At 49.5% G+C, this 280,440-nt stretch overlaps 7 protein-coding genes and 62 non-coding genes across 76 annotated transcripts; 68 read left to right on the top strand and 1 right to left on the bottom strand.

Moving 5' to 3' along the window:
• The first annotated feature begins 12,421 nt into the window (after nt 1-12,421).
• Nucleotides 12,422-37,786, top strand: ppp1r16a (protein phosphatase 1 regulatory subunit 16A). Its single transcript, NM_001078885.1, is given in 10 exon segments — nt 12,422-13,026; nt 29,671-29,741; nt 32,203-32,348; nt 33,556-33,659; nt 33,908-34,032; nt 34,812-34,937; nt 35,252-35,327; nt 35,789-35,918; nt 36,744-36,912; nt 37,167-37,786. Coding segments are annotated over 10 exon segments (1,650 nt in total). The 5' UTR covers nt 12,422-12,776; the 3' UTR covers nt 37,620-37,786.
• Nucleotides 27,604-29,606, top strand: LOC116411769. The gene is made up of 2 exons (XM_031904627.1): nt 27,604-28,734; nt 28,814-29,606. The coding sequence occupies exons 1-2, from the start codon at nt 27,981-27,983 to the stop codon at nt 29,440-29,442; spliced, it is 1,383 nt and encodes a 460-aa protein (XP_031760487.1). The 5' UTR covers nt 27,604-27,980; the 3' UTR covers nt 29,443-29,606.
• Nucleotides 37,787-47,646: 9,860 nt separating the features above from the next.
• Nucleotides 47,647-47,765, top strand: LOC116411897. Its single transcript, XR_004223445.1, has one exon. It is a non-coding gene; the product is annotated as a 5S ribosomal RNA (ribosomal RNA).
• A 561-nt stretch (nt 47,766-48,326) lies between these two features.
• Nucleotides 48,327-48,445, top strand: LOC116411799. The gene has a single exon (XR_004223365.1). It is a non-coding gene; the product is annotated as a 5S ribosomal RNA (ribosomal RNA).
• A 599-nt stretch (nt 48,446-49,044) lies between these two features.
• LOC116411798 lies at nt 49,045-49,163 on the top strand. Its single transcript, XR_004223364.1, has one exon. It is a non-coding gene; the product is annotated as a 5S ribosomal RNA (ribosomal RNA).
• Nucleotides 49,164-49,740: 577 nt separating this feature from the next.
• LOC116411886 lies at nt 49,741-49,859 on the top strand. The gene has a single exon (XR_004223434.1). It is a non-coding gene; the product is annotated as a 5S ribosomal RNA (ribosomal RNA).
• A 561-nt stretch (nt 49,860-50,420) lies between these two features.
• On the top strand, nt 50,421-50,539 carry LOC116411896. Its single transcript, XR_004223444.1, has one exon. It is a non-coding gene; the product is annotated as a 5S ribosomal RNA (ribosomal RNA).
• Nucleotides 50,540-51,100: 561 nt separating this feature from the next.
• Nucleotides 51,101-51,219, top strand: LOC116411895. The gene has a single exon (XR_004223443.1). It is a non-coding gene; the product is annotated as a 5S ribosomal RNA (ribosomal RNA).
• Nucleotides 51,220-51,812: 593 nt separating this feature from the next.
• LOC116411885 lies at nt 51,813-51,931 on the top strand. The gene has a single exon (XR_004223433.1). It is a non-coding gene; the product is annotated as a 5S ribosomal RNA (ribosomal RNA).
• Nucleotides 51,932-52,498: 567 nt separating this feature from the next.
• Nucleotides 52,499-52,617, top strand: LOC116411894. The gene has a single exon (XR_004223442.1). It is a non-coding gene; the product is annotated as a 5S ribosomal RNA (ribosomal RNA).
• Nucleotides 52,618-57,845: 5,228 nt separating this feature from the next.
• LOC116411884 lies at nt 57,846-57,964 on the top strand. The gene has a single exon (XR_004223432.1). It is a non-coding gene; the product is annotated as a 5S ribosomal RNA (ribosomal RNA).
• A 609-nt stretch (nt 57,965-58,573) lies between these two features.
• LOC116411883 lies at nt 58,574-58,692 on the top strand. Its single transcript, XR_004223431.1, has one exon. It is a non-coding gene; the product is annotated as a 5S ribosomal RNA (ribosomal RNA).
• Nucleotides 58,693-59,253: 561 nt separating this feature from the next.
• Nucleotides 59,254-59,372, top strand: LOC116411882. The gene has a single exon (XR_004223430.1). It is a non-coding gene; the product is annotated as a 5S ribosomal RNA (ribosomal RNA).
• Nucleotides 59,373-60,091: 719 nt separating this feature from the next.
• LOC116411791 lies at nt 60,092-60,210 on the top strand. Its single transcript, XR_004223357.1, has one exon. It is a non-coding gene; the product is annotated as a 5S ribosomal RNA (ribosomal RNA).
• A 608-nt stretch (nt 60,211-60,818) lies between these two features.
• Nucleotides 60,819-60,937, top strand: LOC116411880. Its single transcript, XR_004223428.1, has one exon. It is a non-coding gene; the product is annotated as a 5S ribosomal RNA (ribosomal RNA).
• A 625-nt stretch (nt 60,938-61,562) lies between these two features.
• LOC116411879 lies at nt 61,563-61,681 on the top strand. The gene has a single exon (XR_004223427.1). It is a non-coding gene; the product is annotated as a 5S ribosomal RNA (ribosomal RNA).
• A 575-nt stretch (nt 61,682-62,256) lies between these two features.
• Nucleotides 62,257-62,375, top strand: LOC116411878. The gene has a single exon (XR_004223426.1). It is a non-coding gene; the product is annotated as a 5S ribosomal RNA (ribosomal RNA).
• A 609-nt stretch (nt 62,376-62,984) lies between these two features.
• Nucleotides 62,985-63,103, top strand: LOC116411877. The gene has a single exon (XR_004223425.1). It is a non-coding gene; the product is annotated as a 5S ribosomal RNA (ribosomal RNA).
• A 625-nt stretch (nt 63,104-63,728) lies between these two features.
• Nucleotides 63,729-63,847, top strand: LOC116411876. Its single transcript, XR_004223424.1, has one exon. It is a non-coding gene; the product is annotated as a 5S ribosomal RNA (ribosomal RNA).
• Nucleotides 63,848-64,071: 224 nt separating this feature from the next.
• LOC116411875 lies at nt 64,072-64,190 on the top strand. Its single transcript, XR_004223423.1, has one exon. It is a non-coding gene; the product is annotated as a 5S ribosomal RNA (ribosomal RNA).
• A 719-nt stretch (nt 64,191-64,909) lies between these two features.
• LOC116411792 lies at nt 64,910-65,028 on the top strand. The gene has a single exon (XR_004223358.1). It is a non-coding gene; the product is annotated as a 5S ribosomal RNA (ribosomal RNA).
• A 641-nt stretch (nt 65,029-65,669) lies between these two features.
• Nucleotides 65,670-65,788, top strand: LOC116411874. Its single transcript, XR_004223422.1, has one exon. It is a non-coding gene; the product is annotated as a 5S ribosomal RNA (ribosomal RNA).
• A 555-nt stretch (nt 65,789-66,343) lies between these two features.
• Nucleotides 66,344-66,462, top strand: LOC116411893. Its single transcript, XR_004223441.1, has one exon. It is a non-coding gene; the product is annotated as a 5S ribosomal RNA (ribosomal RNA).
• A 603-nt stretch (nt 66,463-67,065) lies between these two features.
• LOC116411873 lies at nt 67,066-67,184 on the top strand. The gene has a single exon (XR_004223421.1). It is a non-coding gene; the product is annotated as a 5S ribosomal RNA (ribosomal RNA).
• Nucleotides 67,185-67,751: 567 nt separating this feature from the next.
• On the top strand, nt 67,752-67,870 carry LOC116411891. The gene has a single exon (XR_004223439.1). It is a non-coding gene; the product is annotated as a 5S ribosomal RNA (ribosomal RNA).
• Nucleotides 67,871-68,479: 609 nt separating this feature from the next.
• Nucleotides 68,480-68,598, top strand: LOC116411872. Its single transcript, XR_004223420.1, has one exon. It is a non-coding gene; the product is annotated as a 5S ribosomal RNA (ribosomal RNA).
• Nucleotides 68,599-69,191: 593 nt separating this feature from the next.
• LOC116411860 lies at nt 69,192-69,310 on the top strand. Its single transcript, XR_004223408.1, has one exon. It is a non-coding gene; the product is annotated as a 5S ribosomal RNA (ribosomal RNA).
• Nucleotides 69,311-70,030: 720 nt separating this feature from the next.
• LOC116411789 lies at nt 70,031-70,149 on the top strand. Its single transcript, XR_004223355.1, has one exon. It is a non-coding gene; the product is annotated as a 5S ribosomal RNA (ribosomal RNA).
• Nucleotides 70,150-70,726: 577 nt separating this feature from the next.
• Nucleotides 70,727-70,845, top strand: LOC116411871. Its single transcript, XR_004223419.1, has one exon. It is a non-coding gene; the product is annotated as a 5S ribosomal RNA (ribosomal RNA).
• Nucleotides 70,846-71,470: 625 nt separating this feature from the next.
• On the top strand, nt 71,471-71,589 carry LOC116411870. Its single transcript, XR_004223418.1, has one exon. It is a non-coding gene; the product is annotated as a 5S ribosomal RNA (ribosomal RNA).
• Nucleotides 71,590-72,228: 639 nt separating this feature from the next.
• LOC116411869 lies at nt 72,229-72,347 on the top strand. The gene has a single exon (XR_004223417.1). It is a non-coding gene; the product is annotated as a 5S ribosomal RNA (ribosomal RNA).
• Nucleotides 72,348-72,571: 224 nt separating this feature from the next.
• Nucleotides 72,572-72,690, top strand: LOC116411868. Its single transcript, XR_004223416.1, has one exon. It is a non-coding gene; the product is annotated as a 5S ribosomal RNA (ribosomal RNA).
• A 597-nt stretch (nt 72,691-73,287) lies between these two features.
• LOC116411867 lies at nt 73,288-73,406 on the top strand. Its single transcript, XR_004223415.1, has one exon. It is a non-coding gene; the product is annotated as a 5S ribosomal RNA (ribosomal RNA).
• A 574-nt stretch (nt 73,407-73,980) lies between these two features.
• LOC116411866 lies at nt 73,981-74,099 on the top strand. Its single transcript, XR_004223414.1, has one exon. It is a non-coding gene; the product is annotated as a 5S ribosomal RNA (ribosomal RNA).
• Nucleotides 74,100-74,708: 609 nt separating this feature from the next.
• On the top strand, nt 74,709-74,827 carry LOC116411865. Its single transcript, XR_004223413.1, has one exon. It is a non-coding gene; the product is annotated as a 5S ribosomal RNA (ribosomal RNA).
• Nucleotides 74,828-75,417: 590 nt separating this feature from the next.
• LOC116411784 lies at nt 75,418-75,536 on the top strand. Its single transcript, XR_004223350.1, has one exon. It is a non-coding gene; the product is annotated as a 5S ribosomal RNA (ribosomal RNA).
• Nucleotides 75,537-76,253: 717 nt separating this feature from the next.
• On the top strand, nt 76,254-76,372 carry LOC116411788. Its single transcript, XR_004223354.1, has one exon. It is a non-coding gene; the product is annotated as a 5S ribosomal RNA (ribosomal RNA).
• Nucleotides 76,373-76,949: 577 nt separating this feature from the next.
• LOC116411864 lies at nt 76,950-77,068 on the top strand. Its single transcript, XR_004223412.1, has one exon. It is a non-coding gene; the product is annotated as a 5S ribosomal RNA (ribosomal RNA).
• Nucleotides 77,069-77,694: 626 nt separating this feature from the next.
• Nucleotides 77,695-77,813, top strand: LOC116411863. Its single transcript, XR_004223411.1, has one exon. It is a non-coding gene; the product is annotated as a 5S ribosomal RNA (ribosomal RNA).
• A 224-nt stretch (nt 77,814-78,037) lies between these two features.
• On the top strand, nt 78,038-78,157 carry LOC116411796. Its single transcript, XR_004223362.1, has one exon. It is a non-coding gene; the product is annotated as a 5S ribosomal RNA (ribosomal RNA).
• A 720-nt stretch (nt 78,158-78,877) lies between these two features.
• LOC116411787 lies at nt 78,878-78,996 on the top strand. Its single transcript, XR_004223353.1, has one exon. It is a non-coding gene; the product is annotated as a 5S ribosomal RNA (ribosomal RNA).
• A 641-nt stretch (nt 78,997-79,637) lies between these two features.
• Nucleotides 79,638-79,756, top strand: LOC116411862. The gene has a single exon (XR_004223410.1). It is a non-coding gene; the product is annotated as a 5S ribosomal RNA (ribosomal RNA).
• A 589-nt stretch (nt 79,757-80,345) lies between these two features.
• Nucleotides 80,346-80,464, top strand: LOC116411890. Its single transcript, XR_004223438.1, has one exon. It is a non-coding gene; the product is annotated as a 5S ribosomal RNA (ribosomal RNA).
• Nucleotides 80,465-81,066: 602 nt separating this feature from the next.
• On the top strand, nt 81,067-81,185 carry LOC116411861. The gene has a single exon (XR_004223409.1). It is a non-coding gene; the product is annotated as a 5S ribosomal RNA (ribosomal RNA).
• Nucleotides 81,186-81,788: 603 nt separating this feature from the next.
• On the top strand, nt 81,789-81,907 carry LOC116411859. The gene has a single exon (XR_004223407.1). It is a non-coding gene; the product is annotated as a 5S ribosomal RNA (ribosomal RNA).
• A 591-nt stretch (nt 81,908-82,498) lies between these two features.
• Nucleotides 82,499-82,617, top strand: LOC116411858. The gene has a single exon (XR_004223406.1). It is a non-coding gene; the product is annotated as a 5S ribosomal RNA (ribosomal RNA).
• Nucleotides 82,618-83,193: 576 nt separating this feature from the next.
• On the top strand, nt 83,194-83,312 carry LOC116411857. The gene has a single exon (XR_004223405.1). It is a non-coding gene; the product is annotated as a 5S ribosomal RNA (ribosomal RNA).
• Nucleotides 83,313-83,905: 593 nt separating this feature from the next.
• Nucleotides 83,906-84,024, top strand: LOC116411856. The gene has a single exon (XR_004223404.1). It is a non-coding gene; the product is annotated as a 5S ribosomal RNA (ribosomal RNA).
• Nucleotides 84,025-84,248: 224 nt separating this feature from the next.
• Nucleotides 84,249-84,367, top strand: LOC116411845. Its single transcript, XR_004223393.1, has one exon. It is a non-coding gene; the product is annotated as a 5S ribosomal RNA (ribosomal RNA).
• A 727-nt stretch (nt 84,368-85,094) lies between these two features.
• On the top strand, nt 85,095-85,213 carry LOC116411786. Its single transcript, XR_004223352.1, has one exon. It is a non-coding gene; the product is annotated as a 5S ribosomal RNA (ribosomal RNA).
• Nucleotides 85,214-85,857: 644 nt separating this feature from the next.
• Nucleotides 85,858-85,976, top strand: LOC116411834. The gene has a single exon (XR_004223382.1). It is a non-coding gene; the product is annotated as a 5S ribosomal RNA (ribosomal RNA).
• A 580-nt stretch (nt 85,977-86,556) lies between these two features.
• On the top strand, nt 86,557-86,675 carry LOC116411823. The gene has a single exon (XR_004223373.1). It is a non-coding gene; the product is annotated as a 5S ribosomal RNA (ribosomal RNA).
• A 603-nt stretch (nt 86,676-87,278) lies between these two features.
• Nucleotides 87,279-87,397, top strand: LOC116411889. Its single transcript, XR_004223437.1, has one exon. It is a non-coding gene; the product is annotated as a 5S ribosomal RNA (ribosomal RNA).
• A 577-nt stretch (nt 87,398-87,974) lies between these two features.
• On the top strand, nt 87,975-88,093 carry LOC116411812. Its single transcript, XR_004223372.1, has one exon. It is a non-coding gene; the product is annotated as a 5S ribosomal RNA (ribosomal RNA).
• A 568-nt stretch (nt 88,094-88,661) lies between these two features.
• LOC116411801 lies at nt 88,662-88,780 on the top strand. Its single transcript, XR_004223367.1, has one exon. It is a non-coding gene; the product is annotated as a 5S ribosomal RNA (ribosomal RNA).
• Nucleotides 88,781-89,340: 560 nt separating this feature from the next.
• Nucleotides 89,341-89,459, top strand: LOC116411790. The gene has a single exon (XR_004223356.1). It is a non-coding gene; the product is annotated as a 5S ribosomal RNA (ribosomal RNA).
• A 577-nt stretch (nt 89,460-90,036) lies between these two features.
• Nucleotides 90,037-90,155, top strand: LOC116411892. Its single transcript, XR_004223440.1, has one exon. It is a non-coding gene; the product is annotated as a 5S ribosomal RNA (ribosomal RNA).
• Nucleotides 90,156-90,741: 586 nt separating this feature from the next.
• LOC116411888 lies at nt 90,742-90,860 on the top strand. Its single transcript, XR_004223436.1, has one exon. It is a non-coding gene; the product is annotated as a 5S ribosomal RNA (ribosomal RNA).
• A 560-nt stretch (nt 90,861-91,420) lies between these two features.
• LOC116411881 lies at nt 91,421-91,539 on the top strand. The gene has a single exon (XR_004223429.1). It is a non-coding gene; the product is annotated as a 5S ribosomal RNA (ribosomal RNA).
• Nucleotides 91,540-92,147: 608 nt separating this feature from the next.
• On the top strand, nt 92,148-92,266 carry LOC116411887. Its single transcript, XR_004223435.1, has one exon. It is a non-coding gene; the product is annotated as a 5S ribosomal RNA (ribosomal RNA).
• Nucleotides 92,267-92,851: 585 nt separating this feature from the next.
• On the top strand, nt 92,852-92,970 carry LOC116411785. The gene has a single exon (XR_004223351.1). It is a non-coding gene; the product is annotated as a 5S ribosomal RNA (ribosomal RNA).
• Nucleotides 92,971-93,563: 593 nt separating this feature from the next.
• Nucleotides 93,564-93,684, top strand: LOC116411800. Its single transcript, XR_004223366.1, has one exon. It is a non-coding gene; the product is annotated as a 5S ribosomal RNA (ribosomal RNA).
• A 640-nt stretch (nt 93,685-94,324) lies between these two features.
• Nucleotides 94,325-94,445, top strand: LOC100335112 (somatic 5S ribosomal RNA). Its single transcript, NR_033271.1, has one exon. It is a non-coding gene; the product is annotated as a somatic 5S ribosomal RNA (ribosomal RNA).
• A 698-nt stretch (nt 94,446-95,143) lies between these two features.
• On the top strand, nt 95,144-95,262 carry LOC116411793. Its single transcript, XR_004223359.1, has one exon. It is a non-coding gene; the product is annotated as a 5S ribosomal RNA (ribosomal RNA).
• A 9,423-nt stretch (nt 95,263-104,685) lies between these two features.
• gpt (glutamic-pyruvate transaminase (alanine aminotransferase)) lies at nt 104,686-138,561 on the top strand. Of its 6 annotated transcripts, none has more exons than XM_031903391.1 (12): nt 104,686-104,879; nt 118,045-118,228; nt 126,633-126,722; nt 127,318-127,426; nt 128,411-128,544; nt 133,529-133,772; nt 134,427-134,506; nt 134,598-134,734; nt 135,518-135,692; nt 135,990-136,145; nt 136,608-136,720; nt 137,208-138,561. In XM_031903391.1, the coding sequence occupies exons 2-12, from the start codon at nt 118,097-118,099 to the stop codon at nt 137,296-137,298; spliced, it is 1,461 nt and encodes a 486-aa protein (XP_031759251.1). In that variant the 5' UTR covers nt 104,686-104,879; nt 118,045-118,096; the 3' UTR covers nt 137,299-138,561.
• A 2,237-nt stretch (nt 138,562-140,798) lies between these two features.
• On the top strand, nt 140,799-174,804 carry oplah (5-oxoprolinase, ATP-hydrolysing). 3 transcript variants are annotated; one of them, XM_012953922.3, is made up of 27 exons: nt 140,799-140,916; nt 146,652-146,817; nt 147,831-148,022; nt 148,339-148,453; nt 149,459-149,582; nt 151,763-151,958; nt 152,128-152,293; nt 152,438-152,576; nt 154,309-154,376; nt 154,690-154,955; nt 155,517-155,629; nt 155,708-155,878; nt 163,582-163,719; nt 166,021-166,159; nt 166,424-166,536; nt 167,623-167,774; nt 167,882-168,042; nt 168,749-168,850; nt 169,049-169,223; nt 169,776-169,960; nt 170,521-170,667; nt 170,860-170,994; nt 171,828-171,977; nt 172,123-172,280; nt 173,405-173,565; nt 173,844-173,941; nt 174,159-174,804. In XM_012953922.3, exons 2-27 carry the CDS (start codon nt 146,656-146,658, stop codon nt 174,306-174,308), a joined length of 3,876 nt encoding a protein of 1,291 aa, XP_012809376.1. In that variant the 5' UTR covers nt 140,799-140,916; nt 146,652-146,655; the 3' UTR covers nt 174,309-174,804.
• Nucleotides 174,805-194,804: 20,000 nt separating this feature from the next.
• LOC101732854 (phospholipase A2 inhibitor subunit gamma B-like) lies at nt 194,805-197,902 on the top strand. Its single transcript, XM_012953925.3, has 3 exons — nt 194,805-195,194; nt 195,812-195,967; nt 197,087-197,902. The coding sequence occupies exons 1-3, from the start codon at nt 195,056-195,058 to the stop codon at nt 197,260-197,262; spliced, it is 471 nt and encodes a 156-aa protein (XP_012809379.1). The 5' UTR covers nt 194,805-195,055; the 3' UTR covers nt 197,263-197,902.
• A 62,035-nt stretch (nt 197,903-259,937) lies between these two features.
• Nucleotides 259,938-261,553, bottom strand: LOC105945562. Its single transcript, XM_031904556.1, has 2 exons — nt 260,871-261,553; nt 259,938-260,769 (listed from the first exon to the last, which is right to left on the bottom strand). The coding sequence occupies exons 1-2, from the start codon at nt 261,250-261,252 to the stop codon at nt 260,414-260,416; spliced, it is 738 nt and encodes a 245-aa protein (XP_031760416.1). The 5' UTR covers nt 261,253-261,553; the 3' UTR covers nt 259,938-260,413.
• Nucleotides 261,388-263,597, top strand: LOC101733005. The gene is made up of 3 exons (XM_004919444.4): nt 261,388-261,446; nt 261,543-262,022; nt 263,030-263,597. The coding sequence occupies exons 2-3, from the start codon at nt 261,549-261,551 to the stop codon at nt 263,552-263,554; spliced, it is 999 nt and encodes a 332-aa protein (XP_004919501.1). The 5' UTR covers nt 261,388-261,446; nt 261,543-261,548; the 3' UTR covers nt 263,555-263,597.
• The last annotated feature ends 16,843 nt before the right edge of the window (nt 263,598-280,440 follow it).

Below are 280,440 nucleotides of genomic sequence, written 5' to 3'. Positions count from 1 at the left end.
CCTGCTATATACCCTCATACAGCATGGCAGCTCCCACAGTAATATCCTGCTATATACCCTCATACAGCATGGCAGCTCCCACCCTAATATCCTGCTATATACCCTCATACAGCATGGTAGCGCCCACCCTAATATCCTGCTATATACCCTCATACAGCATGGCAGCTCCCACAGTAATATCCTGCTATATACCCTCATACAGCATGGCAGCTCCCACCCTAATATCATGCTATATACCCTCATACAGCATGGCAGCTCCCACAGTAATATCCTGCTATATACCCTCATACAGCATGGCAGCTCCCACCCTAATATCCTGCTATATACCCTCATACAGCAAGGCAGCTCCCACCCTAATATCCTGCTATATACCCTTATACAGCATGGCAGCTCCCACCCTAATATCCTGCTATATACCCTCATACAGCATGGCAGCTCCCACAGTAATATCCTGCTATATACCCTCATACAGCATGGCAGCTCCCACCCTAATATCCTGCTATATACCCTCATACAGCATGGCAGCTCCCACCCTAATATCCTGCTATATACCCTTATACAGCATGGCAACTCCCTCCCTAATATCCTGCTATATACCCTCATACAGCATGGCAGCGCCCACCCTAATATCCTGCTATATACCCTCATACAGTATGGCAGCGCCCTCCCTAATATCCTGCTATATACCCTCATACAGCATGGCAGCTCCCACAGTAATATCCTGCTATATACCCTCATACAGCATGGCAGCTCCCACCCTAATATCCTGCTATATACCCTCATACAGCATGGCAGCTCCCACCCTAATATCCTGCTATATACCCTCATACAGCATGGCAGCGCCCACCCTAATATCCTGCTATATACCCGCATACAGCATGGCAGCTCCCACCCTAATATCCTGCTATATACCCTTATACAGCATGGCAGCTCCCACCCTAATATCCTGCTATATACCCTCATACAGCATGGCAGCTCCCACAGTAATATCCTGCTATATACCCTCATACAGCATGGCAGCTCCCACCCTAATATCCTGCTATATACCCTCATACAGCATGGCAGCTCCCACCCTAATATCCTGCTATATACCCTCATACAGCATGGCAACCCCCTCCCTAATATCCTGCTATATACCCTCATACAGCATGGCAGCGCCCACCCTAATATCCTGCTATATACCCTCATACAGTATGGCAGCGCCCTCCCTAATATCCTGCTATATACCCTCATACAGCATGGCAGCTCCCACAGTAATATCCTGCTATATACCCTCATACAGCATGGCAGCTCCCACCCTAATATCCTGCTATATACCCTCATACAGCATGGCAGCGCCCACAGTAATATCCTGCTATATACCCTCATACAGCCTGGCTGCTCCCACCCTAATATCCTGCTATATACCCTCATACAGCATGGCAGCTCCCACCCTAATATCCTGCTATATACCCTCATACAGCGTGGCAGCTCCCACAGTAATATCCTGCTATATACCCTCATACAGCATGGCAGCTCCCACCCTAATATCCTGCTATATACCCTCATACAGCATGGTAGCGCCCACCCTAATATCCTGCTATATACCCTCATACAGCATGGCAGCTCCCACAGTAATATCCTGCTATATACCCTCATACAGCATGGCAGCTCCCACCCTAATATCCTGCTATATACCCTCATACAGCATGGCAGCTCCCACCCTAATATCCTGCTATATACCCTCATACAGCATGGCAGCTCCCACCCTAATATCCTGCTATATACCCTCATACAGCATGGCAGCTCCCACCCTAATATCCTGCTATATACCCTCATACAGCATGGCAGCGCCCACCCTAATATCCTGCTATATACCCTCATACAGCATGGCAGCGCCCACCCTAATATCCTGCTATATACCCTCATACAGCATGGCAGCTCCCACCCTAATATCCTGCTATATACCCTCATACAGCATGGCAGCTCCCACCCTAATATCCTGCTATATACCCTTATACAGCATGGCAACTCCCTCCCTAATATCCTGCTATATACCCTCATACAGCATGGCAGCGCCCACCCTAATATCCTGCTATATACCCTCATACAGCATGGCAGCTCCCACCCTAATATCCTGCTATATACCCTTATACAGCATGGCAACTCCCTCCCTAATATCCTGCTATATACCCTCATACAGCATGGCAGCGCCCACCCTAATATCCTGCTATATACCCTCATACAGCATGGCAGCGCCCTCCCTAATATCCTGCTATATACCCTCATACAGCATGGCAGCTCCCACCCTAATATCCTGCTATATACCCTCATACAGCATGGCAGCTCCCACAGTAATATCCTGCTATATACCCTCATACAGCATGGCAGCTCCCACCCTAATATCCTGCTATATACCCTCATACAGCATGGCAGCGCCCACCCTAATATCCTGCTATATACCCTCATACAGCATGGCAGCTCCCACCCTAATATCCTGCTATATACCCTCATACAGCATGGCAGCTCCCACCCTAATATCCTGCTATATACCCTCATACAGCATGGTAGCGCCCACCCTAATATCCTGCTATATACCCTCATACAGCATGGCAGCTCCCTCCCTAATATCCTGCTATATACCCTCATACAGCCTGGCAGCTCCCACCCTAATATCCTGCTATATACCCTCATACAGCATGGCAGCTCCCACCCTAATATCCTGCTATATACCCTCATACAGCATGGCAGCTCCCACCCTAATATCCTGCTATATACCCTCATACAGCATGGTAGCGCCCACCCTAATATCCTGCTATATACCCTCATACAGCATGGCAGCTCCCTCCCTAATATCCTGCTATATACCCTCATACAGCATGGCAGCTCCCACCCTAATATCCTGCTATATACCCTCATACAGCATGGTAGCGCCCACCCTAATATCCTGCTATATACCCTCATACAGCATGGCAGCTCCCTCCCTAATATCCTGCTATATACCCTCATACAGCCTGGCAGCTCCCACCCTAATATCCTGCTATATACCCTCATACAGCATGGCAGCTCCCACCCTAATATCCTGCTATATACCCTCATACAGCATGGCAGCTCCCACCCTAATATCCTGCTATATACCCTCATACAGCATGGCAGCTCCCACCCTAATATCCTGCTATATACCCTCATACAGCATGGCAGCTCCCTCCCTAATATCCTGCTATATACCCTCATACAGCATGGCAGCTCCCACCCTAATATCCTGCTATATACCCTCATACAGCATGGCAGCTCCCTCCCTAATATCCTGCTATATACCCTCATACAGCGTGGCAGCTCCCTCCCTAATATCCTGCTATATACCCTCATACAGCGTGGCAGCTCCCTCCCTAATATCCTGCTATATACCCTCATACAGCATGGCAGCTCCCACCCTAATATCCTGCTATATACCCTCATACAGCATGGCAACTCCCTCCCTAATATCCTGCTATATACCCTCATACAGCATGGCAGCGCCCACCCTAATATCCTGCTATATACCCTCATACAGTATGGCAGCGCCCTCCCTAATATCCTGCTATATACCCTCATACAGCATGGCAGCTCCCACAGTAATATCCTGCTATATACCCTCATACAGCATGGCAGCTCCCACCCTAATATCCTGCTATATACCCTCATACAGCCTGGCTGCTCCCACCCTAATATCCTGCTATATACCCTCATACAGCATGGCAGCTCCCACCCTAATATCCTGCTATATACCCTCATACAGCATGGCAGCTCCCTCCCTAATATCCTGCTATATACCCTCATACAGCATGGCAGCGCCCACCCTAATATCCTGCTATATACCCTCATACAGCATGGCAGCTCCCACAGTAATATCCTGCTATATACCCTCATACAGCATGGCAGCTCCCACCCTAATATCCTGCTATATACCCTCATACAGCATGGTAGCGCCCACCCTAATATCCTGCTATATACCCTCATACAGCATGGCAGCTCCCACAGTAATATCCTGCTATATACCCTCATACAGCATGGCAGCTCCCACCCTAATATCCTGCTATATACCCTCATACAGCATGGCAGCTCCCACCCTAATATCCTGCTATATACCCTCATACAGCATGGCAGCTCCCACAGTAATATCCTGCTATATACCCTCATACAGCATGGCAGCTCCCACCCTAATATCCTGCTATATACCCTCATACAGCATGGTAGCGCCCACCCTAATATCCTGCTATATACCCTCATACAGCATGGCAGCTCCCACAGTAATATCCTGCTATATACCCTCATACAGCATGGCAGCTCCCACCCTAATATCCTGCTATATACCCTCATACAGCATGGCAGCTCCCACAGTAATATCCTGCTATATACCCTCATACAGCATGGCAGCGCCCACCCTAATATCCTGCTATATACCCTCATACAGCATGGCAGCTCCCACCCTAATATCCTGCTATATACCCTCATACAGCATGGCAGCTCCCTCCCTAATATCCTGCTATATACCCTCATACAGCGTGGCAGCTCCCACCCTAATATCCTGCTATATACCCTCATACAGCATGGCAGCGCCCACCCTAATATCCTGCTATATACCCTCATACAGCATGGCAGCTCCCACCCTAATATCCTGCTATATACCCTCATACAGCATGGCAACTCCCTCCCTAATATCCTGCTATATACCCTCATACAGCCTGGCTGCTCCTACCCTAATATCCTGCTACATACCCTCATACAGCATGGCAGCTCCCACCCTAATATCCTGCTATATACCCTCATACAGCGTGGCAGCTCCCACAGTAATATCCTGCTATATACCCTCATACAGCATGGCAGCTCCCACAGTAATATCCTGCTATATACCCTCATACAGCATGGCAGCTCCCACCCTAATATCCTGCTATATACCCTCATACAGCATGGTAGCGCCCACCCTAATATCCTGCTATATACCCTCATACAGCATGGCAGCTCCCACAGTAATATCCTGCTATATACCCTCATACAGCATGGCAGCTCCCACCCTAATATCCTGCTATATACCCTCATACAGCATGGTAGCGCCCACCCTAATATCCTGCTATATACCCTCATACAGCATGGCAGCTCCCACAGTAATATCCTGCTATATACCCTCATACAGCATGGCAGCTCCCACCCTAATATCCTGCTATATACCCTCATACAGCATGGCAGCTCCCACAGTAATATCCTGCTATATACCCTCATACAGCATGGCAGCGCCCACCCTAATATCCTGCTATATACCCTCATACAGCATGGCAGCTCCCACCCTAATATCCTGCTATATACCCTCATACAGCATGGCAGCTCCCTCCCTAATATCCTGCTATATACCCTCATACAGCGTGGCAGCTCCCACCCTAATATCCTGCTATATACCCTCATACAGCATGGCAGCTCCCACCCTAATATCCTGCTATATACCCTCATACAGCATGGCAGCTCCCACCCTAATATCCTGCTATATACCCTCATACAGCATGGCAGCTCCCTCCCTAATATCCTGCTATATACCCTCATACAGCATGGCAGCTCCCTCCCTAATATCCTGCTATATACCCTCATACAGCATGGCAGCGCCCACCCTAATATCCTGCTATATACCCTCATACAGCATGCAGCTCCCACCCTAATATCCTGCTATATACCCTTATACAGCATGGCAACTCCCTCCCTAATATCCTGCTATATACCCTCATACAGCATGGCAGCGCCCACCCTAATATCCTGCTATATACCCTCATACAGCATGGCAGCGCCCTCCCTAATATCCTGCTATATACCCTCATACAGCATGGCAGCTCCCACCCTAATATCCTGCTATATACCCTCATACAGCATGGCAGCTCCCACAGTAATATCCTGCTATATACCCTCATACAGCATGGCAGCTCCCACCCTAATATCCTGCTATATACCCTCATACAGCATGGCAGCGCCCACCCTAATATCCTGCTATATACCCTCATACAGCATGGCAGCTCCCACCCTAATATCCTGCTATATACCCTCATACAGCATGGCAGCTCCCACCCTAATATCCTGCTATATACCCTCATACAGCATGGTAGCGCCCACCCTAATATCCTGCTATATACCCTCATACAGCATGGCAGCTCCCTCCCTAATATCCTGCTATATACCCTCATACAGCCTGGCAGCTCCCACCCTAATATCCTGCTATATACCCTCATACAGCATGGCAGCTCCCACCCTAATATCCTGCTATATACCCTCATACAGCATGGCAGCTCCCACCCTAATATCCTGCTATATACCCTCATACAGCATGGTAGCGCCCACCCTAATATCCTGCTATATACCCTCATACAGCATGGCAGCTCCCTCCCTAATATCCTGCTATATACCCTCATACAGCATGGCAGCTCCCACCCTAATATCCTGCTATATACCCTCATACAGCATGGTAGCGCCCACCCTAATATCCTGCTATATACCCTCATACAGCATGGCAGCTCCCTCCCTAATATCCTGCTATATACCCTCATACAGCCTGGCAGCTCCCACCCTAATATCCTGCTATATACCCTCATACAGCATGGCAGCTCCCACCCTAATATCCTGCTATATACCCTCATACAGCATGGCAGCTCCCACCCTAATATCCTGCTATATACCCTCATACAGCATGGCAGCTCCCACCCTAATATCCTGCTATATACCCTCATACAGCGTGGCAGCTCCCTCCCTAATATCCTGCTATATACCCTCATACAGCATGGCAGCTCCCACCCTAATATCCTGCTATATACCCTCATACAGCATGGCAGCTCCCTCCCTAATATCCTGCTATATACCCTCATACAGCGTGGCAGCTCCCTCCCTAATATCCTGCTATATACCCTCATACAGCGTGGCAGCTCCCTCCCTAATATCCTGCTATATACCCTCATACAGCATGGCAGCTCCCACCCTAATATCCTGCTATATACCCTCATACAGCATGGCAACTCCCTCCCTAATATCCTGCTATATACCCTCATACAGCATGGCAGCGCCCACCCTAATATCCTGCTATATACCCTCATACAGTATGGCAGCGCCCTCCCTAATATCCTGCTATATACCCTCATACAGCATGGCAGCTCCCACAGTAATATCCTGCTATATACCCTCATACAGCATGGCAGCTCCCACCCTAATATCCTGCTATATACCCTCATACAGCCTGGCTGCTCCCACCCTAATATCCTGCTATATACCCTCATACAGCATGGCAGCTCCCACCCTAATATCCTGCTATATACCCTCATACAGCATGGCAGCTCCCTCCCTAATATCCTGCTATATACCCTCATACAGCATGGCAGCGCCCACCCTAATATCCTGCTATATACCCTCATACAGCATGGCAGCTCCCACAGTAATATCCTGCTATATACCCTCATACAGCATGGCAGCTCCCACCCTAATATCCTGCTATATACCCTCATACAGCATGGTAGCGCCCACCCTAATATCCTGCTATATACCCTCATACAGCATGGCAGCTCCCACAGTAATATCCTGCTATATACCCTCATACAGCATGGCAGCTCCCACCCTAATATCCTGCTATATACCCTCATACAGCATGGCAGCTCCCACCCTAATATCCTGCTATATACCCTCATACAGCATGGCAGCTCCCACAGTAATATCCTGCTATATACCCTCATACAGCATGGCAGCTCCCACCCTAATATCCTGCTATATACCCTCATACAGCATGGTAGCGCCCACCCTAATATCCTGCTATATACCCTCATACAGCATGGCAGCTCCCACAGTAATATCCTGCTATATACCCTCATACAGCATGGCAGCTCCCACCCTAATATCCTGCTATATACCCTCATACAGCATGGCAGCTCCCACAGTAATATCCTGCTATATACCCTCATACAGCATGGCAGCGCCCACCCTAATATCCTGCTATATACCCTCATACAGCATGGCAGCTCCCACCCTAATATCCTGCTATATACCCTCATACAGCATGGCAGCTCCCTCCCTAATATCCTGCTATATACCCTCATACAGCGTGGCAGCTCCCACCCTAATATCCTGCTATATACCCTCATACAGCATGGCAGCGCCCACCCTAATATCCTGCTATATACCCTCATACAGCATGGCAGCTCCCACCCTAATATCCTGCTATATACCCTCATACAGCATGGCAACTCCCTCCCTAATATCCTGCTATATACCCTCATACAGCCTGGCTGCTCCTACCCTAATATCCTGCTACATACCCTCATACAGCATGGCAGCTCCCACCCTAATATCCTGCTATATACCCTCATACAGCGTGGCAGCTCCCACAGTAATATCCTGCTATATACCCTCATACAGCATGGCAGCTCCCACAGTAATATCCTGCTATATACCCTCATACAGCATGGCAGCTCCCACCCTAATATCCTGCTATATACCCTCATACAGCATGGTAGCGCCCACCCTAATATCCTGCTATATACCCTCATACAGCATGGCAGCTCCCACAGTAATATCCTGCTATATACCCTCATACAGCATGGCAGCTCCCACCCTAATATCCTGCTATATACCCTCATACAGCATGGTAGCGCCCACCCTAATATCCTGCTATATACCCTCATACAGCATGGCAGCTCCCACAGTAATATCCTGCTATATACCCTCATACAGCATGGCAGCTCCCACCCTAATATCCTGCTATATACCCTCATACAGCATGGCAGCTCCCACAGTAATATCCTGCTATATACCCTCATACAGCGTGGCAGCGCCCACCCTAATATCCTGCTATATACCCTCATACAGCATGGCAGCTCCCACCCTAATATCCTGCTATATACCCTCATACAGCATGGCAGCTCCCTCCCTAATATCCTGCTATATACCCTCATACAGCGTGGCAGCTCCCACCCTAATATCCTGCTATATACCCTCATACAGCATGGCAGCTCCCACCCTAATATCCTGCTATATACCCTCATACAGCATGGCAGCTCCCACCCTAATATCCTGCTATATACCCTCATACAGCATGGCAGCTCCCTCCCTAATATCCTGCTATATACCCTCATACAGCATGGCAGCTCCCTCCCTAATATCCTGCTATATACCCTCATACAGCATGGCAGCGCCCACCCTAATATCCTGCTATATACCCTCATACAGCGTGGCAGCTCCCACCCTAATATCCTGCTATATACCCTCATACAGCATGGCAGCTCCCACCCTAATATCCTGCTATATACCCTCATACAGCATGGTAGCGCCCACCCTAATATCCTGCTATATACCCTCATACAGCATGGCAGCTCCCACAGTAATATCCTGCTATATACCCTCATACAGCATGGCAGCTCCCACCCTAATATCCTGCTATATACCCTCATACAGCATGGTAGCGCCCACCCTAATATCCTGCTATATACCCTCATACAGCATGGCAGCTCCCACAGTAATATCCTGCTATATACCCTCATACAGCATGGCAGCTCCCACCCTAATATCCTGCTATATACCCTCATACAGCATGGCAGCTCCCACAGTAATATCCTGCTATATACCCTCATACAGCATGGCAGCTCCCACCCTAATATCCTGCTATATACCCTCATACAGCATGGCAGCGCCCACCCTAATATCCTGCTATATACCCTCATACAGCATGGCAGCTCCCACCCTAATATCCTGCTATATACCCTCATACAGCATGGCAGCTCCCTCCCTAATATCCTGCTATATACCCTCATACAGCGTGGCAGCTCCCACCCTAATATCCTGCTATATACCCTCATACAGCATGGCAGCTCCCACCCTAATATCCTGCTATATACCCTCATACAGCATGGCAGCTCCCACCCTAATATCCTGCTATATACCCTCATACAGCATGGCAGCTCCCTCCCTAATATCCTGCTATATACCCTCATACAGCATGGCAGCTCCCTCCCTAATATCCTGCTATATACCCTCATACAGCGTGGCAGCTCCCACCCTAATATCCTGCTATATACCCTCATACAGCATGGCAGCTCCCACCCTAATATCCTGCTATATACCCTCATACAGCATGGCAGCTCCCTCCCTAACATCCTGCTATATACCCTCATACAGCATCGCAGCGCCCACAGTAATATCCTGCTATATACCCTCATACAGCATGGCAGCTCCCACCCTAATATCCTGCTATATACCCTCATACAGCATGGCAGCTCCCACAGTAATATCCTGCTATATACCCTCATACAGCATGGCAGCTCCCACCCTAATATCCTGCTATATACCCTCATACAGCATGGCAGCTCCCACAGTAATATCCTGCTATATACCCTCATACAGCATGGCAGCTCCCACCCTAATATCCTGCTATATACCCTCATACAGCATGGCAGCTCCCACCCTAATATCCTGCTATATACCCTCATACAGCATGGCAGCGCCCACCCTAATATCCTGCTATATACCCTCATACAGCATGGCAGCTCCCACCCTAATATCCTGCTATATACCCTCATACAGCATGGCAGCTCCCACCCTAATATCCTGCTATATACCCTCATACAGCATCGCAGCGCCCGCCCTAATATCCTGCTATATACCCTCATACAGCATGGCAGCTCCCACCCTAATATCCTGCTATATACCCTCATACAGCATGGCAGCTCCCTCCCTAACATCCTGCTATATACCCTCATACAGCATCGCAGCGCCCACCCTAATATCCTGCTATATACCCTCATACAGCATGGCAGCTCCCTCCCTAATATCCTGCTATATACCCTCATACAGCGTGGCAGCTCCCACCCTAATATCCTGCTATATACCCTCATACAGCATGGCAGCTCCCTCCCTAACATCCTGCTATATACCCTCATACAGCATGGCAGCTCCCACCCTAATATCCTGCTATATACCCTCAGGCCCCAGCCAATGGCAGACCCACAATCACTGGCCCCTGTTAATCCTGTATGTGTGAGGTCATATGCTCCTTGGGGGCGGGCTCCTGCTACAGCTCCACCTCCTTCAGACTCCAGGAGTGTACAGGTGGGGGCAGGGAAGGAGCAAAGTGTGAGGGCGGGGCAGTGATGGTGGGCGGAGTTACAGCTCTGCTAAATAACAATACAGAACGGCCGGTAATTTTCCCTGAAAGTGGAAGCCAAAGTTGTTCCCGCCCCCTGAGCCAATTCCTGCGGCCCCTCAGCCCCTCATGGGCCCGTGAGTCGGGTTCCCGCCACTTGTTTGGCTTCGACCTAATCAGTTTATTCATAGGGCTGTGTGGTACAACTCTCTGTGGGGCCGGGGGAAACCGCAACATTCCCGGGCCCACAACCACCTGATAGTGGAGAGGTCAAAGGTGGCAGCCCATGATTCCTCGGGGGGAGGGGGGTGGCGCAGGGGAGAAGTAGTACAGGAGTAGTTGGTACAAGGGCAGGAGTCACAGGCTAAAGAGCCGCGGAGAACCCTGGGAGGGGCCAGGACTCGGCAGAAGAAGCTGTGGGTGGTACTGTGGGAGTAGCTTGGGCGGGATCGGCTTGAGGGGCGGGCCCTAGGAGACAGTTGGAGGATTGGGCGGTACCGGTTTGGAGGGCGGGCTGTAGGAGTCAGTGGGAGGGGCTGGGGCTGCAGGGCAGGGGCAGAGGCTGCAGGAAGCGGCTCAGGTTTCCCCGGGGAAGACGAGGGATCGGGAGTTTCCAGCGGACTCGGTGCTCGGACAGTGGGACACGGACCTGCCGCACTTGTGGGAGCCGGATTAGTGAGGGGGGAGGCGGAATCCTTTATTATAGGGGTTCCCCGCACTAATGTGAGTGTAAATCCTCAACAGGTGAGCCCCCCCCGAAATACCAGCCCCCCCCGAAATACCAGCCCCCCCCAAATACCAGCCCCCCGAAATACCAGCCCCCCCCCAAAATACCAGCCCCCCCAAATACCAGCCCCCCGAAATACCAGCCCCCCCCCAAATACCAGCCCCCCACGAAATACCAGCCCCCCCAAATACCAGCCCCCCCCCAAATACCAGCCCCCCACGAAATACCAGCCCCCCAAACAGTCCCTCCAATTACAGAGCGACCCCTTCACTTTAACTGATTCCAGAAAGTGGCCCCCAGCATGGGTACCCCTGTGCCCACCAGATACCCCTGAGGGTGCCGGGCATATGCTGAGGGGCCTGTACTTGGACTAACAGTTGCCCCCCACATTCCTACCTGCATATGCTGAGGGGCCTGTACTTGGACTAACAGTTGCCCCCCACATTCCTACCTGCATATGCTGAGGGGCCTGTACTTGGACTAACAGTTGCCCCCCACATTCCTACCTGCATATGCTGAGGGGCCTGTACTTGGACTAACAGTTGCCCCCCACATTCCTACCTGGATTTACAAAGGAAGAGTGGCACACACTGCCCCTCAGTGACCATGATTTGCCCCGGCCAGGGTAGCCACGCATGGGTCTGTTGTTGGCACCGGGGGCTTATTGTCGGTAAGGATGTGGGCTTGTGAGTGCGGATGTGCCCTGTGCCTGGGCAGTGCCAGGGTGATGGCATGATACCTTATACTAAACTCTTCTCTACTGGCACCGGAGGGGGCATCTAATCTGCTGTTTGGGTACAAAACACATGGACCGGTGTGGGTGGCACATGGAGATGCCATGCTGATGCCCACTCTGCCTCTCTCTAGTCCTACACTTTTATCTCAGGAGGGTGGGTACCCTTGGCACGACTTTATCTGTGAGCACCCCTAAGTGCCGTCATGGCGGAGCACATGGAGCTGCTGTCGGAGATGCCGGCAGTGAGCCGGATGACTACTCAGGAGAGGCTGAAGCATGCCCAGAAACGGCGGGCACAGCAGCTGAAGAAGTGGGCACAGTTTGAGAAAGATGGGCAAGGAAAGAAGGCAAAGGGGAGGCAAAAGAAGCAGGGGAGCAAGGAAGAGCGAAGGGTCATGTTCCCCCAAAATGTCACCCTACTGGAGGCCGCTGCCCGCAACGATATCGAGGAAGGTAAGGAACCTGCCACTTGTACCCCTGGGGTAATTGTACTAAATGCCCCCCAGAGTTTCTCTCTTGCACATAGTTCTGCTGGCTTCCATGCTGGGCATTCTGTTTGCCTTACTGTGCAGTGTATTGCTTGGGGGTTGATATCCTGTCCGTTGTTTACATTGGGGGTTTATATTATTTGCAGTGTGTTGACTGGGGGTAGATGCCCTTTTGGTTGGGGGTTGAGGCCCGGCACAGTTTCTTGGTCAGGGCTTGATACCCTACATTGTGTTAAGTTTGGGTGCTGATACCCGGCCCAGTTGATTGGTGGGGGTTTATACAGTGTAGTGCCTGGGGGGCACTGATACCCTGTATGTTCAATGTACATGCCCATTTATTTTACTGCGCTGTGGGCGGGCTTGGCGCTTTATAAACCCTGGATGATGCTGGCAGCACAGACTGCAGCCTGCACCGAATTCTAAGGAGACATGCAGGGTGCATAGAAACTGATTAATACCGAGAAGCTGCTCGGAGCACTACACAGCGCCTTGGTGCAAAACTTTGAGGTTCTCTGTGTCCCTAGGGCAGAGGGGCAAGGGAGGGGCCAGTGCTGGGCGGGGCTAGCAGGGGAGGGGGCGTGATTAAAGTGGAAGTGGGTGGGGTGTATGTTACTGGCAGCCAAGCAGAATGGCTTTTATCTTCATTAGTATTAAGGAAACATTCTGTGCCATGCAGCATGGGGGTTACTGTGCCCAGTTTTATGGGCCCCCCCCCACCCGCAGCACTTAGCCAATCACTGATCCTCTTGGTTAGATGCCATATCTCTTTAATAAAATCCTTATTCCCATTTATGAATGTGTTCCTGTGCGCGCTACATGTCTCCTTGGAATTAGGTGCAGGCTGCAGCCTGAGAGCCACAAATGGACTTGATACGGCCCTTCATAGCTAATGGCCCGTTACACACCCCTCTGGCTCCAGTCCCTTCAGTCTTTCTGCCATTGCGAATGATGTCTCCCAGCATGCTCAGCTGCTCCTTAGCAGTTGTTGCCCCAGCCATGGTTGCTTGGGCCTTGGGCAGCTGTCCTCTAACCTTCATTATCCTGACAGCCTGGCACGCTCACACCCCCGGGGGCCAGATTCCATTGTTATATTCAGGGCTGGGGGCCCACTTTGCCTTCTTGGTTCCCCAGGGTGGGGTGGAGGGGGGCAGAAGAATGACCAGCTGTGTCCTATTGGGAAGCCCCTTCTCCCCTGTCTTAGTGGAACCAAAATATGTTCTGACTGGATCCCAGCGTTCTTTTCTAAACTTTCTCCTGAGCATTCCTATGCCTCTGCGCTGCCCTGCAGCAATGGGGCCCTAGGGTCGATCCCAGCCAGGGCCCTATCTGCAAGGGATCTGTATGTCCTCCCCATGTATGTGTGGGTTTCCTCCCCACTCGCACATTCCCACTACATTGTTAATCAGTGTGTCCTTATATACTGGGTCCCTAGATGTGGCTAAAATATAACTCCCACAGTGCTCCATCAAATAATTAAAGAAACAAGGGAGAAGCATGCTGGGAAATGGGGAGCCAGCTGTGTTACCCAGGAAGTGCTATATAGGGGCAGGGGTATGTGTATATAGGGGCAGGGGTATGTGTATATAGGGGCAGGGGTATGTGTATATAGGGGCAGGGGTATGTGTATATAGGGGCAGGGGTATGTGTATATAGGGGCAGGGGTATGTGTATATAGGGGCAGGGGTATGTGTATATAGGGGCAGGGGTATGTGTATATAGGGGCAGGGGTATGTGTATATAGGGGCAGGGGTATGTGTATATAGGGCAGGGGTATGTGCATATAGGGGCAGGGGTATGTGTATATAGCGGCAGGGGTATGTGTATATAGGGGCAGGGGTATGTGTATATAGGGGCAGGGGTATGTGTATATAGGGGCAGGGGTATGTGTATATAGGGGCAGGGGTATGTGCATATAGGGGCAGGGGTATGTGCATATAGGGGCAGGGGTATGTGCATATAGGGGCAGGGGTATGTGTATATAGCGGCAGGGGTATGTGTATATAGGGGCAGGGGTATGTGTATATAGGGGCAGGGGTATGTGTATATAGGGGCAGGGGTATGTGTATATAGGGGCAGGGGTATGTGTATATAGGGGCATTGTGTATATAGTGGTGCTGTTCCTATATAACCCACCCAGGCCTGTATATGTGACCCGCCACTTAATCATCTATCAGGACTGTGTGCCCATAAAACCAATGGGGATAATCCCAGCACCTTTAGTGAATGTGCCCCTAAGTCTGTCAGAAAAGTCTATGTGAAACCTGCTCCCTGCAACCTGCTCCCCCATCCGGCTCTTACATTGGTAACATTCTTAGCATTCTGCTGGAGGGCTGACAGCACCCGGGGAGGAGGAGTTCCCCCAGACCCAAGCAACAGAGATGGTCTACTCCCCCCCCCCCTAATTCCATAACTTACCTGTTTGCACCCAGGCCCGGACTGGCAATCTGTGGGTTCTGGCAAATGCCAGGGGGGCTGTAAGGTGCCACAGACAGTCACTATTTATTGGGCTGGGGGGGGGGGCTGTTTGTGCCTCTGGGTACTGGGAATGCCAGGGGGGCTGTAAGATGCCACAGACAGTCACTATTTATTGGGCTGGGGGGGGGCTGTTTGTGCCTCTGGGTACTGGGAATGCCAGGGGGGCTGTAAGATGCCACAGACAGTCACTATTTATTGGGCTGGGGGGGGGCTGTTTGTGCCTCTGGGTACTGGGAATGCCAGGGGGGCTGTAAGGTGCCACAGTCACTATTTATTGGGCTGGGGGGGGGCTGTTTGTGCCTCTGGGTACTGGGAATGCCGGGGGGGCTGTAAGGTGCCACAGACAGTCACTATTTATTGGGCTGGGGGGGCTGTTTGTGCCTCTGGGTACTGGGAATGCCGGGGGGGGCTGTAAGGTGCCACAGACAGTCACTATTTATTGGGCTGGGGGGGGGGCTGTTTGTGCCTCTGGGTACTGGGAATGCCAGGGGGGCTGTAAGATGCCACAGACAGTCACTATTTATTGGGCTGGGGGGGCTGTTTGTGCCTCTGGGTACTGGGAATGCCAGGGGGGGCTGTAAGGTGCCACAGACAGTCACTATTTATTGGGCTGGGGGGGGGCTGTTTGTGCCTCTGGGTACTGGGAATGCCAGGGGGGCTGTAAGGTGCCACAGACAGTCACTATTTATTGGGCTGGGGGGGCTGTTTGTGCCTCTGGGTACTGGGAATGCCAGGGGGGGCTGTAAGGTGCCACAGACAGTCACTATTTATTGGGCTGGGGGGGCTGTTTGTGCCTCTGGGTACTGGGAATGCCAGGGGGGGCTGTAAGGTGCCACAGACAGTCACTATTTATTGGGCTGGGGGTGGGCTGTTTGTGCCTCTGGGTACTGGGAATGCCAGGGGGGCTGTAAGGTGCCACAGACAGTCACTATTTATTGGGCTGGGGGGGGCTGTTTGTGCCTCTGGGTACTGGGAATGCCAGGGGGGCTGTAAGGTGCCACAGACAGTCACTATTTATTGGGCTGGGGGGGGGGGCTGTTTGTGCCTCTGGGTACTGGGAATGCCAGGGGGCTGTAAGGTGCCACAGACAGTCACTATTTATTGGGCTGGGGGGGGGGGCTGTTTGTGCCTCTGGGTACTGGGAATGCCAGGGGGGCTGTAAGGTGCCACAGACAGTCACTTTTTATTGGGCTGGGGTGGCTGTTTGTGCCTCTGGGTACTGGGAATGCCAGGGGGGCTGTAAGGTGCCACAGACAGTCACTATTTATTGGGCTGGGGGGGCTGTTTGTGCCTCTGGGTACTGGGAATGCCAGGGGGGCTGTAAGGTGCCACAGACAGTCACTATTTATTGGGCTGGGGGGGGGCTGTTTGTGCCTCTGGGTACTGGGAATGCCAGGGGGGCTGTAAGGTGCCACAGACAGTCACTATTTATTGGGCTGGGGGGGGGGCTGTTTGTGCCTCTGGGTACTGGGAATGCCAGGGGGGCTGTAAGGTGCCACAGACAGTCACTATTTATTGGGCTGGGGGGGGGTGTTTGTGCCTCTGGGTACTGGGAATGCCAGGGGGGCTGTAAGGTGCCACAGACAGTCACTATTTATTGGGCTTGGGGGGGGGCTGTTTGTGCCTCTGGGTACTGGGAATGCCAGGGGGGCTGTAAGGTGCCACAGACAGTCACTATTTATTGGGCTGGGGGGGGCTGTTTGTGCCTCTGGGTACTGGGAATGCCAGGGGGGCTATAAGGTGCCACAGACAGTCACTATTTATTGGGCTGGGGGGGGCTGTTTGTGCCTCTGGGTACTGGGAATGCCAGGGGGGCTGTAAGGTGCCACAGACAGTCACTATTTATTGGGCTGGGGGGGGGGCTGTTTGTGCCTTGGGAATGCCAGGTCCAGACCTGTTTGTACCCATAATCCTCTGCTGGTTCCTCTCTGTGCAGTTGCAGGCAGCTGTGGCTTTTATCTAGAGATTCATGTCAGATCATAAGTGCAGTAAATCCCCCCCCCCCCCTCCCCGGCCCTCCATAAAGGGGATCAATTACAGTCGCTGTATTGTCTGATTATAATCAGGGACCATATGGGAGCGGCTAATATTGTGCAGCAGCCACAGTGTCACGGTGTCCCCAGCTGTACGTGGCAGCAGCTCCAGATGGTCTCAAGTGCTGTGCCGAGACGGAGCCCACCATAGCCGTAGCCTGTAAAGAGCCACTTAGAGCCAGGAAAGGAAGGGGCCCCTGGAAATGCAGTTCTGAGTACGGCAGAAACAACACTGTTTAATGACCTGCATCCATTAAAGTAACCTGTATATGCTAGAAAGTATCAGGTTCCTTGACCTGCAGTCTTGTCCCTTTATATGGGCACAGAGCCCCTCAGTGACTGCTAATATCCTTATCATTTACAGTAGGGGGTACATTATCCCTTATAATACATGAGTGATACTCAGAGTTCCCTGTATAACTCAGCCTGCAGCCTTGTGCCTTTATATGGGCACAGAACCCCTCAGTGACTGCTAATATCCTTATCATTTACAGTAGGGGGTACATTATCCCTTATAATACACGAGTGATACTCAGAGTTCCCTGTATAACTCAGCCTGCAGCCTTGTGCCTTTATATGGGGGGCACAGAGCCCCTCAGTGACTGCTAATATCCTTATCATTTACAGTAGGGGGTACATTATCCCTTATAATACATGAGTGATACTCAGAGTTCCCTGTATAACTCAGCCTGCAGCCTTGTGCCTTTATATGGGCACAGAGCCCCTCAGTGACTGCTAATATCCTTATCATTTACAGTAGGGGGTACATTATCCCTTATAATACATGAGTGATACTCAGAGTTCCCTGTGTAACTCAGCCTGCAGCCTTGTGCCTTTATATGGGGGGCACAGAACCCCTCAGTAACTGCTAATATCCTTATCATTTACAGTAGGGGGTACATTATCCCTTATAATACATGAGTGATACTCAGAGTTCCCTGTATAACTCAGCCTGCAGCCTTGTGCCTTTATATGGGCACAGAACCCCTCAGTGACTGCTAATATCCTTATCATTTACAGTAGGGGGTACATTATCCCTTATAATACATGAGTGATACTCAGAGTTCCCTGTAGCCTTGTGCCTTTATATTATCCCTTAGCCGGCAGTCTAAGGATGCCTCAGATGAATCCTGGTAAAGTTGCAGGGAATGGGAAATGGATGGGCAGCCCCTCTCTGTGCCACTTCCTGCCCAACTTCCTGTAAGTGTGGGTGGGGGGTGTTGAGTGACAAATAAAGGAAATCAGTTGCACTCCCCATCCCAAACTGTCTAGGTCTATTCAGCCGACAAAGTTGAATTTGTGTTTTGGGAACTGAGAAAGTCACTGAGGGGGTGAAACTGGGTCCCCATCAAATAAATATTCCCGGGTAAAGCCCAATGGGATAGGAACCTGGAACATCCCTGGGTGGGTACGAGAGGCGCCTTATTCATAGGTGGAACTTTGGGTTTGTGCTGTACTGTGGCTCTTTGTTTAGATGGATGGGGGAAGCTTTTTCCTTGCACTTCCTGTAATGGACCTGGCAGGAAGTTACATCCTTCCAGACAGGAAAACGGGGGTGGGGGTTTGTGTAGGAATGGAGTGGGGGATTTCACTAGGCTTTCCACCTGGCTGGTAAAAATTATCCTTGATGCCAATGTTATCAGTAGGGGAAAAAGTTAAAAATAAAGTATTTTTTTCTCAGAAAGGATGGCAACCCTGCATATCACCTGTCATTATCAGGGAACAGAAATAATGGCCTACATGTAAGGTTGGATGATATATAGAGTTGTATTTCCTGGGGTGTCACAATTTTCATTCCCCCCATATATAAAAAAAAATCTGTCCGGAAGTACTGTGGCCTTGTGACCTGTCACACAAATGGTATCATTCTCTGTGTGCTGGGCAAAATGGCCGACTGCCTGGTGTAATTGCTGTGAGCGAAGGTCCGGTCCTCAGTGTTAGGGACCCAGAAGATGGAGGAAGAGGGCTCAGTCTGTTCAACCCATACAATCCTCCCATCAGTGTGTGTGGCCAAGTTGTACAAATACTTGATTGGGTAGGACAGGTTGCAGCTGCCCAATGCTTGTCTTGGGCTGATGAAAGGAGATTATTTATTTGCTTCTTTATAGCAGAACCTGTTCCTTGTGGAAGAGAAACTGGACAGGTTGCTTAGTTAACCCCCAGTGAGCTGGGAAAGGGTTAACAGGTGTGGGAGTGGCCAAACCTCCTCCACCTGCTGGGGCCTTGGAAGTGAAACCACAGTTTTGTTTACATTAGAGGTAAATCCTCTGGGGGGGGTGCTGTTTTGTGGCACCAACCAGGGCCCCAGGTTAATTCTATGTTTAATTAAAGTAGATTCCTGGCCCCTGAGCCACTAGGACTGAATAGTTGTGGGTTTGTACCACAAAAGGCAATGTCTGGCAGGGGGTCCCTGTCCTGAAAGTGAAGGAATTTGGGCGGCCCCACTCCCACACGTGTATAAGGTTCCGCAGTGCTGGGGGTCAGTGGGTGTGACACCTGTTGGATAATTAGATTTCACAGCACAGCATTTCCCTGAGAGGATTACACGGAGAGTGGGCCGCAGCCTGGCCGGGAGTAGTTAGATGTGAGGGAACACGTATACTGGCTTCTCTTGTTGTCATACCCACTGAACCTAGCAACCACATATAACTGTAGGCTTCCACTGCTTCCACCGTTCCCTATGCAACATAACTTAAACTTAGTTTTGGGATGATTTAGGGGCAGATGTCGGCCAGTGCCCCCCCCCATACACAGGCAGATAAGCTGCAGAATCGGTCTGAAGGACCAGCTTAAATCTGTCCCGGTTTGGGCACCTTTTACTTTGAGGAACTCTGGGGTGGGGTCCCATGTAATCATCACACATTGCACAACTCCCTGTCTCCTGTGCTTTTGGGGGTCTGTGAGATCACTTCTGCCTGGTGTCCCTGGGGGTCTTGATCCCTGTCTGTGAGATCACTTCTGCCTGGTGTCCCTGGGGGTCTTGATCCCTGTCTGTGAGATCACTTCTGCCTGGTGTCCCTGGGGGTCATTATCGGTGTCTGTGAGATTACTTCTGCCTGGTGTCCCTGGGGGTCTTGATCCCTGTCTGTGAGATCACTTCTGCCTGGTGTCCCTGGGGGTCTTGATCCCTGTCTGTGAGATCACTTCTGCCTGGTGTCCCTGGGGGTCTTGATCCCTGTCTGTGAGATCACTTCTGCCTGGTGTCCCTGGGGGTCTTGATCCCTGTCTGTGAGATCACTTCTGCCTGGTGTCCCTGGGGGTCTTGATCCCTGTCTGTGAGATTACTTCTGCCTGGTGTCCCTGGGGGTCTTGATCCCTGTCTGTGAGATTACTTCTGCCTGGTGTCCCTGGGGGTCTTGATCCCTGTCTGTGAGATCACTTCTGCCTGGTGTCCCTGGGGGTCTTGATCCCTGTCTGTGAGATTACTTCTGCCTGGTGTCCCTGCGGGTCTTGATCCCTGTCTGTGAGATCACTTCTGCCTGGTGTCCCTGGGGGTCTTGATCCCTGTCTGTGAAATTACTTCTGCCTGGTGTCCCTGGGGGTCTTGATCCCTGTCTGTGAGATCACTTCTGCCTGGTGTCCCTGGGGGTCTTGATCCCTGTCTGTGAGATCACTTCTGCCTGGTGTCCCTGGGGGTCTTTATCGGTGTCTGTGAGATCACTTCTGCCTGGTGTCCCTGGGGGTCTTGATCCCTGTCTGTGAGATTACTTCTGCCTGGTGTCCCTGGGGGTCTTGATCCCTGTCTGTGAGATTACTTCTGCCTGGTGTCCCTGGGGGTCTTGATCCCTGTCTGTGAGATTACTTCTGCCTGGTGTCCCTGGGGGTCTTTATCGGTGTCTGTGAGATCACTTCTGCCTGTTATTTATTAAAAGCTGAATGGGAATTTCATTACTTGCCATTTAAGCTCCACTTGATGCCAGCACTTTAGCTATTGGAATGGCCACAAATGAAATCCTATTGATTTATTGATAGGACTATTAGAGCTGCGCTCGCTAGGCCGCATGGGGAAAGTCATTGCTGTCGCGCAAACGGAATGCCAGGCCGCAGTGCGCTGATAGTGATATCGCTGTTTACACGACGTTATCACAAAGATCCGATAAACTGTTTTATGCTTCAATGTCACAGGAGTGCCCTTGCCGATTGGGCCCGCTGTTTTGTGCATAACGATGTTCATTGGCTCGGGTTGGTTCAAATGTATATATGATGGGTAATAATGGGGTGAGGCTTATTGATCAAGCTGTGTGAAGATGATTAATGGAAACAGTGTGTATTTTCCTTACGTGCGACTCCACGTATCCCCTCCCCTCTGTCCCTCTAATAATGGATTGTAAGCTCTTTGGGGCAGGGACCATGTCCCCACTGTGTACATTTGTGATGCTTTCTAAAGACATACATGTAAATACACACATGTAAATACACACACATATATATACAGTGATTCTTCATTTTGACCCTGAATTTTCCCTAGTTTCCCCTAATTTTATGCCTTTTTTGTGGTCCCACCAATATATATTGTACAATAAATTTTCCCTGATTGTATAATTTCCTGGATTTTACACCATTTTTTCCATTTCCTAAAAAACATAAAATGGTGGTTGTTCTGTGTATATACATACATATAAATGCATACATGCAATTGGTAGATATGTCTCCTGGTTCTGTGAGTTAAGCTGGGTCCCATCATTTCTTGTGGGATTATAGGGAATAGTGATACCGGCTTGGGCAGCAGCAGGATTTATAATGTAACAACTTCCATGGTGTTGCCCAGTTTATTTTTCTGGAAAGCTTCCCAAATATATTAGCACTCACCCCAAATCCCCCCCTAACTGGCCTTCAGGCTGGGCCCCCTTAGCCCATAACAAGGTTACAGATATATAGAAACATTGGGGTAACAGTCACCCCGCTATAGTTCCAGGGGTACCCAGGGCACAAATAAGCACTCACCCCAAATCCCCCCCTAACTGGCCATCAGGCTGGGCCCCCTTAGCCCATAACAAGGTTACAGATATATAGAAACATTGGGGTAACAGTCACCCCGCTATAGTTCCAGGGGTACACAGGGCACAAATAAGCACTCACCCCAAATCACCCCCCTAACTGGCCTTCAGGCTGGGCCCCCTTAGCCCATAACAAGGTTACAGATATATAGAAACATTGGGGTAACAGTCACCCCGCTATAGTTCCAGCGGTACCCAGGGCACAAATAAGCACTCACCCCAAATGTCCCCCTAACTGGCCTTCAGGCTGGGCCCCCTTAGCCCATAACAAGGTTACAGATATATAGAAACATTGGGGTAACAGTCACCCCGCTATAGTTCCAGGGGTACCCAGGGCACAAATAAGCACTCACCCCAAATCCCCCCTAACTGGCCTTCAGGCTGGGCCCCCTTAGCCCATAACAAGGTTACAGATATATAGAAACATTGGGGTAACAGTCACCCCGCTATAGTTCCAGGGGTACCCAGGGCACAAATAAGCACTCACCCCAAATCCCCCCCTAACTGGCCTTCAGGCTGGGCCCCCTTAGCCCATAACAAGGTTACAGATATATAGAAACATTGGGGTAACAGTCACCCCGCTATAGTTCCAGGGGTACCCACGGCACAAGCACTCACCCCAAATCCCCCCCTAACTGGCCTTCAGGCTGGGCCCCCTTAGCCCATAACAAGGTTACAGATATATAGAAACATTGGGGTAACGGTCACCCCTCTATAGTTCCAGGGGTACCCAGGGCACAAATAAGCACTCACCCCAAATCCCCCCCTAACTGGCCTTCAGGCTGGGCCCCCTTAGCCCATAACAAGGTTACAGATATATAGAAACATTGGGGTAACAGTCACCCCGCTATAGTTCCAGGGGTACCCAGAGCACAAATAAGCACTCACCCCAAATCCCCCCTAACTGGCCTTCAGGCTGGGCCCCCTTAGCCCATAACAAGGTTACAGATATATAGAAACATTGGGGTAACAGTCACCCCGCTATAGTTCCAGGGGTACCCATGGCACAAATAAGCACTTACCCCAAATCCCCCCCTAACTGGCCTTCAGGTTGGGCCCCCTTAGCCCATAACAAGGTTATGGATTTCGTTTGGGACTGGGCTGCTGTCGGATACTTTGACCCCTGGGGGGGGGAGAGAGTTTGGGGATCTCTGGGTTAATCCTTCCCTCCTATAAGCTGATCTGTAGAGCTGGCCAATCAGTAACCAGCACAATCAGTCTCTTATTCCCTAGAAGTGGCCCTTTGTCAGGTCGGTTTATAGTTCCCATTAGTTGTGGTGTCCTGGAGATTTCCTTGTTTGTTCCACCCTATTGACAAAGAATAAAGGGATATTGTAATATCACACCCTTAGCTCCAGCAATAAGCGACATTTCTGTCTCCGGGCCCTGCCCCAAGGAGCTTAAACTCATCTGTCACCGAGGCAACAAACAACACGGACCAAGCTGCCCATACGGGGCCACCATTGCCTGCCGAGTCCTTGGCCACTCGTGAGAATGTCGTCTACATGTTAATAATAATAATAATTATGATGTCCATATCCAGTATTATTGCGTCTCATACAGGTATCAGTCTGGCTTGGAATTAGTGTTGGCATAGGTCCGGATGGACCCATGGTACAATCCTCTCCCAACTGGTCTGCACTGGCGCATATCACTGCAAACATAACGATCATGGGATGCTTGAGGTTCACCACTTGGTCTGACTTTGAGCAGTTAGTGGACTTTTCTATCCAAGTCTGTGTAAGAACAATGGTGGCTTGTTTGTGACCTCTGTTCCAGGTTCAGAACCTACAGAACCAGATGGTATAACAAGTTGCCTGAGGTTAGGGCAAATCTCAGGATTCAGATTCTCTTAGAACCAGGCAGTGTGGGGCCTGAGCTTAGGACTTTCCCCATTTACCTCTCATGATGTGCCTCAGTGGAGAAGCATTGGCCCAGTCACCCCATGAACCAGATGGACAGTGCTCATTAGGGAAAGTACTCTATTAATTAGATTAATTAGAGTCACATGCAACATGCAGCCATACTGTAGCAATGCATGCTCCTGCCAAGACTCCAGGGCAGTTTAGGCCAACGTGACCCAGCCTAGAAATCTTCTGTTTCCACAGCCAGCTATAGGAATACCTAGAACCTAAAGTGCTTTGGGCCTTACAAAGATTTTATTAAAGGGTCTGGGCTGTGCCATGTTTACATGTTTTTCTAGAATGGTTGGGTCATAAGAGAAAATCAATAAAGGTAAGACAGTGTTAAGGAGTTGGCCTATAAGATGCTATCACTGAAGGGATAAGAGGGACTTAACTGCATGGATGGGCCAAACGAGAACAAAGTCTGGGTCTGTTCAGAACCAGTATAGAAGGGGATGAGGCGTGTATGAACTTGATGGGAAATGAGGACTTTGAAATGAAATTAAGATTTCATGGAGAACGACTCTTAGTAGAACGTGTAGGGCTTGGGCAGTAGGAAAAGGTAACTGTGAGGGTTCCTGATGGCATGGAGGCTCCAACACTGGCTTCATGGGAGGGGCAGTAATGTGGGGGTCCCATACATTGTTCTGTTGGAGACTGGACTGATCCCTATTTTCAGACCTGCTATGGGGATGGGTTGGGAAGGGGAAGCCACGACAACAAGTGTAGGGAACGGGAGACCAAAATCGCTGCTTCCTATTGGTATTGCTGGAGGTTCTGGGAGCTTGGGAAGGTTCTCACAGTACCAGTATTTCCATGCTGAGGTACTGAGACTCATGAATACATTTGTGTATATGGGTAACCCCAGGGCGTGGTGCTGTTGGACCCTGGGAGCACAGTGAGGGGAGCTTGGGAAGGTTCTCACAGTACCAGTATTTCTATGCTGAGGTACTGAGACTCATGAATACATTTGTGTATATGGGTAACCCCAGGGCGTGGTGCTGTTGGACCCACAAGTAGTTCATGAGAGGCAGGGAGGAACATGAAATAGAATGTTGAGTTTATTCTTAGGCATCTGGTTAGGAAATTATAAGGCAGAGCAAGCAGAGTGGCGCTCCCCCCGTGTACTGGCAGTAGGTGGGCATTCCTTGGCACAGACTCCGGGGCCTTTGTACTCAGGAACTGACTCGCCTTCCATAGAGAGAGACAGAGCACGAGAGACAGAGCACGAGAGACAGAGCGCGAGAGACAGAGCGCGAGAGACAGAGCGCGAGAGACAGAGCGCGAGAGAGGAAAGGCTGAGGGCTGCTACCATGTAATCCTGGCGCTCCAGGACTGGCACTGTGCCCTCAGCTCCCTGTGGTACCGTCTAATAACTGGTCTTTCCACTCCTAATTGCACCTAAAGGGGAAGGTAACCCTAAATAACAACTGACTTTTGTCACAGAAACGGTACAAGGCTCAGGACAATCAGTCATTCTGTGCCTTTTGTATCATTCCGCCTCACCCTATCCCGGAATCTCTATAGCTGTCTGTTCCCTAGGGAATTATTGGGTTTGTTCTGCTTCTTCTTTTTACTTCTCCTTTATCCATGCCCCGCCCCTTTCCCTCCTCTGCCCCACTTTTTGGTTGCTACGGAGAGCATCCTTATCAAGAAGCAGATAGCAAGATATGACGCATGGTAGGCAGAGTGATGGGGCGCGGGCACACCATACTAGGATTATTTTACAATTAATGACCATGTCCCTTTAATTAAGGGCATTTAGCCAGGATCCTGGTGCTTATGGGAAAAGGACAAATCACACTGGGGGTAAAGTAGCAGTGACAACCCACAACAGCCAATCACATGCTTGACATTATTTTAACTGATGGTTGCTATGGGTTACTAGACCAGTAGAAAGTGTAACGTGAAATGAAGCCAGTAAAGCGCCATGCAGATTTGCTCATGGGTAGAACAATTTTTTTTTTTTTTTTTGGGTGTGGGTGGGGTTAACCCAGGAACCTAGCACCTTGAGGAACCCCCATGGGAATATCACTTTATACTGTGTATATGTGACGGGCCTGTAGCCCTGTGAATGCTGGGTAATGGCCTGGTGATGGCACTTTTCTGCCTGTTGGCCATTTGGATTGTGATTTTGGGGTTCATTTCCCAGTTTCTGCCTGGCTGCCCAGTGACGTTACTGGCAGACTGGTACTGACCTTTTATTTTGGGGTTCATTTCCCAGTTTCTGCCTGGCTGCCCAGTGACGTTACTGACAGACTGGTACTGACCTTTTATTTTGGGGTTCATTTCCCAGTTTCTGCCTGGCTGCCCAGTGACGTTACTGACAGACTGGTACTGACCTTTTATTTTGGGGTTCATTTCCCAGTTTCTGCCTGGCTGCCCAGTGACGTTACTGACAGACTGGTACTGACCTTTTATTTTGGGGTTCATTTCCCAGTTTCTGCCTGGCTGCCCAGTGACGTTACTGACAGACTGGTACTGACCTTTTATTTTGGGGTTCATTTCCCAGTTTCTGCCTGGCTGCCCAGTGACGTTACTGACAGACTGGTACTGACCTTTTATTTTGGGGTTCATTTCCCAGTTTCTGCCTGGCTGCTGTCTGGGAGTTGCAGTTGGACAATGCCAGTTGCCGGTGCTGGGCTGATGGTGGGTTGCATTACTTGTGCCCTTCTCATGAATAAGCCCTTCAGTGGTTAAAGACATTGTTAGGGAAACATATTTACCCAACAGACAGTTGTACCCACAGAGCAGCCAATACAAACAGGCTGAACTCCCGGAGGTGCCGCACCCCAAACCGGCATGTGCAAGCGGGCACCGGGCACTGTGCCATATCCAGCCTTTTCAGGGTACTGCCCGGCAACTAGGGAATTACTTGTCTCGGTTTGGGGTAACATTTACCAATCTGACTGTTGCAGAACTACAGCTCCCAGAATTCTCTTTCCACCAAGGTGTTTAACTTCTTTAACAGCCAGACTGCCAGGCTGTGCCCATGTTATATGGGTCAGAGGTCTGGCACTGCCACTCTAGGCACAGGGGCTTCTGGGTATGTAGGGGTTGCAGTGCCCCAGGCCTTTGGGGGTGCTATTGCTTACTGTGTTGCAGTGACTGCCCCAGGCCTTTGGGGGTGCTATTGCTTACTGTGTTGCAGTGACTGCCCCAGGCCATTGGGGGTGCTATTGCTTACTGTGTTGCAGTGACTGCCCCAGGCCATTGGGGGTGCTATTGCTTACTGTGTTGCAGTGACTGCCCCAGGCCATTGGGGGTGCTATTGCTTACTGTGTTGCGTATCCTGCCATGTCTGTTGCTGGGCAGGGCCGTAGCTGTTGGCATGTCGTGCTGAGACTGGCGCTGCCAGCTGCCGGCTGAGTGTAGTTACGGAGCAGAGAGCCAACACAGGTGCAGCGCTGAGCAAACAGGCAAATAATAAAGATAAAGAGGTGACATTTCTCTTTCATTGTTCATATCAGCTGCCCTCCTGCTATTGTCCCCCTGTCACTGGTTTGTTTCATGGATACGGACCTCGGGCCCTCGGAACCGCCCCTCCCACAATGCCTTTGTGCCACCAATCGGATTCTGGTAAAGGTTGCTGGGAGCGATACAGACTCACAGGGTTTGGGCCCAGAGATACAGACTCACAGGGTTTGGGCCCAGAGATACAGACTCACAGGGTTTGGGCCCAGAGATACAGGGTCACAGGGTTTGGGCCCAGAGATACAGGGTCACAGGGTTTGGGCCCAGAGATACAGACTCACAGGGTTTGGGCCCAGAGATACAGACTCACAGGGTTTGGGCCCAGAGATACAGGGTCACAGGGTTTGGGCCCAGAGATACAGGGTCACAGGGTTTGGGCCCAGAGATACAGACTCACAGGGTTTGGCCCAGAGATACAGACTCACAGGGTTTGGGCCCAGAGATACAGACTCACAGGGTTTGGGCCCAGAGATACAGACTCACAGGGTTTGGGCCCAGAGATACAGGGTCACAGGGTTTGGGCCCAGAGATACAGACTCACAGGGTTTGGGCCCAGAGATACAGACTCACAGGGTTTGGGCCCAGAGATACAGACTCACAGGGTTTGGGCCCAGAGATACAGACTCACAGGGTTTGGGCCCAGAGATACAGACTCACAGGGTTTGGGCCCAGAGATACAGACTCACAGGGTTTGGGCCCAGAGATACAGACTCACAGGGTTTGGGCCCAGAGATACAGACTCACAGGGTTTGGGCCCAGAGATACAGACTCACAGGGTTTGGGCCCAGAGATACAGGGTTTGGGCCCAGAGATACAGGGTCACAGGGTTTGGGCCCAGAGATACAGGGTCACAGGGTTTGGGCCCAGAGATACAGACTCACAGGGTTTGGGCCCAGAGATACAGACTCACAGGGTTTGGGCCCAGAGATACAGACTCACAGGGTTTGGGCCCAGAGATACAGACTCACAGGGTTTGGGCCCAGAGATACAGACTCACAGGGTTTGGGCCCAGAGATACAGACTCACAGGGTTTGGGCCCAGAGATACAGACTCACAGGGTTTGGGCCCAGAGATACAGACTCACAGGGTTTGGGCCCAGAGATACAGACTCACAGGGTTTGGGCCCAGAGATACAGACTCACAGGGTTTGGGCCCAGAGATACAGACTCACAGGGTTTGGGCCCAGAGATACAGACTCACAGGGTTTGGGCCCAGAGATACAGGGTCACAGGGTTTGGGCCCAGAGATACAGACTCACAGGGTTTGGGCCCAGAGATACAGACTCACAGGGTTTGGGCCCAGAGATACAGACTCACAGGGTTTGGGCCCAGAGATACAGACTCACAGGGTTTGGGCCCAGAGATACAGACTCACAGGGTTTCCCAGCGATACAGACTCACAGGGTTTGGGCCTTGGAGCGCTGGGGTCCATAGTTCATGGCATAGGGACCTTAGATTGTAAGCTCACTGGGGCAGGGACAGTTGGGAATGATAGGTAATTGATTTACTGCGCTGCTGCATGTGTCAGTGCTATATATTATATATACAGGATAATAAAATCACTGTGTACAGGTTGCCAGGGGCACTTGGAAAGAAAGTTTGATTGTAAGCTCTGCAGGCAAATGTCCCTAGGCCCTTGCAGGGATGGGATTCCCAGTGCTGGGGGGAGGGGTGTATTATAGGAATATTGTTATTTTTGGCTGAAATTTTATCTTTCTTGTTTTCAGTGCGTCACTTACTGCAGAACGGATTCAGCCCAAACTTGTACAATGAGGATGGTCTGACAGCGCTACACCAGGTGTGTCTGCACTACTACTCACTGTGTGTATCATCAGGCACCGCCCTGTCCCAACCCCGCCCACATTGTGTGCCCACAACATTCCTTCTCTGTATATTTGTATTTATACATATGGGTAGGGGGTGCCATAGTGTTTCCCTTAGACAGTACAGTATGGGGGTACAGCTTATTGTGTGCCCAGAACATTCCTTCTCTGTATATTTGTATTTATACATATGGGTAGGGGGTGCCATAGTGTTTCCCTTGGACAGTACAGTATGGGGTTACAGCTTATTGTGTGCCCAGAACATTCCCTCTCTGTATATTTGTATTTATATATATGGGTAGGAGGTGCCATAGTGTTTCCCTTAGACAGTACAGTATGGGGGTACAGCTTATTGTGTGCCCAGAACATTCCCTCTCTGTATATTTGTATTTATACATATGGGTAGGGGGTGCCATAGTGTTTCCCTTAGACAGTACAGTATGGGGGTACAGCTTATTGTGTGCCCAGAACATTCCTTCTCTGTATATTTGTATTTATACATATGGGTAGGGGGTGCCATAGTGTTTCCCTTAGACAGTACAGTATGGGGGTACAGCTTATTGTGTGCCCAGAACATTCCCTCTCTGTATATTTGTATTTATACATATGGGTAGGGGGTGCCATAGTGTTTCCCTTAGACAGTACAGTATGGGGGGTACAGCTTATTGTGTGCCCAGAACATTCCCTCTCTGTATATTTGTATTTATACATATGGGTAGGAGATGCCATAGTGTTTCCCATAGACAGTACAGTATGGGGGTACAGCTTATTGTGTGCCCAGAACATTCCCTCTCTGTATATTTGTATTTATACATATGGGTAGGAGGTGCCATAGTGTTTCCCTTAGACAGTACAGTATGGGGGTACAGCTTATTGTGTGCCCAGAACATTCCTTCTCTGTATATTTGTATTTATACATATGGGTAGGGGGTGCCATAGTGTTTCCCTTAGACAGTACAGTATGGGGGTACAGCTTATTGTGTGCCCAGAACATTCCCTCTCTGTATATTTGTATTTATACATATGGGTAGGAGGTGCCATAGTGTTTCCCTTAGACAGTACAGTATGGGGGTACAGCTTATTGTGTGCCCAGAACATTCCTTCTCTGTATATTTGTATTTATACATATGGGTAGGGGGTGCCATAGTGTTTCCCTTAGACAGTACAGTATGGGGGTACAGCTTATTGTGTGCCCAGAACATTCCTTCTCTGTATATTTGTATTTATACATATGGGTAGGGGGTGCCATAGTGTTTCCCTTAGACAGTACAGTATGGGGGTACAGCTTATTGTGTGCCCAGAACATTCCTTCTCTGTATATTTGTATTTATACATATGGGTAGGGGGTGCCATAGTGTTTCCCTTAGACAGTACAGTATGGGGGTACAGCTTATTGTGTGCCCAGAACATTCCCTCTCTGTATATTTGTATTTATACATATGGGTAGGGGGTGCCATAGTGTTTCCCTTAGACAGTACAGTATGGGGTACAGCTTATTGTGTGCCCAGAACATTCCTTCTCTGTATATTTGTATTTATACATATGGGTAGGGGGTGCCATAGTGTTTCCCTTAGACAGTACAGTATGGGGGTACAGCTTATTGTGTGCCCAGAACATTCCCTCTCTGTATATTTGTATTTATACATATGGGTAGGAGGTGCCATAGTGTTTCCCTTAGACAGTACAGTATGGGGGTACAGCTTATTGTGTGCCCAGAACATTCCTTCTCTGTATATTTGTATTTATACATATGGGTAGGGGGTGCCATAGTGTTTCCCTTATACAGTACAGTATGGGGGTACAGCTTATTGTGTGCCCAGAACATTCCTTCTCTGTATATTTGTATTTATACATATGGGTAGGGGGTGCCATAGTGTTTCCCTTATACAGTACAGTATGGGGGTACAGCTTATTGTGTGCCCAGAACATTCCTTCTCTGTATATTTGTATTTATACATATGGGTAGGAGGTGCCATAGTGTTTCCCTTAGACAGTACAGTATGGGGGTACAGCTTATTGTGTGCCCAGAACATTCCTTCTCTGTATATTTGTATTTATACATATGGGTAGGGGGTGCCATAGTGTTTCCCTTAGACAGTACAGTATGGGGGTACAGCTTATTGTGTGCCCAGAACATTCCTTCTCTGTATATTTGTATTTATACATATGGGTAGGGGGTGCCATAGTGTTTCCCTTAGACAGTACAGTATGGGGGTACAGCTTATTGTGTGCCCAGAACATTCCCTCTCTGTATATTTGTATTTATACATATGGGTAGGAGGTGCCATAGTGTTTCCCTTAGACAGTACAGTATGGGGGTACAGCTTATTGTGTGCCCAGAACATTCCCTCTCTGTATATTTGTATTTATACATATGGGTAGAAGGGAACCCATTTGCTCAGTGTCACCCCCTTTGTAACTCCCTGTGCCCGTCAGTGCTGCATTGATGACTATGAAGAGATTGTCAGGATGCTGATTGGTGCGGGTGCGGATGTAAACGCCTGTGATAGTGAACTATGGACGCCTCTTCATGCTGCAGCAACATGCGGCCATCTGCACTTGGTGGAACTCCTCATCAAACAGTAAGTATGGGTGCTGTAAGTATGGGTGCTGTAAGCATGGGTGTATGGGTACTTTAAGTATGGGTGTATGGGTGCTGTAAGCATGGGTGTATGGGTGCTGTAAGTATGGGTACTGTAAGTATGGGTGCTGTAAGTATGGGTACTGTAAGTATGGTGTATGGGTGCTGTAAGTATGGGTGCTGTAAGCATGGGTGTATGGGTGCTGTAAGTATGGGTACTGTAAGCATGGGTGTATGGGTGCTGTAAGCATGGGTGTATGGGTGCTGTAAGCATGGGTGCTGTAAGTATGGGTGCTGTAAGTATGGGTACTGTAAGCATGCGTGTATGGGTGCTGTAAGTATGGGTGCTGTAAGCATGGTTGTATGGGTGCTGTAAGTATGGGTGCTGTAAGCATGGTTGTATGGGTGCTGTAAGTATGTGTGCTGTAAGTATGGGTGTATGGGTGCTGTAAGTATGGGTGCTGTAAGCATGGTTGTATGGGTGCTGTAAGTATGGGTGCTGTAAGTATGGGTACTGTAAGCATGCGTGTATGGGTGCTGTAAGTATGGGTGCTGTAAGCATGGTTGTATGGGTGCTGTAAGTATGGGTGCTGTAAGCATGGTTGTATGGGTGCTGTAAGTATGGGTGTATGGGTGCTGTAAGTATGTGTGCTGTAAGTATGGGTGTATGGGTGCTGTAAGTATGGGTGTATGGGTGCTGTAAGTATGGGTACTGTAAGTATGGGTGCTGTAAGTATGGGTGTATGGGTGCTGTAAGTATGTGTGCTGTAAGTATGGGTGTATGGGTGCTGTAAGTATGGGTGTATGGGTGCTGTAAGTATGGGTGCTGTAAGCATGGGTATCTGGGTGCTGTAAGTATGGGTGCTGTAAGCATGGGTATCTGGGTGCTGTAAGTATGTGTACTGTAAGCATGCATGTATGGGTGCTGTAAGTATGGGTGCTGTAAGCATGGGTATCTGGGTGCTGTAAGTATGGGTGCTGTAAGCATGGGTATCTGGGTGCTGTAAGTATGGGTGTATGGGTGCTGTGTTACACTATTGGGGGGAAGGGGTTTGGGCTCTTGGGCCTGGGCCCCTTAAAACCCCACAATATGGATGGAGATACCAATCTTCCTCCTGTAGCTTCTGTCATGGGAAATCCCCCCCTAACTAGGGACAGCAGCGCCCCCTTGTGTCTGACCTGAATCTTCTCTCATGTTCCCTACTCAGTGGTGCCAACCTGCTGGCAGTGAACTCCGATGGGAACATGCCCTACGACCTTTGTGAGGATGATGTGACCCTGGATCATATTGAGACGGCAATGGCCGAGCAAGGTGGGTGCAGCCGCGGGGCTGGGTTCTTTACCTTAACCTGAGCCCTGCCACCTCCAAGGGCATTTGTGTGGCACAGTGCTTTGGGGTTTTATTACTGTGAGGGGCACATTCAGGGGCATCGCTCCCTGGGGGGGGGGGGGGACAGTGTTACTGAAGAGTTGCTTGTAGGATAGTGTGTGTGTATTAGAGTATGGAACACTTGAGTGTGAGTGTGCCTGTATATAAAGCTGCCCACCAATGTACCACAGGCATCACCCAGGAGAAGATAGAGGAGTGCCGCGGGGCCACCGAGCAGCACATGTTGGAAGATATTCAGCATTTGGTGGAGACGGGGGGAGAGGTGAATGCCCACAACCCTCACGGCACCAGTTTGGTAAGTGATTGGCACCTTCTTCTGTCTCCTCTCCCTTTTACTGTCCTCTCTCCCCTCCCCCTTCTCTGCTGTCCCGCCTCCCTCTCTTCTGCTCTCTCCCCTCCTTTGCTGTCCCGCCTCCCTCTCTTCTCCCCTCCCTCTCCTCTGCTTTCCCTTCCGCCTCCCTCTCTTTTTCCCTCCCTCTTTTCTGCTTTCCCTTCCACCTCCCTCTCTTCTCTCCTCCCTCTTTTCTGCTTTCCCTTCCACCTCCCTCTCTTCTCCCCTCCCTCTCCTCTGCTTTCCCTTCCGCCTCCCTCTCTTTTTCCCTCCCTCTTTTCCCCTCCCTCTTTTCTGCTTTCCCTTCCACCTCCCTCTCTTCTCTCCTCCCTCTTTTCTGCTTTCCCTTCCACCTCCCTCTCTTCTCCCCTCCCTCTCCTCTGCTTTCCCTTCCGCCTCCCTCTCTTTTTCCCTCCCTCTTTTCCCCTCCCTCTTTTCTGCTTTCCCTTCCACCTCCCTCTCTTCTCTCCTCCCTCTTTTCTGCTTTCCCTTCCACCTCCCTCTCTTCTCCCCTCCCTCTCCTCTGCTTTCCCTTCCGCCTCCCTCTCTTTTTCCCTCCCTCTTTTCCCCTCCCTCTTTTCTGCTTTCCCTTCCACCTCCCTCTCTTCTCTCCTCCCTCTTTTCTGCTCTCCCTTCCGCCTCCCTCCCTTCTCCACTTGCTCTTCTCTGCTCTCCCCTCCCTTCTCCCCTCCCTCTGATTTATGTGTAGATCCCAGATGTGTGACTGCCCCCTGTTGGTTTAGTTGCACATTGCGGCTGCGAATGGATATCTGGCGGCGGCGGAACTTCTCCTGGAGCACAAGGCGCAGGTGAATGCCAGAGACCAGGATGGCTGGGAGCCACTACATGCAGCTGCCTGCTGGGGACAGGTGAGTTTGGGGGTGGTTGGGATTTGGGCTTACGCTGAACCCCTAATTCTCCACTCTTCCCCTTCCCCCCCCCAATCAGTGTTACACGCGTGACGCAGCTCAAGGCAATCATCTGGAACACAAACCAGCTGGAAACACGTGTAGGCAGTGTGGCCCCAGGCAGTGTGGCCCCAGGCAGTGTGGCCCCAGGCAGTGTGGCCCAAGGCAGTGTGGCCCCAGGCAGTGTGGCCCCAGGCAGTGTGGCCCTAAGCTTCTCTAATACAGTACAGACTGTTCCTTCCTTACTGGACTTATGTTTCTCCATTTGGTTTCAGATCCATGTGGTGGAACTACTTGTAGCGCACGGGGCCGACCTGAACTCCAAGTCACAGCTGGATGAGACGCCATTGGGTAAGGGAGATTGTAACTGGGTGTGTCTAGGAGTTAGGGTGGGGGGAGCCTAGTGCTGCTCTAGTGTAGCCCACACTTGTATGTATTTATATATTTATAAAGCGCCACAAGGGTACGCAGCACTGTACCAAATACAAAATTACACACAGGGAGGACAAGTGTTATAATAAATAAATACAATAAATAAAATAAAAGTGCATGGAATAAGTGCCATGTGGTATGAGACACAGTAGGAAGGAGGTCCCTGCCCCATAGAGCTTACAATCTAAGTGGTTGGGTAACATACAGGCACAAACTGGAAGGTAAGAGTGCACCAGGTATGGGTATCAGTAACTTACTGGGGAGGCTGGGAAGGGCAGTCCTTTGGCTAGCGGGTTGGCTCTGTTAAGGAACATATGAGGGGCCCCTGGCTGCATATCGGGGCCTTTACCAGCGAATTCCTTGTGTTTCCCCCTGGGCAGATGTGTGTGGGGATGAGGAGGTCCGAGCCAAGATCCTGGAGCTGAAGCACAAACATGAAGCTATCAGGAAATCACAGGACAAGCACCGGACAGCGCTGCAGAGGAGAACGTCCAGTGCGGGCAGCAGAGGGTATGTGGGGGTAGAATGTGCACTGGCGCTGGGGGGTGGGATGTGCACTGGCGCTGGGGGTGGGATGTGCACTGGCGCAGGGGGTGGGATGTGCACTGGCGCTGGGGTCGGGATGTGCACTGGCGCTGGGGGTGGGATGTGCACTGGCGCTGGGGGGTGGGATGTGCACTGGCGCAGGGGGTGGGATGTGCACTGGCGCTGGGGGCGGGGTGTGCACTGGCGCTGGGGGCGGGGTGTGCACTGGCGCTGGGGGCGGGATGTGCACTGGCGCTGGGGGCGGGATGTGCACTGGTGCTGGGGGGTGGGATGTGCACTGGCGCTGCTGGAAGGGACACATTCTGATGGGATCCCGTCCAGCTTTGTGTGTGATCCAGCAGCTCCGCCCACACAGAGAGTTACAGTCACACAGTTCATTTGGGTTGAATATAAGACAACAGTCCATCAAGCTGGACCTCTCCAAATGACCCCCAATCCATATAGGGTTAAATACAGTAACTTGCCTCACATTGGTCATTCCCTCTGTTATCTCCCCCCTTACCCTGGCTCTCTAGTCATTTAACCCTTTGTGTTTGCTTGCATCCTCTGTCTCCCAGCTCCCTCTCTTGTGTCCCACTTTAGCTTCCCAGTGAATCATTATCAGTGCAGGCAAAATAGAATCACAATAGACCAACTGCATAGATGTTTGGGTTACTTTGCTGCACAGAGAGGCACAGGGAGTGTGATACCTAGTCAGGTAACATCATGAGAAAGAGTGGGGGGGGTTACAATCAGATTGGCATCATGGCCCCGCCCCCCATGTGACGGCTCTGTGCTGTGTCTGCGCAGGAAGGTGGTACGTCGGGTGAGTGTGACGGAGCGCACCAATATGTACAGGAGGGAGCACCAGAAGGAAGCCATGGTCTGGCAGCAGCGAGGCTCCAGGGAGAATGAAGTGGAACAGCAGGACGAGGATGAGGATAAAACAACCAACACAGAGATGCAGCAGCACCAACCGGTGAGTCTGCCCCCTATTGGCTGTATGGGAATTCATTTTATCAATAAGATTTTCCAACTTCTAGAAGGGGGAAGGGCTAAATGAAGGTGGGTGGAGTTTGGGGCAGATCAGGGCCAGGGTCTGAACTTAAAATATTCTGAACCACAGCTGTGCTCTATGTATATATAGTTATATGAATTGGCCCATTGAGTGTAGGAGCCGCTAATAGCTGGCACAGAATAAAGGGCAATGATTTTTCTTTCATTTTATCCAAGAGCGCGGAGGCGGAGCCAGAGAAAGCCGCCAGAAATGAGGGAGACGAGGGGCCAGCGGAGGGCAGCGACGTGCCAGTTTCCAGCTCTCTCCAATCATTCCATCGGAACGGGAGTCTAGTTCCCGCCTCCAAACACACCTTTTCCAAGCGCTTGGACCGCAGTGTGTCCTACCAGCTGGCCACCCAGGGGGACACTGGCCCAGACTTGAGCAATGAACGCTCCCACCACACATTGGCTGAGCTGAAACGACAGCGGGCAGCGGCCAAGCTCCAAAGGCACGCGCCACCCCCACCCCCCCTGTCTGACTCTGAAGCACAGGACTCCTCAGGCTCCGCCCCTGAGGAGCCTGTATATTACACTACAGCAAGCGGGGAACCCCCATTACTGAAACTCATTGCTCCGGCGGAGGAGACCACTCCAGCTGAGAAGAGACCCTGCTGCGGGGTGATGTGACTGGGGCACAGCCTGGAAGGTGTCACTAGCTGGATTAAAGGGCCAGTATCTTTTAGCAAACAAAGTATTTTTATAGGGGGCTCCTGGGGTGGGCGGAGCTCAGAGCGGCGCCTCGGCTCTTTTTATAAATCTGGATTTTATAAAGTTGCAATGTATCTATAATATTATATTTTTGTGGGGAATTCCCTGTTATTGTGCAGTTGCTCACAGCTCAGTATTCCTTATTACTGCAGGGTAACCCAACTCCTGAGGTGCTTCCCAACGAGCCCCCTGTGGGGACGTGAGTGTGAGTGTGCCATGAGTGGGGTGGGTGTGTGTGCACTCAGCTGGGATGTGAGTGTGAGTGAGTCAGTGTTATTGCACACAAGGGTCACACTACACAGTGCTTGCTGCAACCAATCAGAGGAACCGCACAGTATTTGCCCTTAGATCTCATTACTGGGTTACTGGGGATCCACTTTCCTTACATCTCTGTACTGGGTTACTGGAGATCTGCTTCCCTTACATCTCTGTACTGGGTTACTGGGGATCCGCTTCCCTTACATCCCTGTACTGGGTTACTGGAGATCTGCTTCCCTTACATCTCTGTACTGGGTTACTGGGGATCCGCTTCCCTTACATCCCTGTACTGGGTTACTGGGGATCTGCTTCCCTTAGATCTCTGTACTGGGTTACTGGGGATCCGCTTTCCTTACATCTCTGTACTGGGTTACTGGGGATCTGCTTCCCTTACATCTCTGTACTGGGTTACTGGGGATCCGCTTCCCTTACATCCCTGTACTGGGTTACTGGGGATCTGCTTCCCTTAGATCTCTGTACTGGGTTACTGGGGATCCGCTTTCCTTACATCTCTGTACTGGGTTACTGGGGATCTGCTTTCCTTACATCTCTGTACTGGGTTACTGGGGATCCGCTTCCCTTACATCTCTGAACTGGGTTACTGGCGATCCGCTTTCCTTAGATCTCTGTACTGGGTTACTAGGGATCCCCTTCTCTTAGATCACTGTACTGGGTTACTGGCATCCCCTTCCCTTAGATCTCTGTACTGGGTTACTGGGGATCTGCTTCCATTAGACCTCTGTACTGGGTTACTGGGGATCCGCTTCCCTTAGATCTCTATACTGGGTTACTGGGGATCCCCTTCCATTAGACCTCTGTACTGGGTTACTAGGGATCCCCTTCCCTTAGATCACTGTACTGGGTTACTGGGGATCCCCTTCCCTTAGATCACTGTACTGGGTTACTGGGGATCCCCTTCCCTTAGATCTCTGTACTGGGTTACTAGGGATCCCCTTCCCTTAGATCTCTGTACTGGGTTACTAGGGATCCCCTTCCCTTAGATCTCTGTACTGGGTTACTGGGGATCCCCTTCCCTTAGATCTCTGTACTGGGTTACTAGGGATCCCCTTCCCTTAGATCTCTGTACTGGGTTACTGGGGATCCCCTTCCCTTAGATCTCTGTACTGGGTTACTAGGGATCCCCTTCCCTTAGATCTCTGTACTGGGTTACTAGGGATCCCCTTCCCTTAGATCTCTGTACTGGGTTACTGGGGATCCCCTTCCCTTAGATATCTGTACTGGGTTACTGGGGATCCCCTTCCCTTAGATCTCTCTACTGGGTTACTAGGGATCCCCTTCCCTTAGATCTCCGTACTGGGTTACTAGGGATCCCCTTCCCTTAGATCTCTGTACTGGGTTACTGGGGATCCCCTTCCCTTAGATCTCTGTACTGGGTTACTAGGGATCCCCTTCCTTTAGATCTCTGTACTGGGTTACTAGGGATCCCCTTCCCTTAGATCTCTGTACTGGGTTACTGGGGATCCCCTTCCCTTAGATCTCTGTACTGGGTTACTAGGGATCCCCTTCCCTTAGATCTCTGTACTGGGTTACTGGGGATCCCCTTCCCTTAGATCTCTGTACTGGGTTACTGGGGATCCCCTTCCCTTAGATCTCTGTACTGGGTTACTGGGGATCCCCTTCCCTTAGATCTCTGTACTGGGTTACTGGGGATCCCCTTCCCTTAGATCTCTGTACTGGGTTACTAGGGATCCCCATCCCTTAGATCTCTGTACTGGGTTACTAGGGATCCCCTTCCCTTAGATCTCTGTACTGGGTTACTAGGGATCCCCTTCCCTTAGATCTCTGTACTGGGTTACTAGGGATCCCCTTCCCTTAGATCTCTGTACTGGGTTACTGGGAATCCCCTTCCCTTAGATCTCTGTACTGGGTTACTGGGAATCCCCTTCCCTTAGATCGCTGTACTGGGTTACTGGGAATCTCCATCCCTTAGATCTCTGTACTGGGTTACTGGGGATCCCCTTCCCTTAGATCTCTGTACTGGGTTACTGGGAATCCCCTTCCCTTAGATCTCTGTACTGGGTTACTGGGGATCCCCTTCCCTTAGATCTCTGTACTGGGTTACTAGGGATCCCCTTCCCTTAGATCTCTGTACTGGGTTACTAGGGATCCCCTTCCCTTAGATCTCTGTACTGGGTTACTGGGAATCCCCTTCCCTTAGATCTCTGTACTGGGTTACTGGGAATCCCCTTCCCTTAGATCTCTGTACTGGGTTACTGGGAATCTCCATCCCTTAGATCTCTGTACTGGGTTACTGGGGATCCCCTTCCCTTAGATCTCTGTACTGGGTTACTGGGGATCCCCTTCCCTTAGATCTCTGTACTGGGTTACTGGGGATCCCCTTCCCTTAGATCTCTGTACTGGGTTACTGGGAATCCCCTTCCCTTAGATCTCTGTACTGGGTTACTGGGAATCCCCTTCCCTTAGATCTCTGTACTGGGTTACTGGGAATCCCCATCCCTTAGATCTCTGTATAATTCACCGATATTGTTCCCCTCACTGAATTCACAAGTTATTTTATTGGGGAAAAGATTCATGTTTGGCACAAAGTTTGGCAGAAGTTTTGGGAACGGCACTAAGTTTGGTGCCTCCACCTGGGGGGATCTCGCTTGGGGGTATTAATAGATGAAAGGGTCTTTGATTTGGGCAAATTGGGCTGATAGTTGCCCCTTCAGACCCAGTGGGAAAGGAAAACCAGCGCAGTTCTTGCCCAGTTGAACGTCCCACTGGCCTGGGTGATACCTGCCCCGGTACTGTTGTTTGGGCACCATACACCGACCATTAAACTACTGGGTCACTTGGGGAAATGGGGTTAAGAACTGGTGAAAAGATGGGATTTCTGCCCCCTGCTGGTGGCACAGATCTAAGAGCAGATGCCCATAATTGCCCCAGTGTTAATATGAGGGAGTGAGCTGGTAGGTCCATATGACTGGGCCAGTGTGGCCCTTTCTCAGGTACTGGTACTGGCTGGATCACAGGGTGCCCAAAGGTTCTACAGACAGAGCCGTGTCTGTTCCTCCCACAATCCTCCACTCCCAGACTGGGCACAGAAAGCCAGAGAATTGTGCCCAACCACCTCCCTCCTCCTCCCCCTGGCAAGTAGGTGCCCTTACCAATGGAGCCCCAGTTTGCTCCAGTTAATATGGGGCTGTACCCCTCACCCCACCCGTACCCCCTCACCCCACCCGTACCACAGTGTAGCCTTTGGCAAGCATCCATGCAAATGCAGTGATTTGGGGTTTTCTGATAAAAGAAATATATTGTAAACAAAGTGATAGACAGGGGGTGCATTGGGGGCGGAGCTTAGGAGGATCCCCATAATCTGAGCGGTCATTTACTTACAGACTAAAGTGCAAACTAATCCAAAGATTCCATGGTTTTGATTGGCCTAAGGAATGTCATGATAATGAAAGCAAATTTCTGATTGGTTGCTACAACTAGTACTAACAAGTCTTGCTACAAAGAAAAATCTATTGCCCCTTCTGTGTGTGCAGGGCATGGCTGATGCCCAGTGTGTGGTCAAGATGAAATGCATTGTGGGAAATGTGTGTATGGCTGATAGAGCGCAGGATTGGGAGGGGCTGGGGGTTGGGACATTCTCAGGGCCTGTCCTTTTATACTGAGCCATTGTTGGACTGTGTGTGCACTGGATCTTGCCCTATTGCCCTCTCCCAGAGACACCTCCATGGGTATTTATAAGGGACAAGTCTCCCTAATGTTGAATGGTTTGTTATCCAATGGGAATAAACAGTGTCTGGAATGTGAGCTCTGATTGGTTCTCATGAAATTGTTCCTATTTGTAACTTTTCCCACCAACTAAAAAGTCTATTTATCTTTACTGATCCACTCGTGTGTTGTATTTTTCTATTGCGCATTAAGGGAGGGGCCTTTCCAAGGGCCACATGTTGGGCAGCCTCCTGGCATCCGGTACCACAAGTCTGTCCTGCTTGGTTCTGAGAATGCTGGGATCCGGGAAATGGATCTCTGCGAGGAAACGGTTTCATGTTACATTAAGTGTGGGAGGGAAATGATTGAAATGATAAATGGACATTGGTGGAATTGCACTATATCCGGCCCAGAGGCAGCCCCACCCACGAGGAGCATCGCTGTAGCAGCTTTGCCTTGAGCAGATTGGCTCACTGTGGCGCCATGTTACTTCCCATAGCTGCCCCCGGTACTGTGAGTGCCTCTGATCTACTGGGTCACATGGTAAAATCCTTCTTTTAGAACCTGTAAAAGCAAGTGCATTTGTTTGATCTGTTCTGCCCCTGCAGGCTCCTAATAATAATGCCACTCCCCCAAATGTCATGTGATACGGATATGAACAAACCCCAGATCTTCCACACAAAAGAGTCAGACTTACTGGCCTGTATTTGCCATGTTTTGTCTCTTGGACTGTTCTATACTAGAATATGTAATTCTCAAGTTCCCCAGTTCCACACATCACCCTTTTATCTGCAATATCTGCATCCTGTGATGTCATTTCCCTGCAATGTCATCATCCTCCGATGTCATTGTTGTGCTACATCATCCTCCGATGTCATTGTCCTGCGACATCATCCTCCAATGTCATTGTCCTGCGACATCATCCTCCGATGTCATTGTCCTGCGACATCATCCTCCAATGTCATTGTTGTGCTACATCATCCTCCGATGTCATTGTCCTGCGACGACATCCTCCAATGTCATTGTTGTGCTACATCATCCTCCGATGTCATTGTCCTGCGACGACATCCTCCAATGTCATTGTCCTGCGACATCATCCTCCAATGTCATTGTTGTGCTACATCATCCTCCGATGTCATTGTCCTGCGACATCATCCTCCGATGTCATTGTCCTTGCGACATCATCCTCCAATGTGATTGTTGTGCTACATCATCCTCCAATGTCATTGTTGTGCTACATCATCCTCCGATGTCATTGTCCTGCGACATCTTCCTCCAATGTCATTCTCCTGCGACATCATCCTCCGATGTCATTCTCCTGCGACATCATCCTCCGATGTCATTCTCCTGCGACATCATCCTCCGATGTCATTGTCCTGCGACATCTTCCTCCGATGTCATTCTCCTGCGACATCATCCTCCGATGTCATTCTCCTGTGACATCATCCTCCTATTTCATTGTCCTGCGACATCATCCTCCGATGTCATTGTCCTGCGACATCATCCTCCGATGTCATTGTCGTGCGACATCATCCTCCGATGTCATTGTCCTGCGAGGTTGCCAAACTAACAGATCTTGTCCCAATATGCCCACCCAAAGGTAGCCGATATCGGGCCCTAGGGCCAAATTATTGACACTGGTGGGAAGAGGCGCCATCGAACCGAGGACTGCATCAATGAGCCAATGTGCTCCCTGATCCGAAGGAAAGTCAAACCTGCCCGATCGAAATCTGCCCAATTTTAGGCCAGTTATTGGTTGGGGGGGGCCCATAGACTGGCAGATAAGCTGCTGAATTGGTCTGAAGGATTCGTTATTCCGTCACCTTATCTTCCCTGCTCCGGCCCCTGGGTTTGTTATTCCGTCACCTTATCTTCCCTGCTCCGGCCCCTGGGTTCGTTATTCCGGCACCTTATCTTCCCTCCTCCGGCCCCTGGGTTCGTTATTCCGGCACCTTATCTTCCCTCCTCCGGCCACAGGATTCGTTATTCCGGCACCTTATCTTCCCTCCTCCGGCCCCTGGGTTCGTTATTCCGGCACCTTATCTTCCCTCCTCCGGCCCCTGGGTTCGTTATTCCGGCACCTTATCTTCCCTCCTCCGGCCCCTGGGTTCGTTATTCCGGCACCTTATCTTCCCTCCTCCGGCCACAGGATTCGTTATTCCGGCACCTTATCTTCCCTCCTCCGGCCCCTGGGTTTGTTATTCTGTCACCTTATCTTCCCTCCTTCGGCCCCTGGGTTCGTTATTCCGGCACCTTATCTTCCCTCCTCCGGCCCCTGGGTTCGTTATTCCGGCACCTTATCTTCCCTCCTCCGGCCACAGGATTCGTTATTCCGGCACCTTATCTTCCCTCCTCCGGCCCCTGGGTTTGTTATTCTGTCACCTTATCTTCCCTCCTTCGGCCCCTGGGTTCGTTATTCCGGCACCTTATCTTCCCTTCTCCGGCCCCTGGGTTTGTTATTCCGTCACCTTATCTTCCCTCCTCCGGCCCCTGGGTTTGTTATTCCGGCACCTTATCTTCCCTCCTCCGGCCCCTGGGTTTGTTATTCTGTCACCTTATCTTCCCTCCTCCGGCCCCTGGGTTTGTTATTCCGTCACCTTATCTTCCCTCCTCCGGCCCCTGGGTTTGTTATTCCGGCACCTTATCTTCCCTCCTCCGGCCCCTGGGTTCGTTATTCCGGCACCTTATCTTCCCTCCTCCGGCCCCGGGGTTTGTTATTCCGTCACCTTATCTTCCCTCCTCCGGCCACAGGATTCGTTATTCCGGCACCTTATCTTCCCTCCTCCGGCCCCTGGGTTTGTTATTCTGTCACCTTATCTTCCCTCCTTCGGCCCCTGGGTTCGTTATTCCGGCACCTTATCTTCCCTCCTCCGGCCCCTGGGTTCGTTATTCCGGCACCTTATCTTCCCTCCTCCGGCCCCTGGGTTCGTTATTCCGGCACCTTATCTTCCCTCCTCCGGCCACAGGATTCGTTATTCCGGCACCTTATCTTCCCTCCTCCGGCCCCTGGGTTTGTTATTCTGTCACCTTATCTTCCCTCCTTCGGCCCCTGGGTTCGTTATTCCGTCACCTTATCTTCCCTCCTCCGGCCCCTGGGTTTGTTATTCCAGTACCTTATCTTTCCTCTTCCGGCCCCTGGGTTTGTTATTCCGGCACCTTATCTTCCCTCCTCCGGGCCTTGGGTTCGTTATTCCGGCACCTTATCTTCCCTCCTCCGGCCCCTGGGTTTGTTATTCCGGCACCTTATCTTTCCTCTTCCGGCCCCTGGGTTCATTATTCCGGCACCTTATCTTCCTTCCTCGGCCACTGAGTTCGTTATTCCGTCACCTTATCTTCCCTCCTCCGGCCCCTGGGTTTGTTATTCCGGCACCTTATCTTCCCTCCTCCGGCCCCTGGGTTCGTTATTCCGGCACCTTATCTTCCCTCCTCCGGCCCCTGGGTTCGTTATTCCGGCACCTTATCTTCCCTCCTCCGGCCCCTGGGTTCGTTATTCCGGCACCTTATCTTCCCTCCTCCGGCCCCTGGGTTCGTTATTCCGTCACCTTATCTTCCCTCCTCCGGCCCCTGGGTTTGTTATTCCGGCACCTTATCTTCCCTCCTCCGGCCCCTGGGTTCGTTATTCCGGCACCTTATCTTCCCTCCTCCGGCCCCTGGGTTCGTTATTCCGGCACCTTATCTTCCCTCCTCCGGCCCCTGGGTTCGTTATTCCGGCACCTTATCTTTCCTCCTCCGGCCCCTGGGTTTGTTATTCCGGCACCTTATCTTTCCTCTTCCGGCCCCTGGGTTTATTATTCCGGCACCTTATCTTCCCTCCTCCGGCCCCTGGGTTCGTTATTCCGTCACCTTATCTTCCCTCCTCCGGCCCCTGGGTTCGTTATTCCGGCACCTTATCTTTCCTCTTCCGGCCTCTGGGTTTGTTATTCCGTCACCTTATCTTCCCTCCTCCGGCCCCTGGGTTTGTTATTCCGGCACCTTATCTTCCTTCCTCGGCCACTGGGTTCGTTATTCTGGCACCTTATCTTCCCTCCTCCGGCCCCTGGGTTCCTTATTCCGTCACCTTATTTTACCTCCTCCGGCCCCTGGGTTCGTTATTCCGGCACCTTATCTTTCCTCTTCCGGCCCCTGGGTTCGTTATTCCGGCACCTTATCTTCCCTCCTCTGGCCCCGGGTTCGTTATTCCGGGACACCTTATCTTCCCTCCTCCGGCCCCTGGGTTTGTTATTCCGTCACCTTATCTTCCCTCCTCCGGCCCCTGGGTTCGTTATTCCGTCACCTTATCTTCCCTCCTCCGGCCCCTGGGTTCGTTATTCCGGCACCTTATCTTCCCTCCTCCGGCCCCTGGGTTCGTTATTCCGGCACCTTATCTTTCCTCTTCCGGCCCCTGGGTTCGTTATTCCGGCACCTTATCTTCCCTCCTCCGGCCCCTGGGCTCGTTATTCCGGCACCTTATCTTCCCTCCTCTGGCCCCGGGTTCGTTATTCCGGCACCTTATCTTCCCTCCTCCAGCCCCTGGGTTCTGTCTGCACAGCAGGAAATTAGGGCTGATTAATGGTCCTTATCTAAATCACTAATTATTGCTTTACAGCCTGGGAAAATAAAAGGGAAAGTATAACAATCATTTAATGAAAAAGCCTCAAAGGCGGCAATAAAACCCCATTCATGTGACTTCCCTATCAACATTTCATCATTAACCCTTTCCTAGACACGAGCGCTCTCTGTGGCTGCCGAGGGGCAGATAAGTAGCCCAGTGTGACTGGCCGGGCTGATAGGCTTGTGTGTCCCTCAGGAACATTATGTATGTGGGGGCTCTCACGTTACATACCCCCCCTCACGTAAGCCCTCAGCCAATCAGATTTAAATGTACTGTATGTACTGCATTACAGGAATGGGCCTCTTGCCTGCAGCTGCTGCTAAACTACAGTTCCCAGCATGCCATGTTGGATTGCACCAATGTACTGAAAAGAACACTTGCTCAGTGTAACTGAGGCTTCTCCCGAGTGACAGTACCTGCTAGGCCAGTGCTGCTTCTGTGGTACCGAGGGCCGGAACTCTCTTGGTGGCAGCGCAGCAAAAACCCCAATGGTTGGTGATGGGATATCCCCCCCCTCATTCATATGTGAAAGAATTATATTATGTCATATTAAGACACACCCTTAAATCCATATGCCTCCTCCTCCCCTGTGGGAATGACAGCAACCCCAAGGATACAATTACACACCTTAGGGACCAGCTATTTCCAACTGACACGGGCAGAGTATGGCACACACAGGCAGCATAGGGCAGGCAGAGTATGGCACACACAGGCAGCATAGGGCAGGCAGAGTATGGCACACACAGGCAGCGTAGGGCAGGCAGAGTATGGCACACACAGGCAGCGTAGGGCAGGCAGAGTATGGCACACACAGGCAGGGTAGGGCAGGCAGAGTATGGCACACACAGGCAGCATGGGGCAGGCAGAGTATGGCACACACAGGCAGGGTAGGGCAGGCAGAGTATGGCACACACAGGCAGGGTAGGGCAGGCAGAGTATGGCACACACAGGCAGCATAGGGCAGGCAGAGTATGGCACAAACAGGCAGCATAGGGCAGGGAGAGTATGGCACACACAGGCAGCATAGGGCAGGGAGAGTATAGCACACACAGGCAGCATACAGTGACATAATGGAGGTGCGAACAGGTGAACAATATTGTCGCTTACATTCTGAGCCTGAGGTGTGAACAATGCAGGATTATATGGTACTGGCCATACTAAGCCGTGTACTGTGAGTTACTGTCGCTGAGGTGGAAATGGTTTGAGTGTTACTTGCACACAGGCTATAGAGAGAGTGAGGGGCGGGCAGGGGCTGTTTGATAGTCACAGGGGGAGGGGCAGGGGCTGTTTGAGAGTCACAGGGGGAGGGGCAGGGGCTGTTTGAGAGTCACAGGGGGAGGGGCAGTTTGAGAGTCACAGGGGGAGGGGCCTTAGGGCCGAAGCACAAGAGGAGGAAAAGTCACCCTAGTGCTCGCCTACGGCCATACCACCCTGAAAGCGCCCGATCTCGTCTGATCTCGGAAGCTAAGCAGGGACGGGCCTGGTTAGTACCTGGATGGGAGACCGCCTGGGAATACCTGGTGCTGTAGGCTTTTGCATTTTGCCATTCTGACCAGCAGGAGGCAGTGTTCTCAATGCTTTTCTGCATTGATTCTGAGAAAAGCGCAACTTTCGGCCCCTCATTTGACTCTCTAGTCAGAGCAGGGGGGCTTTTTGCTGCTGCTTGCCGGGGCAAGGGTGCTGGACTGGTCGGCAGCCACCGAGCAAAGTGGGTGGCTAGTGGGCCGCTTTGCAGCAAAAGAAGGCTCGCTTTGCGCTCTTCCCTCCCCCTCAGCTCCCGCACAGACAGGTAACAATCTTGTGAAGCGCACAGAGAAGGCTATAGGATTGCACGCGCCATTGCCGATTGGCCCTGAGCAGCCAGTGTTGTGCCGGGCGGCCCATAGCCGACTGCTAGCAATGAGAGTGCGCGCGGAGGGGCCTGCGAGCGCGGGAATGTGGGGGGCTTGCATGAGGTTGCACACAGGCTATAGAAAGAGTGAGGGGCGGGCAGGGGCTGTTTGAGAGTCACAGGGGGAGGGGCAGTTTGAGAGTCACAGGGGGAGGGGCCTTAGGGCCGAAGCACAAGAGGAGGAAAAGTCACCCTAGTGCTCGCCTACGGCCATACCACCCTGAAAGCGCCCAATCTCGTCTGATCTCGGAAGCTAAGCAGGGACGGGCCTGGTTAGTGCCTGGATGGGAGACCGCCTGGGAATACCTGGTGCTGTAGGCTTTTGCATTTTGCCATTCTGACCAGCAGGAGGCAGTCTTCTCAATGCTTTTCTGCATTGATTCTGAGAAAAGTGCGCCTTTCGGCCCCTCATTTGACTCTCTAGTCAGAGCAGGGGGGCTTTTTGCTGCTGCTTGCCGGGGCAAGGGTGCTGGACTGGTCGGCAGCCACCGAGCAAAGTGGGTGGCTAGTGGGCCGCTTTGCAGCAAAAGAAGGCTCGCTTTGCGCTCTTCCCTCCCCCTCAGCTCCCGCACAGACAGGTAACAATCTTGTGAAGCGCACAGAGAAGGCTATAGGATTGCACGCGCCATTGCCGATTGGCCCTGAGCAGCCAGTGTTGTGCCGGGCGGCCCATAGCCGACTGCTAGCAATGAGAGTGCGCGCGGAGGGGCCTGCGAGCGCGGGAATGTGGGGGGCTTGCATGAGGTTGCACACAGGCTATAGAAAGAGTGAGGGGCGGGCAGGGGCTGTTTGAGAGTCACAGGGGGAGGGGCAGGGGCTGTTTGAGAGTCACAGGGGGAGGGGCAGGGGCTGTTTGAGAGTCACAGGGGGAGGGGCCTTAGGGCCGAAGCACAAGAGGAGGAAAAGTCACCCTAGTGCTCGCCTACGGCCATACCACCCTGAAAGCGCCCAATCTCGTCTGATCTCGGAAGCTAAGCAGGGACGGGCCTGGTTAGTGCCTGGATGGGAGACCGCCTGGGAATACCTGGTGCTGTAGGCTTTTGCATTTTGCCATTCTGACCAGCAGGAGGCAGTCTTCTCAATGCTTTTCTGCATTGATTCTGAGAAAAGTGCGCCTTTCGGCCCCTCATTTGAATCTCTAGTCAGAGCAGGGGGGCTTTTTGCTGCTGCTTGCCGGGGCAAGGGTGCTGGACTGGTCGGCAGCCTCCGAGCAAAGTGGGTGGCTAGTGGGCCGCTTTGCAGCAAAAGAAGGCTCGCTTTGCGCTCTTCCCTCCCCCTCAGCTCCCGCACAGACAGGTAACAAACCCCAGTGATCTTGTGAAGCGCACAGAGAAGGCTATAGGATTGCACGCGCCATTGCCGATTGGCCCTGAGCAGCCAGTGTTGTGCCGGGCGGCCCATAGCCGACTGCTAGCAATGAGAGTGCGCGCGGAGGGGCCTGCGAGCGAGGGAATGTGGGGGGCTTGCATGAGGTTGCACACAGGCTATAGAAAGAGTGAGGGGCGGGCAGGGGCTGTTTGAGAGTCACAGGGGGAGGGGCAGGGGCTGTTTGAGAGTCACAGGGGGAGGGGCCTTAGGGCCGAAGCACAAGAGGAGGAAAAGTCACCCTAGTGCTCGCCTACGGCCATACCACCCTGAAAGCGCCCGATCTCGTCTGATCTCGGAAGCTAAGCAGGGACGGGCCTGGTTAGTACTTGGATGGGAGACCGCCTGGGAATACCTGGTGCTGTAGGCTTTTTGCCATTCTGACCAGCAGGAGGCAGTGTTCTCAATGCTTTTCTGCATTGATTCTGAGAAAAGCGCAACTTTCGGCCCCTCATTTGACTCTCTAGTCAGAGCAGGGGGGCTTTTTGCTGCTGCTTGCCGGGGCAAGGGTGCTGGACTGGTCGGCAGCCACCGAGCAAAGTGGGTGGCTAGTGGGCCGCTTTGCAGCAAAAGAAGGCTCGCTTTGCGCTCTTCCCTCCCCCTCAGCTCCCGCACAGACAGGTAACAATCTTGTGAAGCGCACAGAGAAGGCTATAGGATTGCACGCGCCATTGCCGATTGGCCCTGAGCAGCCAGTGTTGTGCCGGGCGGCCCATAGCCGACTGCTAGCAATGAGAGTGCGCGCGGAGGGGCCTGCGAGCGAGGGAATGTGGGGGGCTTGCATGAGGTTGCACACAGGCTATAGAAAGAGTGAGGGGCGGGCAGGGGCTGTTTGAGAGTCACAGGGGGAGGGGCAGGGGCTGTTTGAGAGTCACAGGGGGAGGGGCCTTAGGGCCAAAGCACAAGAGGAGGAAAAGTCACCCTAGTGCTCGCCTACGGCCATACCACCCTGAAAGCGCCCGATCTCGTCTGATCTCGGAAGCTAAGCAGGGACGGGCCTGGTTAGTACCTGGATGGGAGACCGCCTGGGAATACCTGGTGCTGTAGGCTTTTTGCCATTCTGACCAGCAGGAGGCAGTGTTCTCAATGCTTTTCTGCATTGATTCTGAGAAAAGCGCAACTTTCGGCCCCTCATTTGACTCTCTAGTCAGAGCAGGGGGGCTTTTTGCTGCTGCTTGCCGGGGCAAGGGTGCTGGACTGGTCGGCAGCCACCGAGCAAAGTGGGTGGCTAGTGGGCCGCTTTGCAGCAAAAGAAGGCTCGCTTTGCGCTCTTCCCTCCCCCTCAGCTCCCGCACAGACAGGTAACAATCTTGTGAAGCGCACAGAGAAGGCTATAGGATTGCACGCGCCATTGCCGATTGGCCCTGAGCAGCCAGTGTTGTGCCGGGCGGCCCATAGCCGACTGCTAGCAATGAGAGTGCGCGCGGAGGGGCCTGCGAGCGAGGGAATGTGGGGGGCTTGCATGAGGTTGCACACAGGCTATAGAAAGAGTGAGGGGCGGGCAGGGGCTGTTTGAGAGTCACAGGGGGAGGGGCAGGGGCTGTTTGAGAGTCACAGGGGGAGGGGCCTTAGGGCCGAAGCACAAGAGGAGGAAAAGTCACCCTAGTGCTCGCCTACGGCCATACCACCCTGAAAGCGCCCGATCTCGTCTGATCTCGGAAGCTAAGCAGGGACGGGCCTGGTTAGTACCTGGATGGGAGACCGCCTGGGAATACCTGGTGCTGTAGGCTTTTGCATTTTGCCATTCTGACCAGCAGGAGGCAGTGTTCTCAATGCTTTTCTGCATTGATTCTGAGAAAAGCGCAACTTTCGGCCCCTCATTTGACTCTCTAGTCAGAGCAGGGGGGCTTTTTGCTGCTGCTTGCCGGGGCAAGGGTGCTGGACTGGTCGGCAGCCACCGAGCAAAGTGGGTGGCTAGTGGGCCGCTTTGCAGCAAAAGAAGGCTCGCTTTGCGCTCTTCCCTCCCTCTCAGCTCCCGCACAGACAGGTAACAATCTTGTGAAGCGCACAGAGAAGGCTATAGGATTGCACGCGCCATTGCCGATTGGCCCTGAGCAGCCAGTGTTGTGCCGGGCGGCCCATAGCCGACTGCTAGCAATGAGAGTGCGCGCGGAGGGGCCTGCGAGCGCGGGAATGTGGGGGGCTTGCATGAGGTTGCACACAGGCTATAGAAAGAGTGAGGGGCGGGCAGGGGCTGTTTGAGAGTCACAGGGGGAGGGGCAGGGGCTGTTTGAGAGTCACAGGGGGAGGGGCAGTTTGAGAGTCACAGGGGGAGGGGCCTTAGGGCCGAAGCACAAGAGGAGGAAAAGTCACCCTAGTGGTCGCCTACGGCCATACCACCCTGAAAGCGCCCGATCTCGTCTGATCTCGGAAGCTAAGCAGGGACGGGCCTGGTTAGTACTTGGATGGGAGACCGCCTGGGAATACCTGGTGCTGTAGGCTTTTGCATTTTGCCATTCTGACCAGCAGGAGGCAGTGTTCTCAATGCTTTTCTGCATTGATTCTGGGAAGAGCGCGCCTTTCGGCCCCTCATTTGACTCTCTAGTCAGAGCAGGGGGGCTTTTTGCTGCTGCTTGCCGGGGCAAGGGTGCTGGACTGGTCGGCAGCCACCGAGCAAAGTGGGTGGCTAGTGGGCCGCTTTGCAGCAAAAGAAGGCTCGCTTTGCGCTCTTCCCTCCCCCTCAGCTCCCGCACAGACAGGTAACAATCTTGTGAAGCGCACAGAGAAGGCTATAGGATTGCACGCGCCATTGCCGATTGGCCCTGAGCAGCCAGTGTTGTGCCGGGCGGCCCATAGCCGACTGCTAGCAATGAGAGTGCGCGCAGAGGGGCCTGCGAGCGAGGGAATGTGGGGGGCTTGCATGAGGTTGCACACAGGCTATAGAAAGAGTGAGGGGCGGGCAGGGGCTGTTTGAGAGTCACAGGGGGAGGGGCAGGGGCTGTTTGAGAGTCACAGGGGGAGGGGCCTTAGGGCCGAAGCACAAGAGGAGGAAAAGTCACCCTAGTGCTCGCCTACGGCCATACCACCCTGAAAGCGCCCGATCTCGTCTGATCTCGGAAGCTAAGCAGGGACGGGCCTGGTTAGTACCTGGATGGGAGACCGCCTGGGAATACCTGGTGCTGTAGGCTTTTTGCCATTCTGACCAGCAGGAGGCAGTGTTCTCAATGCTTTTCTGCATTGATTCTGAGAAAAGCGCAACTTTCGGCCCCTCATTTGACTCTCTAGTCAGAGCAGGGGGGCTTTTTGCTGCTGCTTGCCGGGGCAAGGGTGCTGGACTGGTCGGCAGCCACCGAGCAAAGTGGGTGGCTAGTGGGCCGCTTTGCAGCAAAAGAAGGCTCGCTTTGCGCTCTTCCCTCCCCCTCAGCTCCCGCACAGACAGGTAACAATCTTGTGAAGCGCACAGAGAAGGCTATAGGATTGCACGCGCCATTGCCGATTGGCCCTGAGCAGCCAGTGTTGTGCCGGGCGGCCCATAGCCGACTGCTAGCAATGAGAGTGCGCGCGGAGGGGCCTGCGAGCGAGGGAATGTGGGGGGCTTGCATGAGGTTGCACACAGGCTATAGAAAGAGTGAGGGGCGGGCAGGGGCTGTTTCCTGTTCCTTTCACATGGCAGTGGGCACCAATGGGTTAATCCCCCCTGCCGTGAGGAAGGTACAGGAAATGACACATTATAAAAGACTTCCCCTTCCCCCAGCGCCCCATCTCTTCTCTTCCTGTCGTGCAAACCCCCGTTACCAGCAGAGTAGCTCTCCTCTGTCTGATGCTCCTGCAGCCGAGATCTTTATCTTTTGTGTGCGCAGAGAGAAGCCGGCGGGCTTATGGCCATCCGTTGCCTGCAGCGCAGTAAGCCGCAATGCCGATCCTTTTGGTGAGGCGCATGCGCGTTAAGACGCTGAGCGCCCCTGTCTCCAACGCTGGTGGTGAAATGCGCGAACCTCCGGGTATGTTTTAAAGGGATGGTTGGCGCCAAATTTGAAATTTAAATGGTGTGGAATATTTGACCAAAACTGATCCTGGGTGTAAGTTATTACCCATTGGGTTTATTTTACGCATGGAGCTTCAGGTTGCTTGAATTTTAACCTGTGTGTGTGTAATGTATTTTACAGGCTGTCTGTAATGAGTCTCAGACTAGCACACTCTGGCTCCAGGGGGTAAGCTCTATAACTTATGAGAGCATGGGACCAGTACACCAGAGTGTGTTTGTTCATTTGTCTCCCCTGGTATTGAGACTGGGAGGAGATTGGGTAAGTCTCGCATCAGAGCTGTCACAGAAGGTTATGATATTCATCCTGCATTGTGCTACTTAAGTGTAGTTGTTTGTTCTCGTCGGAAACTGGGAAAATAATTCATAAAGAAATTTATACGTTGTTGTGCAACTATACATTTATACGTTTATCAGGTAAGTGAAAAGTTTTCAACATCAACAGAGGAGTTTGCAGTCGAATCACCTGCTGATTTGCGATTGATCTCCAACCTTGGGGAAATTGTAATTATTTCTGCACAACTCCATGGAGCAGATAAGCTGTATACCTATTTGAGGGAGAAGCTCCTATTGTGAGGAGAGGTTGGTGCAGATTAATTGCCTTCCAGCTGTAATGGCTTGATTGGATTCTGAGCCCGTCAGGTTCCTCAGGTGCTGCTGAGTGTAATGGGCTCTGCTTATATCAGTGAGGTACCCGAACACCTCAGAGGCCTGCCAGATGCAAGCTTATCTTGGATTAAGTGATTCATTTATGGCTGGTAAGCCTATGTATTCAAACATTGGGACACGCATAGTGTATTGCCTCCCAAATAGCATTGGGCTCCACATGCACAGCCTCTATTTAAGCCTGTTACATGGATATGGCTTATGGGAAGTTGTCTGGGGAAGGCACTACTTTGAGTTCAGATATTCTCAGTCGATACTGGGATTCTTCCTGATGTCATTTTGTGTGTTGATACAACTTATTAAATGTTAACCTGTGCTATGAGGTTATAGCCATACAGTATTAGTCCTGATGACACATCTGCAGGACTACTGATATATAGTCAGCATTTGCTGCAACTGTTCCAGATTTGGGGCTATTGCTATATAGCCATTCTACAGGTTGATATTATGTGGGGCTAATGATATATAGCCTTTCTGCAGGTTAATACTACATTGGGCTGCTGATATATAGCCTTTCTGTAGGTTAATACTAAGTGGGGCTATTACTATATAGCCTTTTCTGCAGGTTAATACTAAGTGGGGCTACTGATATATAGCTTTTCTGCAGGTTAATACTAAGTGGGGCTACTGATATATAGCCTTTCTGCAGGTTAATACTACGTGGGGCTGCTGATATATAGCCTTTCTGTAGGTTAATACTAAGTGGGGCTATTACTATATAGCCTTTTCTGCAGGTTAATACTGAGTGGGGCTACTGATATATAGCCAGTCTGTAGGGTAATACTAAGTGCACATCTGTAGTTTATTTGTACTGCAGCTGCCCCAAGTTAGGGCTATCACTATATAGTATTATACTATACTGCAATTGTAGTAGATGCAGTACTACCATTACGTAGCCATTTAGCTGGTGACCTGCGGCCCGAATGAACCTCATCTTGATAGATCTGGGAAGCTAAGCGGGGCTTGGAAAGGAGACCCCTGCATACAACAGTTCTATTGCAGTGCAGTCTCCTGCAGTTTCTTTGACAACCATATTTAAATGTCTGAAATTAACCAGTATAATTAAGATATAGTCATTCACAATATTGATATCAAATGTAGTACAGTTCATTATGACTATTGCATCTTTTGTGTTTTTGTCATGTAGCATAAACCTGGAAACCCGTTCTGTATATTCTGTTGCACTGTTGGCAGCTAAACAGCAAGGAGGTCAACTTTCAAGGTAAAATTGCAAACTTCGGCATACTGAGCACATCGACTGTGAGGGTTTGGCCCCTGTGCTTCAATCCCTCCCAGGTCCTGCCTTTTTGATATAGCTATTCAGCACATAGATACTATGTGCATTCCTACAATTCATTGTATTCCACATTGCAATTTCGGTAGTTTCCAGTACTATCTGGATATAGCTATGCAGCACATTAAAACAAAGTGTCTGTAGTTCAACTCATGCAGCCATTGGTATTCAGTGTAAAATATTCATGCAGTATATTAATACAGTAATTCAACAGTGCATACTGCCTTCTGTAACCACTTAGTATGGTTCAGTGCAGTCATCATGATGCACCAGTCAGTTCATTGTCGCTCATCTCACCCCCATATTGCAACATATTCATGGGGGACATTGCAGCTCTCTTTTCGGGTTTACCTCTCTTTAAATGATACCGGTTACCATACATTTATTTCATTCTTTGTTTCTCTGCAGGTTATCTTATAACGGTTAAGCACGGTTATGTTCCACTTATCTCATATAGTGGGCCAGTTATTTCTCAAGCAGCATGTTCAAAGGCCAGATTAAATTAAAATGTTTTATGTCGAAGCCTTCAAGCAATCTGGGCACGATAGAGGGCATCTGAGGGGCTACATCCAGCCGCGAGCTTCCAGTAGCACTGGTTAAGCATCTCTATTCTAATAGTGTTTTATCTACAGCGGTGCATCCTTTGTGGATCATTTTTCATATCACAGATGTTTAATGTTAGTTTCTAAGTACCATATTTTATTATCTTGTAATAACTAAAGTATATTGATACTGGTATAACACTAGTTTCGAGATATATCAATATTGAGTAGTTGACATTAGTTGTCATTACTATGGTACAAGTATCCAGTGTATAATTGCTGGGCACATTTCTGCAGTTTACTAACCTGCTAGTTACCAAGGTATTCAATAATCTGGTAATCACTACAGTTATATTGCTCATCAGCGTTCCTGTAGTCTGCATACAGTGGGCTATCCTGTATCTAATAATTAGCCAATAGCTATTTGGTTTCTATATTCAGTCCTACAGTTTATTATCATTATATCATAATGTTTATTTGAGAGAATCATTTCAAGTTGGGTGGCACATAAAGTCGTTATGTATATTCTCTCATTGTTACTCTGTGATGCAGTTTTTAAATCTTTATAGTGTAATATTTAAATTGATTTGTAATTCATCATTACATTTCCTATAATGTCCCACATTCCGTATACCAGTATACAAAACTAGTACTAGTAGAATTCTTTACGTAGCAGATAATTTCATTTTTGTATACACAGCCCTGCAGTTACATTTTGTATTGGGATACATGGGGGCAAGCTCTTTATGGTCTTTTACCATATATTTAGTCTGGTTAAGTTTTTAACTCCTAAACTGCTATTTATGGGCGCAGTGTTTCACCAAAAGATTCTTAGCATTTGAATTTCAGTGCGGCTTATCATTAATTTCTATTACATTCTTTGTTATAATATTGTGTATTTTTCCTTTACAGTTCAGAGAGGAGATGTCAGGCACATTAATATAATCTGCTTCAGTATATTTTTTGAGGCTATTATTTACCTGTATCATCTGCAGCCCATTATTAGGGCACTATGGCGCTCTGCCATTGAGGTGTTTCTTCATTGTGTATTGATAAATAACTATATTATAGTACGGCAAATATAGTAATAATGCATTACTATTTGGTACTTTTGTCTATTGCTCATATGATACTGCATTAATGGTCTGCATTAACATTTTACTATATTGAATTAATAATCTCTCTACAGCAGGCTTGGCCATGGTTTCACCAAACAAACTGTAAGTATATCATTCCTTACATGGATTTGGAAGGCTCAGTCCTATAGTGCCGCAAATGTAATCCTAAGGCCAAAAAGTGGTGAGTATATTAACAAGAAGGTTGTCATACCCTTTAGTGTCCACCGCTTTATGGTACAACTTTATTGCTGCATCTGTATTTGATACTTTTTGCTTCTAAATTAGCTGGCTCTGGATGGGCTATTCTATCGGAGGCTACTGCTAATAAATAATTGTTTACCCTCCCTATGTTGTAAGCTTGTTATGTCCCATTGGTGCCCACTGCCATGTGAAAGGAACAGGAAAACGGAAAATCATATCATACTTACCGAGATTTTCGTTTCCTGGACTGGAACATGGCAGTGGGCACGGGACTTCCCACCCTAAGTTTTGCACTCAGTCAGTAGAGATGGGGCGCTGGGGGAAGGGGAAGTCTTTTATAATGTGTCATTTCCTGTACCTTCCTCACGGCAGGGGGGATTAACCCATTGGTGCCCACTGCCATGTTCCAGTCCAGGAAACGAAAATCTCGGTAAGTATGATATGATTTTCCGTTTTGAGAGTCACAGGGGGAGGGGCAGGGGCTGTTTGAGAGTCACAGGGGGAGGGGCCTTAGGGCCGAAGCACAAGAGGAGGAAAAGTCACCCTAGTGCTCGCCTACGGCCATACCACCCTGAAAGCGCCCGATCTCGTCTGATCTCGGAAGCTAAGCAGGGACGGGCCTGGTTAGTACTTGGATGGGAGACCGCCTGGGAATACCTGGTGCTGTAGGCTTTTGCATTTTGCCATTCTGACCAGCAGGAGGCAGTCTTCTCAATGCTTTTCTGCATTGATTCTGGGAAGAGCGCGCCTTTCGGCCCCTCATTTGACTCTCTAGTCAGAGCAGGGGGGCTTTTTGCTGCTGCTTGCCGGGGCAAGGGTGCTGGACTGGTCGGCAGCCACCGAGCAAAGTGGGTGGCTAGTGGGCCGCTTTGCAGCAAAAGAAGGCTCGCTTTGCGCTCTTCCCTCCCCCTCAGCTCCCGCACAGACAGGTAACAAACCCCATTGATCTTGTGAAGCGCACAGAGAAGGCTATAGGATTGCACGCGCCATTGCCGATTGGCCCTGAGCAGCCAGTGTTGTGCCGGGCGGCCCATAGCCGACTGCTAGCAATGAGAGTGCGCGCGGAGGGGCCTGCGAGCGAGGGAATGTGGGGGGCTTGCATGAGGTTGCACACAGGCTATAGAAAGAGTGAGGGGCGGGCAGGGGCTGTTTGAGAGTCACAGGGGGAGGGGCAGGGGCTGTTTGAGAGTCACAGGGGGAGGGGCAGGGGCTGTTTGAGAGTCACAGGGGGAGGGGCCTTAGGGCCGAAGCACAAGAGGAGGAAAAGTCACCCTAGTGCTCGCCTACGGCCATACCACCCTGAAAGCGCCCGATCTCGTCTGATCTCGGAAGCTAAGCAGGGACGGGCCTGGTTAGTACTTGGATGGGAGACCGCCTGGGAATACCTGGTGCTGTAGGCTTTTTGCCATTCTGACCAGCAGGAGGCAGTGTTCTCAATGCTTTTCTGCATTGATTCTGAGAAAAGCGCAACTTTCGGCCCCTCATTTGACTCTCTAGTCAGAGCAGGGGGGCTTTTTGCTGCTGCTTGCCGGGGCAAGGGTGCTGGACTGGTCGGCAGCCACCGAGCAAAGTGGGTGGCTAGTGGGCCGCTTTGCAGCAAAAGAAGGCTCGCTTTGCGCTCTTCCCTCCCCCTCAGCTCCCGCACAGACAGGTAACAATCTTGTGAAGCGCACAGAGAAGGCTATAGGATTGCACGCGCCATTGCCGATTGGCCCTGAGCAGCCAGTGTTGTGCCGGGCGGCCCATAGCCGACTGCTAGCAATGAGAGTGCGCGCGGAGGGGCCTGCGAGCGAGGGAATGTGGGGGGCTTGCATGAGGTTGCACACAGGCTATAGAAAGAGTGAGGGGCGGGCAGGGGCTGTTTGAGAGTCACAGGGGGAGGGGCAGGGGCTGTTTGAGAGTCACAGGGGGAGGGGCCTTAGGGCCGAAGCACAAGAGGAGGAAAAGTCACCCTAGTGCTCGCCTACGGCCATACCACCCTGAAAGCGCCCGATCTCGTCTGATCTCGGAAGCTAAGCAGGGACGGGCCTGGTTAGTACTTGGATGGGAGACCGCCTGGGAATACCTGGTGCTGTAGGCTTTTGCATTTTGCCATTCTGACCAGCAGGAGGCAGTGTTCTCAATGCTTTTCTGCATTGATTCTGAGAAAAGCGCAACTTTCGGCCCCTCATTTGACTCTCTAGTCAGAGCAGGGGGGCTTTTTGCTGCTGCTTGCCGGGGCAAGGGTGCTGGACTGGTCGGCAGCCACCGAGCAAAGTGGGTGGCTAGTGGGCCGCTTTGCAGCAAAAGAAGGCTCGCTTTGCGCTCTTCCCTCCCCCTCAGCTCCCGCACAGACAGGTAACAATCTTGTGAAGCGCACAGAGAAGGCTATAGGATTGCACGCGCCATTGCCGATTGGCCCTGAGCAGCCAGTGTTGTGCCGGGCGGCCCATAGCCGACTGCTAGCAATGAGAGTGCGCGCGGAGGGGCCTGCGAGCGCGGGAATGTGGGGGGCTTGCATGAGGTTGCACACAGGCTATAGAAAGAGTGAGGGGCGGGCAGGGGCTGTTTGAGAGTCACAGGGGGAGGGGCTGTTTGAGAGTCACAGGGGGAGGGGCAGGGGCTGTTTGAGAGTCACAGGGGGAGGGGCAGGGGCTGTTTGAGAGTCACAGGGGGAGGGGCAGGGGCTGTTTGAGAGTCACAGGGGGAGGGGCAGGGGCTGTGAGAGTCACAGGGGGAGGGGCAGGAGCTGTTTGAGAGTCACAGGGGGAGGGGCCTTAGGGCTGAAGCACAAGAGGAGGAAAAGTCACCCTAGTGGTCGCCTACGGCCATACCACCCTGAAAGCGCCCGATCTCGTCTGATCTCGGAAGCTAAGCAGGGACGGGCCTGGTTAGTACTTGGATGGGAGACCGCCTGGGAATACCTGGTGTTGTAGGCTTTTGCATTTTGCCATTCTGACCAGCAGGAGGCAGTGTTCTCAATGCTTTTCTGCATTGATTCTGGGAAGAGCGCGCCTTTCGGCCCCTCATTTGACTCTCTAGTCAGAGCAGGGGGGCTTTTTGCTGCTGCTTGCCGGGGCAAGGGTGCTGGACTGGTCGGCAGCCACCGAGCAAAGTGGGTGGCTAGTGGGCCGCTTTGCAGCAAAAGAAGGCTCGCTTTGCGCTCTTCCCTCCCCCTCAGCTCCCGCAAAGACAGGTAACAAACCCCAGTGATCTTGTGAAGCGCACAGAGAAGGCTATAGGATTGCACGCGCCATTGCCGATTGGCCCTGAGCAGCCAGTGTTGTGCCGGGCGGCCCATAGCCGACTGCTAGAAATGAGAGTGCGCGCGGAGGGGCCTGCGAGCGAGGGAATGTGGGGGGCTTGCATGAGGTTGCACACAGGCTATAGAAAGAGTGAGGGGCGGGCAGGGGCTGTTTGAGAGTCACAGGGGGAGGGGCAGGGGCTGTTTGAGAGTCACAGGGGGAGGGGCAGGGGCTGTTGAGAGTCACAGGGGGAGGGGCCTTAGGGCCGAAGCACAAGAGGAGGAAAAGTCACCCTAGTGCTCGCCTACGGCCATACCACCCTGAAAGCGCCCGATCTCGTCTGATCTCGGAAGCTAAGCAGGGACGGGCCTGGTTAGTACTTGGATGGGAGACCGCCTGGGAATACCTGGTGCTGTAGGCTTTTTGCCATTCTGACCAGCAGGAGGCAGTGTTCTCAATGCTTTTCTGCATTGATTCTGAGAAAAGCGCAACTTTCGGCCCCTCATTTGACTCTCTAGTCAGAGCAGGGGGGCTTTTTGCTGCTGCTTGCCGGGGCAAGGGTGCTGGACTGGTCGGCAGCCACCGAGCAAAGTGGGTGGCTAGTGGGCCGCTTTGCAGCAAAAGAAGGCTCGCTTTGCGCTCTTCCCTCCCCCTCAGCTCCCGCACAGACAGGTAACAATCTTGTGAAGCGCACAGAGAAGGCTATAGGATTGCACGCGCCATTGCCGATTGGCCCTGAGCAGCCAGTGTTGTGCCGGGCGGCCCATAGCCGACTGCTAGCAATGAGAGTGCGCGCGGAGGGGCCTGCGAGCGAGGGAATGTGGGGGGCTTGCATGAGGTTGCACACAGGCTATAGAAAGAGTGAGGGGCGGGCAGGGGCTGTTTGAGAGTCACAGGGGGAGGGGCAGGGGCTGTTTGAGAGTCACAGGGGGAGGGGCAGGGGCTGTTTGAGAGTCACAGGGGGAGGGGCAGGGGCTGTTTGAGAGTCACAGGGGGAGGGGCCTTAGGGCCGAAGCACAAGAGGAGGAAAAGTCACCCTAGTGCTCGCCTACGGCCATACCACCCTGAAAGCGCCCGATCTCGTCTGATCTCGGAAGCTAAGCAGGGACGGGCCTGGTTAGTACTTGGATGGGAGACCGCCTGGGAATACCTGGTGCTGTAGGCTTTTGCATTTTGCCATTCTGACCAGCAGGAGGCAGTGTTCTCAATGCTTTTCTGCTTTGATTCTGAGAAAAGCGCAACTTTTGGCCCCTCATTTGACTCTCTAGTCAGAGCAGGGGGGCTTTTTGCTGCTGCTTTCCGGGGCAAGGGTGCTGGACTGGTCGGCAGCCTCCGAGCAAAGTGGGTGGCTAGTGGGCCGCTTTGCAGCAAAAGAAGGCTCGCTTTGCGCTCTTCCCTCCCCCTCAGCTCCCGCACAGACGTAACAAACCCCAGTGATCTTGTGAAGCGCACAGAGAAGGCTATAGGATTGCACGCGCCATTGCCGATTGGCCCTGAGCAGCCAGTGTTGTGCCGGGCGGCCCATAGCCGACTGCTAGCAATGAGAGTGCGCGCGGAGGGGCCTGCGAGCGAGGGAATGTGGGGGGCTTGCATGAGGTTGCACACAGGCTATAGAAAGAGTGAGGGGCGGGCAGGGGCTGTTTGAGAGTCACAGGGGGAGGGGCAGGGGCTGTTTGAGAGTCACAGGGGGAGGGGCCTTAGGGCCGAAGCACAAGAGGAGGAAAAGTCACCCTAGTGCTCGCCTACGGCCATACCACCCTGAAAGCGCCCGATCTCGTCTGATCTCGGAAGCTAAGCAGGGACGGGCCTGGTTAGTACTTGGATGGGAGACCGCCTGGGAATACCTGGTGCTGTAGGCTTTTGCATTTTGCCATTCTGACCAGCAGGAGGCAGTCTTCTCAATGCTTTTCTGCATTGATTCTGGGAAGAGCGCGCCTTTCGGCCCCTCATTTGACTCTCTAGTCAGAGCAGGGGGGCTTTTTGCTGCTGCTTGCCGGGGCAAGGGTGCTGGACTGGTCGGCAGCCACCGAGCAAAGTGGGTGGCTAGTGGGCCGCTTTGCAGCAAAAGAAGGCTCGCTTTGCGCTCTTCCCTCCCCCTCAGCTCCCGCACAGACAGGTAACAAACCCCATTGATCTTGTGAAGCGCACAGAGAAGGCTATAGGATTGCACGCGCCATTGCCGATTGGCCCTGAGCAGCCAGTGTTGTGCCGGGCGGCCCATAGCCGACTGCTAGAAATGAGAGTGCGCGCGGAGGGGCCTGCGAGCGAGGGAATGTGGGGGGCTTGCATGAGGTTGCACACAGGCTATAGAAAGAGTGAGGGGCGGGCAGGGGCTGTTTGAGAGTCACAGGGGGAGGGGCAGGGGCTGTTTGAGAGTCACAGGGGGAGGGGCAGGGGCTGTTTGAGAGTCACAGGGGGAGGGGCCTTAGGGCCGAAGCACAAGAGGAGGAAAAGTCACCCTAGTGCTCGCCTACGGCCATACCACCCTGAAAGCGCCCGATCTCGTCTGATCTCGGAAGCTAAGCAGGGACGGGCCTGGTTAGTACTTGGATGGGAGACCGCCTGGGAATACCTGGTGCTGTAGGCTTTTTGCCATTCTGACCAGCAGGAGGCAGTGTTCTCAATGCTTTTCTGCATTGATTCTGAGAAAAGCGCAACTTTCGGCCCCTCATTTGACTCTCTAGTCAGAGCAGGGGGGCTTTTTGCTGCTGCTTGCCGGGGCAAGGGTGCTGGACTGGTCGGCAGCCACCGAGCAAAGTGGGTGGCTAGTGGGCCGCTTTGCAGCAAAAGAAGGCTCGCTTTGCGCTCTTCCCTCCCCCTCAGCTCCCGCACAGACAGGTAACAATCTTGTGAAGCGCACAGAGAAGGCTATAGGATTGCACGCGCCATTGCCGATTGGCCCTGAGCAGCCAGTGTTGTGCCGGGCGGCCCATAGCCGACTGCTAGCAATGAGAGTGCGCGCGGAGGGGCCTGCGAGCGAGGGAATGTGGGGGGCTTGCATGAGGTTGCACACAGGCTATAGAAAGAGTGAGGGGCGGGCAGGGGCTGTTTGAGAGTCACAGGGGGAGGGGCAGGGGCTGTTTGAGAGTCACAGGGGGAGGGGCAGGGGCTGTTTGAGAGTCACAGGGGGAGGGGCAGGGGCTGTTTGAGAGTCACAGGGGGAGGGGCCTTAGGGCCGAAGCACAAGAGGAGGAAAAGTCACCCTAGTGCTCGCCTACGGCCATACCACCCTGAAAGCGCCCGATCTCGTCTGATCTCGGAAGCTAAGCAGGGACGGGCCTGGTTAGTACTTGGATGGGAGACCGCCTGGGAATACCTGGTGCTGTAGGCTTTTGCATTTTGCCATTCTGACCAGCAGGTGGCAGTGTTCTCAATGCTTTTCTGCATTGATTCTGGGAAGAGCGCGCCTTTCATGAGGTTGCACACAGGCTATAGAAAGAGTGAGGGGCGGGCAGGGGCTGTTTGAGAGTCACAGGGGGAGGGGCAGTTTGAGAGTCACAGGGGGAGGGGCCTTAGGGCCGAAGCACAAGAGGAGGAAAAGTCACCCTAGTGCTCGCCTACGGCCATACCACCCTGAAAGCGCCCGATCTCGTCTGATCTCGGAAGCTAAGCAGGGACGGGCCTGGTTAGTACTTGGATGGGAGACCGCCTGGGAATACCTGGTGCTGTAGGCTTTTGCATTTTGCCATTCTGACCAGCAGGAGGCAGTGTTCTCAATGCTTTTCTGCATTGATTCTGGGAAGAGCGCAACTTTCGGCCCCTCATGTGACTCTCTAGTAAGAGCAGGGGGGCTTTTTGCTGCTGCTTGCCGGGGCAAGGGTGCTGGACTGGTCGGCAGCCACCGAGCAAAGTGGGTGGCTAGTGGGCCGCTTTGCAGCAAAAGAAGGCTCGCTTTGCGCTCTTCCCTCCCCCTCAGCTCCCGCACAGACAGGTAACAATCTTGTGAAGCGCACAGAGAAGGCTATAGGATTGCACGCGCCATTGCCGATTGGCCCTGAGCAGCCAGTGTTGTGCCGGGCGGCCCATAGCCGACTGCTAGCAATGAGAGTGCGCGCGGAGGGGCCTGCGAGCGAGGGAATGTGGGGGGCTTGCATGAGGTTGCACACAGGCTATAGAAAGAGTGAGGGGCGGGCAGGGGCTGTTTGAGAGTCACAGGGGGAGGGGCTGTTTGAGAGTCACAGGGGGAGGGGCAGGGGCTGTTTGAGAGTCACAGGGGGAGGGGCAGGGGCTGTTTGAGAGTCACAGGGGGAGGGGCAGGGGCTGTTTGAGAGTCACAGGGGGAGGGGCAGGGGCTGTGAGAGTCACAGGGGGAGGGGCAGGAGCTGTTTGAGAGTCACAGGGGGAGGGGCCTTAGGGCTGAAGCACAAGAGGAGGAAAAGTCACCCTAGTGGTCGCCTACGGCCATACCACCCTGAAAGCGCCCGATCTCGTCTGATCTCGGAAGCTAAGCAGGGACGGGCCTGGTTAGTACTTGGATGGGAGACCGCCTGGGAACACCTGGTGTTGTAGGCTTTTGCATTTTGCCATTCTGACCAGCAGGAGGCAGTCTTCTCAATGCTTTTCTGCATTGATTCTGGGAAGAGCGCGCCTTTCGGCCCCTCATTTGACTCTCTAGTCAGAGCAGGGGGGCTTTTTGCTGCTGCTTGCCGGGGCAAGGGTGCTGGACTGGTCGGCAGCCACCGAGCAAAGTGGGTGGCTAGTGGGCCGCTTTGCAGCAAAAGAAGGCTCGCTTTGCGCTCTTCCCTCCCCCTCAGCTCCCGCAAAGACAGGTAACAAACCCCAGTGATCTTGTGAAGCGCACAGAGAAGGCTATAGGATTGCACGCGCCATTGCCGATTGGCCCTGAGCAGCCAGTGTTGTGCCGGGCGGCCCATAGCCGACTGCTAGAAATGAGAGTGCGCGCGGAGGGGCCTGCGAGCGAGGGAATGTGGGGGGCTTGCATGAGGTTGCACACAGGCTATAGAAAGAGTGAGGGGCGGGCAGGGGCTGTTTGAGAGTCACAGGGGGAGGGGCAGGGGCTGTTTGAGAGTCACAGGGGGAGGGGCAGGGGCTGTTTGAGAGTCACAGGGGGAGGGGCAGGGGCAGTTTGAGAGTCACAGGGGGAGGGGCCTTAGGGCCGAAGCACAAGAGGAGGAAAAGTCACCCTAGTGCTCGCCTACGGCCATACCACCCTGAAAGCGCCCGATCTCGTCTGATCTCGGAAGCTAAGCAGGGACGGGCCTGGTTAGTACTTGGATGGGAGACCGCCTGGGAATACCTGGTGCTGTAGGCTTTTTGCCATTCTGACCAGCAGGAGGCAGTGTTCTCAATGCTTTTCTGCATTGATTCTGAGAAAAGCGCAACTTTCGGCCCCTCATTTGACTCTCTAGTCAGAGCAGGGGGGCTTTTTGCTGCTGCTTGCCGGGGCAAGGGTGCTGGACTGGTCGGCAGCCACCAAGCAAAGTGGGTGGCTAGTGGGCCGCTTTGCAGCAAGAGAAGGCTCGCTTTGCGCTCTTCCCTCCCCCTCAGCTCCCGCACAGACAGGTAACAATCTTGTGAAGCGCACAGAGAAGGCTATAGGATTGCACGCGCCATTGCCGATTGGCCCTGAGCAGCCAGTGTTGTGCCGGGCGGCCCATAGCCGACTGCTAGCAATGAGAGTGCGCGCGGAGGGGCCTGCGAGCGCGGGAATGTGGGGGGCTTGCATGAGGTTGCACACAGGCTATAGAAAGAGTGAGGGGCGGGCAGGGGCTGTTTGAGAGTCACAGGGGGAGGGGCAGTTTGAGAGTCACAGGGGGAGGGGCCTTAGGGCCGAAGCACAAGAGGAGGAAAAGTCACCCTAGTGCTCGCCTACGGCCATACCACCCTGAAAGCGCCCGATCTCGTCTGATCTCGGAAGCTAAGCAGGGACGGGCCTGGTTAGTACCTGGATGGGAGACCGCCTGGGAATACCTGGTGCTGTAGGCTTTTGCATTTTGCCATTCTGACCAGCAGGAGGCAGTCTTCTCAATGCTTTTCTGCATTGATTCTGAGAAAAGTGCGCCTTTCGGCCCCTCATTTGACTCTCTAGTCAGAGCAGGGGGGCTTTTTGCTGCTGCTTGCCGGGGCAAGGGTGCTGGACTGGTCGGCAGCCTCCGAGCAAAGTGGGTGGCTAGTGGGCCGCTTTGCAGCAAAAGAAGGCTCGCTTTGCGCTCTTCCCTCCCCCTCAGCTCCCGCACAGACAGGTAACAAACCCCAGTGATCTTGTGAAGCGCACAGAGAAGGCTATAGGATTGCACGCGCCATTGCCGATTGGCCCTGAGCAGCCAGTGTTGTGCCGGGCGGCCCATAGCCGACTGCTAGCAATGAGAGTGCGCGCGGAGGGGCCTGCGAGCGAGGGAATGTGGGGGGCTTGCATGAGGTTGCACACAGGCTATAGAAAGAGTGAGGGGCGGGCAGGGGCTGTTTGAGAGTCACAGGGGGAGGGGCAGGGGCTGTTTGAGAGTCACAGGGGGAGGGGCAGTTTGAGAGTCACAGGGGGAGGGGCCTTAGGGCCGAAGCACAAGAGGAGGAAAAGTCACCCTAGTGCTCGCCTACGGCCATACCACCCTGAAAGCGCCCGATCTCGTCTGATCTCGGAAGCTAAGCAGGGACGGGCCTGGTTAGTACTTGGATGGGAGACCGCCTGGGAATACCTGGTGCTGTAGGCTTTTGCATTTTGCCATTCTGACCAGCAGGAGGCAGTGTTCTCAATGCTTTTCTGCATTGATTCTGGGAAGAGCGCGCCTTTCGGCCCCTCATTTGACTCTCTAGTCAGAGCAGGGGGGCTTTTTGCTGCTGCTTGCCGGGGCAAGGGTGCTGGACTGGTCGGCAGCCACCGAGCAAAGTGGGTGGCTAGTGGGCCGCTTTGCAGCAAAAGAAGGCTCGCTTTGCGCTCTTCCCTCCCCCTCAGCTCCCGCACAGACAGGTAACAATCTTGTGAAGCGCACAGAGAAGGCTATAGGATTGCACGCGCCATTGCCGATTGGCCCTGAGCAGCCAGTGTTGTGCCGGGCGGCCCATAGCCGACTGCTAGCAATGAGAGTGCGCGCGGAGGGGCCTGCGAGCGAGGGAATGTGGGGGGCTTGCATGAGGTTGCACACAGGCTATAGAAAGAGTGAGGGGCGGGCAGGGGCTGTTTGAGAGTCACAGGGGGAGGGGCAGGGGCTGTTTGAGAGTCACAGGGGGAGGGGCCTTAGGGCCGAAGCACAAGAGGAGGAAAAGTCACCCTAGTGCTCGCCTACGGCCATACCACCCTGAAAGCGCCCGATCTCGTCTGATCTCGGAAGCTAAGCAGGGACGGGCCTGGTTAGTACCTGGATGGGAGACCGCCTGGGAATACCTGGTGCTGTAGGCTTTTGCATTTTGCCATTCTGACCAGCAGGAGGCAGTGTTCTCAATGCTTTTCTGCATTGATTCTGGGAAGAGCGCGCCTTTCGGCCCCTCATTTGACTCTCTAGTCAGAGCAGGGGGGCTTTTTGCTGCTGCTTGCCGGGGCAAGGGTGCTGGACTGGTCGGCAGCCACCGAGCAAAGTGGGTGGCTAGTGGGCCGCTTTGCAGCAAAAGAAGGCTCGCTTTGCGCTCTTCCCTCCCCCTCAGCTCCCGCACAGACAGGTAACAAACCCCATTGATCTTGTGAAGCGCACAGAGAAGGCTATAGGATTGCACGCGCCATTGCCGATTGGCCCTGAGCAGCCAGTGTTGTGCCGGGCGGCCCATAGCCGACTGCTAGCAATGAGAGTGCGCGCGGAGGGGCCTGCGAGCGAGGGAATGTGGGGGGCTTGCATGAGGTTGCACACAGGCTATAGAAAGAGTGAGGGGCGGGCAGGGGCTGTTTGAGAGTCACAGGGGGAGGGGCAGGGGCTGTTTGAGAGTCACAGGGGGAGGGGCAGGGGCTGTTTGAGAGTCACAGGGGGAGGGGCCTTAGGGCCGAAGCACAAGAGGAGGAAAAGTCACCCTAGTGCTCGCCTACGGCCATACCACCCTGAAAGCGCCCGATCTCGTCTGATCTCGGAAGCTAAGCAGGGACGGGCCTGGTTAGTACTTGGATGGGAGACCGCCTGGGAATACCTGGTGCTGTAGGCTTTTTGCCATTCTGACCAGCAGGAGGCAGTGTTCTCAATGCTTTTCTGCATTGATTCTGAGAAAAGCGCAACTTTCGGCCCCTCATTTGACTCTCTAGTCAGAGCAGGGGGGCTTTTTGCTGCTGCTTGCCGGGGCAAGGGTGCTGGACTGGTCGGCAGCCACCGAGCAAAGTGGGTGGCTAGTGGGCCGCTTTGCAGCAAAAGAAGGCTCGCTTTGCGCTCTTCCCTCCCCCTCAGCTCCCGCACAGACAGGTAACAATCTTGTGAAGCGCACAGAGAAGGCTATAGGATTGCACGCGCCATTGCCGATTGGCCCTGAGCAGCCAGTGTTGTGCCGGGCGGCCCATAGCCGACTGCTAGCAATGAGAGTGCGCGTGGAGGGGCCTGCGAGCGAGGGAATGTGGGGGGCTTGCATGAGGTTGCACACAGGCTATAGAAAGAGTGAGGGGCGGGCAGGGGCTGTTTGAGAGTCACAGGGGGAGGGGCAGGGGCTGTTTGAGAGTCACAGGGGGAGGGGCAGGGGCTGTTTGAGAGTCACAGGGGGAGGGGCCTTAGGGCCGAAGCACAAGAGGAGGAAAAGTCACCCTAGTGCTCGCCTACGGCCATACCACCCTGAAAGCGCCCGATCTCGTCTGATCTCGGAAGCTAAGCAGGGATGGGCCTGGTTAGTACCTGGATGGGAGACCGCCTGGGAATACCTGGTGCTGTAGGCTTTTGCATTTTGCCATTCTGACCAGCAGGAGGCAGTCTTCTCAATGCTTTTCTGCATTGATTCTGAGAAAAGCGCAACTTTCGGCCCCTCATTTGACTCTCTAGTCAGAGCAGGGGGGCTTTTTGCTGCTGCTTGCCGGGGCAAGGGTGCTGGACTGGTCGGCAGCCACCGAGCAAAGTGGGTGGCTAGTGGGGCCGCTTTGCAGCAAAAGAAGGCTCGCTTTGCGCTCTTCCCTCCCCCTCAGCTCCCGCACAGACAGGTAACAATCTTGTGAAGCGCACAGAGAAGGCTATAGGATTGCACGCGCCATTGCCGATTGGCCCTGAGCAGCCAGTGTTGTGCCGGGCGGCCCATAGCCGACTGCTAGCAATGAGAGTGCGCGCGGAGGGGCCTGCGAGCGCGGGAATGTGGGGGGCTTGCATGAGGTTGCACACAGGCTATAGAAAGAGTGAGGGGCGGGCAGGGGCTGTTTGAGAGTCACAGGGGGAGGGGCTGTTTGAGAGTCACAGGGGGAGGGGCAGGGGCTGTTTGAGAGTCACAGGGGGAGGGGCAGGGGCTGTTTGAGAGTCACAGGGGGAGGGGCAGGGGCTGTTTGAGAGTCACAGGGGGAGGGGCAGGGGCTGTGAGAGTCACAGGGGGAGGGGCAGGAGCTGTTTGAGAGTCACAGGGGGAGGGGCCTTAGGGCTGAAGCACAAGAGGAGGAAAAGTCACCCTAGTGGTCGCCTACGGCCATACCACCCTGAAAGCGCCCGATCTCGTCTGATCTCGGAAGCTAAGCAGGGACGGGCCTGGTTAGTACTTGGATGGGAGACCGCCTGGGAATACCTGGTGTTGTAGGCTTTTGCATTTTGCCATTCTGACCAGCAGGAGGCAGTCTTCTCAATGCTTTTCTGCATTGATTCTGGGAAGAGCGCGCCTTTCGGCCCCTCATTTGACTCTCTAGTCAGAGCAGGGGGGCTTTTTGCTGCTGCTTGCCGGGGCAAGGGTGCTGGACTGGTCGGCAGCCACCGAGCAAAGTGGGTGGCTAGTGGGCCGCTTTGCAGCAAAAGAAGGCTCGCTTTGCGCTCTTCCCTCCCCCTCAGCTCCCGCAAAGACAGGTAACAAACCCCAGTGATCTTGTGAAGCGCACAGAGAAGGCTATAGGATTGCACGCGCCATTGCCGATTGGCCCTGAGCAGCCAGTGTTGTGCCGGGCGGCCCATAGCCGACTGCTAGAAATGAGAGTGCGCGCGGAGGGGCCTGCGAGCGAGGGAATGTGGGGGGCTTGCATGAGGTTGCACACAGGCTATAGAAAGAGTGAGGGGCGGGCAGGGGCTGTTTGAGAGTCACAGGGGGAGGGGCAGGGGCTGTTTGAGAGTCACAGGGGGAGGGGCCTTAGGGCCGAAGCACAAGAGGAGGAAAAGTCACCCTAGTGCTCGCCTACGGCCATACCACCCTGAAAGCGCCCGATCTCGTCTGATCTCGGAAGCTAAGCAGGGACGGGCCTGGTTAGTACTTGGATGGGAGACCGCCTGGGAATACCTGGTGCTGTAGGCTTTTTGCTATTCTGACCAGCAGGAGGCAGTGTTCTCAATGCTTTTCTGCATTGATTCTGAGAAAAGCGCAACTTTCGGCCCCTCATTTGACTCTCTAGTCAGAGCAGGGGGGCTTTTTGCTGCTGCTTGCCGGGGCAAGGGTGCTGGACTGGTCGGCAGCCACCGAGCAAAGTGGGTGGCTAGTGGGCCGCTTTGCAGCAAAAGAAGGCTCGCTTTGCGCTCTTCCCTCCCCCTCAGCTCCCGCACAGACAGGTAACAATCTTGTGAAGCGCACAGAGAAGGCTATAGGATTGCACGCGCCATTGCCGATTGGCCCTGAGCAGCCAGTGTTGTGCCGGGCGGCCCATAGCCGACTGCTAGCAATGAGAGTGCGCGCGGAGGGGCCTGCGAGCGAGGGAATGTGGGGGGCTTGCATGAGGTTGCACACAGGCTATAGAAAGAGTGAGGGGCGGGCAGGGGCTGTTTGAGAGTCACAGGGGGAGGGGCAGGGGCTGTTTGAGAGTCACAGGGGGAGGGGCAGGGGCTGTTTGAGAGTCACAGGGGGAGGGGCAGGGGCTGTTTGAGAGTCACAGGGGGAGGGGCCTTAGGGCCGAAGCACAAGAGGAGGAAAAGTCACCCTAGTGCTCGCCTACGGCCATACCACCCTGAAAGCGCCCGATCTCGTCTGATCTCGGAAGCTAAGCAGGGACGGGCCTGGTTAGTACTTGGATGGGAGACCGCCTGGGAATACCTGGTGCTGTAGGCTTTTGCATTTTGCCATTCTGACCAGCAGGAGGCAGTGTTCTCAATGCTTTTCTGCTTTGATTCTGAGAAAAGCGCAACTTTTGGCCCCTCATTTGACTCTCTAGTCAGAGCAGGGGGGCTTTTTGCTGCTGCTTTCCGGGGCAAGGGTGCTGGACTGGTCGGCAGCCTCCGAGCAAAGTGGGTGGCTAGTGGGCCGCTTTGCAGCAAAAGAAGGCTCGCTTTGCGCTCTTCCCTCCCCCTCAGCTCCCGCACAGACGTAACAAACCCCAGTGATCTTGTGAAGCGCACAGAGAAGGCTATAGGATTGCACGCGCCATTGCCGATTGGCCCTGAGCAGCCAGTGTTGTGCCGGGCGGCCCATAGCCGACTGCTAGCAATGAGAGTGCGCGCGGAGGGGCCTGCGAGCGAGGGAATGTGGGGGGCTTGCATGAGGTTGCACACAGGCTATAGAAAGAGTGAGGGGCGGGCAGGGGCTGTTTGAGAGTCACAGGGGGAGGGGCAGGGGCTGTTTGAGAGTCACAGGGGGAGGGGCAGGGGCTGTTTGAGAGTCACAGGGGGAGGGGCAGGGGCTGTTTGAGAGTCACAGGGGGAGGGGCCTTAGGGCCGAAGCACAAGAGGAGGAAAAGTCACCCTAGTGCTCGCCTACGGCCATACCACCCTGAAAGCGCCCGATCTCGTCTGATCTCGGAAGCTAAGCAGGGACGGGCCTGGTTAGTACTTGGATGGGAGACCGCCTGGGAATACCTGGTGCTGTAGGCTTTTGCATTTTGCCATTCTGACCAGCAGGAGGCAGTGTTCTCAATGCTTTTCTGCATTGATTCTGGGAAGAGCGCGCCTTTCATGAGGTTGCACACAGGCTATAGAAAGAGTGAGGGGCGGGCAGGGGCTGTTTGAGAGTCACAGGGGGAGGGGCAGTTTGAGAGTCACAGGGGGAGGGGCCTTAGGGCCGAAGCACAAGAGGAGGAAAAGTCACCCTAGTGCTCGCCTACGGCCATACCACCCTGAAAGCGCCCGATCTCGTCTGATCTCGGAAGCTAAGCAGGGACGGGCCTGGTTAGTACTTGGATGGGAGACCGCCTGGGAATACCTGGTGCTGTAGGCTTTTGCATTTTGCCATTCTGACCAGCAGGAGGCAGTGTTCTCAATGCTTTTCTGCATTGATTCTGGGAAGAGCGCGCCTTTCGGCCCCTCATTTGACTCTCTAGTCAGAGCAGGGGGGCTTTTTGCTGCTGCTTGCCGGGGCAAGGGTGCTGGACTGGTCGGCAGCCACCGAGCAAAGTGGGTGGCTAGTGGGCCGCTTTGCAGCAAAAGAAGGCTCGCTTTGCGCTCTTCCCTCCCCCTCAGCTCCCGCACAGACAGGTAACAATCTTGTGAAGCGCACAGAGAAGGCTATAGGATTGCACGCGCCATTGCCGATTGGCCCTGAGCAGCCAGTGTTGTGCCGGGCGGCCCATAGCCGACTGCTAGCAATGAGAGTGCGCGCGGAGGGGCCTGCGAGCGAGGGAATGTGGGGGGCTTGCATGAGGTTGCACACAGGCTATAGAAAGAGTGAGGGGCGGGCAGGGGCTGTTTGAGAGTCACAGGGGGAGGGGCAGGGGCTGTTTGAGAGTCACGGGGAGGGGCAGGGGCTGTTTGAGAGTCACAGGGGGAGGGGCCTTAGGGCCGAAGCACAAGAGGAGGAAAAGTCACCCTAGTGCTCGCCTACGGCCATACCACCCTGAAAGCGCCCGATCTCGTCTGATCTCGGAAGCTAAGCAGGGACGGGCCTGGTTAGTACTTGGATGGGAGACCGCCTGGGAATACCTGGTGCTGTAGGCTTTTGCATTTTGCCATTCTGACCAGCAGGAGGCAGTGTTCTCAATGCTTTTCTGCTTTGATTCTGAGAAAAGCGCAACTTTTGGCCCCTCATTTGACTCTCTAGTCAGAGCAGGGGGGCTTTTTGCTGCTGCTTTCCGGGGCAAGGGTGCTGGACTGGTCGGCAGCCTCCGAGCAAAGTGGGTGGCTAGTGGGCCGCTTTGCAGCAAAAGAAGGCTCGCTTTGCGCTCTTCCCTCCCCCTCAGCTCCCGCACAGACGTAACAAACCCCAGTGATCTTGTGAAGCGCACAGAGAAGGCTATAGGATTGCACGCGCCATTGCCGATTGGCCCTGAGCAGCCAGTGTTGTGCCGGGCGGCCCATAGCCGACTGCTAGCAATGAGAGTGCGCGCGGAGGGCCTGCGAGCGAGGGAATGTGGGGGGCTTGCATGAGGTTGCACACAGGCTATAGAAAGAGTGAGGGGCGGGCAGGGGCTGTTTGAGAGTCACAGGGGGAGGGGCAGGGGCTGTTTGAGAGTCACAGGGGGAGGGGCCTTAGGGCCGAAGCACAAGAGGAGGAAAAGTCACCCTAGTGCTCGCCTACGGCCATACCACCCTGAAAGCGCCCGATCTCGTCTGATCTCGGAAGCTAAGCAGGGACGGGCCTGGTTAGTACTTGGATGGGAGACCGCCTGGGAATACCTGGTGCTGTAGGCTTTTGCATTTTGCCATTCTGACCAGCAGGAGGCAGTGTTCTCAATGCTTTTCTGCATTGATTCTGGGAAGAGCGCGCCTTTCGGCCCCTCATTTGACTCTCTAGTCAGAGCAGGGGGGCTTTTTGCTGCTGCTTGCCGGGGCAAGGGTGCTGGACTGGTCGGCAGCCACCGAGCAAAGTGGGTGGCTAGTGGGCCGCTTTGCAGCAAAAGAAGGCTCGCTTTGCGCTCTTCCCTCCCCCTCAGCTCCCGCACAGACAGGTAACAAACCCCATTGATCTTGTGAAGCGCACAGAGAAGGCTATAGGATTGCACGCGCCATTGCCGATTGGCCCTGAGCAGCCAGTGTTGTGCCGGGCGGCCCATAGCCGACTGCTAGCAATGAGAGTGCGCGCGGAGGGGCCTGCGAGCGAGGGAATGTGGGGGGCTTGCATGAGGTTGCACACAGGCTATAGAAAGAGTGAGGGGCGGGCAGGGGCTGTTTGAGAGTCACAGGGGGAGGGGCAGGGGCTGTTTGAGAGTCACAGGGGGAGGGGCAGGGGCTGTTTGAGAGTCACAGGGGGAGGGGCCTTAGGGCCGAAGCACAAGAGGAGGAAAAGTCACCCTAGTGCTCGCCTACGGCCATACCACCCTGAAAGCGCCCGATCTCGTCTGATCTCGGAAGCTAAGCAGGGACGGGCCTGGTTAGTACTTGGATGGGAGACCGCCTGGGAATACCTGGTGCTGTAGGCTTTTTGCCATTCTGACCAGCAGGAGGCAGTGTTCTCAATGCTTTTCTGCATTGATTCTGAGAAAAGCGCAACTTTCGGCCCCTCATTTGACTCTCTAGTCAGAGCAGGGGGGCTTTTTGCTGCTGCTTGCCGGGGCAAGGGTGCTGGACTGGTCGGCAGCCACCGAGCAAAGTGGGTGGCTAGTGGGCCGCTTTGCAGCAAAAGAAGGCTCGCTTTGCGCTCTTCCCTCCCCCTCAGCTCCCGCACAGACAGGTAACAATCTTGTGAAGCGCACAGAGAAGGCTATAGGATTGCACGCGCCATTGCCGATTGGCCCTGAGCAGCCAGTGTTGTGCCGGGCGGCCATAGCCGACTGCTAGCAATGAGAGTGCGCGTGGAGGGGCCTGCGAGCGAGGGAATGTGGGGGGCTTGCATGAGGTTGCACACAGGCTATAGAAAGAGTGAGGGGCGGGCAGGGGCTGTTTGAGAGTCACAGGGGAGGGGCAGGGGCTGTTTGAGAGTCACAGGGGGAGGGGCAGGGGCTGTTTGAGAGTCACAGGGGGAGGGCCTTAGGGCCGAAGCACAAGAGGAGGAAAAGTCACCCTAGTGCTCGCCTACGGCCATACCACCCTGAAAGCGCCCGATCTCGTCTGATCTCGGAAGCTAAGCAGGGATGGGCCTGGTTAGTACCTGGATGGGAGACCGCCTGGGAATACCTGGTGCTGTAGGCTTTTGCATTTTGCCATTCTGACCAGCAGGAGGCAGTCTTCTCAATGCTTTTCTGCATTGATTCTGAGAAAAGCGCAACTTTCGGCCCCTCATTTGACTCTCTAGTCAGAGCAGGGGGGCTTTTTGCTGCTGCTTGCCGGGGCAAGGGTGCTGGACTGGTCGGCAGCCACCGAGCAAAGTGGGTGGCTAGTGGGCCGCTTTGCAGCAAAAGAAGGCTCGCTTTGCGCTCTTCCCTCCCCCTCAGCTCCCGCACAGACAGGTAACAATCTTGTGAAGCGCACAGAGAAGGCTATAGGATTGCACGCGCCATTGCCGATTGGCCCTGAGCAGCCAGTGTTGTGCCGGGCGGCCCATAGCCGACTGCTAGCAATGAGAGTGCGCGCGGAGGGCCTGCGAGCGCGGGAATGTGGGGGGCTTGCATGAGGTTGCACACAGGCTATAGAAAGAGTGAGGGGCGGGCAGGGGCTGTTTGAGAGTCACAGGGGGAGGGGCTGTTTGAGAGTCACAGGGGGAGGGGCAGGGGCTGTTTGAGAGTCACAGGGGGAGGGGCAGGGGCTGTTTGAGAGTCACAGGGGGAGGGGCAGGGGCTGTTTGAGAGTCACAGGGGGAGGGGCAGGGGCTGTGAGAGTCACAGGGGGAGGGGCAGGAGCTGTTGAGAGTCACAGGGGGAGGGGCCTTAGGGCTGAAGCACAAGAGGAGGAAAAGTCACCCTAGTGGTCGCCTACGGCCATACCACCCTGAAAGCGCCCGATCTCGTCTGATCTCGGAAGCTAAGCAGGGACGGGCCTGGTTAGTACTTGGATGGGAGACCGCCTGGGAATACCTGGTGTTGTAGGCTTTTGCATTTTGCCATTCTGACCAGCAGGAGGCAGTCTTCTCAATGCTTTTCTGCATTGATTCTGGGAAGAGCGCGCCTTTCGGCCCCTCATTTGACTCTCTAGTCAGAGCAGGGGGGCTTTTTGCTGCTGCTTGCCGGGGCAAGGGTGCTGGACTGGTCGGCAGCCACCGAGCAAAGTGGGTGGCTAGTGGGCCGCTTTGCAGCAAAAGAAGGCTCGCTTTGCGCTCTTCCCTCCCCCTCAGCTCCCGCAAAGACAGGTAACAAACCCCAGTGATCTTGTGAAGCGCACAGAGAAGGCTATAGGATTGCACGCGCCATTGCCGATTGGCCCTGAGCAGCCAGTGTTGTGCCGGGCGGCCCATAGCCGACTGCTAGAAATGAGAGTGCGCGCGGAGGGGCCTGCGAGCGAGGGAATGTGGGGGGCTTGCATGAGGTTGCACACAGGCTATAGAAAGAGTGAGGGGCGGGCAGGGGCTGTTTGAGAGTCACAGGGGGAGGGGCAGGGGCTGTTTGAGAGTCACAGGGGGAGGGGCCTTAGGGCCGAAGCACAAGAGGAGGAAAAGTCACCCTAGTGCTCGCCTACGGCCATACCACCCTGAAAGCGCCCGATCTCGTCTGATCTCGGAAGCTAAGCAGGGACGGGCCTGGTTAGTACTTGGATGGGAGACCGCCTGGGAATACCTGGTGCTGTAGGCTTTTTGCCATTCTGACCAGCAGGAGGCAGTGTTCTCAATGCTTTTCTGCATTGATTCTGAGAAAAGCGCAACTTTCGGCCCCTCATTTGACTCTCTAGTCAGAGCAGGGGGGCTTTTTGCTGCTGCTTGCCGGGGCAAGGGTGCTGGACTGGTCGGCAGCCACCGAGCAAAGTGGGTGGCTAGTGGGCCGCTTTGCAGCAAAAGAAGGCTCGCTTTGCGCTCTTCCCTCCCCCTCAGCTCCCGCACAGACAGGTAACAATCTTGTGAAGCGCACAGAGAAGGCTATAGGATTGCACGCGCCATTGCCGATTGGCCCTGAGCAGCCAGTGTTGTGCCGGGCGGCCCATAGCCGACTGCTAGCAATGAGAGTGCGCGCGGAGGGGCCTGCGAGCGAGGGAATGTGGGGGGCTTGCATGAGGTTGCACACAGGCTATAGAAAGAGTGAGGGGCGGGCAGGGGCTGTTTGAGAGTCACAGGGGGAGGGGCAGGGGGCTGTTTGAGAGTCACAGGGGGAGGGGCAGGGGCTGTTTGAGAGTCACAGGGGGAGGGGCAGGGGCTGTTTGAGAGTCACAGGGGGAGGGGCCTTAGGGCCGAAGCACAAGAGGAGGAAAAGTCACCCTAGTGCTCGCCTACGGCCATACCACCCTGAAAGCGCCCGATCTCGTCTGATCTCGGAAGCTAAGCAGGGACGGGCCTGGTTAGTACTTGGATGGGAGACCGCCTGGGAATACCTGGTGCTGTAGGCTTTTGCATTTTGCCATTCTGACCAGCAGGAGGCAGTGTTCTCAATGCTTTTCTGCATTGATTCTGGGAAGAGCGCGCCTTTCATGAGGTTGCACACAGGCTATAGAAAGAGTGAGGGGCGGGCAGGGGCTGTTTGAGAGTCACAGGGGGAGGGGCAGTTTGAGAGTCACAGGGGGAGGGGCCTTAGGGCCGAAGCACAAGAGGAGGAAAAGTCACCCTAGTGCTCGCCTACGGCCCATACCACCCTGAAAGCGCCCGATCTCGTCTGATCTCGGAAGCTAAGCAGGGACGGGCCTGGTTAGTACTTGGATGGGAGACCGCCTGGGAATACCTGGTGCTGTAGGCTTTTGCATTTTGCCATTCTGACCAGCAGGAGGCAGTGTTCTCAATGCTTTTCTGCATTGATTCTGGGAAGAGCGCGCCTTTCGGCCCCTCATTTGACTCTCTAGTCAGAGCAGGGGGCTTTTTGCTGCTGCTTGCCGGGGGCAAGGGTGCTGGACTGGTCGGCAGCCACCGAGCAAAGTGGGTGGCTAGTGGGCCGCTTTGCAGCAAAAGAAGGCTCGCTTTGCGCTCTTCCCTCCCCCTCAGCTCCCGCACAGACAGGTAACAATCTTGTGAAGCGCACAGAGAAGGCTATAGGATTGCACGCGCCATTGCCGATTGGCCCTGAGCAGCCAGTGTTGTGCCGGGCGGCCCATAGCCGACTGCTAGCAATGAGAGTGCGCGCGGAGGGGCCTGCGAGCGAGGGAATGTGGGGGGCTTGCATGAGGTTGCACACAGGCTATAGAAAGAGTGAGGGGCGGGCAGGGGCTGTTTGAGAGTCACAGGGGGAGGGGCTGTTTGAAGAGTCACAGGGGGAGGGGCAGGGGCTGTTTGAGAGTCACAGGGGGAGGGGCAGGGGCTGTTTGAGAGTCACAGGGGGAGGGGCAGGGGCTGTTTGAGAGTCACAGGGGGAGGGGCAGGGGCTGTGAGAGTCACAGGGGGAGGGGCAGGAGCTGTTTGAGAGTCACAGGGGGAGGGGCCTTAGGGCTGAAGCACAAGAGGAGGAAAAGTCACCCTAGTGGTCGCCTACGGCCATACCACCCTGAAAGCGCCCGATCTCGTCTGATCTCGGAAGCTAAGCAGGGACGGGCCTGGTTAGTACTTGGATGGGAGACCGCCTGGGAATACCTGGTGTTGTAGGCTTTTGCATTTTGCCATTCTGACCAGCAGGAGGCAGTCTTCTCAATGCTTTTCTGCATTGATTCTGGGAAGAGCGCGCCTTTCGGCCCTCATTTGACTCTCTAGTCAGAGCAGGGGGGCTTTTTGCTGCTGCTTGCCGGGGCAAGGGTGCTGGACTGGTCGGCAGCCACCGAGCAAAGTGGGTGGCTAGTGGGCCGCTTTGCAGCAAAAGAAGGCTCGCTTTGCGCTCTTCCCTCCCCCTCAGCTCCCGCAAAGACAGGTAACAAACCCCAGTGATCTTGTGAAGCGCACAGAGAAGGCTATAGGATTGCACGCGCCATTGCCGATTGGCCCTGAGCAGCCAGTGTTGTGCCGGGCGGCCCATAGCCGACTGCTAGAAATGAGAGTGCGCGCGGAGGGGCCTGCGAGCGAGGGAATGTGGGGGGCTTGCATGAGGTTGCACACAGGCTATAGAAAGAGTGAGGGGCGGGCAGGGGCTGTTTGAGAGTCACAGGGGGAGGGGCAGGGGCTGTTTGAGAGTCACAGGGGGAGGGGCAGGGGCTGTTTGAGAGTCACAGGGGGAGGGGCAGGGGCAGTTTGAGAGTCACAGGGGGAGGGGGCCTTAGGGCCGAAGCACAAGAGGAGGAAAAGTCACCCTAGTGCTCGCCTACGGCCATACCACCCTGAAAGCGCCCGATCTCGTCTGATCTCGGAAGCTAAGCAGGGACGGGCCTGGTTAGTACTTGGATGGGAGACCGCCTGGGAATACCTGGTGCTGTAGGCTTTTTGCCATTCTGACCAGCAGGAGGCAGTGTTCTCAATGCTTTTCTGCATTGATTCTGAGAAAAGCGCAACTTTCGGCCCCTCATTTGACTCTCTAGTCAGAGCAGGGGGGCTTTTTGCTGCTGCTTGCCGGGGCAAGGGTGCTGGACTGGTCGGCAGCCACCGAGCAAAGTGGGTGGCTAGTGGGCCGCTTTGCAGCAAGAGAAGGCTCGCTTTGCGCTCTTCCCTCCCCCTCAGCTCCCGCACAGACAGGTAACAATCTTGTGAAGCGCACAGAGAAGGCTATAGGATTGCACGCGCCATTGCCGATTGGCCCTGAGCAGCCAGTGTTTGTGCCGGGCGGCCCATAGCCGACTGCTAGCAATGAGAGTGCGCGCGGGAGGGGCCTGCGAGCGCGGGAATGTGGGGGGCTTGCATGAGGTTGCACACAGGCTATAGAAAGAGTGAGGGGCGGGCAGGGGCTGTTTGAGAGTCACAGGGGGAGGGGCAGGGGCTGTTTGAGAGTCACAGGGGGAGGGGCAGTTTGAGAGTCACAGGGGGAGGGGCCTTAGGGCCGAAGCACAAGAGGAGGAAAAGTCACCCTAGTGCTCGCCTACGGCCATACCACCCTGAAAGCGCCCGATCTCGTCTGATCTCGGAAGCTAAGCAGGGACGGGCCTGGTTAGTACCTGGATGGGAGACCGCCTGGGAATACCTGGTGCTGTAGGCTTTTGCATTTTGCCATTCTGACCAGCAGGAGGCAGTCTTCTCAATGCTTTTCTGCATTGATTCTGGGAAGAGCGCGCCTTTCGGCCCCTCATTTGACTCTCTAGTCAGAGCAGGGGGGCTTTTTGCTGCTGCTTGCCGGGGCAAGGGTGCTGGACTGGTCGGCAGCCACCAAGCAAAGTGGGTGGCTAGTGGGCCGCTTTGCAGCAAAAGAAGGCTCGCTTTGCGCTCTTCCCTCCCCCTCAGCTCCCGCACAGACAGGTAACAAACCCCAGTGATCTTGTGAAGCGCACAGAGAAGGCTATAGGATTGCACGCGCCATTGCCGATTGGCCCTGAGCAGCCAGTGTTGTGCCGGGCGGCCCATAGCCGACTGCTAGCAATGAGAGTGCGCGCGGAGGGCCTGCGAGCGAGGGAATGTGGGGGGCTTGCATGAGGTTGCACACAGGCTATAGAAAGAGTGAGGGGCGGGCAGGGGCTGTTTGAGAGTCACAGGGGGAGGGGCAGGGGCTGTTTGAGAGTCACAGGGGGAGGGGCAGTTTGAGAGTCACAGGGGGAGGGGCCTTAGGGCCGAAGCACAAGAGGAGGAAAAGTCACCCTAGTGCTCGCCTACGGCCATACCACCCTGAAAGCGCCCGATCTCGTCTGATCTCGGAAGCTAAGCAGGGACGGGCCTGGTTAGTACTTGGATGGGAGACCGCCTGGGAATACCTGGTGCTGTAGGCTTTTGCATTTTGCCATTCTGACCAGCAGGAGGCAGTCTTCTCAATGCTTTTCTGCATTGATTCTGGGAAGAGCGCGCCTTTCGGCCCCTCATTTGACTCTCTAGTCAGAGCAGGGGGGCTTTTTGCTGCTGCTTGCCGGGGCAAGGGTGCTGGACTGGTCGGCAGCCACCAAGCAAAGTGGGTGGCTAGTGGGCCGCTTTGCAGCAAAAGAAGGCTCGCTTTGCGCTCTTCCCTCCCCCTCAGCTCCCGCACAGACAGGTAACAAACCCCAGTGATCTTGTGAAGCGCACAGAGAAGGCTATAGGATTGCACGCGCCATTGCCGATTGGCCCTGAGCAGCCAGTGTTGTGCCGGGCGGCCCATAGCCGACTGCTAGCAATGAGAGTGCGCGCGGAGGGGCCTGCGAGCGAGGGAATGTGGGGGGCTTGCATGAGGTTGCACACAGGCTATAGAAAGAGTGAGGGGCGGGCAGGGGCTGTTTGAGAGTCACAGGGGGAGGGGCAGGGGCTGTTTGAGAGTCACAGGGGGAGGGGCAGTTTGAGAGTCACAGGGGGAGGGGCCTTAGGGCCGAAGCACAAGAGGAGGAAAAGTCACCCTAGTGCTCGCCTACGGCCATACCACCCTGAAAGCGCCCGATCTCGTCTGATCTCGGAAGCTAAGCAGGGACGGGCCTGGTTAGTACTTGGATGGGAGACCGCCTGGGAATACCTGGTGCTGTAGGCTTTTTGCCATTCTGACCAGCAGGAGGCAGTGTTCTCAATGCTTTTCTGCATTGATTCTGGGAAGAGCGCGCCTTTCGGCCCCTCATTTGACTCTCTAGTCAGAGCAGGGGGGCTTTTTGCTGCTGCTTGCCGGGGCAAGGGTGCTGGACTGGTCGGCAGCCACCGAGCAAAGTGGGTGGCTAGTGGGCCGCTTTGCAGCAAAAGAAGGCTCGCTTTGCGCTCTTCCCTCCCCCTCAGCTCCCGCACAGACAGGTAACAATCTTGTGAAGCGCACAGAGAAGGCTATAGGATTGCACGCGCCATTGCCGATTGGCCCTGAGCAGCCAGTGTTGTGCCGGGCGGCCCATAGCCGACTGCTAGCAATGAGAGTGCGCGCGGAGGGGCCTGCGAGCGAGGGAATGTGGGGGGGCTTGCATGAGGTTGCACACAGGCTATAGAAAGAGTGAGGGGCGGGCAGGGGCTGTTTGAGAGTCACAGGGGGAGGGGCAGGGGCTGTTTGAGAGTCACGGGGAGGGGCAGGGGCTGTTTGAGAGTCACAGGGGGAGGGCCTTAGGGCCGAAGCACAAGAGGAGGAAAAGTCACCCTAGTGCTCGCCTACGGCCATACCACCCTGAAAGCGCCCGATCTCGTCTGATCTCGGAAGCTAAGCAGGGACGGGCCTGGTTAGTACTTGGATGGGAGACCGCCTGGGAATACCTGGTGCTGTAGGCTTTTGCATTTTGCCATTCTGACCAGCAGGAGGCAGTGTTCTCAATGCTTTTCTGCTTTGATTCTGAGAAAAGCGCAACTTTTGGCCCCTTATTTGACTCTCTAGTCAGAGCAGGGGGGCTTTTTGCTGCTGCTTTCCGGGGCAAGGGTGCTGGACTGGTCGGCAGCCTCCGAGCAAAGTGGGTGGCTAGTGGGCCGCTTGTGCAGCAAAAGAAGGCTCGCTTTGCGCTCTTCCCTCCCCCTCAGCTCCCGCACAGACGTAACAAACCCCAGTGATCTTGTGAAGCGCACAGAGAAGGCTATAGGATTGCACGCGCCATTGCCGATTGGCCCTGAGCAGCCAGTGTTGTGCCGGGCGGCCCATAGCCGACTGCTAGCAATGAGAGTGCGCGCGGAGGGGCCTGCGAGCGAGGGAATGTGGGGGGCTTGCATGAGGTTGCACACAGGCTATAGAAAGAGTGAGGGGCGGGCAGGGGCTGTTTGAGAGTCACAGGGGGAGGGGCAGGGGCTGTTTGAGAGTCACAGGGGGAGGGGCCTTAGGGCCGAAGCACAAGAGGAGGAAAAGTCACCCTAGTGCTCGCCTACGGCCATACCACCCTGAAAGCGCCCGATCTCGTCTGATCTCGGAAGCTAAGCAGGGACGGGCCTGGTTAGTACTTGGATGGGAGACCGCCTGGGAATACCTGGTGCTGTAGGCTTTTTGCCATTCTGACCAGCAGGAGGCAGTGTTCTCAATGCTTTTCTGCATTGATTCTGAGAAAAGCGCAACTTTCGGCCCCTCATTTGACTCTCTAGTCAGAGCAGGGGGGCTTTTTGCTGCTGCTTGCCGGGCAAGGGTGCTGGACTGGTCGGCAGCCACCGAGCAAAGTGGGTGGCTAGTGGGCCGCTTTGCAGCAAAAGAAGGCTCGCTTTGCGCTCTTCCCTCCCCCTCAGCTCCCGCACAGACAGGTAACAATCTTGTGAAGCGCACAGAGAAGGCTATAGGATTGCACGCGCCATTGCCGATTGGCCCTGAGCAGCCAGTGTTGTGCCGGGCGGCCCATAGCCGACTGCTAGCAATGAGAGTGCGCGCGGAGGGGGCCTGCGAGCGAGGGAATGTGGGGGGCTTGCATGAGGTTGCACACAGGCTATAGAAAGAGTGAGGGGCGGGCAGGGGCTGTTTGAGAGTCACAGGGGGAGGGGCAGGGCTGTTTGAGAGTCACAGGGGGAGGGGCAGGGGCTGTTTGAGAGTCACAGGGGGAGGGGCCTTAGGGCCCGAAGCACAAGAGGAGGAAAAGTCACCCTAGTGCTCGCCTACGGCCATACCACCCTGAAAGCGCCCGATCTCGTCTGATCTCGGAAGCTAAGCAGGGACGGGCCTGGTTAGTACTTGGATGGGAGACCGCCTGGGAATACCTGGTGCTGTAGGCTTTTGCATTTTGCCATTCTGACCAGCAGGAGGCAGTGTTCTCAATGCTTTTCTGCATTGATTCTGGGAAGAGCGCGCCTTTCATGAGGTTGCACACAGGCTATAGAAAGAGTGAGGGGCGGGCAGGGGCTGTTTGAGAGTCACAGGGGGAGGGGCAGTTTGAGAGTCACAGGGGGAGGGGCCTTAGGGCCGAAGCACAAGAGGAGGAAAAGTCACCCTAGTGCTCGCCTACGGCCATACCACCCTGAAAGCGCCCGATCTCGTCTGATCTCGGAAGCTAAGCAGGGACGGGCCTGGTTAGTACTTGGATGGGAGACCGCCTGGGAATACCTGGTGCTGTAGGCTTTTGCATTTTGCCATTCTGACCAGCAGGAGGCAGTGTTCTCAATGCTTTTCTGCATTGATTCTGGGAAGAGCGCGCCTTTCGGCCCCTCATTTGACTCTCTAGTCAGAGCAGGGGGGCTTTTTGCTGCTGCTTGCCGGGGCAAGGGTGCTGGACTGGTCGGCAGCCACCGAGCAAAGTGGGTGGCTAGTGGGGCCGCTTTGCAGCAAAAGAAGGCTCGCTTTGCGCTCTTCCCTCCCCCTCAGCTCCCGCACAGACAGGTAACAATCTTGTGAAGCGCACAGAGAAGGCTATAGGATTGCACGCGCCATTGCCGATTGGCCCTGAGCAGCCAGTGTTGTGCCGGGCGGCCCATAGCCGACTGCTAGCAATGAGAGTGCGCGCGGAGGGGCCTGCGAGCGAGGGAATGTGGGGGGCTTGCATGAGGTTGCACACAGGTTATAGAAAGAGTGAGGGGCGGGCAGGGGCTGTTTGAGAGTCACAGGGGGAGGGGCAGGGGCTGTTTGAGAGTCACAGGGGGAGGGGCAGGGGGCTGTTTGAGAGGTCACAGGGGGAGGGGCAGGGGCTGTTTGAGAGTCACAGGGGGAGGGGCAGGGGCTGTTTGAGAGTCACAGGGGGAGGGGCAGGGGCTGTGAGAGTCACAGGGGAGGGGCAGGAGCTGTTTGAGAGTCACAGGGGGAGGGGCCTTAGGGCCGAAGCACAAGAGGAGGAAAAGTCACCCTAGTGGTCGCCTACGGCCATACCACCCTGAAAGCGCCCGATCTCGTCTGATCTCGGAAGCTAAGCAGGGACGGGCCTGGTTAGTACTTGGATGGGAGACCGCCTGGGAATACCTGGTGTTGTAGGCTTTTGCATTTTGCCATTCTGACCAGCAGGAGGCAGTCTTCTCAATGCTTTTCTGCATTGATTCTGGGAAGAGCGCGCCTTTCGGCCCCTCATTTGACTCTCTAGTCAGAGCAGGGGGGCTTTTTGCTGCTGCTTGCCGGGGCAAGGGTGCTGGACTGGTCGGCAGCCACCGAGCAAAGTGGGTGGCTAGTGGGCCGCTTTGCAGCAAAAGAAGGCTCGCTTTGCGCTCTTCCCTCCCCCTCAGCTCCCGCAAAGACAGGTAACAAACCCCATTGATCTTGTGAAGCGCACAGAGAAGGCTATAGGATTGCACGCGCCATTGCCGATTGGCCCTGAGCAGCCAGTGTTGTGCCGGGCGGCCCATAGCCGACTGCCTAGAAATGAGAGTGCGCGCGGAGGGGCCTGCGAGCGAGGGAATGTGGGGGGCTTGCATGAGGTTGCACACAGGCTATAGAAAGAGTGAGGGGCGGGCAGGGGCTGTTTGAGAGTCACAGGGGGAGGGGCAGGGGCTGTTTGAGAGTCACAGGGGGAGGGGCAGGGGCTGTTTGAGAGTCACAGGGGGAGGGGCAAGGGGCAGTTTGAGAGTCACAGGGGGAGGGGCCTTAGGGCCGAAGCACAAGAGGAGGAAAAGTCACCCTAGTGCTCCGCCTACGGCCATACCACCCTGAAAGCGCCCGATCTCGTCTGATCTCGGAAGCTAAGCAGGGACGGGCCTGGTTAGTACTTGGATGGGAGACCGCCTGGGAATACCTGGTGCTGTAGGCTTTTTGCCATTCTGACCAGCAGGAGGCAGTGTTCTCAATGCTTTTCTGCATTGATTCTGAGAAAAGCGCAACTTTCGGCCCCTCATTTGACTCTCTAGTCAGAGCAGGGGGGCTTTTTGCTGCTGCTTGCCGGGGCAAGGGTGCTGGACTGGTCGGCAGCCACCGAGCAAAGTGGGTGGCTAGTGGGCCGCTTTGCAGCAAAGAAGGCTCGCTTTGCGCTCTTCCCTCCCCCTCAGCTCCCGCACAGACAGGTAACAATCTTGTGAAGCGCACAGAGAAGGCTATAGGATTGCACGCGCCATTGCCGATTGGCCCTGAGCAGCCAGTGTTGTGCCGGGCGGCCCATAGCCGACTGCTAGCAATGAGAGTGCGCGCGGAGGGGCCTGCGAGCGCGGGAATGTGGGGGCTTGCATGAGGTTGCACACAGGCTATAGAAAGAGTGAGGGGCGGGCAGGGGCTGTTTGAGAGTCACAGGGGGAGGGGCAGGGGCTGTTTGAGAGTCACAGGGGAGGGCAGTTGAGAGTCACAGGGGGGGGCCTTAGGGCCGAAGCACAAGAGGAGGAAAAGTCACCCTAGTGCTCGCCTACGGCCATACCACCCTGAAAGCGCCCGATCTCGTCTGATCTCGGAAGCTAAGCAGGGACGGGCCTGGTTAGTACTTGGATGGGAGACCGCCTGGGAATACCTGGTGCTGTAGGCTTTTGCATTTTGCCATTCTGACCAGCAGGAGGCAGTCTTCTCAATGCTTTTCTGCATTGATTCTGGGAAGAGCGCGCCTTTCGGCCCCTCATTTGACTCTCTAGTCAGAGCAGGGGGGCTTTTTGCTGCTGCTTGCCGGGGCAAGGGTGCTGGACTGGTCGGCAGCCACCAAGCAAAGTGGGTGGCTAGTGGGCCGCTTTGCAGCAAAAGAAGGCTCGCTTTGCGCTCTTCCCTCCCCCTCAGCTCCCGCACAGACAGGTAACAAACCCCAGTGATCTTGTGAAGCGCACAGAGAAGGCTATAGGATTGCACGCGCCATTGCCGATTGGCCCTGAGCAGCCAGTGTTGTGCCGGGCGGCCCATAGCCGACTGCTAGCAATGAGAGTGCGCGCGGAGGGGCCTGCGAGCGAGGGAATGTGGGGGGCTTGCATGAGGTTGCACACAGGCTATAGAAAGAGTGAGGGGCGGGCAGGGGCTGTTTGAGAGTCACAGGGGGAGGGGCAGGGGCTGTTTGAGAGTCACAGGGGGAGGGGCAGTTTGAGAGTCACAGGGGGAGGGGCCTTAGGGCCGAAGCACAAGAGGAGGAAAAGTCACCCTAGTGCTCGCCTACGGCCATACCACCCTGAAAGCGCCCGATCTCGTCTGATCTCGGAAGCTAAGCAGGGACGGGCCTGGTTAGTACCTGGATGGGAGACCGCCTGGGAATACCTGGTGCTGTAGGCTTTTGCATTTTGCCATTCTGACCAGCAGGAGGCAGTGTTCTCAATGCTTTTCTGCATTGATTCTGAGAAAAGCGCAACTTTCGGCCCCTCATTTGACTCTCTAGTAAGAGCAGGGGGGCTTTTTGCTGCTGCTTGCCGGGGCAAGGGTGCTGGACTGGTCGGCAGCCACCGAGCAAAGTGGGTGGCTAGTGGGCCGCTTTGCAGCAAAAGAAGGCTCGCTTTGCGCTCTTCCCTCCCCCTCAGCTCCCGCACAGACAGGTAACAAACCCCATTGATCTTGTGAAGCGCACAGAGAAGGCTATAGGATTGCACGCGCCATTGCCGATTGGCCCTGAGCAGCCAGTGTTGTGCCGGGCGGCCCATAGCCGACTGCTAGCAATGAGAGTGCGCGCGGAGGGGCCTGCGAGCGAGGGAATGTGGGGGGCTTGCATGAGGTTGCACACAGGCTATAGAAAGAGTGAGGGGCGGGCAGGGGCTGTTTGAGAGTCACAGGGGGAGGGGCAGGGGCTGTTTGAGAGTCACAGGGGGAGGGGCCTTAGGGCCGAAGCACAAGAGGAGGAAAAGTCACCCTAGTGCTCGCCTACGGCCATACCACCCTGAAAGCGCCCGATCTCGTCTGATCTCGGAAGCTAAGCAGGGACGGGCCTGGTTAGTACTTGGATGGGAGACCGCCTGGGAATACCTGGTGCTGTAGGCTTTTGCATTTTGCCATTCTGACCAGCAGGAGGCGGTGTTCTCAATGCTTTTCTGCATTGATTCTGAGAAAAGCGCAACTTTCGGCCCCTCATTTGACTCTCTAGTTAGAGCAGGGGGGCTTTTTGCTGCTGCTTGCCGGGGCAAGGGTGCTGGACTGGTCGGCAGCCACCGAGCAAAGTGGGTGGCTAGTGGGCCGCTTTGCAGCAAAAGAAGGCTCGCTTTGCGCTCTTCCCTCCCCCTCAGCTCCCGCACAGACAGGTAACCAATCTTGTGAAGCGCACAGAGAAGGCTATAGGATTGCACGCGCCATTGCCGATTGGCCCTGAGCAGCCAGTGTTGTGCCGGGCGGCCCATAGCCGACTGCTAGCAATGAGAGTGCGCGCGGAGGGGCCTGCGAGCGAGGGAATGTGGGGGGCTTGCATGAGGTTGCACACAGGCTATAGAAAGAGTGAGGGGCGGGCAGGGGCTGTTTGAGAGTCACAGGGGGAGGGGCAGGGGCTGTTTGAGAGTCACAGGGGGAGGGGCCTTAGGGCCGAAGCACAAGAGGAGGAAAAGTCACCCTAGTGCTCGCCTACGGCCATACCACCCTGAAAGCGCCCGATCTCGTCTGATCTCGGAAGCTAAGCAGGGACGGGCCTGGTTAGTACTTGGATGGGAGACCGCCTGGGAATACCTGGTGCTGTAGGCTTTTTGCCATTCTGACCAGCAGGAGGCAGTGTTCTCAATGCTTTTCTGCATTGATTCTGAGAAAAGCGCAACTTTCGGCCCTCATTTGACTCTCTAGTCAGAGCAGGGGGGCTTTTTGCTGCTGCTTGCCGGGGCAAGGGTGCTGGACTGGTCGGCAGCCACCGAGCAAAGTGGGTGGCTAGTGGGCCGCTTTGCAGCAAAAGAAGGCTCGCTTTGCGCTCTTCCCTCCCCCTCAGCTCCCGCACAGACAGGTAACAATCTTGTGAAGCGCACAGAGAAGGCTATAGGATTGCACGCGCCATTGCCGATTGGCCCTGAGCAGCCAGTGTTGTGCCGGGCGGCCCATAGCCGACTGCTAGCAATGAGAGTGCGCGCGGAGGGGCCTGCGAGCGCGGGAATGTGGGGGGCTTGCATGAGGTTGCACACAGGCTATAGAAAGAGTGAGGGGCGGGCAGGGGCTGTTTGAGAGTCACAGGGGGAGGGGCAGGGGCTGTTTGAGAGTCACAGGGGGAGGGGCCTTAGGGCCGAAGCACAAGAGGAGGAAAAGTCACCCTAGTGCTCGCCTACGGCCATACCACCCTGAAAGCGCCCGATCTCGTCTGATCTCGGAAGCTAAGCAGGGACGGGCCTGGTTAGTACTTGGATGGGAGACCGCCTGGGAATACCTGGTGCTGTAGGCTTTTGCATTTTGCCATTCTGACCAGCAGGAGGCAGTGTTCTCAATGCTTTTCTGCATTGATTCTGGGAAGAGCGCGCCTTTCGGCCCCTCATTTGACTCTCTAGTCAGAGAAGGGGGGCTTTTTGCTGCTGCTTGCCGGGGCAAGGGTGCTGGACTGGTTGGCAGCCTCCGAGCAAAGTGGGTGGCTAGTGGGCCGCTTTGCAGCAAAAGAAGGCTCGCTTTGCGCTCTTCCCTCACCCTCAGCTCCCGCACAGACAGGTAACAAACCCCAGTGATCTTGTGAAGCGCACAGAGAAGGCTATAGGATTGCACGCGCCATTGCCGATTGGCCCTGAGCAGCCAGTGTTGTGCCGGGCGGCCCATAGCCGACTGCTAGAAATGAGAGTGCGCGCGGAGGGGCCTGCGAGCGCGGGAATGTGGGGGGCTTGCATGAGGTTGCACACAGGCTATAGAAAGAGTGAGGGGCGGGCAGGGGCTGTTTGAGAGTCACAGGGGGAGGGGCAGGGGCTGTTTGAGAGTCACAGGGGGAGGGGCCTTAGGGCCGAAGCACAAGAGGAGGAAAAGTCACCCTAGTGCTCGCCTACGGCCATACCACCCTGAAAGCGCCCGATCTCGTCTGATCTCGGAAGCTAAGCAGGGACGGGCCTGGTTAGTACTTGGATGGGAGACCGCCTGGGAATACCTGGTGCTGTAGGCTTTTGCATTTGCCATTCTGACCAGCAGGAGGCAGTGTTCTCAATGCTTTTCTGCATTGATTCTGAGAAAAGCGCAACTTTCGGCCCCTCATTTGACTCTCTAGTCAGAGCAGGGGGGCTTTTTGCTGCTGCTTGCCGGGGCAAGGGTGCTGGACTGGTCGGCAGCCACCGAGCAAAGTGGGTGGCTAGTGGGCCGCTTTGCCAAAGGCTCTTTCGCTCTCCCCCCCTCAGCTCCCGCACAGACAGGTAACAATCTTGTGAAGCGCACAGAGAAGGCTATAGGATTGCACGCGCCATTGCCGATTGGCCCTGAGCAGCCAGTGTTGTGCCGGGCGGCCCATAGCCGACTGCTAGCAATGAGAGTGCGCGCGGAGGGGCCTGCGAGCGAGGGAATGTGGGGGGCTTGCATGAGGTTGCACACAGGCTATAGAAAGAGTGAGGGGCGGGCAGGGGCTGTTTGAGAGTCACAGGGGGAGGGGCAGGGGCTGTTTGAGAGTCACAGGGGGAGGGGCAGGGGCTGTTTGAGAGTCACAGGGGGAGGGGCCTTAGGGCCGAAGCACAAGAGGAGGAAAAGTCACCCTAGTGCTCGCCTACGGCCATACCACCCTGAAAGCGCCCGATCTCGTCTGATCTCGGAAGCTAAGCAGGGACGGGCCTGGTTAGTACCTGGATGGGAGACCGCCTGGGAATACCTGGTGCTGTAGGCTTTTTGCCATTCTGACCAGCAGGAGGCAGTGTTCTCAATGCTTTTCTGCATTGATTCTGAGAAAAGCGCAACTTTCGGCCCCTCATTTGACTCTCTAGTCAGAGCAGGGGGGCTTTTTGCTGCTGCTTGCCGGGGCAAGGGTGCTGGACTGGTCGGCAGCCACCGAGCAAAGTGGGTGGCTAGTGGGCCGCTTTGCAGCAAAAGAAGGCTCGCTTTGCGCTCTTCCCTCCCCCTCAGCTCCCGCACAGACAGGTAACAATCTTGTGAAGCGCACAGAGAAGGCTATAGGATTGCACGCGCCATTGCCGATTGGCCCTGAGCAGCCAGTGTTGTGCCGGGCGGCCATAGCCGACTGCTAGCAATGAGAGTGCGCGCAGAGGGGCCTGCGAGCGAGGGAATGTGGGGGGCTTGCATGAGGTTGCACACAGGCTATAGAAAGAGTGAGGGGCGGGCAGGGGCTGTTTGAGAGTCACAGGGGGAGGGGCAGGGGCTGTTTGAGAGTCACAGGGGGAGGGGCCTTAGGGCCGAAGCACAAGAGGAGGAAAAGTCACCCTAGTGCTCGCCTACGGCCATACCACCCTGAAAGCGCCCGATCTCGTCTGATCTCGGAAGCTAAGCAGGGACGGGCCTGGTTAGTACTTGGATGGGAGACCGCCTGGGAATACCTGGTGCTGTAGGCTTTTGCATTTTGCCATTCTGACCAGCAGGAGGCAGTCTTCTCAATGCTTTTCTGCATTGATTCTGGGAAGAGCGCGCCTTTCGGCCCCTCATTTGACTCTCTAGTCAGAGCAGGGGGGCTTTTTGCTGCTGCTTGCCGGGGCAAGGGTGCTGGACTGGTCGGCAGCCACCGAGCAAAGTGGGTGGCTAGTGGGCCGCTTTGCAGCAAAAGAAGGCTCGCTTTGCGCTCTTCCCTCCCCCTCAGCTCCCGCACAGACAGGTAACAAACCCCAGTGATCTTGTGAAGCGCACAGAGAAGGCTATAGGATTGCACGCGCCATTGCCGATTGGCCCTGAGCAGCCAGTGTTGTGCCGGGCGGCCCATAGCCGACTGCTAGCAATGAGAGTGCGCGCGGAGGGGCCTGCGAGCGAGGGAATGTGGGGGGCTTGCATGAGGTTGCACACAGGCTATAGAAAGAGTGAGGGGCGGGCAGGGGCTGTTTGAGAGTCACAGGGGGAGGGGCAGGGGCTGTTTGAGAGTCACAGGGGGAGGGGCAGGGCAGTTTGAGAGTCACAGGGGGAGGGGCCTTAGGGCCGAAGCACAAGAGGAGGAAAAGTCACCCTAGTGCTCGCCTACGGCCATACCACCCTGAAAGCGCCCGATCTCGTCTGATCTCGGAAGCTAAGCAGGGACGGGCCTGGTTAGTACCTGGATGGGAGACCGCCTGGGAATACCTGGTGCTGTAGGCTTTTTTGCCATTCTGACCAGCAGGAGGCAGTGTTCTCAATGCTTTTCTGCATTGATTCTGAGAAAAGCGCAACTTTCGGCCCCTCATTTGACTCTCTAGTCAGAGCAGGGGGGCTTTTTGCTGCTGCTTGCCGGGGCAAGGGTGCTGGACTGGTCGGCAGCCACCGAGCAAAGTGGGTGGCTAGTGGGCCGCTTTGCAGCAAAAGAAGGCTCGCTTTGCGCTCTTCCCTCCCCCTCAGCTCCCGCACAGACAGGTACAATCTTGTGAAGCGCACAGAGAAGGCTATAGGATTGCACGCGCCATTGCCGATTGGCCCTGAGCAGCCAGTGTTGTGCCGGGCGGCCCATAGCCGACTGCTAGCAATGAGAGTGCGCGCGGAGGGGCCTGCGAGCGAGGGAATGTGGGGGGCTTGCATGAGGTTGCACACAGGCTATAGAAGAGTGAGGGGCGGGCAGGGCTGTTTGAGAGTCACAGGGGGAGGGGCAGGGGCTGTTTGAGAGTCACAGGGGGAGGGGCAGTTTGAGAGTCACAGGGGGAGGGGCCTTAGGGCCGAAGCACAAGAGGAGGAAAAGTCACCCTAGTGCTCGCCTACGGCCATACCCCCCTGAAAGCGCCCGATCTCGTCTGATCTCGGAAGCTAAGCAGGGACGGGCCTGGTTAGTACTTGGATGGGAGACCGCCTGGGAATACCTGGTGCTGTAGGCTTTTGCATTTTGCCATTCTGACCAGCAGGAGGCAGTCTTCTCAATGCTTTTCTGCATTGATTCTGGGAAGAGCGCGCCTTTCGGCCCCTCATTTGACTCTCTAGTCAGAGGCAGGGGGCTTTTTGCTGCTGCTTGCCGGGGCAAGGGTGCTGGACTGGTCGGCAGCCACCGAGCAAAGTGGGTGGCTAGTGGGGCCGCTTTGCAGCAAAAGAAGGCTCGCTTGCGCTCTTCCCTCCCCCTCAGCTCCCGCACAGACAGGTAACAATCTTGTGAAGCGCACAGAGAAGGCTTATAGGATTGCACGCGCCATTGCCGATTGGCCCTGAGCAGCAGTGTTGTGCCGGGCGGCCCATAGCCGACTGCTAGCAATGAGAGTGCGCGCGGAGGGGCCTGCGAGCGCGGGAATGTGGGGGGCTTGCATGAGGTTGCACACAGGCTATAGAAAGAGTGAGGGGCGGGCAGGGGCTGTTTGAGAGTCACAGGGGGAGGGGCAGGGGCTGTTTGAGAGTCACAGGGGGAGGGGCAGTTTGAGAGTCACAGGGGGAGGGGCCTTAGGGCCGAAGCACAAGAGGAGGAAAAGTCACCCTAGTGCTCGCCTACGGCCATACCACCCTGAAAGCGCCCGATCTCGTCTGATCTCGGAAGCTAAGCAGGGACGGGGCCTGGTTAGTACTTTGGATGGGAGACCGCCTGGGAATACCTGGTGCTGTAGGCTTTTGCATTTTGCCATTCTGACCAGCAGGAGGCAGTCTTCTCAATGCTTTTCTGCATTGATTCTGGGAAGAGCGCGCCTTTCGGCCCCTCATTGACTCTCTAGTCAGAGCAGGGGGGCTTTTTGCTGCTGCTTGCCGGGGCAAGGGTGCTGGACTGGTCGGCAGCCACCGAGCAAAGTGGGTGGCTAGTGGGCCGCTTTGCAGCAAAAGAAGGCTCGCTTTGCGCTCATCCCTCCCCCTCAGCTCCCGCACAGACAGGTAACAAACCCCATTGATCTTGTGAAGCGCACAGAGAAGGCTATAGGATTGCACGCGCCATTGCCGATTGGCCCTGAGCAGCCAGTGTTGTGCCGGGCGGCCCATAGCCGACTGCTAGCAATGAGAGTGCGCGCGGAGGGGCCTGCGAGCGAGGGAATGTGGGGGGCTTGCATGAGGTTGCACACAGGCTATAGAAAGAGTGAGGGGCGGGCAGGGGCTGTTTGAGAGTCACAGGGGGAGGGGCAGGGGCTGTTTGAGAGTCACAGGGGGAGGGGCAGGGGCTGTTTGAGAGTCACAGGGGGAGGGGCAGGGGCCTGTTTGAGAGTCACAGGGGGAGGGGCCTTAGGGCCGAAGCACAAGAGGAGGAAAGTCACCCTAGTGCTCGCCTACGGCCATACCACCCTGAAAGCGCCCGATCTCGTCTGATCTCGGAAGCTAAGCAGGGACGGGCCTGGTTAGTACTTGGATGGGAGACCGCCTGGGAATACCTGGTGCTGTAGGCTTTTTGCCATTCTGACCAGCAGGAGGCAGTGTTCTCAATGCTTTTCTGCATTGATTCTGAGAAAAGCGCAACTTTCGGCCCCTCATTTGACTCTCTAGTCAGAGCAGGGGGGCTTTTTGCTGCTGCTTGCCGGGGGCAAGGGTGCTGGACTGGTCGGCAGCCACAGAGCAAAGTGGGTGGCTAGTGGGCCGCTTTGCAGCAAAAGAAGGCTCGCTTTGCGCTCTTCCCTCCCCCTCAGCTCCCGCACAGACAGGTAACAAACCCCATTGATCTTGTGAAGCGCACAGAGAAGGCTATAGGATTGCACGCGCCATTGCCGATTGGCCCTGAGCAGCCAGTGTTGTGCCGGGCGGCCCATAGCCGACTGCTAGAAATGAGAGTGCGCGCGGAGGGGCCTGCGAGCGAGGGAATGTGGGGGGCTTGCATGTGGTTGCACACAGGCTATAGAAAGAGTGAGGGGCGGGCAGGGGCTGTTTGAGAGTCACAGGGGGAGGGGCAGGGGCTGTTTGAGAGTCACAGGGGGAGGGGCAGGGGCTGTTTGAGAGTCACAGGGGGAGGGGCAGGGGCTGTTTGAGAGTCACAGGGGGAGGGGCAGGGGCTGTTTGAGAGTCACAGGGGGAGGGGCAGGGGCTGTCTGAGAGTCACAGGGGGAGGGGCCTTAGGGCCGAAGCACAAGAGGAGGAAAAGTCACCCTAGTGCTCGCCTACGGCCATACCACCCTGAAAGCGCCCGATCTCGTCTGATCTCGGAAGCTAAGCAGGGACGGGCCTGGTTAGTACCTGGATGGGAGACCGCCTGGGAATACCTGGTGTTGTAGGCTTTTGCATTTTGCCATTCTGACCAGCAGGAGGCAGTGTTCTCTATGCTTTTCTGCATTGATTCTGAGAAAAGCGCAACTTTCGGCCCCTCATTTGACTCTCTAGTAAGAGCAGGGGGGCTTTTTGCTGCTGCTTGCCGGGGCAAGGGTGCTGGACTGGTCGGCAGCCACCGAGCAAAGTGGGTGGCTAGTGGGCCGCTTTGCAGCAAAAGAAGGCTCGCTTTGCGCTCTTCCCTCCCCCTCAGCTCCCGCACAGACAGAGAGTTTAGACTCAGTAAATGATGGGAGTGAATGGGTTACTTTCCTTTTTTTTTTGAACATCTTACTTATTAGTGATTAAAAGACTTCACGTCTCCGGGATTCTATAACCTTGTTTTACAGTGAATTTTCAATAAATATCACTTTTTATCCCATACAGTTATTTCTCCTCTTTCTATATTATAAAGAAAAGCTGCGTCTGGGCTCATACAATACAGGTCATAGGCCCCTATTTATATCTCAATCTATATAAATGGGAACGCATGTTCCTGTGACTTGGGCGGGCAGACTTAGTGGGCGGGCAGACTTAGTGGGCGGGCAGACTTAGTGGACGGGCAGACTTAGTGGGCGGGCAGACTTAGTGGGCGGGCAGACTTAGTGGGCGGGCAGACTTAGTGGGCGGGCAGACTTAGTGGGCGGGCCTTGGGTACCAATATAATCACTCATTTTTTTAAGACTGTGTTTTAAAAAGTCTCATTTTTGAAATATTACCCCCCCAGCTGCTCCCAGACATTCTTGTGTAAATCCGGGGTGGGGAGGGGCCGGAAGCCATCTCAGTGGCCAAACATGTTAGCTTGGTCTGACTTCGCTTCCCTGTCTGCGCACTGCTCCTGGAACAGCTCTAAACTCAGATTACACAGCAGAGAGGGGAGGGGGAGAGAGCAGAAGGGAGGGGGAGAGAGGAGCAAACTGAGCAGACTCGTGCCCTAAAGGAGAGAGCAGGAAGTCTGACACAGAAGAACATGTGACCCAAAAGAAGACAAGAATCCCTGTGTTTCCTTTGATAGAGGACTCAGTGCAGCTGTGAGTGCTTATGGCTGTATTTACATAGAGCTTTCTGATAAACCTACTGAGTTTGTACTTTTCTTTCTCCAGCCTGGGTCTATAGCTCAGTCCTTATCCAATAATTATGGGAGAGATTTTGAATCTCCTATGGCCCTGTGTTTCGCTGTTGGGTGTTTGGTAACGGCAAAGATGTGTTTTTGCCAACTCCTTGCTCTATTTTTCTGACTACATAGGGTGTTAACCCTTACACAGCAGTGAGTAGGGATGGGCCCTTACACAGCAGTGAGTAGGGATGGGGCCCTTACACAGCAGTGAGTATGGATAGGGCCCTTACACAGCAGTGAGTAGGGATGGGGCCCTTACACAGCAGTGAGTAGGGATGGGGCCCTTACACAGCAGTGAGTAGGGATGGGGCCCTTACACAGCAGTGAGTAGGGATAGGGCCCTTACACAGCAGTGAGTAGGGATGGGCCCTTACACAGCAGTGAGTAGGGATGGGGCCCTTACACAGCAGTGAGTAGGGATGGGGCCCTTACACAGCAGTGAGTAGGATGGGCCCTTACACAGCAGTGAGTAGGGATGGGCCCTTACACAGCAGTGAGTAGGGATGGGGCCCTTACACAGCAGTGAGTAGGGATGGGGCCCTTACACAGCAGTGAGTAGGGATGGGCCCTTACACAGCAGTGAGTAGGGATGGGGCCCTTACACAGCAGTGAGTAGGGATGGGGCCCTTTACACAGCAGTGAGTAGGGATGGGGCCCTTACACAGCAGTGAGTAGGGATGGGGCCCTTACACAGCAGTGAGTAGGGATGGGCCCTTACACAGCAGTGAGTAGGGATGGGCCCTACACAGGCAGTGAGTAGGGATGGGGCCCTTACACAGCAGTGAGTAGGGATGGGCCCTTACACAGCAGTGAGTAGGGATGGGGCCCTTACACAGCAGTGAGTAGGGATGGGGCCCTTACACAGCAGTGAGTAGGGATGGGGCCCTTACACAGCAGGGATTAGGGGTGGGGCCCTTACACAGCAGGGATTAGGGATGGGGCCCTTACACAGCAGGGATTAGGGGTGGGGCCCTTACACAGCAGGGATTAGGGGTGGGGCCCTTACACAGCAGGGATTAGGGATGGGGCCCTTACACAGCAGGGATTAGGGGTGGGGCCCTTACACAGCAGGGATTAGGGGTGGGGCCCTTACACAGCAGCGAATAGGAAAGGAGGTGCAGCCATTAGACAGCACTGATTGGGTAAGACAATGGCCTTATATTTAGCAGTGAGTAGGTTGGGGCCATATACACAGCCCAGAGGGGTAATATTATTCCAGTTTGTAGCCCAGTTTCCTCCCTGCGTGTGTCTGGGGGCAATGAGATGTGAGGCCCCTCTCCCCCCTCTGTCTGCCCGTTGGCTGCTCAATGCTGCACTGCAGAACTCGCTGCCTCCCTCTCTCCTCCCTGGTACCCGGCCCCTGCCATGGAGACAGAGCAACGGGGGCTCCTCTCTCCGGGAGATGCCAATCTCAGGTACGGGGGGGTCACACCGCATGTGGGGGGCTTTACTGGCTGAGCATCGGGGCATGAATCCTACACTGATATTCATATAGAGACACAGTCAGCATTTGTCTTTCCTGTATAATATCTGCCTATCAGGGACCCCACAGGGACCACAGCTCTGTATCTATGGCACTGATGTCTTTATAGGGGGGATAATAGCCTCTGGGAAGGGACTGGGGCTGTGGGATAGCAGGTATAGTAGGGAGAGATGGTGCCTATAGTAGCAGTGGGATAATAGCCCCTGGGAAGGGACTGGGGCTGTGGGATAGCAGGTATAGTAGGGAGAGATGGTGCCTATAGTAGCAGTGGGGGGATAATAGCCTCTGGGAAGGGACTGGGGCTGTGGGATAGCAGGTATAGTAGGGAGAGATGGTGCCTATAGTAGCAGTGGGGGGATAATAGCCTCTGGGAAGGGACTGGGGCTGTGGGATAGCAGGTATAGTAGGGAGAGATGGTGCCTATAGTAGCAGTGGGATAATAGCCTCTGGGAAGGGACTGGGGCTGTGGGATAGCAGGTATAGTAGGGAGAGATGGTGCCTATAGTAGCAGTGGGGGGATAGTAGCCTCTGGGAAGGGACTGGGGCTGTGGGATAGCAGGTATAGTAGGGAGAGATGGTGCCTATAGTAGCAGTGGGATAATAGCCTCTGGGAAGGGACTGGGGCTGTGGGATAGCAGGTATAGTAGGGAGAGATGGTGCCTATAGTAGCAGTGGGGGGATAATAGCCTCTGGGAAGGGACTGGGGCTGTGGGATAGCAGGTATAGTAGGGAGAGATGGTGCCTATAGTAGCAGTGGGGGGATAATAGCCTCTGGGAAGGGACTGGGGCTGTGGGATAGCAGGTATAGTAGGGAGAGATGGTGCCTATAGTAGCAGTGGGGGGATAATAGCCTCTGAGAAGGGACTGGGGCTGTGGGATAGCAGGTATAGTAGGGAGAGATGGTGCCTATAGTAGCAGTGGGGGATAATAGCCTCTGGGAGGGGACTGGGGCTGTGGGATAGCAGGTATAGTAGGGAGAGATGGTGCCTATAGTAGCAGTGGGGGGATAATAGCCTCTGGGAAGGGACTGGGGCTGTGGGATAGCAGGTATAGTAGGGAGAGATGGTGCCTATAGTAGCAGTGGGGGGATAATAGCCTCTGGGAAGGGACTGGGGCTGTGGGATAGCAGGTATATTAGGGAGAGATGGTGCCTATAGTAGCAGTGGGATAATAGCCTCTGGGAAGGGACTGGGGCTGTGGGATAGCAGGTATAGTAGGGAGAGATGGTGCCTATAGTAGCAGTGGGGGGATAATAGCCTCTGGGAAGGGACTGGGGCTGTGGGATAGCAGGTATAGTAGGGAGAGATGGTGCCTATAGTAGCAGTGGGGGGATAATAGCCTCTGGAAGGGACTGGGGCTGTGGGATAGCAGGTATAGTAGGGAGAGATGGTGCCTATAGTAGCAGTGGGGGGATAATAGCCTCTGGGAAGGGACTGGGGCTGTGGGATAGCAGGTATAGTAGGGAGAGATGGTGCCTATAGTAGCAGTGGGGGGATAATAGCCTCTGGGAAGGGACTGGGGCTGTTGGATAGCAGGTATAGTAGGGAGAGATGGTGCCTATAGTAGCAGTGGGGGGATAATAGTCTCTGGGAAGGGACTGGGGCTGTGGGATAGCAGGTATAGTAGGGAGAGATGGTGCCTATAGTAGCAGTGGGATAATAGCCTCTGGGAAGGGACTGGGGCTGTGGGATAGCAGGTATAGTAGGGAGAGATGGTGCCTATAGTAGCAGTGGGGGATAATAGCCTCTGGGAAGGGACTGGGGCTGTGGGATAGCAGGTATAGTAGGGAGAGATGGTGCCTATAGTAGCAGTGGGGGGGATAATAGCCTCTGGGAAGGGACTGGGGCTGTGGGATAGCAGGTATAGTAGGGAGAGATGGTGCCTATAGTAGCAGTGGATAATAGCCTCTGGGAAGGGACTGGGGCTGTGGGATAGCAGGTATAGTAGGGAGAGATGGTGCCTATAGTAGCAGTGGGGGGATAATAGCCTCTGGGAAGGGACTGGGGCTTTGGGATAGCAGGTATAGTAGGGAGAGATGGTGCCTATAGTAGCAGTGGGGGGATAATAGCCTCTGGGAAGGGACTGGGGCTGTGGGATAGCAGGTATAGTAGGGAGAGATGGTGCCTATAGTAGCAGTGGGATAATAGCCTCTGGGAAGGGACTGGGGCTGTGGATAGCAGGTATAGTAGGGAGAGATGGTGCCTATAGTAGCAGTGGGGGGATAATAGCCTCTGGGAAGGGACTGGGGCTTTGGGATAGCAGGTATAGTAGGAGAGATGGTGCCTATAGTAGCAGTGGGGGGGATAATAGCCTCTGGGAAGGGACTGGGGCTGTGGGATAGCAGGTATAGTAGGGAGAGATGGTGCCTATAGTAGCAGTGGGATAATAGCCTCTGGGAAGGGACTGGGGCTGTGGGATAGCAGGTATAGTAGGGAGAGATGGAGCCTTTAGTAGCAGTGGGGGGATAATAGCCTCTGGGAAGGGACTGGGGCTGTGGGATAGCAGGTATAGTAGGGAGAGATGGTGCCTATAGTAGCAGTGGGGGGATAATAGCCTCTGGGAAGGGACTGGGGCTGTGGGATAGCAGGTATAGTAGGGAGAGATGGTGCCTATAGTAGCAGTGGGGGATAATAGCCTCTGGGAAGGGACTGGGGCTGTGGGATAGCAGGTATAGTAGGGAGAGATGGTGCCTATAGTAGCAGTGGGGGGATAATAGCCTCTGGGAAGGGACTGGGGCTGTGGGATAGCAGGTATAGTAGGGAGAGATGGTGTCTATAGTAGCAGTGGGGGGATAATAGCCTCTGGGAAGGGACTGGGGCTGTGGGATAGCAGGTATAGTAGGGAGAGATGGTGCCTATAGTAGCAGTGGGGGGATAATAGCCTCTGGGAAGGGACTGGGGCTGTGGGATAGCAGGTATAGTAGGGAGAGATGGTGCCTATAGTAGCAGTGGGGGGATAATAGCCTCTGGGAAGGGACTGGGGCTGTGGGATAGCAGGTATAGTAGGGAGAGATGGTGCCTATAGTAGCAGTCCCTCTGTGTATAGACAAGAAGGCTATAAGAAATTATATCAGACCCCAGAAATAGCCGAGGATCCTTACTGGAGAGAGCCAGGGGGAGAGGCCGGGGATTAAATGTCACACAAGATGTAACCTGAGGGGAAAGGCTGGGGGCCACCCTGACAAACACAGAACAGGCAGTGACTGGATTACGGGACCCAATATCCACTGGCCGACTTCAGTGACCACCAACAAGCACAAAGAGAGGGAACTGCAGATTCTTAGAAATTGCAAGCTCTGTGGCCCATTTCCAGGTAAATCCATCATTTTTGTAATGTCATGTCTGGCACCCCAATATATATATAATAACACAATAATATAATATGATTAAGGGAAACAGAAGGCTGTAGAATGAGATGGGGCTTCTCTGAAGGTCAGAGCCATTGGATAGCAGTAACCAGTGTGAGTTTGTTATGTACTAGTTGGTGCTGTTCCGCTCTAAACAGGCCGATACACTAGGGCATTATATGTGTGTATACGACCTAGAACCCTCAGGCTGGGGGCACCGCTATTTAATAATCACAGTCCCTTTCCCGAGACACAGGTGCTGGTGCCTTACTCAGTGCTCACACAATACAATTCATATTTATAGTCACCGTGAAAATATATTTATAGATTGTTGTACTTTAGGGCTGCTCTCTTTCCCATGGTCAGACAGGAACCCCTCCCCTGGGTAAGTGAATCCAATCATCCCCAGTACTTACCCAGGTACAGAGCTCTGATTCTCTGTACTTCCTGCTCCTGGGCTGCTCTCTTTCCCATGGTCAGGCAGGAACCTCCCCCTGGGTAAGTGAATCCAATCTCCCCCCAGTACTTACCCAGGTACAGAGCTCTGATTCTCTGTACTTCCTGCTCCTGGGCTGCTCTCTTTCCCATGGTCAGACAGGAACCTCCCCCTGGGTAAGTGAATCCAATCTCCCCCCAGTACTTACCCAGGTACTGAGCTCTGATTCTCTGTACTTCCTGCTCCTGGGCTGCTCTCTTTCCCATGGTCAGACAGGAACCTCCCCCTGGGTAAGTGAATCCAATCTCCCCCCAGTACTTACCCAGGTACAGAGCTCTGATTCTCTGTACTTCCTGCTCCTGGGCTGCTCTCTTTCCCATGGTCAGACAGGAACCTCCCCCTGGGTAAGTGAATCCAATCTCCCCCCAGTACTTACCCAGGTACAGAGCTCTGATTCTCTGTACTTCCTGCTCCTGGGCTGCTCTCTTTCCCATGGTCAGACAGGAACCTCCCCCTGGGTAAGTGAATCCAATCTCCCCCAGTACTTACCAGGTACAGAGCTCTGATTCTCTGTACTTCCTGCTCCTGGGCTGCTCTCTTTCCCATGGTCAGGCAGGAACCTCCCCCTGGGTAAGTGAATCCAATCTCCCCCCAGTACTTACCCAGGTACAGAGCTCTGATTCTCTGTACTTCCTGCCCCTGGGCTGCTCTCTTTCCCATGGTCAGACAGGAACCTCCCCCTGGGTAAGTGAATCCAATTTCCCCCCAGTACTTACCCAGGTACAGAGCTCTGATTCTCTGTACTTCCTGCTCCTGGGCTGCTCTCTTTCCCATGGTCAGACAGGAACCTCCCCCTGGGTAAGTGAATCCAATCTCCCCCCAGTACTTACCCAGGTACAGAGCTCTGATTCTCTGTACTTCCTGCTCCTGGGCTGCTCTCTTTCCCATGGTCAGGCAGGAACCTCCCCCGGGTAAGTGAATCCAATCTCCCCCCAGTACCTACCCAGGTACAGAGCTCTGATTCTCTGTACTTCCTGCTCCTGGGCTGCTCTCTTTCCCATGGTCAGGCAGGAACCTCCCCCTGGGTAAGTGAATCCAATCTCCCCCCAGTACTTACCCAGCTACAGAGCTCTGATTATCTGTACTTCCTGCTCCTGGGCTGCTCTCTTTCCCATGGTCAGGCAGGAACCCCCCCTGGGTAAGTGAATCCAATCTCCCCCCAGTACTTACCCAGGTACAGAGCTCTGATTCTCTGTACTTCCTGCTCCTGGGCTGCTCTCTTTCCCATGGTCAGGCAGGAACCTCCCCCTGGGTAAGTGAATCCAATCTCCCCCCAGTACTTACCCAGGTACAGAGCTCTGATTCTCTGTACTTCCTGCTCCTGGGCTGCTCTCTTTCCCATGGTCAGACAGGAACCCCCCCCTGGGTAAGTGAATCCAATCTCCCCCCAGTACTTACCCAGGTACAGAGCTCTGATTCTCTGTACTTCCTGCTCCTGGGCTGCTCTCTTTCCCATGGTCAGGCAGGACCCCCCCCGGGTAAGTGAATCCAATCTCCCCCCAGTACTTACCCAGGTACAGAGCTCTGATTCTCTGTACTTCCTGCTCCTGGGCTGCTCTCTTTCCCATGGTCAGGCAGGAACCTCCCCCTGGGTAAGTGAATCCAATCTCCCCCCAGTACTTACCCAGGTACAGAGCTCTGATTCTCTGTACTTCCTGCTCCTGGGCTGCTCTCTTTCCCATGGTCAGACAGGAACCCCCCCTGGGTAAGTGAATCCAATCTCCCCCCAGTACTTACCCAGGTACAGAGCTCTGATTCTCTGTACTTCCTGCTCCTGGGCTGCTCTCTTTCCCATGGTCAGGCAGGACCCCCCCCCGGGTAAGTGAATCCAATCTCCCCCCAGTACTTACCCAGGTACAGAGCTCTGATTCTCTGTACTTCCTGCTCCTGGGCTGCTCTCTTTCCCATGGTCAGGCAGGAACCTCCCCCTGGGTAAGTGAATCCAATCTCCCCCCAGTACTTACCCAGGTACAGAGCTCTGATTCTCTGTACTTCCTGCTCCTGGGCTGCTCTCTTTCCCATGGTCAGGCAGGACCCCCCCCCGGGTAAGTGAATCCAATCTCCCCCCAGTACTTACCCAGGTACAGAGCTCTGATTCTGCCCCCATTCCCTCTGGTATAGGGAAGGTTTATATGAGAGGCACAAATAGTTAAAAAGCTGAGTATATTTCAGTTACAGTGCTGGATAAGCATGAAATGCGTTAGGCTTTGCATTGAAATAAACTACATTTTTAAAACTTTGTTATTTTTGCAAGAATAAATATTTAATGCACCAGGGACACACATTTAAAAATGAATACAATTTGTGGTGGGTTGAGATATCTGCTTCCCAGTTGCCAGGTGTCCCTGACCCTAGCAACTAGACAGTATTTCAAATATCATGTGAGAGAGGTAATACAAAAAAGAAGGGGAAGGGGCAAGGAGGCAGAGTAGGGGGCAGATTGTTAGGGACAAACCCGAGTTTGTCTCTTTATCTCTGGTTCTGAGTGCTGCTCCCCTGCCCCGGGGCCCCACCCGCCTTATCGGTACAAGGAGTCGTCTCCCAGCCCAAATGAGATACCGCGGTCTCACACAGTAGGAAACCACGAGACATGGAGGCTGCTTGTCTCCGTGGCTTAAGGGTACATGAGTGACCCGGGAGTGGGGCCCCCTCTCGCCCTCTGGAGCCACTGGCCACGCATTGGGAATCCAGAGTCCGGTAACTAGGTCCATAGAATATTGCTGAGAAGCATTTGGGGCAGATAGAGATGTGATGGGGTAGATTGGCAGGGCAGCTAAGGAGCTGGGGAAGGGGCGGGGGTTGTAGTTTAGCTGGTGCTTGGGAGGCTTTGGGATCATCCCGTCCCAGTACAAGTTAAAGGGAAAGGTCAGGGCTGTACCTGGTATTGGATCAAAGACCCACAGGCACTAAGAATGTTCTGCTCTTCCCACAGGATAATAATACTCTGGGCACAGACACACGGACAGGAGGTTCCGAGGGAGACTGGCACATCCCCTGGCACGGCACCCCTGAAGGGCAAAAGGACACAGAACCCCCGGCCCTGGACTCCTGAGGGACACAAGGACACAGATTTGCTGCCAATGCATCACTAAGGGATACAAACATATAAAAACCCTGGAACTGGATCGCTGGCTGGAGAGACAGAAGGTACTGGTTCCTTGTGGGAAAAGGCTCAGACCCCCTGGCACTGAAACCCGAGGGACAGAAGAACACATAGCTTGTGCTTGATCTCTGGCATAAGGGACTCACCATAGATCCCTGAGGGAGGGACATAAGGAAATTCACACCTGGAACCTTGAGGGAGGGACAAAAGGAAACTCACACCTGGATCCTTGGGGGAGGGACATAAGGAAACTCACACCTGGATCCTTGGGGGAGGGACATAAGAAAACTCAAACCTGGATCCTTGAGGGAGGGACATAAAAAAACTTACACTTGGATCCTTGGGGGAGGGACATAAGGAAACTCACACCCGGATACTTGGGAGAGGGATATAAGAAAACTTACACCTGGATCCTTGGGGGAGGGACATAAGGAAACTCACACCTGGATCCTTGGGGGAGGGACATAAGAAAACTCACACCTGGATCCTTGAGGGAGGGACATAAAAAAACTTACACTTGGATCCTTGGGGGAGGGACATAAGGAAACTCACACCCGGATACTTGGGAGAGGGATATAAGAAAACTTACACCTGGATCCTTGGGGGAGGGACATAAGGAAACTCACACCTGGATCCTTGGGGGAGGGACATAAGAAAACTCACACCTGGATCCTTGAGGGAGGGACATAAAAAAACTTACACCTGGATAGTTGAGGGAGGGACATAAGAAAACTCACACCCGGATCCTTGGGGGAGGAACATAAGAAAACTCACACCTGGATCCTTAAGGGAGGGACATAAAAAAACTTACACCTGGATCCTTGGGGGAGGGACATAAGGAAACTCACACCCCGATCCTTGGGGGGGGGACATAAGAAAAGTCACACCTGGATCCTTGGGGGAGGGACATTAGAAAACTTACACCTGGATCCTTGAGGGAGGGACAAAAGAAAACTCACACCTGGATCCTTGAGGGAGGGACATAAGAAAACTTACACCCGGATCCTTGGTTGAGGAACATAAGAAAAGTCACACCTGGATCCTTGGGGGGGGGGGGACATAAGAAAACTCACACCTGGATCCTTGGGGGAGGGACATTAGAAAACTTACACCTGGATCCTTGAGGGAGGGACAAAAGAAAACTCACACCTGGATCCTTGAGGGAGGGACATAAGAAAACTTACACCCGGATCTTTGGTTGAGGAACATAAGAAAAGTCACACCTGGATCCTTGGGGGAGGGACATAAGAAAACTCACACCTGGATCCTTGGGGGAGGGACATAAGAAAACTTACACCTGGATCCTTGGGGGAGGAACATAAGAAAACTCTAACCCGGATCCTTGGTTGAGGAACATAAGAAAAATCACACCTGGATCCTCGGTTGAGGGACATAAGAAAACTCACACCTGGATCCTTGGGGGAGGGACATAAGAAAACTCACATCTGGATCCTTGGGGGAGGGACATAAGAAAACTTACACCCGGATCCTTGGTTGAGGAACATAAGAAAAGTCACACCTGGATCCTTGGGGGAGGGACATAAGAAAACTCTAACCCGGATCCTTGGTTGAGGAACATAAGAAAAGTCACACCTGGATCCTCAGTTGAGGGACATAAGAAAACTCACACCTGGATCCTTGGGGGAGGGACATAAGAAAACTCACACCTGGATCCTTGGGGGAGGGACATAAGAAAACTCACACCTGGATCCTTGGGGGAGGGACATAAGAAAACTCACACCTGGAACCTTGGGGGAGGGACATAAGAAAACTCAAACTCTGGATCCCTGAGGGAGGGACATACAAACAGATTTCAGACCCCAGATCCCTGAGGGCGGGATGAAGAGGTAAGTCACTGTTGGGTACAATCTCAGTAGGTCGTTGCTGTGGCCCCTGGGTTAATTGCTGTTTCTCTGTGATACTGGAAGTGGCAGATCAGTTCTGCCGGGGAATGAACACCAGGCGACAGCAAAACAGCAACTGTAGCTCCGCCCCACAGAAAGGCCAACACACCTACCCCAACAGCCTCTATTGCCCCTCTTTGGGTAAGGGAAAATTGAGGGTAAAAGCCAAAATCTCCTGTATTTGATGCAACAATGAATACAGTTACATTCCCACAATCAGCTCCGGTCTGAGATCCAAACAAAACCCAAACACCCCCCCCCCCAAAAGCCCAATAATTAGTGTCTGTAGCAGCCCCCCTGGCATGTACTTACATTCCGCAGATTGCCCGTCTGGGCCTGCTAACAAAGGGTGTTTCAAGCCTTATTGCCAGAAATAGAAAAACACTAATATCCTTGTCACTTGCAGTACCACTTCCCACCAGTTTGAGTTCCCATTGGGCTGCAATGGAACAGCGCCACCATCTTATTAGTGCTACAGAGAAGAAACTGAACCCTGCTTGAATGAACCATCTGCTCACTCTGCTTTCCATCCCCACGGCGCCCCCTGCTGGGAAGCCAAACATCTTACACTAGTGGGGCTAGTAACCAGCACTGCTGGCATTCTGAGCATCTCTAGGGCACAGTGATTTGCCACGTTTTATGTAATTTTCCCCCATAGATGCATAGCAGCTGAGGTTGAAAAAAGACACAGGTCTATTGCTAAAAAAGCAAACATTTATAGAACCAAGATCCCGCTAAAATCAGATTATCTTTGCTGCCCCCTTGTGTCTATTTAAAGTGCTGCATGGTTATTGCCCATGCCTTTATTTCCCTCTGCATTCTCCTTCTTCAAGGGGTTGTTCACCTTAAAATGAACGTTTTGTATTTTGTATTCTGAGAGAATTTGCAATTGGTCTTCATTTTTTTTTATTATTTGTGTCAGTGACCCCTATTTGAAAGCTGGAAAGAGGTGGAAGAAGAAAAAGGCAAATGATTCAAAAACGTACAAAATAAAAAAGACCAATTGAAATGTTGCCAAGAACTGGTCATACTATAACATGCTATACGTTAACTTGAAGCTGAACTTCCCCTTTAAGATACTTCATGGCTGCTAGTGCAGTGAGCCTGGCAACCAGAATGCCAATTCTGACCAGTATCACCCAGGGTGGTTTACTTCTTTAGGGTCAACATTCCCTTTAAACCAGCCAATAAGGGTGCGAGTTGCTAATATACTCTGTGCCCAAGAAACAAAAAGGGGTGGAGCCTTCTCTGCTCCACCCATAGCTGTTGCCCCATTAGGGAGCCTCAGGTGTGTGTATCCTGCTGCTGCTTGGCTCCATTCCCTCAGGTAGAGTTGCCCCCAGGCCAGTCAGGATGGACTCCGATCTGATCTCGTCCCGCTGTGTGTGGGCAACGTGGAATGTGTACAATGGCAGGTAGGTCCCTGGTCAGAAACTCTATGGATGCTCAGAAACCAGTGCAGTCTGCAGCATCAGTGCTGTATGTTTAATAGGCCCAAGCCATGTCTAAAGTTGGGCTGCCCAATCTCTGAAATCCCAGAACCCCCGACCCACTTGGCTAAGAGCCGTACATCAGCTCAAGGGCTACAAGTTGGGTTGCCACCTCACCCCTTTAATGCCAATGTGCATGCTGCACGGCGGCACAGAAACCAGTTCAGTCTGCAGCATGCATCTAAATGAATTGGTAACTAGCCTTGCTGGATGGGGATTTAATAAATGGCCGGTATTAAAGGGGTGTGTTGGGAACCCTAGCTCCAAGCTGGGCAACGCTAATATAAAGTGCCTCCATCTTGCCCTTCTATACCTGCCTTCTCCTACACTTACTGCCTACAGCTCTAGGGGGCCCAGGGAGGTTGCCCCTAACACTGACCAGTTGGACTGTAGAGGCGCCCCCCCCCAGCACAGACCCATATCTCGGGTGTCCCGCTATAAAGCAAAGGGTTGGCATGTAGGCAAGAGTGCGTAGTGCTTATTAGGAGCTGCCATATTGCGTGTAGTTTCTAGGGGTATGAAATGGTTAAACAAGTGGGGGTAATAGGACTATATGTACTAATGCACACAGAGTAAATGGGGCTCTGCCTATGGCTGCGTTAATCCTCTGCCAAACTCCTAGGGCACAAACCGGGCACAGAGGGCATTAGCTCAGGGCCTCCGACATCAGTGGGGCTCCTGGGGGCAGATATAAAGTACAAAGGAAATACTTTCCGCTTTTATTTATTACAAAATACACAGGAAGGAAGTGTTTCAGGGTTTACTTGCCCTTTATCCAGGGCCTTAAATAAAGTGTGGAAGTGCGCCCTCTCCTGGCTCCCCAATTTCATTACACAGGGAACTCGCTGGGTGCATAAATCAAGGCGATATATATATATATTAGCTGTGTGGTTACCTGCAATGCACCTTTGCTGACTGTACTGTACATGCTTAGCAGTAGGTGTGCAAGGGGTGTATCTGCCCCAGCCAATCAGATGCCCTGCCTGTCCCACCCCCAGGACTCTGCCCCTGCTTGTTCTTCCCCAAATAACAGGCGACTCAGCAGATAATTCACATTATACAGTTATAACGTGCCCTTGTACCAGCCTTTGTGAGTCGGAGCAAACCGCATGGTCTCCCTAAAACATTCCAATGCCCAATGGGGGCCCTGGGGATTCTACCCCATATTAGCAACAAATCCCCAGTCAGTCTATGGGGAATGTAACTGTAGCGCCTCCCGGTGCCAGTGTGTATGGGGAGTCCCTCTCTGGCTGATATCATTGTGTAACACTAGGGGGAGCCCTTATACACTCATCTGTACTAATACTGGGAAATACCCCAAGGGCTAATGCTCTCTTATGGGGGTATATTTACAGGCCCAAACCAACTCAAACAGCCTTTGCTGCCTTTTCCCTCCCCTGGTACTTTACATGCTTCTCCCCCCTCACCTACCTTCCGTTTGCCCCATTTCTCCCACTTGTGCTCCTTTTGCCCCATTTTCCCATATTCTCCTTTGCCTCTGCTCCCTGCTTCTATCTCTCTATTCCTATCAGGTCAGCAAACTCCAGTCTATTACAGGCTTCCTGTAGCGCCCCCTATCTCTCCCTCAGCACCTGGTGTTTGGTATTTGCCCTCCACAAGTGAGTCTGTGGGATTCTCTCCCTGAAGTGGCCCCTGCCCCCCCAGAGTTACATTACGTTAGGCAAAAGGTGGCAACTATAATAAATAGTGACTGTCTGTGGCACCTTACAGCCCCCCTGGCATTCCCAGTACCCAGAGGCACAAACAGCCCCCCCAGCCCAATAAATAGTGACTGTCTGTGGCACCTTACAGCCCCCCTGGCATTCCCAGTACCCAGAGGCACAAACAGCCCCCCCCCCAGCCCAATAAATAGTGACTGTCTGTGGCACCTTACAGCCCCCCGGCATTCCCAGTACCCAGAGGCACAAACAGCCCCCCCCCCCAGCCCAATAAATAGTGACTGTCTGTGGCACCTTACAGCCCCCCTGGCATTCCCAGTACCCAGAGGCACAAACAGCCCCCCCCCCCCCCAGCCCAATAAATAGTGACTGTCTGTGGCACCTTACAGCCCCCCTGGCATTCCCAGTACCCAGAGGCACAAACAGCCCCCCCCCAGCCCAATAAATAGTGACTGTCTGTGGCACCTTACAGCCCCCCTGGCATTCCCAGTACCCAGAGGCACAAACAGCCCCCCCCAGCCCAATAAATAGTGACTGTCTGTGGCACCTACAGCCCCCCTGGCATTCCCAGTACCCAGAGGCACAACAGCCCCCCCAGCCCAATAAATAGTGACTGTCTGTGACACCTTACAGCCCCCCTGGCATTCCCAGTACCCAGAGGAACAAACAGCCCCCCCCCAGCCCAATAAATAGTGACTGTCTGTGGCACCTTACAGCCCCCCCGGCATTCCCAGTACCCAGAGGCACAAACAGCCCCCCCCCAGCCCAATAAATAGTGACTGTCTGTGGCACCTTACAGCCCCCCTGGCATTCCCAGTACCCAGAGGCACAAACAGCCCCCCCAGCCCAATAAAATAGTGACTGTCTGTGGCACCTTACAGCCCCCCTGGCATTCCCAGTACCCAGAGGCACAAACAGCCCCCCAGCCCAATAAATAGTGACTGTCTGTGGCACCTTACAGCCCCCCTGGCATTCCCAGTACCCAGAGGCACAAACAGCCCCCCCCCCCAGCCCAATAAATAGTGACTGTCTGTGGCACCTTACAGCCCCCCTGGCATTCCCAGTACCCAGAGGCACAAACAGCCCCCCCCCCCCAGCCCAATAAATAGTGACTGTCTGTGGCACCTTACAGCCCCCCTGGCATTCCCAGTACCCAGAGGCACAAACAGCCCCCCCCCCAGCCCAATAAATAGTGACTGTCTGTGGCACCTTACAGCCCCCCCTGGCATTCCCAGTACCCAGAGGCACAAACAGCCCCCCCCCCCCAGCCCAATAAATAGTGACTGTCTGTGGCACCTTACAGCCCCCCTGGCATTCCCAGTACCCAGAGGCACAAACAGCCCCCCCAGCCCAATAAATAGTGACTGTCTGTGGCACCTTACAGCCCCCCTGGCATTCCCAGTACCCAGAGGCACAAACAGCCCCCCCAGCCCAATAAATAGTGACTGTCTGTGGCACCTTACAGCCCCCCTGGCATTCCAGTACCCAGAGACACAAACAGCCCCCCCCCAGCCCAATAAATAGTGACTGTCTGTGGCACCTTACAGCCCCCCTGGCATTCCCAGTACTCAGAGGCACAAACAGCCCCCCCAGCCCAATAAATAGTGACTGTCTGTGGCACCTTACAGCCCCCCTGGCATTCCCAGTACCCAGAGGCACAAACAGCCCCCCCCAGCCCAATAAATAGTGACTGTCTGTGGCACCTTACAGCCCCCCCTGGCATTCCCAGTACCCAGAGGCACAAACAGCCCCCCCAGCCCAATAAATAGGGACTGTCTGTGGCACCTTACAGCCCCCCTGGCATTCCCAGTACCCAGAGGCACAAACAGCCCCCCCCACCAGCCCAATAAATAGTGACTGTCTGTGGCACCTTACAGCCCCCCTGGATAATACAGTGGAGGAAATAATTATTTGACCCCTCACTGATTTTGTAAGTTTGTCCAATGACAAAGAAATGAAAAGTCTCAGAACAGTATCATTTCAATGGTAGGTGTAACAGTGGCAGATAGCACATCAAAAGGAAAATGGAAAAAAGAACTTGAAATAAAAGATAGCAACTGATTTGCATTTCATTGAGTGAAATAAGTTTTTGAACCCCTACCAACCATTAAGAGTTCTGGCTCCCACAGAGTGGTTAGACACTTCTACTCAATTAGTCAACCTCATTAAGGACACCTGTCTTAACTAGTCACCTGTATAAACGACACCTGTCCACAGAATCAATCAATCAAGCAGACTCCAAACTCTCCAACATGGGAAAGACCAAAGAGCTGTCCAAGGATGTCAGAGACAAAATTGTAGACCTGCACAAGGCTGGAATGGGCTACAAAACCATTAGCAAGAAGCTGGGAGAGAAGGTGACAACTGTTGGTGCGATTGTTGGAAAATGGAAGGAGCACAAAATGACCATCAATCGACCTCGCTCTGGGGCTCCACGCAAGATCTCACCTCGTGGGGTGTCAATGATTCTGAGAAAGGTGAAAAAGCATCCTAGAACTACACGGGAGGAGTTAGTTACTGACCTCAAATTAGCAGGGACCACAGTCACCAAGAAAACCATTGGAAACACATTACACCGCAATGGATTAAAATCCTGCAGGGCTCGCAAGGTCCCCCTGCTCAAGAAGGCACATGTGCAGGCCTGAAGTTTGCCAATGAACACCTGAATGATTCTGTGAGTGACTGGGAGAAGGTGCTGTGGTCTGATGAGACCAAAATAGAGCTCTTTGGCATTAACTCAACTCGCTGTGTTTGGAGGAAGAAAAATGCTGCCTATGACCCCCAAAACACCGTCCCCAACGTCAAGAATGGGGGTGGAAACATTTTGCTTTGGGGGTGTTTTTCTGCTAAGGGCACAGGACAACTTATTCGCATTAACGGGAAAATGGACGGAGCCATGTATCGTGAAATCCTGAACGACAACCTCCTTCCCTCTGCCAGGAAACTGAAAATGGGTCGTGGATGGGTGTTCCAGCACGACAATGACCCAAAACATACAGCAAAGGCAACAAAGGAGTGGCTCAAGAAGAAGCACATTAAGGTCATGGAGTGGCCTAGTCAGTCTCCGGACCTTAATCCAATAGAAAACCTATGGAGGGAGCTCAAGCTCAGAGTTGCACAGAGACAGAAACCTTAGGGATTTAGAGATGATCTGCAAAGAGGAGTGGGACCAACATTCCTCCTAAAATGGGCGCAAACTTGCTCATCAATTACAAGAAACGTTTGGCCTCTGTGCTTGCAAACAAGGGGTTTCCACTAAGTATTAAGTCTTTTTTTGTTAGAGGGTTCAAAAACTTATTTCACTCAATGAAATGCAAATCAGTTGCTATCTTTTATTTAAAGTTATTTTTTCCATTTTCCTTTTGATGTGCTATCTGCCACTGTTAAACCTACCATTGAAATGATACTGTTCTGAGACTTTTCATTTCTTTGTCATTGGACAAACTTACAAAATCAGTGAGGGGTCAAATCATTATTTCCTCCACTGTATATTTTTTTCCCTAATAGGGTAAATAGCATTTGTCACTACCCAGTTTATTCAATTATATTATGTTTGACCCCTAAGTGGCCCCTGTGGCCCCAGGTTTTGCCCCACTGCCAGTGTTTATAGTGGGTATGAGGAGGCTGAACCCACATTTTGCTGGGGTAAATGCTACATTCAGAAGATACTCATGGCATTTTGAAAATAATATATTTCATATAGGTTTGTGACCCTACAGAGTAATGATGGGGGGAACCTACATGCAGGGGTGGTGTTTCCCTGGGGGGAGGGATAAGGGGGAGCTCAGTTCAGTGATGTAGATACAGGTACCCCATGTGACAGGGTCATGTGACTCCTCCAGTAGTATAAATGGCTGGGATGGAGCAGAGGATTTAGGGCCTGAGGGAGGGGGGTTCCTTAGGGAAGAAGAGCTGTGGGTTTGGGTCCCAGTGAGGCACAGACAGGGCAAGGGGCAGTGGGATCAGTACAGGAACCTGAGAGAGGGGGGCAGCCTGGTACTGACTGGGATGTCTCCCCTTTAGATCAGGTGACTCTCTCTGTATGAAAGCAAATCCTTTGGTTGCTATGGGTTACTGCATGTTTGCACCACTGCAACCGGGCCTGTATGGCTCCCAGCTGGGGAGGGTAGGGCTGGAAATGCCCCCAGGGCAGAAGATATTTGAGGAAGGAGTTACGGGGCAATTATCTATCCAGGGGCAGTTATCAGTTGGTCTCTCCCATTATGGGATTTAGGGCAGGATCCTGCAGAACGCTATATAATACAGTGCAGCAGGGCCCGGGGCATCTCCATATGCCGGGGCAGTTTGGGGAATGTGCAGAATGCTGGTACAATGGGCAATAGGGCAAATAAGGGTACAAACTTGTGTGGGATTTGCCCTCTTACATGTAACTGGTATGTCGGGGGGAGTGGGGATTATTCCAATATCATTTAAATGGGGTATTAATGGGAGACCCTAACTCTAGGGGCAGATGAGGAAGGTGGCACTTTATACAGGGCAGGCTGTCGGCGGTTGCAGTGTAGGCTGATATAAATAATGAGGCCTGGAAAGCCCCTTTTGCCCCGAGCCTTGCCCTGAGGGGAGGATGTGCTCTGCCTCAGGGTGATGGAGTGCTTTAGTACCGGTGCACTTTGGGCCTTAGGGAGCAACTTTACTAAATCTGGATTCATGTTTCCACCCTTCTGATAGGGGATTCTGGGAAGTGTAGTTGAATATCTAGAAAGTAAGGGTTTACCCCATCGCCTCTTTACCTCCCCCTGCAGGAGAGAATCTGCACAGATTTTCTTGCTTCCTGGGCCCCACCCAGGACAAATTCCTTAGATACCTGTCACTCGCCCGACTGTGCCCCCACAATGGCGGCCCCTGTATCCTGCACATGTGTCAGGTGAGTCTTTACACGAGGAAGAATCCCCATCACCAGGGGGTTTGATTATATGTTAGAGGACTCTGGGAGTTGTAGTCCAGCAGTGGGTGGGTGCAAGGGTTACCAGGATGGGATGGATATCTCCCCGGCAGGCTGATACATGTGCCCCATGTGCTGGGGCAGTGGGAGCGCCGGGTGAACACGTTATGTAAGTCCCATCTCGCGTTACAGAAGGGAAAATTCCTTTCATCCTGAGTTCAGAGTATTTTTCTTTCCTGAGATGCTCTGCCTGTGGCCCAATCCCTTCCCTCCCTTGGCTGGGGGTCTGTACTTGTGCCCCATACAGGGATATGGGACTGGGCACAGACGCCTCTTTCATAGTCACTTATTATAGGAACTGAGTAACTGGCCTTTACCCTCATATCAGTACTTCCTGATACTGGGGCGCAGGGGCTGCCATACTGCTGTATGGGCTCCTCCCAGGCAGGGGCTACCATACAGAAATATTGGCTCCTCCCAAGTACATGGACTACTATGCAGCTGTATTGGCTTTTCCCAGGCAAAGGGGCTACCATACTGGAATATTGGCTCCTCCCTGGCACATGGGCTACTATGCTGCTGTATTAGCTCCTCCCAGGCACATGGGCTACTATGCTGCTGTATTCGCTTCTCCCAGGCACAGGGGCTACCATACTGGTATATCGGCTCCTGCCAGGCACAGGGGCTACCATACAGGTATATTGGCTCCTCCCAGGCACACGGGCTAGTATGCTGCTGTATTCGCTTTTCCCAGGCACAGGGGCTACCATACAGGTATATTGGCTCCTCCCAGGCACATGGGCTACTATGCTACTGTATTGGCTCCTCCCAGGCACATGGGCTACTATGCTACTGTATTGGCTCCTCCCAGGCACATGGGCTACTATGCTGCTTTATTGGCTTCTCCCAGGCACAGGGGCTACTATGCTGCTGTATTGGCTTCTCCCAGGCACAGGGGCTACTATGCTGCTGTATTGGCTTCTCTCAGGCACATGGGCTACCATGCTCCTGTATTGGCTCCTCCCAGGCACAGGGGCTGCCATACTGCTGTATGGGCTCCTCCCAGGCATGGGCTACCATTCTACTGTATGGGCTCCTTCCAGGCACAGGGGCTACCATTCTACTGTATGGGCTCCTCCCAGGCACAGGGGCTACCATGCTACTGTATGGGCTCCTCCCAGGCACAGGGGCTACCATGCTACTGTATGGGCTCCTCCCAGGCACAGGGGCTACCATGCTGCTTTATGGGCTTCTCCCAGGCACAGGGGCTACCGTGCTGCTGTATGGGCTTCTCCCAGGCACGGGCTACCATACAGAAATATTGGCTCCTCCCAAGTGCATGGGCTACTATGCAGCTGTATTGGCTTTTCCCAGGCAAAGGGGCTACCATACTGGAATATTGGCTCCTCCCAGGCACATGGGCTACTATGCTGCTATATTAGCTCCTCCCAGGCACATGGGCTACTATGCTGCTGTATTCGCTTCTCCCAGGCACAGGGGCTACCATACTGGTATATCGGCTCCTGCCAGGCACAGGGGCTACCATACAGGTATATTGGCTCCTCCCAGGCACACGCGCTAGTATGCTGCTGTATTCGCTTCTCCCAGGCACAGGGGCTACCATACAGGTATATTGGCTTCTCCCAGGCACATGGGCTACTATGCTACTGTATTGGCTCCTCCCAGGCACATGGGCTACTATGCTACTGTATTGGCTCCTCCCAGGCACATGGGCTACTATGCTACTGTATTGGCTCCTCCCAGGCACATGGGCTACTATGCTGCTTTATTGGCTTCTCTCAGGCACATGGGCTACCATGCTGCTGTATTGGCTTCTCCCAGGCACAGGGGCTACCATACTGGTATATTGGCTTCTCCCAGGCACAGGGGCTACCATGCTGCTGTATTGGCTTCTCCCAGGCACAAGGGCTACCATACTGGTATATTGGCTTCTCCCAGGCACAGGGGCTACCATGCTGCTGTATTGGCTTCTCCCAGGCACAAGGGCTACCATACTGGTATATTGGCTTCTCTCAGGCACAGGGGCTACCATGCTGCTGTATTGGCTTCTCCCAGGCACAAGGGCTACCATACTGGTATATTGGCTTCTCCCAGGCACAGGGGCTACCATGCTGCTGTATTGGCTTCTCCCAGGCACAGGGGCTACCATACTGGTATATTGGCTTCTCTCAGGCACATGGGCTACCATGCTGCTGTATTGGCTTCTCCCAGGCACAGGGGCTACCATACTGGTATATCGGCTCCTCCCAGGCATAGGGGCTGCAGAAATGAGAGATTTGGGCCCCTCAAGAACATGGTTTGCAGAACTTTAATTGGGCCCCACTGCTGTGCATATAGTCGCTGGGGGGCCGGCTAGACTGCTTGTGTGAGTGCTGGGAGTTACCTGCCTCCATACACCAGATGGGAATATACCCTGCGCTCTCGCTCACAGGATTCCTGCCCAGCGTGGGGCGGAACTGGCTTCCTGATAAGTGATTCCCAATTCATTCCCGGGGCAGTTCCCTCCCTGCTGGAAGACTCTCTACCCTGGAGGCAGATTGTGTCAGTGCCGCAGTGACTGTGTGACGGTGAGCAGCTCTCTCGGGTCCCACAGAGCTGGGGGTCTTGGTAAGAGGAGGTCGGGCTGGATCTGGGGGTCAGAATAGCCCTAGTTAGGGGCAGTTAGGGTGTAAGTGGCCCCCATAGTAGTGACCCATGTACATAGGGCTCTCAGTGCATCACTTATAGTAGGTGGGTTCTGGCTGTAGTCGCACATTGCTGGGTAAGTTTATTGGACTGAATTCCCCTCCCTTCAGTCTAAAGTTGAACTTCTCCTTTATTCACCCACACACAGACTCTCTCTCTCTCACACACACACAGACTCTCTCTCACACACACACACACACACAGACAGTCTCTTACTCTCTCGCACACACTCCTATCCTGTAGCTGTCAGTACTTGCTGAACTCTCCCCCTGACACTAACTGCAGGGATCAGATACCGCCACACACAGATCCTGCGCCCCCCACAGGGATCGGTCACATCTTCTCATTTTGGACTTCTGGGGATCCCTAAGTGGCTCTCAGGACCCTACTTTCTGTTTTCCCCTATTGTATTGGAGGATCTAAGACATGAGTATTCTAAGGGGGTCCCTGAGGGGGGTGCTGGCACCCAATGTTCATAGGACCAGCATGCCCTCCCCACTCAGCTCTGCACTCCTGTGCCTCCTCAGGTCGCTGTCAGGAACGCCGCTGGCTGAACGGGACGGGAAAGTCGCTCGCAAGATGTCTGAGAACGGGACTTGCAATCGGATCCTGACGCTGGAGTCCATGAACCCCTGTATCCAGAAGGTGGAGTACGCAGTGAGGGGCCCTATTGTCATCAGGGCTGTGGAACTGGAGAAGGAGCTGCAGCAGGTGAGGGGGCTGTTATATTTTGGGGGGGTCATTAAAGTAGGGGGTATTCATTTCATTGGAGGGCTGGGACAATCTCACAAAGCTTTGGGTCTCAGGTTGGACTCAGGACATACCACTGGGGGGGGGCTCTGTCATTGGTACCCTTTGAATCTGACTGGTTCTCTCTGACACAGGGGCCCCATAAATATTAAACTTGCTCTGTGGTTCCACCAAAGAATTGTGGGAATGTCATTGGGGGAATAATGTGATGAATCCCACCGAACAGTTATTGGAATCAGTGACTCGCCCCTCGGTTAAGGGGTTAAAGGCAGAGAACGCGGGGCGGAATGGGAATTGGCGGAGGAACCAGTTTTTAACAAGTGTCAGGTTATGTTTAATCTGGGTAAAGGTCCCACGTAACCACAGCTAATTAACCCCTGGCTAAGCCTTAATTACTGGCCCCATGAACCACAGGGGCAGGAGAAATGCTTGGGGCAGGAAGCGCTCTGATACCCAGAATAAAGGGCAGGGAGCAGTGGAAACCCCCCAGTAATATCCCCCCTCTAATGACAGTAGGTGTCACTCAGAGCAGTTACTTACCTTCAACTTCTCTCCAGCACACCAAGGGTTAGTCTGTTAGTAACGTGATTAGAGGATTATCCTGGGGGGGCTGTAATAGTGATCTCCACTAATCTAACGCCCGTGATTGTGATTATTAGGGAGAAATTACTTTAACTCGGGAAAATGCCAGAAACGTCACTCACTCCATGATTGGCCGACGGCTTCTGCCCCTCTCATCCATGTGTTTGGGTTACCAGGCTAAGGATGGAGGCTGTGAGGGTCCCTGCTGTCGCCCACCCTACAGCCTGTGATGGGTTAATACAGTAGCACTGACTTGTCCCGTTACTTGGGAGGGAAGCTCCCAGATGTGTAGGAATTGGGCCCCATAAAGCCCACTGGGGTGTGCATAGATGCCCCCCTCACGATGGTGGCACGTTCCGCTTAGGATTGCATGCCCCTTTGGGGACCCGGAGTTGGGTTTGGTAGCAGAGCTTGCACTCTATGGCAAGTATAAAACAGAAGTTGCTTATGGAAGTGGGAAGTTTAATGGGTCTGTCAGTTCCAGGGAAGCCATCCTGCTGCCTTTGTGAGGGTTCTGGTTCTGAAGGGCAAGAGGGAGTCTATAGGTGATAAATTCTCTCATGGAATGAAGGGGATCCCTGTTCTGTTGCTGAATGTGGGCACAGATAATGGAGGGCAGGACTTGGGGTACCAGGGAGGCAGGAGGGGTTCCAGCAATAATAAGCCGCACTTTGCACCCTTGTTCCCCCAGTGCAGGAGGGCAGGCAGGGGTGTGTCTGTTTGCCGGCTGCTCCCTCCAGGATACAAGGAGTTGTTGGCAAATAATGGCACTTACGTAGGCAGTTAACCCCATCTTTTCCATGTTTGCCCCACATCTATATAAATGCTATGGGCAACAGGTGGGTATTGGGTGTGTACCCCTCGTTCCTTGCCAACTCACAACCTACCACTCATTCCAGCGAGGCAAGGGTTACACAGTGCAGTTGGCAAGGAGGTGAGAGTAGTGCCAGGAAGGCAAGGGTTACACAGTGCAGTTGGTAAGGGGGTGAGAGTAGTGCCAGGAAGGCAAGGGTTACACAGTGCAGTTGGCAAGGGGGTGAGAGTAGTGCCAGGAAGGCAAGGGTTACACAGTGCAGTTGGCAAGGGGGTGAGAGTAGTGCCAGGAAGGCAAGGGTTACACAGTGCAGTTGGCAAGGGGGTGAGAGTAGTGCCAGGAGGGCAAGAGTTACACAGTGCAGTTGGCAAGGGGGTGAGAGTAGTGCCAGGAAGGCAAGGGTTACACAGTGCAGTTGGCAAGGGGGTGAGAGTAGTGCCAGGAAGGCAAGGGTTACACAGTGCAGTTGGCAAGGGGGTGAGAGTAGTGCCAGGAAGGCAAGGGTTACACAGTGCAGTTGGCAAGGGGGTGAGAGTAGTGCCAGGAAGGCAAGGGTTACACAGTGCAGTTGGCAAGGGGGTGAGAGTAGTGCCAGGAAGGCAAGGGTTACACAGTGCAGTTGGCAAGGGGGTGAGAGTAGTGCCAGGAAGGCAAGGGTTACACAGTGCAGTTGGCAAGGGGGTGAGGGTAGTGCCAGGAAGGCAAGGGTACACAGTGCAGTTGGCAAGGGGGTGAGAGTAGTAGTGAGAGGAAGGCAAGGGAGTAGTAGTGAGAGGAAGGCAAGGGTTATGCAGTGCAGGTTGGGGTACATGGGCTGTAGGGTACCCAGGTGGTACGGTCGGCCATTCATTCCCTCTGTAATTGCTCTGATGGGCATCTTGCCCCGAGTCCCAGTAAGTGGGGCACCTGTTGCCACTCACAGGTTTATTCCTACAATAGTAATGATGCCAGTACTTGGCACTGCCATGCTGCTCATTGTGCCTGGCACAGGTTCTGCTATTGATCATGCAGTATGTACCAATGTAGCTCTAAGCTCTCGGTGGTCACCCCATGGGTTGGGCCAGAACCTCTCAGCCTGAGCCCAGGGGAATTGTTTGTGCCCTCCGGCGCTGCTGTAACCCTACTCTGGTGCCACTAATCTGTCCCTGGCACATTAACACCCTGTTGCACACAATGTAATGACTGGAAGTGGAAGAACCTGATGCAGTGGGTGCCGGGTAACCCCTTAGTGCCCAGCTGCTGCTCACCAGCATCTTACTTTGTACATTGCCCTAAAGCTACCGACGCCTGGTCCTTAGTACCCCCCTGCCTCGTTCTGTGCTTTGCTAGGGCCCCTCCCTCTAATCCTGGGGCTCTCCTGCCAGTCCTGTCTGGGGGTGCCACCTGGCTGGTAAAAATGATGCTTCATACAATGTTATTAATCGGGAAAAACATAAAAATATAGGAAGCCCGGTGGCACCCTCGGGCCTGGGATTTGGCCCTGGGCCCCCCCTGCTTTGTGCATCCCCAGACTGAGAGTCACAGCATGCCCTGACAGGCATAGCCAGTCCCCAGTAGCCAGTCCCCAGTAGCCAGTCCCCAGTAGCCAGTCCCCAGTAGCCAGTCCCCAGTAGCCAGTCCCCAGTAGCCAGTCCCCAGTAGCCAGTCCCCAGTAGCCAGTCCCCAGTAGCCAGTCCGATGTATAGGAGCATACAGCTGCCCTCCTGGTATGTGCCAGTTCCCCTGGTTCCGAGCCCTGTACAGCTGCTGTTGGACCTTGGTCCCTCTGCCCGGCCATTCTACGCCATTCCCTGCTCTGTCCCCAGTGGCCAATCGCATTGCAGCCAGTGTGTAAAGGGTGTGCGGATCACATACTATAATATATCCCAAAAAGGGAACGTTCCATGTGATCAGTAACCACATTGTATACATTAGGAAATATCCCAGCATGCAGTGGGAGAGTGGGCCCCTCTCCGTTCTGTAAAACCCAGCAGCTTCCTCCTGCCTTTCCCCTACTGGAGGGCCCAGAGCCCAAGCAAACTGCAGCGCCGGCGCTTCCTGCCACAAAGCAGCTGGGAGACGCTGCGCATCACTGTGGCCCCAAATGTACAGAGTTAATGTGTATTGTGGGAGTGTCGCGACATTAACCCCTGAGATGACTTCAGGGCCTTGTTTTAGCAGAGCTTGTTAGTGCCCCCCACTTATTGACTTGTACCCCAAACCTTTTGTCCTGTGACTTTTAGGCCCCAGCACAGTAAGGCACTAGTTCTACCTACTGATACTGAGCCCTAACCCTACCTGCTTCCCTACATGCCGTTTTATTGGCCCCTAAGGGACACAACGCTACTGGGCTGGGTACCTGGAACACAAACCAAAGCCAGCAATCCCAGGCAGGACTCGGCTTGTATCTCCCTGGGGTGCCTGTCTGTCATGGGTGCCGACAGCCTGAGCCGCAATAACATGCTAAAGAGAATTGCATAAGGGAGCAATGAGCCCTGGAAAGTTTTGGAATTACTGCTTCCCCTAAACACTCACTATGATTGGGCAGAGTGGGAAGAGCACTGGGGAACCGATTGGGCAGAGTGGGAAGAGCACTGGGGAACCGATTGGGCAGAGTGGGAAGAGCACTGGGGAACCGATTGGGCAGAGTGGGAAGAGCACTGGGGAACCGATTGGGCAGAGTGGGAAGAGCACTGGGGAACCGATTGGGCAGAGTGGGAAGAGCACTGGGGAACCGATTGGGCAGAGTGGGAAGAGCACTGGGGAACCGATTGGGCAGAGTGGGAAGAGCACTGGGGAACCGATTGGCAGAGGGAAGCCTGGGACGATTGGCAGAGGGAGGCACTGGGGAACCGATTGGGCAGAGTGGGAAGAGCACTGGGGAACCGATTGGGCAGAGTGGGAAGAGCACTGGGGAACCGATTGGGCAGAGTGGGAAGAGCACTGGGGAACTGATTGGAAAATACAGATTAAAAGGAAAACATATTGGAAGAGAAATAAATAAGAGACTTGGCACCCAGCTGGGGGGACAGAGACAAAATGGGGGATGTTTATTGGCTGCAGAAGTATCGGGGTCCCCCCCCCCCCAATAAGCATGTTGCCTCTGCATGTTGCAACTGCCAGTCTTCTGGGGTAAATCCCTAAGTCCCATCACAGCTTCTCATTATCTGCACTTATTTCCCATATTGTGGAAGATAAATGTATAAATGCCCCCCCCCCCCGTAGGCCTGAGCTAAGGGCAAGTATGAACAATTGTGATTATTTCCCAGAAGAGAAGTCGCAGCTGCAGGTGGGAACCAGCCGGGCGGCAGAACCATCGGCCCATTGTCTCCTGTGACACCAAGGCCGGGATTGTTCTGTGCCGAGCGGATTCTTTTCCCCCATTCATCTCTATGGAAACTGACACGGATCCTGCCTGATTTCCCTATTCGGAATTCCTGAGATACCGGCCCTTTTATTCCCCCGCCGATCCCATACACAAACTTTATTATCAGCATTTATTTATGCAGCGCCGCCGGCCAATCATTCTCCGTCTCCTTCAGCTGAGAACGTATTTGTTCCGGAGAGGAATGTGAGCGGCAGGGGGAAGACCTATAGAATCCTTTGGATAAACACTGGGGCCCTCGGATGCTATGGAAATTGCCCCCCTGGGGCCTCACTGTGTCGGCAGAAGGGGTAGAATAATGAAGTTTAACTTGGAGATCTGTCATTTTAGGCTTATTTAGCAAATAGTGAAAGGAAGATGTGTTTGCGATATTAAGTGGCTGATTTTCCTGCTGCAGAAAACTGGCTGTTTGTGTCTGGCAGTCGGATGCCCAAACCGCTGACTTGTGCCGCTGCCAGTTTGTTAGAGCAGGGACATCGCTCACAGACACCCCCTGGTACAACTGCCCCCCCCCGGCTCACAGCACAACTGAGGTTTTGTCATAAACAGTCTGTACCAGGTCTAGTAACCCAGGGCAACCAGCATCCAGACATGTGACTCTTGTTGGCAGCTGATTGGTTGCTGTGTTAGACATAAGCAGACGTCATCAAAGCATAGCAGTTTGTTATATAGTTGTGTCGCTAGATGAGCGTTCGGCTATATTAGGGGCCCTTAGGGAATGGAGTTATCCCCACCAATGTACTAAGAGGCGTAACAGAGCTGGGCAAATATGCACCTGGGCAGTAACCCATGGCAACCAATCTGTGATTTGATTTTTCCAGCCAGCTTCAGGTAGAACAATGAAAACAAACTTCTGATTGGTTGCCATGGGTTACTGCCCAGGTGCATATTTGCCCAGCTCTGTTACACCTCTTGGGAATGGATTTATCCCCACAAGAGCTGGGCAAATATGCACCTGGGCAGTAACCCATGGCAACCAATCAGAAGTTTGTTTTCACTGTCCTACCTGAAGCTGGCTGGAAAAAATCAAATCACAGATTGGTTGCTATGGGTTACTGTCAAGATGCAAATTTGCCCAGTTTTGATAAATGAGCACCAGTGTTTCTAGATTCCTGCCAAAGTAATGGCTCTTTCTTTATATATAGTGACAGACAAGGGTATTGGGGTTTTCCAATTATTATAGGTTTGTACTGGGGGTGCTGGGGGAGCAGGCAATAACTAATGGCGGGGGGTGCTGGGGGAGCAGGCAATAACTAATGGCTGGGGGAGCAGGCAATAACTAATGGCGGGGGGTGCTGGGGGAGCAGGCAATAACTAATGGCGGGGGTGCTGGGGGAGCAGGCAATAACTAATGGCGGGGGGTGCTGGGGGAGCAGGCAATAACTAATGGCGGGGGGTGCTGGGGGAGCAGGCAATAACTAATGGCGGGGGGTGCTGGGGGAGCAGGCAATAACTAATGGCGGGGGGTGCTGGGGGAGCAGGCAATAACTAATGGCGGGGGGTGCTGGGGGAGCAGGCAATAACTAATGGCGGGGGGTGCTGGGGGAGCAGGCAATAACTAATGGCGGGGGTGCTGGGGGAGCAGGCAATAACTAATGGCGGGGGGTGCTGGGGGAGCAGGCAATAACTAATGGCGGGGGTGCTGGGGGAGCAGGCAATAACTAATGGCGGGGGGTGCTGGGGGAGCAGGCCATGCCTAATGGCGGGGGGTGCTGGGGGAGCAGGCAATAACTAATGGCGGGGGGTGCTGGGGGAGCAGGCAATAACTAATGGCTGGGGGAGCAGGCAATAACTAATGGCGGGGGGTGCTGGGGGAGCAGGCAATAACTAATGGCGGGGGTGCTGGGGGAGCAGGCAATAACTAATGGCGGGGGGTGCTGGGGGAGCAGGCAATAACTAATGGCGGGGGGTGCTGGGGGAGCAGGCAATAACTAATGGCGGGGGTGCTGGGGGAGCAGGCAATAACTAATGGCGGGGGGTGCTGGGGGAGCAGGCAATAACTAATGGCGGGGGTGCTGGGGAGCAGGCAATAACTAATGGCGGGGGGTGCTGGGGGAGCAGGCAATAACTAATGGCGGGGGGTGCTGGGGGAGCAGGCAATAACTAATGGCGGGGGTGCTGGGGGAGCAGGCAATAACTAATGGCGGGGGGTGCTGGGGGAGCAGGCCATGCCTAATGGCGGGGGGTGCTGGGGGAGCAGGCAATAACTAATGGCGGGGGGTGCTGGGGGAGCAGGCAATAACTAATGGCGGGGGTGCTGGGGGAGCAGGCAATAACTAATGGCGGGGGGTGCTGGGGGAGCAGGCAATAACTAATGGCGGGGGGTGCTGGGGGAGCAGGCAATAACTAATGGTGGGGGTGCTGGGGGAGCAGGCAATAACTAATGGCGGGGGGTGCTGGGGGAGCAGGCCATGCCTAATGGCGGGGGTGCTGGGGGAGCAGGCAATAACTAATGGCGGGGGGTGCTGGGGCAGAGACTCTATGATCTCTTTGCTGGGGCAGAGAGAAGGGCAAGTTCACAGCGTGTAACAGCAGACTGGGTGGAATTTGCCCTCTCCTAGGGAAAGTGACTCCTGACTATCTCGGCAGCCTGGCTGGGAGTCGTGTTTGCTCAGCGCAGCACCTTTCCTCCCTTTCTGCTCAGGAATCTCTTATCTATAGGGCAAGTGAAAGTGCCGACTCAGGCGCCTGATGGCACAGAGGGCAGAGCGGAAGGACAAAGCTCAGTTTGCTGGTTCTCTAAGTGCCCCAGGGGCCGTCACTTAACGGAAATGTCTATTCCTCTTGGTGCATTGACACCTGTGAGTGGGAGCTGCCATGTCACTTGGCTTCACAGTCATCAATGTTACAACCATCATTTGGCCATAAATAGATTTCAGTTTAGACTATAGATTATAGCTCAGAACCCTGCAGCTCAGCCACTCTCCTACATTTGTTACACAGTCGTACCCGGCAGAGGAATAATCTGACCCCTCTCTGAGGCAAAAAGCTGTGCTCTTGTACCTGTTGTCTGTGTGTAGGGAATAGACATAAACCCTATGTAACTGTATAGTTCTGTATAGTTATTTACTCTCTCTAATCCAGCCTGCCCCTTGCCGGCCATGTCTGAGTGCTCTTGGAGCGCGGAAGGTGGTCAGGATGTCGTCGGTTTTTTTAATTAAAATATTTTTGGTGACATATGTGACCTATGTTTTTTATACATATACTCCCCTGCCAGCCATGATTAAATGGGGCACCTAATGCCCAGCAGCTTGGAGCTTGGGGACAATATGCAGTGTGTGCCAAGGGGACAGGTTCTTGAGGTTCTTTATAAAGATCACCTGCAGAGATACTTAGCCTTTAATGAAGGACTGGGTATGCTGTGCCCCTGCCAGCTGCCCGTGCCTATGTATGTGGCAGTTATACCCATGTCTGAATGTAACTTACAGGCACACTCGCTGCCAAGCTTTCTTCCTGCCCTTTTTGCAGCTGAGCGTTGGTTTGTGGCCATTAGATTTAAGGCAGTTGGTGAAGTTTCCAAACCAGGGGCTGTCTCTGGTAATGGGGGGCAGGGGGCACCCATGCTGGTCTCCCATTATCACTTTTTTGTGTTTTTTTTCTTGCAGGGGGTGAAGAAGCCATTCACAGAAGTGATCAAAGCAAATATTGGAGATGCCCACGCAATGGGTCAGAAACCCATCACTTTCCTGCGCCAGGTAAGGAGCTGATCCTGTGCCAGTCTGTGACCATTCAGCTTGTGCCCCAAACTCCCCTTTCCCTGCTATAGATCTGCCCTTCTCTGATGATTAAGTGCCCTTAGAGTATGAAACACGTAGGGCTTTTGGAGATGTTTTAATGTAAAGTGCCTAAATGCCCACAGTACTAGTTGCTATCTGCCCTTCTGGGTGCCATTCTTGTGCCCATGGAGGTTTCTGTGCTGGAATGAATATTGGGCTAGGGGAGCCCTTTGCCCATCCTGTGCCTTGAGACAGAACTTAGTTGGGAGGGGCAAGTTATGTACCAGCCCTGTGCCCTTATAGGGCTGTGGGGCTAGTCCTGTGCCCATGGAGGATTCTGTGCTGGGATGAACGTTGGGCTTGGTGAGCCCTTTGCCCATTCTGTGCCTTGGGACACAGGGAGTTGGGAGGGGCAAGTTATCTAGATTACCCTGTGCCCTTATAGGGCTGCGGGGCTAGTCCTGTGCCCATAGAGGTTTCGGTGGTGGGGCCTCTCCCCCTTGTAAGTCTCTCTTGCTGCTTCATTGCGAGATGCCAGCGCCCCGGTACTCACTGTACCCCTGTGTGTTTGCAGGTCAGTGCCATCTGCCTGTACCCCGAGCTTATGAACGACAACAAGTTTCCGGAGGACGTGAAGCAGAAGGCAGCTCGAATTCTGCAGGCGTGCGGCGGGCACAGCATTGGTTGGTTGAGGGGGCGGGGCTCACTAATTGTTGGGAAAGATCTTCACCTTGAACCCAGGAATGTACCCAGGTGGGGGGCTTCCCAGGGGAATGTGTGAGCCTGTCCCTTTCCTCTAATGAGCAAGTGGAGCATTACAGACTGTACGGCTGCACCGAGGCCCAACTCCACTTTAGGCCCCACTTAGTTACACTGTAAAGGTCGCCATACACGTTGCAATCTGCTCATTTGGGCGACCTAAGGTGAGCCATATCGGACCAATTCCACCTTTTGGACCTATTGCCAAACGATTGAATTAAAACAGCAGGGATTGGTGCCATCAGGCTGAGGAGCGATACGGCCCCTGATACAATGGGAAAATCAAACCTGCTTGATTGGCCGATTTTAGGCCAGATATTGGGCAGGTAGGCCCATCGGGGGTGCCCATACACGGGCAGATAAGCAGCTGAATTGGTCTGAAGGACCAGAATAGGCAGCTGAAATCGGTCTGTGTATGGGCACCTTTAAGCTGGCCACACGTGGGCAGATTTTAGCTGCCCCTTCAGACCAAGTTGGCAGTTTATCTGCCTGTGTATGGGCCCTCCATGGCAGCCTATCTGGCTGGAAATAGCCCAAATATCCATTGGGCAGGGACTGCATTGCCCCGTTGAGCAGGATCAGTCCGAGGCTGCCCAGGCAGTTGGTTCAGCTTATGAACAGTTCCATAGAAATGCAAGTTTTAGTAGTAAAACTTCTGTTCCGTGTCTCCTTCCTAGTGGTGCCCCCGATTCCTCCCCTACAGCCTGATACCCCCCAACATGCCCTCTGTACCTTGCCTGGCCCCCTGGCCCTTCTTTGTCCATATGGGGGTGTGACCCTGCTCTTGTGCCCTGGAGTCTCTGCCCCTTAGCTGCCTTGCCCCCTGGGGGTTTAGTATGGGGGCAAACCTGACAGATCCAGAATATTTTCCTAACTGATTTGTGTTCTACCCCCCCCCCCCCATACAGGGGCCTACAGTGCCAGCCAAGGAATTGAAGTGATCCGTCAGGATGTGGCAAAGTACATTGAGAGGAGGGATGGGGGCATCCAGTCCGACCCCAACAACATCTACCTCTCCACGGGGGCCAGTGACTCTATCGTGGTACTGTATATAAGCCTTTTCTCTTTATATAACCTTAAGTCGCTTGGTAGCAGTCAGGGCTCAGAAGCTTTGGGCCCCTATGAACTCTTTCCCCTGATGGCAGCCCTGGCAGCAGTTGTTTATCAGACCCAATCAATCAGATACTTGCTTTCATTAGTCTGATGGCACAAGATGGAACAGAGCTGATCACTGATTGGCTGCTTTGGGTTACTAGTGAATATCTGCCCCATGTAATATGTCGAGGGACACGGTCTCATTGGTGCATAGCGCCTCCGTCTCCTTTCCACTCTGTACTCTGAGGTATTTAATGAGTAAGTAAAGGAGCATTCCTGTAGTGAATGAGTGATAGAATCTCGGTGTTTATTCCCATGGAGAGGGACTGTGGCCTGTGTGTGCCAATGGGCTTGTAGCCCACAGATACCCCCGGGGAATAGAATACAGTGTATAGGGCTTGTAGCCCACAGATATCCCCCTGGGAATAGAATACAGTGTATAGGGCTTGTAGCCCACAGATGCCCCCCCTGGGAACAGAATACAGTGTATAGGGCTTGTAGCCCATAGATACCCCCCCTGGGAATAGAATACAGTGTATAGGGCTTGTAGCCCACAGATACCCCCCTGGGAATAGAATACAGTGTATAGGGCTTGTAGCCCACAGATGCCCCCCTGGGAATAGAATACAGTGTATAGGGCTTGTAGCCCACAGATATCCCCCTGGGAATAGAATACAGTGTATAGGGCTTGTAGCCCACAGATGCCCCCCCTGGGAACAGAATACAGTGTATAGGGCTTGTAGCCCATAGATACCCCCCCTGGGAATAGAATACAGTGTATAGGGCTTGAAGCCTACAGATGCCCCCCCTGGGGAATAGAATACAATGTATAGGGCTTGTAGCCCACAGATACCCCCCTGGGGAATAGAATGCAGTGTATAGGGCTTGTAGCCCACAGATAACCCCCCCTGGGGAATAGAATACAATGTATAGGGCTTGTAGCCCACAGATAACCCCCCCCCTGGGGAATAGAATACAATGTATAGGGCTTGTAGCCCACAGATAACCCCCTGGGAATAGAATGCAGTGTATAGGGCTTGTAGCCCATAGATAACCCCCCCTGGGAATAGAATGCAGTGTATAGGGCTTGTAGCCCATAGATAACCCCCCCTGGGGAATAGAATGCAGTGTATAGGGCTTGTAGCCCATAGATAACCCCCCCTGGGGAATAGAATACAATGTATAGGGCTTGTAGCCCACAGATACCCCCCTGGGGAATAGAATACAATGTATAGGGCTTGTAGCCCACAGATACCCCCTGGGGAATAGAATACAATGTATAGGGCTTGTAGCCCACAGATACCCCCCTGGGGAATAGAATACAATGTATAGGGCTTGTAGCCCACAGATAACCCCCCCCCCCTGGGGAATAGAATACAATGTATAGGGCTTGAAGCCTACAGATGCCCCCCCTGGGGAATAGAATACAATGTATAGGGCTTGTAGCCCACAGATACCCCCCTGGGAATAGAATGCAGTGTATAGGGCTTGTAGCCCACAGATACCCCCCCGGGGAATAGAATACAGTGTATAGGGCTTGAAGCCTACAGATACCCCCCTGGGAATAGAATACAATGTATAGGGCTTGAAGCCTACAGATGCCCCCCCTGGGGAATAGAATACAATGTATAGGGCTTGTAGCCCACAGATACCCCCCTGGGAATAGAATGCAGTGTATAGGGCTTGTAGCCCACAGATACCCCCCTGGGGAATAGAATGCAGTGTATAGGGCTTGTAGCCTACAGATACCCCCCTGGGAATAGAATACAATGTATAGGGCTTGAAGCCTACAGATGCCCCCCCTGGGGAATAGAATACAATGTATAGGGCTTGTAGCCCACAGATACCCCCCTGGGAATAGAATGCAGTGTATAGGGCTTGTAGCCCACAGATAACCCCCCCCCTGGGGAATAGAATACAATGTATAGGGCTTGTAGCCCACAGATAACCCCCTGGGAATAGAATGCAGTGTATAGGGCTTGTAGCCCATAGATAACCCCCCCTGGGAATAGAATGCAGTGTATAGGGCTTGTAGCCCATAGATAACCCCCCCTGGGGAATAGAATGCAGTGTATAGGGCTTGTAGCCCATAGATAACCCCCCCTGGGGAATAGAATACAATGTATAGGGCTTGTAGCCCACAGATACCCCCCTGGGGAATAGAATACAATGTATAGGGCTTGTAGCCCACAGATACCCCCCTGGGGAATAGAATACAATGTATAGGGCTTGTAGCCCACAGATACCCCCCTGGGGAATAGAATACAATGTATAGGGCTTGTAGCCCACAGATAACCCCCCCCCCCTGGGGAATAGAATACAATGTATAGGGCTTGAAGCCTACAGATGCCCCCCTGGGGAATAGAATACAATGTATAGGGCTTGTAGCCCACAGATACCCCCCTGGGAATAGAATGCAGTGTATAGGGCTTGTAGCCCACAGATACCCCCCCGGGGAATAGAATACAGTGTATAGGGCTTGAAGCCTACAGATACCCCCCTGGGAATAGAATACAATGTATAGGGCTTGAAGCCTACAGATGCCCCCCCTGGGGAATAGAATACAATGTATAGGGCTTGTAGCCCACAGATACCCCCCTGGGAATAGAATGCAGTGTATAGGGCTTGTAGCCCACAGATACCCCCCTGGGGAATAGAATGCAGTGTATAGGGCTTGTAGCCTACAGATACCCCCCTGGGAATAGAATACAATGTATAGGGCTTGAAGCCTACAGATGCCCCCCCTGGGGAATAGAATACAATGTATAGGGCTTGTAGCCCACAGATACCCCCCTGGGAATAGAATGCAGTGTATAGGGCTTGTAGCCCACAGATACCCCCCTGGGGAATAGAATGCAGTGTATAGGGCTTGTAGCCCACAGATAACCCCCCCTGGGGAATAGAATACAATGTATAGGGCTTGTAGCCCACAGATAACCCCCCCCCTGGGGAATAGAATACAATGTATAGGGCTTGTAGCCCACAGATACCCCCCTGGGAATAGAATGCAGTGTATAGGGCTTGTAGCCCATAGATAACCCCCCCTGGGAATAGAATGCAGTGTATAGGGCTTGTAGCCCATAGATAACCCCCCCTGGGGAATAGAATGCAGTGTATAGGGCTTGTAGCCCATAGATAACCCCCCCTGGGGAATAGAATACAATGTATAGGGCTTGTAGCCCACAGATACCCCCCTGGGGAATAGAATACAATGTATAGGGCTTGTAGCCCACAGATACCCCCCTGGGGAATAGAATACAATGTATAGGGCTTGTAGCCCACAGATAACCCCCCCCCCTGGGGAATAGAATACAATGTATAGGGCTTGAAGCCTACAGATGCCCCCCCTGGGGAATAGAATACAATGTATAGGGCTTGTAGCCCACAGATAACCCCCCCCCCCTGGGGAATAGAATACAATGTATAGGGCTTGTAGCCCACAGATAACCCCCCGGGGAATAGAATACAATGTATAGGGCTTGAAGCCTACAGATGCCCCCCCTGGGGAATAGAATACAATGTATAGGGCTTGTAGCCCACAGATACCCCCCTGGGAATAGAATGCAGTGTATAGGGCTTGTAGCCCACAGATGCCCCCCTGGGAATAGAATGCAGTGTATAGGGCTTGTAGCCCACAGATGCCCCCCTGGGGAATAGAATACAGTGTATAGGGCTTGTAGCCCACAGATGCCCCCCTGGGGAATAGAATGCAGTGTATAGGGCTTGTAGCCCACAGATACCCCCCTGGGGAATAGAATGCAGTGTATAGGGCTTGTAGCCCACAGATAACCCCCCCTGGGGAATAGAATACAATGTATAGGGCTTGTAGCCCACAGATAACCCCCCCCCCTGGGGAATAGAATACAATGTATAGGGCTTGTAGCCCACAGATAACCCCCCCCCCCCCTGGGGAATAGAATACAGTGTATAGGGCTTGTAGCCCACAGATGCCCCCCTGGGAATAGAATGCAGTGTATAGGGCTTGTAGCCCACAGATGCCCCCCTGGGGAATAGAATGCAGTGTATAGGGCTTGTAGCCCACAGATACCCCCCTGGGGAATAGAATACAGTGTATAGGGCTTGTAGCCCACAGATGCCCCCCTGGGGAATAGAATGCAGTGTATAGGGCTTGTAGCCCACAGATACCCCCCTGGGGAATAGAATACAATGTATAGGGCTTGTAGCCCACAGATACCCCCCTGGGGAATAGAATGCAGTGTATAGGGCTTGTAGCCCACAGATGCCCCCCTGGGAATAGAATGCAGTGTATAGGGCTTGTAGCCCACAGAGCCCCCCCCCCGGTTGTCTCTATTACACATTCAGGGACACAGTAAGATAGAAGTGGGCACCTTGCCCTGACCCATTCTGCCCTGCCTTCTATTGCCCATGTTACCCCCAGCAGTGATGCCCATATGACTGTGTGTGTGTGCCAGGCTAACTGCCAAGGAACACAGAAATCAGTCAGTATGAGCCGGTGCCCCCCGCTGGCTGGACCCGCTGACTCTGCTCTTTCATTGTTTGTTCCCCCTGACAGGATGTTCCCTGCGCCTCAGTGAGCTCTGTCCCTCCAAGCTCTGTGTTTATCCAAACGGCTCCTCTCCCTGCCAGGCTCCCCTGCCCTGTACCGGTCACTGAACTACAACTCCCAGCATGCTCTAACAGCTGCCCTTTTGCGTCCCTGATGCCGGGGGCCCCATATAGTGAGATAATGAGAAGCAGTAAGTGGTTGCTATATAGTCTGCTTCAAGTTAAAGACCGAAAGCAAAGATTGATTGGTTGTTATAGGCAACTGCACCGGTGCAATTTAGTGCGTGTTAGTAAATCTGCTCCATATTCTCATTCCTTCCCGTCTCCTCTATATAATATTTTGTACAGTGTCCTCCCCCCCCCCCCCCCGCTGGGTGTTCAGTCCTTCTCTCTCCCCCCTGCAGACTATGCTGAAGCTGCTGGTGTCTGGGCAGGGGAAATCCCGGACGGGGGTGCTGATCCCGATCCCCCAGTACCCCCTGTATTCGGCAGCCCTGGCAGAGCTAAATGCTGTGCAGGTTAATTATTATCTGGACGAAGAGAACTGCTGGGCCCTGGACATCAACGAGCTGCGGAGATCACTGACAGAAGCCCGAAAGCACTGTGACCCCAAAGTACTGTGTATCATTAACCCAGGAAACCCCACAGGTACCCCCTAACTATTAGCAGCTACAAAGTGTTCTGCACCATTAAAGAAAACTTCTGTGCAACTTCCTAATATCCATTGTGTCTGTCTGTCCCTTTCCCTTCCCTGCACTGCTGGTTCTGACTCCTGATACAACTCCCCAATATCCATTCATTCCTCATTCTCACTGGGTTTATAGTTATGTGTAACTGTCACTGTGTCTGTCCCTTTCCCTTCCCTGCACTGCTGGTTCTGACTCCTGATACAACTCCCCAATACCCATTCATTCCTCATTCTCACTGGGTTTATAGTTATGTGTAACTGTCACTGTGTCTGTCCCTTTCCCTTCCCTTCCCTGCACTGCTGGTTCTGACTCCTGATACAACTCCCCAATATCCATTCATTCCTCATTCTCACTGGGTTTATAGTTATGTGTAACTGTCACTGTGTCTGTCCCTTTCCCTTCCCTGCACTGCTGATTCTGACTCCTGATACAACTCCCCAATATCCATTCATTCCTCATTCTCACTGGGTTTATAGTTATGTGTAACTGTCACTGTGTCTGTCCCTTTCCCTTCCCTGCACTGCTGGTCCTGACTCCTGATACCACTTCCCAATATCCCATTGTACTGCATTCCCCTGGCACTGATGGTGCAACTGTCTCGCTGTGACCCCAGGGCAGGTGCAGAGCAGAAAGTGCATTGAGGACGTGATCCGTTTTGCTGCTGAAGAGAATCTTTTCCTGATGGCTGATGAGGTACTGACCCAAACAATCCAAAGTCAGTCCATAATATTAAACATCTAAAGCCCTGTAAGCACTGACCGTACCCATCTTCTCTTGCCCCCAGGTGTACCAAGATAATGTCTATGCCAAGGGCTGTACCTTCCATTCCTTCAAAAAGGTTCTGTTTGAGATGGGACCCAAGTACTCGGAAACCGTGGAACTGGCCTCTTTCCACTCCACATCCAAGGGATACATGGGAGAGTGAGTGTGGCCCTCAGGAACCCGGCAAGCTGTGGGTTGTTACCACATGCCTGTATTCCATACGTATCTCATGGCCCAGGTTGTATGAGGAGCCGTCTGAATGTTTCCTTGTAGCATATACTGTGCCCTGTGGGAGAAGGTTCTAACGCACCGTGGCCTGCTCATAGACTGGTGCCATCGCTGTACCTATTCCCATAGAAATGTCTAGAATGGTACCATTATTGTTACTAATGGGGTAGGTACTGGCACCCCATGGCCTGCTCATAGACTGGTGCCATCACTGTACCTATTCCCATAGAAATGTCTAGAATGGTACCATTATTGTTACTAATGGGGTAGGTACTGGCACCCCATGGCCTGCTCATAGACTGGTGCCATCACTGTACCTATTCCCATAGAAATGTCTAGAATGGTACCATTATTGTTACTAATGGGGTAGGTACTGGCACCCCATGGCCTGCTCGTAGACTGGTGCCATCACTGTACCTATTCCCATAGAAATGTCTAGAATGGTACCATTATTGTTACTAATGGGGTAGGTACTGGCACCCCATGACCTGCCCGTAGACTGGTGCCATCACTGTACATTTCTGTGGGAATAGGTCTAGAATGGTACCATTAATGTGTTACTAGTTACCTACTAGAGTAAGTACTGTCTCATTGTGGCCTGGTCAGGGAATGCTTCCAATACTGTGTTACTAATGGAGAACATTCTGGCACACCATGGTTAGTCACATTTCTTCTGGTGAGATCTGTAATTGTATCTTTGCCCTCCCCCCCCAGGTGCGGATTCAGAGGGGGTTACATGGAAGTGATCAATATGGATCCTGCTGTCAAGCAACAACTAACCAAGCTGGTGTCTGTGCGTCTGTGCCCCCCAGTGCCCGGGCAAGCATTGCTGGATGTGATTGTGAACCCACCAAAGCCTGGGGAGCCCTCCTACAAACAGTTCATGGCTGTACGTCTGTCCGCTTGCAAGTCCTAAAGGGGAAAGGGGGTCTGTTTTGTTATGTGCTCTTCCTATGCTGGTCAAAAAAACTTTTAGTGAAAGATTAGTGGTCCAATATTTTTGTCATGTGTGTGACCTTCATCAGATTTATTGTCCCTGATGAAGGTATTTGCTATGAAAGCACCTCATGTTAACGTGTATGGAGGATAGGGATGATTCTTGGGGGGGTGGCTATTAGCAGGGGGGGGGTTAACAGGTAGGTGGGTACATGATGCCCGCATTGACCTATATAATGTATTTCTCCAGGAGAAGCAGGCCGTGCTGGGGAACCTGGCTGAGAAGGCTCGTCTCACTGAGGAAATCCTAAACCAATCCCCTGGGATCCGCTGTAACCCAGTCCAGGGAGCCATGTACTCGTTCCCCAGGATCCACATCCCAGAAAAGGCCATTAAACTGGCACAGGTAATTGTGGGGGGGGGGGGGGTGCTTTATGTGGTTTATTATTCTACTTGGAACTTGAGTTATCAAATCATCACTTCCAAGTTCTCCTGTTCTAGATCCCTCTGTTAACCTACACAGAGGTTCTCCTTCTCTAGACTGGGCCTCTTGCCCACATTGAAGTTTTGCCCACATGTTCTTCTCTAGACCTTTTTCTCTGCCCACATGGAGATCTGTCTCTCTGCCCACATAGGGGTTCTCCTTTTCTAGACCTGTCTCTCTGCCTACATTGAGGGTTGTCTTCTCTAAAACGGTCTCATTGCTCAAACAGAGGTTCTCCTTCTTATACTCTGAACCCCAATGCAGACAGAGAGGCAGGTCTAGAGAAGAAGAACCTAAGTACCACACTCTTCTTACATGGTTTCCCTCACCCCTTGCAAGTACATCCCTTTAAGATCACTTCTTACTGCCTACTTTCCCCTGCAGGCCGAGGGGCAGGCCCCAGATATGTTCTTTTGTATGAAGCTTCTGGAAGAGACTGGAATCTGTGTGGTACCTGGAAGCGGATTTGGACAACGTGAGGGCACGCACCATTTCAGGTAAGCAGATCTAGAGTATGGGGTATCGTGCTGTATACTCTCTGCACCTCAATAGAATTAACCCCAGCTAAGGGTAAAAACAGATTGCAGTGTTTAAAGATTGTGTCTTTAGTGAATGTCCCAGCCCTGACTTCTAAAGAGTAAGTCCACCCATCTCCCTCAGTACCAGGTAGGTGAATCCATATTTCTGTAATATTTCAGAGCTCAGTGGGGAGATTCTGGATTCACACTAGGGGATCCCATAGCTCTGTATGTGAAGACTGCTGTATCAGCCATAGTTCCAATAATATCTAGCACTGCAAATCCGGGACCATCCAGTAGACCCAATAGGCTTCCAAGTCTCACTGTAACTGGCCTTTAGGTTGGACCCATGCACCTGTGGCTCCAGCCCCCTAATTGCTTAGCCCCACATTTAGGAAACCACTGTTCTAGGTAATAGGCTGGCCCCACACCTGACCCTTCTTTTGTTCTTGCCTTCTTCCTGCAGGATGACCATTCTCCCTCCCACGGATAAACTAAAGAGCCTGTTAGAGCGGCTGAAGGATTTCCACCAGAAGTTCACAGAGGAGTATTCCTAGAATGCCACAACGGTGCAGACCTGCCGCTTACGTGTCCTTATCTTAACTGCTGATGAGTAGTACATGTGCAACCCTCAGATTTGCCCCAGTGCTTTTTACCTCCTGCTTTCCGCCCTCAGACATCTGACCTACTCAACCCCAACCCAGGAGAAGCCTTCACTGATGACTGAGCTGAACTCCCAGGTGCACTCACGGCCGACTCCCCAACTAGAGATGAACTTGCGGGGAAGGCCCAAAACCGTGCCTCGCAGTATTCACTAATTATGAACCAATCAGTAACCAGATACAACCACACGTGCACCTTTTTGTTTTTATCTCAATTGAGCACTTTCATTGGAATCCAAAGCCAAAATGTGAACGAGCTCCGCGTTTCCTTACACGAATGACTGTGCCTCGCTAAGGGGGCCGCCCAATGACCACTCAATGCACTTTCTTATTTCCCAGCCTATTGCCCCATCTGTCTCTTCTCTAGGGCCCTGCTGGCTAGTAGCTGTAGAGAGGTAACTCTGCTTTTAGGGTGTTTTATTGACCAATGTGGGTGCAGTACAGTAGGCCTTATTGGGTCCCCTTATGGCCCTCGTTGCTTAATCTCTTGCTTTTTAGACATAATTAACCCATTAATGTAGCATCATGGAAGCTTTACGTTCAGGCCCTTGGGTGGCTGAGCTCCGTAGGCCTTAATCCAGCTCCGATGCCCTGCTGAAGTCCCTAAGTGTCCTTTCTAAGTTTGGGCTTGCCTGATATTGTACCTAGGAGGGCACCTCAAAGTTCCCAACGCTGCTCGGAATTTAGCGATAATACGAATGCATGGAAGGTGCTATGCAATGTCTCTGATGACAAACTGGAATGCCTACACTTGTGCTTTCTCCGGAGGCGGCCATGTTGGATGCAAAATAAAGTTCAGGATGAGCTTTGCATTTTTATCAACCCATCAGAAACACCCAAGGACCCGCTGAGTAACAGGTTCTGGTTGCACCCATGCACTTGCCCATTCCAATCACTCCACTTTATTATTCAGATTGGTTGCTATGGGCAACTGCACTAGGGCAATTTAGCACCAAAGTCTTAAGTATTCTTGGCTGTCTGGTCGTCCTTGGCTGCTGCTCAGTCATCTCTCACTGTCGCCAGATCCGCCGGTTCCCTAACGGACCTTCTAGCCAAGGCGCCAAGCAGCCAAACCACTGGCCAGTCCTGTTTAGCATTTTCATATAAAGGGCTAAAATGAATGTTTTTAATATGAATCAATAAAGATTGTAAGGAAGATTCTGTGTTTATTTGAATTTAGATTTATTATTTGCAGGTATGCAAAGCTTCTCTACTACCCCCCACTACCCCCACCCGGCAGGGCACAATACTGATCTCCCTGTTGCCCCAAATGTGGGTGTGCCATTCTGTTGTAGTTCTATAAAGCCACCAAATGGGGTCCTTTTTTTGGGTTTTTTTTTTTTCTTCAAGGGTTTTGTTCCCATCTTTTCCTAAAATGCAAATAAAGTGGAGAGTTCAGAGTAATTCTCAACTTGGGGTCATTCAACGAAGACTTGTGTGTTCCAGGTGGCCAATCGGGGGGTTGGATGGCAAAGGTGGACCTGAAGGCCTCCAGAATCAATGCTGAAGAGTTACAGATCTTAGATTCTGGATGACGAGGCCAGATCAACTTTACTTTCTCCATTAAATAGAGATTCAACAGAGTTTATGTGTTCCCACCAACTGTCCCAATCCCTCAAGTTCTCAGGAATGTCCAGAAGAAGATCAGGCAGAGATGTTCCTTGTGGCCCTCAGGCTTCCCTAATGGCTGGATCTCTTAATCAAGGGCAATCTGATTTCTCACTGCCCAGACAGACTGGTCTTAGCAACTTGACTCTTACTGGTAACTTAGGGCTCTCAGGAAGAGCAGCAGCAACACTCGGGGCAGCCAGAGAGCCGCCTACTATCCAGAGGTATTTTTCTGTTTGGGAAAGATGTTCTTCCTGGTGTTCTGATATGGGAGTTAACCTAAGTTTTCCCACTGAAGTTCAGGTGGTGGATCTCAAGTTCCATCATGGGATCTCAACCTTGTGCTCAGAGTCCACTCTTCAGCCCCTTATGAGCCAATAGAGAATGCTCCACTCAAATGCCTTAATCTGAAGATGTGTTTCCTGTTCCATTGAAGAAGAAATCTGCTTTGTTTAGGAGAAAGTGGTTTTAAAGATCGCAGACAAGTTCTTGCCTAAAGCTGGCCATACACGCACTGATAATATCGTACAAAATCTTGTTTTGTATGATATTCGGGGTGTGTATGGCAAGTCGGCGAGGCGACTGATATCGGAGAAGGCTGCGGATATCGGACGACTCGCCGATCGGGTGGGTTAAAAGATTTTAACCGTTGAAGGCGCCCAAGAAAAATCTATGTTCAGGGCAGAAGGAGTTAGAAATCCTATTGTTTCTACCCATATCTGATGATTCAGCCCTGAATGTCAGTGGAGGGTCGCACAAAAGATTGAAAATCGCCAGTGTGTGGCCAGCTTAAAGCGGTGTCAGACTCCCAAGATATTATCCGACTTTTTCTTCCAAAATCCCACTTCTTATCATGAGGTTGGGTGGCACAGCTGGGAGGTTATGAGATAAGGTTTTCAAGATTTATGTTGACAAAGTGGCTGCGATTAGGAAGGTTAACTCCTTGTTGGTCATTACGGTTGGTTTAAGAGCTAGAACTCAACCTGTTAAGAATACAACTTGTTGGATTAAACTATGCCTTCAGCTTGCCTATCTCCAACAATTCCAAATAAAGGCACATTCTACCAGGGCTATGGAGGCGTCATGGGCTTTCCATTCTATTGATCCAATGTCGTCCTACAAAACTTCTTGTGTAGCTCTAAGGGTTCAGCCAAATCCTGCTATTAATATTAGAGAGAAGTGTAGGTCCCAAAAAGCGCCCCCCCCAAGCTCAATAAATAGTGACTGTCTATGGCAGTGGTTCTCAACCTTCCTAATGCCGGAACCCTTTAATATAGTCCCTCATGTTGTGGTGACCCCCAACCATAAAATTATTCCTAAGACCATTGGAAATATGTGTTTTTCTGATGGTCTTTGGCGACCCCTGTGAAAGGGTGGTTGGACCCCCAAAGGGGTCCCTGACCCACAGGTTGAGAAGCGCTGGTCTATGGCATCTCGGGCATCTTACAGAACCCACAGATTGCCAGTCCGGGCCTGGAGGAGTGATACAAACTCATTAATATAGACTCATCCTTATGTGAAAGTGATGGTTTGGACCCATTATGTAACTAAGGAACCAGCCTCCCTGCCCCATACCCCTGGCTCCGCTGAGCAAGCACCTTCCTATCTGGCTTTGCCTGTTCATTCCTTGCTTTTACTGCCCCCATGTGGCCATTTGCTTGTGGGTCAGGCTGAACCCTGTCAGTGGGGAAGGTCCCTGTTGTACTGGTACCAGTGCCACCTCCTGTGCTGGGGAACCTCAGGCTCCTCCCCCTTGATCAGGTTACAGGGAGCCACATCCTGGTACCGACACGGGCAGCAGATGCCCCAGCACTGAGCTCTGCCCAACAGGCTCCCCAGGTTCCTCTGTGCCGGCACCGATTGGGCCAACGAGACTGAAGCTGCTGATTGGACACCGCTGTTTAGGTAAGTGCTGGGGGGAGACGGTGGGTCTCTGTACCACAGTTTGGCATTGTGCCCCTGGCAAGGGCTGCTGTTAGTGCCAATGGGGAACCTGGGGCCCCTAATTTATATCATGTTTCCAGCTGCTGCTGTTGTTGTACTACAACTCCCAAATCCACCGACAGCCTTTATTTTGGGGTTCTTAGCCCAGTTCTGTACTTGCCCTTGATAATGTCGGGGGGGGGGGTATAAGGTTTCTGCACTGGGATCAGCATTTCCCTCCCTTGTACAAGGCACCCGTGTGCAAATACCCGGCGGGCACTCGGCTGGAATAAACACAAGTCTCATCTGCACTGATGCAAACACATCCCTGTTAGTACAACACTTACAGAACTACAACTCCCACAATCCCCTCAGCATCTGCAGGAAGACCCTGGAGATTCCAGACCATCTCCCAAAGCACCCAGATAATCACTGGACTCCATACAGCACCCATAGTAATCAAATAATCTTGGGGTGCCATATGGAGCCCGTCCCCCAGGGACCATGAACACTATTGGTTCAGAACACGGGTGCCCAGTACCTGGCAACTGGGGCAAGCTGTATGGAGCCCTACAATTATCTGGCCCTAAAGGGAACTAAATAGGGTCTTAAGTAGCATATAAGGGGGGTGCATTATGGCATATTTGCAGTCCCATGATTATCTGCCCCAGGCAGGGGTTCTTTGCAGTCCCATGATTATCTGCCCCAAACAGGGGTTCTTTGCAGTCCCATGATTATCTGCCCCAGGCAGGGGTTCTTTGCAGTCCCACAGGGGCCTAATATATAGGAAACAAGCAATTCTCTTGTATCTTTCTGGGGGGGCCACACACTGCCCCCGGCTGTAATCAGTGGTATTACACCAAGAATGGAGGGGCTTTTGCCTTTTTCAACCTGAATTAACAGTAACTTGTGACCCTCCTGTATCTGTTAAACTACAACCACCCACACGTTTTATACAAAGGTCAGGACCCCAGGAGCAGCCAATCAGGTCAGTCCTGAAAACTTTGCTGGGTATTTGGTCACAAGACTCAATTCCTAGTGTCGAATCAGGGGACAGGGTTACAGGGGGGCAAGAGGATTTGGGGTTGGGGGGAGATTATACTGAGATCTGATACTGATGGGCAATTAATTACGTTTTATTAGTATATTTTGGGCTGCAGCTGACTCCTGTACTGATTTAGCTGGTACCCCTTTAAAACATGTGGGGGGGGGGGGGTCAATGAGCCAATAGTACATATGGATCTGAATACAATGGGGGCTCCTCCCACCTAGAGATGCGCCTCTGTACAGAATCCTAAATGCCTGGTCCTCGGTAGGAACCTCCAACCCCAACTGGGCCAGCCTTTCCCCATAACTGAGCCCATTCCCTTTATCAGCTTAGTCGCTCTTCCCTGTACTTTCTCTATTTCATTACTGCCCCCCCTTATATATTTATATATAGTGCCCCCCCCTTAACTGCCCCCCCCCCCCCAGTGTAACCAATCCCAACTGGGCCAGCCTTTCCCCATAACTGAGCCCATTCCCTTTATCAGCTTAGTCGCTCTTCCCTGTACTTTCTCTATTTCATTACTGTCCCCCCTTATATATTATATATAGTGACCCCCCCTTAACTGCCCCCCCCCCCAGTGTAACCAATCCCAACTGGGCCAGCCTTTCCCCATAACTGAGCCCATTCCCTTTATCAGCTTAGTCGCTCTTCCCTGTACTTTCTCTATTTCATTACTGCCCCCCCTTATATATTTATATATAGTGACCCCCCCCTTAACTGCCCCTTCCCCAGTGTAACCAATCCCAACTGGGCCAGCCTTTCCCCATAACTGAGCCCATTCCCTTTATCAGCTTAGTCGCTCTTCCCTGTACTTTCTCTATTTCATTACTGCCCCCCCCTTATATATTTATATATAGTGACCCCCCCTTAACTGCCCCTTCCCCAGTGTAACCAATCCCAACTGGGCCAGCCTTTCCCCATAACTGAGCCCATTCCCTTTATCAGCTTAGTCGCTCTTCCCTGTACTTTCTCTATTTCATTACTGCCCCCCCTTATATATTTATATATAGTGACCCCCCCTTAACTGCCCCTTCCCCAGTGTAACCAATCCCAACTGGGCCAGCCTTTCCCCATAACTGAGCCCATTCCCTTTATCAGCTTAGTCGCTCTTCCCTGTACTTTCTCTATTTCATTACTGTCCCCCCTTATATATTTATATATAGTGACCCCCCCTTAACTGCCCCCCCCCCCAGTGTAACCAATCCCAACTGGGCCAGCCTTTCCCCATAACTGAGCCCATTCCCTTTATCAGCTTAGTCGCTCTTCCCTGTACTTTCTCTATTTCATTACTGCCCCCCCTTATATATTTATATATAGTGACCCCCCCCTTAACTGCCCCTTCCCAGTGTAACCAATCCCAACTGGGCCAGCCTTTCCCCATAACTGAGCCCATTCCCTTTATCAGCTTAGTCGCTCTTCCCTGTACTTTCTCTATTTCATTACTGCCCCCCCCTTATATATTTATATATAGTGACCCCCCCTTAACTGCCCCTTCCCCAGTGTAACCAATCCCAACTGGGCCAGCCTTTCCCCATAACTGAGCCCATTCCCTTTATCAGCTTAGTCGCTCTTCCCTGTACTTTCTCTATTTCATTACTGCCCCCCCTTATATATTTATATATAGTGACCCCCCCTTAACTGCCCCCCCCCCCCCCAGTGTAACCAATCCCAACTGGGCCAGCCTTTCCCCATAACTGAGCCCATTCCCTTTATCAGCTTAGTCGCTCTTCCCTGTACTTTCTCTATTTCATTACTGCCCCCCCTTATATATTTATATATATATATATAGTGACCCCCCCTTAACTGCCGGATATACTTGCCCAGGTAACCCCCATAGCCGCTGTTACCCCACTTAGGGGCCCCAGACCTATCCGCACCCCAAGCTCTAAAAGACAATCCGTCCCACTCGCCCACGTATCTTATTTGCCAATAAATGAGCGGTTTGTAGGTGCAAAAGACGAGCTTCTGATTGGCGCACAGCTCGAGTTCTGGTTGGCCGGCGGACGTGCCAATCTTCTGAGACCGGAGCTGTGATTGGCCAGTAGCGTGGGCGCTGCCTGAGGGAAGAGGGCGCCGGGCTGTGGGAAGCGGTGAGTTCCTGCATTTTGTGTTTGGGGGTCACAGCCCCCCCCCCCCGTTACTTTATAAACGTGACTAGAGATTATCTACCTTAGAACCCGCCGGCAGGTGCCATAGGGGGTGGGGTTGTGCCCAGGGTTTGGGCTGAGGCATGTTAGAAAGAACTACAACTCCCAGTATCCCCTGCAAGCTGAAGCCTCTAAAGCTTTCCCTCGTAAGCCCCGGGGTGGGGGCAGCGGTTCCATGGTCCCAGGTGTCTGTGCATGTGGTGCTAGGGCCCCTAGAGGCTGCTGGGAGTTGTGGTGCTAGGGCCCCTAGAGGCTGCTGGGAGTTGTGGTGCTAGGGCCCCTAGAGGCTGCTGGGAGTTGTGGTGCTAGGGCCCCTAGAGGCTGCTGGGAGTTGTGGTGCTAGGGCCCCTAGAGGCTGCTGGGAGTTGTGGTGCTAGGGCCCCTAGAGGCTGCTGGGAGTTGTGGTGCTAGGGCCCCTAGAGGCTGCTGGGAGTTATGGTGCTAGGGCCCCTAGAGGCTGCTGGGAGTTGTGGTGCTAGGGCCCCTAGAGGCTGCTGGGAGTTGTAGTGCTAGGCCCCTAGAGGCTGCTGGGAGTTGTGGTGCTAGGGCCCCTAGAGGCTGCTGGAGTTGTGGTGCTAGGGCCCCTAGAGGCTGCTGGGAGTTGTGGTGCTAGGGCCCCTAGAGGCTGCTGGGAGTTGTGGTGCTAGGGCCCCTAGAGGCTGCTGGGAGTTGTGGTGCTAGGGCCCCTAGAGGCTGCTGGGAGTTGTGGTGCTAGGGCCCCTAGAGGCTGCTGGGAGTTGTGGTGCTAGGGCCCCTAGAGGCTGCTGGGAGTTGTGGTGCTAGGGCCCCTAGAGGCTGCTGGGAGTTGTAGAGCTGCTATAATGTGTTGGACATTCTGTGCTTATAGCCTGGGGTTGGTACTCTGAGGCCACAGGGGCCATTAGCTCTATGGGCAACTCTGCCAACAACATTGGGGCCACATTGAGCCCCTGAGCCTATAGCTGTAAAGGCTAAGCCCCATGGCAGCTCCTAAACCCCCCCCCCCCAGGTGTAATATAGAGGGGTGTAGGGGCAGATATAGAAAGATGTGCCCCCCTTATTGCCCCTGGGGGGGGGGGGTTAATGCAGAAAGGGGGATTTATTGGGTTTAATGTGTGCACTTTCCTGTGGGTCAGTACCGACACGGACCTTCCCAAGCGCAGCGTCTGAGCTACAAACCCCCCCCATTGGGGGAGATGCCGGAGGGGTAAAGTCCAATCAGCAGGACCATTGGGCTCTGTTAGAACTGGACAAACTCCCAAGTTAATGCATCACCATATAATAACCCCTGGGAATGGGTCGGTTCTGCCGAGTCAGCATATAATAACCCCCGGGAATGGGTCGGTTCTGCCGAGTCAGCATATAATAACCCCCGGGAATGGGTCGGTTCTGCCGAGTCAGCATATAATAACCCCCGGGATTGGGTCGGTTCTGCCGAGTCAGCATATAATAACCCCCGGGAATGGGTCGGTTCTGCCGAGTCAGCATATAATAACCCCCGGGATTGGGTCGGTTCTGCCGAGTCAGCATATAATAACCCCCGGGAATGGGTCGGTTCTGCCGAGTCAGCATATAATAACCCCCGGGATTGGGTCGGTTCTGCCGAGTCAGCATATAATAACCCCCGGAATGGGTCGGTTCTGCCGAGTCAGCATATAATAACCCCCGGGAATGGGTCGGTTCTGCCGAGTCAGCATATAATAACCCCCGGGAATGGGTCGGTTCTGCCGAGTCAGCATATAATAACCCCCGGGAATGGGTCGGTTCTGCCGAGTCAGCATATAATAACCCCCGGGAATGGGTCGGTTCTGCTGAGTCAGCATATAATAACCCCCGGGAATGGGTCGGTTCTGCCGAGTCAGCATATAATAACCCCCGGGAATGGGTCGGTTCTGCCGAGTCAGCATATAATAACCCCCGGGAATGGGTCGGTTCTGCCGAGTCAGCATATAATAACCCCCGGGAATGGGTCGGTTCTGCCGAGTCAGCATATAATAACCCCCGGGAATGGGTCGGTTCTGCCGAGTCAGCATATAATAACCCCCGGGAATGGGTCGGTTCTGCCGAGTCAGCATCTAATAACCCCCGGGAATGGGTCGGTTCTGCCGAGTCAGCATATAATAACCCCCGGGAATGGGTCGGTTCTGCCGAGTCAGCATATAATAACCCCGGGATTGGGTCGGTTCTGCCGAGTCAGCATATAATAACCCCCGGGAATGGGTCGGTTCTGCCGAGTCAGCATATAATAACCCCGGGATTGGGTCGGTTCTGCCGAGTCAGCATATAATAACCCCCGGGATTGGGTCGGTTCTGCCGAGTCAGCATACACCGGGAGACACAGGGTTAAACACAGAAATGCCCCATCCTGCTCATTGGGCAGTAACATTAAATTATTAAACAGCATTACACTTACAGGGCATGACTGCCCCCTAATGGCAACACAAGGCAGCACAGCCTGACAGGAACAGATTGTGGAGAGATGGATAATTATTATTGCCTGCGGGGGCTGCCATACTGATACCCCCTCCTGTCTCCTACTGCAGGATTATGGCGGATAAGTTCCAGTTCGCTATAGACCGGGGGGGCACATTCACGGATGTGTTTGCGAGATGCCCCGGTGGGAAAGTTCGTGTTATGAAACTGCTGTCCGAGGACCCAGCGAATTACCAGGATGCCCCCACAGAGGGGATCAGAAGGATACTGGAGGAGGTAATGTACTGAGTGATGATTGGTGTAATCTACTTACCTGTCTGGATACTGATTGGTGCAATGCACTGTAGACCAGGAAGGGGAGGAGCTAATTAACGTGCAGTGTTTGTCCTGCCTCCAGAGTGAGTGAAGAATGGCCAAATCTAGGCAACTTTTCAATTGGTCTTCAAAAACTATGACAAATAATTATTTGCCTTTTTTCTTCAGACACTTTGCAGCTTTTAAATGGGGGTCACTGACCCCGGCAACCAAAACCTATTGCTCTGTGAGGCTCCAGTTTTATTGTTATTGTTACTTTTTATAACTTGTTTTTCTACTCAGTCCCTCCCTTGTTCTTATTCCAGTCTCTCATTCCTACCACTCCCTGGTTGCTAAGGTAATTTGTTCCCTAGCAACCAGATAGCTGCTGAAACTCCACACTAGAGAGCAGCAGAAAAAAAGTAAAATAACTTGTTTTTCTATTCAGTCCCTCCCCTGTTCATATTCCAGTCTCTCATCCAACCTCTCCCTAGTTGCCAAGGTCATTTGTTCCCTAGCAACCAGATAGCTGCTGAAACTCCACACTGGAGAGCAGCAGAAACAAAAGTAAAATAACTAAAAAAGTACAAATAATAAAAAATGAAGACCAATTGCAGATTGTCTCACAATAGCACTCTCTACATCATACTTAAGGTTAATGCAAAGGAGAACAACCCCTTTAACCCTTGTCCTACACTAATAGGCTTTACCTCATCAGCAGAGTGGTCTGTCTCTACCCAGAATCCTCAGCAGGTCCCAGCTTGTGTGGGCTTTCCCAGTGTCTCTTTTTCGGGGTGATCTTGTGGGCTTTGTGCTGTGTAGGGGCAGTGCAGGGTACAGCTACTAATGATTCTGACAGATCTGCCCTCCATACAGGTAGGTGCTATGTATAAGGGGGTAGGTGAGTGCCAGGAAATAGGGTGGGGGGGCAAATCCTATAGATTCCCGAGTACTGACTTGTGTATTTATTTAGCGCTAATGTCTCTGCCAAACAGGAGACCGGATGTTCATTCCCACGGGACCAACCACTGGACACAGGGAGGATCGAGTGGATCCGTATGGGCACCACTGTGGCCACCAATGCCCTGCTGGAAAGGAAGGGGGAGAGAATTGCTCTGCTCATCACCAAGGGCTTCCGGCACCTTCTGCACATTGGGAACCAAGCCCGGCCCAAGATCTTTGACTTGGTGAGAATAAATACAGAACTCAGAACCCAGAACCTGTCACCCAGAACCTGTCGTCGCCCAGAACCTGTCGCTCAGTACCTGCCACTTGTACACAAACAATCAACTGAATGATGGAGCGAGAGCTAAAACTGAAGTATCTCCACAATCCGGCTCTGAGCCAATCAGCTCACAGTCTGTACTGCAGCCACAAACAGATGGGCCAACACCGAAATCTCACTCTGCCCAGACCCGGCCTTTCCGCCATTTGTTTAAGACTTGAATGATGTGTCCTGTTGGCAGGTTTGGGTCTCTGACACCCTGTCATTTGCCCCCCCAGGAGATCCAGATGCCCGAGGTGCTGTACGAGGAAGTGATAGAGGTGGAGGAGAGGGTGGTACTGACCCAGGGAGGCTGCTGTCTCCCAAAGGGCGAACCCACGGCGCCCCCTGTAGGTGAGTCTCGAGCATTGGGAATAGGGATGTTATGGCCGAGGGAAAGGTCTCAAATGCAGAGGCTTTAGCCGCGTCGGGCTCGGTAAGTACCTTGGAGGGACTTTTGACCCCCAAACATTTTGCGTGTTGCAACTCATTACTAACACTGACGCGCTCCATGGGTTTCCATAGGAACGTGTCAGTATCAAATTAAAGCAGAATTAAAGAAAAATATGACTAGAAATGCTGTATGTTGAATTTAATACAGCAGTAATGATCTAGGCCTAACAGGATCAGGAGACTGGGGAGCTGCTGGGGGCATCTTCACTGGCACAGGGATTGGGCTGGCACAGAATCTCAATACATATGGTGTAGCATTTCTAGCCTAATTTTGTGTTTAGTTCCCCTTTAATCCAGTTATTAACTGAACATTCAGGATGAGAGTAAATGTGGCCATGTTCTTTTGCACTTGGCCATTGCTTGGGCCACTCATGAGCTCCTTGGTTAGTACAGGCCTTCCTGTAATGCCCAGGGTTTGCCCATTAGATGTGCTCTGCCGATGACTCTTATAAGTCAAGGTGGCCAAACATGGGCAGATTTCAGTTGCTGATTTGGCTCCTTCAGTTTGAGTCAGCAGCTTATCTGCCCCTGTATGGGGCACTCCGGCAGGCTCCCCAACTGATACCTGCAGAAAATTGGCCAGACTAGGCCCAAATAGCAGGTCATTCTGAAATTGGCCGCCTTAACGTGGTCATATCGGTTAAAGATCTGCTCCTTTGGTGACTTTGCCCAACCAGCAGATATTTCAGTGTATGGCCAGCGTTACAGTCTGCACCATTGGCAGAGACGGGTGCGACAGGCCTCATCACATCCATTTAGATACACTCATTCAGCCCGTGGGCCATCTGCCCAAAGCGGTCCTTATATCTCGGGCACCGGTGCTCAGATACAGTGTACTTGGCAGCAGAGATACAGTGAAACCATAATCGGCTCAATCTCCGGTACTAAGCGTCTTTCTGTCACCAGGTTCTACAGGAGAGTGTCTGGAGGTGTGGGAGCCGCTCAATCTGAACCGCCTGGAGATGGATCTTCGGAATGTACTGGCCCGTGGGATCAGGAGCCTGGCTGTGGTCCTTATGCATTCTTACACGTGAGCACTAGGGGGAGCAGTGGGAAAGTTCTTTTTTTTTTTTGTTACCCCATATATATATATATATATATATATATATATATATATAATGTACTCACAATCAGTGGTTCAAAACAGGTCTTATTATTTCAAGTACCCAGAGGCACAAACAGCCCCCCCAGCCCAATAAATAGTTACTGTCTATGGCATCTTACAGCCCCCCTGGCATTCCCAGTACCCAGAGGCACAAACAGCCCCCCCAGCCCAATAAATAGTGACTGTCTGTGGCACCTTACAGCCCCCCTGGCATTCCCAGTACCCAGAGGCACAAACAGCCCCCCCAGCCCAATAAATAGTGACTGTCTGTGGCACCTTACAGCCCCCCCGGCATTCCCAGTACCCAGAGGCACAAACAGCCCCCCCAGCCCAATAAATAGTGACTGTCTGTGGCACCTTACAGCCCCCCTGGCATTCCCAGTACCCAGAGGCACAAACAGCCCCCCCAGCCCAATAAATAGTGACTGTCTGTGGCACCTTACAGCCCCCCTGGCATTCCCAGTACCCAGAGGCACAAACAGCCCCCCCCCAGCCCAATAAATAGTGACTGTCTGTGGCACCTTACAGCCCCCCTGGCATTCCCAGTACCCAGAGGCACAAACAGCCCCCCCAGCCCAATAAATAGTGACTGTCTGTGGCACCTTACAGCCCCCCTGGCATTCCCAGTACCCAGAGGCACAAACAGCCCCCCCCAGCCCAATAAATAGTGACTGCCTGTGGCACCTTACAGCCCCCCTGGCATTCCCAGTACCCAGAGGCACAAACAGCCCCCCCCCCCCAGCCCAATAAATAGTGACTGTCTGTGGCACCTTACAGCCCCCCTGGCATTCCCAGTACCCAGAGGCACAAACAGCCCCCCCAGCCCAATAAATAGTGACTGTCTGTGGCACCTTACAGCCCCCCTGGCATTCCCAGTACCCAGAGGCACAAACAGCCCCCCCCCAGCCCAATAAATAGTGACTGTCTGTGGCACCTTACAGCCCCCCTGGCATTCCCAGTACCCAGAGGCACAAACAGCCCCCCCCCAGCCCAATAAATAGTGACTGTCTGTGGCACCTTACAGCCCCCCTGGCATTCCCAGTACCCAGAGGCACAAACAGCCCCCCCCCCAGCCCAATAAATAGTGACTGTCTGTGGCACCTTACAGCCCCCCTGGCATTCCCAGTACCCAGAGGCACAAACAGCCCCCCCCCCCAGCCCAATAAATAGTGACTGTCTGTGGCACCTTACAGCCCCCCTGGCATTCCCAGTACCCAGAGGCACAAACATCCCCCCCCCCAGCCCAATAAATAGTGACTGTCTGTGGCACCTTACAGCCCCCCTGGCATTCCCAGTACCCAGAGGCACAAACAGCCCCCCCCCCCAGCCCAATAAATAGTGACTGTTTGTGGCACCTTACAGCCCCCCTGGCATTCCCAGTACCCAGAGGCACAAACAGCCCCCCCAGCCCAATAAATAGTGACTGTCTGTGGCACCTTACAGCCCCCCTGGCATTCCCAGTACCCAGAGGCACAAACAGCCCCCCCCCCAGCCCAATAAATAGTGACTGTCTGTGGCACCTTACAGCCCCCCTGGCATTCCCAGTACCCAGAGGCACAAACAGCCCCCCCCCCCAGCCCAATAAATAGTGACTGTCTGTGGCACCTTACAGCCCCCCTGGCATTCCCAGTACCCAGAGGCACAAACAGCCCCCCCAGCCCAATAAATAGTGACTGTCTGTGGCACCTTACAGCCCCCCTGGCATTCCCAGTACCCAGAGGCACAAACAGCCCCCCCAGCCCAATAAATAGTGACTGTCTGTGGCACCTTACAGCCCCCCTGGCATTCCCAGTACCCAGAGGCACAAACAGCCCCCCCAGCCCAATAAATAGTGAGTGTCTGTGGCACCTTACAGCCCCCTGGTATTCCCAGTACCCAGAGGCACAAACAGCCCCCCCCAGCCCAATAAATAGTGACTGTCTGTGGCACCTTTTGCCAGAACCCACAGATTGCCAGGCCTGCTCACAATGCCGCCTCTGCACCCAGCTCTAGATTATGCCATGTTGCTCCTGTAGTCCTGTACTTCTGCTACAGTAGCGGTGGCTTTGCTGGTATGGGGGGGGGGACACAATGGTGACGTTCTCTTGCCTTCCTGTCCCCCCCAGGTGGTCTTCCCATGAGCACCAAATAGGGGAACTGGCACGCTCCTTGGGGTTCACCCATGTGTCTCTCTCGTCAGAGGTGATGCCAATGATCCGCATTGTGCCCCGGGGTTACACGGCCTGCGCTGATGCCTACCTCACCCCCTGCATAAAGAGGTATCTCCACGGCTTCTGCCGGGGCTTCAAGAACCAACTGAAGGTGAGTCCGTTAGGCCCCAGTCTGTGTGTGTGTGTCTGTCCCTGTAAGGTTGAACTTGATGGAGTTATTTTGCCTTAGCTACTGTGTTACAGTGTGTATATCCTTCCCCCCCCCCCCCCCCCAACTTACCACCCTGATGCCAGCGGCCTGCCCCTCTCTCCCTCCCCAGGACTTGCAGGTCTTATTCATGCGCTCTGATGGAGGCCTGACCCCTATGCAGAACTTTAGTGGCTCCCGTGCCATTCTCTCGGGCCCCGCGGGAGGGGTTGTGGGTTATGCCATCACCACATATCACCGCGACCACCCGCAGCCGGTCATTGGCTTTGATATGGGAGGTAAGATACGGATCGATATGAAATGTGAAAGTGAGTTTTTATGTAAGTGAGCAGTGCTGTGGGCTCTGTTCCTGGGGTGCCTGCGGGGTGCCTACCATGGGTGCAGAGCCATTTTGGGCAGTTTAATGGCCTCGCTTTCCGCAGGGACCTCCACAGACGTGAGCAGATACGCCGGGGAGTATGAACATGTATTCGAAGCCACGACGGCGGGAATCAGCATCCAGGCCCCACAGCTCGATGTCAATACAGTGGCAGCCGGAGGGGGCTCTATGCTCTTCTTCAGGTGGGCACAGGGGGCATTAAATGGCAAGTAAGGAGGGGTGAGTGAGCTCATTACTGCTGGCGTCTGCCTCCCGTATAACTGCCAACCTCATCTCCCCATCGACAGAACGTGTTACCTGGATAGGAGGGGCCCATGCATACCTGTATGGGAGGGGCTCGTGCATACCTGTATAGGAGGGGCCCGTGCGTACCTGTATGGGAGGGGCTCGTGCTTGCCTGTATGGCAGGGGCCAATGCTTACCTGTATGGGAGGGGCCAGTGCATACCTGTACAGGAGAGGCCTGTGCTTACCTGTATGGGAGGGGCCTGTGCTTACCTGTATGGGAGTGGCCATTGCATATCTGTATGGGAAGGGCCTGTGCGTACCTGTATGGGAGGGGCCAGTGAGTACCTGTATAGGAGGGGCCTGTGCTTACCTGTATGGGAGGGGCCAGTGCATACCTGTATAGGAGATGCCTGTGCTTACCTGTATGGAAGGGGCCAGTGCATATCTGTATGGGAGGGGCCAGTGCATATCTGTATGGGAGGGGCCAGTGAGTACTTGTATAGGAGGGGCCTGTGCTTACCTGTATGGGAGGGGCCTGTGCTTACCTGTATGGGAAGGGCCATTGCATATCTGTATGGGAAGGGCCCATGCGTACCTGTATGGGAGGGGCCAGTGAGTACCTGTATAGGAGGGGCCAGTGAGTACCTGTATAGGAGGGGCCTGTGCTTACCTGTATGGGAGGGGCCAGTGCATACCTGTATAGGAGGGGCCTGTGCTTACCTGTATGGGAGGGGCCAGTGCATATCTGTATGGGAAGGGCCCATGCGTACCTGTATGGGAGGGGCCAGTGAGTACCTGTATAGGAGGGGCCTGTGCTTACCTGTATGGGAGGGGCCCATGCTTACCTGTATGGGAGGGGCCCGTGCTTACCTGTATGAGAGGGGCCTGTGCTTGCCTGTATGGGAGGGGCCTGTGCTTGCCTGTATGGGAGGGGCCTGTGCTTGCCTGTATGGGAGGGGCCTGTGCTTGCCTGTATGGGAGGGGCCTGTGCTTACCTGTAGCAACTTCCTCCACACTCAGTGAACCACCCTGTATAGGAGGGGCCAGTGCATACCTATATAGGAGGTGCCTGTGCTTACCTGAATGGGAGGGGCCAGTGCATATCTGTATGGGAAGGGCCCATGCGTACCTGTATGGGAGGGGCCAGTGAGTACCTGTATAGGAGGGGCCCGTGCTTACCTGTATGGGAGGGGCCCGTGCTTACCTGTATGGGAGGGGCCCGTGCTTACCTGTATGGGAGAGGCCTGTGCTTGCCTGTATGGGAGGGGCCTGTGCTTGCCTGTATGGGAGGGGCCTGTGCTTGCCTGTATGGGAGGGGCCTGTGCTTACCTGTATGGGAGGGGCCTGTGCTTACCTGTAGCAACTTCCTCCACACTCAGTGAACCACCCTGTATAGGAGGGGCCCGTGCGTACCTGTATGGGAGGGGCCCGTGCGTACCTGTATGGGAGGGGCCCGTGCGTACCTGTATGGGAGGGGCCCGTGCTTGCCTGTATGAGAGGGGCCCGTGCTTGCCTGTATGGGAGGGGCCCGTGCGTACCTGTATGGGAGGGGCCCGTGCGTACCTGTATGGGAGGGGCAGTGCTTGCCTGTATGGGAGGGGCCCGTGCTTGCCTGTATGGGAGGGACCTGTGCATACCTGTAGGGGCAACTTGCTATTTAACATAATAGGATTTGTTTGTTTCCCAGATCAGGTCTGTTTGTTGTGGGACCAGAGTCTGCAGGAGCCCACCCCGGCCCAGCCTGCTACAGGAAAGGTACTGGTACTGCTCTGTGCAGCCTGTTTGTGTCCTCATAATTCTGCCCTCTGGGAAAGGGAGAACCTTCCTTTTATCATAACAGCCCTCCAGCTGGGGGCCCTTCAGCCAGAGGAGCAGGGGAGCGCTGCATATCACAGCTCAGAGAGATTGTGCCCATCCCAGGCCTCCTACCCTTCCTGGCTCTTGTGTTTCTATGGTTACTGGCCTATATGGGCTGCCTATTACCCAGCTGCCCCATCTCAGACTAATAATACCCCATCAGCGCCTGTTCATCCCTAGGGGCTCACTTTTCCCACGTGCTTTTTCCCAGGAGGGCCACTTACTGTGACTGATGCCAACCTCTGCCTGGGCCGCCTCCTCCCTGACTACTTTCCCCGGATCTTTGGCCCGTCGGAAGACCAGCCGCTCTCTCGGGAAGACACGCTGCACCAGTTTCAGAAGTTGGCTGCTGATATTAACCAGTTCCAGGCTGGGAGACCCGGTTCTGCTGCTTCACTGAGTGTGGAGGAAGTTGCTATGGGGTTCATCAGAGTGGCCAATGAAGCCATGTGCCGGCCAATCAGATCTCTCACTCAGGTATGTGGGAAGGCAGTTTAACTCTCCCTATTACTGTTAGAGGGCAGATTCTGTAGCATAGTACCCCTCTGTGTTGCTGCCGTCTCTCTGCTACACAATCTGCCCCCTGTGTTACTGCCGTCTCTCTGCTACACAATCTGCCCCCTGTGTTGCTGCCGTCTCTCTGCTACACAATCTGCCCCCGTGTTGCTGCCGTCTCTCTGCTACACAATCTGCCTCCGTGTTACTGCCGTCTCTCTGCTACACAATCTGCCCCTGTGTTACTGCCGTCTCTCTGCTACACAATCTGCCCCCTGTGTTACTGCCATCTCTCTGCTACACAATCTGCCCCCTGTGTTACTGCCGTCTCTCTGCTACACAATCTGCCCCTGTGTTACTGCCGTCTCTCTGCTACACAATCTGCCCCTGTGTTACTGCCGTCTCTCTGCTACACAATCTACCCCCTGTGTTACTGCCGTCTCTCTGCTACACAATCTGCCCTCTGTGTTACTGCCGTCTCTCTGCTACACAATCTGCCCATTTAATCACTTTGTTGCACGTGTAACTCAATCTGTTCCTCAGGCTAAGGGCCACGACACTTCGCGCCACGTGCTGGCCTGCTTTGGGGGTGCCGGGGGGCAGCATGCTTGTGCCATCGCTCGCTCACTGGGCATGAAAACTGTGTTTATCCACAAGTAAGTGCAAGTGGGAAGCCCAACCGCCGCCAGTGAGATAGGAACCAGCCAATCAGATCCGCTTCTCCCCTCGCCCAGGTACGGCGGCGTCCTGTCTGCGTTTGGGATGGCATTGGCCGATGTGGTGCACGAGGCGCAGGAGCCCTGCTCTATGGGGTACAGCCCCGAATCATTCTCCCTGCTGGAGGGACGCATCGCAGCCTTGGAGAGGCGCTGCATAGAGGCCCTGCAGGAACAAGGCTTCCACAGGTGAGGGGGGGCACACTGGGTCACATGACTGAGGGGTCTGATATCAAAATCATGGGGGGAAATCATGTTGTTCAGCATCTGCCTCATTATATTTCACTGAACAAGAACCCAAAACATATATACTGTGCCTGAATATATACAGATATAGATCTGATGGCATAGATGGAATAAAGATTGAACTTTTACAGAAAAGTCCCTGGAGTGCGCTATGTTTTTGTGAGATATATATATACTGTACCTTTATATTTACTGTCCCTGTATATATACTGTACCTTTATATTGACTGTCCCTGTATATATACTGTACCTTTATATTTACTGTCCCTGTATATATATATACTGTACCTTTATATTTACTGTCCCTGTATATATACTGTACCTTTATATTGACTGTCCCTGTATATATACTGTACCTTTATATTTACTGTCCCTGTATATATACTGTACCTTTATATTGACTGTCCCTGTATATATACTGTACCTTTATATTTACTGTCCCTGTATATATATATACTGTACCTTTATATTTACTGTCCCTGTATATATACTGTACCTTTATATTTACTGTCCCTGTATATATACTGTACCTTTATATATACTGTCCCTGTATATATACTGTCCCTGTATATATACTGTCCCTGTATATATACTGTCCCTGTATATATACTGTACCTTTATATTTACTGTCCCTGTATATTTACTGTCCCTGTATATATACTGTACCTGTATATATGCTGTCCCTGTATATTTGCTGTACCTTTATATTTACTGTCCCTGTATATATACTGTACCTTTATATTTACTGTCCCTGTATATATACTGTACCTTTATATTTACTGTCCCTGTATATATACTGTCCCTGTATATATACTGTCCCTGTATATTTGCTGTACCTTTATATATACTGTACCTTTATATTTACTGTCCCTGTATATATACTGTACCTGTATATATACTGTCCCTGTATATTTGCTGTACCTTTATATTTACTGTCCCTGTATATATACTGTACCTTTATATTTACTGTCCCTGTATATATACTGTCCCTGTATATATACTGTCCCTGTATATTTGCTGTACCTTTATATATACGGTACCTTTATATTTACTGTCCCTGTATATATACTGTCCCTTTATATTTACTGTCCCTGTATATATACTGTACCTTTATATTTACTGTCCCTGTATATATACTGTCCCTGTATATATACTGTCCCTGTATATATACTGTCCCTGTATATATGCTGTCCCTGTATATTTGCTGTCCCTGTATATATGCTGTCCCTTTATATTTACTGTACCTTTATATTTACTGTCCATTTATATTTACTGTCCCTGTATATATACTGTACCTTTATATTTACTGTCCCTGTATATATACTGTACCTTTATATTTACTGTCCCTGTATATATACTGTACCTTTATATTTACTGTCCCTTTATATTTACTGTCCCTGTATATATACTGTACCTTTATATTTACTGTCCCTTTATATTTACTGTCCCTGTATATTTGCTGTACCTTTATATTTACTGTCCCTGTATATATACGGTACCTTTATATTTACTGTCCCTGTATATATACTGTACCTTTATATTTACTGTCCCTGTATATATACTGTACCTTTATATTTACTGTCCCTGTATATATACTGTACCTTTATATTTACTGTCCCTGTATATATACTGTCCCTGTATATATACTGTCCCTGTATATATGCTGTCCCTGTATATATACTGTACCTTTATATTTACTGTCCCTGTATATATACTGTACCTTTATATTTACTGTCCCTGTATATATACTGTACCTTTATATTTACTGTCCCTGTATATATACTGTACCTTTATATTTACTGTCCCTGTATATTTGCTGTACCTTTATATTTACTGTCCCTGTATATATACTGTCCCTGTATATATGCTGTCCCTGTATATATACTGTACCTTTATATTTACTGTCCCTGTATATATACTGTACCTTTATATTTACTGTCCCTGTATATATACTGTACCTTTATATTTACTGTCCCTGTATATTTGCTGTACCTTTATATTTACTGTACCTTTATATTTACTGTCCCTGTTGTCAAGGAAAAACTGTTGGATAGGCCAGTTTGATTGTAGCTACATTTTATTCGTATGTACGAAGGCAGTATCCAGACATTCTTAAATGAGAATTGTCTATGAGCTGATACTACATTGAATGACCCAAAGCATGTTTGTCTTATAGTCCTGAAACAGTCTTATCAGTAGTTAGCTTTGTTATCTCTAAGAACAGAACAGGCAAAGAGGCCCAGTTGACCAACACCCAACATGCCTCTTTTCACAAGATTGCGGACTCATCATAAATGTTTTTACAACAGCAAAAAGAAACATTCTTATACAATGTATTTCACAACCCCTCTAATATTAAATGATATGAACAAGATGGAGAAAAGAAACAAGATGGTTTCTTTTTTCTCTAACATTCCTCCCTGTTGTTCAAAATCTTGAACATATATATTCTTCTTACCCAGAACTCTATTCCGCTCACCTATAAAAGGTTAAGTGGCAGTACAGAGTTTCCTATCAGGGTTCCCATCTAAATCAGCAAGTTCTTCCTTACCTTGCTCATACAGGAATGGGATCCTGCTATGGATAAGGTCGGCCAAACACAGAAGGTTGCTGATCAGAAGAGGCTGTTGTATATTTGATCCAGGAGCTAAATGGGTGAGCACCCTCCCTTCAGCTGCCCCTCCATGTAACCTCTGGATAAAATACTGTATTTGCAGCAACACAAAATCAACCTTGATATAATATAAACCACAAGGCCCATTGCAATCCCACACATTTAGTACCATAAAAACTTTTAAACATTTGATAACCAAATCCTTATGATTCCCATAAATGAGAAAGGGTTCTGTAGGGCTCAACTGGGTCATGTGAGTCCCCAATCCAGGTACAACTCTCCTTACCTGTGATTGTATAAACCCCACCCTCATCTATTAGTAGGTAATCTAGGACCATTTCTATTCTATAATGCCATCTTCCTGACTTATTTCTCATTTATTATTTTGATGGAACTTATAGTTTCATTTATTATACCATCCCTTATACTAGTATACTTAATTAATCTATTGACTAATTCTATTCCTATCCAGGCAAGGAACCACATCCATCCTTTATCTGAGGTGGAAAATAATTCCTTTTTTTATTTATTACCCTGGAATGGATACCTTGATTGTCTATGTATGAGATGTTCAGGTATTGTCTGATAACAGGTACAACTCTTCCAATTGTGCAATTTCCCTACGCTCCCATAGGGAGCCATGAGTAAGCTCACAAATATAATATAGTTCTTATCTAAGTACCCTAGAAATGATTGTACCGTGATACCCTGGCCAATATCTGAAACCATCTCATATTATCTGTCACCTTAGACTTAAACTCTTATCTTCATCTTCTCCTCGGTCAGGGCAGGAACACCTGGAGACATAAGAAGTATACATTTTTCCCACACCAACATAATCATTACAATTACCCTGCATCTTATCACATTTTTTTCCCATATAATACATGTAGAAATTCAGAATAGCATTTTCACAATCTGTGTTTCCTACATGAATCTTAGGTAAGTACATTAAGTGATTGTATGATTAGCAAACATGGATCCTACACATATGGTGGGTGTATCTAGTAACCCTGTTATTTCCAAATATGTACCCCAATCACTAATTGCATTTTGATACTTATAATTTGTGTCTATTGCAACTTCATAGCTATAATCTGTAAGATTAAGATCATTTATAGAGATAGGTATCCCTCCTAAAGGTATCCCCTTGTTGTTGACTGGAACATGTGAACATCTCCAGCAGTCAGTAGTATGTAACTGCTTTGCAGCCTGCTGGTGTAAGAACCATATAGAATTTGGCAACCCCCCTTTACTGGTGTAAAGCAATGATAAGGACCTTTACCCAGAATAACAAACACAGAGTCATTATTTTATAAAAGTCCTTTTCTTTTTCTTGATGTTCCTCTTCACCCAGAGTAGGCCCACGCTTAGTGTCAAAACCTGAAACTGGGACCGTTGGTTAACAGACTAGTGGGATTATTGTTACCACTCTCGTCTGACTTACTTTAAAGATACTTTTTATCCTCTTGATTCCGGAAGAACTGAATCAGTCTCCTTAGTTGTCTTTCTGTTGATGTGATCTCGTTGGGGGGTTGAGTGTAGAGACAGGCTCAGACTCTGTCACTGGAGATAACACTCTGCTCAGGCTCTCAGTCACTGGAGAAAACGCTCTGCTCTGACTATCAGCAGGACTTTGTATGGGAAATACCTTCTTACAGTGTCAGATGTGTATTCAGTTTGGCTCATAAATCTCTTTATCACCCCCCAATCTCCTGATTGGAGAGAGTGAGTTCCAAATACAGTCTCTGAATCTGATAAAGAATAGAACACTTTTCCATACAAGTTAGTGAGCTGCTTATACCATTGCTTAACATAGTCAGTAAGAGAAACATATTCTTCCTACCAATATTTGAATAAACAACCCAGTATTTGGTGGTCTACCAAAAAGCAACACAAAGGAAATAACTGTTGGGGACCCTTAGGGGTGTCTCATAGATGACAATGCAAGGGTTAAATCTTGTACCCAGTTAGCTTTACCTGTTATTAATTCTGTGGCTTTTGTTACTGGCCAAGCCTCAAATCACCCCAAAACATATCTATGCATACAAATACATAAAAACATTTAAATAGGTGAATACAATCTATCTGTAACCTTTGAAACTGATAGAATGGTTTAACCAGGTGTTATAATTATGTTATTTTTTCACAAATCCAAAAGCAAACCATAATTTGTTTACCATAAATATAATTCCCCCCTTTTGGAAACATGAGATGGGAGGTGCAAAGTGTTTTACTAACAAATTAGATAAACGGGAGGTGCACACAAACAACCATAATCATGTTTCCAAATATCACCTTATATCTTATAACATTTACTGGTCCATTTAATATGGACTTGTGCCACAGCCTTACTTTTGCAGCATTTTAAAAATTACTAAAGACTGTGTGACTGGTGTATGTGGCTGTCAGTTGGTGTATGTGGCTGTCAGTTGGTGTATGTGGCTGTCAGTTGGTGTCCCTGTTAGAACCATACAAGCAGCCTGTTTGTCAGCAGCTTTATCTGCCTTATCATTCCCTACAGTAATGTTATCTTTCCCTTTGAATATGACTACAGCCTTTTCTAACAATTACTTAAAGTGACAGTAACATCTTTAATTTTGTGAATCTATACTTACTTTGATAGCAATAATGACTGTTATCCACAAAATCACTGACAAACATACCAGTTTAGCAATATATATATATACCCATACATACACTTTCCCCTTTATATGGGTGTCTATATTTCCCTTCACCAACTGAGTGTTAAAGTTTATCCCACTTAGCCCTCAGTCTGGTTCTTAAAGCTACTACTACTGTCAGAACTACTCCCTTTATTTCTCTCATTTGGTCATAACCCTCTACTTCTCCCTCACTCCGTGTCTTCCTAATCTTAATTACATTGATCCCTACTGTGTGTCCCAATTCTAATAGAATTTCAGCATCCATCTGTTCCAATAAACTTTGACTGAATTTGTATAGGGTATCCCATTTGAGTGTACACCATCACATGGGATAGCCATACCGGTCTGTCTTGTTAATTTAGCCCATTTGTCTATTTAGCCACTTACCCACTGGCCATCTTTCATCACTGCCTCCCGGTGACAGTGATGACTCAGGAGCTCCTATTCTCTCTGTTCCCGGAACAGAAAAAATCACAAGTCGGGGTCTGGCCACCCCTCGGTTTTGGGTAAAATGTTCCCCATATGGAACTGGGCTGGAGACGATCACGCTCCCCCCTTTTACACAAAACAAAAATCTATATATTCCCAATATATAGATTTTCACAAAAGTGGGTTTCGGTGGCTAAAATTCACATACAGGTTAACCCTTCTTTTGTTCCCGCCAAAATTTCCAAAACAGATAGATACAAACAAATCCCATAAGAAGTGTTAGAACTAATTTCATTTGTATAACCATAACCAATGACTACACTCTATATCTGATGGTAGGCAATCCTTACTAGTATAATTCTACAATAAATCCTTATTAATATAGTTACACAGTGAGATTAGTTATAGAACAATTATCCCATGAAGGGCAGAGAGAGAGTTCTTATCATTAAACAAAAAACACTTTCACTGACACATTAGTACATTCACAGTTACCTAAACATGAACACAACATGTAACGGGTTATGCACATCTGTTACACTAACTCACAAGGGTTACACACAGACTAACACACTAACTCACAAGGGTTACACACAGACTAACAAAGAGACAAACAAACAACTTACGGCTGGCCTATCCAAGGTTCGTAGAGCGGGTTACTCTTGTAGATACAGCCAAGCGAGGGAATGAAAGTGATAGCGAGAGCTTATCAGAGACAAAAGGTCTCACCTTTATTGGCGCCTAAGGTCTCGGTATCCAATCATCTCCTCCTGTATGGCTGTCCTCCAATTTCTCCACTCCCGGGTTTACTTCGGCACCAAAGCTGTCAAGGAAAAACTGTTGGATAGGCCAGTTTGATTGTAGCTACATTTTATTCGTACGTACGAAGGCAGTATCCAGACATTCTTAAATGAGAATTGTCTATGAGCTGATACTACATTGAATGACCCAAAGCATGTTTGTCTTATAGTCCTGAAACAGTCTTATCAGTAGTAGCTTTGTTATCTCTAAGAACAGAACAGGCAAAGAGGCCCAGTTGACCAACACCCAACACACCCAACATGCTTTTCACAAGTTTGCGGACTCATCAAAATGTTTTTACAACAGCAAAAAGAAACATTCTTATACAATGTATTTCACAACCCCTCTAATATTAAATGATATGAACAAGATGGAGAAAAGAAACAAGATGGTTTCTTTTTTCTCTAACACTGTATATATACTGTCCCTTTATATTTACTGTCCCTGTATATATACTGTCCCTTTATATTTACTGTCCCTGTATATATACTGTACCTTTATATTTACTGTCCCTTTATATTTACTGTCCCTGTATATATACTGTCCCTGTAAATATACTGTACCTTTATATTTACTGTCCCTTTATATTTACTGTCCCTGTATATATACTGTACCTTTATATTTACTGTCCCTTTATATTTACTGTCCCTGTATATATACTGTCCCTGTAAATATACTGTACCTTTATATTTACTGTCCCTTTATATTTACTGTCCCTGTATATATACTGTACCTTTATATTTACTGTCCCTTTATATTTACTGTCCCTGTATATATACTGTACCTTTATATTTACTGTCCCTGTATATATACTGTACCTTTATATTTACTGTCCCTGTATATATACTGTACCTTTATATTTACTGTCCCTGTATATATACTGTACCTTTATATTTACTGTCCCTGTATATATACTGTCCCTGTATATTTACTGTCCCTGTATATTTACTGTCCCTGTATATATACTGTACCTTTATATTTACTGTCCCTGTATATATACTGTCCCTGTATATTTACTGTCCCTGTATATATACTGTAGCTGTTCAGCCCCACCCTTTGTAAATGAGCCCCAAAGCAATGACAGTGCTGCTAGTAAACAGGGCAGGAGTTGGACTGATGGGCCTCCATGTTGCACAGGTCTCAGATTGACACGGAGCCATTCCTGCACCTGCGCTATGAGAGAACCGACTGCGCCCTCATGTGCTCCAACCGGGGGTACCCAGCCGCCCAGGACTCCTGCCTCGTGGGCAACTTCAAACTGGCCTTCACTGACAGGTGGGCAAGGGAAATCACTGACGGGGGAGAGGGAAATCACTGACGGGGGAGGGAAATCACTGACGGGGGAGGGGGAAATCACTGACGGGGGAGAGGGAAATCACTGACGGGGGAGGGAAATCACTGACGGGGGAGGGGGAAATCACTGACGGGGGAGAGGGAAATCACTGACGGGGGAGGGAAATCACTGACGGGGGAGGGGGAAATCACTGACGGGGGAGAGGGAAATCACTGACGGGGGAGAGGGAAATCACTGACGGGGGAGAGGGAAATCACTGACGGGGGAGAGGGAAATCACTGACGGGGGAGAGGGAAATCACTGACGGGGGAGAGGGAAATCACTGACGGGGGAGGGAAATCACTGACGGGGGAGAGGGAAATCACTGACGGGGGAGGGAAATCACTGACGGGGGAGGGAAATCACTGACGGGGGAGAGGGAAATCACTGACGGGGGAGAGGGAAATCACTGACGGGGGAGAGGGAAATCACTGACGGGGGAGAGGGAAATCACTGACGGGGGAGGGAAATCACTGACGGGGGAGGGAAATCACTGACGGGGGAGAGGGAAATCACTGACGGGGGAGAGGGAAATCACTGACGGGGGAGAGGGAAATCACTGACGGGGGAGGGAAATCACTGACGGGGGAGGGAAATCACTGACGGGGGAGAGGGAAATCACTGACGGGGGAGAGGGAAATCACTGACGGGGGAGAGGGAAATCACTGACGGGGGAGAGGGAAATCACTGACGGGGGAGGGAAATCACTGACGGGGGAGGGAAATCACTGACGGGGGAGAGGGAAATCACTGACGGGGGAGAGGGAAATCACTGACGGGGGAGAGGGAAATCACTGACGGGGGAGAGGGAAATCACTGACGGGGGAGGGAAATCACTGACGGGGGAGGGGGAAATCACTGACGGGGGAGAGGGAAATCACTGACGGGGGAGAGGGAAATCACTGACGGGGGAGAGGGAAATCACTGACGGGGGAGGGAAATCACTGACGGGGGAGAGGGAAATCACTGACGGGGGAGAGGGAAATCACTGACGGGGGAGAGGGAAATCACTGACGGGGGAGAGGGAAATCACTGACGGGGGAGAGGGAAATCACTGACGGGGGAGGGAAATCACTGACGGGGGAGGGGGAAATCACTGACGGGGGAGAGGGAAATCACTGACGGGGGAGAGGGAAATCACTGACGGGGGAGGGAAATCACTGACGGGGGAGAGGGAAATCACTGACGGGGGAGGGGGAAATCACTGACGGGGGAGGGGGAAATCACTGACGGGGGAGAGGGAAATCACTGACGGGGGAGGGGGAAATCACTGACGGGGGGAGGGGGAAATCACTGACGGGGGAGGGGGAAATCACTGACGGGGGAGGGGGAAATCACTGACGGGGGAGGGGGAAATCACTGACGGGGGAGGGGGAAATCACTGACGGGGGAGAGGGAAATCACTGACGGGGGAGAGGGAAATCACTGACGGGGGAGAGGGAAATCACTGACGGGGGAGGGGGAAATCACTGACGGGGGAGGGGGAAATCACTGACGGGGGAGGGGGAAATCACTGACGGGGGAGAGGGAAATCACTGACACGGGAGGGAAATCAGTGGCGGGCGAGAGAATGTCCCCTTCCTGACTTTCCCTGTGCGCTGGGAACTGAGAGAGACAGGAAGGAAGGGGACAGAGACAGACAGGAAGGAAGGGGACAGAGACAGACAGGAAGGAAGGGGACAGAGAGAGACAGGAAGGAAGGGGACAGAGAGAGACAGGAAGGAAGGGGACAGAGACAGACAGGAAGGAAGGGGACAGAGACAGACAGGAAGGAAGGGGACAGAGACAGACAGGAAGGAAGGGGACAGAGAGAGACAGGAAGGAAGGGGACAGAGAGAGACAGGAAGGAAGGGGACAGAGAGAGACAGACAGGAAGGAAGGGGACAGAGAGAGACAGACAGGAAGGAAGGGGACAGAGAGAGACAGGAAGGAAGGGGACAGAGAGAGACAGGAAGGAAGGGGACAGAGAGAGACAGGAAGGAAGGGGACAGAGACAGACAGGAAGGAAGGGGACTGAGACAGACAGGAAGGAAGGGGACTGAGACAGACAGGAAGGAAGGGGACAGAGACAGACAGGAAGGAAGGGGACAGAGAGAGACAGTCAGGAAGGGGACTGAGACAGTCAGGAAGGGGACTGAGAGAGACAGTCAGGAAGGGGACTGAGACAGTCAGGAAGGGAATGGAGTGACAGTGATACCCCGGGGCCTACAGTACTACATACACTTAACCCCTCTCTCCCCACAGGTACCAGAAGGAGTTTGGATTCACCATCCCCTCGCGCGCCATTGTGGTGGATGACATCCGAGTGCGAGGGACGGGCAGCACCGGAATCCGCTGCGAGACTGCCGTTCAGCCGAGTGGGCAGCCTGCCCGAGTGGAGGCAGTAAGTGGATCTGTGCTGGTTCTGCCCCACTAGTACTCAGTAACCCTGCTCTACTCATTGAGTTATTGGCCCTTCCTATTAACCCCTCACTCCCAGTGGGAGATTCCGACAAACTTATACCCCAGAATCCCTGCCAGTTCTATTGCCCAGTATTTCGAGTGTCGCCAGATCATTCCCAGGCCCAGCTGCCATTGGCTGGCTCTTACCCTCTCCCGTGCCAGAGCCATCTTGGCGCCTCCCCTGACCCGCTCTCCCTGTTTGTAGGTCGCCAGATGTTACTTTGAGGACGGACACCATGACACAAACGTGTACCTCCTGCAGGACCTCGCCCCTGACCATTCCGTTACGGGACCCGCCATTATCATCGACAAGAACAGGTGGGTGGCACCTACACTTACCGTCAGCTCAACTTGCCCCCTCCTGGGATTGGCACTGTCCAAATCCTGGGCATCCTCTGCTTCCTCTTGTACCGTCATATTTGCCCTTTACCCAGACATGGGGGCACCGGTAGTCAAATAATTGCACTGCTGGTAACTAAGTACCAAGTTATAACATTAGTTTTTTCCCCACAATTTGATGTTTCACGTCTGTAATGGAGGAAATTCATATTAGGCACATACATTATATACACACGCTTGTACTGACACCTAGTGGTCACTCTGTATAACTACATGCTGAAATCTCTCACCGGTATAATTGTCTCATGTTCATTAGTTCTGATCAGAGTAATATTTGGAGAAGAGGCAGAAGGACACGGCAATTCCTTGCTCTATGGTATCAAATCTATGGTACCAGCTGCCAAGTACCCGAGTATCAGGGCTGTGTAGTAACCTGTCACCCCCCTCACCTATTTCCCTTGGAATTACCCAATTTTTGACTCCCTCCCCTGGTCTCCCATCACTATACCTTATCTGCAGCTATAATATAGGGACCCCCCCCCCCCCCCCCCCAAAATAAGCCAATAAGTGTATGGCTTCCATACTAATTACATTATCATAATAGTACAAAACAATAGCTATCAGTGACAAACAAACGTTATGTATGGTGCACTCACTACATCCTTCCCATCCTGTGATTCTAGCCCAGTCCTTTCCGTCCTGTGATTCTAGCCCAGTCCTTCCCGTCCTGTGATTCTAGCCCAGTCCTTTCCGTCCTGTGATTCTAGCCCAGTCCTTCCCGTCCTGTGATTCTAGCCCAGTCCTTCCCGTCCTGTGATTCTAGCCCAGTCCTTCCCGTCCTGTGATTCTAGCCCAGTCCTTCCCGTCCTGTGATTCTAGCCCAGTCTTAACTCAACCAGCTGCTGCGGGGCAGAGTAGGTGTTTGCACCAGAATAATGGGGCATGTAATACTTTGGGGCATTATGTAGGAGACACAAGGGGTGAGGGGCAGTATGGGAGGTACAGGGGGTGGGCACGGCCATGACTAGGGGGACAAGACATTGATCCCTTTCTTCTTCCTCCCAGTACCATCCTGGTGGAACCCGACTGCACGGCCTCTATAACCGAATACGGAGATGTCCGGATCTCCATTGGGAGCGGAAGGCAGAGGGGGGTCGGCACGGAGTTGGACACAATACAGCTGTCCATCTTCTCCCATCGGTTCATGAGCATTGCAGGTTTGGACGCCCCTTGCACCCGCGTGTATAGCAGCGCTTCTGTTATTATGGGGTTTGTTCTAGGGTAGAGCCACTTCCCAGTCACTGAGTCTTATCCTATGTTCTAGAGCAGATGGGCCGTATCCTGCAGAGAACCGCCATTTCCACGAACATCAAAGAGCGACTAGACTTCTCCTGTGCTCTCTTTGGCCCTGATGGGGGCTTAGTGTCTAACGCTCCCCATATACCTGTCCATCTGGGTGCCATGCAGGAGACAGTCCAGTTCCAGGTGAGTCCAGAGCCTGACTTGGGTTAGCTCTCAGACCCTCTTTAGATACATATCCTAAGACCAAGGCGCTTACCTGTCTGTACTATTAGAGGGGTGGGTTCACCTCTAGCTTCAAGGTAACTTTTAGTATCTCATAGAAATACCTATTCTAAGCAACTTTTCAATTGGTCTTCATTATTTATTTGTTATAATATTTGAATTATTTGCCTACTTTTCCCAACTCTTTGCAGTTTTTATTCATATATCGGTCTCTCATCAACCACTCCCTGGTTGTTAAGGTAACTTTGACCCTAACAACCAAATAATTGCTGGAACTCCAGACTGGAGAGCTGCTGAACTGAATATGAAGTAACAAAAAAACTACAGATAATAAAAAATGAAGACCAATTGCAAATTGTCTCGGAATATCACTCTTTACATCATATTAAAAGTTAACTTATAGGTACCCCCTTTAATTGCTCTTTCTGAATAGAGGTCATGTATAAAACTATCTTGTTCCAGCCGGTCAGTGCCCCGGTTTATTGGGTTTTGTATGAAGAGTAAAGAGAACAGAACCAAGCTCCCTCGCAGTTGGGCCGGGATTCTGGGCCATACCAACTTGTGTGTGTATTTACACAGAAGCTTTAATGAAACCTGCTTGCTTAACGAGTTCTACTCTCTCCTGTCGGGTTGGGGTGGAACCTTATTGTGCCTCTCTCTGTTCCAGATCAGGAACCTGAAGGATGATCTGAAGGAAGGGGATGTGCTACTGAGTAATCACCCCTGTGCCGGGGGCAGCCACCTCCCAGACCTTACGGTTATTACCCCTGTAAGTGTGGTACCTCCCACCCTCAGATAGCGGTTCTGTTCTGTCCTGAGTGTGGGGGGGAATTCCCCTTGTAGCACATAGAAGCTTTATGTCTTTCACCTTTCCGGTGATCCAATTGGTGTTTATTGATATTTGTGTCCCGGATGGAGGCCCCCCCACACCTGTTCCATATTGAGTCTTTACCTATTTATCTTCCAGGTGTTCCGGGTGGAGGCCCCACGCCCAGTGTTTTTTGTGGCATCCAGGGGCCACCACGCCGACATTGGGGGGATCACACCCGGCTCCATGCCACCCCACTCCAAGACCCTGCGGGACGAGGGGGCAGTGTTCACCTCATTCAAACTGGTGCGAGGGGGGGAATTCCAGGAGGAAGGTGAGAAGGGAGAGGGATAACTATTGGGTATTTGCTGTAATTCAGCAGCAATGGAGATGGTGCGATCCGATGATCTCCTGGGTCCTACAAATAGAAATGTGGGAATATGGTGGGTGCCTTTGGGTGCTAAAGTTACTGGGGGTCATTTATCAACACTGGCCAAATTTGCCCATGGGCAGTAACCCATAGCAACCAGTGTTGATAAATGAGCCTCACTGAACACAGCTCTTAAGATGTCTGCTGCTGTTGCATGCTGGGACATGGGGCAGGGATACTGGTATGGGCACATAGAGAAAAAAACATGGCATTCTGGGATACATTGTGGGCTAGAGCCAATAAGCTCAGATTCTTTGTGCAGCACCAGCCATTTCATGGGATTGGAGATACATCTAAAAAGAACGCTGTGTCAGCCAATGGTTACCCCTTCTGCTCTCTTTAAAGGGGAAGTTCACCTTCAAATTAACATTAGATCATACCTAAAGTTAATTTAATGTTAATTTGAAGGTGAACAGCCCCTTTAATTACCTGCCCCTTCACCTCTCGCCCCTGCAGCGGTTACTGAGGCTCTTATGGCTCCTGGTCTGATCCCGGGCAGCAGCGGGACGCGCAATCTCCATGACAACCTGTCCGACCTGCGGGCGCAGGTAGCGGCCAATCAGAAAGGCATCCAGCTGGTGAATGAGCTGATCGATGTGTATGGGCTGGCCGTGGTACAGGCCTACATGGCGCACATTCAGGTGAGATTGTTGCTACCCAGCTGGTACATAGAAACATGCTGCAGTGTGCCCAGGCACTGGGTTATAGAACTGCCTATTCTAAGCAGCTTTTCAATTGGTCTTTATTTATTTCTTATAGTTTCTGATCTATTTGTCTTTTCCTTCTAACTCATTCCAGGTTTCAAATGGGGGTCACTGACCCCGGCAGCCAAACCCTATTGCTCTGTGAGGCTCCAGTTCTATTGTTATTGTTACTTTATAACTATTCATTCCCTCTACTATTCATTTAACTTCCTCTCATTCCAACTGCTCCCTGGTCGCTAAGGTAACTTGGACCCTAGCGACCAGATAGCTGCTGAAATTCCAAACTGCAGAGCTGCTGAACAAAAAGTGAAATAACAAAAAAAAAACTACAAATAATAAAAAATGAAGACCAATTGCAAACTATCACTCTCTACATCATACTAAAAGTTAACTCAAAGGTGAACCTCCCCTTTAATCCTACTAGATACTGTATATCCTGTATGTCATGACGTGGATGAATGAGAATCTTCATAGGCAATTTTTCCTTTGCCCTTTAGGCCAATGCCGAGGTGGCTGTGCGGAACATGCTGAGAGACTTTGCTGAGCGCTGGGAGAGCCACAAGGGGGCGCTAGAGGTGGAGTCTGTGGATTACATGGACGACGGTTCCCCAATTAAACTGAAAGTGCGGATAAACAAGCAGGAGGTAGGCGCTAGCAGGATCACATGATCACATGGGCGGGGCCCCCACACATCTGAATATTTGGGAGGGTCTAACTGTAAGGCCTCTGGAACCAAACAGCAGCCTGTACCCTTTCATCCCTGGGACTTCAGATGGGGGGAGAGGAAGCTGTTACTTGATGCTATGGGGAAATCTCATTGTGCTCCTCTCCTGCAGGGCGGCGCTCTCTTTGATTTCACTGGATCCGGATATGAGGTGTTTGGGAACTGTAACGCCCCGCGCGCCATTACCCTCTCTGCTCTTATTTATTGCCTCCGCTGCATGGTGGGCCAAGATATCCCTCTTAATCAGGTGAGCACTGGGGGGCAGAACTTGGTAGTGATTCAGTCATTGGATATTATAGGGTTCAGGGCCAGGCAGCAGGGTCCTCCCTAGGGGCTAGTAATGTGCGGGCCGACCCGATACCCCCGTGTCAGCCGGGTTTGGGCCAACCTTGGCACATCACTTGTTGGTCACGGGTGGGTTCCGGTTGAACGCTTCCGCTCGCTCTCCCCGCCCGCCAGCAAACACTGCCGGCCCGCTTCTTATGGCTTCTGAATTTATAGATATAAATACAGGGCAGAAGTCAGGTAGGGTTCGAGTTCGGGTTGTGAGCAGGTGGGTTAGGGTTGGGTGCTGGTCAAATTTTTCTCAACCCGCATATCACTAGGGACCCAAGTTATTAGTCCAGCCCTTCCTTCACCAAAGGAGAACTATCACAAAAATGTCATATAAGTGTCATCTCACTGAAGTAAAAAAAATCATGTTCCTCTTCCCTATCCCTCAGCGTCTGTCTCTCTCCCTTCTCTGCTAATGCAGGAGTCGGAGCCAGATTTTGACTGACAGGTCTAATACATCCTTCTGGGGGTAAATTGCACCCTTTGCCTGTAAGATGAATCAGAGCTCACTCATTCATAACCGTCCCTAGTGGAAATATGTTTCTCTCTATTCAAAATTGTGTCAGTTTGTGCTGGAGTCGGTTAGTGCCAATACATCTGCTGCACCCGTCATTGGAAATCTGCCCCCGACTCCAGCATGAAGAGAGAATGGAGACAGACAGATCCTGGGCAGGGGGGATAGTGAAGAGTAACTGGATTATTTTAGAAAGTTTTCTGTGAGTTAAAATCCCTCATTCCCTCCCTCAGGGCTGCCTGACCCCCATCCAGGTTATCATTCCCAAAGGATCCATCCTGGACCCCTCTCCTGACGCGGCTGTGGTCGGGGGTAATGTGCTCACATCGCAAAGGATCGTCGATGTCATCTTCAAGGCCTTTGAAGTCTGTGCGGCATCTCAGGTAGATATCAGAGGTGGGCCCCACAGAGCCACAGTCGGTGATTGGATGATGCCTATGATGTCATGTAGCTTATGCCAGTTCTATTGGGCTCCCACTTGGCACCGCCGCCATGTTGGTTTCAGCTCACAGAGCGTGTCTCCCACAGGGCTGTATGAACAATGTAACCTTTGGCAACAAGACTACGGGTTACTATGAGACAGTGGCTGGCGGGGCAGGGGCGGGACCTCACTGGCACGGTCGGAGCGGCATCCACACTCACATGACCAACACCCGCATCACTGACCCAGAAATCTTGGAGAAACGGTAAATGTGGGCGAGATCAAGGCAGATATCTGATTCTGCAGTGGATTCACTGACTGGGACATATAAGTGCCATTCCTGTAAAAGCCAACCGCTGATTGGGTGGTACCAGTAATGCACACGGAGCAGTGGCAGGTGGAGAGGGGAGTTTTATCTGCCACCATTTTGTCCATCAATTCATGTCCTGTAGGGGGGGCTACCTGAAAGTCCCCAAGTGAAATACTGAAAATAGCAAAATCCAGGGCAGACCAATATAAAAAAGTCAAAATGTATTTAGCAAAATCCCAACGCGTTTCGACCTCGTTGAAACGCGTTGGGATTTTACTAAATACAGTTTGCCTTTTTTTATAAACTGGATTTAGCAAAATCCCAACTGTATTTAGTAAAATCCCAACGCGTTTCAACGAGGTCGAAACGCGTTGGGATTTTGCTAAATACATTTTGACTTTATATTGGTCTGCCCTGGACTTTGCTATTTTCAGTATTAAAAATCAAACTGTATTTAGCAAAATCCCAACGCGTTTCAACGAGGTCGAAACGCGTTGGGATTTTGCTAAATACATTTTGACTTTATATTGGTGTGCCCTGGACTTTGCTATTTTCAGTATTAAAAATCAAACTGTATTTAGCAAAATCCCAACGCGTTTCAACGAGGTCAAAACGCGTTGGGATTTTGCTACATACATTTTGACTTTATATTGGTCTGCCCTGGACTTTGCTTTTTTTAACCAGTAGGGACATGGAAAATGCTTTGACTGTTGCGCAGCCAGTGCCGATGTCCCTACTGGTTAAAAAAAGCAAAATCCAGGGCAGATCAGTATAAAAAAGTAAAAATGTATTAAGCAAAATCCCAACGCGTTTCGACCTCGTTGAAACATGTTGGGATTTTGCTAAATACAGTTTGATTTTTAATATTGGTCTGCCCCGGATTTAGCTATTTTTAGTAGAAAAAAAAAATCAAATTGTATTTAGCAAAATCCCAACGCGTTTCAACGAGGTTGAAACGCGTTTGAATTTTGCTAAATACATTTTGACTTTTTTATATTGGTGTGCCCTGGATTTTGCTTTTTTTAACCATGGACACTGGCTTCACCACAGTCAGAACATTTTCCTTTTCTTTACCCCAGATACCCCGTGGTGCTGAAGCGCTTTGAGCTGTCCCCTGGTACCGGCGGCGCAGGGAAGTTCCATGGAGGGGATGGAGTGATCCGGGAGCTGCTGTTTAGGGAAGATATTGTTTTATCGGTGCTGACGGAGCGGCGAGTGTTCAGACCCTACGGGTTACAGGGTAAGGGCAAGCTTAACGTGTGCCCAATGGCAGTGTGTCGCCCTCGTGCCACGTGGCCCTATCAGCCAAAGGGCCACTCCTTGGTTTTAGGTTCATGTTTTGCTTCTGCAGTCGCAGCTCAGAGTTTGACATGGGAGGAAGGAAGCCAATTGCACGTGGTCCGGGGAACTTTTCCTTTTAGGAGACTGGGCCCGACTACATAGAACTTGGCCTTGAGTTGGGCAGGGATTACGTCTCCATGTCCCCGTCTCTAACTCCTTTATAATCTCTTCCTACAGGGGGATGTAGTGGGGCCCCCGGGCTCAACCTCCTGCGCAGGAAGGATGGAACAACCATTAACCTCGGGGGCAAAACGTCAGTGAATGTGGAGCCGGGGGTGAGTAACATTTCTGGGTCGGCAGCTAAATGTGCTGTTATGGGGGTTCTTTTTATTAGTATAATAAACACCGGACTAGGTACTGTGCCCTTTATCTACGATCATGGAATGACACAAGTGGTGGTCCTAACCCATAATTCCAGTCAGAATCGCCGTTTCCCAACCAATCAGCAGCTCTTTGTAGTCATTTCAGTAAATAACTGTCTGTTGCCCACAGGACACGTTCACCCTTCACACCCCAGGAGGTGGGGGGTTTGGGGTTCAGGAGGGGAACCAAAGTACCCCGGTACCCGTAAAGGTTCTCAGTCGCAGCTTTGCCGAGCGCGGGAGCGTGTTCGAGTACCGCAAAGCTCAGGAAACTGTATGACCGCCATTGGGCCGCAGCCCCTCCATCTCATCTGCTGAACAGGGCAGCGTTGGACAGGACTGGCACACACATTAGGGGAAAGAATCTGAAGATGATTTGGTCCCTCCGGTGACCCACTGGGCCCCCCAGCTCTTCATCCGCTGCCAAAATATCACCCAAAAAAAGAAGTTCCCAGCGCAGTGGCAGCAGGTTTATACAGACCCCTCCAACAGACGGGTCAGTAGGGTCCTGGCCACATGGACCGAGCAGCAGTAGTGTGTATTGTAGATAGGGGTCTACTGCTCCAGTAGCCCAGAGAATACACCGTGCACCTAATTGTTATAAAGTCTCATTTGGTTGTCTCACCCTTATTGTGCTGTCCCTACAAGTGCTGCTCTAGGGGCTACTGGCAATTGACTAGGTGGGAGCACATTATGGCAGTCAGCCCTCCGTGGGCCAAACATAAAGGAATCGGTGTAGCTGCCGTCGCCTACAGACAATAAAGAGTTTTACATGATCCAGTTTCCGTGTCTGCACCAGTGTGAACGTGTATCCCATTGTGCTCAGAGGGACTATGGGGCGGTTGTGTGTAAGTGTGGCTGGTTACATGGCTACAGGTGAGTGTGAGTGCGGCTGGTTACATGCTGTGAGTGACTATGGGACAGGTGAGTGCGGCTGGTTACATGCTGAGTGACTATGGGACAGGTGAGTGCGGCTGGTTACATGCTGAGTGACTATGGGACAGGTGAGTGCGGCTGGTTACATGCTGAGTGACTATGGGACAGGTGAGTGCGGCCGGTTACATGCTGTGAGTGACTATGGGACAGGTGAGTGCGGCCGGTTACATGCTGAGTGATTAAGGGACAGGGGAGTGCGGCTGGTTACATGCTGTGAGTGACTGTGGGACAGGTGAGTGCGGCTGGTTACATGCTGAGTGACTGTGGGACAGGTGAGTGCGGCTGGTTACATGCTGAGTGACTGTGGGACAGGTGAGTGCGGCTGGTTACATGCTGAGTGACTGTGGGACAGGTGAGTGCGGCTGGTTACATGCTGAGTGACTGTGGGACAGGTGAGTGCGGCTGGTTACATGCTGAGTGACTGTGGGACAGGTGAGTGCGGCTGGTTACATGCTGAGTGACTGTGGGACAGGTGAGTGCGGCTGGTTACATGCTGAGTGACTGTGGGACAGGTGAGTGCGGCTGGTTACATGCTGAGTGACTGTGGGACAGGTGAGTGCGGCTGGTTACATGCTGAGTGACTGTGGGACAGGTGAGTGCGGCTGGTTACATGCTGTGAGTGATTAAGGGACAGGTGAGTGCGGCTGGTTACATGCTGAGTGACTTTATTCTCCGGCTAGATAGAAATATATATTTCATTTCCCCGCTCTTATAATATCAGTAGTAGTGAGTGAGCACTGGGGGCCCCTCCCTGCCTCTGAACAGACAAACCAAATACCTTTATGGGACAGGAATTGCCTGGAAGGGGCAAAAGAAAAACCTGCCCTACATGGGGCTAAATCCCATACTGGGAATGTGGGGGGCAAATGTCTCAGTGCCTGACAGTCACAGACTCGCCGCACAAATAGTTTCCAGATGTGTCAGACTGGGCAGGAGGCTTTACTGAGTATTGTTCATATAAAACTACCCGCCGGGGTGGCACAAACTCATAAAGGAGATAAAAGGGAATGGGAGGCACCGGAGGTTACACACAGGGGTGTATGGGAAATACAGGTCCTACCAGCACTGCCACCAAGCCTCTCCCAGCAGCCAACAAAAGGCTGTTCTCTATCATTGTGGGAGGGAGGTGATTGGGCAGTTGGGGTAGTTCTGAGAGGAAGATTGGGCAGTTGGGGTAGTTCTGAGAGGAAGATTGGGCAGTTGGGGTAGTTCTGAGAGGAAGATTGGGCAGTTGGGGTAGTTCTGAGAGGAAGATTGGGCAGTTGGTGTAGTTTGGGTAGTTAAGACCGGAAGACTGATTGCTCTAAAGCGCTTTGGCCCACATGGAAAAAAATATAATAAATAGTAAGAAATATAACTTTTTGATATGGTGAGTTGCTCAGGGGGATCCAGTTGGCCAAGACAACATTGCCCCTAGGGAAGTGCTTGGGGTGATACTCGCTGGATCTGCCCAAATCTCGCAGCTCTAGTACCTCCACTTGTTCAGTTACTTGTGCTCTTCAGAGTTTGAGATCTTGTGTATCAGCAGCACAGATTGGCCAAATCCAATATCAAATCCGAGTCTTTCGGCAGAATTTGGATACAGACATGATTTTAAGGGTTTGGATTTGGTTCTGCCACGAACTTAAATATGTGACCTTAGATCATGTGGGTACAGAACACACCGTTAGGGGCTGCCCAGTCTGGAACCGGGAACCTCCTGCTCATCAGCTGCTGCTTCAGGTTGAGCCACAGGGGGCAGCGTACGCTTGGGAGAGAGTGTATCCCTGCTGCTGATTTCCTAGTGTGACCCTTGGCCTCTCATGGACTTTTTCTGCCATTGCCCTGATTGCCATTCTTGGCTTACCTTTGTTCATTTGAATTTATGCAAGGAATTCTGGGAACTAATCCCAAAGAGCTCCAAGAAAATCCCATTTACGTGGGTTTATCCTATAGGCTAAAGCTCAGCCATTGGGTTTTTAAAGCAAAAGCCTGAATAATTCAGTCTATTCCTCCACCAACTCAAGGTAGTGCTGCTTCTGAAGGCTCCTCTCTTATTATTGTAAAATAAAGTTAAAACAAAAGTTTCCCAAAAAGTCTTGAAACCCATTGTCCTTGGTGAAATGCGTTCTTATGGGCAGTAAATCAATATAATCTGAATACTGACCCATCAGCCAGATCCTAATCAGTTCAGCTTGGAAAGGGACGTAGATCAAGTGATGTTTGGCCACTTTTTGAGGAGAGACCCCTGTAGCTGCGACTTGGCAAACTGCTAACGAACCCGAGAAAGGGAGGGACGACGCGTTTTGGGCTGCAAGTATAAACTGCATTGCTGAAGCGAGACAGGCACTTAGTCAGTGGGAATGAAGAAATTGACTAAATTAGAGAGAAGGCTATATTTTTAAATCAATGGCCCAAGTAGGCTAATTTAAAGAGAGCGAGCGGAAAAAAAAGAGTGAGTGAAGTAAACAATACATACAGGTATAGGACCTGTTATCCAGAATGCTTGGGACCAAGTGTATTCCAGATAAGGGGTCTTTCCATAATTTGGATCTCCATACCTTAAGTCTACTAAAAAATCAATAAAACATTAAATAAACCCAATAGGGCTGTTCTGCCCCAATAAGGGGTAATTATATCTTAGTTGGGATCAAGTACAGGTACTGTTTTATTATTACAGAGAAAAGGGAATCATTTAACCATTAAATAAACCCAATAGGGCTGTTCTGCCCCCAATAAGGGGTAATTATATCTTAGTTGGGATCAAGTACAGGTATTGTTTTATTATTACAGAGAAAAGGGAATCATTTAACCATGAAATAAACCCAATAGGGCTGTTCTGCCCCAATAAGGGGTAATTATATCTTAGTTGGGATCAAGTACAGGTATTGTTTTATTATTACAGAGAAAAGGGAATCATTTAACCATGAAATAAACCCAATAGGGCTGTTCTGCCCCCAATAAGGGGTAATTATATCTTAGTTGGGATCAAGTACAGGTACTGTTTTATTATTACAGAGAAAAGGGAATCATTTAACCATTAAATAAACCCAATAGGGCTGTTCTGCCCCAATAAGGGGTAATTATATCTTAGTTGGGATCAAGTACAGGTACTGTTTTATTATTACAGAGAAAAGGGAATCAGTTTTAAAATTCTGAATTATTTGATTAAAATGGAGTCTATGGGAGACGGGCTTTCCGTAATTCGGAGCTTTCTGGATAATAGGTTTCCGGATAAGGGATCCCATACCTGTATAGCATTGTATATAAATTCTCTAACAGCATCTAAGAGAACAGAACTGTTACTATGCAACTGTCCTATAGAGTCAGTGGCCATCATGTTGGGCAGTCAAGCCCCTCCAAATATTTTTTGCAGGGGGGCCCAGCAGGGTATCGTTACACCGCAGTAGAGTGTCAGCTCCTCTGCGCCTGTTTGCAATGAATATAGAAAATGACACAGTGACTCCACATATACAAACATTACAGGTGACACGTTTCAATACGTACGTAGCACAATTAGTCTCTGTGTATCTTTATATAGAGCTCTAATAGGCCATTGTTGTCTCCTTTTGTCTCTTCATCTCAGGCCAATGACGCGCGTGACTCCGAGCACCGCGGGGGTTAAACCGCCTTTGATCCCTTCTCACGATCTCCCATTAAGCAGAACCAGACACTCGGGCCTAGAGCAGCCGCTGGTGCTGACAGGTGAATGGGAAACCAGACAGCCTAGCCCGACTAATTATATCATCCCCTTAATTAGCTGTTTAGTCATAGCCCACGGATAGAATGTTACGTGGCCCAACCCATGAGTGAATGAACATGTAGGTACTCTGCTCCTTATTTATTGTAGAACATTCTTACATTATTTGCTTATTGTTCTTTAATAGTTCAATGTTGCCTTTATTCTTACCCTGAAAGCGGAATTCTGCCATCTACTACCGCCCTTCTATGCCAGAGTATCAGTCCATTGTGGCAAGGCAAACTCATTCTCTCACCCTAGGGGGTGCAGGGCCCACCGTGGCTCCCGTCCCGGGCTTGCAGACAGGGTCGGATTAGTGGGTGCAGGGCCAACCGTGGCTCCCGTCCCAGGCTTGCAGACAGGGTCAGACTAGGGTGTGCAGGGCCCACTGTGGCTCCCGTCCCAGGCTTGCAGACAGGGTCGGACTAGGGGGTGCAGGGCCCACCGTGGCTCCCGTCCCGGGCTTGCAGACAGGGTCGGACTAGGGGGTGCAGGGCCCACCGTGGCTCCCGTCCCGGGCTTGCAGACAGGGTCGGACTAGGGGGTGCAGGGCCCACCGTGGCTCCCGTCCCGGGCTTGCAGACAGGGTCGGACTAGGGGGTGCAGGGCCCACCGTGGCTGCCGTCCCGAGCTTGCAGACAGGGTCAGACTAGGGGGTGCAGGGCCCACCGTGGCTCCCGTCTCGGGCTTGCAGACAGGGTCGGACCGGGAGCCACGGTGGGCCCTGCACCCCCTAGTCCTACCCTGTCTGCAAGTGAGTGAATGAGTTTGCCCCGAGCGGGGGAGGAAGATGTTCTGGCTGGGGAACAACATGGGGAATGGGTCTGGGCTGAGTTTTTTCCCGGTCCCCCTCCAGCCCAGTCCGACCCTACTTGCAGATAATGATAACGGAACTAGGGAGACATTGAATCCACAATTTTAGGATCCGACCAACCCCCGAATCCTTTGTGAAAGATTCGGCCAAATACTGAACCTAATCCGAATATCTGCATATGCAAATTGGGATAAGGAAGGGTTAACGGAAACCGCGCAGTGAAAAATTTTCAACTTCCGTGTTTATTTGACATAAAGTCACGTGATTTCACAGATTCGCTTCGGCCAGACATGAACTTGGGCGAATCCATTTCCAGCCGAAAAAGGCAGAATCTTGGCCCAATCCTGGATTCACCTTTAAGATAACTTAGTACGTTCTATAACATACCATTCCTAGCAACGTTTTGAATTAAGACCAAATGCAAACTTCCAAAAATATATAATGTAGCAAATACAGCAAATCATCTTGTGATTGGGGGTCACTGACCCCGGCAGCCAAACCCTATTGCTCTGTGAGGCTCCAGTTTTATTGTTATTGTTACTTTTTATTCCTTATCTTTCTATTCAGCCCCTCCCCTATTCATATTCCGGCCTCTCATTCACACCACTCCCTGGTTACTAAAGTAAATTGGACCCTAGCAACAAAAAACCTATTGCTCTGTGAGGCTCCAGTTTTATTGTTATTGTTACTTTTTATTCCTTTTCTTTCTATTCAGCCCCTCCTCTATTCATATTCCTGCCTGGTTGCTAAGGTAACCAAGATCCTAGCAACCAGAGAGCTGCTGAAATACCAAACTGAAGAGCTGCTTAACAAAAAGCTAAATAACTAATTTGCAACTGGTTTTCATTTTTTATATTTTTTTTTAGTTTTTCGAATAATGTCAAGGTGAACAACCCCTTTACGATGAAAGAACACATTAAAATACTCTCTGAGGTGGGCAACAAAACACCACTAGGCTGGAGGAATATCTAAGAAACTGGGTATCTCAATACATTTCCATATCTCCTGCCCCATCAGCAACATCTGGTAACAATTGTCCCCTTCAATGATGATATCAGACCAAAGGCTCATAGACCCGCTCTTACCTACAGTAGAACATCTCCAGACCAACATGTCAGTCAGTACTTACTGACCAACCTCAAAATGGCCTCAATCATATTAAAGGCAATCACCCACATTACCCATAACTCTTCAGTTTGAGCAGTGAGGAATGTGTAGGGCAGCGCCTCCCAAAGCAACATGTATATTATTCTCTTGACTTTTAAGAAGGAAGGAGTATGTATTATAGTTGGGTGAGTAGGTCCCTTGGGTCACCTTGCTCTACCCAATCCCTGTCTAGATGATGTACATGTCAACTGAAGTTTATGGAGTTTTACTTTTCTTTTCTCAACAAATATAACTTATCAGTCCGGTTCATCCACTCACAAGAAAACCCTAAGGGAAAAGGCAAGGGGGGGGGGGTTGAAGGGGTAGGTGGGGGCTATTCTGAGGAACCAGCATGGTTTAAGATAGCAGAGAAATAAGTTTAGTCCCTGTGTATAAACTGAACATCATATAAGGGCACAGTAAACTGTTACCTTCTCGAAAAAGGACCTGGAGCTGGTTGAACAGTTCACTTAAATCATGCTGGTTCCACAGAATAGCCCCCACCTACCCCTTAGTCTCCCCCCCCCCGCCTTTTCCCTTAGAAACAACAGTAACTACAATAGGTTGGGAAATCTTGTTTATTGGTTAGTTTATACAACTTGGTTGTCACAGCAAGGCTGTATGTCTGAAGGTTCTCTAACTATGGAATCTGATTGGGTGGTCACCTTGCTCTACCCAATCCCTGTCTAGATGATGTACATGTCAACTGAAGTTTACTGAGTTTTACTTTTCTCCCAACCAACAAATATAACTTATCAGTCTGGTTCATCCACTCACAAGAAAACCCTATCAGATTCCATGGCTGTGTGTCTGAAGGTTCTCTAAGGGAAAAGGCAAGGGGGGGGGGGGGGGGGGGGGATAAAGGGGTAGGTGGGGGCTATTCTGAGGAACCAGCATGGTTTAAGATAGCAAAGAAAGACGTTTAGTCCCTGTGTATAAACTGAACACCATAAGTTGAAGGGCACAGTGAGCGGTTAACCAGTTCCAGATCCTTTTTTGGGAGGCTCTGTGCTTCTTATTGCTTTAGGCTACGTTTGGCCCATTCACCTGTGTCAGGGGCAGTTTCTTTCGCTTGATTTAATAATAGTAGTAAAGATGGGTCTAGGGGGGCAATTAGCACCAGAACTGATTCCTTATGTCACTCACGCACTCTTCTGGAAATCCATGGCAAAGGCTTAGACTCTTCCAAGGACTGGGACTGCTTTTGTCCAGTTGTCAGGTTCTTCATCAGGACATTTGGCCAGTGGCCTGGGGGGAAAGGAATTTTGGTTGTAAGTTGATGGCTGGCATGTCGGTCTGAGTTATGTTAATCTTTTTTTATTAAAAACTTCACAAGAAAACATAGAGGTTCTGGAAATGAGTGACATAAGGTTCTTTATAACAGGGCGGAGCCAGACGAGGTGAATGTAATGTGCAGGTGAGTGGGGACGTTTGGGGCAAATATCAGGAATGACCAGGTTGATAGTCTATGGGGGGTTTCTATGAGGATCTATAAGATACCTTAATTGAATAAACGAAATAACCCTGCATTATGGGTTTCCATAATATCACAGACAATGGGCTTCTCAGTACTTTGGGCTTTCACTTCCTTGGCTTTCGGCTGGGCTCTTGGTGACCCAATTGGTTCAACCCTGGAATTCTGGTTGTGTATTTAAGTGTCTGCCAAAAATATTAGATCCAATCCCCACTCTAAAAATGTCACAGTCTGACAGAACACTGGTTATCTGATGGTTTGGCACAAATACGATTTTATTTGGCACAAACCAAGCACCACCCCAAAAGCCAGTAATTCTATGGGCTTTCAGCAAAAAAACCTGTTGTTTAGCCAAAAGTGCATAAACCTGTGAGTAAGTCAGGAGTCTAGACACAACTAATAAACTGTATTTTTATGAGCAAGCCGAGTTTACATTGAATAATATTAATGAGAATTACAGAGAAGTGAACTCTACAAGAAATTGTCCAAATCCCCCAAACTGAGTCCCATCGGGGGTTATAGGAAATGGAAATTTGGATATGTCCAGAATTATCCAAGGCCTGAGGAAGGTGGGAGCAGGTTGAGGTTATACCAAAAGAGGCAAGTTGTATTATACGTCTCCTAGACTTTGAGGTGGGAAAGGGAGTTTACTCCATGTGAAATCCAAGTGAAGTATGAAATGTAATTGCCGTATGTAAGGGCAATATACAAGTGCATCAGGCTTGTTGCCCCCATCCCCTGGCCATTGAGCAGGACCCAGAGGCAGGGAGGAAGGGCAGAATGATGTTTGACAGGTAAGATCTCCAGGATACGTGGTGCCCTCCCATCTGCTGATGAGGGTGTAGCTAAAACTCTCATCCCAATGAAAAGCTGTTTTACACACGCCCCACAGAAAATTAAAACCAGCCAATTTATTATCTGCCAAGTGACACTTGTGGGAATGAAAGACTTCAGCAAAAATTACCTGGAGCTCAGAAACATCATGGGTCTTCTTTTCCCTCTGTGTCTTCTCCTGGGATTCATTGCAGAGGGTGAGTACTTGCACTCCGCTCAACGTGCTGCCTTTCCCCACTATAATTAGTGGTAGGGTTACTCAGGGTGAGTTTCTCAAGATTAATCTAGGGTGAGCTCTATGATAAGGATTACTCTAGGGTGAGCTCTATGATAAGGATTACTCCAGGGTGAGCTCTATGATAAGGATTACTCCAGGGTGAGCTCTATGATAAGGATTTCTCTAGGGTGAGCTCTATGATAAGGATAACTCCAGGGTGAGCTCTATGATAAGGATTACTCCAGGGTGAGCTCTATGGTGGGATTACTCTAGGGTGAGCTCTATGGTGGAATTACTCTAGGGTGAGCTCTATGATAAGGATTACTCCAGGGTGAGCTCTATGATAAGGATTTCTCTAGGGTGAGCTCTATGATAAGGATTACTCCAGGGTGAGCTCTATTATGGGATTACTCCAGGGTGAGCTCTATGATGGGATTACTCTAGGGTGAGCTCTATGATGGGTTTACTCCAGGGTGAGCTCTATGATGGGATTACTCTAGGGTGAGCACTATGATAAGGATTACTCTAGGGTGAGCTCTATGATGGGATTACTCTAGGGTGAGCACTATGATAAGGATTACTCTAGGGTGAGCTCTATGATAAGGATTACTCCAGGGTGAGCTCTATGATGGGATTACTCTAGGGTGAGCTCTATGATGGGATTACTCTAGGGTGAGCTCTATGATGGGATTACTCTAGGGTGAGCTCTATGATGGGTTTACTCTAGGGTGAGCTCTATGATGGGATTACTCTAGGGTGAGCTCTATGATGGGAATACTCTAGGGCGAGCTCTATGATGGGATTACTCCAGGGTGAGCTCTATGATGGGATTACTCCAGGGTGAGCTCTATGATGGGTTTACTCCAGGGTGAGCTCTATGATGGGATTACTCCAGGGTGAGCTCTATGATGGGATTACTCCAGGGTGAGCTCTATGATGGGATTACTCCAGGGTGAGCTCTATGATGGGATTACCTAGAGTAATTCTACCCTAGACCTCACCCTAGAGTAATCCTTATAACTTTACAAAGCCATGCTGATTACTACTTATGATTACTATTTATGTCATTTTCCAGAACATAATCTTGAATGTGATCCCTGTTTTTAAATATATTACTTTTATCTGGTATCTATGGACTGGAGAAAAGCCGAGTCTGAGAAGCAGTGACCCGGCTAAAACTAAACTGAGCTCTCAGTGTGAACAGGGGCAGATAATATATGGTTCATAATTGGTTACTCAAATGTATATACTCAAGGACATATTTTCAACCACTGACTGTGCCGAGCCAACCATCTATAGAGTTGGACTTGAACTATTATTGTATACACTGAAGAACTGATTGAAAAAGCAAAATGTGTTTAGAGCCCTTTGCAACTAAATAATTTCCATTTTTTATCGAGCCCCACACTCGACCCACATCTATTTACCTATGGGAACCTTGATACATTTTTAGTATTAACTGTTGCCTGTGAAGCAATCAGCTCCTCATTTTTGCCTTATCGTTTGCGGTTTTCAGACAATTTTTGTTGTGTTTATATGCTTCTGTCATCTTTAACTTTTTAAAAAGTGTATTCCTCCTCATTCCTATTTGCTTCCTTACTGGGTTACGGTACCTAGCGGGGAGGACCGCCTTCATACATTTCCTTCATAAAGGAATAAATTGACATTCAATCATTACTGTTCTCAGTAGACAAGGCCCCTCAAAATAAATGTAAGTCCCAGGGACACACGCTCTTTCTAATATGTTTCTGGGGTGACGGGGCAGGAATATCTCTATAGTGCACCCTTCTTGGCAGGGCACGGTATCCACCTCTGCTAGAATGAAGTAAAGTGGCCTTGGTTAAGGGACTATGTGTCAAGAACACTCTCTATATAGAAAGGGCAAGTATCAGTGCTCTCCAGATGCCAATAGTTTCACAATATCAGAATATGAAATGTGTGTGAATAGAGCAGGAACGTCAGGGAGCACTAAGTAACCCCTGCAGCAGGGAGCTATAGTCATATAATTAGCCAGGATGAGCCGTACTTATTACCTAACCTACAGCAGTAAAAACCCAAATACCGCAGGGATTAAAGGGCAACCATCACGGGAACAAGGGAGTTTCTTTCATCACCACCAATATAACGAGGCTGCGATGATGAAATTCGTTGACGAGAAGCCAATTTGTCTCTTGGGCTGAGAATGCGACTCCGCGCGCAGGCAACGCAACGGCATCAGTCCCAGGCAGCGGCATCTTAAAGGGGAACTTTAACTTTTAATTAGCTGCTATCTGCCTGCTGGGAAGGGGTGGTGGTTACGTACTGGTGGTGATCATGGTAGGGCCAATAGAAGGGGCAATCAGGATTTTATTGCTGGGGCACTTGGTCTGAACATTTTTGATTCCACTCAATGAGTCCAACGTTTAAAAAAGGATGCTTTTTGGGCATTATATGATTAATAATGCAGAAAAGTATAACGTCAAAATCCATAATGACCGGGGCGGTGAGCTTGAAATGGCCGATGCCATCCTTTGTGAAGAAAATGGTTATCGGCGGCCACATCCCAGTCATCATCATCTAAGCTCAGCTTCATCCATTCAGCAAACACGGAGACAAATGGGGTGGCCTGGCATTCCTTGTCCATTCTATAGAGCAGGGGTCCCCAACCTTTCTTACTCAGGAGCCACAGTCAAATGTAAAAAGACTTGGGGAGCAACACAAGCACCATAAAAGTTCATGGAGGAGCCAAATAAGGGCTGTGATTGGCTATTAGGGGCCTCTATGCACCCTATCAGCTTACAGGGGCTTTATTTGGTAGGAAATCTTTATTCAAGCAAAACTTGCCCCCAAGTCGGGAATTCAAAAATAACTCCCTGGTTTGGGGGCACTAAGAGCAACACCCAAGGGTTGGTGAGCGACATGTTGCCCCCAAGCCACTGGTTGGGGATCACTGATATAGAGATAGGATATTATTTTAGGAAGGTTTAGTTGACATAGAAAGTCTATTGCTCGGTTTTCTTAAGGTTGGTCAAGACACTAGGATAAAATCTCCGAAATAACACACTTCCCCCCACACTTTTCCTGTTTCCAAGACAAGTCCACATGCACAAACGATCATTTACTTCGGTACCGGGAACTATGGCATGCCCTTGTCCTCAGTTTGGAAGCTTAAGCCCTCTACTGGCCCAAAAAACAAAATCTCAGACTCCTCAAATGGGGAGGGTACAATAAATATTGCAAAAACAGCGATTGGGAAGCAAAGATAGAAAATAAGGAATTGATTGCGGCACAGACTGAGACTAACCCCAAAAATTATATTAACACTAAAAAGATGGGGGTTGAGAGTGTGGCCCCATTAAAGAGTAATAAATGTGGTTACAACTAATACAGGGCAGGGGTTGCGGTGTTGGCACTAATGGCTCCTCTGTACCTTACAGGGCACGGGTTGCGGTGTTGGCACTAATGGCTCTGTACCTTACAGGGCACGGGTTGCGGTGTTGGCACTAATGTCCCCTCTGTACCTTACAGGGCACGGGTTGCGGTGTTGGCACTAATGGCTCTGTACCTTACAGGGCACGGGTTGCGGTGTTGGCACTAATGTCCCCTCTGTACCTTACAGGGCAGGGGTTGCGGTGTTGGCACTAATGGCTCTACAGGGCACGGGTTGCGGTGTTGGCACTAATGTCCCCTCTGTACCTTACAGGGCAGGGGTTGCGGTGTTGGCACTAATGGCTCCTCTGTACCTTACAGGGCACGGGTTGCGGTGTTGGCACTAACGGCTCCTCTGTACCTTACAGGGCACGGGTTGCGGTGTTGGCACTAACGGCTCTGTACCTTACAGGGCACGGGTTACAGTGTTGGCACTAACGGCTCTGTACCTTACAGGGCAGGGGTTGCGGTGTTGGCACTAACGGCCCCTCTGTACCTTACAGGGCACGGGTTACAGTGTTGGCACTAACGGCTCTGTACCTTACAGGGCAGGGGTTGCGGTGTTGGCACTAACGGCCCCTCTGTACCTTACAGGGCACGGGTTACAGTGTTGGCACTAACGGCTTTTCTGTACCTTACAGGGCACGGGTTGCGGTGTTGGCACTAACGGCCCCTCTGTACCTTACAGGGCACGGGTTACAGTGTTGGCACTAACGGCCCCTCTGTACCTTACAGGGCACGGGTTACAGTGTTGGCACTAACGGCCCCTCTGTACCTTACAGGGCACGGGTTACAGTGTTGGCACTAACGGCCCCTCTGTACCTTACAGGGCACGGGTTGCGGTGTTGGCACTAATGTCCCCTCTGTACCTTACAGGGCACGGGTTACAGTGTTGGCACTAACGGCTCTGTACCTTACAGGGCAGGGGTTGCGGTGTTGGCACTAACGGCCCCTCTGTACCTTACAGGGCACGGGTTACAGTGTTGGCACTAACGGCTCTGTACCTTACAGGGCAGGGGTTGCGGTGTTGGCACTAACGGCCCCTCTGTACCTTACAGGGCACGGGTTACAGTGTTGGCACTAACGGCTCCTCTGTACCTTACAGGGCACGGGTTGCAGTGTTGGCACTAATGGCTCTTTACCTTACAGGGCACGGGTTGCAGTGTTGGCACTAACGGCCCCTCTGTACCTTACAGGGCACGGGTTGCGGTGTTGGCACTAATGTCCCCTCTGTACCTTACAGGGCACGGGTTGCGGTGTTGGCACTAATGGCCCCTCTGTACCTTACAGGGCACGGGTTGCGGTGTTGGCACTAATGGCTCTGTACCTTACAGGACACGGGTTGCGGTGTTGGCACTAACGGTCCCTCTGTACCTTACAGGGCACGGGTTGCGGTGTTGGCACTAACGGCCCCTCTGTACCTTACAGGGCACGGGTTGCGGTGTTGGCACTAATGGCTCTGTACCTTACAGGACACGGGTTGCGGTGTTGGCACTAACGGTCCCTCTGTACCTTACAGGGCACGGGTTGCGGTGTTGGCACTAACGGCCCCTCTGTACCTTACAGGGCACGGGTTGCGGTGTTGGCACTAATGGCTCTGTACCTTACAGGACACGGGTTGCGGTGTTGGCACTAACGGTCCCTCTGTACCTTACAGGGCACGGGTTGCGGTGTTGGCACTAATGGCCCCTCTGTACCTTACAGGGCACGGGTTGCGGTGTTGGCACTAATGGCTCTGTACCTTACAGGGCACGGGTTGCGGTGTTGGCACTAACGGTCCCTCTGTACCTTACAGGGCACGGGTTGCGGTGTTGGCACTAATGGCTCTGTACCTTACAGGGCACGGGTTGCGGTGTTGGCACTAATGGCCCCTCTGTACCTTACAGGGCACGGGTTGCGGTGTTGGCACTAACGGCCCCTCTGTACCTTACAGGGCACGGGTTGCGGTGTTGGCACTAACGGCCCCTCTGTACCTTACAGGGCACGGGTTGCGGTGTTGGCACTAACGGCCCCTCTGTACCTTACAGGGCACGGGTTGCGGTGTTGGCACTAACGGCCCCTCTGTACCTTACAGGGCACGGGTTGCGGTGTTGGCACTAATGGCCCCTCTGTACCTTACAGGGCACGGGTTGCGGTGTTGGCACTAATGGCTCTGTACCTTACAGGGCACGGGTTGCGGTGTTGGCACTAACGGTCCCTCTGTACCTTACAGGGCACGGGTTGCGGTGTTGGCACTAACGGCCCCTCTGTACCTTACAGGGCACGGGTTGCGGTGTTGGCACTAATGGCTCTGTACCTTACAGGGCACGGGTTGCGGTGTTGGCACTAATGGCTCTGTACCTTACAGGGCACGGGTTACAGTGTTGGCACTAACGGCTCTGTACCTTACAGGGCAGGGGTTGCGGTGTTGGCACTAACGGCCCCTCTGTACCTTACAGGGCACGGGTTACAGTGTTGGCACTAACGGCTTTTCTGTACCTTACAGGGCAGGGGTTGCGGTGTTGGCACTAACGGCCCCTCTGTACCTTACAGGGCACGGGTTACAGTGTTGGCACTAACGGCCCCTCTGTACCTTACAGGGCACGGGTTACAGTGTTGGCACTAACGGCCCCTCTGTACCTTACAGGGCACGGGTTACAGTGTTGGCACTAACGGCCCCTCTGTACCTTACAGGGCAGGGGTTGCGGTGTTGGCACTAACGGCCCCTCTGTACCTTACAGGGCACGGGTTACAGTGTTGGCACTAACGGCCCCTCTGTACCTTACAGGGCACGGGTTACAGTGTTGGCACTAACGGCCCCTCTGTACCTTACAGGGCACGGGTTGCGGTGTTGGCACTAATGTCCCCTCTGTACCTTACAGGGCACGGGTTACAGTGTTGGCACTAACGGCCCCTCTGTACCTTACAGGGCACGGGTTACAGTGTTGGCACTAACGGCCCCTCTGTACCTTACAGGGCAGGGGTTGCGGTGTTGGCACTAACGGCCCCTCTGTACCTTACAGGGCACGGGTTACAGTGTTGGCACTAACGGCCCCTCTGTACCTTACAGGGCACGGGTTACAGTGTTGGCACTAACGGCCCCTCTGTACCTTACAGGGCACGGGTTGCGGTGTTGGCACTAATGTCCCCTCTGTACCTTACAGGGCACGGGTTACAGTGTTGGCACTAACGGCTCTGTACCTTACAGGGCAGGGGTTGCGGTGTTGGCACTAACGGCTTTTCTGTACCTTACAGGGCACGGGTTACAGTGTTGGCACTAACGGCTCCTCTGTACCTTACAGGGCACGGGTTGCGGTGTTGGCACTAACGGCTTTTCTGTACCTTACAGGGCACGGGTTACAGTGTTGGCACTAACGGCTCCTCTGTACCTTACAGGGCACGGGTTGCGGTGTTGGCACTAATGGCTCTGTACCTTACAGGGCACGGGTTGCAGTGTTGGCACTAACGGCCCCTCTGTACCTTACAGGGCACGGGTTGCGGTGTTGGCACTAATGTCCCCTCTGTACCTTACAGGGCACGGGTTGCGGTGTTGGCACTAATGGCCCCTCTGTACCTTACAGGGCACGGGTTGCGGTGTTGGCACTAATGGCCCCTCTGTACCTTACAGGGCACGGGTTGCGGTGTTGGCACTAATGGCTCTGTACCTTACAGGGCACGGGTTGCGGTGTTGGCACTAACGGTCCCTCTGTACCTTACAGGGCACGGGTTGCGGTGTTGGCACTAACGGCCCCTCTGTACCTTACAGGGCACGGGTTGCGGTGTTGGCACTAATGGCTCTGTACCTTACAGGGCACGGGTTGCGGTGTTGGCACTAATGGCTCTGTACCTTACAGGGCACGGGTTGCGGTGTTGGCACTAATGGCCCCTCTGTACCTTACAGGGCACGGGTTGCGGTGTTGGCACTAACGGCCCCTCTGTACCTTACAGGGCACGGGTTGCGGTGTTGGCACTAACGGCCCCTCTGTACCTTACAGGGCACGGGTTGCGGTGTTGGCACTAACGGCCCCTCTGTACCTTACAGGGCACGGGTTGCGGTGTTGGCACTAACGGCCCCTCTGTACCTTACAGGGCACGGGTTGCGGTGTTGGCACTAATGGCTCTGTACCTTACAGGGCACGGGTTGCGGTGTTGGCACTAATGGCCCCTCTGTACCTTACAGGGCACGGGTTGCGGTGTTGGCACTAATGGCTCTGTACCTTACAGGGCACGGGTTGCGGTGTTGGCACTAACGGTCCCTCTGTACCTTACAGGGCACGGGTTGCGGTGTTGGCACTAACGGCCCCTCTGTACCTTACAGGGCACGGGTTGCGGTGTTGGCACTAATGGCTCTGTACCTTACAGGGCACGGGTTGCGGTGTTGGCACTAATGGCTCTGTACCTTACAGGGCACGGGTTGCGGTGTTGGCACTAACGGCCCCTCTGTACCTTACAGGGCACGGGTTGCGGTGTTGGCACTAACGGCCCCTCTGTACCTTACAGGGCACGGGTTGCGGTGTTGGCACTAATGGCCCCTCTGTACCTTACAGGGCACGGGTTGCGGTGTTGGCACTAATGGCCCCTCTGTACCTTACAGGGCACGGGTTGCGGTGTTGGCACTAACGGCCCCTCTGTACCTTACAGGGCACGGGTTGCGGTGTTGGCACTAACGGCCCCTCTGTACCTTACAGGGCACGGGTTGCGGTGTTGGCACTAATGGCCCCTCTGTACCTTACAGGGCACGGGTTGCGGTGTTGGCACTAACGGCCCCTCTGTACCTTACAGGGCACGGGTTGCGGTGTTGGCACTAATGGCTCTGTACCTTACAGGGCACGGGTTGCGGTGTTGGCACTAATGGCTCTGTACCTTACAGGGCACGGGTTGCGGTGTTGGCAATGCTCGGATCTGAGTGGCAGAGACTGTGACGGGGAAGCAGTGAATTGTTCTGAGTCTCAGGTTTGTACCGCGACGCTCGTACAGGATGAGATAGGTAAGTACCGGGCATTTAATTCATGTCATTTCTGGAGCCAACAACCCAATCCCCCCAATCCCCCCAGGAATATGATTGGTAAGAAAGGAAATTGTAAACATTTGGGCAAAAGCTGAGGGATCTCTATGGAACCCGGGGTTTATGTGTCTGAGGGAGAAATGAGCTAAAAGAGATAAAAAGCCCCATAAACTAGGGATTTCGTTCGGGATTCGGCCGAACCCAAAAAAGTGGGTTGGTGCATCCCTACCATAAACATCATGAGAGAATCCATTTAAGTTTCCCACTTCATCTTTCCCAGTCCCCCCTCTCTTGCCCCCAGGGACCCCCACCCACCCCGGGAGCTGTTTGTAAGGGTGAAACAAAAAACCCCACAAAATCTGTGCACAAACGCACGGCCCCTTATAGGGTTAATTTACAAAAGCTGAACCCGCGGCCCCTCAGGGTTTCATTTCAGATTCTCTTCTATTTCCCGATGTGCAGATTCAGCGAATCCAGAGAACGTGGCTTTTCTCCAATCAAACACAGACAGTAAGTGGTTGCCCCTCAGTACGTGGGGCAGGGGTAGAACCGTTCCGCCATTTCTGCCTCTACTTCAGTTTGTTTTACTGATTCGTTTAAATGGGGCAACTGCAGCCTTTATATCAGGGCTGTCCCACTGGAGGCCCGGGGGCCGGGTGTGGCCCTCCAATGCATTTTATGCCCCCAGTCTGTCCGACTCCATAGACTTTGCTGTATGGCATCATTTAATCCAGCCCTGTATTCTGTATGGGGTATAACTGACCCAATACATATAATAAGTTGGTCAGAGCTGCTCTATAGGACTGACTTATCCCAAATGAGAGACACCAGGGGCAACAAGGCAGGGATCCAATGATAAAATGACACCGGGGGCAACAAGGCAGGGATCCAATGATAAAATGACACCGGGGGCAACAAGGCAGGGATCCAATGATAAAATGACACCGGGGGCAACAAGGCAGGGATCCAATGATAAAATGACACCGGGGGCAACAAGGCAGGGATCCAATGATAAAATGACACAAGGGGCAACAAGGCAGGGATCCAATGATAAAATGACACAAGGGGCAACAAGGCAGGGATCCAATGATAAAATGACACCAGGGGCAACAAGGCAGGGATCCAATGATAAAATGACACCAGGGGCAACAAGGCAGGGATCCAATGATAAAATGACACCAGGGGCAACAAGGCAGGGATCCAATGATAAAATGACACAAGGGGCAACAAGGCAGGGATCCAATGATAAAATGACACCAGGGGCAACAAGGCAGGGATCCAATGATAAAATGACACCAGGGGCAACAAGGCAGGGATCCAATGATAAAATGACACCAGGGGCAACAAGGCAGGGATCCAATGATAAAATGACACCAGGGGCAACAAGGCAGGGATCCAATGATAAAATGACACAAGGGGCAACAAGGCAGGGATCCAATGATAAAATGACACAAGGGGCAACAAGGCAGGGATCCAATGATAAAATGACACCAGGGGCAACAAGGCAGGGATCCAATGATAAAATGACACCAGGGGCAACAAGGCAGGGATCCAATGATAAAATGACACCAGGGGCAACAAGGCAGGGATCCAATGATAAAATGACACAAGGGGCAACAAGGCAGGGATCCAATGATAAAATGACACAAGGGGCAACAAGGCAGGGATCCAATGATAAAATGACACCAGGGGCAACAAGGCAGGGATCCAATGATAAAATGACACCAGGGGCAACAAGGCAGGGATCTAATGATAAAATGACACCAGGGGCAACAAGGCAGGGATCTAATGATAAAATTACACAAGGGGCAACAAGGCAGGGATCTAATGATAAAATGACACCAGGGGCAACAAGGCAGGGATCCAATGATAAAATGACACCAGGGGCAACAAGGCAGGGATCCAATGATAAAATGACACCAGGGGCAACAAGGCAGGGATCTAATGATAAAATTACACAAGGGGCAACAAGGCAGGGATCTAATGATAAAATGACACCAGGGGCAACAAGGCAGGGATCTAATGATAAAATGACACCAGGGGCAACAAGGCAGGGATCTAATGATAAAATTACACAAGGGGCAACAAGGCAGGGATCTAATGATAAAATGACACCAGGGGCAACAAGGCAGGGATCCAATGATAAAATGACACAAGGGGCAACAAGGCAGGGATCTAATGATAAAATGACACCAGGGGCAACAAGGCAGGGATCTAATGATAAAATGACACAACGGGCAACAAGGCAGGGATCCAATGATAAAATGACACCAGGGGCAACAAGGCAGGGATCCAATGATAAAATGACACCAGGGGCAACAAGGCAGGGATCTAATGATAAAATGACACCAGGGGCAACAAGGCAGGGATCTAATGATAAAATGACACCAGGGGCAACAAGGCAGGGATCCAATGATAAAATGACACCAGGGGCAACAAGGCAGGGATCCAATGATAAAATGACACAAGGGGCAACAAGGCAGGGATCCAATGATAAAATGACACCAGGGGCAACAAGGCAGGGATCCAATGATAAAATGACACCAGGGGCAACAAGGCAGGGATCTAATGATAAAATGACACCAGGGGCAACAAGGCAGGGATCCAATGATAAAATGACACCAGGGGCAACAAGGCAGGGATCCAATGATAAAATGACACCAGGGGCAACAAGGCAGGGATCCAATGATAAAATGACACCGGGGGCAACAAGGCAGGGATCCAATGATAAAATGACACCAGGGGCAACAAGGCAGGGATCCAATGATAAAATGACTTACCTCACTCACCTTGGCGGGGTGCAATCCCATTGTGCCACCAAGAATTTATTAAAGGGGATATAGTCACAATACGAAAACACATAAAAACAGCGCAACATTGTCAATTTAAGAAGTTGAGCAAAATAAACGTTCCTTACACTATAGAAATAATTTCAAGACTGAAGGGGAAAAATGAAATATACAGTCACAGCCGGCAGGCCGGCGCCATTTTGTTTACACTGTTATTAAGGCGGAGCTTTGTTTCCCCCCCAAAATCTTACGCATTTGCCATCAGGGGATATGTAGGAAGGGCTGAATGGAAAGTTAAAGTAATTGTAAATAAAAATCTGAGCTGTCAATTATATATTGCCTGCCCCGCCTCTATGCCACCCTATCAGGTAGGGTAGTTCCCTATCAGGTAGGGTAGTTCCCTATCCATTCAGTTGTCTGACTGCCCGGCCACAGATGTGGATTGGTTGGCGGCCTCCTGATGAGCTTGGGAAGCAGCCAATGGCAGTTGGGTAGCTGGGTGGGGCTAGTGAGGCATTACACAAACTCTTCCCATTTGCGGATCACTGGCCTCTCATTCCTCAGGGTTCTTTTATCCAATGAGCTTTCAAGCAGAGTGAGGGGCTGATACCAAGGGGCACGTAGGGGCCAATAAGAGCCCCCATGGAATAGCCAAGTACCAATGGCCGCTTATACTTACACAAAGGGTTGTTGCAGGGAACCAGTCCATGTATGTGTTCCTGAGAGACTGCGGGGATCCCAGAGACTGCCGGGAGCCGCTTGTGCTGCTCAGAACCCCCTTCAACCGGATGGTGACTGTACGGAGCTGCTGCGCCTCCGACCTGTGTAGGGTGCAAGTCCCTCAGGGTAAGGTCTGTCTCTCCCTCTCTGTGTGTCTCTCGTGTGTGTGTGTCTCTCGTGTGTGTGTGTGTCTGTGTGTGTGTGTGTGTGTGTGTGTGTCTGTGTGTGTGTGTGTGTCTGTGTGTGTCTGTGTGTGTCTGTGTGTCTGTGTGTGTCTGTGTGTCTGTGTGTGTGTGTGTCTGTGTGTGTGTGTGTGTCTGTGTGTGTGTGTGTCTGTGTGTGTCTCTCGTGTGTGTGTCTCTCGTGTGTGTGTCTCTCGTGTGTGTGTCTCTCGTGTGTGTGTCTCTCGTGTGTGTGTCTCTCGTGTGTGTGTGTGTGTGTCTCTCGTGTGTGTGTGTGTGTGTCTCTCGTGTGTGTGTGTGTCTCTCTCTCTGTGTGTGTGTGTGTCTCTCTCTGTGTGTGTGTGTGTGTGTCTCTCTCTCTGTGTGTGTGTGTGTCTCTGTCTCTGTGTGTGTGTCTCTCTCTCCCTCTCCATGTGTCTCTTGTACATCTCTCGTGTGTGTGTGTGTGTGTGTGTGTGCGTGCGTGCGTGCGTGCGTGCGTGCGTGCGTGTGTGTGTGTGTGCGTGCAGGGTAAAGGGCTAAAATACCCCCAGTCTTCTCTAAATCTCAGTCTCTTCCCAGTGATCCCCGATGGCTCTCCCAACGGCCGGACCTGCCCCGGGTGCCTGACCATCTATTCCAACCGGTGTGAGACCCAAATACCCGTTCTCTGCCGGGACAACGAGATCAACTGCTTCACTTTCTCCAGTCGCCCCCAGAACAATTCAAATAACGAAGGTGAGTTTTGTGTCTAAACAACCCAGAAATATCCTGTAAAGGCAACAATAACCCGGCGTTACATTATTGTGCATGGGGAGACCCAGCTGGGGGCCCATATTGTATTACAGCTGAGCTGTCTCTTTAGGGGGTAAAGCCCCATACAAAGTGGGGTCCCAAAGAACAGGCAGAAAGAGTGGGGTATAAGAGGGCAAGTTGGTGCCAACAGGGTAAGATGGAGACTCTATACAAGAGTTGCCCAACGTGCTGCTCTCAAAGAGAAAACAACCCCCAGGTTAAAACTAAAAGGCTGATGGAAGCCTGAACGGCTCTGAGGGGGCAAAATGCTCTGCCCAATTGGCTTCCCTGGGGCCAGCAACATTAGCCGAGATTGGCTCTAACTGGTAGGGACATATTGGTCATTATTGGCCAAATCAAGTGTCAGCAGATTGGCCACTTTCACTAAAAACCCTTTCCTGTTCTAAATTTATAAAAGGGGCTGATAACCGAGGCTGCTACCCCAGGGGCCCCCACATCCCCCCCAGGGGCCCCAACCACCTGTTCACCCATTGCCCCTCCCCCCAGAGTGGGTACCCAATACTTTGCATTGATTGGAGTGTGGGAGCAGTAGTTGGGGAGCAGATCTGGGTTGCCCGGACCCACCATGTTTTTCCCAGAATCCCGCTGGCCCAGTCTGGCCCTGAGTATATTGCACATACTGGGACCGGCACCACAAAGCCCTGTTGCTCACCTGGTACCAAAGCCTCTCCGAGCTGAAGTCCATACAGTACAGAAAGGGCAGAGTTTGTGGGCCAAACAGAACCTTTCATGCTTATTAGCAGAGCGCAAGGAAAACTGCACCCAATTCCATAGGGGACCCCTAAATCAGCTGTATATAAAGGGGTCCTTCCCCATGCACCCATGTCCTTGCACCCCATGAATAATAATCCCCAGGACTATCAGCCAATGGGCACGCATTCTTCTTAGTGGGCCAATAGAGTGCTCAGTGTGTCCCACCCTAGGGGAGCCCTAGCAACAGCCTAGCTCCACCCACTGCAATGGAACCCACTATGCCCTTAGCCCAGCAGGACTCTGACTGACGGATACATATAACGGCCATGTTTTATCTGTTCCTTCCAGTTTTCCTTGCAATGAGCGGCTGCGCGTCTGGATCAGCTTGTGGCATGGAGATTCTGAGCGACCAGAGAATCCAGTGTGTGAGCGGCGCCGGTGCCTGGAACCTCCCCCTCCCACCCAGGCTCCTCCTACTGCTCATGGCTCTAGCACATGGACTCCATACCCGCCACTCCTCATAGGAACCATAAGGGCCCCCCAGTCTGTGGGACTGCCCCCCGGGGGAACCCGCTGGAGCCAATAGTCCATTCGTGTTAAAGGTGAACGCCACCCAAGATGGATTTTGTTCAGAATGAAAGAAAATAATGTTCTAAACCATCTTCCCCTATTCATTAATTATGTTTCTGGTTGAAAGTTATGAAACAATTTAATTCATTTAAAAATTTGCTTTCATTATGCAAAAAAATGTTCTAAGGCGGAGCTTCCCGTAATACCAGGAAGTGAGCACCTTGGATACCGCTGGAATTATAGCATGGGGGGGGGGCGTTACCCCAATGTTTTTGTACCTTTTTGCACTAAGTGGGGACCAAATGTAGGGATACAAAGGTCTAAAATCCACGACTAAATACGGACCTCATATTGCACTTTGCCCCCCAGTTCCCTCCCTCCTGCCGGGTTTCTGCCCTGAACCCACCGGCCCAAAGATTTGTATATACTGACCCTCTAATATACGTTATGGTGACTAATAAATAAATACCCCCACACTGAGCAGCTTTATTAATAAGGAAATTAAATGAAGGAGCAGATATGTGGGATATTTAAAGGGCAAGGAAACCCTTAATACCATTCAGGGCATAATAAATGGCGGCTCTTACAAATCTTCCCCTGTGTCCGAGTGTTCCCTGTGTGAACCCATATTCTGAATTCCGTGCAATTCCTTCGGGAGTGAAAACGCGGGGAACGGCAGCGGGGAACGGAACGGCCGCGGGGAACGGAACGGCCGCGGGGAACGGAACGGCCGCAGGGAACGGAACGGCCGCGGGGAACAGCCGCGGATTATGGAGCTCAGTCCGTGTGATTCCCAACAACTGGGCAACATTATAATTAGGGGGTTGCGTTGCACCAGTAATAAACATCTGTATCTGGAACAAAGCTGTAAGAAAATGACGGATATTTCTCCTTTATGTATCCCTTTGTAAAAATCAGAGTTTTGCCTTTAAAAGGAGAGTATTTATTTAACAAAAAAAAAAAATTGCAAAAACAGGTATAAAACCTCTATTGGTCTTAATATACTGGAGAGCCAGAGCCACAGAGAGCCAGAGCCACAGAGAGCCAGAGCCACAGAGAGCCAGAGCCACAGAGAGCCACAGAGAGCCAGAGCCACAGAGAGCCACAGAGAGCCAGAGCCACAGAGAGCCAGAGAGCCACAGAGAGCCAGAGAGCCACAGAGAGCCAGAGCCACAGAGAGCCAGAGCCACAGAGAGACAGAGAGCCACAGAGAGACAGAGAGCCACAGAGAGACAGAGAGCCACAGAGAGACAGAGAGCCACAGAGAGACAGAGAGCCACAGAGAGACAGAGAGCCACAGAGAGACAGAGAGCCACAGAGAGACAGAGAGCCACAGAGAGACAGAGAGCCACAGAGAGACAGAGAGCCACAGAGAGACAGAGAGCCACAGAGAGACAGAGAGCCACAGAGAGACAGAGAGCCACAGAGAGACAGAGAGACAGAGAGCCACAGAGAGACAGAGAGCCACAGAGAGACAGAGAGCCACAGAGAGACAGAGAGCCACAGAGAGACAGAGAGCCACAGAGAGACAGAGAGCCACAGAGAGGGGAAGGAGACACACAGAGTGGGAGAGAGAGAGACACAGGGAGGGGAAGGAGACACACAGAGTGGGAGAGAGAGACACACAGGGAGGGGAAGGAGACACACAGAGTGGGCGAGAGAGAGACACACAGGGAGGGGAAGGAGACACACAGAGTGGGAGAGAGAGAGACACACAGGGAGGGGAAGGAGACACACAGAGTGGGAGAGAGAGACACACACAGGGAGGGGAAGGAGACACACAGAGTGGGAGAGAGAGAGACACACAGGGAGGGGAAGGAGACACACAGAGTGGGAGAGAGAGACACACACAGGGAGGGGAAGGAGACACACAGAGTGGGAGAGAGAGACACACAGGGAGGGGAAGGAGACACACAGAGTGGGAGAGAGAGACACACAGGAAGGGGAAGGAGACACACAGAGTGGGAGAGAGAGAGACACACAGGGAGGGGAAGGAGACACACAGAGTGGGAGAGAGAAAGACACAGGGAGGGGAAGGAGACACACAGAGTGGGAGAGAGACACACAGTGGGGAGAGAGAGAGACACACAGGGAGGGGAAGGAGACACACAGAGTGGGAGAGAGACACACAGTGGGGAGAGAGAGAGACACACAGGGAGGGGAAGGAGACACACAGAGTGGGAGAGAGACACACAGTGGGGAGAGAGAGAGACACACAGGGAGGGGAAGGAGACACACAGAGTGGGAGAGAGACACAGTGGGGAGAGAGAGAGACACACAGACAGTCAGCACTAACCATGAGCTCCTGAATTTTTTTCAATTTATACCTTGTAATGAGCTCATTGAGAGACACAACCTGGAAACTACAGAGCAGATGAGACACAGACGTGGCCTGAACTGAACAACCCAAGAAAAAGAATAAGGAAAACAAAGATTAAAGGGCAAAACCAGCAGATCACCTGGAGGGAAACACAGCAGCACCAGTATCCCTGACAGGGCCCAGAGTACCGAGGTAAGGGCACCTGGGCCCAACACCAGAACCTTAGGGTATCACTAAGTTATACACAAATAGGAATCTAGAAAGCACTTTTAAACAGAATTCTTAAAATGGAAAGTTCCAGTGTAGCAAATGCCCTTCCCAAAGCCCCCAGCACCCAAGCCATAGGCAGCAGGGGGGCCAACACCCCGGGGATAACATACCCAGCGGGGAGAGAAGCACCCAAGCCATAGGCAGCAGGGGGGCCAACACCCCGGGGATAACATACCCAGCGGGGAGAGAAGCACACAAGCATAAAACAGGCCGCCATAAAGCAAAACCCAGAGACTGTTTATCACTAAGGGGGGCATCAGTGCCGGCCCACAGATACGGGTGAAGGGAGAATCCTGAATGTGTTATACTCACTCTGAATATATATCACAACAGTGCCATCATGGTACAGGGCACTGAGGCCAAACTAGAGGAGTTTGAACAGCTCTTCCCTTATATTAAAGCCCAGGCTGCAATATGTATATATAGAGCCCAACCAAGCGCAGCCAGTAAGAGCTGTGACGTACAGAGACCCAGACAGGCTCCAGAGACAGCCATGCAACATGCCCCAGTCCCCAGACCCTAAGAGACTGCCTGTCACAATTAGAAAGACTTCATTCAGTTTAAAGGGGAAGTTGAGAGGCAGCAAGGTGTGAGGAGCCGCGGGAATGAGCAGATAAGGGAAGAGATGAGCAAAGTGACATCTGAACACAGAGCAACCCTGCTGGGAGTCCAGTCCTTGGTGCAACAACTCCAGCAGGTGTGGGGACCTAAGTAAAGATCTCCAGCATTAACTGTCTTTTGCAGTGGATTGAAGTGCCAGGAGGCAATGGGTTAACTGGGGACCTGCTGCAGGTCACATACACAGGCTTGAACAATGGGAGGCAGTACTAATGCCCCACCCTGGGCAGTTGAAGCGCATGTCCAGCCAATGGAACAATGGGATAAGTAACAAAGGGGGTAGGATCTCAACTCCCAGGACTTTCAAACTGGCTACAGAGGGGCTGGGGCAGTTAGTTGGTACAGAGTGTTGGGCATAGTGGCTGCGGTGCTACGTCTGACCGGATTACTGGCTACTGGATCAGGGAAGGTCCAAGCAACTGACCCCACCAGAACCACTGAGGATCTAAATTGCCTGCAGAGTGGATCACTGCTCGAATTGGGAATCTGCTGCACCCTGGGAGGAATGGGTACCAAGTGCCTGTGCCCTTTGGGAGAAGGAGGCCCTGCCAGTCTGTGTGGGTGCCCAGGAGTGGGAGTGGGTAAGAGATTCCTGCCCAGTTACCCCCATGCAGCCTGAGCTGTAAGGCAACTGTTGTATCTCTTTCCCTAGAGGAACTACTACCCTGTGACTGAGGGGGGCCTATTGGGTTAATGACTGTATTTTGGGGGCTGTTGGATTGAGGACTGCTTGCTCCACTGGCCAGAAAGGGGCATGTTTAACACCTGTGTTTGTAATCGTGTTGATGGAAGCGCATGGAATTAGAGAAAAACAAAAGCAAAACTAGTGCAACACGTACAAAACTTTCTTTGTGACTAAAATGCTAAAAGATTTTTAGCAATCTAATTTGGTGCAAAATGTGCAAATATATTAAGTGAATCGAACAATCAAAAGTGCTTATATATCAGCCCAATGCAGTGTATCGCACCCACACGATGTGTCCGAAGTAAATGCTCACCAGATTTCATTAAAATAAGAGCATGTAGAGAAGTCAATTCGGCTATTGATTGCAGTGCATCCTTAGTCCTCAGAGTATATGGAATAAAGAGGAATCAAAAATAGTATAAAATCATTTAATATGTAAAATAAAGCCCCTGCACAATGCAGGCTACTTACAGTGTGAAGCAGTATATCAGACACAACTAAAAGCCCAACGCGTTTCGCGTGCTCACGGCACGCTTCCTCAGGAGCAAATGAGCCCACCATCAATCCCCCCTGGCTATTTATACCCTTCCCACTGGTTTTTTTTTTAAAGTTTACGAAAACATACATAGTAATTTCACACAGTGGGGATTGATTAAAATCAGTGGAATAATAAAATAAAATAACACATACATATAAATATAAGAGGACAATAAATGCCTCTCTTTACCTGCCAACAGCAAGATATAATAAAATAAAGCATACCCATAGATATAAGAGGACAATAAGTGTCAATATGCCTATCTTTACAGAATACGTATATATCAAGATTTGTTAGTCAAATATTTATAATGATAACCGGCACCATAGGTCATTATAAATACTTGACTAACAAATCTTGATATACACGTATTCTGTACACGTAAGCCGGTTGGTCCCATGTAATTTTGCTCATTACAAGTTATACAAACACAAGATGAATTCACTCAAAATTAGTAGCTGGAACATCCAGGGCCTGAATGCCTCCAACCCAAATGGAACTCAACAGAAATATTCCATGTGGAATTCTGCAGCATCTCCTCCAGGTCCCCTGCAGCCCCCCAAACATTGCCTGTCGGGCTGAGCTGGGCAGATTCCCCTACTGTTTGCCATACAGCAGGGGGCGCTCTCCCACCCACTGACTAAAGGCCAAGTAACACAATCAATAAACCAGTCAAAAGAGCAATATGTCTGTGATTGGAGGGAAGAGAAAGCAAACTCCCAGAAGCTTACAATCTACCAATCACTAGGGAGGGAATACAGACTGGGCCCATACCTGGAAAGGCTACAGAAGCCCAAAGCCAGACAGATCCTGAGCCAGTACAGACTGAGTGCCCACAGCCTGGAGATTGAACTGGCACCGACAGACCTACAGGCCCAGGGAGAGCCGGCTGTGCCAGCGATGTGACCAGGGGGCAGAAGGGGATGAGACCCACTTCCTGCTAGACTGCCCCAAATACTCAGCCCTGAGAGACACCCACTGCCAGAGACCCAAATACTCAGCCCTGAGAGACACCCACTGCCAGAGACCCAAATACTCAGCCCTGAGAGACACCCACTGCCAGAGACCCAAATACTCAGCCCTGAGAGACACCCACTGCCAGAGACCCAAATACTCAGCCCTGAGAGACACCCACTGCCAGAGACCCAAATACTCAGCCCTGAGAGACACCTACTGCCAGAGACCCAAATACTCAGCCCTGAGAGACACCCACTGCCAGAGACCCAAATACTCAGCCCTGAGAGACACCCACTGCCAGAGACCCAAATACTCAGCCCTGAGAGACACTCACTGCCAGAGACCCAAATACTCAGCACTGAGAGACACTCACTGCCAGAGACCCAAATACTCAGCACTGAGAGACACCCACTGCCAGAGACCCAAATACTCAGCCCTGAGAGACACCCACTGCCAGAGACCCAAATACTCAGCCCTGAGAGACACCCACTGCCAGACACCCAAATACTCAGCCCTGAGAGACCCCCACTGCCAGAGACCCAAATACTCAGCACTGAGAGACACCCACTGCCAGAGACCCAAATACTCAGCACTGAGAGACACCCACTGCCAGAGAGCCAAATACTCAGCACGGAGAGACACCCACTGCCAGAGACCCAAATACTCAGCACGGAGAGACACCCACTGCCAGAGACTCTCCCATCACATCCCAGACTTCCCATCTATAGAAGAAGAGAGAAAACTTCTTCCTGCATCCTACTGGGAGAAGAGGCACCGACAGTAACAATGGCAGCACAATACGTAACTGACTCAGACAGAGACAGGACTTTCCCCTGTCCCCATATACTGACCCCATATCCCCACCCCTTAAACCCCCCTATTCCCATATACTGACCCCCTAACCCCACCCATTACACCCTATACCTGCTTTGGCAATGCTAAATGTATTTGGTCCTGCCAATAAAGCTCATTTGATTTGAGAGAGACAGCAGTCCTTGATGGGACTGATTTTAGCAAAGTTGTGCCTTCTTATTGGTTTTCTCTGACATTAATGACTTGAAGGGTCAGTTTATTTACCATTTCAGTTCAATACAAATGCATTGAGACCCTCTAGATTCTCCCATCAAGTGTGTTTAAGTCCATATTAGTCCTTAAAAACTTTCACCATAGTTTCTCCCCACTTGGGGGCAGTAGAGGATCACTTTTGGCACAAATGCAACTCCATTAAGGTAATACAGTGAAATGAATTTACACAGATTATCACAAACCTTATTTGTACAAATACATTAGGAAAAAACATTTTTTTGGATTTGGAACATGTATTGGGTTTTTCCTGTAAACATTATATGTATTTTATTCCTACAAATTCATTTGTGACCAGGCCGTCTGTCCCAGTAACACCAAATAGCTTCTCCTTACTCCTCAGCCAAGCAGCGGTCCTGGCATTTGGCACAAACTCTACCATACAGACCATGAATAGATGTACAAGAATTACAAAATATAAGAAATAACCGTAAAACCTAGAAATAGGGATTCGCCAAACAGGGGACCAAGCGTGTTGCACGGACAGTGACTCCTGTGAGAACCAAGGACACAACTGAAATAAACGGCTGCTCCTACAGACGTCTGACCCCATATTTACTGATTTTGTATTTTCCTCCACCAGCGAGACCCAGACATCTCGGAATATTCATGTTCTATCTCCTTTAATTGCCCTTTCTCAAATAATTTCTGCTTTCTGTAACGTCTTTTCCAAAATATATAATAGGCCTTCAGCTGAATTCACTTGCCCACTATAACCAAGGAAACTCATTTATGAGGAGCATATTAAATTGAAAAGGATATGAAGCTATATCTCTCGTTAACATTTGAGGAATATTAACCGAAGTCCTCGTAAAAGTTTCCCTAGAGAAGCTTAGTCGATACAATATAACCCTCTCTCCAATCCCGCTGTCTCCGTACCTGTAGGTAATTACTCCTTTACTAATTAGTCTCAGCCAACACCTCTATACATACTTTCATTTCTTGTAAAGGAGTTACCAATTCAAAAGGAGATTTCGTATGTTTAATTCTTGCAGTACAAGTGGAATGATTGTGAAAACACGAATGATGAATAGGTCTTAATTGGTGAGTTAGACAGAATACTTTAGAACTAAACCACAAACATGAAGATTAATCCACCTGAACCGGTTTTTCAGCTGTTTAATTAGGAATAAAATCATCAAGAACTATAAACTGTAATCTAATAATTGGGACTGGGTTATAGGAATCCCTAAACACTCATGGAGTAAAATGGAACTACTTCCCCTGCTATTGGTATTAATGTTCCTAGGCATTCAGAATCCTTACACCCAATCCATTTATTTACCCATAAATCTACATGATTTCAGGCTCTCTTATATTCTTTGGGTAAACTATTCTTAATGGCTATAGGAGAACTCCCCCCCTGCAGAGCTTGCACAATAACTTTAACATCAGTGGAATATTCCATCTGGGCTTCCATACAAATTCTTGAAACTTGAGCAGCGTTCTCACTAATAAACCTATAATGGCTCGGAGGTGAAATACAGAAGGGCAGAAGCTGTTTTCACAATCATATAATTCAATATTTGATTCAAACCTCTCAGAACATGTTGTTCTACTATCCAATCCAGCGCTCTCTAAATCCTTCTGTAGGGAACTTATTCCCATACTATTGGTTACTAATACCTCCAAGTACCTTTATTATTAAATCTTTGATCTGGATACGTTTTTAATCATTTTCCCAAACCAATTTTCAATGCCCCATATTTGTAACATTATGGAAATCACAATGACATTTTCCAATTAGATACATTAAAATGCCACATTATGGCCATAAATTGTCCCGTTCATTAACAGGTTTAGAGTGGAAATCATTTATTCCATCTAGTCCAATTCAGATAAATGACTTGGTTGCACAAGTTACATTAGCAGGGTGAGGACTGACCACAATCGTGACTTGGTTACCCCTTTACTGACCTGCTATATTTATGCAACATTGATGATCCCCTTGGTCTGAAACCTTCAAATTTGTTAGACTATAAGTGATATTTAGTTTAGACCATTCCACTTTCCGGCTGTGCTTTTATGTATAACAACCTGGGAGCCATAGGATATACTACCCCAGAAATCATTACCTTTTGACCAAGGCATTGTGGATCCATGAGGTTAATGCAATTGCACATCACAGCTTACACATTATGGCCTTGTACATGTATATATTCTGCCCATACTTTCACCTCTGGGAACACAATCTCAGTGTCAGTAAGCACCAACTCTAGTTTTACTGATGCAAATTCTCTACTGATTTGAATCCATTTTCTGCTATTAACATGGTCGCTAGAATAATTCCCTGTATTTGCTCAGTTTCCAACACATTTTAACCAAGATCGTACATCATAAATATTCAAAGGTTGTATTGTACCTTGTCTTGTCTGGGGGGGGTTCCCCTATTTCTGGGCTTCTGTTTATCTTAATGGGATCTTGACCTTTAATAAACATGGTCCAGAAAACTTTCCTCAATGTTGCATCCCACAGCCCTGTAACATGTATAGGACCCTTTCATCCACTGATATTTTTCTTTAAGTCCAACTGTTACATTAACTTTATTTCCTCTCCTTCACTGAACTGCACTTTTAACCAACAATACCGGACCCTTCTGGCTTCCTACATATAATTCTCCTTTAACATTAGGTTGAACCACAGGATCCCATTTTAGATCAGACACTTTCCTCCTGCGACTAAATCTCTTTTCTGTTTGTACTTTTTGCCAAGTCCCTGTCTTTGATCCAGTACCCCAGTATGTTCTGTTACAGTTGACACTAAGGGGCAGATTTACCAAAATGTGAGTTTAGAACTTAATACATAAAAACTCACCCACGTTCTATTCATTCCTATGAGATTTTTAGAAGTGTATTTATCAATGGGTGAAAGTTAGAACTCACTGTTTATGTATTAAGCTCCAAATTCACATTTTGATAAATCTGCCCCTAAGTATGGCAGCTCAGCCTACGGGCCTAGCGGGACAGGTAAACACATTGTTAGAGAAAAAAAGAAACCATCTTGTTCATATCATTTAATATTAGAAGGGTTGTGAAATACATTGTGTAAGAATGTTTCTTTTTGCTGTTGAAAAAAACATTTTGATGAGTCCGCAATCTTGTGAAAAGAAGCATGTTGGGTGTGTTGGGTGTTGGTCAACTGGGCCTGTTTGCCTGTTCTGTTCTTAGAGATAACAAAGCTAACTACTGATAAGACTGTTTCAGGACTATAAGACAAACATGCTTTGGGTCATTCAATGTAGTATCAGCTCATAGACAATTCTCATTTAAGAATGTCTGGATACTGCCTTCGTACGTACGAATAAAATGTAGCTACAATCAAACTGGCCTATCCAACAGTTTTTCCTTGACAGCTTTGGTGCTGAAGTAAACCCGGGAGTGGAGAAATTGGAGGACAGCCATACAGGAGGAGATGATTGGATACCGAGACCTTAGGCGCCAATAAAGGTGAGACCAAGATTTGTCTCTGATAAGCTCTCGCTATCACTTTCATTCCCTCGCTTGGCTGTATCTACAAGAGTAACCCGCTCTACGAACCTTGGATAGGCCAGCCGTAAGTTGTTTGTTTGTCTCTTTGTTAGTCTGTGTCTAACCCTTGTGAGTTAGTGTGTTAGTCTGTGTGTAACCCTTGTGAGTTAGTGTAACAGATGTGCATAACCCGTTACATGTTGTGTTCATGTTTAGGTAACTGTGAATGTACTAATGTGTCAGTGAAAGTGTTTTTTGTTTAATGATAAGAACTCTCTCTCTGCCCTTCATGGGATAATTGTTCTATAATTAATCTCTCACTGTAACTATATTAATAAGGATTTACTGTAGAATGATACTAGTGGGGACTGCCTACCATCAGATATAGAGTGTAGTCATTGGTTATGGTTATATACATGAAATTAGTTCTAACACTTCTTATGGGATTTGTTTGTATCTATCTGTTTTGGAAATTTTGGCGGGAACAAAAGAAGGGTTAACCTGTATGTGAATTTTAGCCACCGAAACCCACTTTTGTGAAAATCTGTATATTGGGAATATATAGATTTTTGTTTTGTGTAAAAGGGGGGAGCGTGATCGTCTCCAGCCCAGTTCCATATGGGGAACATTTTACCCAAAACCGAGGGGTGGCCAGACCCCGACTTGTGATTTTTCTGTTCCGGGAACAGAGAGAATAGGAGCTCCTGAGTCATCACTGTCACCGGGAGGCAGTGATGAAAGATGGCCAGTGGGTAAGTGGCTAAATAGACAAATGGGCTAAATTAACAAAACAGATTGGTATGGCTATCCCATGTGATGGTGTACACTCAAATGGGATACCCTATACAAATTCAGTCAAAGTTTATTGGAACAGATGGATGCTGAAATTCTATTAGAATTGGGACACACAGTAGGGATCAATGTAATTAAGATTAGGAAGACACGGAGTGAGGGAGAAGTAGAGGGTTATGACCAAATGAGAGAAATAAAGGGAGTAGTTCTGTCAGTAGTAGTAGCTTTAAGAACCAGATTGAGGGCTAAGTGGGATAAACTTTAACACTCAGTTGGTTAAGGGAAATATAGACACCCATATAAAGGGGAAAGTGTATGTATGGGTATATATATATATATATTGCTAAACTGGTATGTTTGTCAGTGATTTTGTGGATAACAGTTATTATTGCTATCAAAGTAAGTATAGATTCACAAAATTAAAGGTGTCAATGTCACTTTAAGTAATTGTTAGAAAAGGCTGTAGTCATATTCAAAGGGAAAGATAACATTACTGCAGGGAATGATAAGGCAGATAAAGCTGCTGACAAACAGGCTGCTTGTATGGTTCTAACAGGGACACCAACTGACAGCCACATACACCAACTGACAGCCACATACACCAACTGACAGCCACATACACCAGTAATTTTTACAACGCTGCAAAAGCAAGGCTGGAGCACAAGTCCATATTAAATGGACCAGTAAATGTTATAAGATATAAGATGATATTTGGAAACATGATTATGTTTGTTTGTGTGCCCCTCCCATTTATCTAATTTGTTAGTAAAACACTTTGCACCTCCCATCTCATGTTTCTAAAAGGGGGGAATTATATTTATGGTAAACAAATTATGGTTTGCTTTTGGATTTGTGAAAAAATCATATTTATAACACCTGGTTAAACCATTCTATCAGTTTCAAAGGTTACAGATAGATTGTATTCACCTATTTAAAATGTTTTTATGTATTTGTATGCATAGATATGTTTTGGAGTGATTTGAGGCATGGGCAGTAACAAAAGCCACAGAACTAATAACAGGTAAAGCTAATCTGGGTACAAGCTTTAACCCTTGCATTGTCATCTATGAGACACCCCTAAGGGTCCCCAACAGTTATTTCCTTTGTGTTGCTTTTTGGTAGACCACCAAATATTGGGTTGTTTATTCAAATATTTGTAGGAACAACATGTTTCTCTTACTGACTATGTTAAGCAATTGTATAAGCAGCTCACTAACTTGTATGGAAAAGTGTTCTATTCTTTATCAGATTCAGAGACTGTATTTGGAACTCACTCTCTCCAATCAGGAGATTGGGGGGTGATAAAGAGATTTGTGAGCCAAACTGAATACACATCTGACACTGTAAGAAGGTATTTCCCATACAAAGTCCTGCTGATAGTCAGAGCAGAGCGCTATCTCCAGTGACTGAGAGCCTGAGCAGAGTGTTATCTCCAGTGACAGAGTCTGAACCTGTCTCTACACTCAACCCCCCAACGAGATCACATCAACAGAAAGACAACTAAGGAGACTGATTCAGTTCTTCCAGAATCAAGAGGATAAAAAGCATCTTTAAAGTCAGACGAGAGTGGTAATAATAATCCCACTAGTCTGTTAACCAACGGTCCCAGTTTCAGGTTTTGACACTAAGCGTGGGCCTACTCTGGGTGAAGAGGATCACCATCAGGAAGAAAAGGACTTTTATAAAATAATGACTCTGTTATTCTGGGTAAAGGTCCTTATCATTGCTTTACACCAGTAAAGGGGGGTTGGCAAATTCTATATGGTTCTTACACCAGCAGGCTGCAAAGCAGTTACATACTACTGACTGCTGCAGATGTTTATACATTCCAGTCACCCAAAAGGGGATACCTTTAGTAGCTATACCTATCTCTATGAATGATCTTAATCTTACAGATTATAGCTATAAAGTCGCAATAGACACAAATCATATGTATCAAAATGCAATTAGTGGTTGGGGTACATATTTGGAAATAACAGGGTTACTAGATACACCCACCATATGCGTAGGATCCATGTCTGCTAATCATACAATCACTTAATGTACTTACCTAAGATTCATGTGGGAAACACAGATTGTGAAAATGCTATTCTGAATTTCTACATGTATTATATGGGAAAGAAATGTGATAAGATGCAGGGTAATTGTAATGATTATGTTGGCTTGGGAAAAATGTATACTTCTTATGTCCCAGGTGTTCCTGCCCTGACCGAGGAGAAGATGAAGATAAGAGTTTTAAGTCTAAGGTGACAGATAATATGAGATGGTTTTAGACTTGGCTGGGGTATTAGGGTACAATCATTTCTAGGGTACTTAGTTAAGAACTATATTATAGTTGGAAACTAAGCTTACTCATGGCTCCCTATGGGAGCGTAGGAAAATTGTACCATAGAAAGTTGTACCTGCTATCAGACAATATCTGAACATCTCATACATAGACAATCACGGTATCCATTCCAGGGTAATAAACAAAAAAAGGAATTATTTTCCTCAGATAAAGGATGGATGTGGTTCCCTGCCTGGATAGGATGAGAAAATAGTCAATAGATTAAAAAAGTATGCTAGTATGAGGGATGGTATAATAAATGAAACTATAAGTTCCATCAAAATAATAAATGAGAAATAAGTCAGGAAGATGGCATTATAGAATAGAATGGTCCTAGATTACCTACTAATAGATGAGGGTGGGGTTTATACAATCACAGGTAAGGAGAGTTGAACCTGGATTGGGGACTCACATGACCCAATTGAGTCCTACAGAACCCTTTCTTATTTATGGGAATCATAAGGATTTGGTTATCAAATGTTTAAAAGTTTTTATAGTACTGAATGTGTGGGATTGCAATGGGCCTTGTGTTATATATTATAGCAAGGTTGATTCTGTGTTGTTGCAAATACAGTATTTTATCCAGAGGTTACATGGAGGGGCAGCTGAAGGGAGGGTGCTCACCCATTTAGCTCCTGGATCAAATATACAACAGCCTCTTCTGATCAGCAACCTTCTGTGTTTGGCCGACCTTATCCATAGCAGGATCCCATTCCTGTATGAGCAAGGTAAGGAAGAACTTGCTGATTTAGATGGGAACCCAGATAGGCAACTCTGTACTGCCACTTAACCTTTTATAGGTGAGCAGAATAGAGTTCTGGGTAAGAAGAATATATATGTTCAAGATTTTGAACAACAGGGAGGAATGTTAGAGAAAAAAAGAAACCATCTTGTTTCTTTTCTCCATCTTGTTCATATCATTTAATATTAGAAGGGTTGTGAAATACATTGTGTAAGAATGTTTCTTTTTGCTGTTGAAAAAACATTTTGATGAGTCCGCAATCTTGTGAAAAGAAGCATGTTGGGTGTGTTGGGTGTTGGTCAACTGGGCCTCTTTGCCTGTTCTGTTCTTAGAGATAACAAAGCTAACTACTGATAAGACTGTTTCAGGACTATAAGACAAACATGCTTTGGGTTATTCAATGTAGTATCAGCTCATAGACAATTCTCATTTAAGAATGTCTGGATACTGCCTTGGTACGTACGAATAAAATGTAGCTACAATCAAACTGGCCTATCCAACAGTTTTTCCTTGACAACATCAACTTCCCTTTGTTCTGAAACAGAGATAGGAATGGGCCTCTGCCTATGGTCTCAGTCTCTCTGGGTCCAGAATCTACAGCCGCTCCTCTGAGGCTGCTCTGGGAACAGATGAAACAGACACTAGCTTGGAGAAACAGTGAGAAAATGTATTGGGACAAAGGAAAACAAAGGAAGGTGATTCCCTCTGACCCATCTGACCCACGGACGGCAGAGACACAGTTAATTGTTCCCTCTAGATACAGAGAAGCTGTTATAGGTTGTACATGAAATTCCCCTCATGACTTTTCTTTATAGTCCGGGAATTGCTCTTCTTCCCTCAAGTTCAGGTCTGACCGGCGCCTCTGCAGTTGGTCCTTTGATCGCTGCACTCAAAATTTGTTTTTCAAACCTTCATCAACTTTATATATAGGAGGTTATCTTTCCTAGTATTTGCACAATGGTATTACAGCTTTACTGGCATCATAATCCTTCTTCTCTAGAATCTGCACCATGTACACCATTTCAGCGTGGGTCGTGGCTGGAGCCCCGGGTCAGTGCTGGAGCCCCGGTCAGTGCTGGAGCCCCGGTCAGTGCTGGAGCCCCGGTCAGTGCTGGAGCCCCGGTCAGTGCTGGAGCCCCGGTCAGTGCTGGAGCCCCGGTCAGTGCTGGAGCCCCGGTCAGTGCTGGAGCCCCGGTCAGTGCTGGAGCCCCGGTCACGGCTGGAGCCCCGGTCACGGCTGGAGCCCCGGTCACGGCTGGAGCCCGCTCTACAGCAGGTCACTCCATGAAGACAACAAAAAACTGGCGCCAGAACCCGTGTGACATTAGCGGAAATGACGTAGTATCGTTTGTCTTTCCGGCAGTACTGTGTGTTCAGCGAGTGTGGCGCGCAACGGATCGTCCGCGTTCGTCCAACAAAATCGTATTTTTTACCTTGAAATCTACGTTCTTGCATTCAGGCGAGTGGGGTGTTTGTAATGAGTATTAGTTAATATCGGTAGCGCAGGGTTTTGTCGTTTAAAAAGATCATTCGGACGAATGTTTGGTTGTCTATTGTGAATATGTGAACTCCTATAGACTGTCCTACAACTGTCTGTCCTTCCAAAACTTTTTTAAAAAACAGTTTCAGTTACAAACTGTTGCTTTAGTAACCCAGTGATTTGTCACTTATATGATTTCATTGTGAACGTTTTTTTTTTTTTTTTAAAAAGGTCATAACACTGGACTTTTTGGTACCCATACCATAGAATATGCTTCTCTGACTATTGTTTTGATAGTACAGGTATAGGACCCATTATCCAGAATGCTTGGGACCAAGGGTATTCCAGATAAGGGGTCTTTCTGTAATTTGGATCTTCATACCTTAAGTCTACTAAAAAAAAAACAATAAAAACATTAACCCAATAGGATTATTTTGCATCCAGTTAGAATTAATTATATCTTAGTTGGGATCAAGTACAGGTACTGTTTTATTATTACAGAGAAAAGGGAATCATTTAACCATTAAATAAACCCAATAGGGCTGTTCTGCCCCCAATAAGGGGTAATTATATCTTAGTTGGGATCAAGTACAGGTACTGTTTTATTATTACAGAGAAAAGGGAATCATTTAACCATTAAATAAACCCAATAGGGCTGTTCTGCCCCCAATAAGGGGTAATTATATCTTAGTTGGGATCAAGTACAGGTACTGTTTTATTATTACAGAGAAAAGGGAATCATTTAACCATTAAATAAACCCAATAGGACTGTTCTGCCCCCAATAAGGGGTAATTATATCTTAGTTGGGATCAAGTACAGGTACTGTTTTATTATTACAGAGAAAAGGGAATCATTTAACCATTAAATAAACCCAATAGGGCTGTTCTGCCCCCAATAAGGGGTAATTATATCTTAGTTGGGATCAAGTACAGGTACTGTTTTATTATTACAGAGAAAAGGGAATCATTTAACCATTAAATAAACCCAATAGGGCTGTTCTGCCCCAATAAGGGGTAATTATATCTTAGTTGGGATCAAGTACAGGTACTGTTTTATTATTACAGAGAAAAGGGAATCATTTAACCATTAAATAAACCCAATAGGGCTGTTCTGCCCCCAATAAGGGGTAATTATATCTTAGTTGGGATCAAGTACAGGTACTGTTTTATTATTACAGAGAAAAGGGAATCATTTAACCATTAAATAAACCCAATAGGGCTGTTCTGCCCCAATAAGGGGTAATTATATCTTAGTTGGGATCAAGTACAGGTACTGTTATTACAGAGAAAAAGGAAATCAATTTTAAAAATCTGAATTATTTGATTAAAATGGAGTCAATGAGAGACAGGCTTTCCGTAATTTGGGTTTCCGAATAAGGGATCCCTTACCTGTATGTTTTTTTTTTCCAGGATGGCAGAAAAATTTATGAATTCCCCTTAACCTTCACAGCCCCCCATCCCTCTGCTCCTCACTCCATCCCTTCCCTTGTGTCTCCGTACATTCCTGGCCGACTCCTCTGCTCCTCACTCCATCCCTTCCCTTGTGTCTCCGTACGTTCCTGGCCGACTCCTCTGCTCCTCACTCCATCCCTTCCCTGGTGTCTCCGTACGTTCCTGGCCGACTCCTCTGCTCCTCACTCCATCCCTTCCCTGGTGTCTCCGTACATTCCTGGCCGACTCCTCTGCTCCTCACTCCATCCCTTCCCTGGTGTCTCCGTACATTCCTGGCCGACTCCTCTGCTCCTCACTCCATCCCTTCCCTGGTGTCTCCGTACATTCCTGGCCGACTCCTCTGCTCCTCACTCCATCCCTTCCCTGGTGTCTCCGTACGTTCCTGGCCGACTCCTCTGCTCCTCACTCCATCTCTTCCCTTGTGTCTTCGTACGTTCCTGGCCGACTCCTCTGCTCCTCACTCCATCCCTTCCCTTGTGTCTCCGTACGTTCCTGGCCGACTCCTCTGCTCCTCACTCCATCCCTTCCCTGGTGTCTCCGTACATTCCTGGCCGACTCCTCTGCTCCTCACTACATCTCTTCCCTTGTGTCTCCGTACGTTCCTGGCCGACTCCTCTGCTCCTCACTACATCTCTTCCCTTGTGTCTCCGTACGTTCCTGGCCGACTCCTCTGCTCCTCACTCCATCTCTTCCCTTGTGTCTCCGTACGTTCCTGGCCGACTCCTCTGCTCCTCACTTCATCTCTTCCCTTGTGTCTCCGTACGTTCCTGACCGACTCCTCTGCTCCTCACTACATCTCTTCCCTGGCCGACTCCTCTGCTCCTCACTACATCTCTTCCCTGGCCGACTCCTCTGCTCCTCACTCCATCTCTTCCCTTGTGTCTCCGTACGTTCCTGGCCGACTCCTCTGCTCCTCACTCCATCTCTTCCCTTGTGTCTCCGTACGTTCCTGGCCGACTCCTCTGCTCCTCACTCCATCTCTTCCCTTGTGTCTCCGTACGTTCCTGGCCGACTCCTCTGCTCCTCACTACATCTCTTCCCTGGTGTCTCCGCACGTTCCTGGCCGACTCCTTCGTTCCTCGCAGAGCAATCGTTTGGTTGCGCCCCCCACTACTACTGCTATTTCCCGCCTTAACCCTTTCTGCCCTGCTGCCCCTCACATTGGGAATTCCCTCCCTGATTTCCTCCGGAGAGAATCCTCCCCCAGTCTGTTTAAAACTAAACTTAAAGACTCCCTTTTGGAGCACTCACCCAGCACCTGATCTGGGAACTGGCACTTATATTGTACTGCCACCCACTGTGACCTACAGCACTTATATTTGCCTATTTGTGTCTGTAAGTTACCCTCCCATATAGATTGTGAGCTCTACTGGGCAGGGACCTCCATCCTTTTGTGTCTGACTTATCGCAACTATATCTTTTATTTGTATTTATTGTAATACTTCGTATTTATCTATTATCTTAATAACCCCCTGTTTGTATTAATGTATTCTACTGTACAGCGCTGCGTACATAAGTAGCACTTTATAAATAAAGATATACATACATATACACACACACACATACTGGAAGAAGCATCGCAGGTAACTATGCAGAAACATTATAAAAAGGTTACATGTTCCTTTCATTGTTATATTTTCTTTTATAACCATATTTTCAATGTTTCCCTACAGAGTTTACATTCTGAAAGCAACATTGTAGAACACCATGAGGAGCCAGCAGAGGCCTCAGAACCTAGTCAGAGACCAGTACCAAAGTCTAAAAAAAAAAAGAAAAACGCAACAGGAGGATGCCAAAAGCGAACTTTTAAATGAAACAGTTGCTATACTTGTGAAAATCGGACAATGAACCAGATACCTTTGCTTTTTCTGTGGCATCTGAACTGCGGAGGATGAGCGAAGTGGCTGAAACGTGAGCTGTTGATAACAGACTTATTACACAGAGGGCTGCAAAGTGAGCTTTCCTGCAGCACAACAATAACTAACAATTCTCCACCCATGGTGTCACATCCACCAAATCAATATTGGAACCATTACCCCCAATACCCACCTTGTGCTAATCCATACCCTAATAACCCATGTCCCTGAACCCCCTCACCAACAGGCAGGAATATCCCCTTCCCCAATAGCCCTTCTCCGATAAACCATGAACATAGCATGCCGATCCTGAAATCCATTTAGTTTCTATAGTGTAGATGTAGTATATTATTACAAATATACTGGATATTCCAATATTTACCACAGCCAGGTAAAAGGAAACAACCACGGTTCTTTTCCAGAGATGAAGCTAATTTATTTCGATTATCAGCCCAGAGACAGCAAATGATACAGAGTTCCTTTAAATATGCCCACAGGATCTGTTCTATAGGGATCAGCCTTCAGGACTTCTCCCTAACCTAACTCCTCTATCTTTGTGTGTGTTTCTACGTTACTGTCCATCTATGTGACTATCAGAGTTTCCTTAGTTATACTCTTAGAATCTCACTGACCAAAGTAGGGATGTGTTCTGATTGGCTGACAAGATAATCAGGTATCAGAATCTTATTGGGTTAGTCAGTCGGGCAGTTCCCATAAGGAGCCGTCTCACCATAAACAACATTACACACAATTCAACTTTGAAATGCAAAAGACCCCCCAGTTGGCTTCCTGTGATATCTTGGTGTTGATCCCCCCCCTATAATAAATCCCAAGGGAACCAACACAAAGGCACTTCAAAGCTTCCCAACTTATCAACTTAATTACCATCTGACTGACTCACTGTTTAAATCTATACAGATATCTGTGCCCTATGTACATTCATATAATTAAATGATACTAATATTATACACTTGCAGGTATGTATGTATAGTCCCCAAACATATTACTACAGTAGGTACACCAACTTGTAATATTTGCCCTTGTGTCTACTGGGCACTTGATTTTTTTATATTTTAAGTTATGGTTGCCATTTGTATTTTTGTACTGAGTTAAATCCTATGTTGATAATATGTTAAAGGTTTAAACTTATTTTATAGTTCTGTCAGAACTTTTGATTGCACTACAACAAAAGTTTTTAAGTTTAAATAAACAAATTGATCAAAATCCGGGCGTTCGTCGGAGCAAGACTGAAATCTGCCCATGTGTGGCCCTCAGTGGGCCTGCCCTGTGTATGATTTATTATCCAAAGTTACTGAATTGGGTCAGAAACTTTACAATGTAAATAAGACATTTAGACGCAGTGTAGAACTTTTACCATAAACTATTGTGGGTGATGCTCATTACTTAGTTATTTTGTACCTACTCCATTACTAGCCAATCGTGCCAATGACATATTAACATGGCTTTTAGCCCAATGTAGTTTCTGTTGTGGTTTAAAGGAACAGTAACACCAAAAAATGAAAGTGTTTTAAAGTAATTGAAATATAATGTATTGTTGCCCTGCACTGGTGAAACTGGGGTGTTTGCTTCAGGAACACTACTATAGTTTATATAAATACCCCACTGTGTAGCCCCGGGGCAGCCATTCCTGCACTGGTACAGCTGGGGTGTTTGCTACAGAAACCCTACTATAGTTTATATAAATACCCCGCTGTGTAGCCCCGGGGGCAGCCATTCCTGCACTGGTACAGCTGGGGTGTTTGCTACAGAAACCCTACTATAGTTTATATAAATACCCCGCTGTGTAGCCCCGGGGGCAGCCGTTCCTGCACTGGTACAGCTGGGGTGTTTGCTACAGAAACCCTACTATAGTTTATATAAATACCCCGCTGTGTAGCCCCGGGGGCAGCCATTCCTGCACTGGTACAGCTGGGGTGTTTGCTACAGAAACCCTACTATAGTTTATATAAATACCCCACTGTGTAGCCCCGGGGCAGCCATTCCTGCACTGGTACAGCTGGGGTGTTTGCTACAGAAACCCTACTATAGTTTATATAAATACCCCACTGTGTAGCCCCGGGGGCAGCCATTCCTGCACTGGTACAGCTGGGGTGTTTGCTACAGAAACCCTACTATAGTTTATATAAATACCCCGCTGTGTAGCCCCGGGGGCAGCCATTCCTGCACCGGTACAGCTGGTGTGTTTGCTACAGTAACACTACTATAATTTATATAATAAGCTGCTGTGTAGCCCCGGGGGCAGCCATTCAAGCTGGAAAAAAGGAGAAAAGGCACAGGTTACATAGCAGATAACAGATAAAACACTATTGTATTCTACAGGGTTTATCTGTTAGCTGCTATATAACCTGTGCCTTTTCTTCTTTTGAATGGCTGCCCCCATGGCTACACACCAGGATTTATATAAACTCTAGTAATGTTTCTGAAGCAAACACAACTTTTACCAGTGCGGGGCAGCAGTACATTATAGTTTAATTTCTTTGAAATATATACATTTTTTGGTGTTACTGTTCCTTTAAAGTCCATTGATTCAGTGTTGAATGAATTTGAATGTTTAGTATCAATGTCTGATGAGAGAATGAGATCTGCATCAAAACTAATAACTAGATACACTGCCGTAAGCAATGTGTTTCATTGTGGTCTAAGAGATATGATTGGTAAAGGTTTAAAAACAAAGTGTTAGATACCTACAAAAAAAATGTAAAATATTGATCCAAGGCTGTAAAAATAAGCTATAAAAATGCTGAGATTAAGGCGTATAGTCCCAAATAAAATACAGCATTATAAACCTTACTGTAGTGTTTCTGCATCCAGAATAGCCTCAACTGTAACCCAAAGCATTAATCCCCATACAGTAACGCCTGGGGGTTCAGCTACTGTACCTGCTGAAGAAATAATGCAGTCACATATACACCAGTCGTCCATCAAAATGTCATTACAAATACACCCAATGTAACACCTGCACAGAATGAAGCGCATAACCAAAGCGATGGCAGCGAAGCTTCTGTGTATTTGCAACATATTCATCGTTTCCAAAAATCATACCTCTATACATACACTATCCCTCACATATACCATTGTTCCCTAAGTCTGGAATGTGATTGATTGGAAACATATGGTCTTAGGGGTAATACAGTGGGGGGGGGTTCCAACAGGGATATATATCAGCAACAAAAGGCTGGTCTCATATATATTCAGACACACACATTTACTCTAACACACACGCATACATTTTTACTACTTTATATAAATACATACATACTTTGTATTGTATTGGGAAGCTGTCAATATTGTTCCTGACTGGCTTTATCATTGGTAATTTGTATGTAACTTCTGTAACTCTTTTCCACACATTAAATATACTTTAAATATCACCTTGGTGAGTGGTGTTTGTTGACCATAGTACTTACACAGATATATTAGAGAAAGGATAATTATAACAGATGGCGAGTCCAACCAAAATATAGACCTGGACACTACACATATACACACTCTGTCAGCTTCAAAGGGGGACAGGAGGGTGTAGCTGAACTGAAGCTCCCAGATGTCTATATGAGTAAAAGAACCTAGAAGTAACTTGTGTAAGTATTAATAGCGGGCCCAGGAGGAATATTCTGCTTTCCGGTGAGTATGGATTTTCTTGACAATTTGGCTAGGAAAAGCAAATTTGAGTTTAAAATCCCTCATAGCATTATGTCTGATGCAGAGATATGGTCAGATCTGTACAGTCAGTGTGTGGGGGCAGATGTAAAGTTAGAGGAAGGAATGTCATTTTCTAAAATGAAGCACAAAATTAACAATGTTATGTTAATGGTAAAAACATTTAATATGTTGATGTGCTCAGGTAGGAAGGAAAATGATGTAAGAAAGACTAATTCTCATTCTGGTGAGGGAAAAGTGGAATGTGACAGTTAGTACTGACTGTCTGGCTAAGGGGATTGCTGAGCATGAACTGAGATTGGCAGCAGTAGAATCAGTTTTGCAAAGGAATAACCCGGTTTCGGTTATTACAGAAGGACAGAGATCTACGTTTATTCCGGATCTCAGTGACCCAACTTTAGATTATGACAGGGCAAAACTGCAGTTAAAAGTTAATAAACAGCTTTTAAAAATTGTGAAAAATATTCCACATTTCAATGCAAAGAATAATGTTTTAATGAACTGTGATCTGTTTGAGTCTCATATAGAGAGATATGAGTTAAGTGAAGAACAAAGTGTTCAAACTGTGGGTGCCGGCACGTATCTCCCAGAGGTATCAATCCCTGTGAGTGCTCCCGGCACTGATACAGATGGGAATCTAATACACGGCACAAGAAGGGACAGGCTATTACAGCTTAATTATATAATTAATGGTGAGAATGTGCTTGATATAGAGGCGCTTAATCTCCAAACCTCTATAGATGATGCCCCTTTACATTTCTGGTTTTGTTTGAGCAGCTTACAGGCTGGTTATGGGTATTGGAGAAGATCAAGTTACACAGCAAATGATAAAAACTTTTGTAAACAAGTTTAAATATATAGATCCTGGAGCTAATATTTTTGTTTGCAGTCTGGATACTCTTCAGAAAGCAGCCTCACATATAGATAAGTACAGGAGACAGCTTATACTGCAGAACTCAGATCCCTCAAACAGTCACGTGATAAGGGAAATATGCCAATCAAATAAAGCGAATATAAGGGTGTATACCCATGCAATCTGCCATTTTTGCAGAAGGGCGGGCATTATTTCAAAAAGTGCTTTAAAAGACGTAAATTATTTAAAAAGCAAATTAAAGTTGATAAAGATTCTGAAATGAGGCATGAGCAAGCTCAGGTCTGTGCTGTTACGCAGGCAAGGGAACCCGATGCACAGAATGGCCGCTCCCAGGGTCCCATGAACAGACCAGTCTGTCGGTATAAAAGACCCAGGACTGAAGAGAAGAGTTCAGGGCCGGAACTAGGGGTAGGCAGAAGAGGCAGCTGCCTAGGTCGCAATGATGGAGGGGCACCAGGCAGGAGCCTAGCCCCCTAGCGCTACTTTGTCATTGCCTCCGCCGCTTGTCATTAGCGGCGGAGGCAATGACCGAACTGCCCCGCCCCCCCCCCTCCTGTGCATTGGCGCTCATGCGCCGTTCGGGGGGGTGGGCGGAGTTTGCCGACCGGGTTGCCTAGGGCGCCCGGTCTGCTTGGCCCGCCCCTGAAGGAGTTACTCATTGTTACTGAGAAAAGGAATAATCACATTATAGGGTTAGTACTAAAGAAAGTAGTTATTCCTTAAAGGTTTGTAAACATTGTGTAAATGAATATGATTGGTATACCTTTTGAGAAAAAACTTTTACATGGAAATATATGGCAGTGTTATTGTGATTGTAATGTTTTTCATTGAACCTGCAGAAACAGGAAAGTTTAATGTGTGTTGAAAGTTTTATACTGTAGAATTTCTGCAAACGATAACCCCCTATTTAGCCAAATGCCAAGTTAGGTTTGGTGAAAAGCTATTTTGGCAGTGGAATCATAAACATTAGAATTTGTATCTTGTTTTATTTATAGCATAAAGTGTCTCTGAATGCATTATGGGTTCTGAAGCCATTTACTGTCTGTAGCCTGAATGTCAGGGAATTGTTCTTGGGATTATGCAGCCCAGATATTGTAATGGGTATAAGGGAGACAGGGAATATATAAGGGAATGGCCTCACCCAAAAGTTATGGAGCAGCATTTATTCATCTATTACTCAAAGGCATCTAAATTTGTTTGTGATGCTCAAATAAAGGAGGTTTGGGTGTTTTAAATTTCTAAGACTGGTTGAATGACTAGGTTAGGGATTATTTTTGTAGATTTTTAAGATTGTGTCGTTAAAAGATATCAGCACGGTTTTCCTGTTTAAACAAGGCTGTTAGGAACATTATACAAAAAGTCTACCCACCCCCATCCCAGGGTGCCATGTTTTTCTAACCTGTTTTACTAGAACCAGTAGAATGTTTTGCTTTCACTGACCAATATACCTAAAATAATGATATCTATAGACGTTTGTATAGGATTCTATGTCGAGTTTTCATTATCAAAATCAGGTTCACAAAAGATTTAGATTCTGATTTGGTTTCCCCTATAAACTAGAGATCAGTACAATAAATGATTTAATTTAAAGACTTTGGTTCCAAGGGGCACACTGGGTAATACTCAGGTTACACCAGGGAGGGATGTGTAGAACTGCTCAGCCGTAGGTATTGGGTTCATATAATGAGCATACTTCTATAGTATAAACGTTGGGACAGATAAACAAAGCTTATTTTCTGAAGATTGCATTGTATTTCCATGTAAATTGTTTCATAAACTGAGGGAAACTGTTGTTATAGGAAATTTTGGCATATTTGCCAATAAGGGAATTATTTTACTAACCTTTACCAAATAAGTACAGGAACAAGAGAGTAAATGCATTCTAATCTATAATTGCATTAGTACAACACAATTTTTGTTTTTTATTTAGATAAAGGGTAACAGGGAAAGGTGGGAAAGTTGATATACTTTAAATATCACCTTGGTGAGTGGTGTTTGGTGACCATAGTACTTACACAAATACATTAGAGAAAGGATATTTATAACAAGCTTAAATGCTGAATCCTTTTTGAATTGTGAAAGTAAACAGGAACCTTGTTTTCTGTACTCCATCTTGTTCTTATCAATTAATATAGGAGTGTTTTAAATATGTTTAAATTGTTGTTCTGTTAAAAACTGTGAAATGCTGATTTTGCCTAATGGAGGGGCCTCCAACGAAAATAGCCCACTCCCCCCTTTGTGTATGTGTCAGAGAGGAGCCTCGGCTCTATTGGCTATAGGGCTCCTCCACCTCTTGTCTGTGTTCAATAGATAAAGTATTGTGTAACCGTAACCATATAAATGTTAGGATTTGGATGCTAAAACTTTGAGTAGCAAGTTAAGAGACAACGTCATTACGTCTGTCTGTCTACTCCATTCCTGTGAATAAACCACTTCAATCAAACTGGCCTATCCAACAGGTTTTCCTTGACAATGTTGTTCCCAAATGATTACAGAGTAACGCTGAGCTTCTTGGAAATGGAACATTAAGACTAGTCGTGTCGGTTGTGACGTGTCGGGGGAGTAATAACTCGAAGGCGCGTGAGGTTCACACCCTATAGTTGTATTACGGCTAAGAAAAGGCACTGGCTTTTTGACTTAAATGAAAATAATAACCTGTGCCTAGCCGGTAGTATTTGTGCAATTTTAGCAGAAAGACACAGCAGACTCTGTATTGTTGGAAAGAGCGCGTGCAATTCATAAAGCCTTGGGAATACAGTTATCTTTAGTGATTTACCCACTTTTGAAAAATACCTGAATGTTACAGTTAAGGTATACTCCCATAACCAAGGAGAGTGGCGTGTATTCCACACACCTGGCCCTTGCAGAGATAGTTATTTTTATATACCACGAGGGTAAGCACTACTATGGAAATGAAATAATGAGTGCATTCCCAGGCTATGAACATTACTGTGACTGTCACACACTATTCCACCATAAAAATGAACACTCCTGTCATTACCTTTGCAAATCTAGAAATCAAAAATACACTTGATAAAGGGGATTGACCCGAAACATGTTGTGTCACCACTACCCACAATAAATGTTTTGCAGTAAATCTGCTGAAGCTTTTTTTCCTATTTTTTGGATTCTACAATTGTATTTGGTTGCAGCACAGAGCGACAACTAGGAACTAAAGCTTTTATTTGCAAGTATTTTATACAAAGTTCACCAATCAATCTTTATTTTTGTACCTTTGCAAATCGTGTCTTAAACGTGATTGTACTGAGCTATTATCTGAAATACCCCGATGTCCCAGTTGTCACACATTGTCATTTAAAAAAGGAGCACTTAAACACAAGAATCTAGCCTCAGCTGGAAAATTACAGTGTAGGGTTAAAGCATACCCCCCCCAACTGTCCCGCTTTCTATAGCTCGTCCCGCTGTCCCGGATAGTTCCCTGAATGTCCCGCATTTTCGTAATAGATTACGGACATTCATAGAAGGATCCATGACAGCGGGATAAGCGCTCCCACTCCTTGCACTGCTTCTCTCATGTGGCCCCTTCTCCGGTTGCGCCCGTGCGTAATGATGTCACACGTACCCACGGGGCGCAACCTTATAAAAGGGCCAGGGACCGCCGGAGAAGGAGCCACAGGAGAGAAGCAGCGCAAGGAGTCAGAGCGCATATGGGGGCCTCTGTGTATGGGGGGGCCTCTGTGTATGGGGGGGGCCTCTGTGTATAAAGGGTACTGTGTATGGGGGGGACTCTGTATGAAGGGCACTGTGTATGGGGGGGGCTCTGTGGGCTTCCTTAGGTAGTACAGTATGAGGGTATAGCACATTTGCATCTGATCCCGCCATTTCATCTATATAAAACGAGTATTTTTAGAAAAAATGGGGTGTGTTAATTGGGGCGTGGTCACAAAAGTGGGCGTGGCCAAAAAATTTGTCCCTCTTTGTTTTTCAAATGTTGGGAGGTAGGGTTAAAGTGTTTTGTGATTGGTAATTGTCATTAGAGAAAAAACACACTTAATGCCCAGGTCTCGAATGTAAAGTTTGTTATGCAAACATAGAGACCTATGATGGACATGTCTGCTAATGTATGTTTCCTGCCATCCACTTTCCTGATTTGCACCCCCTATCCACTGCTGGTTCATTTTAAATGTATGTTTCCTATATCTGTTGTAGGGACCCATAGGGTTAAGCTCCCTATGGTGTTATCTCCTGTGCTTATCTTATCTATGCTGTTATAGGGCAGAGCCCTCTACACTCAGGTTACAGTTATTAGGCTACCCCCTATAGGTTTAGCCAGGTTGACCACTCCCCTTGGCAGACTATATAGTGTCTGGCACAAGGAAGTGGCTTTCTCTCTGGCTGCTGTTGTCTCAAGGCTTCACGTCACTGAGCCTGAGGCATAAGGCCCCAGTAAGGAGAAACTGCCATTTGTAAGTCGGGGACAGGGCCCCATGAATGAGAACAAGCCAGCACAGTCAGTTCTATGTAATAGCGCCCTCTAGGAGTGGTGAGCATAGATAGCTTATTTAGTAAGGGCAGCACTGGCCCCATCAAAGGAGACTGTAAGGGTTTAGTCTAACCCAGGCTCTGTATGCCTTGCTGTAGGGACCACAGTTAAGACGCAGGATTCAGGCAGTTCCTTACCCTGAACCATAGTTGGCTGGAGGGGATCCGTTCCAGTAAAGGGCATCCATTCCTGGCATACAGCTAATACTCTGCATATCCTCCAAGTGGGTTATACTGTTCCTAAAGTGTCACATCTGCTGTTATTCTCTGTGACCATCCAATCTGCTGTGTCTGTGAGTATAAACCCTGCTGCACTATTAAGTTGTGCCTTGTCCAATAAACTTGTACTATAGTTCATGAGCAAGAACCTTTCTGGCATCCATTATTCTATCTGCACCACACAAGCTCTATATAGTTGTAGTTCAACTACACCCTCAGCTCCAATAGTACCTCCCACTTAGCGGAGGCCCACTCCTGTGTATTAAGGTCGCATATCCTAGCCAAACAAGTGTTACATTTGGCGCCCAACGTGCTTTTTGAATTGTTATATGCAATTTATTTAATCCGGAGCCATTGCCTTGAGGGACTGAGCTGCTGTGTGTGTGTCTTTAAAAATTGCTGACAGGCACTGCCGGACGCAATAGGTAAAAGGTGCCTGCAGTCCTATTCGTAAATCCTGATATGTATTTGGCCGTGGGTTCGGGCTTGAAAGGTTCCCCCGAGTATTCCCATTGGCCAGCGCCCTTGTCAATCATCTTATTGTCAGTTTGGCGCTCTTTTTGCTCTGAAATCCTGCGTGAATCAAGTTGTTGACGAGATTTCACCGGGGAGGGGGCAGGAGCTGATGTCACGGCGGCCATCTTGTGACTCGCACTTGAGAGAGTGAGACGCACGCTTTACAGCTCTTGTGCCCATTGAATAAGCTAAAGGTTAGCGGCTGCTACCGATACCGCTTTTCAAAGAAAATATTATCCCAGCATCGCTTACCCTATCTGGGGACCCAGAGGGATCAACGAGCGACTGGGAAGGAGAATCTGCGCCTTGCCATCCACGCGGCTGCGGGACGGACCAGCCGGCCAGACGACTCCACATTACTACCTCAGCCTTGCCATACCTTCCGAGCGGCTGCAGGAAGGCCGAGCGGCAGACTGAGACATTTTCCCCGGATGCAGTTAGGACCTGCGGCTGCGGCCTAACCAACACCGGAGACAGTGAGTACCAACCGCAGCTGCGGACTACTCCCAATAAGCGACCGCTTCGTAAACCCAAAGTGGGTATATAAATTGCGGGACTCTAATTCTAAATTCCTAAGGTCAGCGCATAGTGAATTCTAAAATGGCTGACGCAAGCACTCCCCCTTGCCCACTTACTCCAGAGGCCCCCGGAAAGTAGTGCTGAGCAACTGCCCCCACAACGCTATGCGTGGTTGGGGAGCGCTATGAGGAGGATGGCTCAAAATGGATTGAGGCGTTCTGTGGCTGCTGCTATACAGAGATCTCCCAGGCCTGGCGAGACTTGGAGCACAGATGCCCATTTTGTCCACAGGGAGTGGCTGGTGAGAATAATGCCAGTGCTACCCCATATCCATCCAGGCCTGTTACACCTATGCCTGAGAAGGAACCGCCGGAGTTACCCCTATCGTGCCCTGCAGAATCATCCGGAGACATCCTATTGTCTCCATCTAAATCCTCCCACAGTGAGGAACTGGTTACAGCAGCTGCTGCCTTAGCTATCCAACCAGTACTGGCAGCTAAAATTGCAACCGTGGCCCCCACCGAATCCATCAGTGATGATGAGGCTGTGCAAAGGCTGATAGCCATTATGAAGGGTAGGGGGCGAGCTAAAACAGGGAGCCAAGGTGAACCAAGCTCGGCATCTTCCACAGGGAGTGGAATGTTGTTGGAAAGTACCACCCGTCGCAGGTACCCAAAACCAAATTGGGGCCTGATGGACCTTGGTCCTGTGCCAAAATGCACTCTCCCTGAAGGGGAGCACAGATCTGTGCCCATGACACCCGTCACCCCACCCACTGACCCCACTTTTTGTGTCCCACCCGAGTGGCCCTGCACCCCACCGCCACCATATGTGGTGAACAAAGACACCTTCTGCTGGGTGGCCCCGGGGAGAGCAGATCCGGAACGGTACAGAGCAGTATCCCGGGTCCAACGGCTCATCAATACCAGGGTATATGAAAAGTGGGGGTACTACATGCCCTATGCCCCTGAGTGGGTATATGACGAGGTGATGAAATATGTAGATGAGTGGTTGTATGGTGAACTTGTCCGCAGAGAAATGATCGGCCTAGGAGGGATCTTCAAAAAGGATCCAGAGAAAAGGAGAAGAGACGTAGACTCTCTATGACATCGCCCAAGAGTGGTGGTTCGGGAGGACCATCCTCAAGTATGGGGTCAAGTCCTGCGGAAAACACCAGGAGGAAAGAGATTTTGCTTTAAGTTCGGATCTCCCCAGTGGAGGCCGGATAGACAAACCTCACCCTGCTTACTATATTTCGTCACCAAAGCCAAATACGAGCGCAACATGCATTGAGGAAAACCCCACGCCGGTTTCAGTTATTCCCTTCACCAGATGGGATTTTCCCCCGGGTGGGAGGTGGGTTTGGTTTCCCCTAAAGTTTAAGGGGCAACACCCACCATTTTGGGCACATGCTTAAAGACTGCCGTATTGCTGCATAAGGTGTGACCCACTTCCTGTTATATATCCACAGAGGTGGATTAGTTTTGTTTCTCAGTTTGGAACTCTCCACATTCCTCTAGGAGAGACTGTAAAGTTATACATAGTTGGGTGTTCAAGAAAAGACTGCTGCGCCCCACCTCACTACAACTTCTACTTCACCTACCTCACCAAGGGTAGGACCCATTGCCTAATCCACACCTACGGAGTGCATGTCGGGAGATTCATGAACACTGGGTTAGGGTGGAAGGCCTGGACTTAATAAAGTTGATGGGTGGGAATGTGTCACAGTTTAAATTGTGCCCAATAACATTTCTTTATAGCCAAGCAAAGTGCCTGGAGACACCTGAGTGAAGGCGGGATCGTTCCCATGTGTAAGTGTACCTGTTATACCCCTGGTGCAGAGCCAGATGGTATTTCAAGGATCTATAAGTAAAGTGCCTGAGTGATCCATAGTGACACTCATGTATTGTATATGGTTTACAGTAACGTAACTAGCAACGCAACAGTTAATATTTTGTTTAAACCAAAGTCTGTTACAGCTAAGAATGTGCCTGGGAACCTGTACTTCAGGAGCATTTCCCATGTGTGCACTGGGGTGATCCTACAGGACACTCAAAGTGTATAGGATTCAATAAAAGTTGCTGTATGTGCCTAACCTTTTAATTTTGCAGCTATCCAATGTACCGGATACTCCTCAGGAGAGGGTATCAGAAACGGATGTAAGGGTACTGTATTTTTGCACTAAATCAATGCACTACTGTTATTGCTTGAAAGGTGTACTTAGTTATTTACCATTGCCGGGTCGGAATGGATTCTTCCCCCGGGTGAATGTAGGGACCCATAGGGTTAAGCTCCCTATGGTGTTATCCCTTATCTTTTCCTTATCTGTGCTGTAATAGGGCAGAGCCCTCTACACTCAGGTTACAGTTATTAGGCTGCCCCCTATAGGTTTAGCCAGGTTGACCACTCCCCTTGGCAGACTATATAGTGTCTGGCACAAGGAAGTGTCTTCCTCTTTGGCTGATGTTGTCCTGAGGCTTCATGTCACTGAGCCTGAGGCATTCGGCCCCAGTAAGGAGAAACTGCCATTTTGTAAGTCAGGGACAGGGCCCCGTGAATGAGAACAAGCCAGCACAGTCAGTTCTATGTAATAGCGCCCTCTAGGAGTGGTGAGCGTAGTTAGCTTATTTAGTAAGGGCAGCACTCGCCCCATCAAAGGAGACTGTAAGGGTTTAGTCTAACCCAGGCTCTGTATGCCTTGCTGTAGGGACCACAGTTAAGACGCAGGATTCAGGCAGTTCCTTACCCTGAACCATAGTTGGCTGGAGGGGATCCGTTCCAGTAAAGGGCATCCATTCCTGGTATACAGCTAATACTCTGCATATCCTCCAAGTGGGTTATACTGTTCCTAAAGTGTCACATCTGCTGTTATTCTCTGTGACCATCCAATCTGCTGTGTCTGTGAGTATAATCCCTGCTGCACTATTAAGTTGTGCCTTGTCCAATAAACTTGTACTATAGTTCATGAGCAAGAACCTTTCTGGCATCCATTATTCTATCTGCACCACACAAGCTTATCTAGTTGTAGTTCAACTACACCCTCAGCTCCATTAGTACCTCCCATATAGCGGAGGCCCACTCCTGTGTATTAAGGTCGCATGTAACACATGCTCTATACCTATCATTAGCCTGGGTTTTGCCATATCATAGCCAAACAAGTGTTACTGTATTTACTGCTTGGCTTTGATCAGTGACATTCATTATCAGACCCCCAGTGTAATTGCATTTCCTGGCTCTGTATAAGGGTAAATCATTATCTGATAACAGCCAATAGGTGTGAATCTGGGTGTGTTAGCTGTCTAGCCAATTGGGCCCTCCTCTCAGAACCATGTGACTCTCGAACTATTTCATTGGGATCACTCTGGGAGCAGCTCGGCAGTATAGTAAGTTAAAGTATAATAAATTTAAGTATACTGTAATGAGTTAGACAGAGTTGGACAGAGTTGGACAAACTCCATCTGGGACTTCACCTGAAAATGACAAAACTCACTTCATTCCTACTGACTGTATGCATGGTGCTCCCTAAGGCAGTCTCTTCCTTTAACCCTCCTGTTGCCTGTCCATACTCCATACACATATCCCCCTCCCTGCTCCCACCTACATACTCCGGCTCCTTTACCCTCTATAATTACTTACACCTCTGTCCCCCGGTTACTGTCTGTACGCGGAGGCGCAATCATTTTATATCCCCTGCTCACGTCTTCTCACTCCTCTTCCTACTGTTGCTGGCTGCAGGGCGTGTCTCTCCTACTGTTACTGGCTGCAGGGGATGTCTCTCCTACTGTTACTGGCTGCAGGGCGTGTCTCTCCTACTGTTACTGGCTGCAGGGCGTGTCTCTCCTACTGTTACTGGCTGCAGGGCATGTCTCTCCTACTGTTACTGGCTGCAGGGCGTGTCTCTCCTACTGTTACTGGCTGCAGGGGGTGTCTCTCCTACTGTTACTGGCTGCAGGGCGTGTCTCTCCTACTGTTACTGGCTGCAGGGCGTGTCTCTCCTACTGTTACTGGCTGCAGGGGATGTCTCTCCTACTGTTACTGGCTGCAGGGGGTGTCTCTCCTACTGTTACTGGCTGCAGGGCGTGTCTCTCCTACTGTTACTGGCTGCAGGGCGTGTCTCTCCTACTGTTACTGGCTGCAGGGCATGTCTCTCCTACTATTGCTGGCTGCAGGGGATGTCTCTCCTACTGTTACTGGCTGCAGGGCGTGTCTCTCCTACTATTGCTGGCTGCAGGGCGTGTCTCTCCTACTGTTACTGGCTGCAGGGGATGTCTCTCCTACTGTTACTGGCTGCAGGGGATGTCTCTCCTACTGTTACTGGCTGCAGGGCGTGTCTCTCCTACTGTTGCTGGCTGCAGGGCGTGTCTCTCCTACTGTTGCTGGCTGCAGGGCGTGTCTCTCCTACTGTTACTGGCTGCAGGGCGTGTCTCTCCTACTGTTACTGGCTGCAGGGGATGTCTCTCCTACTGTTGCTGGCTGCAGGGCATGTCTCTCCTACTGTTGCTGGCTGCAGGGGATATCTCTCCTACTGTTGCTGGCTGCAGGGCATGTCTCTCCTACTGTTGCTGGCTGCAGGGCGTGTCTCTCCTACTGTTGCTGGCTGCAGGGCGTGTCTCTCCTACTGTTGCTGGCTGCAGGGCGTGTCTCTCCTACTGTTACTGGCTGCAGGGCGTGTCTCTCCTACTGTTACTGGCTGCAGGGGATGTCTCTCCTACTGTTGCTGGCTGCAGGGCATGTCTCTCCTACTGTTGCTGGCTGCAGGGGATGTCTCTCCTACTGTTGCTGGCTGCAGGGCATGTCTCTCCTACTGTTGCTGGCTGCAGGGCATGTCTCTCCTACTGTTGCTGGCTGCAGGGCATGTCTCTCCTACTGTTGCTGGCTGCAGGGCGTGTCTCTCCTACTGTTGCTGGCTGCAGGGCACGGCTCTGTACTTAATGTGGGGGTACCCCCACGGCTCTGTACTTAATGTGGGGGTACCCCCACGGCTCTGTACTTAATGTGAGGGTACCCCACGGCTCTGTACTTAATGTGGGAGTACCCCACGGCTCTGTACTTGGGCCGTTGTTGTTCTCCCTCTACACACTGTCTTTGGGAGATCTTATCCATTCATTTGGCTTCAAATCCCATCTGTATGCTGATGATATCCAAATTTATCTGTCGACCCCTTCATTAACAGTTGAAACTGAGACTCAAATCTCTAACTGCCTCCTGGCTATCTCTAACTGCCTCCTGGCTATCTCTAACTGGATGAACCAACGCCACCTCAAACTGAACCTAACAAAAACTGAACTAATGATCTTTCCGCCTAAGCCTGGTCCTACCCCCCCCTTTTCTATCTCTATTGATGGCACCCTCATCAACCACGTCGATTTGGCGCGTTGTTTGGGGGTGATCTTTGACTCCAGTCTCTCCTTTTCTAACCACATTAACACCACTGTCAAAACCTGTCACTTTTTCTTACGCAATATTGCCAGAATTTGTCCCTTTCTTTCTACTGTAACAGCTAGGCTGCTCATGCATGCTCTCATCCTATCCCGACTGGGCTACTGTAACCTGCTATTAACTGGCCTCCCTAACTCCCATCTTTCCCCCCTACAGTCTATATTAAATACTGCTGCCAGAATTCTCCTCCTCTCACCCAGGAGAGTTCAGGCCCTTCCCCTGCTAAAGGTCTTATCGTGGCTTCCTATTAAAGAATTTCTTACAAACTTCTCGTCCTAAGCCCTCCATTCCTCTGCTCCTCACTACATCCCTTCCCTTGTGTCTCCGTACATTCCTGGCCGACTCCTCTGCTCCTCACTCCATCTCTTCCCTTGTGTCTCCGTACATTCCTGGCCGACTCCTCTGCTCCTCACTCCATCCCTTCCCTTGTGTCTCCGTACGTTCCTGGCCGACTCCTCTGCTCCTCACTCTATCCCTTCCCTTGTGTCTCCGTACGTTCCTGGCCGACTCCTCTGCTCCTCACTCCATCCCTTCCCTTGTGTCTCCGTACGTTCCTTGCCGACTCCTCTGCTCCTCACTCCATCTCTTCCCTTGTGTCTCCGTACGTTCCTTGCCGACTCCTCTGCTCCTCACTCCATCCCTTCCCTTGTGTCTCCGTACGTTCCTTGCCGACTCCTCTGCTCCTCACTCCATCCCTTCCCTTGTGTCTCCGTACGTTCCTTGCCGACTCCTCTGCTCCTCACTCCATCTCTTCCCTTGTGTCTCCGTACGTTCCTGGCCGACTCCTCTGCTCCTCACTCCATCCCTTCCCTTGTGTCTCCGTACGTTCCTGGCCGACTCCTCTGCTCCTCACTCCATCTCTTCCCTTGTGTCTCCGTACGTTCCTGGCCGACTCCTTCGTTCCTCGCAGAGCAACCGTTTGGTTGCGCCCCCCACTTCTACTGCTGTTTCCCACCTTAAACCCTTTCTGCCCTGCTGCCCCTCACATTGGGAATGCCCTCCCTGATTTCCTCCGGAGAGAATCCTCCCCCAGTCTTTTTAAAACTAAACTTAAAGACTCCCTATTGGAGCACTCGCCCAGCACCTGATCTGGAAACTGGCACTTATATTGTAATGTCACCCACTGTGACCTATAGCACTTATATTTGCCTATTTGTGTCTGTAAGTTACCCTACCATATAGACTGTAAGCTCTACGGGGCAGGGACCTCCATCCTCTTGTGTCCTCAACGCTTAACTTATTGCAGCTGTATTTATCTGTATTTATTGTTATACTTTGTATTTATCCATTATCTTTAACCCCCTGTTTGTATTAATGAATCCTACTGTACAGCGCTGCGTACATAAGTAGCACTTTATAAATAAAGATATACATACATACATACATGAGCCAAATGAAGCCTGAGGATGACCCTACAGAAAAATATATTTATGATTTTGAATGCAATAAGGAAATGGGCAAATTATATATATGCTCTGCCGCTTACCGGTGATGATTATTGGGAGTTTGAGGGTCCCAAGTGTCTGAGTGACTTTGTCACCACATTCATAGATAAGAAACTTTGTGGGTTTACGTTCTCAGCATATAATGCCGGCAGTTAGGATTCATATTGTGGTACAGCAACTACTGAAAGTAAAAAAATAGACTTAGGGTGACAGGTCCCCTTTAAGAGAATCTATAAACCTGATACCTAAGAAATGAATCCAAACCCTTTTCTATCAGGTTAGTAGAGCAAAATAAGCTTTACTTACACTATATAAATTATAGATTTATTTTTCCTTCAGTCTTGGTATTAAACAATCACAGCCAGCAGGCAGCCGCCATTTTGTGTACACTGTTAAGGCAAAGCTTTGTTTTATCCCAAAATCTTATGCTTTTGCCATCTAGGTGATGTTCTGAATGGAAAGTTAGTCATTGCAATTAAAAATCTGAGTTTTCAATCATATATTGCCTGCCCCGCCTCTATGCCTGCGGCATTAGGTTTCCCGGATTGACAAGGTTTTTTTTCTTCATTTCTTTTTTTACTGCAGAAAATAAATATATTGGTACCACACCATCCAAAGAATGTTATGATTATGACTATATGATGCCTTTGTAGCCTCGTATGAAGCAAACCAAAACAAGGTGTTTGATTTTCAATATGAGCTTAAGAAGTTCTGCATTCAGGATGGTAAAATCATAGAGTTAGTGGAATTGAGATGACAACAAAAACAGTGAAAAAATATAGTTGAAATGAGAAAGAGCCAACTGTAATTACATATGAGATTGACCCCTTTGAATATACAGGTATAGGACCCATTATCCAGAATGCTCGGGACCAAGGACATTCCGGATAAGGGATCTTTCCGTAATTTGGATCTCCACACCTTAAGCCTACTAAAAAATTAATAAAATATTAATTAAACCCAACAGAAATGATTTGCATCCAATAAGGATTATTTCTACCTTAGTTGGGATCAATTACAAGGTACTATTTTATTTCTACATAGAAAAGGGAAATCAGTTTTAAAATTCTGAATTATTTGATTAAAATGGAGTCTATGGGAGATGGGCTTTCCGTAATTCGGAGCTTTCTGGATAACGGGTTTCCGGATAAGGGGTCCGATACCTGTACTACATTGGCATCAGTATGTATGGGCATGTACAGATTAAAGTTTTTACCTAAAAACACCGGCCATTTTACCGCCTGACAATTACAATAAAACTCAAGCATTTTTCCATATAAAATAGGATTATAAAAAATAATAATCCATAATTTCAATGTATAGTATCAAGGTCTGATGAGATCTGCAATGGCATCAAAACTAATAAGTAGATACACTGCCGTAAGCAGTGTGTTTCATTGTGGTCTAATGAGATATGATTGGTAAAGGTTTAAAAACTAAAAAGTGTTAGATACCTACAATACAAACAAATGTAAAATATTGATCCAAGGCTGTAAAAAAAGCTATAAAAATGCTGAGATCATTAAGGCATATAGTCCCAGATACAATACATTATAAACATACATCTTGCCGCATGTATGGGGTCCTGGAGCAGCAGTTCCATGCAGCATTTACTTGTGAGAGATGCAGGTGGGTTTCCCTCTTGGAATCTGAGGTGCAGAATCTAAGGGGGGAACTGGCAGCACTGAGGGGGCAAACATGGGGGAGAACAGGAGGCTCACTGAGCAACCACTGGCAGGGGCCGGTGTAGTGGGGGGGGAGAAGGGACAGTGGGGGTTAATGAGGGAGACAAATTTGTGACAGTTAAGAGGGGCAGTAGGGGACACAAGGGTAGGGGGGCTGGTTCACAGCTTGTACAAACCAACAGATTTGCCGCTTTAGGTGAAGATGCTGGGGGGGCAGCTCTGAGCTGGCGTGTATGGGGCAGGCTGACACTCAGAGCACCCTGGGAGCCGGCACCTCTAATACAGGTGGGGGAATAGTGCTAGGGAGGGAAGGCAGCTCTGAGCTGGCATGTATGGGGCAGGCTGACTCTCAGAGCCCCCTGGGAGCCGCCCCCTCTAATACAGGTGGGGGGAATAGTGCTAGGGAGGGAAGGCAGGTTATAGTTGTAGGGGATTCAATTATTAGAAAGGTGGATAGGGTAATTTGTCGCAAAGACCCTACATGCCGAACTGTGTGTTGCTTGCCTGGTGCTAGGGTTCGGCATGTGGTGGAACGAGTGGACAGATTGTTGGGAGGGGCTGGGGAAGACCCGGCGGTTGGGGGTACACATAGGTACCAATGACAAAGTTAGAGGAGGGGGGGGAAGTCCTCAAGAACGATTTTAAAAAGCTAGGTGCGAAGTTGAGGGCGAGGACTTCCAAGGTAATTTTCTCAGAGATATTCCCTGTGCCACGAGCAACATTAAGAAGGCAGCGGGAGCTCAGGGAGATTAATGCCCGGCTGAGAGATTGGTGCAGGGAGGAGGGCTTTGGGTTTCTCCAGAACTGGGCTGATTTCTCAATCGGCTACAAGCTCTTTGCCAGGGATGGGGTGCACCTCAATGATGATGGGGCAGCTGCTTTGGGGGAAAAGATGGCTAGAGGGTTGGAGGAGATTTTAAACTAGGAGTGGGGGGGGAGGGTGCAGAGGGAAATTCTGTGGGAGACAGGATAGATGAGGTAGTGGGCATAGTAAGGGAAAATGGGGGAGGAGACTTGCTTCGGGATACTGATAATGGCAGGGAGGCCCATAAGTTGTTTACACGTCATTCTCACGCCGGAACCAGTATTAAATGTATGTTTACCAATGCAAGGAGTCTGACTGGTAAAATGGGAGAGCTGGAGGTACTGGCGTTGGAGCGGAAATATGATGGGATTGGAGTTGCTGAAACTTGGTTGAATGAGTCTCATGACTGGGCAGTTAATATTGGGGGGTATACATTGTTTCGGAGGGACAGGGGCAATAGAAAAGGAGGAGGAGTGTGTCTGTTCATTAAGCAGGAATTAAAAGCAAATATTAAGGAGGAAGTGATGGGGTTAACAGAGGGAGCTGAATCCTTATGGGTTGAGCTTCTCACAGATAGTAAGGAATCTACCAAACTAATTGTAGGGGTATGCTATAGCCCCCCTAATGTAAGCGAAGAGGAGGCCCAGCTCCTGTTGCAAATAGAAAAGGCTGCTAGTTTGGGGCAAGTGATAATAATGGGGGATTTTAATTACCCTGATATTGACTGGGGCAATAGTACTGCCAGGACAGTAACTGGGAACAAGTTTATAAACTTGCTGCATGACAACTTTATGTCACAGGTTGTTGAGGAGCCAACCAGGAACCTGCTATACTAGATCTAGTGATCTCTAATGACCCAGAACGTATAGCAAATGTGCAAGTGGTTGAACCCCTGGGTAATAGTGACCATAATGTTATTTCATTGGATGTTTGGTGCAGGAAACAAATTTACACGGGGGCAACAAAGACAATGAATTTTAGGAAGGCAAATTTTAGCTCCTTAAGGGCAGCGCTTCAGGGCACAGATTGGGGCATTATGTTTTCTGATAAAAACACAGAGCAGAAATGGTTGTCATTTAAACTGATATTAAATCATTACTGTTCTCAATTCATTCCATTAATAAGAAAAAGTAGAAGTGTAAGAATCCCCCCATGTGGCTTAACTCTGAGGGAAAGAAGTTAATAGGGAGAAAAAGGAAAGCTTTTAAGAAATATAAGTCAGAGGGGACAGTAGCTGCGTTTAATGAATATAAACACTGTAACAAGTGTTGTAAAACAGCAATCCGGAAGGCAAAGATAGAAAATGAGGAGCGCATCGCGGCCGAGGCCAAGACTAACCCCAAAAAGTTTTTTAAGTATATTAATAGTAAAAAGATGCAGGTTGAGGGTGTGGCCCCATTGAGTTATAATAACAATATGGTTACAGCGGGTACAGAAAAGGCAGATGTGCTTAACCAGTTCTTTTCTTCTGTGTATACAGTAGAGGGAGCCAGTGGGCCAAGTCCCACCCAATAGCTGCACTGTTGCCTCAGCTCCAACTACACAGTGGTTGGCGCAGGATATGGTGCTTAAAGGGTTACACACGATAAATGTAAACAAGGAACCTGGGCCAGATGGAATACCCCCTCGGGTACTGAGAGAGCTAGGGGCAGAATTGCAGTGGCCCTTGTTTCTGATATTCTCAGACTCTCTTTCATCAGGTATGGTACCTAGGGATTGGAAGAAGGCGAATGTCACTCCCATATTTATACAGGGAGTAAGATCTCAGCCTGGCAATTATAGGCCTGTAAGTCTGACATCCGTGGTGGGCAAGTTATTTGAAGGCTTGTTAAGGGATCACATTCAAAATTATGTAGTGGAGAATGGCATTATGGGTAGGAATCAGCATGGCTTTATGAAGGACAGGTCATGTTAGACCAATTTAATTGCTTTTTATGATGAGGTAAGTAAGAAGCTGGACAGTGGGGGGGCAATAGTGGCACAGTGGGGGGGCAGTAGTGGGACAGTGGGGGGGGCAGTAGATATAATCTATTTGGATTTTGCCAAAGCATTGGATACCGTTCCCCACAAACGACTGCTTTCTAAGCTAAGGTCTATTGGTCTTAGTGAAGCCGTTTGCACATGGATAGAAAACTGGCTACAGGATCGGGTACAGAGGGGGGTTGTTAATGGTACATTCTCTACTTGGAGTAAGGTTCTCAGTGGGGTCCCTCAGGGTTCTGTACTGGGTCCACTTTTGTTTAATTTGTTCATAAATGACTTAGGGGAGGGTATTATGGGTAATGTATCAGTGTTTGCAGATGACAAAACTCTGCAGACCAGTCAATTCTATCCAGGATGTGACATCCCTGCAGCAGGATCTTGACCAACTGGCAATCTGGGCAGCTAAGTGGCAGATGAGATTTAATGTGGATAAATGTAAGGTCATGCACCTGGGATGTAAAAATATGCAAGCCCCGTATACCCTTAATGGGACTGCACTAGGCAAATCCATAATGGAGAAGGACATTGGAGTCCTTGTAGATAATAAACTTGGCTGTAGCAAGCAATGCCAGGCAGCAGCTGCAAGGGCAAACAGGGTTTTGAGCTGTATTAAAAGGGGTATAGATTCACGGGAGGAGGGGGTTATTCTTCCCCTTTACAGAGCGCTGGTAAGGCCCCATCTAGAATATGCTGTTCAGTTTTGGTCTCCAGTGCTCAAACAGGACATTATTGAGTTAGAGAGGGTCCAGAGAAGGGCAACTAAGCTTGTAAAGGGTATGGGAAGTCTCAGTTATGGGGAAAGGCTGACCACGTTGGGTCTGTTTACACTGGAGAAGAGGCGCTTAAGAGGTGACATGATAACTATGTATAAATATATAAAGGGATCATATAATAACCTTTCTAATGTTTTATTTACCAGTAGGTCCTTCCAACGGACACGAGGGCACCTACTTCGGTTAGAAGAAGGGAGGTTCCATTTAAACATTCGGAAAGGATTTTTTACAGTGAGAGCTGTGAGGTTCTGGAATTCCCTCCCCGAATCAGTCGTACTGGCTGATACATTATATAACTTTAAGAAGGGGCCGGATGGATTCTTAGTACAAGTTGATCCAGGGACTGGTCCGATTGCCATCTTGGAGTCAGGAAGGAATTTTTTCCCCTCTGCTGCAAATTATAGAGGCTTCAGATGGGGTTTTTTGCCTTCCTCTGGATGAACTAGTAGTTAGGCAGGTTATATATAGGCATTATGGTTGAACTTGATGGACGTATGTCTTTTTTCAACCCAACTTACTATGTTACTGTAGTGTTTCTGCATCCAGAATAGCCTCAACTGTAACCCAAAGCATTAATCCCCATACAGTAACGCCTGGGGGTTCAGCGACTGTACCTGCTGAAGAAATAATGCAGTCACATATACAGTGGAGGAAATAATGATTTGACCCCTCACTGATTTTGTAAGTTTGTCCAATGACAAAGAAATGAAAAGTCTCAGAACAGTATCATTTCAATGGTAGGTTTAACAGTGGCAGATAGCACATCAAAAGGAAAATCGAAAAAATAACTTTAAATAAAAGATAGCAACTGATGTACTCCACTGTACATCAGTCATCCATTAAAATGTCATTACAAATACACCCAATGAAACACCTGCACAGAATGAAGCGCATAACCAAAACGATGGCAGCGAAGCCTTTGTTTATTCATTGTTTCCAAAAATCATGCAACAAATTTAATGTTTTTGAATATTATGAACATTTCAGACTTGTAAATGCCATCATGTAAGGTTGCTGTTCATTCTGCACACGGCGCTATCCAAGGTTTATTAATGATATGATGCCGGATACAGAGATTGTGATTTGATTCAGTTGAGACTTGGTGACGGTCTCAGCAATCCATTGTATTCTATCAAAGGATCCAGGGACAGCTTAAATACTGAATCCTTTTTGAATTGTGAAAGTAAACGGGAACCATCTTGTTTTCTGTACTCCATCTTGTTCTTATCAATTAATATAGGAGTGTTTTAAATATGTTTAAATTGTTGTTCTATTAAAAACTGTGAAATGCTGATTTTGCCTAATGGAGGGGCCTCCAACGAAAATAGCCCCCCCCCCCTTTGTGTATGTGTCAGAGAGGAGCCTCGGCTCTATTGGCTATAGGGCTCCTCCACCTCTTGTCTGTTTTTAAAAGATAACAAAGTATTGTGTAACCGTAACCATATAAATGTTAGGATTTGGATGCTAAAACTTTGAGTAGCAAGTTGTAGGGACAACGTCATTACGTCTGTCTGTCTACTCCATTCCTGTGAATAAACCACTTCAATCAAACTGGCCTATCCAACAGGTTTTCCTTGACAGAATGTTGTTCCCAAATGATTAGAGTAATGCTGAGCTTCTTGGAAATGGAACATAATGACTAGTTGTATCGGGGGAGTAATAACTAGAAGGCGCGTGAGGTTCACACCCTATAGTTGTATTACGGCTAAGAAAAGGCGCTGGCTTTTTGACTTAAACAATGAAAATAATAACCTGTGCCTAGCCGGTAGTATTTGTGCAATTTTAGCAGAAAGACACAGCAGACTCTGTATTGTTGGAAAGAGCGCGTGCAATTCATAAAGCCTTGGGAATATAGTTAGTTTTAGTGATTTACCCACTTTTAAAAAATACCTGAATGTTACAGTTAAGGTATACTCCCATAACCAAGGAGAGTGGCGTGTTTCCCACACACATGGCCCTTGCAGAGATAGTTATTTTTATATACCACGAGGGTAAGCACTACTATGGAAATGAAATAATGAGTGCATTCCCAGGCTATGAACATTACTGTGACTGTCACACACTATTCCACCATAAAAATGAACACTCCTGTCATTACTTTTGTGTAAGAAAATGTGCTCACCAACAAAAAGGTATATTGCTCCTTTTTGTACCTCTTTATAAAAATCAGAGAGTTATGCCTTTAAAAGAAAAGAGTATTTATTTCATAACAAAAATTTCAAGACAGGTATACAACCTCAATGGGTCATCATGTGCTGGATAGTGGGAGAGAGAGAAAGAGCAGTCCTTATTGGTAAATCATCCAGTCCTTAGAGAAATTGGCCCTTCTTATTGATGGTTTTCTCTCTCTGAAGGTATGGGCTTGAAGGGTCAGTTTATATATCATTTTGGTTCCATTCAGATGCATTGAATCCCCTCTAGATCCTCCCATCAAGTGTGGTTAAGTCTATGTAGGGATCTCTAAAATCGGGCCCCTAGGAGAGATACCCCCAGGTTAGACCCCAAGGGTGGGTAGTACTTAAATAGTGCAACACCTTGGGTGGTTGGCACTTAAATAGTTAACAGGGAGTATCCCTGCAGTTCAAGGTTATGGCCACAGGGTGGTACACTTAGTATATAAGGCTGTGCAGCCATGTGCTGCCAGGTCTTCCTGCCTGGGACCCCTCTTGGTATAGAGGTTAATAACAGGCCGGTGTTAGACAGAGTGTTTAAGTTTAGTCTGCTCTAGGAGTGGAAGACAGGCAAGCTAGCTGGGCAGCTTGGCCCCAACAGGAGAATTACTGGATTAAGATCCACCAGCACTCATAGCTGGAGTCACGGAACAAAGTGCTAAGTATAGGAGATTTGCCTAATCCAGGGGTATCTGAGTGTAAGTACCGGAGTGAGGTCTCAAGGGGGGGTCTCCACTTGGCGGGAGTACCGGGAAGTGCCCTAGAGAGGGGCTTCTGGCGAGAAGTACCGGAGGGAACCCCTAAAGAGAATCATTTGGCGGGGAGTACTGCTAATATCTCGTGGAGAGAGGGTCTCTTAAGGAAGAGGGAGTATAACCCGACTGTAACATTGCTCCTGTGTGTGATTCGCCTGTCTGATACCCCTGTGCTAATAAACAAGTTCCACTGGTTAAACATTCATCCAGTGTCTTGGTCTCTGCATACCCTGAGGATCCACTCTGCCTGGTAAGAATCTACCCCAGGGAGGGGGCAAGGTGCCAGGAGGGCTGGGAGTCCCCAAGCAGAAGTATAATATCAAGTTCTCAGGAAGGGAGTTACAGTTCAGTCTGTCCCTAACCTGGGTGGAGGCACGCCAAATAGTACAGCAACATCTGTTCCCCGAAGTAAGCGGGGCTCAGGATCCTGTTAGCGCCACTAGATCTCAGCAGGTAGCAGCACATTCTCTAAAGTGGGCTACATTTGGAGGCACCACTGAGATCTGAGACAGCAAGAAAGGAAGGGCCAATAACTGAGGTGAGGCCTAGAGTGATCACAGAAGCCTGCCCTCCGCCTGGGTTAAATTTTGGGCCCCCTGATCCGTGTCCACAAGGGATATTTGGTGCCAAATAGAGCAGGAGAGGCTCTGGGCCAATTGGATTGCAGGGAAGGGCGCCAAACAGAGCCAGGACTACACGTGCAAGCCCACGTTTGTGAGGGGGAGGCTGTGCCTAGTGAAGAGGTGGGAACCGCCCCTTACAGTAAGCAGCCTATCGAGTAGCTGAAAAAGTGCGCCAAAGTGAGTGGGCGCGACCAAGGCCGGTGACGTCACCGCGGCCATTTGATAATCGGCAGAACGTGTGTAGCTGAGCTAGTGGAAAGAGCTGCACACATATTAGAGAGAAGCGTCCCCATGCCTAACCTCAGCAAGCCCGTATCATCTGGGTCTAGATCCCCAGTCCTACCTAAAGCTGCAAGGAGAATGGCGGTGTGGATGGAGGACACCGGCCGGCATTTTATTTGGTCTGGCAGCTTCACTGAAATGAGGGTGAGCGAGACCCTGCACTGGATGGTGCCTCTATGTGGCGGCTGCGAGGGTGAATTGTTTGGGTCCATGAAACAACCTGGAGCCCAGTGCCATCGTGTGACCGGCCTTATTGGAGCGGCCCATTTGGGGCAGGTCCCCGAGGCCAGCAGGTGCTGGAAATCGAGGGTGTGGACGAGGCCTATGCTGCCATTACTCTGAGTGATGATGAGGAGGCGGATCCGCAAGAATGCCCTTCTGCACCCCCAAGTTCTACCCAGGAGGAGGATGCTGTCGGTCCGGAGGCTGAACCGGAGGGGGCCAGGCTCCCGCCCCTGCTGATCAGGCGGTGGTAGCTGCGGCCGAAGTGGTGAGTAACCAGGGGACCCTGAGTGACTCTTGGGTTAGGCCCGATGTACTCGCTGGGGGGGGGACACTACCCGGGCCACCTTGCCCCGGGGCCGGAAGACACGCCGGGGACCCAGGCGGGGCAGCTATCAAGGTGTGAGGGACCAGGAGTGGGAGGAATACATGGGGCCCCCATCGCCAGTGCCATCAGAGACCGGACTGGATGAGGTCCTATCCCCGCCCTCTTACCTGCAGTCCCTCAGAGATTCCGCTGTGGAGCGGGCACCCACTCCTCATCACCGGGAAGGGGCCTACTCTTCTAGTGAATACACCCCAGGGGGTGATGAGTCCGGGGAGGAGGCCGCAGGGGGCATGAGACCTATGTTCGCCTCCCCATCCAGTTTTATAGCTCCCCCCAAAATCAGCCCGGAAGAGAAGAAACGGTTCTGGGTGCTGCCAGGAAAGGCAGACCCAGCTATTTTCAAATCGGTATCCAGGATCCAGAGAGTCCTAAATTTCAGGGTACACATGCTCTGGGGCTACTATATGCCCTATGCCCCTTTGTGGGTTTATGAGCACATGGAGCACATGATGGAGGAGTGGGTGGTGGCAGAGATCCAAAAGAAGGAGAAAATGCCCCCCAACATTTTGACCAGCCCTGATAGAGCAAAGCGCAGACAGGCCTGGAGGCATGTGAGGTCTAGGGAGAAGGAGTGGTGGTGGGGCCGCACCATTTTAAAGCACGCGGTGCAAAGCTGTGGCAAACACAACCCTAAGCCCAGGTTCTTTAGTATAGAAGATACGCTGGAGAGTGGCCGCACAGTGGAGAAGCCCCATCCCAGGTACTATACTCCCTACGAGGATGTGAAGCTGTGCTTTACCTACATGGTGTGAGGAGGATTCCCACAAGGTGAATTCTGCTTCTATTTCTGTTAAGTGGAGGCCTGGACTGCCTGCCACTTCTCCCAAAAAGGGGAGTTGCTCTTCAGTTGGAGGGGATATGCCCCATAAAGTTCTGACCCGAGGAGGGTGATGTAGCTGCCGGCAGGAGCTGCCCAGTTAAAGTGTGCCCACCCGTTGGTGGAAGACCCCTGGAGGTGCTGATCACCTGGGGGTATGGACTCCCTCAAGGAGGAGGAGGGAGGAGCAAGGAGCAGTTAAATAAAATTTTTGTTTTTGAAAAATAATTGTCCTGTGCATTTCTGAGTATATGTGTGCAATTTCTTACAGGGACAAGGACTCTGTGGGACTTATACCAAGACTTTGGGGTTGGTGGGAAAGGTAAAAGTGTGTTTACTGTTTCCTTCCAGGTAATACAGGTTTCTGCGCAGACACCGCGAGGAACTGTTGGAGAAGTAATTTGGTATAAGTAATGTGTTGGTAAAATATGGTTTTGTAAAAGGTATGTCAGCCGGGAGGTGACATTTTTCTTGCAGGGGGAGAATGTAGGAATCTCTAAAGTCGGGCCCCTAGGAGAGATACCCCCAGGTTAGACCCCAAGGGTGGGTAGTACTTAAATAGTGCAACACCTTGGGTGGTTGGCACTTAAATAGTTAACAGGGAGTATCCCTGCAGTTCAAGGTTATGGCCACAGGGTGGTACACTTAGTATATAAGGCTGTGCAGCCATGTGCTGCCAGGTCTTCCTGCCTGGGACCCCTCTTGGTATAGAGGTTAATAACAGGCCGGTGTTAGACAGAGTGTTTAAGTTTAGTCTGCTCTAGGAGTGGAAGACAGGCAAGCTAGCTGGGCAGCTTGGCCCCAACAGGAGAATTACTGGATTAAGATCCACCAGCACTCATAGCTGGAGTCAGGGAACAAAGTGCTAAGTATAGGAGATTTGCCTAATCCAGGGGTATCTGAGTGTAAGTACCGGAGTGAGTTCTCAAGGGGGGTGTCCGCTTGGCGGGAGTACCGGGAAGTGCCCTAGAGAGGGGCTTCTGGCGAGAAGTACCGGAGGGAACCCCTAAAGGGAATCATTTGGCGGGGAGTACTGCTAGTATCTCGTGGAGAGAGGGTCTCTTAAGGAAGAGGGAGTATAACCCGACTGTAACATTGCTCCTGTGTGTGATTCGCCTGTCTGATACCTCTGTGCTAATAAACAAGTTCCACTGGTTAAACATTCATCCAGTGTCTTGGTCTCTGCATACCCTGAGGATCCACTCTGCCTGGTAAGAATCTACCCCAGGGAGGGGGCAAGGTGCCAGGAGTGTTGGGAGTCCCCAAGCAGAAGTATAATATCAAGTTCTCAGGAAGGGAGTTACAGTTCAGTCTGTCCCTATCCTGGGTGGAGGCACGCCAAATAGTACAGCAACATCTGTTCCCCAAAGTAAGCGGGGCTCAGGATCCTGTTAGCGCCACTAGATCTCAGCAGGTTGCAGCACATTCTCTAAAGTGGGCTACATCTTTATTAGTCCTTCTCCCAGAATAGGTTGTAAAAGTTTATTTTTCCCAAAGTTTCTACCCCTCTTGGGGGCAGCAGAGGATCACTTTTGGCACATGTCCCACTGACCATACATTAAGGTCATATACTGAAATGAGGTCTATTATATAAAACAATCACTCCTCTTAAATAAATATATACACATATTAACACAAACCTTATGGGTACAAATACATAGGAACAACACACACATTTTGTTTAGATTTAAACCAAAATAAAGTTTACAGGAAAAACCCAATACATGTATTTATTATTACAAATTCAATTGTGACCGTCTGTCCCAGTAACAGCAAATATAGCTTCTCCTTACTCCTTACCTAAGACAGCTGTCCTGCCATTTGACACACAAACCCTACCATACAGACCATGAATAGATGGACAAGAATTAGAATATAAGAAATAACACTACAGACTAGGAATAGGGATTCACCCAACAGGGGACCAAGGATTTTGCAAGGACAGTGATTCCTATGTAAGACCAAGGACACAGCTGCTGAAGTTTAACATTAGTTAAGACTACTTATTAGTAACAAATATAACAATTACACATAACGGAATCTTATAGGCAAAATTCATCCACACTTCACATGAATCAGCCGTTTCAGCTAAGAGGCATGGAGGTTCGGCCTATATATATATATATTTATTCCACTCTGTTCAATTATCTCTTTTAACCGATTATACATTTATCAAGTTTTACACATTAAAAAGATTTGTAATCCTATACAAAGTAATATAATAAATAACACAATGATTAATGGATGAATGAGAACATTTCCAACCGCTGTCCCTACTGATGTTTTTGACCACATATTTACAGATTGCGATTTTCCTCCACCAGGGAGACCCAAACATCTCAGAATATTCATGTTCTATCTCCTTTAATTTACCTTGCTCATGTTGGAAAATAATTTCTACTTTCTGTAACCTCTTTACCAACATGTTTAATAGACCTTCATCTTTCTGAATTTGTTTTGCCCACTCTAGCCATGGAAACTCATTTGTGAGGGATATATTAAATTGGAAAGGGGTTGATGCTATATCCCTTGTTAATATTTGAGGAATCTCAACCAAAGTTCCAACCAAAGGACCTTTATCTATACAATATAGACCTCTCTCCAATTCCGCTGTCTGTGCATGTGGGAAAATATACCATCACTAATTCCATCTTGGCCATCACCTGTATACATACTTTCATTTCTTGTACAGGCGTTACCAATTCAAAAGGAGATTTCAGGTCTTCAATTCTTGCAGTGCAAGTAGAATGATTAGGAAAACATGAATGATGAATTGGTCTTAACTGGTGAGGTAGACATAATACTTTAGAATTAAACCTTAAACATGCAGACAAATCCACCTGGACCGGATTTTCAGCTGTTGTGTTCACAATAAAGTCCTTGAACTGTAAATGATAGTATAGTAATTGAGATTGGCTTATAGGCATTCCTAAAACACTCATGGAATATAATGGTATTTCTTCTCCTGCTATTGGTATTAATGATGTTCCTAGGCATTCAGAATTTTTACACCCAATCCACTTATTTACCCATAAATCTACATGATTTCAGGCTCTCTTATATTCTTTGGGTAAACTATTCTTAATGGCTATAGGAGAACTCCCACCCTGCAGAGCTTGTGCTATAACTTTAACATCAGTGGAATATTCCATCTGGATTTCCATACAAATCCTTGAAACTTGAGCAACGTTCTCACTATTTAATAAACCTATTGTGATGTCTTGGAGATGTAATACAGAAGGACCCAAAACAGAAGCTGTTTTCACAATCATATATAAAAATTTGATTGAGTCGTCTTTGAACATGTTGCTTTGCTGTCCAATAATCCAGCATTTTCTAAATCCTTCTGTAGGGAACTTATTCCCATGCTATTGGCTATAGTACCAAAAGTACTTATACCTCCAAGTACTTTTTCTATTAAATCTCTTTGGCCTGGTTATGTTTTTATTTTCCCAAACCAATTTTCCATGCCCTGTTCCATATTTGTCAAATATTTGCTGCACTGTGGAAATTGTGAAGAAATCTTCCAATTAGATAAATTAAAATGCCACATTATGGTCATAAATTGTCCCATTCATTAACAGAGGTTTAGAATGGAAATAATTTATCTGAAAAGGACTAGATGGAATAAATGACGTAGTTCCACAAGTTACATTAGCAGGGTGAGGACGGACCACAATCTTGACTTGGTTACCCCTTTTCTGATTTTTTATGGTTATGCAACATTGATGATCCCCTTGGTCTGATACCTTCAAAATTGCTTTTATGTATAACAACCTGGGACCCATAGGATAAATACCCCGAAAGTCATTACCTTTTGACCACACATCACAACTAACTTGCCTATTATGGCCTTCTTGTACATGTATATATTCTGCCCATACTTTCACCTCTGGGAACACAATCTCAGCGTCAGTAAGCACCAATTCTAGTTTTACTGATGCAAATTCTATACTCTGAACATATTTTAAACAAGATTGTACCTCATACAGATTCAAAGGTTGTATAGTACCTTGTCTTGTCTGGGGGGGGGGGTTCCCCTATTTCTGAGCTTCTGTTTATTTTAATGGGTTCTTGACCTTTTATAAACATGGTCCAGGAAACTTTTCCCTCAATGTTGCATCCCACAGCCCTGTATTCATTAACATGTGTATAGGTCCCTTTCATCCACTGATATTGTTCTTTAGGTCCAACTGTTACATTAACATGTATTTCCTCTCCTTCACTGAACTGTACTTTTAACCAACATGTTAATACTGGGCCCTTCTGGCTTCCTACACATAATTCACCTTTAACCTCAGGTTGAACCACAGGATCCATAGAATCCCATTTTGGATCAGATATACTTTGCTCCTGCGACTGAATCTCATCTCTCCTTGTTCTCTTTTCCAAGTCACTGTCTTTGATCTTTAAATGCAGATGATTTGATAAACTCTGACCCGCCACAATGGTCGTCACCAATATTGGGATCACGCAAATCATGATGTATGGGTTCCATGAAGTGTTTTGATCTCGCCCCTTCCTGTTATGAAAGTTGACTCTTTCATAGATTGCCATTTTCTATTGGAAGAAATGTAATATCTTACACTTGATAAAGGGTATTGGCCCCGAAACATGTTGTGTCACCACTACCCACAATAAATGTTTTGCAGTAAACCTGCTGAAGCTTTTTTCCTATTTTTTGGATTCTACAATTGTATTTGGTTGCAGCACAGAGCGACAACTAGGAACTAAAGCTTTTATTCACAAGTATTTTATACAAAGTTCACCAATCAATCTTTATTTTTGTACCTTTGCAAATCGTGTCTTAAACGTGATTGTACTGAGCTATTATCTGAAATACCCCGATGTCCCAGTTGTCGCACATTGTCATTCAAAAAAGGAGCACTTAAACACAAGAATCTAACCTCAGCTGGAAAAATACAGTGTAGGGTTAAAGTGTTTTGTGATTGCCAATGGTCATTAGAGAAAAACACACTTAATGCCCAGGTCTCGAATGTAAAGTTTGTTATGCAAACATAGAGACCTATGATGGAAATGTCTGCTACATGAGCCGAATGAAGCCTGAGGATGGCCCTACAGAAAAATATATTTATGATTTTGAATGCAATAAGGAAATGGGCAAATTATATATATATGCTCTGCCACTTACCGGTGATGATTATTGGGAGTTTCAGGGTCCCAAGTGTCTGAGTGACTTTGTCACCACATTCATAGATAGGAAAGTGGTTTTACGTTCTCAGCACATAATGCCGGCAGGTAGGATTCATACTGTGGTGCAGCAACTGGTGAAAGTAAAAAAATAGATTTGTTGGCTCAGGGTGGTCAACTGTTATGTGTAACTGACTTAGGTATCAGGTTTATTTCCTACCAATGAAGCTCAGTAAATTACCTAAAGCATTAAGTTTCCAGGATTGCAAAAGGTTATTTTCCTCATTTCTTTAATACCGCAGAAAATCAAAAATATATTGGTACTGTAACCCCTTTTTGGCTGAAAAGCACTTAAACACCAGCTATTCGTAGAACATGGGGTACATGCAACTTTCTCTGGAGTGGGCCTCCGCTATATGTAAGGAAATAGCTGGAGGGTGTTACACTACAACTCCCACGGTGTAGTGTAATAGTTCAGATTAAAGGATAGAGGGACACCAGGAGCTCTTGCATCAAACTAACTCTTTATTGTCCAAGACAAGAAATAATATTCAGGGATAAGTCAATACTCACAAAGGCATAGGTAGAAGTAGCAGACACCTTTAAGGATTAGTAAGAGAGGGTACCACCGGTTTATCCCACCTCTTGTTGGAGAGACTGGGCAGGGTAAAGCACCCGTCAGCTTGGCACCACTTGAAGGATCAGTCTGGATAGTTACTCCAATCCTCAGGTTGATAACCTTTAACTTATGTGGGTCCTACGGCCGGGCATGGAGCAGGGTTTGCACTAACCTGTATTCAGTCTCTTTCCATTATTTCCTGGATGGTTATGCATTTATTAATGGGAAACATGAAGCTTTTGAATTCTAGGGTTGCTTTTGTGACGGCTGAGATATTTGCTACTCAGGAAAGGATTTTAACCGAGTAACCGGCAGCACTTTTGGTCAACTGAATCATAAAACACAAATCTAAATTCACTAAAGTCAATGGGCTTTGAGGTCCGGGAGATGTGGGAACATGAATGGGATACACAGATAGAATCTGACAATGATCTAAAGGCTTTCCTTTTAGAAAAAAACTTTCCTCGGCCCCTGCAGCCCGTGGTGCACTTTATGGTGGTCGCACAAATGCAATGAAGATGCACCACAAAGTGGCACCAGGTGAGCAAATACACCATTACAATTTCACAAGTTTGTATCCATTTGTGAACAAAACAAAAATATCCTAAGGGTCACCCTAGAATTATTTGATAATTACTTTGGTATTGCTAAAGTAAAAGTCTATCCTCATTTTTTCCTGTGCTCCCTGTAAAAATGAATGGAAAACTAATGTTTCTATTATGTCGCACAAGTGCCAGTACATGCCAACCGATGCCATGCTCACACAACAGAGAGGATCACTCTAACAGGTAAATGGGGCACAAACGAAATTCAAAAGGCATTAGATATGGGCTACAGCAGGGGCCCCAACCTTTCTTACTCGCGAGCCACAGTCAAATGTAAAAAGACTTGGGGAGCAACACAAGCACCATAAAAGTTCATGGAGGAGCCAAATAAGGGCTGTGATTGGCTATTAGGGGCCTCTATGCACCCTATCAGCTTACAGGGGGCTTTATTTGGTAGGAAATCTTGTTTTTATTCATCCAAAACTTGCCCCCAAGTCAGGAATTCAAAAATAACTCCCTGGTTTGGGGGCACTGAGAGCAACATCCAAGGGGTTGGGGAGCAACATGTTGCCCCTGAGTCACTGGTTGGGGATCACTGGGCTACAGGCTGGGTGATAAAGGGCACAAAAGGGGCCCGAAAACATGTTGTGTATGGCATAAAAATAAAAGCCCTTTTTTGCAGAAATGTTGCATTTTGTCTCGTGCTCGCCCCTATATATATTTTTTGTTTAAACATTGGCTGAGAGTGTGGCTCTATTGCTGGGGGTTTGATGCAGGAGGTCTGGAAGGCTGGGCGCAGAGGACCTATCTAGTCGACTACAGGCTGGGTGAGATTTGTGAAATCTGGCACTTTGCTAACGCCACTGATGAACTTTGAGAAATATATAAAAGTACATCTCCGTGACAAGCAGGAAGCCTCAGGATACCCCAGTTGAACTGATGTGAAAAAAACAGTACATTGATGATTACTATGAAAAAGGAGGGGTATTTTTGCGTGAAGAACACAGAGCAAAAAGACAGTTTGCAAAGCTATTTCTGAACTCTTTGTGGGGAAAATTTGGTCAAAAGTCAAACTTGCCATCTACAAGTACAGTAACTGACCCTGATGTACTTTTCAGATTTGCCTCTTTACCCCAATGAGGTTTCTTCCCTAGATTTCCTAGACGATGAAAAGTGTTAGATACCTACAACACCTACAACCTAAAGTAATGCTTAACTGGAAGCATGCTAAGGAATGTCACACTCTTTCATGCAACACTAATATATTTATAGCCGGTTTTACAACAGTGTATGTGTCAGGATCATTCGGGATTCAAACACTGGTTGATGTGGTTCTGGCAACATGTATTTATCTCCTGAGCCACCAGAGGTGTTCTGGGCTGGTTCTGACCAATTAATTATCTTGTCACACTTCTGGTATTCTGTCTGCTCCCTTTCCTCGGCCCACCTAATTATACTCATGTGTTTCCCATCTTGTAATCATGGCCCTTTCTAAGCCTGTCCCTGACCATTGCACCTGGCTTGGTCATTAAGCTGTTTCTATGATCTTGCCGCTGTGTTCCTTGTTCCTGAGGTATTAATCTCATGACCCCCTTCTGGTTCCAAGCTCCAGATTCCGTGTCCTGTTCCTGCTCTCTGCCCTGTTCCAGTTCTCCGGTGCCCTTCCTTGTCCTGTTCTGTAATTCCCCAGTTCTGACCTTGGCCGGTCCTCGACTCCATTTGATTGCTGCTAGCCCTGACCTTCGGCCTGATTTGGATTTTGTCTCTGCCTGCCGTTTGACTATTCAAGTCTGTATATCCATAGTGTGCACTTACTTGTTTTCACTTCACTATGTTTATTAAAGTTCCTTTCATTGATCATCATGGCCTCTGACATCAATTCCGTGGTATAAGGTTACTCTCCGGGTTCCCCAGTCTTCAGGCTCCCAACTTCCTGGTGCTCCATGGCATCTTCTCAGGGAGATAGAGACAGAATGCTAAATTAGAGTTGTACCATCTTTTGCACAAAGTGAACGACCGATGCCTCTATCACGACACTGATTCTGTTATTATTGCAAGCAAACCTTTTGATTGGAACCCACCTCTGGGTGACTAGGGGAGCTAACCAGTGAGTTACCCCTGATACTTACATTACAGAATTTGTATCCGCAGGGCTGAAAACATATTGCTATAAGTTAGACAGGTAAGTTATCGATGGGTAAGACTACATTAAAGGTTAAAAGGCATAACCCTAAATGCACAAAATATCAAGTTGATGAATTTTGATAGTTTAAAGGATTTGGTGTTGGACTTTCCCCAAAAATCAGGTTATCAAGAAAAAATTGTGATTCATCAGAACGGTATGGTTAGAAATAAAAAGCTCTGGCAGATAGAGACCCGACCCCTGCAGATACGTTGATTGCTGTATATGTTACTCTGTATGTCCAATGTATGAAACCCACTTATTGTACAGCGCTGCGGGATATGTTGGCACTTTATAAATAAATGTTAATAATAATAATATTATTAGTGAAGCATTTGGTTTTACTAAACAGGGACACTAGGTTGCAGCACCCTTTCATGTATATTAGCTGTTCCATCTAATTCAGGAAAAAGTTGTGTAAAACATTTGAACAATGCTAATGCACTATTGTCACATAAACCTGGACCAAAGGGATTCTGGGAACAAATTCCTTAAGGCTCCTAAAAAATCCTATAGGCTAAAGCTCACCCCACTGGGTTTTTAAAGCCAAAGCTGGGATAATAGCTGATCATATTCCCAACTACAGACCGGTTTTGCCCTTCTTGGGGCTCATTAGTGTAGGGCAGGGTTTTCTGATCAGCTATTATCCCGGCTTTTGCTTCAAAATCCCAGTGGGTGAGCTTTAGCCTATATGCACATAAACCTGATATTATTTGGTTTTATTCATGTTGGCAGCTGCTTTATGATGAATTGATGCAAAAATCACCCAATATACAGTTTATAGAAGGCTTACCCAATAGTTTTACAGATGATAAATTAATTTTAACAGATGGAAATAATACAACAGTTGTTGATGATCTCATGGAGGCTGCTAGCGAAAGTTCTGAAACTGCCATTGAGCTGCCATTGGTGTATATCTTTAATAAGCAAGGCTCTAAAGAGAGGTCATTTCAGAATGCAGAGTCATTAGATGTGTGTTTATATGAGCTGTAATGATGAGCGAATCTGTCCTGTTTCACATTGTGAAACGACAGCAAAATGTGTTTGTAGCGCAATTTGTCAGCTCTCTTTTTTTCCCGGCCGTGCCCATTTTGACGCGACCGCGATTTTTTTTTTTTAACACGCAACATTTTTTGGCGGCGAATTCTCAGAAGTTTCACAAAACAATTCACCAATGGCGAAATGCGGAAAGTCACTGCGAATCTATGCCTGGCAAAACAATTTGCTAATCACTAATGAGCTGTTAAAAAGTTTGAGGATACGCCGCAACTGGCAAACTCAGAAACTTCTTATGATGGCTACACCTCATCAGAGAAAGGCTATTTAGTCTTCAGCATCAGGTGACCTGATTACCACCATTTGTGAGTGAGCACTGAATACTCCTAAAGGGAAAATACCATTAACAAAACATCAGATTGGTATCCTTAAAAAGTGGCGTAAAATGATAAAAACGCTAAGCAATAAAAAATCTTCCATTGTTAAGGAGAGATGCTTAGTGAAGCAGTCGGGGGGGTTCATAGCTCCTTTGCTGGCCGTGGCTTTACCATTACTAACTGGGCTCTTGACCAATCGCTAATTGAGTATGCCGAGAATATGTACCTAGTTCCTAAACAGGACTTAGACTGTTTACAGAAAAACTGAGTGAAATTGACATGAACAATCCTCTACCACCAACTTGATGCTGAAATTGCTGACATTCTTCAAAGAAAAGATTCAAATAATGGTGAAAAGTTATATAGATATACATCATTTACAAAAGTAATTGGTGCAAGCTAAACAGAACGAGAGAGAAAAGCAAAGTTTAACACTTTTAATGCCTCCTAAAGAATCTACAACAGCTACAACTGAAGATCATCCTAGAAATAATAAAAAAAATAAAATTATTTTTATTTATTAATTATTTGTATTAATTTATTATTATTTTTAATATTATTTTTAATATATTTTATTAATAATGTGCTTTAGGAAAAATGCTGAATTGCTACTCAGTAAAATGTCACAACATACTGTGGATTGGAATGAAAAAGGGGAGCTTGTTTATAAAGCGATACTATACCGGGGTCACATACTGGATTTAGTTCCCTGTGTTACCCAAAGCCATTATGTCGCTGCATGTAAAATGCCTCAGGGTTGGACCACTTTTCTACAGGTTCCAGCCCAGTTGAATACCTTCGTCAGTTGTTGGCAATAGTTTGCATAGAGAATATCTAATCAATTAAAAACAATGTCTGATTCTGCAAATGTATCTATAAACCCCTATAAGTCTCCGGTGCCTTTTAAACAACCTGTAAGACGTAATATACTGTAGCTCTAAGTACCATTGAATCAATAGCACCAAACAGATACTTATCACCCTAAAAATGTTCTGGTGCTTTGTTGCAATCCATTGACTGGTTGAATTGTTAAATACATGTTAATTGTATATTTTTCTGATTGTATGATTTTGTATTTACTTTTTCATATTGTATATTTATTATATCATCAATTTAATATATATAAAATGCATTCATGTTTTTACTGAGTTTTACTGTATTCTAAATGGTAACGGTAAATGTTAACGTTAATGTTTTTTCTTTAAATAAAAACAATTTATGGCACTTTTAAACAGTGTCTGTGCCCTCGAGGTTGAACAGCTGAGAAACTCATCTCCTAATCAGTCTGTCATTGTGTCATATCTTCTGTTAAGAAAAGAAAAAAAAGTAATTATAGTGCATCTAAAGTTGTAAATGCATACTGACATTACTGACAACACTGACTTTAATATGGAAACCAGGAGGTTTCCTAAAGTGTTATTTGCATGTCCTTTAGCCGAGTCTAGAACTACTGAAACAGATCTGGTTCTCTGGTTAGTCTGACGCTTTAAACACCTACAAAATAAAACATTAGAAAAAATTCCCAACAGTTCTGATTGGTTTCCCTCCAATACCAACATAATCCTACATTCCTAACTCTGATATAAAAAGATGTATAAATGCAAAATTATCTAATTTAATTCATTTACAACCTTTAACGAGATTATGGAACCCAGCACAGCTTTCTTCTACTTTAACCTCCATTGTCAATGGAAAGTGAGAGGTTTCCTTTTCTACAGTTACTTTTGGTGCAATTCATCTGTATGTATTGTTGCTGCTGTCCTGGTTCTTATATACAGATGGTTATATACAGGGAATTCCAATGCAAAGTTGGGGTCAGTTGCCAAATTCAGACGGTCAGAAGCCACCGATAACTTATTACATTCAACTGACATTGGTGCAATATTGGGTATCTGAGTCAGTAATCAACACCGTGACTAATACAACTATGACACATTTCTTAGTATTCCTCCTCCTATTTAAATAACAATCTGCCACTGCCAGCTGTCAGTTGGTTGATACTGTTGGCCGACAGCTGATTGTCTACAAAATTTCTTTCCACTGAACCAGCAGTTTTTCTATATAAATATTCTGTACACTGTTGCTGGCCAGCAGCTTTACCAATAAGGACAGGGAAGTTATTACTAAATCAATTGACTTAATTTTTTATTAAATCAACTTTAATATAGATTATTGGGATACAGTAACCAGACTGTCCTCTATTCAACTTTCATTTCTCATTATTCTCTAACTGGCCAACCACTTATTCTTAAAACCTACATACTGTGTCTATCCAGAGTGGGGTGTGGGTCTGTGGCACCTTGAGAGACTGTGCCAGGGGTTCCCCAGGGCAGGATTGCTGTTCTGTTTATAATAAATGTTGCTTTATGTTGGAAATATTAGTCTTTCTAACAAAATCCAGTCCAACCTTAACAAAAGAAAATATTTTATTCAAGCTATGTAAGATAGTGAACAGAGAGACACAATTCTGAGATGCTTTGAGAGAGCAGATAGAGGTCCAAGAGATAAATTCTTCCCTCTCCAGTACTGGTAATTCAATATCTTTCTCTTCCTGTGGTGCAAATCTTCCTCTCTTGGTTTATATGTGAGCTCTGGATGTTCAGTTCTTCTTGGTGGTGTTAGAATAAATCTATCTTGCATTCCTCTTTTAATATCCCAAAACTTACCATATCATTGAAATAATTTAAAAGAACCATGTACTCAATAGCAAACTAACATTCATAGATAAAATCTATGTATAAAATATTGTTACCAGATGGAGGGGCCCCTACATTCCTAAGGCCCTGACTAATGTAACCTTGATTTTGGACCAATATTATTCAAGCCCCCCTTTTTATGGCCTAATGTAATAATTTTAACCCAACTTCCCTGCTCTATTCGTATCACATTCGGTAAAGTCTTGGAGAACATTATAGAATTAACATTTTCTATTTAGCATCTCTCAAAGGATTAGTTCCCCTTGGATTATGGTCTTAATATGTTTATACATACATTTCACTCTGCATAATAAAAATAAACTACATAATACACCCTATAGTTATTAATACAATAATCTAGTAATATATTATATCCAACAACAATACCTGTAGAGGTTTTTGACCACACGTTCAGATTTTGCTCGTTTTCTCCCAGGATTTACCGACATATCCAGTTCAACCTGTTCATATTGGAACATTTCTGCATCTTGTAGTTTTTCTTTCAATTATACAATAAACCTTCATCTTCTTGAATTTGTTTTGACAACTTTAACAAAAGGAATTCATGTGGCAATACATGTGTAACAAAGGGGGTGAACCTTTATTAAAATTAATAATTTGTATTAATTAACAATAACAAATATTAATACATATGCAGGATCAATGATTAAACCTTCTGATAGACTGTTAGTGAGAAACATCTAATTATACAATTTATCAGCTTTGTAGGAGGCCTATTTGTTTCTCAAAAAAGTTGTACATAGAGTGTATTGTCTGCCGGTTTATTCCAAGGATATTTGCTGGGTAACAATACCCAGGGCCGGAACTAGGGGTAGGCAGAAGAGGCAGCTGCCTAGGGCGCAACAATTTAGGGCACCAGGCAGGAGCCTCTCCTGCCTACCCCTAGCGCTACTTTGTCATTGCCTCCGCCACTTGTCATTAGCGGCGGAGGCAATGACCGATCTAACCCCCCCGCAACTCCTCCTGTGCATTGGCACGCATGCGCTGTTCGGGGGGCGGGGAGGTGGGCGGAGTTAGCCGACCGGGTTACCTAGGGCGCCCGGTCGGCTTGGCCCGCCCCTGACAATACCTGTGTTTACCGTTTGCCCAGCAATATACATAGAACAAAGACATTGTACCTTGAACACTGGACAATCACTGTCCCAAAATCTGCTGCTTTTACTGGGCTCAAACCTAAGATTTGATTCATGTCAAAGCAGATGTATATACAGGTATAGGACCCGTTATCTAGAATGCTCGAGACCAAGGGTATTCTGGATAAGGGGTCTTTCCGTAATTTGGATCTCCATACCTTAAGTCTACTAAAAAATCAATAAAATATTAATTAACCCCAATAGGATTGTTTTGCACCCAATAAGGATTTTTTATATCTTACTTGGGATCAATTACAAGGTACAGTTTTATTATTACAGAGAAAAAGGAAATCAGGTTTAAAATTCTGAATTATTTGATTAAAATGGAGTCTATGGGAGACAGGCTTTCCATAATTCAGAGCTTTCTGGATAACGGGTTTCCGGATAAGGGGTCCGATACCTGTATTGTAAATCATTATAAAATCAATAGAAATTCCACCGTGCTACAACACGTGATTGGATCTGCCCTTGTTTCAATAATTTGTGGGATTTTAACCTGAGTCCCTTGGATATATGTACAAGTTGGAAACAAAGCTTTAACCAATTCCGTTTTTGCCGTCACTTGTAAACAAACTTTCCTTTCTACAAGTGGGGAAACCAATACAAACGGTGACTTAACAGCTTTATCTGGTATGGTAATTGGAACTGAAATTGAAATGGAAACAAGTAGATAAATCTATTTGCTCAGGTTCTGTTGAATTAATCATAACATTTTTATACTGTAAATCATAATAATTCACTAACAGGAACTCCAAGAACAGGGATCCCCAACATGTTGCCCACGGCCACTCCTGACGTTGCCCACGTATGCCTCCCTGCAGGTGTCCATTAACCTGGTACATTATTGTGTGGAGCGCAGGAATTTGCCCATTGTTACTGAACTCTAGAACTCTCGTCTAGATCAGGATTGATAAGACAATCGGGCAGCTGGGGGCTGTACATTATGTGTCAGCCAATCATAATTCCACCTGGGTAGGAAAACTACTCATTTAGTGTGGACCAGCAGGAAGAACTTCACCTTGTTCCTGCATCACTCTATAAGTATCTCTGATCTCTTAACCCCAGTAATTTCTAGTTGTGGTCCCCCCCGATCCCTTCTCCCTAGTGAAGCTTGTGTAAAAGTTATATACCCAGCACAATCCTTTCTCCATAGCCCCCAGTGAATAAAGCGTAATTGTGATAGGTCCTCATGTGGCTGGAAAGAGTCGCAGAGGGAAGATTGTGCAGCTATAACTCTCTGCTGGATTTGACAGGAGGTGCAATCCACCTATTCTGAACTATCATTTTGTTATTTACCAGGAGTCTCTTGGTTCCAAGGTTATTGATTTTCATCAAGTCATGAAAGTTGTAGTGAAGATTGTAAACTCAATTCCAGACCACGTTGGCACAGGCTGTTCCAAGCCTTACTGGATGAATTTAATGCTCAGTACAAGGACCTCTCCATTTTACACAGAATTACGGTGAGAAAGCAGAGAAAAATTGTTGCCGCGTTTACAAAACCTCTTGGCATAAATATCCCAATTTTTAGAAGAAAAGGGTGAATTGTACAGTGAATTATAGGACTCCGTGGCTGGCAGATTTGGCATTTTTAACAGACAAACTTCAGGGACAGGACAAAACTATTAAGGTGGCCATACACAGACCGATTCTTTACTTACAAACGACCGATTCCCGAACGATCCGATGCTATCGTTAAGTTATCGTATAGTTGGTGGTGTACGAACGATCGTCGTCCCACTAAACGAGCCGACATTATCGTCCCCAAAATCGATCGGCCAGGTTTAAAAATTTTGGTCGTTTAACGATAAAATCTGCCAGTTGGTGTGAGTGTCAGACATTTGTCTTTCAACGATTGTTCTCTGCGCATGTCACGATTGCCAGCAGCGGAAGTCAACGAAACGAAGATAAACGTCACAACACGAACGTCCAAGAACGTTCGTTCTTTGCAGAACCTAATCACTCGTATACGAAAACTTTATGATTTTTTTTTATATTGAAATAAAACATAAATAAAAATAAAACAGCATTGTATTCCAAAACATGCTGGCAACACTGGTAGAGTATGGTGTGACACACATAGAGCCTACAGCAGACAATGGTGTGGCTACAGGCTGCTTTATGTGGATGCTGCAATGTAGGGGGATCACAGGGACTTTAGGTGTGAACATTGCAGGGGCTCCAGCCAAAACCTTGTGTGGACAATACAGGCACCATTAATCTCATAATCTCTTCACTGAAACTGAATATAATAGTGAATATGAAACACTTATAATATCTTTAATACAATACTTTGTAATGTAGGGGGATCACAGGGACTTTAGGTGTGAATATTGCAGGGGCTCCAGCCAAAACCTGTTGTGTGGACAATACAGGCACCATTAATCTCATAATCTCTTCACTGAAACTGAATATAATAGTGAATATGAAACACTTATAATCTCTTTACTACAATACTTTACTGATGGTATTTGTAATATGGTAATTACAGTAGACAGGCTGTATAGACAATACAGGTGAGGGGTAAAACACCTGTGAGGGCCGCCAGTTGTGGAGCAGTGTAGACATGTAGACATATGTTCATGATGTTATTATGTGGAGATTAGAAATGAAAATAAATGACAAGAAGACCAATTTGTTTTGAAATATATATATTTCAAATATTTATTTGAGATAGTATTGTATTTAAGAAAAACATAAAATTGGAATAGAACGCAATCGCGTTTTGAAAACATCTGAAAATACTAGCAACGCTTGTCTTTGAAGAAGAGGCACAAGAAGAACAATACTATTCACCAGTATTGCAAACCTTTTGGCATATGCTTTCAAGTGTTGTTTCTATTACTTTGACAGATTGTTTTATGGTTGCCAACAGTATTTTGCATTTTTGTATATCTTCCACAACATTGGGATTGTTCGGATCTGGCCCTTGGTTGATTTCTGTATTGGAAATCTCCGTTGGAGTCTCAAGGTCTGGCTGTTCCGCAATACAAAGGTACAACACATTTTGCGCTGCCATACTTTCTTCTGTGAAATAATGTGACAAATAGTATTATAATGTGAAAAATAGTATTGGTTATTTTTGGCTAGCCTGCTTGGTAGTAATCAAATGCACAGTATGGTAAACCTACCTGTACTGCTAACTAGGATGCACGGGCTGCTAGGTGCAGTGTCACAGACTGTTTCCTCATGGATTTCTTTAACGTCTGAGGTATCGCTGGATTGTGGCTCGATATCTGGCTCATTGCTTTCTATTTCCTGCCTTTCTATTCCCGTGCTTTCTATTTCCTGGCTCTTATGACCATGCTCATCAGACTCATTATGGTCCGTCTCTACATCATCATCCTTCTCACTGGCACCAGGCACCGGAATCTGAGGCTTCCGCATAGAAGAAGATGCAGAAGAAGAGGCACACCGTCTATGATTGCGATGGGTTTGCAGCAATTTTTTACGCTTGTCTTCTGCAAAAACAAATTGATTTGAACATCACCATAATTCAACATACTGTTGTGGTACATGTTGCAGAGAAAATAATAATGTATAATACTAATGTATTACTCACTTTTTTTAATGATCCGCCTAATGGTTTCCAGTTGGTCTCTTTCTCTCAGTTTTAAATCTGACCACCTTTTGCGGAGCTGATCTTTCGATCTGCTAACGCCAAACTTCCTCTCAAGCCCGTGGATTACTATATCCAGGATATGATTTTTCCTTGTATTGGGCCTGGAATACTCTCCACTTTTACAATCGTAATCTTTTTTTTCCATAATGGATACCATGTGCACCATCTCCTGTTTGGACATAGCTGTAGCCTTTCTCCTGCCACCATCATCCTCAGCAGTAGGCCTTCTGTCCCCCCCATCTTTCACACCTGCATCTCTCCTTTCATCAGTATTTTGCATTCTCTTAGCTGTTGACTTGCTTTTCTCACCTCGCACCTTCATGTCTCCACAATACTGCGCCCGTCTGTCTGACGTCGCAAACGGAAGTAGGCGGAGCCTGTTAGAAAAAACTACGATAAATACGACCGTTCGTTCCAGTGTTCCCTAGCAACGAACGGACGGGTAACCGTCGTGGAAACCTGGAAGAATCTATTCGTTTCATCACGAATTTTCGGCCACAAAGTACTCATCACTTGGTAAGCAGTACTACTTTACTACAACCAAATGCAATATTTATGTTGGTATTTATTGCTTATTTGTTTTTTGACTCATGCTCCCCCTGTTTCCTACAGGTAACAATGGAAAAATTTTCAAACCCCGAGTTCCTGAGGGAATTTATTGAGTTGTACCAGTCTTTTCCATGTTTGTGGAAAGTAAAATCGGGGGACTACATGAACAGGATCAAACGTGACAAGGCATATGCAGAATTGATAAGCCTCTGCAAATCTGTTTGCTCGTCGGCCGATCTTCAACATGTAAAGACGAAGATAGCAAATTTAAGGACTGTTTTTAAAAAAGAAATGAACAAAGTACAGGCCTCAAAAAAATCAGGTGCCTCTGCGGATGACATCTATGTGCCAAGATTGTGGTACTATGATCTGCTAGTGTTCACAGTGGATCAAGAGGTGGCAAGGGACTCCAGGTCCAACTTTTCAAATCAGGGCTTGGAAAAACAACAATCGACTGAGGCTAGCCCAGCAGAGGATGTGACAGCACAGAGTAGCAGAGCTGCAGATATAGAAGTTGAGGACCAAACAGAACATCTGGCCCAGGTAAGCAACCATAAAATACACACTGAATACATATTAAAAGTTCAAACCGTTTATTTTCAAATTATTTAAAATGCTCATACAATCAGTTGCACATTGACTGCGAAAGCATTGACAGGCCATACATTACTACATGTTTTATACCATGGCTGATTGCCAGTCTACTGCACCAGAGCCATTGAAGTACGCTACATAATTATCTCTGTTGACCTTGGCCTCTGCAGTAGCGTTGTGTGATACAGCACCTTGCAGTCCCAGCAGTGCAGTTGGCTCACCTCGCCACTCAGCTGCGACCATAGTGTGTTGTTCAATGTCCTCTCTATCCACCATATTAACTGGCATATAAGAAGCACTGCTTGTGCGGCGTAAAAAGTTATGTAGCACACAGCAGGCCAAAACAACACAATCGATTTTATTTGGTGATAATTGTATGGCAGTATGGAAAATCCTAAAATCGGTTAGCGAGTATGCCGAAGGCGTTTTCTACAACCCTTCTAGCACGGGAGAGTCTATAATTGAAAATCCTTCTTTCCATTGTCAGATGTTTTTGTGGGAAGGGTTTTAAAATATGTTTATGTAATGCAAATGCTTCATCTGCCACAAAAGCGTAATTCAATCCTTCCCTTGAGTCAGAATTTGAAGGTAGGTGTAACTGGTCATTTTGTAGCTGCTGGTAAAAAAAAGTTTGTTCCATGGCTCCACCATCCGATACTCTTCCATTTTTCCCCACATCTACCATCAAAAATTCATATTTGGCATTAACTATTGCCAAAAGCACAATGCTGAAATAGCCCTTGTAGTTAAAATAATAGGAACCGGAACGTGTGGGTGTCTGGATCCTCACATGCTTTCCATCAATTGCTCCAAGACAGTTTGGGAAATTCCAGTAATCTTCAAACTGTTTCGCTACAGATTTCCACTCCACTTCAGTTGAGGGGAACTGCAATAAAAGAAAGAAAATATGAGAACCATTGTAAGTAACAGTAATTTATGTTTTCCTTGTTTTACAGATTCCACAGAGCAGTACTTTGATAGAAGAAGGTAGTCAACATGAAATGGCAGGTGCAAAGGGTTCACAGGGTAGAAACAGAAAAAGAAAAAACAATCCCTCCACACAACAGCTGTTACACGATGCAGAAACCTTACTGAACACAAAGTCTGATGAGTTTGACGCCATTGGTTTTACAGTTGCGTCCAAACTCAGAAGGATGGACGAAGAGCAGCGGCAATTTGCCGAATATATCATTAATGAAGCGCTGCATAGAGGGTTTAGGAAAACACTTCGTGAAAGCACAAGACTCACAGACTACACCACTACTGATTACAGGAATTACAACAGTTTTCCGCAAGCACCATTACAACAGTATCCCCCAAATGCAAACATGCACCAGATATGTACACCGCCTTCCGCTTCTCCATACGAGCAGCAAACTACATGGACATCCATGCTGTCACCTATACCCCCAAACAATGGACACAACAACATGTCTAGCTGCGAGACGGAGAAGCAACATTTGAATTATTCACATCTGTGAACCAGCTATTGTGGACCTGGACTTATTATTGTGGACCTGGACTTATTATTGTGGACCTGGACTTATTATTGTGGACCTGGGCTTTGTGCACTCTCATTTTGGTTTTTTGTATAATAGCTCTTATATTGTAAAACTGTTGCGTTATAGTTGTTTTTGAATTCCCAATAAATGTTTTTTTACTACTCACTCATTCAATTGTATGGTAATATTGGTAATATTATTGTTAATGAAAAAAAAAAACATTTACCTTTAAATAATCCGCTTTCAGTGATTCAATGATGGCATGACACGTTTCTGGAATTATGCGCCCCAAAGCCTGTGCAGAAATTCCTGTTGTGAACTTTAAATCTTCAAATGACCTGCTAGATATCGAAGTGTTGCAATTAGTCTCTGCTCTGCAGGTATTGATTGCCTCATACATGTGTCTTGTTTGGAAATCATTGGTGCCACTGCTTGTAATAGAGACGTAAAACTGCTCTCTGACATCCGTAGGTAATTGTGGAAATCATCAGGGTTTCTTTCTCGCAGCTCTTTCAAAAGACCCATGTGGGAAAGCTTCTCACGGTTTAAAAGCCACCGTTTACTCCACAATGATCGCTTCTTTTTTTTCTTTTCTGCTGCTGCGATTAATAAGATGATTGCTAGCGCAGCTCTCTGCTTGTGATCCATAAACGAAGCCATTGCACACATCGTTTGTTGTTCGTCTCACACGAACGAACTTTCGGAAACAAATGCCCAGCGACGAAGAATGTCACATCACTTCCTGTTTCCTGTAAATACCGCTTCCGTCACGACCACGACATTCGATCGTACGTAGATGTACGATAGTACGTATTTTATGATAATGATGCGACGAAATCTTTCCCGAATTATCGTTGCTCGTGGATGGCATATCGTATGGGAACTCGATCGCCATACGATCGTTTGTCGATATAATCGTTCATCGCACAACGAGCGAAATCGCCTCGTGTATGGCCACCTTTACACAAATGATTGGGACAATAATTGCTTTAAAAGGAAAAGTTAAAAATGTGGTTGTGTCCCCTGAAGAGAAAATGTTTTCCAATCACTTTTCCAGCTTACAGAAAAGGCAGGAGGAGCTTTGACTTAAGATAGACGTTTATATTGGCAGCTGTGAAAAGCCGATTAGAGACGTTGAAAATCAGCAAAGCGTTTATCAGTAGTGATGAGCGAATCTGCATTTGTGAAACGCATTTTTATTGTTGCCGCGTATATATTTTTTGGTGCCCAATTTGACACACAACAGAAAAAAAATTTTCATAGAAGTTTTGGGAAATAATTTACCAATGGCGAAATGCGGAAATTTGCTGCGTATCCATGCCTGCCACAAAAAATTCGCTCATCACTATCGGATAATTGAGCCAGTTGTGACATTCCTGTCCAATCCATTCATGGACATTGGTGTATGTTACACTGCAAAACAAATTGCTAATATATTAAAAGTGAGTGTTTTGGAAGTGGAAAATTAAATAGTAACATTAAGATCAGATGTGCAGCTGAAATCCAGATCACTGCAAAATGACTTCTGGGCATTAGTAGAAATCTGCAAGTTTCCCATCCCATGGAGGAGCAGAAGAGAGGGGCCTAGTACAGAGGATGTTTTTATAATCACGTGATTTAATTCAACCTGCTGGTCATCATCATGATAGGACACCTAATGGGGAAAATACAGGATTCAACAAAAGGGCCCAGTTTACAGCCGGCTCAAAAGGGAAAATTGTTTCATACTTACCGTGATTTTCCTTTCCTGGTCCTCTCCATATCAGCACTATCCGGGTTAGCTCCTCCCATTCACCATTGAGAAGAACCCTCCCAACTAATAAATATCCGTCCTGCCCCTTTACCTGTGTCTGGTAGCAAGTTCGAATATTCTGGGGAGGGAAGTGCTGATATGGAGAGGACCAGGAAAGGAAAATCACGGTAAGTATGAAACAATTTTCCCTTTTCCCTGGTCCTCTCCCTCTCAGCACTATCCGGGATGTAGCAAGCTCCCGAAGACTGGGTGGGAATAAACACAACACTATGCAGTAAAGTATTATTTATTTTGAGAAGAGGCTGCTTTTAAGACACTGTGACCAAATTCAGCCTGGTTTGCGGATGACACATCCAGCCGGTAGTGTGATATGAAGGTGTTTGGAGATGCCCAAGATGCTGCCCTGCAAATCACTTCCAGTGATGTCCCTGCTTCCGCTGCCCATGAAGCCGCTTGACCTCTTGTTGAATGAGCTGAGATTGACTGTGGAAGATCGAGGTTTTTTGACATATATGCATCTTTGATGGTCTTCCTTATCCATTTGGAGATGGTGGAATTGGAAGCTTTCTCTCCTTTCTTGGATCCACTTGGAAGAACAAAGAATCTGTCAGCCTTTCTGAACCAGTCCGTGGCCTGGCAGTAAGCCTTGATACATCTGCCGACATCTAGGTAAGTAAAAGGATACTCTTGCTCTCCTGATGCTTTTTCACCAATGGATGGTAAACACAACTCATCTCTGATATGATACTCTGTCACAACTTTAGGTTTGAATGTGGGAACAAATTTCAGGATTACTTTGTCTGGAAAGAACATGGGGCTGTCTTTGGCGTACTTGAGGGCCTGCAGTTCCCCTACCCTCTTAGCTGAGGTGACGGCCACTAAGAATACCATTTTTAGTGTTAAATGCCAGACAGAAATCTCCTGTATCGGTTCAAATGGTGAAGAAGACAGAAATTCCAAAACCAACGGAAGATCCCACTGAGGACATGAGGGTCTCTTTGCTGGTAGGATCCTGATAGCCGCCTTGAAAAATCTGATTATCAGAGGATGTAGTGCCCATCTGGTCTCTGAGAAGGCTGAGATAGCAGATACTTGAGTTTTCAGTGTACTGACTCTTAGCCCTTTTTCCAGACCTGCCTGAAGAAATTCCAACAACTCAGCAACTGTGACTGCAACTTCCCCCGATCTTTTGGACTTCCAGTCTATGAAGGCTTTCCATACTTTGCAGTACCTGTTGTTGGTGGAGGCTTTCCTAGACTTAATCAGAATGCGAATGACACTCTCGGATAACCCTTGTGCCTCTAGGCCTTGCCGCTCAACCTCCATGCCATCAGGGCCAGCTGACCTGGATTCGGGTGGACAAACGGCCCCTGGGTTAACAGATCTATGGAACATGGCAGCTTCCAAGGAGGACTGATTGATAATCTCAGGAGAGTTGGGAACCACGGCCGTCTGGGCCACGCTGGGGCAATGCATATTAACTCTCCCTTCTCCTCTATTAGCTTGTGTAGCACCCTCTGAATCAGAGGAAGAGGTGGAAAGACATAGCACAAATTCTTCGGCCAAGACTGGGTTAATGCATCCGTGGCTTGTGCACGGGGATCCTGTATCCGAGAAAAAAACTGACTGCATTTCGAATTGGCCGTCGTTGCCATGAGGTCTGTGCCCGGCCTCCCCCATAGATTCACTAGGTGGTTGAAGATCCTGGGGTTCAATTGCCATTCGTGGGGATTTAGACTGTTTCTGCTCAAGAAATCCGCCTTGATGTTTTGGCAACCCGGAAGATAGACTGCTGTAATTTCTTGTAGGTTTAGTTCTGCCCACTCGAAGATGCATTCTACTTCCTGAAGTAAGGCAACGCTCTTTGTGCCCCCTTGTTTTCTTATGTATGCTACTGTTGTACAGTTGTCGCATCTGACCTTTACCCTTTTGCCTTTTAAATCGTTCCTGAAGAACTGAAGAGCTTGCCAAATACCTCTTAGTTCCAAAATGTTTGAGGGCACGTTTAAGGAGGGCTGTAGCCACGATCCTTGAGCTGCTCGGCCTTGCAGTACTGCGCCCCATCCTGATCCTGATGCATCCGTTGTTAATATGACCCATTTTTCTGGAAACAATGGAACCCCTGCGGGCAAGCGCCCTGGTTGAGACCACCAGCCTAGGGCTTTTCTGAGATATGAGCCTGCTGAAATCTGGACCGAAGGATCGGTAATTCCCCCTGATCTGATGAACGCAACCTGTGGCTGCCTCATATGCCACTGGGCCCAGCTGACTAGGCGAATAGAGGAGGCCATCATACCAATTGCTTGAGACAGTATGCACGCTGGAACACTGTCTTTGGACAGAATATGTCGGATAATACCTTGTAGATTCCGCTGTCTTTCTTCTGACAGAGACACTATTCCGGTCTTTGAATTTATTTGAGCTCCCAGAAAGATGATTTCCTGACTGGGCGTGAGCTGACTTTTTGAAAAATTTAGGCACCAGCCATGCTGCTCCAGCACCTGAATGACCCTGTCCCTTTGGATCAGTGCTTGACTCCTTGATCTTGATAAAAGAATGAGGTCGTCCAGGTAATGAAAAAGCCTTAGCTTTTCCCACCTTAGGTTTGCAACCAGGGTGACCAGGGTTTTGGAGAATACCCTTGGTGCAGTGGAGAGCCCGAAAGGTAGGCATGTGAAGTGGAACTGTCTTTCTCCCACTGCGAACCTCAGGAACTTCCAATGCGACTCTGCTATGGGAACATGGTGATAGGCATCCTGGATGTCCAGAGTGCACATCCAGTCTCCTGGAACCACCTCCGCTCTTACTGATTCCAATGATTCCATTCTGAATTTTTTTACCTCCAGGAATTGATTCAGCCACCTCAGATCCAGAATCGGACGCCAGGATCCCGACTGTTTCTTGACCAGGAAGAACTGTGAATAAACTCCTTCTCCCTGCTCCTGGGATGGGACTGGCCTTATCACATCTTGGAACAGCATGGATTCTATGCAAGTTTCTAGAGCTTGAATCTTGTCCACAGAATCTGGTTCGGGCGACCGGTGAAATCTTTTCGGAGGTATCTTCCCAGCGAACTCTAGCATGTAACCTCCCTGGATGATTTCCAAGACCCAGTTGTCCTCTATGGATCTTACCCAGGCATCCCTGAATTGGCTGAGTCTTCCTCCAACTCCGGGTCCCTGGGGACCACCACCTTCAGAACGTCTTTCTGTTGGAACTGGCACCAGACTTATGGCTGAACTGCCGAAAGGAACTTTGTTGATTCCCTTGCCAAGAGCCCACCTTTGGAGCCTCTCTTCTGCTTCTGAACTGCCTGGAATCACTTGAAGAACCTGGCCTAAACCGGTACGAAGACTTCCTTTTTGGGGATCGTTTAGATTGGAACCCCCGCTTCCTCTTTTGGAGGTAAGAATTGACTCTTACCACCTGAGGCCTTTGAAATTAGATCCTCCAGTTTCTTTCCGAATAAAACCTGACCTTGGAATGGCAGGGCACACAAAGCCGCTTTGGAGGGAGAGTCTGCCTCCCAAGCCCTAAGCCAGAGGGCCCTTCTGGCGGAGACTGAGAGGACAAGGGACCTAGAGGCAAGACGGGTAAGGTCTACCGCTGCGTTGACAAGGAAAGAAGCACCCAACTTGGTCAGCTAGACCCTCGATAATCCTTGCTCTCTCCTCTCCGTTTCTGAGAGCCATCTCCAAGCCTTCTAGCCATACTTCCATGGCTTTTGCTACTGATATGGATGCAACTGCTGGCCTAGCTGCTTCTCCTGCACACGAAAAGGCTCTTTTGAGATCTGCTTCCATGCGTTTATCCATAGTATCTTTCAAGGATGATAGATCATCTATTGGAAGGACCGTATTCTTTGCCAGGTTGATGATGGGAGCATCTACTACTGGCAATGTGCAGAGATCTTTTAGGTCTTCCTCCTTAAATGGATACAGCTTCCGAAATTTGGATTGCATAGCGGACCTTCTCGAGATCACCTCCCACTCATCTTTGATTAGAGATCTCACTTCCTCATGGAAAGGGAAAGACTGAAATTTCTTCTTAGACCCGGGTAGGAATGATGCTGAAGTCCCCGGCTGATCCTCCTCCTGAAGGTCTAGTGCTTCTTTAACAGCTTTAATTAGGGGTGACACCATTGCAAACTCGAAAGCTCCCCTGTAATCTTCTTCAGACTCTTCTCCTGAAGAATTCTCCGAATAACCTGTATTGTCTCCTCTGTCACTCGGGTAGTCTTCCCTAGAGTGCTCTATCCTAGGAGTCGCCAAGGCTTGGACTTCCTGAGACACTGTTTGCCTGATTAGGGATATGATATCCGCTGAAGCCAGAGTTTGGCCTCCTGCTACAGATACTAGGCAAGACTGGCACAATCTCTTATTCGGGAGAGGCATTTCTGAACATGCCACACAGGATCCAGAATCTTCTGTGGAGACACTCGGGGCATCATTTGTTAGCTCCTTCTCCTTCTGTTTGGTTCTGGCAGGTTTCATCTGCAAGAAACATTAAAATATATAATCATGATGATGAGTGCAGCTGTCTAGCATGCATATCATCTTGCGTGGGTTTTTTTTTTTTTTTTCCCCTCAATGGAGATAGACTTGAAGTGAGGGTGGCAGCAGTAATAAGCGATAGTGGAGATGCCTGAAAAAAAATTTAAACACAAACTTAATAGATAAGAGGATCCCTTATCTAAGCAGTCTCCGTACCACTTACTTACAGGACAGCAGGGCAAGCAGAGGCAGACCGGCTAAGGACTCGGGTATGCAGCGTCTCCCAGGTCAGAACAACGCGCGGCCCCAGCTGACAGTCCTTTTAAATTCCCGGGAGCCAATCGCCGCCTGCCTTGCTCGCGCCAGAGCTTGGAACGCAAACCGGAAGTTCCGCCATGACGGTTTGCGTTCCACCGCCGCCACCCTCCCCGCCTGGCCCACGCTGACACCCGGAGCGCTGCGATGGTGTCCCTGTCATCGGTCGCATTACCGCAGACCGGGAGGACTGGCCAGGCGGGCGGGCAGTGCAGGTCCTTCCGAACGGCGTTGCCTAGCAACCGCAGGACCTGCACGAAGGGGAAACCCTTGCCGGAATGCATACAACCCCAGCCCAGACCGCTTTGCCGCAGGTCCTGCTATCTCCATAAGAAAATCCTACTCCTCTCAAAGGAGTGAATGAGAAGAACAAAAAGACACAGGTAAAGGGGCAGGACGGATATTTATTAGTTGGGAGGGTTCTTCTCAATGGTGAATGGGAGGAGCTAACCCGGATAGTGCTGAGAGGGAGAGGACCAGGGAAAAACTGTAGAAATCATAGGCTCCATTTATGGTGACATTTTTTTGACTTGATCTCAAAATTAAACTGTCCAGAAATAAAGACGCTTTTTGTCTAATGACTGCTGATGCTGAGCACTATAAAGTGCAAATATTACAAGCTGCCCTCTGTGTTAAAAGAGTACAGATCTCTCCAGCAGTCAGAATAGGCCACAGCCAAGCGCTGTTGACGACAAACGCAAAGTACGCCATTAATCGAGTTTCTCTGAAAGTATACAGTATACCTGCAGGCACAAGGATCACAAACCACGAAACTCTTTCTGGGGCAAATTCCTAAAACTGTAATATTAGGATTTGTGGATAATGATGGTTTCAGTGGAAGCTACCAGAGGAATCCATTATGTTTCCATCATTATAATATAAGTCACGCAGCTTTATATGTTGACGGGCAACAGGTACCTGGTGGGAGAGGATTTCAGCCTACCTTCTGAAATGACGCTGCAATTCGTGAATACGTGGCCCTTGTACACCTTTCTGGCAAGCAAAAATCAGATAATGGGATTTCAGTGGATCGTGAAGAGTTTATGAATGGTTTTACTTTATTTGGCTTTGATTTATCACCAGATCAAGAACCTGGAGCACATTTCTCTCTAGTAAAGATGGGCAATGTAAGAGTTAAATAAGATTGCGTTATTTTAGTATATAGTATAAAGATAACGTCCCAGCATAGCTTTATAATTATATTGGTGTAAATAATGTTCGTATAGCGTCAATATTACATTGACTCATTTTTATTTGTATTGTGTTGTATTTCATTACAGATTCTCAGGAATGTTTTTACTTTGTCTATGTATGCATCTATTTATCTATCTGTCTATGTATCTATCTATGTATCTTTACTGTATGTTTGATACAGTAATCATTGTTCAATTAGTATATGTGCTACTTTTTTTATTTATTAATTTGTTATAGCGGCTGTTATGGATGTTGTATTACCACCATTGCCCTATTCACAAACAGAAGATATTTTAGGAGTAACAGCTAGAGGTACTGTATTGTTTAACGTATGATATCATAACCACGGCGCGTAGAAAACTATATTTTTTATTTTAGACCTAAACATTCTTGAAAAGAGCCCGACATTGAGCTCATTGCGCATAATGTTGAGAGCCAGATAACACACAAAAAACCATCACAGACTGAACACATTTTGTGAGTGTATATTAATAAGACATGATGTTCATTTGTTTTTTTTTCACCACGGTCCCTAATTAGTTTATGATTTTGTCTCTTCAGGTAAAAAAAATCAAGGCAAATAACACATCAGAAAAAGGAGAATATCCGCCCTGTAGAGCATGTTTTGATGCCTTCAGCCCCACGTAAAGTAACCCAAGCTGAAATACACAATAGAACAACTAAAACATGTAAGTACAGAACTATAACAAACTAATCTTTTAAATAGCATTTATTTAAAAAAAAAGAAAAAACTGGTACTGAAAGAACATTCTATTTTTCTTGTCTCTTTACAGCTAAGAGAAGTAAAACAGGCCAGATATCTGATACAAAAGAAAGAAGAGCAACCAAAAACATGACAAATCCTGTTGTTCCTGGATTCCACAAAACCAAAGCCCTTAAATCAAAGCCATTACTAAAAAATTATTTTAATGGATCAATAAGGACCTTCCCATTGTCGCCAGTTTCTAATCTTGATGGATCTACATCACCATCTGTCAAGGGTGGGGAGTCAGCATGTATTATACCAAGTAATGTTATCTGGGATGCGCCTAAGCAGTCGGTTATACAGAGCACACCTTTAGCTGGTAGGGGTGTAAGTAATGTAAAGAGGCGACTCACATATGAAAATACCCCCCCTGCTAAACAAAAACGCATCGCAGAAACAAACAGAAAGCAGTTTAGATGTTGTGTTACCAGCAGAGAGGGTATGTATATACTTATTTTACATTTTACAGATCTTAGAACTTAGAGTAAAAAGGTACAGAGTGCCTTGAGCCATATGGGAAGCCTAAACCACAGGCGGCTTAGCGCGGGTAATTGTTTAGGGCACCTTAACAGACAGGCCGTGGCATTAGGGAGTTACGGCACCTGAAGAGCCTAAGGGGGCAGAGGGAACAGCTGTATCTGAAAAGGACACAAAACTAAGGAAGATTCTTAGGGTTTTTGAAAAAGAAATAGGAGAAACAGCATGAATAGAAGTGGTTGGTGGTAGGATAGAAAAACTGCACAAACTGTCTGTGAACAGACCTAAAACTATCAGTCGGGCTGTTAAAATGTTAATAAGTGTTAGGGCTTCTTTAAAGGCACATAGACATCTGTTGAAACAATGCAAATCTGCCTACAACAACGACTTCTTTACCCAACCAATCAGGGCTCCTCAGAACACATGACACAACACAGACTAACACAGATGTTTGTGTAAGTAAAGACACTATACAACCACATGACACACCACAAATCTGAGAGGCTACAAATACATGCCACGCAACAGAATAATGGGGGCAGTAATGTACAGGGCAGGGACCAAAGACTGTTTGGAATCTGTTATTACTGTTCATGATCAAAATGCTGCTGTATATTTAGATGCTATTTACCATCAACAGAGAGACCTAGCCAACTTTAATGGCATATTATATATATATATATATATTTGCAGCAGAAAGCACTCACGGCTCCAATTTGTGCAAAAATATCAAAAGTTTTATTGCTCCACGCTCACATCAACGCGTTTCGATCCACCAGGGACCGTCTGACGACGGTCCCTGGTGGATCGAAACGCGTTGATGTGAGCATGGAGCAATAAAACTTTTGATATTTTTGCACAAATTGGAGCCGTGAGTGCTTTCTGCTGCAGCTATGTGAATACGTTTGGTGAGCACCCGGCGCGTGGTTTGCGATTGGTGAGTGCCGTCACTGGAACAGATATATATATATATATATATATATATATATATATATATATATATATATATATATATATATTAGACCATTTTAGATTTATAAACTTAGAATACACTCATTGCTGGATGCTGTTAATGCTGTGCAACCCACTATTCCAATGGAACAGAACCTTACCAGGCAGAGCAGCAGGGGATTTTGTACAGTTGTGACTGGAGGGTGGGAAACACTTAGGACCCTGTATATTCAGCAAAACGTCTAGGGAAGATTTTAAATGCCGACACTTTTTTGAATTGCATTGTGACTGAGAGAATTCTCTCAAACTTATGGTCGCTGTGATCAGGAATAGGTGGTGTGGAAAAGCGGTTACGTGCAATACCTTACAGCCAAATTATCAGAGTTAAAAAGCAGCGGTTGTATGATTGTAACAATTACACTACAAAATCTGTGTCTGGCAGCCGGTCTATACACCATCATGGATAATGATGATGTCGGTGTTACCGTTTTACTAGAACGTGCCAAAAAGTTACACAGGGCACTAGACAAACCAGAGCAGGGGTGTCAAACTCAAATTGCACAGGGGGCCAAAATTCAAAACACACTGCCGAACAAGATAAACATTTATTGAACACACTAAAATTTAGTTGTCTTTGCTCTTATATCATTTTATCAGAGCTGGAGTGCCAGCAGCCATATTATTGCCCCATGTACCTGTGCCAGCAGCCATATTATTGCCCCGTGTACCTGTGCCAGCAGCCATATTATTGCCCCGTGTACCTGTGCCAGCAGCCATATTATTGCCCCGTGTACCTGTGCCAGCAGCCATATTATTGCCCCGTGTACCTGTGCCAGCAGCCATATTATTGCCCCGTGTACCTGTGCCAGCAGCCATATTATTGCCCCGTGTACCTGTGCCAGCAGCCATATTATTGCCCCGTGTACCTGTGCCAGCAGCCATATTATTGCCCCGTGTACCTGTGCCAGCAGCCATATTATTGCCCCGTGTACCTGTGCCAGCAGCCATATTATTGCCCCGTGTACCTGTGCCAGCAGCCATATTATTGCCCCGCGTACCTGTGCCAGCAGCCATATTATTGCCCCATGTACCTGTGCCAGCAGCCATATTATTGCCCCATGTACCTGTGCCAGCCAAAAAAATCAAGTAATCACTCCGGTTTCTCCCGCCAGCTCCGTCTCTTTTGAATGACGCTTGAATGATGGCGAATGCATGCGCCAACCCCGCCAGTTTGACACATATGTACCAGAGGATCAGCTAGTGTGTTTTAATGACATTGCGGCATTTGAAAATGACTTAAACAACATCAACATTAAAATTCTGTATTTCAGTCAGGGGCACTGGCAGTTTTATCCTACAGGGGCGGTGACCAGAGAAAAGATTTTATTTGTTTTACACCATGAAAACCATTATTATGGTATTAAAAATGTGAAAAGTTTTATTGGTGAGGCCTACTGTTGTGAGATGGAATTCTGTGTATCACCCCAAGAATAATCTGTCAGCAGTTTTGTAAAGCAGGTCATAGAATGGACTGTAGGGATGAAATAGGTATTCGGCCCAGGTGTTTTGTCGTTCAAGAGACTGTTTGGAACTGCACAGACCGATGGCTCTTGATGACGAGAGCATTTGTAGACTTAAAACGTGTTGTGACTCCTGCTACCAATGTGTGTAATGGGGATGAACATAAATGTGGTGGGGTGGGCTGCGCTGCAGTGTGTGTGGGCTGCATGTTGGGAAATGACACATTTGTTACATGCAAAAGTGCAAAGCACAAAAAAGGTGTGAAAAATACATTATCTATGACTTTGAATGCATGCAGGGACCGGCACACACCTTCCAAATTACATCTATGCCGCAAACTTGCACGGATCACCCACTTGGGGAGTTTGAAGGTATCGACTGTGCAAAAATGTGTCCAGTTTGTTACTAGGGGCGTATTTAAACATTACACATTCATTGCACACAATGCAGGGAGGTACGATTCATACTTTATTGTTCAAGAGCTGATCAGGGAAAAACTCCAAATAATAAATCAAGGGGGTAAACTGTTGTGTGTAACTCTACCGGATTTGAAAATGCAGTCCATAGACTTTAAATGTCCTGCCCATGAAGCTCAGTAAATTACCAGAAGCCATAGGCTTTTCAGGGTCCAAAGGTTATTTTCCACAGAACAAAATCAAAACTATATTGGGCCCATGTCAGGCATTGAATTTTATGGTCCAGATTACATGATGCCTGGTGAGAAAAATGAATTCATGACATGGTACACAGAACACAAAGATGACATTTAATTTTCAGAAAGAACTAAAAGCATATTGCAAACAGAATGTGGCAGTTTTAATAAAGGCCTGTGAGTATTACAGAGACAGGATCATGGCAATGACAAAATATACATATTACTATAAGCGTAAGAGGCGAGTTGTAGTCCGTAGATATATTGATCCTTTTCAACTTGGCATACTAACAGGCTGGTGGCTGACTGAATCAACTGCTTTTTCAAGTCAACAAAAAAAAAGGGATAAGTATTTATTAACTTTATTCAGAATCACTGTGTTTTCTAACTGTTGGGTTTAATTTTTTTAAAAGTATTTGCTCTTTTTGGTGCCAATTTACAAAGTTTGGTTAACTATAAGGCTTACAGCAGGTTTGCCAGAGTTACATTCCCTTGTAATTACCCTCAGTTTGAGGAGGGTGGGGTTGGATTAGTTCACCTTAACAGACTGTAGAAATAGAACCACTGGCACTCCAGTGCAGCTTGCTCTGGTGGTAGGTGCTCTGTAGGTGATTGCTCTTTAAGTGGGGGCTCTATAAGTGAAGTTATCACAGGAGTTACAAACTAAAGGAGTTAAAACAAAGTACAAATTTTTGTATTTATTTTAACGCCTTTTTCACCAACTTTTGTTTAACTGTTCCTGTAACTGGGAGTATGAGTTGTAGCAACATTGAAGGTATGACACAGTGCCAGGCTGCCACATGTATGCAGTTGTGGAACAGTTCCAAAGTGCCACCTCTGTTGTGGATGTGAGCGAGTTGCCACTTTAGAGGCTCGCGTTAGAGTCCTAGAGGAACAAGTTGCAACACTGCGTTCTATTGACAATCTTGAAAGAAGTCTCTTGCTAACTGAACAAGAACTAGTGGGGTCAGATAGTATGGGGGGAGGGGAGCAAGGAAAGGATGATAGGGCAGTAAGCTGGGTGACAGTTAGAAAATCTAGTGTGGGGAAAAGGAAGAGGGAGGCTGCTCCAGGGTTTGCACATCCCAACAGATTTGCCAGATTGTGTGAAGAAGATGGGAGTAGAACTCTGGACTGGCGGTTCTAGATGAGGCTGATCTCTCTAACAGCCGGGAGACCAGTTTCACTAGTAGTGGTGGGGAGGAGAGCAGAGCTAGGCCTAAACAGATGGTGGTTATAGGGGATTCGATCATTAGGAAAGTGGACAGGGTAATCTGTCGAGCGGATCGCTTCAACCGGACAGTTTGCTGTCTTCCTGGTGCCAGGGTTCGGCATGTGGTTGATCGGGTTGACACATTATTGGGAGGGGCTGGGCATGACCCGGCTGTCTTGGTACATATCGGTACGAACGACAAAATGAACGGTAGGTGGGGGACCTTAAAGAGTGAGTTCAGGGATCTAGGCTCTAAGATTAAGCAAAGGTCCTCCAATGTAATTTTTTCGGAAATTTTGCCGGTGCCGCGTGCAAGTTTAGGGAGACAGCGGGAGCTTAGGGAGCTAAATGCCTGGCTAAAGTCTTGGTGTAGGAAGGAAGGGTTTGGGTTCCTAGAGCACTGGGCTGACTTTTCTTTGGGGTACAATCTATACAGCCCTGACGGATTGCACCTCAATGGAAGGGGGTCTGCTGTGCTAGGGGAGAGAATGGTTAAGAGGCTGGAGGAGTGTTTAAACTAAACAAGGGGGGGTTGGTAAGCTAGATTCTTATGGGAGAGCTAGTGTAGATGGGGCAGTGGGACCAGTAAAGGGTTGTGGGGGAGGAGTGAGGGGGGCATATAGTTTATCAGATAAGGAGCTTCCCTTGTTACAAGGGAAACAGACTAATTTTCACCTTAGCTCTAACTGTCCTTTAGCTAATGTAAACATCAGAGGAAGAAGTAGTAATCTCCGCTGCATGCTGGGTAATGCGCGTAGCTTGTCGGGTAAATTAGGGGAGCTGCAAGCTATTGCATGTATTGAAAATTATGATTTAATTGGTATCACTGAGACCTGGTGGGATGATAAATGCGACTGGGCTGTGAATTTAAATGGTTATACACTTTTTAGGAGGGACAGAGAGATTAAAAAGGGGGAGGGGTTTGTCTTTATGTGAAGTCAGATTTAAAGCCATGTAATAAAGACATTACCAATGAAAACGTTGAATCTCTTTGGGTAGAAATTTCAGTAGGGCTGAAGGTCACAAAGAAAATGATCATTGGTGTATGCTATAAACCCCCCGTATAGATGAGGGGGATGAGGCCCAGCTACTGTTGCAAATGGAGGAGGCTTCAAAATTGGGTCACGTTGTTATTATGGGGGAATTTAATTATCCGGCACTGACTGGAGTAATGGGGGGGCTAAGTCAGAAACAGCTAGTAGGTTTGTAAATATGCTAAATGGCAACTTTTTATTTCAGGCGGTTCAAGAACCCACTAGGAATGACTATTTTGGACCTGGTAATATCTAATAATACTGAACTTATCTCTAACATTTGTGTAGGGGGGGCATTTGGGGAACAGTGATCCCAACATGGTCCCTTTGAGATAATGCTGCAGAGACAGCTCTATAAGGGAGGAACTAAACGCTCAATTTTAGACGTGCAGACTGTGCCAGTATAAGGGCATCTCTGCAATGTGTCAACTGGGAAAGGCTTTTCATGGGGTTAGGCACAGAAGGAAAATGGAACATCTTTATAACATTGCTTTGCAGGTATACACAGCAGTATATTCCCCTTGTAAGCAAGGAGAGGCATCGCAAAGCAAAACCTTTATGGCTGAATAAAAGTGTTAGGGTCGAGGTTGGTAAGAAAAAACCTGCTTTTAAAAGCATTCAAGTTAGCTGGGGCAGCTGGGGCTTTCATCAGGTACAGGGGGGCAAATAAAGCAGCAAAAAGGCTATCAGGCAGCTAAAATAGAGATGGAAAGGGATATTGCTGCTAGGAGTAAAAAGAATCCAAAATTATTTTTTAATTATGTGAATAGTAAAAAAATGAAGCAAGAAGGGGTGGGAACTTTATTATCACGGGGGGGTAAGTTGGTTGATGAGAACAGGGAAAAAGATGAAATTTTGAACTCTTATTTCCCATCTGTCTATACATCTGAGGAGCCAGATAATGAAGGCTTCCCTTGTAATATGCCCAGTGCTAGTAATTTAGCTACTGACGCGTGGGTCACTCAGGAGGAAATTCAAAAGAGACTTGAACATGTAAAGGGAAACAAAGGTCCAGGGCCGGATGGGATTCATCCCAGGGTATTAAATGAGCTGAGCGCTGTGATTGCCAAACCTCTTCACTTAATTTTTCAGGATTCATTGAGGTCTGGCATGGTGCCGAGAGACTGGCGGATTGCTAATGTGGTGCCGTTATTTAAAAAGGGATCTCGTTCTCAGCCTGAAAACTATAGGCCTGTTAGTCTGACATCAGTAGTAGGAAAGCTTCTGGAAGGGGTAATAAGGGATAGGGTACTTGAATACATTGCAGTTCACAATACTATTAGTTTGTGCCACATGGTTTTATGCGTAACAGATCTTGCCAGACTAATTTAGTCGCCTTTTATGAGGAGGTGAGTAGGAACCTCGATGCTGGAATGGCAGTGGATGGGATCTACTTGGACTTTGCTAAAGCGTTTGATACAGTACCTCACAGAAGGTTAATGATCAAATTGAGGAATATTGGCCTAGAACATAATATTTGTAATTGGATAGAGAACTGGCTGAAGGATAGAGTACAAAGAGTGGTGGGAAATGGAACATTTTCTAATTGGGCCAGTGTGGTTAGTGGGTACCGCAGGGGTCAGTCCTTGGGCCTTTGCTTTTTAACTTGTTTATTAATGCCCTGGGGGGGGCATAGACAGTACTGTTTCTATTTTTGCTGATGACACTAAATTGTGCAAAACTATAAGTTCCATGCAGGATGTGCCGCTTTGCAGAGAGATTTGACAAAATTAGATAACTGGGCAGCAAACTGGGAAATGAGGTTCAATGTTGATAAGTGCAAAGTTATGCATTTTGGTAGAAATAATATAAACGCGAACTATCTACTGAATGGGAGTGTGTTGGGGGGATCCTTAATGGAGAAGGGGTTCTAGGGGATCTAGGGGTTTTTGTAGATCACAAGTTGTCTAATTCCAGGCAGTGTCATTCTGTGGCTACTAAAGCAAATAAAGTGCTGTCTTGTATAAAAAAGGGCATTGACTCAAGGGATGAGAACATATTTTTGCCCCTTTATAGGTCCCTGGTAAGGCCTCACCTTGAGTATGGGGGGCAGTAACAGTGAGTATGGGGGGCAGTAACAGTGAGTATGGGGGGCAGTAACAGTGAGTATGGGGGGCAGTAACAGTGAGTATGGGGGGCAGTAACAGTGAGTATGGGGGGCAGTTTTGGGCTCCAGTCCTTAAGAAGGATATTAATGAGCTGGAGAGAGTGCAGAGACTGCAACTAAACTGGTTAAGGGGATGGAAGGGTTAAACTATGAGGTTAGACTGTCGAGGTTGGGGTTGTTTTCTCTGGAAAAGAGGTGCTTGCGAGGGGACATGATTACTCTGTACAAGTACATTAGAGGGGATTATAGGCAGTTGGGGGATGTTCTTTTTTCCCATAAAAACAATCAGCGCACCAGAGGCCCCCCCTTTAGATTAGAGAAACAGAGCTTCCATTTGAAGCAGCGTAGGTGGTTTTTCACAGTGAGAGCAGTGAGGGGGTTGGGGAATG

Source organism: Xenopus tropicalis, chromosome 6, assembly GCF_000004195.4.
Source record: "Xenopus tropicalis strain Nigerian chromosome 6, UCB_Xtro_10.0, whole genome shotgun sequence".
Taxonomy (NCBI): Eukaryota; Metazoa; Chordata; class Amphibia; order Anura; family Pipidae; genus Xenopus; species Xenopus tropicalis.
Note: the sequence above shows the minus strand (reverse complement) of the source record. Positions and strands in the feature narration are given on the sequence as shown.

What these genes read in the sequence shown, in the direction of transcription:
- LOC116411769 (XM_031904627.1), top strand. Translation starts at nt 27,981, where the DNA reads ATGGATACGGACCTCGGGCCCTCGGAACCGCCCCTCCCACAATGCCTT. An exon ending in CACAGGGTTTGGGCCCAGAG is followed by an intron (nt 28,735 to 28,813) that starts ATACAGGGTTTG and finishes TTGGGCCCAGAG; the next exon opens with ATACAGACTCACAGGGTTTG.
- LOC101733005 (XM_004919444.4), top strand. Translation starts at nt 261,549, where the DNA reads ATGGAAAAATTTTCAAACCCCGAGTTCCTGAGGGAATTTATTGAGTTG. An exon ending in AAACAGAACATCTGGCCCAG is followed by an intron (nt 262,023 to 263,029) that starts GTAAGCAACCAT and finishes CTTGTTTTACAG; the next exon opens with ATTCCACAGAGCAGTACTTT.
- gpt (XM_031903388.1), top strand. Translation starts at nt 117,944, where the DNA reads ATGAGTATTCTAAGGGGGTCCCTGAGGGGGGTGCTGGCACCCAATGTT. An exon ending in TGGAGAAGGAGCTGCAGCAG is followed by an intron (nt 118,229 to 126,632) that starts GTGAGGGGGCTG and finishes TTTTTCTTGCAG; the next exon opens with GGGGTGAAGAAGCCATTCAC. An exon ending in CCATCACTTTCCTGCGCCAG is followed by an intron (nt 126,723 to 127,317) that starts GTAAGGAGCTGA and finishes GTGTGTTTGCAG; the next exon opens with GTCAGTGCCATCTGCCTGTA.
- LOC105945562 (XM_031904556.1), bottom strand. Translation starts at nt 261,252, where the DNA reads ATGAAGGTGCGAGGTGAGAAAAGCAAGTCAACAGCTAAGAGAATGCAA. An exon ending in TAGGCGGATCATTAAAAAAA is followed by an intron (nt 260,770 to 260,870) that starts GTGAGTAATACA and finishes TTGTTTTTGCAG; the next exon opens with AAGACAAGCGTAAAAAATTG.
- oplah (XM_012953922.3), top strand. Translation starts at nt 146,656, where the DNA reads ATGGCGGATAAGTTCCAGTTCGCTATAGACCGGGGGGGCACATTCACG. An exon ending in CAATCAGATCTCTCACTCAG is followed by an intron (nt 154,956 to 155,516) that starts GTATGTGGGAAG and finishes TCTGTTCCTCAG; the next exon opens with GCTAAGGGCCACGACACTTC. An exon ending in CCAGAAATCTTGGAGAAACG is followed by an intron (nt 172,281 to 173,404) that starts GTAAATGTGGGC and finishes TCTTTACCCCAG; the next exon opens with ATACCCCGTGGTGCTGAAGC.
- LOC101732854 (XM_012953925.3), top strand. Translation starts at nt 195,056, where the DNA reads ATGTATGTGTTCCTGAGAGACTGCGGGGATCCCAGAGACTGCCGGGAG. An exon ending in TAGGGTGCAAGTCCCTCAGG is followed by an intron (nt 195,195 to 195,811) that starts GTAAGGTCTGTC and finishes GTCTCTTCCCAG; the next exon opens with TGATCCCCGATGGCTCTCCC. An exon ending in GAACAATTCAAATAACGAAG is followed by an intron (nt 195,968 to 197,086) that starts GTGAGTTTTGTG and finishes TGTTCCTTCCAG; the next exon opens with TTTTCCTTGCAATGAGCGGC.